This window comes from Capricornis sumatraensis, chromosome 23, assembly GCF_032405125.1.
Source record: "Capricornis sumatraensis isolate serow.1 chromosome 23, serow.2, whole genome shotgun sequence".
In the NCBI taxonomy this organism is placed as follows: Eukaryota; Metazoa; Chordata; class Mammalia; order Artiodactyla; family Bovidae; genus Capricornis; species Capricornis sumatraensis.
In genome coordinates, this window is record NC_091091.1 from 51,448,491 (window position 1) to 51,722,633 (window position 274,143).

At 60.3% G+C, this 274,143-nt stretch overlaps 13 protein-coding genes and 1 long non-coding RNA gene across 18 annotated transcripts; 7 read left to right on the plus strand and 7 right to left on the minus strand.

Annotated features, from left to right (window-relative positions):
• Positions 1 to 763: 763 nt before the first annotated feature.
• On the plus strand, positions 764 to 33,524 carry ADGRA1 (adhesion G protein-coupled receptor A1). The gene is made up of 8 exons (XM_068961380.1): positions 764 to 874; positions 1,470 to 1,546; positions 3,098 to 3,221; positions 5,574 to 5,701; positions 6,710 to 6,833; positions 11,107 to 11,252; positions 30,839 to 30,937; positions 31,731 to 33,524. The coding sequence occupies exons 1-8, from the start codon at positions 764 to 766 to the stop codon at positions 32,938 to 32,940; spliced, it is 2,019 nt and encodes a 672-aa protein (XP_068817481.1). The 3' UTR covers positions 32,941 to 33,524.
• A 12,742-nt stretch (positions 33,525 to 46,266) lies between these two features.
• On the plus strand, positions 46,267 to 101,266 carry KNDC1 (kinase non-catalytic C-lobe domain containing 1). Its single transcript, XM_068961381.1, has 34 exons — positions 46,267 to 46,742; positions 47,417 to 47,624; positions 47,699 to 47,886; positions 47,954 to 48,485; positions 53,072 to 53,270; positions 53,533 to 53,591; positions 63,111 to 63,257; positions 63,553 to 63,670; positions 64,775 to 65,457; positions 68,278 to 68,392; positions 69,016 to 69,087; positions 69,176 to 69,237; positions 79,176 to 79,334; positions 79,802 to 79,879; positions 80,376 to 80,469; positions 81,085 to 81,247; positions 81,316 to 81,980; positions 82,161 to 82,305; positions 83,056 to 83,160; positions 83,540 to 83,652; positions 83,716 to 84,059; positions 87,449 to 87,542; positions 87,626 to 87,723; positions 87,860 to 88,080; positions 91,496 to 91,609; positions 92,115 to 92,262; positions 92,331 to 92,510; positions 92,963 to 93,169; positions 93,438 to 93,520; positions 93,731 to 93,881; positions 98,159 to 98,281; positions 98,351 to 98,410; positions 98,981 to 99,138; positions 101,035 to 101,266. Exons 1-34 carry the CDS (start codon positions 46,267 to 46,269, stop codon positions 101,264 to 101,266), a joined length of 6,594 nt encoding a protein of 2,197 aa, XP_068817482.1.
• Positions 101,267 to 112,636: 11,370 nt separating this feature from the next.
• On the plus strand, positions 112,637 to 113,794 carry UTF1 (undifferentiated embryonic cell transcription factor 1). Its single transcript, XM_068961382.1, has 2 exons — positions 112,637 to 113,201; positions 113,310 to 113,794. Exons 1-2 carry the CDS (start codon positions 112,637 to 112,639, stop codon positions 113,792 to 113,794), a joined length of 1,050 nt encoding a protein of 349 aa, XP_068817483.1.
• Positions 113,795 to 123,427: 9,633 nt separating this feature from the next.
• On the minus strand, positions 123,428 to 142,653 carry LOC138070244 (collagen alpha-1(I) chain-like). The gene is made up of 12 exons (XM_068961383.1): positions 142,634 to 142,653; positions 141,656 to 142,296; positions 141,216 to 141,402; positions 140,446 to 140,583; positions 139,950 to 140,348; positions 139,273 to 139,375; positions 137,414 to 137,513; positions 135,323 to 135,421; positions 135,014 to 135,151; positions 128,736 to 128,933; positions 126,995 to 127,144; positions 123,428 to 124,326 (listed from the first exon to the last, which is right to left on the minus strand). Exons 1-12 carry the CDS (start codon positions 142,651 to 142,653, stop codon positions 123,428 to 123,430), a joined length of 3,072 nt encoding a protein of 1,023 aa, XP_068817484.1.
• Positions 142,636 to 154,245, minus strand: ADAM8 (ADAM metallopeptidase domain 8). The gene is made up of 22 exons (XM_068961493.1): positions 154,200 to 154,245; positions 152,161 to 152,237; positions 151,987 to 152,065; positions 151,823 to 151,899; positions 151,505 to 151,679; positions 151,183 to 151,235; positions 151,033 to 151,101; positions 150,581 to 150,750; positions 150,395 to 150,476; positions 149,906 to 150,054; positions 149,474 to 149,651; positions 149,154 to 149,243; positions 148,881 to 149,070; positions 148,712 to 148,793; positions 148,248 to 148,410; positions 147,749 to 147,826; positions 147,144 to 147,228; positions 146,207 to 146,321; positions 145,565 to 145,742; positions 144,807 to 144,872; positions 143,255 to 143,332; positions 142,636 to 142,885 (listed from the first exon to the last, which is right to left on the minus strand). The coding sequence occupies exons 1-22, from the start codon at positions 154,243 to 154,245 to the stop codon at positions 142,835 to 142,837; spliced, it is 2,331 nt and encodes a 776-aa protein (XP_068817594.1). The 3' UTR covers positions 142,636 to 142,834.
• A 2,255-nt stretch (positions 154,246 to 156,500) lies between these two features.
• TUBGCP2 (tubulin gamma complex component 2) lies at positions 156,501 to 172,476 on the minus strand. 2 transcript variants are annotated; one of them, XM_068961219.1, is made up of 18 exons: positions 172,426 to 172,476; positions 169,710 to 169,892; positions 168,339 to 168,434; positions 167,567 to 167,743; positions 166,585 to 166,744; positions 164,188 to 164,395; positions 163,811 to 164,010; positions 163,360 to 163,549; positions 163,126 to 163,271; positions 161,694 to 161,874; positions 161,117 to 161,297; positions 160,385 to 160,557; positions 160,113 to 160,241; positions 159,787 to 159,907; positions 159,189 to 159,332; positions 158,918 to 159,046; positions 158,113 to 158,276; positions 156,501 to 156,676 (listed from the first exon to the last, which is right to left on the minus strand). In XM_068961219.1, the coding sequence occupies exons 2-18, from the start codon at positions 169,857 to 169,859 to the stop codon at positions 156,541 to 156,543; spliced, it is 2,685 nt and encodes an 894-aa protein (XP_068817320.1). In that variant the 5' UTR covers positions 169,860 to 169,892; positions 172,426 to 172,476; the 3' UTR covers positions 156,501 to 156,540. The 2 variants fall into 2 exon arrangements, with proteins under 2 accessions (XP_068817320.1, XP_068817319.1); XM_068961218.1 differs by having other exon boundaries at positions 168,339 to 168,467.
• A 104-nt stretch (positions 172,477 to 172,580) lies between these two features.
• ZNF511 (zinc finger protein 511) lies at positions 172,581 to 176,844 on the plus strand. 2 transcript variants are annotated; one of them, XR_011144148.1, is made up of 7 exons: positions 172,581 to 172,733; positions 172,985 to 173,058; positions 173,350 to 173,551; positions 173,698 to 173,822; positions 174,882 to 175,016; positions 175,663 to 175,824; positions 176,411 to 176,844. XR_011144148.1 is itself a non-coding variant. In XM_068961575.1 (6 exons), the coding sequence occupies exons 1-6, from the start codon at positions 172,581 to 172,583 to the stop codon at positions 175,739 to 175,741; spliced, it is 768 nt and encodes a 255-aa protein (XP_068817676.1). In that variant the 3' UTR covers positions 175,742 to 176,044. The 2 variants fall into 2 exon arrangements, 1 of the variants encoding a protein (XP_068817676.1); XM_068961575.1 differs by lacking the exon at positions 176,411 to 176,844 and having other exon boundaries at positions 175,663 to 176,044.
• Positions 176,845 to 187,263: 10,419 nt separating this feature from the next.
• Positions 187,264 to 188,430, minus strand: LOC138070245 (homeobox protein MSX-3-like). The gene is given in 3 exon segments (XM_068961384.1): positions 187,264 to 187,628; positions 187,631 to 187,654; positions 188,238 to 188,430. Coding segments are annotated over 3 exon segments (582 nt in total).
• A 13,438-nt stretch (positions 188,431 to 201,868) lies between these two features.
• On the plus strand, positions 201,869 to 208,438 carry LOC138070383 (uncharacterized). Its single transcript, XM_068961589.1, has 3 exons — positions 201,869 to 201,954; positions 205,420 to 205,634; positions 206,854 to 208,438. Exon 3 carries the CDS (start codon positions 206,883 to 206,885, stop codon positions 208,107 to 208,109), a length of 1,227 nt encoding a protein of 408 aa, XP_068817690.1. The 5' UTR covers positions 201,869 to 201,954; positions 205,420 to 205,634; positions 206,854 to 206,882; the 3' UTR covers positions 208,110 to 208,438.
• A 7,431-nt stretch (positions 208,439 to 215,869) lies between these two features.
• Positions 215,870 to 218,378, minus strand: CALY (calcyon neuron specific vesicular protein). Its single transcript, XM_068961861.1, has 4 exons — positions 218,256 to 218,378; positions 217,789 to 217,902; positions 217,010 to 217,123; positions 215,870 to 216,184 (listed from the first exon to the last, which is right to left on the minus strand). Exons 1-4 carry the CDS (start codon positions 218,376 to 218,378, stop codon positions 215,870 to 215,872), a joined length of 666 nt encoding a protein of 221 aa, XP_068817962.1.
• Positions 218,379 to 234,916: 16,538 nt separating this feature from the next.
• On the plus strand, positions 234,917 to 237,843 carry LOC138070373 (uncharacterized). Its single transcript, XR_011144149.1, has 3 exons — positions 234,917 to 234,998; positions 237,127 to 237,193; positions 237,807 to 237,843. It is a non-coding gene; the product is annotated as an uncharacterized lncRNA (long non-coding RNA).
• A 429-nt stretch (positions 237,844 to 238,272) lies between these two features.
• On the plus strand, positions 238,273 to 238,716 carry PRAP1 (proline rich acidic protein 1). Its single transcript, XM_068961385.1, has 2 exons — positions 238,273 to 238,396; positions 238,505 to 238,716. The coding sequence occupies exons 1-2, from the start codon at positions 238,273 to 238,275 to the stop codon at positions 238,714 to 238,716; spliced, it is 336 nt and encodes a 111-aa protein (XP_068817486.1).
• A 5,998-nt stretch (positions 238,717 to 244,714) lies between these two features.
• On the minus strand, positions 244,715 to 248,182 carry FUOM (fucose mutarotase). 3 transcript variants are annotated; one of them, XM_068961673.1, is made up of 6 exons: positions 248,092 to 248,182; positions 247,574 to 247,642; positions 246,419 to 246,489; positions 246,147 to 246,245; positions 245,324 to 245,397; positions 244,715 to 245,077 (listed from the first exon to the last, which is right to left on the minus strand). In XM_068961673.1, exons 1-6 carry the CDS (start codon positions 248,174 to 248,176, stop codon positions 245,011 to 245,013), a joined length of 465 nt encoding a protein of 154 aa, XP_068817774.1. In that variant the 5' UTR covers positions 248,177 to 248,182; the 3' UTR covers positions 244,715 to 245,010. The 3 variants fall into 3 exon arrangements, with proteins under 3 accessions (XP_068817774.1, XP_068817775.1, XP_068817776.1); XM_068961674.1 differs by lacking the exon at positions 245,324 to 245,397; XM_068961675.1 differs by lacking the exon at positions 247,574 to 247,642 and having other exon boundaries at positions 248,092 to 248,176.
• Positions 248,183 to 253,820: 5,638 nt separating this feature from the next.
• On the minus strand, positions 253,821 to 263,803 carry ECHS1 (enoyl-CoA hydratase, short chain 1). Its single transcript, XM_068961418.1, has 8 exons — positions 263,687 to 263,803; positions 262,415 to 262,612; positions 261,883 to 262,010; positions 261,004 to 261,103; positions 259,766 to 259,870; positions 259,202 to 259,321; positions 258,104 to 258,171; positions 253,821 to 255,848 (listed from the first exon to the last, which is right to left on the minus strand). The coding sequence occupies exons 1-8, from the start codon at positions 263,772 to 263,774 to the stop codon at positions 255,783 to 255,785; spliced, it is 873 nt and encodes a 290-aa protein (XP_068817519.1). The 5' UTR covers positions 263,775 to 263,803; the 3' UTR covers positions 253,821 to 255,782.
• Positions 263,804 to 274,143: the final 10,340 nt, after the last annotated feature.

Below are 274,143 nucleotides of genomic sequence, written 5' to 3' on the forward strand. Positions count from 1 at the left end.
GGCTCACTGGTTCCAGTCCTAAGAAGTCACATTCACACTGGGGAGAGTTTCTGAAAGGAGCGGCTGCACCCAAGCCCAAGCCTCCGGGTCTGGCGCGAGCATGTTCCTGCACGTGTCTGGGAGCCCACGGGGCAGCTGTTCGAGGGCCCTGGAGGCTGTGGGGAGGAAAGCCGGCCGCCAGTGGCTCTGGCCCCGCGCCCAGGCTGCCCCCTCCAGCCACCTGCTCGGCCCTGGCCCTGGCAGTCGGCTGCCCCGACTCTGGGCCCTGAGTGAGGCCGCGGCCACGTCTGAACCTTTCGGAGCCCTAAGCATCTTCGGGCAGGCCTGCTGGAGCCCACGCTGCCTTCTGAGCAAGCTTCCTGTGCGCCCTCGGGATGGCGGACACCCCTGGGGGCAGGGGGCCTGCACCTAACAGCCCGGCCTCCTCGGGCCAAGTCGGGTCCCATCGCCAGCCCTCAGGGCCCTGACCCTCGTGCCGAGGCTGACAGCGGCCACCTGCACGGCTGCTGCTGCGACAGCCCCGTCCAGACTCCCCTCGAGCAGCCCCGTGATCCTCACCAAAACCGCAGAGAACGAGGTCTCCCAGGGAACACAGTGACAGGCCTGGAAGGGAGTGAAAACCGTCCTGGCCAGGTGCTCTGTCCTTCCTGCGTGCGGCGTCCGGCGGTCCCGTAGGCATGGCTGTCCGGCCACACCTGTCTCTGGGGACTGGCTGGGCGGCAGGGCTAGCACGTGTGCTTCCCACAGCCCTGTGGCCTTGAGCATGGCCCGGAGGCTGAGCTCACTGACCCTGGGGCCCGAGCACCTCGGGGACCGCTCAGCGGTGGCGCCTGGCCCGGCCCGGCCCAAGGGGAGCTCAGTGGAGCCCCGCTGGGTCTGAGCGGGGTTGACCTTTGCTCAGTCCTCAGGGGCCAGGACAGGGTGAGAGGCCCCCTCAAGGCCAGACCCCACGCGGGGGCCCCAGTCCACACAGGAGCACCCACGTTCCCCCGAGAAGGATGGAAGTCAAACCCCAGAGAGGCCAGCAGGGCGGGGGCCGGGAAGCCGGAGCCGGGGGGCAGCGGGAGGTAGGGGCCCGCAGGGCATCCAGGGGCTCCATCCAGGCTGGGGAGACCCGGCCAGACCTGAGGGGCTCAGGCCCTGGCTCAGCTGACCTGACCTGCCCGCCGCGCCGGCAGCTCCCCGGAGCGCCAGTGGGTCCCTCCCGCCTGCCATGTCCCGTCCCCTTCGGGCCAGTATTTCACCTTCCAACAGCTGAGGCACCTGCCTGCGTCTCTCAGAGCGTGTCGCCCCCTGCTGGTTCCCCTTGGTGGGGACCGTTTCACGGGGACCATTTCTCGCACGTGACCCTTGGTCTGGAAGGAAGCCCGTGGTAGTTCTCAATGTATTTTCTTCAGAGTTCCTCGTTGTGCAGACAGCTCGCACACCCTCAAAAGCTGATGCCGCACACCCCTGAGCATCCCCGTCAGGATGGCGTGTGCCCCGATCGGGCAGACTCCTGCCCTGTGCGTCTGCGCTCCTGGACTCCCTCGGGGAGGAAGGACAGGTTGGCAGACGAGGGGCCCCCGGGAGCCTCTGGGTCGGGATGACCTCGGGCGGAAGAGCCTGTCCTGCCTGCCTCCAGCTGCCCACGGGCCCAGCCTGGATGTCTGAGCGCACAGGATGGACGCCCAGAGACAGTCTGACCCACAGCCCGGAGAGGCCACTTCGCCTCATGTGATCAGACAGGCGGCGCCTGGCCTGACGGCGTCCTCCATCTCCTTGTCTTTCTCCACATCCTGATGTGGTTGCAGAACATAACAGAGAGGACACATCCAAGAAGATCACAACAAGACGCAAAGGAAGGGGAAACGCGAGCCAGACTGCTGCCCCGGGACCGCCGCTCAGAGCCTGCGGGCGCCACGGGGCGGCGAAGCCCAGGTCCTCAGGACAAGACACACCCTGCCGTGGCCTGCACACACCCCTCCGTGGCCTGTACACACCCCACCGTGGCCTTGACACACCCCGACGCTGCCTGTACACCCCCCACCGCAGCCTCGACACACCCCACTGTGGTCTCAACTGGCCGTCCTGTGAGCGAAGACATGAGTGGGATCGTTAGCCCTGGCCCCGGAGCTGGGGCAGGCCCACAGCTCTCAGCAGTTGGTGGGCTGCCTCGTTCGCAAGAAGGCCGGGGTTGCTTCGCCTCCCTTCCTCCCTGGGCTCTCTGGATGCCTCTCGGTCCGGAGGCCCATGTTCCATCCGCGGTCCCCGGTCCCAGCGCACGGCTGGCCCCACAGCCTCCACGGGCCTTATTCAGTGGGTGCCATCTGACCAGGTACTGGACCATCAGAAGGGTTTTGCTGGTGGAATGTTTGCAGAGTGGATTCTTCTGAGGCACTTGTACATGTGCGAACTTTAAAATATGGAATGCATCGCCGTTTGCATTACCTAGTTTGAATTTTAAATGTCACCTCTAAAAATGTAGAAAGCGCTGTTGACAAGTCTGATTTGGAGAAGGAAACGGAAACAGGAGGCCGAGTGGAATCCGATCTCTGTCTCTCCCGAAGCATATACTGTGGGTGCTGCTGCTGGCGGTCAAAGACCCCACACCACCACATGGAGCCTCAAAAGTGGGCCCGCGGATGGAAAGGAGGGGGTGCGAAGGTGGGGTGACCCCGCGCGCTCCAAGGTCGCGTGGCCGTCAGGCCCAGGAAGCGCCTTTGTGTCCAGAACCAAGGCTCCCAGCTAGTTTCCTGCTGCGGAAGAGGCACTCCCAGCTCTTCCTCGGCGCAGCGGAAAGGGGTCTCCCTGCGTGGACAGAACCTGGCAGCTTGCGTGCGCTGGAGGGGAGCTCTCCGCCACAGGTCCAGGCCCTGCACACGCTCCCCCGTCGCAGCCCCGCTGGGCTGGCGTTCCACAGACGCAGTCGTCAGGCGGACACTGCACCTGGAAGCACGGGCTTGCTTTGCTCAACCACCCCCACCCCCGCATCCCTGCCCCCCTAGACAAGAGTCGGAGGTCTGACCTCAGTCTTGAGGGGTAGTGACGGTGCCCAGAGAAGGTGGGGAAGGGACTTGTGAGCCCCCGGGGAGGCTGGCCCCCCTTGGCCCTTCAGCTCCAGGCGAGATGTGAGGGTGTGGGTCCCAACTGGGTCCCTCGGAGAACGGGCCAGGCCGGACCCGCAGTGGCCCTTGCACGTGGATGTAAACCAGAAACACAGGCCCCAGCGTGCCTCCACGGTGAGTCAGGCGGCCTCAGCCAGTGAGGTTGTCCCCGGAGAGCCAAACCGTCGTCTCCCATGAGAGGAGTCTCATGCACAGGCCTGGGGACGCCCCCAGAGCCCCGTCAGACCTGAAGCCAAACCGTCACAGCCGAGGACTCCGGGAAGAAAAGACCCTTTGGTATCAGGACTTGACTGAGAAGACCTGTCTCTCCTCGACATTCGCTGTGAGCTGTGTCTGGCAGGAGGCCAGTGCCCGTGGAGCCTGGCAGGTGCAGAAACACCATGGGACTCCTGGGCACCAGACCCCTTCCCGCCCTTGCCCGGCGGAGACACTCAGAGTTCGGGATGCGCGGGGCCCTGGGGGTGGGCTGCGGTAGCCCAACACCCCGAAAGCGAGACCCCAGCGCTGGCATCTGCCCCGCCGCCCCCTCGTGAGGCATCCGCTCTCCACCGGGAGCCCATCCTGCCCTTGTTGGGAGGCCCCGTCACCGGGGTGCAGACTCTTGGCCGCAGGACGGGCCCAACGGCCTCCATGCCTTCGGAAGGGGCTCCTCGGGATGCGGCCTGAGTCCTGCCGGAGTCTAACCGCAGCCCCTCGGGGCACCACCTTCCCGGTGCTGGAGCAGGGTCCCTGGGACACACAGCCAACTCCCCAGTCGTCCTGAGGCCCGTGTCCCCCACCTGCCTCTCCCCTGAGCCCGTGCACATCAGACAGGGGTCCTCGGGGCCTGTGGATGGTCAGGACTGGGGCCGGTGGACAGCGCGTGTCTGGCCTGGGGTCTGCAAGCAGCACGGCGCCTTCCTGGCCTCCCGCTCACTCTGGGACGGGCGCTGTTCCTGCCTGACTCGTCCACGGGGCCCCTGGGCAGCCAGACGCCCAGGACCCCTTGGCGTCCAGGTCACGCCGTGCCTGTTCCCAGGGGACTGAATTCCATCCACCGTTGCCACGGTGACAGAAACCTTCTCACCCAAGTCTGCATCAGACCAAAGTCAGGGAGCAGAGGCCAGGCTGGGCCCAGAGTGGCATCTCAGCTCGCCCCTGGCCGGCCAGGCCTCGGGTCCTCTGGGCTGAGAAACGTCCATCGGGAGACAAGCAGCCTGAGCCTGACAGCAGTTTTCTTACTTCCCACTGTGGACAGGCCCAGGCCTTCTCAGGGTGCCCCTCCGTCCCCCACCACTGCATCCTGGAGGCTCCATCAGCCGCCTCTGCTGCCCACTCGGCCGGGGCAGGCACCTCAGCATGGACACTCTGCGGTCTGGGGAGCAGGGCAGAGCCCAACCCTGAGCACCAGCCCTGCGGGCACAGCCAGGGCAGCTCAGGCGGTCTCACGGGGCTGCCGGACCGTACTCCACAGGCTCAGCCTGGCCCCCAGGGTGCCCTCCAGAGCCCAGCACACCCCCTGGAGCTGCGTCAGCAGAGCAGCAGGCTCAGAGCATGGAGCACGGGCCCCACCCTTGACCTGGGCAGTGGGCGCCAGAGCGCCCGCTCCACGGGCAGAGGCTCTCCCCGGAGGGCTGTGGCAAAGCCCCAAGAGCAGGAGGCTCAAACCACAGCCCAGGAGGCTGGCGTCCCAGGGCCACTGCTTGCCGTGTAGACAGCGCCTCCTTCTAGCCCAGGAGGCTGGCGTCCCAGGGCCGCTGCTTGCCGTGTAGACAGCGCCTCCTTCTAGCCCAGGAGGCTGGCGTCCCAGGGCCGCTACTTGCCGTGTAGACAGTGCTTCCTCCTCCTAGGCCAGGAGGCTGGCGTCCCAGGGCTGCTCCCTGCCGTGTAGACGCCCCCCCTCCATGCCGCTGTGGCCTCTCCTGCTGATCCTCCTTCTCACAAAGGCCCTGGCCCCTTCGGGTCAGGGCCACCCCAGGACTATGTCTGACCTGAGCCGGGTCCCTGAAGCCCAGCGCCCCTGGACTGTGGGGCCGCTGCCCGCAGCAGGGCTCTCGTGTGATGCGCAGTGGAGGCAGGGTGCCACAAGGGTCTGGGGCGGCTTCACACCCAGCAGGACCACTGAGACTGGGCACAGACTCTCCTGGGAGACCTTCCCAGCAGTGCGCCAGTGGGTGTGCGGCCCACAGAAGGACCTGGGGGCAACCCGACAGGAGCCTCCCAGGGCGGTGCCGTCACACAGGTGCCTCTGACGGCCGGTGCTGTCCCTGGGGAGGCGGCCGTCAGAGCCCACGGGGACACTGGCGGCTGAGCCGAGTGCTGGGCACCTCAGCCCTGAGCGCTCCCCGGGTTAGGGGCCCTGCCCCTGCCCTAGGCGTTCCCAGCATGTCTGCTGGTGCAGGAATGGCCAGGAGCTTGCAGGGCGGACGCTGGTCCTGGGAGAGCCCGGCCACGCCAGTCACGCGGTGCGCTCCGTGTCCTTTCCAGGATCTGAGGACGGTCCTCTCCCTGCCCCCGTCCCCAGGGGAGCTCCTGCACCCCGTGGTGTATGCCTGCACGGCCGTCATGCTGCTGTGTCTGCTGGCCTCCGCCGCCACCTACGTCGTCCACCAAAGGTGAGCCCCCTCTCCGTCCTCATGTAGAAAGTAGTCCCGGGCAGGTGCCTCACAGGCCCGGGTGGCCCTGGCGGCCGCAGGTGGCTGAGTGCTGGGGGACGGACGTCCCAGGCTTCAAGTTCTCATCCCGTCAGGTGACACGCACTCTTCCTCCAAGGGCCCCGACAGCCCGCGCCCCGAGGAGGTCCAAGTAGCTGCACAACCCTCAGAGCAGCCCTGCTCTGGGCTGGCCGGCCACAGGGGAGTCCAGTGGTTTCTTTACGTCCCTCAAAGATGACCTGGGAAAATCGAGGAGGAGTCCTGGCCACCATCAGGGGCCAGACCATGGGCAGAGCCGTGGGCAGAGCCTGGCCCACGGGCATAACTGTGGTCAGGGGAGAAGCCTGGGCACGTCTCGGGCCGGGGCCACAGGTGGAGGCCTGAGTGTGACCGAGGCTGCAGGGAAGCTGTGGCTGCAGCCGCGGCTGCAGGCACAGACTGAGAAGCCTAGTGTGGGCCCTGCCTGGCTGGCCCTGGGCATGGACTCCACCCCAAGCAGCGTCCTCTGCGGCAGTCACGGCTGTGGGGTCGTCAGTCAGCCACAGCCTTCTCCCAAGGTGCAGACTCAATCAGATGCAAAGAACCCCACCCGGGGAATGAGGAAGCCAGACCGGCTTCCCCTCCCCACCCCGCACCTTCCCCGGGGACCTCGGACAAGTTGTGAGGTCCCAGGGCCTCTAGGTCCTCGTTTATATGACGACTGGAGACGTCCAGGCCCAGCATCCCAGGGTGACTTTACACCAAGCACCCGAGGCCACAAACTAGAGTGGACAGCAAGTCTGTCCATCCGCCCCCAGCCTGGTCTCCCTAGCGTGCTGTTCCCAGCCGATCCCCGTCCACCCGAGGCCTCCAGCCCAGTCCCGGTCCCAGCAGGACAGAGCAAGGCCTGTGCAGCAGAGGGCGCCCCGCCCCCGCTCCGCCCCGCCCCCCGCCTCGGGAGACGCTGCTAACCGCGGTCTCGCCCCGCAGCGCCATCCGGATCAGCCGCCTGGGCCGGCACACCCTCCTGAACTTCTGTCTCCACGCGGCCCTGACCTTCTCCGCCTTCGCGGGCGGCATCAACCGCACCAGATTCCCGACCCTGTGCCAGGCGGTGAGTGCTGTCTTCATTTGCTGCCAGGTCTGAAGTGTTCATCGACTTTCCAGCCAAGGGGGAGATTTGTGATGATCGTCCTGAGTGTGAAACGACATGGCGTTTGTCCAGGGGCTTCTCCTGCCGGGCACTCTAGCACCCAGTGCGTCTGTATCACAGTTCCTCCCCTGTGTGAGTCTGACCGATCTGCTCAGCGCCTGATCACGTTATTTAGTTTATTTTCCAATTGGACTAGTTTTCTCCAAGCCCCTGGTGACATGTTAACGAGACAGTCAATTTCCAACAAACTGGCTGATCACAGAAGTAGGGACTCGACCTGCCTCTCCTGCAAATGGGTGGGCAGGAGTTCAGGGGAGGGGCCTGCTCCCTCGGCCCAGGTAAGCGTCCTGGCCCAGAGGTCTCAGCTCCTTACCAGGGAGACCCGGCCCTCACTGCCGGGTCAACCAGGGGCTGGGGGTGCCCACCCCACGAGGCACCCAGTGCTCTCACACTGACTGGAAGGTCTGGCCCTCTTGGGTGATAAGGGGCCTTTGGGAGAAGTCCTGGGGGGGTCTTCTTCCCCCCCCCGTGGCTCCGCCTGGCCTTTCTTAGAAAGAGGGGAAAGGGGTTTCCCTGGTGGTCCAGTGGGTAGGACTCCAAAGCTTCCACTGCAGAGCTTGTGGGTTTGATCCTTGGTTGGGAAATGATCCCACAAACCTCGCAGCGAAGCCAAAAAAGAAAGGGCGCGTATGAGGTACCCCCTGGTCCTGACAGAGCCAGAGAGGCCCCTCCGTCAGCCGCGAGTCAAGGACAAAGGCCCAGGGTCCGTGCAGCTGGACATCGAGGCCCCTCTGCTCTCTCCCCCCAGCCTTTCAACAGCCCACCTACACCTGGCCTCGGCTCAGCCTGGCGGACAGTCCCCTCCAGGGGCACAGTCCCCTCCAGGTGGGCAGACACCTCCAGGTGGACAGTCCCCTCCAGGAGGACAGTCCCCTCTAGATGGACAGTCCCCTCCGGGGGTACAGTCCCCTCCCGGCGGGCAGACACCTCCAGCACTCATCAGGGGCCAGGTGGGGGCTTCCCCATGGACCACAGGGCATCTCACCAAGGACTCATTTAGTGGCTGTCCATCTGCCAGGACCACATGGAGAAAGTGTCCTGGCCAGCACACGAGCTCACAGGCCCCCCTTGTGGCCTTGGTTGTGTGAATTCAACAAGAGCATGGCGACAGCCGTGGAGGCTGCTTCAGCTCAACTCCCTGGCTCCCGTGTGTGCCTGCTGACCTCAGCTCCCGTGTGTGCCTCCTGACCTCAGCTCCCGTGTGTGCCTGCTGACCTCAGCTCCTCTGTCCACACGAACTGACCTGTCCTTCTGCACCAACAGCAGCTGCTGGCAACTCCTGGGTGTCAGAGGGCAAGAGTCTGCTCCCACTGGGCAGGGCTGCCTCGGGGGGAACTGTCTGTGAGCTCCTGCCCCTACACGCTCCCCCTGCAAACAAGGTGCCAGGCCCGTGCGGCAGGATATAAGGGCCCAGTTTCCAGCGTCCCCAGGCTCCTGAGTACAGAAGAGAGGTCAGCTTTCCACAAACGCGTGTGGATGCCAACCATCCCACCAGGAGGCCGACTCTGCACCTGTCCCTGGTGCCTGGCCGAAAACTCACCAGCACACCCCTGCACCGCACGCAGGGCAGACACGCTCCTGGGGGTCTCTCGATGTTGCAGAAACACCCCCGGGGGAGCCCCGGGAAATCGAATTTGCCGTCCGCCTCCGAACACCTGCTGAGACGCGGAGCCGTCTGGAAGCAGCAGAATGGGCTGTTCCCTGTATGTCCACGTTTCCCTGCGGGGGGCCCTGGGACCTGGGGCCGCCACCCCTCAGCACCTCCCGTGTGAGGTGCACCACGACCCCTACAGTCCCAAGAGCCCGGCCGGGGGCCCCCAACCCGGGAACGGTCCCCAAGCCTTCTGCCCAGACGGAGGCTAGGGGGCCAGGCATCCCTGTGGCAGCCACGGCCAGGCTAGGCCAGCACGCTGGACCCCTGAGTGTGTCACGGGCAGGGCCAGACATGCCTGGAGGGCCTCAGAAGTCCTGCTGGTCACCTCGTGGTGACAGCCCCCCCTCAGCTCCGAGTCCACGTTTCCAGAAGGAACTGCAGCTCCACTCGCTCACTTGAAGTCGGCTCTGGTGCGGGGCAGAGAGGGCAAGATTCCAGCAGAGGGCCCGTGGCCCCCAGGCCAGGCTCGCCGGGAGGGACAGTCAGGAGAGAGAACAGGCGCGGGGCTAGGAGGCCGTGACCGTGGGCCCCACACTTGCCGGAGGAGAGGGACCCCGGGGCACAGCTCAAAGCCGGGTCGGCTGGAAGGTGTGACGCTCTGTCCAGTGTCAAGCTGACTGGCCCTGGTGCCCAGACATTCGGTCGAACATCCTTCTAGGGCGTCTGTGAGGGTGCTTCCGTGTGAAATGAACGTTCAAGCGGCGGCCCATGGAGAGCGGACTGTCCTCCCAACGTCAGCCTTGTTGGTCCCCAAGAGCGTGCACCGGATGGACAGACGTCTGAGAAGGGAGAGCCGTGAGTGTCCTGGGCGGGGACCTCCCGCCTCCAGACCCGCTCAGACTGAACCCGCACAGCTGGCCGTCCTGCGGGCTGCAGACTCCGGGCGCCCCGCTGCCCCCGCCACGGGGGACGATTCATCAGCCCCAGGGCGGTTTTGCCCCGGCCGGCAGCCAGCCTGGCCCACCGTGCCCAACCCCAGCTCACCACCACCTGGGCTCAACAGCGGCCCCCACAGCCAGCGGCGCCCCCACCCCGGCGGCGTCTCAGGGAAACGCGCCCCAGGGCCGTGATGGGCGCTCGGGCCCAGAGCTGGGGGCTGGAGAGGAGGGGTGGTCGTTATGGGACCAGAGCCGCGCGCGCCGCGCGGAGGCTGCGACACCACGCGCGCCGGGGGCTCCATGGCCCCGCGGAAGCCCGGCACGGCCGGGGCGGCTCAAGGGCCGTGTGGACGGCGTGACGGCCCTGCGGCGACCTCTGCACGTGTCCACCTGAGGCTGGCGTCTGGGAGGTCCTGCTGTTTCGGCCTCTCCGTCACCCACAGGCTGGCACGTCCCCGGCGCTCGGGGAAGACGGGCGCGGGCGGGGCCGGCCCAGGCCCCACCCCAAGGACGCGGCTCAGGTCCGCCCCCTCCTCTCGGCCAGAGGCGGGGGTCGCGGGCTCCGGCTCCCAGGCCGGGCAGAGAGAAGGCCTGGACGCTCCCGCGCGCGGGCAGCGACTGAAACTCAGTCCAGCGTTCTCACAACAGTCCCACCCGTCCTTACGGGGCTTTCTCATAAGTTGAAGCTGAACTCTGCATGCGATAAATCCTTACAACGGTGCGATGTTACCTTTGTTTAGAGAATCTCTGTATTCCTTAAAACACTGACATCCTTACAATCACAACCATATTTTACCTGTCATCGCAAAACGTCAGGTCATTACTTCAAAGGTGGCCTCATTCTACAGAATTGGATGGCGATGATGGGGTGTGGAATGAACGCCCAATTAGCTAAAGCAGAGCCGCCAAGGGGGCCGGGGCTCTTTCCATAATAACGAGCGACTCCGACAGGCAAGGAGTGAACTTCAGCTTCTGATCACCGAGGCACAGCAACCGGGAGACCCCCGCGCCTCCGCCCCTCCCTTCTTGCGGGATCCGCGGGAGCTGAGCCGCGCTGACCACATGCCCCCCCCTCCCCCGTGCAGGAGGAGTCTCCCCGCTAGGACCAGGCTTTGGGGGCGGGGGTGGGGCAGGGCGGGCAGGAGGAGGGGGCGTGCCCACAGCTCCCTGCGGGAGGCCAAGCTGGCTCAGGGTCCCGGCCACCCACGCATCTTCCCTGAGCTCTGAGTCCCTGTGAAGCCCGGTGTCTGCCCTCGGACCCCAGGGCCCCTGCCAGGCCCACTTCCTGTCGCTGTTGAGCTGTTTCCTGAGGGTGTGGGAGGGGGTAGCAGGAGAGGCTGCGGGGCTCAGACTCGGGGAAAGGGCGCGGGGTGGGGGGTGGGGGGAGATAGGGAGGGGGCTCAGACTCAGGGCAGGGGCGCTGGGGGAGAGGGCGGGGGCCGGGGCTCAGGCTCGGGGCGGGGGCTCTGGGGGAGAGGGCGGGGGCCGGGGCTCAGGCTCGGGGCGGGGGCTCTGGGGGAGAGGGCGGGGGCCGGGGCTCAGGCTCGGGGCGGGGGCGCTGGGGGACAGGGCGGGAGCCGGGGCTCAGGCTCGGCGCGGGGGCGCTGGCAGGCGGGCGGGCTCTCACTGGCTCTTCCCCCAGGTGGGCATCGTGCTGCACTACTCCACGCTGTCTGCTTTGCTGTGGATCGGGGTGACTGCCAGGAACATCTACACGCAGGTGACCAGGAAGGCCCCGCTGTGCCCGGGGGCAGGCCAGCCGCCACACCCCAAGCAGCCCCTGCTCAGGTACCGAGCGCGTCTGACCCCCAGCCCTGGGCTTCCTGGGGGTTCTCAGCAAGCTGGCCATGGGGAAGCCTGGGCCCAGGGGTGATGGAAGGCCCAGGTGCCCGGGGCTGGGGGGGCCAGGGCGGGGGAGCCAGGATGGGGTCGACACCCAGGTGTGGGGTTCCTGCCCTCTGGTGCTGCCGAGTCAGTGCGGGGAGGCCCCCGGCGCCCGCCGTGGGTGGGCAGGTGGACACGGCTCTGCGCTGGGCCAAGGTCCTGGTCTCGGCTTCAGTTTATTCACGGGTCTCGGTGAGCAGGGGGGAACCTGACCTCAAGGTGACCGCGCGGCTGGACGCGGATTTGAATGGGGCCCCTGCTCCAGCTGGTCGTCCCTGTTCCCTCCTCAGACTGGGAGGGTTTGGGGTGGATGTGGTGGGACCAGGCCTGGGGCCAGTGGGACCCCCAGACATCCTCCCAGAACGCGGCCTGGGGCGCCCCGGGAGCGTCCTGTCTGGGCCGCCTCAGGAGCACTTCTCGGGAGACTGCAGCGCAGCTCAGCCCCTTAAGGCAAGGATGGGCCTGCCCCACCCAGGCAGCGGTTCACAGCAATCCATGTTTTGCTGGCCTCTGCCCTCCAATTTCCTGAACCAAGACTGAATCCAAATCAGCCATTGGCAGAAGCCAGGCCCAGATTAGCCTGTGTGGCCAGATCCTGGGTGCCCACTGCCCAGCGCCATCACCTGGCCCGTCTCCAGGCCATCACCTGAGCTCAGAGGGCCTTGGACGCCCTGGTGACCGCCGTGAGGCGCTCAGCCCGCCAGGGGCTGCCCGAGCTCCTGAGTGGGATGGTGCTGGGTGTCTGGGGCCCTGGCCTGGGATCCTGGGCATGGCCGCACCCAAGTGGTCCCGTGAGGGGCAGCGGCTCCTGGGGTCGTGGCCTGTGCAGGGCGGGGGTGGGGGGTACGTGGGGCCCAGCCCCCCCGGAGCAGGCTCCGCACCTGAGGGGCCACTGGCCTGTCCTCATGAGCGCCTGCCCCGCAGAGGCGTCCGGTGAGGCAGATAAAAACGCTGTTGTTTAAGTGAGTATCGTGACTCCCAGCCCCCACCCCCGTTCCCGACACTGTCTGGTTTTCACGTGGAGCAGACACGTTGCCACGTGGCAACCAGGGCTGGTGGCTTCTGCTGCAGCTTGGGCCAGGGAGGCGAGATTTCTTCATCTTATCTCCTGCCAGGGAGGCCCCCGGGTTTAAAAATCACTCTCAAAATATGTTTCCGTTTCCGGAGCTGAAACTGATTGCAGAGCTGCCTGGTGGTTTGAAGAATGGGGTGGAGCAAGCTGTGGTTTTATGCGGTGGCTTCGAATGCGCGTAACCCGGCTGGCCCTGTGGCTCTGTGTCATGGGGGCAGGGGCCCAGGCCAGCTGCACAGTCACACCCGCAGCTCACTCCCCCCAGTGCCTCCTGGGGACCGCTGCCGCCCACCCGCCTGCGTCTGCTGCCCCTGGGACAAGAAGCCTGGTGCTGAAGGCCGCCTACCCAGTGCGGTGGCCCCGAGGGTCCCTCGGTCATTGGCACGCACCCCCACGGGTGTGGCTGTCAGAGGGGGAGGCATCTGCTTCAGACTTACCTGCCCCCCTGCCCAGCCGCTCTCTCTGGCCCAGCCTGGCCTGGGGCTGGCAGCAGGTGCCGTGGGCCTGGACCTTCTCCAGAGGACAGAGGCTGACGACGGGGACCCCAGAGACCAGGAGGAACTGTCAGGGGCTGGAGGCGCTCCCTCCAGGGCCGCTGGGGCTTGAACTCTGCCCTGGAGCCTCCGTCCTGCTCTCCTCCACCCAGAAGCATCCTTGTCAGGGGGCTTTCCCCGCTGGGCCGCCGGGGGCATCGCTTCACTGCATCCTGAACCCCCAGGACGGGAAAGTCAACTGTGCTTTACCAACTGCAGCAAGGATTTAGCTCCTGGGACCTCCTGGGAGGAGCGTGCTGCGGGGCCCCTTGCGGGCAGAGCACGCCAGATCCTGCTGGGCCTTGGGGAAGGCCCCGCGCTGGGCAGAGCCCTGAGTTCTCCCAACTCTGTTCCGAGGCTTTCTGATGAGAACTAAAAACATACACTAACATTATGCTTCCCTGGTGGCTCAGACGGTAAAGCGTCTGCCTGCAGTGTGGGAGACCTGGGTTCGATTCCTAGGTTAGGAAGGTCCCCTGGAGAAGGAAATGGCTACCCACTCCAGTATTCTGGCCTGGAAAATTCCATGGACAGAGGAGCCTGGGGGGCTACAGTCCATGGGATCGCAAAGAGTCAGACACGACTGAGCAACTTCACTGGTTCACACTAACATTAAAATAGTTTTCTGTATTTCTGCACGAACGGCCACTGGACTCTGGGCAGAGACCGCACTGAATCTGGAGAGCACGTTGAGAAGTGTCACCGTTTTCACATTATTCAGTTCAGTTCAGTCGCTCAGTCGCGTCCAGCTCTTTGTGACCCCATGGACTGCAGCACGCCAGGCCTCCCTGTCCATCACCAGCTCCCAGAGTTTACTCAAACTTATGTCCATTGAGTCGGTGATGCCATCCAACCATCTCATCCTCTGTCGTCCCCTTCTCCTCCCGCCTTCAATCTTTCCCAGCATCAAGGGTCTTTTCCAGTGAGTGAGTTCTTCCCATCAGGTGGACAAAGGATAGGAACTTCAGCTTCAGCATCAGTCCTTCCAATGAATATTCAGGATTGATTTCCTTTAGGATGGACTGGTTGGATCTCCTTGCAGTCCAAGGGACTCTCAAGAATCTTCTCCAACACCACAGTTCAAAAGCATCAATTCTTTGGCACTCAGCTTTCTTTATAGTCCAACTCTCACATCCATACATGACCACTGAAAAACACATAGCCTTGACTAGATGGACCTTTGTTGGCAAAGTACTGTTTCTGCTTTTGAATGTGCTGTGTAGGTTGGTCATAGCTTTTCTTCCAAGGAGCAAACATCTTTGAATTTCATGGCTGCAGTCACCATCTGCAGTGATTTTGGAGCCCAGAAAAATAAAGTCTGTCACTGTTTCTATTGTTTCCCCATCTATTTGCCATGAAGTGATGGGACCAGATGCCATGATCTTAGTTTTTTGAATGTTGAGTTTTAAGTCAGATTTTTTCACTCTCCTCTTTCACTTTCATCAAGAGGCTCTTTAGTTCTTCACTTTCTGCCCTTAGGGTGGTATCATCTATGTATCTGAGGTTACTGATATTTTTCCCGGCAATCTTAATTCCAGATTGTGCTTCATCCAACCCAACATTTCACATGATGTACTCTGCATATAAGTTAAATAAGCAGGTGACAATATACAGCCTTGAGATAGTCCTTTCCCTATTTGAAACCAGTCTGTTGTTCCATGTCCGGTTCTTACTGTTGCTTCCTGACCTGCATACAGATTTCTCAGGAGGCAGGTCAGGTGGTCCGGTATTTCCATCTCTTGAAGAATTTTCCACAGTTTGTTGTGATCCACACAGTCAGAGGCTTTGGCGTGGTCAATAAAGCAGAAGTAGAGGTTTTTCTGGAGTTCTTTAGCTTCTTCTGTGATCCAGCGGATTTTAACGTTACGAACAGTCTTCAGTCCATAAGCACAGGGTGTCGCTCATTCACGAAGGGCTTTCATTCCTCCTGGGAATGTTTACAGTTTTCAGCGCGCACATCTTGTGCTTCGTGGTTAAATTATTTTCTTAGTATTTTCATGCTGTTGTAAATGGTATTGTTTCTTTAATCTAGTATTCAGGCTGTTCATTGCTTACATACGTGTGTTAGTGACTCAGTTGTGTCTGACTCTGTGCGACCCCGTGGACTGTAGCCCACCAGATTCCTCTGTCCATGGGGTTCTCCAGGCAAGAAGACTGGAGTGGGCTGCCATGCCCTCCTCCAGGGGACCTTCCTGGCCAGGGATTGAACCTGGGTCTCCTGCACTGCGGACAGATTATTTTACCATCTGAGCCCCCAGGGAAGCCCGCTTGTGTGCAGAAACGCAGCGGACCTTGTTTGCTGGTGTGTGTCCTGGAGGCGGCTCACGTTGCTTGCTAGCCCCAGGGACTCTCAGGGGGCCCTTTGGGACCACACACACATACATGGTTTCCTCTCCACGTCGGGGGTTTCATTGCTTCGTGTTCAGCCTGGACGTCCTCCTTTCTCTTCTTGCCTCGTTGCCCTGGTGAGGACTTGCAGGACTGCGTTAGCCCTTTCTCTTTTTCTCTTAGTCTGGCCAACAGTTGGCCAATTCTGTTATGCTTTTTAAAGGACTAACTTTGATTTCATTGACTTTCTTTCTTTTTTTTTTTTTTCTTTTTTGAAATCGGGGACTTATTGAGCACATACTCTGTCAAGCTCTCTGCCCAAGTGCTGGTATGGGCTTTACAGCTATTTGGCACTTTGTTTAGAACAGAAAATGTGTCTGTCATAAAGTAAGTTTAATAAGATCTCATAGTTTACAAAGTGCTTTCACACATTTCAGAGGGAAGATGACTTTCTGTTTTACAAAATAAGGACACGTGGGCACAAAGAGATCTCAGAGCTGCCCCAGCGCACACGTCAGCAGCCAACTAATGATCGCCTTGTCGCATTCATCTCTGCTTGTAGTCTCTATTACCCTCTTCCTTCTGCTGATTTGAATCCAGTTCGCTCTTCCTCTTTCCCGGTTCTTTACAGTATCAAGTCACATTCCCAATTTGAGATCTGTCTGTTCTGACTGTAGAACCTATGGCGTGACTTTCCCCCTGGGCACTGCTGTTGCTGACCCAGAGGTCTGCGTGCTGTGGGCTCACTTCACTCATCGTGAGGTCTTTCCTTCCACCCGCTTACTGTTTGTGACCGTGCTGTGTCCCCCAGATCATCAGGCTTTCGGCAGGAGGCGGTGGAGGGAGGGGATGTCTGCTCTAGAGCCATGCTGAGACCCTTAGAGACGGGGAAGCTCTGCGTGAGTGGAGGGCCACGTGGCTGAGGGTGGGACCCTGATCCCAGGGGTGGGAAGGAGCCACTTCATCCCTCCCGTGTTTAGAAAGCTCCAAGGGCAAGGCTGGGGCTCAGCGAGGGTCCGGGCTGGGGTAGGCGGCCCTGCGGGCTCTTCTGTGGGCGCGGGACCGAGTCAGCATCTGCTTTCTCTGTGGGGGACGGGCAGCAGGGTAGGTGGGCGTGGCCCCGGGGGCCTCCAGGAAGCATCACAGTTCGGGCCGTGGGCCTCCCAGGGGTCACCAGGCAGAGTCGAGGCCTTCGTGGGTCCCTGACAGCTGTGACCTGAGTCTGAGTTGGGTTCCTGGCCTGTCAGTCCCAGCCCAGGGCTTTCCTTTGGGGCATCACTACCTGGGATGCAGGGGTGCCACCCCTCAGCCTTGCGGGTTGGGCCTTCCCTCTGCTCCTGCGGGAGGGGTTCCCTGCTCTCCCACCTGGGGGACACTGTCAGCAGCCTCCGCAGCTCATCCAAGGGAGGCTTCGCTGCGTCCTCCCGCGGGACCTGGGGGGCTGCCCTGCCCCTGTATCCTCAGACCTGGGCTCACAGCTCCTTTTCATTAAACGTGGAAACCACGATCGAGAGATGACGCCAAGTCAGTAAATACTGTTCAATTGGGCCTGGTGTGCGCAACGTCCATGCTGATCTGAGCTGCTGTTGGCGGAAAGCAGGCTGACTAACTCTGTGTTCTGACGTGAGGCCCAGAGGCTGAGCCATCATCACGGGACCCCCAGAGGCCCCCCACCCCAGTGCTCAGCACAGAGATGATGGCTGTGTGGCTGTAGACCCAAGGCTCAGCTGTCATCACGAGATCCTTAGGGTAACCCCCCCGCCCCATCCCAGTGCTCAGCGAGGAGGTGGTGGCTGGCTCTGCAGGAGGACCTCCAGGGGCTGCAGCGGGAAGGAGACCCTCAGGCTGAGTCTGGGACAGTCTGTGCAGGCTCGCAAGGAGGGGAGGGGCTCCCAGGAGTGCAGATGCCGGGTGAGTGGTCGGCACAGCCCGGGAGGAAATGCAGACGTCTCACGAGGGGGCCGTGTGGGGACACGGACACGCCCAGGGCTTGGCCTGCATGCAGGGGCCTGGCGGGGCAGGGGCGCACTCGAGGGCATCGCGCAGGGGACTTTGGAAACTTGATCTGACAGCAACCGAGCAGCGGGAACCAGCAGCACACGGAGCTGGGACCAGCCTCCTGGCCTTGGGGCCCATCTCCCGCTGTGTCCTCACACAGCGCCAGGCCAGGGGCGAGGAGGCTCTCCGCCGTCTCTGGAAAAGCGCTTCCCGATGGCTCCACCCTACAACCAAGACCCCCTCCTGAGACGGCCATCTCGGCGGGGGGAGAGTTCAACAGGGGAACTCAGGCCCAGGGACTCCACCGAAACCTCAGCATCAAACAGCTCTGGCTGTGACTGCTGGCGTCTGGGCCGATTCAGCTGCGTGCTGAATCGGCCCAGACGCCTCTGCAGCCTGCCCTGCCTTCCTGACAAAGCGGCCCTGAGTAGTTTCCTGTCTCAAGGCCTGAAAAGCCCACTTGGTGGTGCCCACAGCCTGGTTCGTCTGTGGTCCACAGGCAGTTGGCCCCGACTCTGGACCGCCCTGCCTGGGGGAGGGAGGCGTCCCCGGGGCTCCCTCTGCCCGGGGCCCCCTCTCAGGGCAGAGGCTAAAGCCGGCTGGGGGCCTGGGACGTGCTTGTCCCAGCACTGGGCCGGGTGGAGCCACACGGCCCCACGTGTGGCCTTGGGAGCAGAGGGCTCAGGGCTCAGGGCCAAGCAGGACCCTGTGAGGCCGCATCTGGGACCCCGGCCCAGCTCACAGGCCCGGCCCAGGAACACGGGGGCTTTTGCCAGCTAAACGCGAGTGGACGGCCTCGCGTGCGGGGACCTACCCCCGAGAATCAGGACACATCATGCTGCTGGGTTTCCACACCTCCTGGTCTCTGTAGGAGACCACGCCGGTATTCACACCCCAGTGTTCTTGCCTGGGAAGTCCCACGGACAGAGGAGCCTGCGGGCTACGCTCCCAAGAGTCAGTCGGACACAACTGAGCGACTAAATCAGCACCACGTTCTGAACAGGAGCCTGTCCTGGAGCACCGTCACGGCCTGTCCTGGAGCAGCGTCACGGCTGGTCGGGGCTCAGGCAGGCGTCCTCTGCACCTCACGCGGCCCAGGCCTTCGTCCACCAGCTCTTCTCCAGGCGTCAAGTTCCTGAGGGTTTCACCCTCCTCTGCCCACCGCCAGCCAGTGCGAGCTGGACATGAGGGTCTGCATCTCAGAGGCACGTCAGTGGCTGTCAAAGCCGCATACTTGGGTGATGGACATGGATGGCTCTTTCACCCGAGCTGAAATCACTGACCTGATCTCTCGGGTTTCGAAGTCCTGACCGACACTAGGAGCACTAACTGGGCCCAGAGGGGGAGTGCCCTCCGGGTCAGACTCCGGGGCTGAAGGCCTGCGCCCGGGCAGGTCCATAGCTCATCCTCATCCGGCCTCCAGCTGCTGCCGGCTGCCCTGGGCTGCTCCAGGTCTCCAGCCCGCCCCTCCTCCAAGTGAAGCCCCCCTTCCTCGAGGATACGGGGGCCCAGGAGCAGCAACCCCTCCGTTCACGTCAGCGGATCTCATCCACAGAGACCCAGGCTCCACAAGGGCATGGACCAGCCGGCGTCTGCCAGCTGATGGCAGCTCCTCAGGCCATCCTGGGGGCGGGCCTGCCTGGCCTGGACAGTGGACAGCGCGGCCAGCAGGCCCTCGGGCCCTTCCTCACAGCCTGGCGCGGCTTCTCCTCCCGGGTCCTTGCTGTGGGCACCTTCCCCTGCTGGACCCTTCCGGTCGCTGAGCCGTGGCGGGAGGATCTGGCCGCTGCAGTCCTCTGTCCTCTCCTGTGGCCCCTCGGACAGTCAGGGAAGCATGGGCTCCGTGACCTGGAAAGAGGGCCTGCCCAGCTCAGCTGACACAAGACAGGCACCGGGGGCGGTTGCTGGGATTTCAAAGTGAAGTTTCCCAGGGGCCCTAAACTCAGGACGCGAGGTCGGTAAACAGATGCCCCACTTGAACACTGAAGCTGGAGCAGACAGGGCCCGTGGGTCAGAGTCAGAAAACCCCAGCATCCAGAGGTCGCTGGAGCCCCCTCTGTGAGGCCTCCAGGGCGGCTGGGGCTCGTGGAGCTGGCCGACACCCACAGGGACTCCCGGCGGGCACCACGCATGCCCACACAGGGCGCAGGGGCCTCGGCAGGGACAGCACCCTCCACCTGGGCCTTGAGCCCACCGACCAGGGCTCCCTGTCCCGGGAGCACCCTGACTGCACGTGGGCTCCGGTCAGCAGCCAGGGGAGCGTGCAGAGCAGGCCCCAGGCCCTGAAGACAGAACAGAGGGCGGGCAGGGGCCTGGGCGGGTGGGCAGAGCTGCCGGAACCTTCACCCTCCACCCCAGGCTCGGTGGGGGGCTGGTCCTTCCTCTTTTTTAAAAAAACTTTTTTTTTTTGAGAAATAGAACATTTATACCCCCCCCAAAAGCCTAAAACATCAATGCAGGTTTATGAAACAGTCCTGTGCCCTTCAAAGGAAGAAACAGAAGCCTCCTCTGCGGGAAACTCGGCCATGCCCCACCCCCGTCCTGACTCATGACTTCTATCGCCCTTTTTTATAGTTTTACCCAAATTTGTCTGCACTGATTTGGGGCCGTATACACATGGACTCGCTCATTTTATATTTTTATCAGGTTTATTTCACTGCCCAGCGTGCTTCCCAGACCCGTGTCTGAAACTGTGTCACCATCTGGCTGCGTGGTGCGGATAAGTGGCCAGGTGCTGTAGGCATGCTGCTCCTGGTGGGGGGGGGGGGGGGGGTGTGTGTCTGTGACCCCACCATCCCCCCAGGTTTTGCTCATCTTTCCTGGGAGCAGGGGCTCTGGGGTCCCATCTGCACTCCCCACTGAGCACCCAGCCTCCTCCCGTCCCCCTCTGGGCCATCTGTCCATCAGTCCGTCCTTCCGCTGCTGTAGGACTAGGTAGGCAGGTCCCCGAATCACCTGTCACGGGTGTCCTTCCAACTCCCCCAGCCGGAAGTAGGAGCCTGGGCGCCAACACTGCACCCCCTACAAACCCACCCTTCTCGGTGACGTGCCTCGCAGGTTCCGCCCTGTGATTCCACTTACAATTCTGTGCTTTCTGCTGGGACATGACTTTCTGGGTAGTGTGAGCTTGGGGACCAGGTTAGTTTCCTGCTCCTATTGGAACAAGTTGAAACGCCATGAATTTATCATCGGGGCCTCCCAGGTGGCGCTGGTGGTTAAGAACCCCCTTACCAACACAGGAGAAGTAAGAGACCCGGGTCTGCCCCTGGTCAGGAAGATCCCCCAGAGGAGAGCATGGCAACCCACCCCAGCATTCTTGCCTCGAGAATCCCATGGACAGAGGAGCCTGGCGGGCTGCAGTCGGTGGGGTCGCAAAGAGTCAGACACGACCGTCAGTCAGACAGTCAGCAGCACGCAAATGTATCATACGCAGTCCAGGCGCTGGAATCCGAAACCAGCCAGCGGGCAACCCAGGCGCGTGGGCCGGGCCCTCCCGGAGCCCCCAGGGTTGACCCGAGCTTCCACGCTCCCGCGTCTTGCAGCGGCCGCCCCGGCCCTGGGCTCACGCCCTCACTGGAGCGGCCGGGCGGGGTCCACTGGGGCGGGAGCTGAGGCGGAGCAGGGGGGTCCACGGGGGCGGCGGGGGCAGGGCCGGGCCTCGCACCGGCCCGGGCGCCAGGCGGCTGCCGCGAGGACAGCGCCCCGGGCCTCCAGCGCCCTCTGCCGGCCGCCGTCCCGCAGGTGCTGGACGCGGAGCCGAACCACCGGAGAAGGGCGAGGCTCCCCGCAGAGGGGGAGGCGGCGGGCTGCAGGGGCCCGACCAGGGGCGGCGGAGAGGCTGTGAGAGCCCACCTGCCGGACTCAGTCTGGCCCAGGCGGCAGCCCCTCCCAGGGGGCTGGGGGTACTGTCCACCTTGGGGGAAGGCGGGCCAAGCCCGCCCAGCACTCCAGACCCCCGCTGGGTTGGGTCTCCTCCTGGGCGAGCCGGGGGACCCATCTGGACCCATGGGCAGTGCCAGGGAAGGGAGAGGAGGGGTCACTGACCTGCCCAAGGTGAGGCCGGCAGCGGGGTCTCCTGGTGAGCTGTCCCTGGGTGGCTGGGGTCCTCTGAGGGGCTCTGGGCCCTGGGCCCGCTGTGGGTTGCACACTTGAGCAGAGGCCCCTTGCACGCTTGTAACGTCACCTCACCACGTGCTGAAGGAGCCTCTTCACCCAAACCCAGGGCTTCCTCCGTGGACCTGTCGGCATGCTGGGCCCAGTGCGGCATTGGGGGACATGGTGGGGGGGCAGCGGAGGGGGCGGGGGGTCCGGCAGGCGGGCCCCTTTGCTGTGCGCCCAGAGCAGAACTGGCTCCCCTGAGGCCTCCCCACACCCTGAGGCCGCCCGGCTGTTGTCCCTGGAGCTCCGTCTGGCCTGGCGTGGCCCCTGTGGGCGCTGAGCTGGAGCCTTGGGGGCTGTTCCCTGCACCCGAGGGGTCTGCAGAGGCCCCTCCTTTGCGCAGCCCCGCCTGGTGGGGGCAGCTCCAGCGTCTGGCCCCCAGGTGGGACCAGGGTGGTCCCACCTCGGTCGGCCGGGCCCCGCTGGCCTGCAGCAGACCCTGCGAATCCGGCCTGTTCAGGGCCCGTCGCTGCCCTTTTCCTTCCCTCCAGGCTGGTCTCGTGGCCCGTGCTCACACCCAGGGCCCAAGAGGAGGCCCTCGGAGCTCATGGCCGGAGGAGCTTGGGCCAGAGTGGGCCCTGCCCCACCGCGGCGCCTTCACCTGCAGACGGCAGCTGCCCTGCAGCAGCACAGACCGTGTGCAGTCATGCCAGGCGGGCAGCGGTTTGGGGGGCATCACACGATGGTGAGGCGGGCACCGAGCTACAGCGAGAGGGGGTAAGGCTGGACCTGGAGCTGCAGGCGACAGAGCAGTGGGAGGGACCATGCTCAGGAGAGGGACAGCGGGACGTCCAGGTGGGAGCAGGCCCGGAGGGGCTACAGGCAGCGACGGGGGGCCCGGCCCAGGCCGGGGCTGGGGGGCTTATCTCCCGCCACTGCTTGTCACCAGGCTGAAAGTGCCGCCTCCACAGGCCCCTGCCAGGCGGTCTGTCTTCCTGTGAGGAGCCCCAGCCTCGCCCCAGGAAGGGAGGCTCCCAGCAGAGGGGCCGTGCTTAGCAGCTGCCTCACCGGGAGGCCCCTCGCCAGCCTGATGGGGCAGAGCTGAGCAGCCCGCCTGCTGTCAGCCTTCCTTCTGGTCCTGATGCTGGGCGTCAGGGTCCGTCCCTGCAGTCGGGGGTGTGGCATGATGCCTGCTTTTCAGATAGCCCGAGCCCTTAATGTTTCCATAGAAGTTATTTTTTAAATTTATTTATTTTTTGTTTTATCCTATTTTTGGCTCCAGTGGGTCTTCACCGCTGTGCACCCAGCCTTTCCTTAGCTGTGGTGGGCGGGGCTGCTCCTTAGGTGTGGTGCAATGGCCTCTTGTGGGGCGTGGGCTCCAGGTGGGTGCGCTCAGCCGCCGTGCGGAGGCTTCTTTGCTCCGAAGCACACGGGATCATCCCAGATAAGGGACTGAACACGTGTCCCCTGCATTGACAGGCAGACTCTTACCCACTAGACCACCGGGGAAGCCCCCATATAAATTTTCAATTTAGAAAAAAGAGCCTCCAGGGTTTTGACCTGAGTTCAGTTCAGTCGCTCAGTCGTGTCCGACTCCTTGCGACCCCATGAATCGCAGCACGCCAGGCCTCCCTGTCCATCACCATCTCCCAGAGTTCACTCAGACTCACGTCCATCGAGTCCTTGATGCCATCCAGCCATCTCATCCTCAGTCGTCCCCTTCTCCTCCTGCCCCCAATCCCTCCCAGCATCAGAGTCTTTTCCAATGAGTCGACTCTTCGCATGAGGTGGCCAAAGTACTGGAGTTTCAGCTTTAGCATCACTCCATCCAAAGAAATCCCAGGGCTGAGCTCCTTCAGAATGGACTGGTTGGATCTCCTTGAGTCCAAGGGACTCTCAAGAGTCTTCTCCAACACCACAGTTCAAAAGCATCAATTCTTTGGCGCTCAGCCTTCTTCACAGTCCAACTCTCACATCCATACATGACTACAGGAAAAACCATAGCCTTGACTAGATGGACCTTAGTCAGCAAAGTAATGTCTCTGCTTTTGAATATACTCTCTAGGTTGGTCATAACTTTTCTTCCAAGGAGTAAGCGTCTTTTAATTTCATGGCTACAGTCACCATCTGCAGTGATTGTGGAGCCCCCAAAAAATAAAGTCTGACACTGTTTCCACTGTTTCCCCATCTATTTCCCATGAAGTGATGGGACCAGATGCCATGATCTTCGTTTTCTGAATGTTGAGCTTTAAGCCAACTTTTTCACTCTCCTCTTTCACTATCATCAAGAGGGTTTTTAGTTCCTCTTCACTTTCTGCCATAAGGGTGGTGTCATCTGCATATCTGAGGTTATGGATATTTCTTCTGGCAATCTGGATTCCAGCTTGTGTTTCTTCCAGCTCAGCGTTTCTCATGATGTACTCTGCATATAAGTTAAATAAGCAGGGTGACAATATACAGCCTTGACGTACTCCTTTTCCTATTTGGAACCAGTCTGTTGTTCCATGTCCAGTTCTAACTGTTGCTTCCTGACCTGCATACAGATTTCTCAAGAGGCAGGTTAGGTGGTCTGGTATTCCCATCTCTTTCAGAATTTTCCACAGTTTATTGTGATCCACACAGTCAAAGGCTTTGACCTGATGTCACTGCAAACAGCACTTTTGTCTCCCCTGTGACTGCGATAAGCTGGTGCCTGGTCTCTGTGATATGCTGGTGACTGGTCTCTGTAATTAGCTGGTGACTGATCTCTGATAAGCTGGTGACTGATGTCTGTGATAAGCTGGTGACTGGTCTCTGTGATAAGCAGGTGACTGGTCTCTCTGATAAGCTGGTGACTGGTCTCTGCCATAAACTGGTGACCTATCTCTGTGATAAGCTGGAGACTGATCTCTCTGATAAGCTGGTGATTGGTCTCTGCAATAAGCTGGTGACTGGTCTCTGTGATAAGCTGGTGAACAATCTCTGTGACTGATCTTTGCGATAAGCTGGTGACCGATCTCCGTGATAAGCTGGTGACGGGTCTCTGTGATAAGCTGTGACTGGTCTCTGCGATAAGCTGGTGACTGATCTTTATAAGCTGGTGACTGGTCTCTGATAAGCATGTGACTGGTCTCTGATAAGCTGGTGACCGGTCTCTGTGATAAGCTGATGACGGGTCTCTGTGATAAGCTGGTGACTGGTCTGTGCGGTGACTGGTCTCTGATAAGCTGGTGACTGATCTCTGCTAAGCTGGTGACTGATCTCTGTGATAAGCTGGTGACTGGTCTCTGATAAGTTGGTGACTGATGTCTGTGATAAGCTGGTGACTGGTCTCTGTGATAAGCTGGTGACTGGTGTCTGTGATAAGCTGGTGACCGGTCTCTGATAAGCTGGTGACCTGTCTCTGTGATAAGCTGGCGACCGATCTCTGTGATAAGCTGGTGACGGGTCTCTGTGATAAGCTGGTGACTGGTCTCTGATAAGCTGGTGGCTGATCTCTGCGATAAGCTGGTGACTGGTCTCTGCGATAAGCTGGTGACTGATCTTTATAAGCTGGTGACCGGTCTCTCTGATAAGCTGGTGACTGGTCTGTGCAATAAGCTGGTGACTGGTCTCTGATAAGCTGGTGACTGATCTCTGCGATAAGCTGGTGACTGGTCTCTGCGATAAGCTGGTGACTGATCTTTATAAGCTGGTGACCGGTCTCTCTGATAAGCTGGTGACTGATCTTTATAAGCTGGTGACTGGTCTCTGTGCGATAGGCTGGCAGCCATCTAGACTTGCTCCTGATTCCAAGCTGTCGTCTTGGAGCCGCCGCAGCGGTTTTCGGGGAGCCGGTCAGGGCGCCTGCGGACGGAAGGGCATCGACGGCATTCTCACTGGCACCTTTGTTCCTCTGCTGCCTCGTCACGTGCCGGCATCCAGGAGATGCTCAGAGGCCCAGAGGCACGGTCACCTTGCCCCTGCCTGACCCTGGGGGACCTTCACCCCCTCACCGTCTGGGGACAGACTGGCTTCTTGTTGTTCAGTCACTGAGTCGCGTCTGATTCTGCGACCCCGTGGACTGTCGCCCGCCAGGCTCCTCTGTCCATGGGACTCTCCAGGCAAGAATACGGGAGTAGGTAGTTATGCCCTTCTCCAGGGGATCTTCCTGACCCAGGTTCCTTTTCTAAATGCAGCTTGTACATCAGAAAGTTCTCAGTTCATGTACTGTTGAAGCCTAGCTTGAAGGATTTTGAGCGTAATCTTGCTAATATATGGAATGAGTGCAATTGTACAGTAGTTTGAACATCCTTTTGGAGAAGGGAATGGCAACTCACTCCAGTACTCTTGCCTAGAAAATTTCATGGATGGAGGAGCCTCGTAGGCTATAGTCCATGGGGTCGCAAAGAGTCGGACATGACTGAGCGACTTCACTTTCACTTTGAGCATTCTTTGGCATTGCCTTTCTTTGGGATTGGGATGAAAACACCTTTTCCAGTCCTGTGGCCACTGCTGAGTTTTCCAAATTTGCTGGCATATTGAGTGCAGCACTTTAACAGCAGCATCTTTTAGGATTTGAGATAGCTCAGCTGGAATTCCATCACCTCCACTAGCTTTGTTTATAGTGATGCTTCCTAAGGCCCACATGACTTCTCACTCCAAGATGTCTGGCTCTAGATGAGTGATTATACCATCGCGGTTATCTGGGTCATTAAGACCTTTCTTGTACAGTTCTTCTGTGTATTCTTGCCACCTCTTAGTATTTGCTGCTTCTGTTAGGTCCATACCATTACTGTCCTTTATCGAGCCCATCTTTGCATGAAATGTTCCCTTGCTATCTCAAATTTTCTTGAAGAGATCTCTAGTCTTTCCCATTCTGTTGTTTTCCTCTATTTCTTTGCATTGTTCACTTCAGAAGGCTTTCTTGTCTCTCCCTGCTGTTCTCTGGAGCTCTGCGCTCAGTTGGATATATCTTTCCCTTTCTCCCTTGCCTTTCACTTCTCTTCTTTTCTCAGGCATTTATAAGGTCCCCTCAGACAACCACTTTACCTTCTTGAATTTCTTTTTCTTTGGGGTGGTTTTGGTCACTGTCTGCTGTACAGTATTAGAAACCTCTGTCCATAGTTCTTCAGGCACTTTGTCTACACCAGATCTAATCCCTTGAACCTATTTGTCACCTTCACTGTATAAGCATGTATAATCATAAGGGATTTCATTTAGGTCATACCTGAATGGTCTAGTGGTTTTCCCTACTTTCTTCAATTTGAGTCTGAATTTGGCAATAAGGAGTTCATGATCTGAGCCACAGTCAGCTCCCAGTCTTGTTTCTACTGACTGTATAGAGCTTCTCCATCTTTGGCTGCAAAGAATATAGTCTGATTTCGGTGTTGACTATCTGGTGACGCCCATGTGTAGAGTCTTCTCTTGTGTTGTTGGAAGAGGGTGTTTTCTATGACCAGTGCATTTTCTTGGCAAAACTCTATTAGTCTTTGCCCTGCTTCATTCTGCATTCCAAGGCCAAATGTGCCTGTTACTCCAGGTGTTTCTTGACTTCCTACTTTTGCATTCCAACCTACTAGGATGAAAATGACATCTTTTTTTTTGGTGTTAGCTCTAGGTCTTGTAGGTCTTCATAGAACCATTCAACGTCAGCTTCTTCGGCATTAGTGGGTGGGGCATAGACTTGGATTACTGTGATGTTGAATGGTTTGCCTTGGAGATGAACAGAGATCATTCTGGTGTTTTTGAGATTGCGCCAAAGTATTGTATTTCGGACCGTTTTGTTGCCCATGAGGGCTACTCCATTTCCTGTACGGGACTCTTGCCCACAGAGCATGCTAAGTCACTTCAGTGTGTCTGACTCTTTGTGACCCTATGGACTGTGGCCCCTAGGTTCCTCTGGCCATGAGATTCTCCAGGCAAGAATACTGGAGTGGGTTGCCCTTTCCTACTCCAGATCCTCCCCACCCAGGGCTGAAACCCACATCTCGTGCATCCCCTGCACTGACAGGCAGGTCTTTACCACTAGTGCCACCTGGGAATTCCCACAGGAGCGGTCATCTGAGTTAGATTCACCCATTCTCGTCCACTTAGCTCACTGACCCCTAAAAGGTCAACATCACTCGTGCCACCTCCTCCCGCCCGCGTCCAGCTGACCCTGGCCGCACACACAGGCGTCCGTCCTCCCCCACCCTCCTCCCGCCCGCGTCCAGCTGACCCTGACGTTTGACCCTGACCACACACACAGGCGTCCGTCCTCCCCCACGCTCCTCCCGCCCAGGCTGCCGCGTCGCGCTGAGCGGGCTTCCCTGTGCTTTGCAGTAGGCTCTTGTTGGACTTTGGTTTTGTTTTCTTTTTTCATTTATATCTGCCCCTGTTTTCATCATCTCCTTCCTCCTGGTTCCTCTGAGTTCACTTTGCCCTTTTATTTTTCTGCCCTGTTGAGGTGGGATCTCTAGTTGCTGGACTTCAAATCTTCCTTTTTTTCTCATGGGAGCGTTCACAGCTGTGAGTGACCCTCTAAGCCCAGCTTTAGCTGCATCCCAGAAATATTATACTGAGCTTTCTTTCTCACTTTGGTAAAATATTTTCCAGATTTCCTTATAATTTCTTCTTTCATCCATGAATTATTTAGCAGTATAACATCTCATTTTTCAGATATGTGTGGTTTTCCTAGTTACCTTATTGCTATTAATTTTTAATTTAGTCTCATTTTGATCTCAGAGAATATACTCTGTATGATTTAAATGCTTTTAAACTTATCAGCACTTGCTTTATGAAGCATCATATCATCTGCAATGATTAATAGATGGTGTGCACTTGAAAAGAATTCGTGCTGTGCAATTTTTGGATATGATTTTCTAGAAAGAACAAACATTAGGGAAACATGATTAATGTTACTGTTCAGATCTTGTATTTATTAACTTTTTGCCTGCTTGTCCCATCAGTTGCTAAGAGAGGGGAGTTCAAAACACCAGCTGTGATTTTGGAATTATTTCTCCCTTTATTTCTGTCCATTTTTGCTTCGCATATTTTGAATCTTCCCTCTGGCCCCCCACATTTACAGTTTAAATGTCTTCCTACGAACCAACATGGATGTCATTATGAAATGCCGTCCTTTCTGTCTTTTCTTAAAGTTAATTTTGTCCTGTATTAACGCACCCACTCTGGCCTCTTAGAATCAGTTCGTGTGGATAGCTTTATCCATCCGTTAATTTTCAGCCACTGTATATCTTTTTATTTAAAATGTTTTCTCCTATTGTAGACAGCATATAACAGGGTCTTGGTTTTTTGCTGGTATTGATGTATTCTGATGATCGCTGCCTTTGAACTGAAATGCTTAATCCATTAAAATTTAGTGGCATTTTGATTTTGTCTCCATTTCTCTGTTTTCTGTTTTTACTTTTTCTCTTTTTTTTCTTCTGTTCCTCCTTTCCTTTTTTATTTTTTCTTTTGAGTTATTTTTAATATTTCATTTTATCTATTAGTTTTTTGCTTATTACTTTTCATGGCTGCTTTAGGGGTGACCACAACCTTTTCACATCTCTATAGTTTGAAAGTCACACTATTCCACGTAAAAACCATGAGAATTAGAAACTTTTCGACCCTGTGCCCCCCACTCTTTCCGCTACAGACATCAATGTTGCCCCACATATACTGTAAACTCCACAAGTGAAAGTGAAAGTGAAGTTGCTCAGTCATGTCCTGCCAGGCTCCTGTCCATGGGATTTTCCAGGCAAGAATACTGGAGTGGGTTGCCATTTCCTCCTCCAGGGGATCTTCCCCACCCAGGGACTGAACCCAGGTCTCCAGCATTGTAAGCAGACGCTTCACCCTCTGAGCCATCATCAGGAAGTCCTGCAAACTCCACAGGCAGTGTTAAGGTCTTTCTTTCATCAGTAATATATATGTTAGAGAAGCTAGGAGGAAACAGGATGTTTTCTCTTCACCCAAATACTCAGTGCTTCCTGCGGCCTCCGTTCCTCCAAGCCCCTATTTGTGCAGTGCGCCTCCAGCCTGGAAGCTTTCATCTGGCATTTCCTGAAGTGTAGGTCAGCTGACAAGGACCCTTCCGGGCTTCGTCTCTGTCTGGGACGTGTTTTCCTTTGCCCTTTCTTCTGGAGCAGACTTTCTGGGGGCGCAGAGGCCCGGCCATCACCGGGGTAACTGCGTGCAGGTCTCCCGGCTCTCCTCCGTGGACCCGGAGTTGTTCCTGTCCCTGGGGGCCTGGTGCCGTCGAAGTGATGTGGGTGCTTGTGGCATCCTGAGAATGGCATCTCTTGTGGGGGTCATCCCGCTCTGTCCCCTGGGCTTCCCCAAGGCTGCCCTCTGCGCGTGTGTGACAGCCACATACTTATGGCCAAGCACCCACGCTCACACCCCCAGGATCCCACGTGGGGCAGCATCCTTGGGAGGAGCTGTTGGCCAAGGCCCCGCAGGTAGGACCTACCCGGATGAGTCCCTGCACCTCTGGAAGGGTCACACGCCAGAACCTGCCCCAGGCCGCAGAAGACTCGGCTGCCAGGCTCGAGGAACTGCGGCTCCGAGCGCTTCCTCCCGAGGCGTCCGGCCAGCGCACGCACCCGTGGGTCACTGACACTGCCGACAGGTGTGGCCTGGACCCCGGCGGAGGGCGACTCGGCGGGCACCTGCTGAGAGCGTCCAGCGCTGCCCAGCGACACCTACGCCCAAGGGGGGGCACCTGAGCAAGCACCCTCCGCAGCGCCAGGCCGTCCGCCGGGGTGCGCGGCCCCGCCCCATCCGCCGCGGCCCACCGCCGCCCAGGGCCTTCACGTCCTTCTGTTCTTGCTGAACCAGGGCGCCGCCCGCCCGCCCCCAGACACACGCGCTGGGCCCGGCTAGGGTCATCTCTGTGCGGGCAGAGAGGCGAAGGGAGGACACGTGGACGGGGTGTGTGGGAGCAGAGGGGGCACGGGGGACATGGGGGAGGGGCGTGGCGGTGGGGGAGGGGCGTGGGGCATGGAGGGCATGGGGGAGGGGACATGGGGGAGGGGCATGGGGGACATGGGGGAGGGGACATGGGGAGGGGCATGGGGGACATGGGGGAGGGGACATGGGGGAGGGGCATGGGGACATGGGGGAGGGGACATGGGGGAGGGGACATGGGGGAGGGGCGTGGCGGTGGGGGAGGGGCGTGGGGCATGGAGGGCATGGGGGAGGGGACATGGGGGGGACACGCGGGACATGGGGGAGGGGCATGGGGGACATGGGGGAGGGGCATGGGGACATGGGGGAGGGGACATGGGGGACATGAAGGGGCGTGGCGGTGGGGGAGGGGCGTGGGGAGGGGGCGTGGGGGCTGCGGCGCGGGGGAGGCCAGGTCCGGCCGGACAGCGGCAGCGCTCTTCAGTCAGGCCGGGCTGCTGCCGCGTGGACAGCGGAGAGCAGGGCCTCCCCCTGCCTTGCCCGCGGGCGGCGCAGGGAGCGGGGCTGCCCTGGGGTGCGGGGGCCGCGAGGGCAGTGAGCGCCCCTCCCCGCAGGTCCTACCTCGTCGGCGGCGGGGCCCCTCTGGTCATCTGCGGCGTCACGGCCGCCACGGATATCAGGAACTACGGGGCGGAGGCCGAGGATGCGGCGCAGTGAGTACCGGGCGCCCCGCGGGGCCTCAGGACGGGCCGCAGGCCCCCCGGCCCCCCACGCGCCTCCCAGGGGCCCAGAGCCGCCGCCCCCGGCTCGGGCGCCGCCACAACCCCGCCCGCTCTACGGGCTGGTTTGGCCGCACAGGGAGGGCCTGGTGGGGGGTGCGAAGGACGGCCCAGGACGGCTGAGCGGCCCCAGCCGCGTGCGGGGCCCAGACGGCCGACAGAGCCGTCCGCCGCGCGGCCGTCTGCCCCTCCCCGCTCCCGCCCCAGCCCCGCCCCAGCCCCGCCCCAGCCCCGCCCCAGCCCCGCCCTAAGCCTAAGCTTAACCCTAACCCTCCAGCGCTCCCGGCCTGCCCGAGGCCCTTCTGGCCGGCGGGCGGGGTGGGGCCCTTCGCCCCGATGGCCCTGCAGGGTGGGGCCGCCTGTCAGCTCCACCCCGGCGGTGACCTCTGTGGGTCGAAGGCTGTGGGGCTGGTCCCCTGGGCTGCCCCAGCGGTCCCTCCGCCCTCCTCAGCAGAGCCTCCTGGGGGGCCAGAAAGCCGCCCGACCCCTGCCCTCCTCCCACAGCTGCCCTGTGGGGCGAAGCCCCACGTCCTGCTCTCGGGGGCCCAGCGCCTCCTGGGCCCTCCCTGGGGCCCCGCTGTGTCCCGCCTGCGCGCCCCCCCCCCCCCGCCCCCGGCCCAGCCATGGGGGTGTCTCCTCATCACGTGACCGCGGGGAGGCTGTGAGCCCTGCTCCAACCCAGCGGGCTGCCCGGAGCGCCCCCTTGCTGACCCCCTCTCCCCTGCAGCTGCTGGATGGCCTGGGAGCCCAGCCTGGGCGCCTTCTATGGGCCGGTGGCCTTCATCGCCCTCGTCACCTGCGTGTACTTCCTTGGCACCTACGTCCAGCTCCGGCGCCACCCGGAGCGCAGGTACGAGCTCAGGGAGCCGACGGAGGAGCAGCAGCGGCTGGCAGGCCCCGAGGGTGGCCCCGGGCCCCCGGGGGGCGCGCCGCCCGCCCCCGACGGCCGGGCCGCCTCGCTGCTGCAGAATGAGCACTCGTTCCGGGCCCAGCTGCGGGCCGCCGCCCTCACGCTCTTCCTGTTCGCGGCCACGTGGGCCTTCGGGGCGCTGGCCGTGTCGCAGGGCCACTTCCTGGACATGGTCTTCAGCTGCCTGTACGGCGCCTTCTGCGTGACCCTGGGGCTCTTCGTGCTCATCCACCACTGTGCCAAGCGCGATGACGTGTGGCACTGCTGGTGGTCTTGCTGCCCCGCCCGCCGGGACCCCCACCCTGCGAAGCTCAGTGCCCGCCCTGCCCTCGACGCCAACGGGGACGCGCTGGGCCACGTGGCCTGCCTGCAGGACTCGCCGTGTCCTGGCAAGGCGTTGGGCTTCAGCCACCCATCCGCCAGCCACTGCAAGATGACCAACCTGCAGGCCAGCCAAGGCCACGTCAGCTGCCTGTCGCCAGCCACGCCCTGCTGTGCCCAGATGCACTGCGAGCAGCTCACGGAGGAAGCAGCCCACGTGCACGCGGGGGACGCCTTCGAGCATGACACACACCTGCACACGTGTGTCCAGGGCAGAACTAAGCCGCACTACTTCAGCCAGCACCGGGCGGCCGCAGCCGAGCAGGAGTACGCCTACCACATCCCGTCCAGCCTGGACGGCAGCCCGCACAGCTCGCGCTCAGAAAGCCCGCCCAGCTCACTAGAAGGCCCCGTGGGCCCTCATGCGCTGGCCTGCTGTGCCCAGGGCGACCCCTTCCCCCTGGTCAGCCAGCCCGAGGGCGGCGCCCCCAGCCCCGTGCTGTACAGCTGTCCGCCACGGCCCGGCAGGGAGGTGGCCCGCGGCCCGGCGCGCCTGGAGATGCTCCGCCGGACACAGTCGCTGCCCTTCGGTGGCCCCGGCCAGAACGGGCTGCTCAAGGGCGACATGCGGGATGCTGCCCCCTTCGGCTCGGACAGCACAGGCAACATCCGCACGGGCCCCTGGAGGAACGAGACAACGGTGTAGCGGCCGGGACTGCCCCAAAGCAGAGCCCTCTGCCCCTGGGGTGGGTGGGGGTCGCCTCTCGACCCAGCCTTGGCAGACCCCCCACTCACCCTTGCCCGGGAAGGACATGAGCGGGAAGGTGCTCTGGGCTGCGGTTGCCTCCACGGAGCCCGCGCTCAGGAGCACCAGCTGCCCACAGTCACCTGCTTCCAGCCCACAGCGCCGCGTCCCGGGCAGCCAGGTGGAGGACCCGCCCTACGTGCCTGTGTGCACCCGTCTGACCCCTGCTGCCTCAATGGCCCTGGCTGCGGCAGGAGGCACCGCCACCGCCTCCCAGTACCTGACGTGTGCTCTCCGTTAAGGTTTGTTCTTAGAGGCGGGCAGCCTGCCTGTCGGTCTGGAGCGTCAGAGGACTCAGCCCGCTCCTCAGCCCAGGCTGGCTCTCTGTTCACCCCGGGCCGGAGAGCGTCCCAGGCCCCCGGGCAGCTGCCTCACTCCGGGGACCCTCAGCCTCCCCCGGGGCCGGCAGGGCCTCTGAGGGGTCTGTGCCCTGGAAACACCCACCACACACCCTCTGATGTCCACTTGACTTCTGAAGCTGGGCACTGTCGGGACCGGGGCCTGCCCACCATGGTGTTTGGGAACAATAAAGTCCCTGCCACAGAGAGAGAGGGTCTGGCATTTCCATGAACATGTGGGCGCCAAGTCCAACTCAGAGGACACATGTCAATGACCGAAGTCCTTCTGTGACGGCAGCCGCGTGTCCCACAGGAGGGGCTCTGGGTCCCTGCAGAGGCAGAAGCCCGGACAGCCCGAGGGGAGAGCGTGTGCGCAACCTGGACTCCGCCCCCCCGGGCCTGTGCATGTGTGGGTGCACTGCACACGTGTGCACTGCCGCATGCACGCACGCCACACGTGTGCACGGTACTCCATGGGTGCACACATGCGGTGTGCACGTTACATGCCCTTCACACAGCGTACGTCACATACGCCACCCACATGCACATGCTGCTGCACAGCCACGCACACGCGTGTTTTCCAGCCCCCCGAGCGCCAGGCTTTCCTTGCCCTGCGCAGCCTCATCACCAGGCTTGTTAGCATCTGCGTGGGGGCGGGGGGCTCCAGGAGGACCAGCTCTTTCCCCACACCTGCTGGGGGTGCAGGGAGGGGCAGGCGTGCCCAGGGTCCCAGGCAGGTTGCCCAGTATCTCAGCACAGGGGCCTCGACTCCCGGGGTTCTTGTAAACCTAACAGTGACCTTGTAATAGACCCTGGTGTCCAATACCTGCATCCTCACAAGACAACCAGACAAGCTACCGATGACCGCCGCGGGGTGGCTCTCGTCTCCACCCCCAGCCTGGTGCCTGCCCGTGGCCCCCGTGACCAGCGCCCTGGGGCAGCGCCGAGCACTCACTGTGGACGCAGAGCCGTGGACGAAGCTCTGTGCCGCCCTCGTTGGTGCTTTGTGTGGCTGGTTCATAGATCTGCGAGCCTCTCTGTCCCTTGAGGGGCAGGCCCCCCGGTGCCTGGCTCAGGGCAGGCCGGGGAGCCACGAGGCTGCCCCCAGCCCCTCCAGAAGGCATCCCCCGCCCTCCTGCCCTGCCGCCCCCGGCAGAGCAGAGAGCGGCTCATCCCTGAGACCAAAGAGACTGGATGGCAGCCAGTGAACCTCGTGGGTCCCGGGGCTGCGCCAGCCTCCCGAGCCCACTGGGCAGTGTGGTGACACAGTCCATAGTGAAGCTCTCCAGGAATAAAAATCCATGACACAACCACATCCAGGGGCACCCCGCATGGACGATCCCCCCAGAGGATGCGAAGTCAGAGGTCAAAGCTGCAGACTGCTGTCTGAGGTCTAACCCTGGTCGCCACTTCATAGTGCTGTGTGAGGGCATACAGGCGGGGCTGGAGCCAGAGTGCCTCCTGCGTGCGTGTGAGAGCACGCACGAGTGTGCCCGTGTGCTGAGTGCATCTGTGCATTGTTCAAACTGGTGTGTGCACATGTGTGTCTGTGCATGTCACGCGTGTGTACACTCTGAGAACACATGCTTCTGAATGTGCTGTTGAGAGCGGGCTGGGTGTGTGCATGTCTGGGTGTGCAGTGTATGCGTGAGAGCACAGTAGTGAACGTGTGCAGAGATGCATGCGTGAATGTGTGCATACTTGTGAGTGCATGCGTGTGCATGCATGTGAATCGTGTATACATGGAGAGGGCTGTGTTGTACGTGAGTGCAGAAGAGTACACGTGTATGTGGGAGTGTGTGTGCAAGTACACGCCCGTCACAGAGGGCGTGTGCAGCACCCTTGCCCTGGCCTGGCCGCTGTCTAACTGCCCCTCAGGGCAGCTCTGACAGCGTCAGCCGGCGGGGCCTCAGGATGCCTCAGCTGCCCTCTCCCCAGCATCGCAGTCCACCCCCAGCATCAAGGTCTGTCCCGAGTGTCTGCTGTTGGGGATCCAGCTGCCGGGGGCCCGGGAAGCATTAGCCCGCAACTGCAGGGAGTGCTGGTGCTCAGTAAGAGATCCCTGCTGACCCCCCGACTTCTCCAGAAGCCCCTGAGCCACCTCTGAACGTTCCAGCCCCTGGAGCACCTCGGGGTCCGCTGGCGTCGGCACAGCCAGTGGGCTCCGTGTGGCCTGTCTACACAGTCACCACTGGATCCTGGACGAGCACTGGGGGGCCCGCAAAGGCAGGAGAACTCTCACGGCTGGTCAGATGCCGAGACCTCCCCTGGGGAGCACGCGGGAACCTCAGTAGAGGGTGGGGAGGCCTGAGGACCAAAGCAGCGGGCAGAGCTTGAGGGGCCAGAGGGGCCAGTGGGGCCAGGAGCCCAGAGCCCCGAGGGCAAGACCGGGGCAGGGGGGTCCGGGGGGGCCGAGAGGGCGGGGCCAGTGAGGAGCACAGGCCAGAAACAGCCAGCTCCTGGGGGGCTGGGTGAGCAGATGCCCGGGGCAACATTTCAGAGGCCCCCACACTCAGTAATCAAGACGAGTAAGGTTGTGATAAAATGTTTGAAAAAAAAAAAGATGCAAAAATTCATGATGACCAGCATCAAAATCTTAAAGGAGCCAGAATCAGTGTTGCTGGTGGGCCCCGGGGGTCCCAGTGTGCGCGTCGGGAAAGCCTTGCTGACACACTGCTCAGAGGACAGTCCACGCCAGCATCCACCAGGGTCTCCCCAGACAGTGACCGACGCGGCCACAGGGAGAGGGACAGAACCACCAGGAACCGACAGAGACAGAACCACCCGGAGCCAACAGAGAGACGAACCAAACCAGGCACAGCGGACAGAATGTGGTGGACACGCCAGAATCAACCTGCAGAGCAGAGGCAGCCCATGGCTGGGCGAGGGGCCAGAAGTGTGCACTGCACTCCACAGTTTATAAAGGGCAGGGGACGCCCTGGGGGAGGAGGGGGCCCACACCGGTGTGCAGCCCCTTCCAACCCCTCAGCTCGGGGTCCCAGCAAGCCCCGCACGTGCAGGAGACATGGGCTTCACGGAGGACAGTGGCCCTCCCACCCCACCCTCAGGATGGGTCAGGGACTCCCTTTCCCCACTTCGTCCTCCCCCCCCCCCAACTCAGGACCCACCGGAGGAAGCACGCCCCCAGGGTTCACAGGGGACCACTTCCCACCTCCTCCAGGGCCCACCCCGTCTCCACCCACAGACTCCACGCCCCACCTGTCCTCCCCGCTCTGCCAAACCCAACACGTGGGCCAAGAGCCCTTCACGCGTTACCTGTCAAATGCCCGCATCAAGCCCAGGGAGCAGGCTCAGAGAAGTCAAGTGACTTCCAGCATCTCACAGCATCTGCCACCCACGGTCCCAGAGGCCCCGGGGCGTCAGCTCAGACAGCATGCTTGTCTGGCCCCACCAGAGACCCTCCGTCTTCACACGGCAAGCCTGCTGCAGGCTCGGCTCACTGCCTGTGGCCCACGGTCCACGGCTGTTTCCTGCTTGGTCCATGTCCTCGGAGCTTCAAAGTGGGTGGGGGGCTGTGGGACCCCAGTAATCTCCGCGTGGGCTGGGAACCCAGAAGAGCAGGACAGGGGCCTGGGGGCCACGTTCACGGGAGGATGTCACAGGGCGCCTCCTGGACCAGGGAAGTGGCATTGATGGATGGGTGGGAATTTCCAAGTGAATACTTCTTCAAGGCCTCAGACAGAGCTCCTGGGATGAAGCCGACAGGCAGGAAGCAGTCTTCTCGTTTCCTACAAAGGCTCCAGAAACTGAGGCAGTGAGTACAAATGCCCGGAAGGTGCACCTTTGGAATGTTCACTAACGTGGAATTCTCTCCACGAGCTGCAGGGAAACATCCTGCACAGGAAACGTCGGCCTCAGGTTCCAGGGGAGGGCAACCCCCCACCAGAGGTGCATCACGAGAGGAGGGTCACGGCCAGCAGGCCGAGCAGGCCCCACCTGGGGAGGACCCGACCAGGGTTTGAGTGAAAATGATGGAACTGAACCCCCGGGAAAACGGAAAAAGCCAGCGCACGAGCCAGATGGTGGGAAGCACTGACCAGTGGCGGGGACCCCTGAGCTGGCCCGGGAGCCCCGCCCAGGCCCCTGGCCGCGTGGGAGCCTCCACAGCCGCGCCCTGCGGAGACCCGGGGGAGGGGAAGCTGAGAGCAGACAGGGCGGCCCCCAAAGGCAGGAACGTGGGTGGAGTTTGGAGCAAAGGGGAGACAGACCCCAGACGGTTCCTGGGTCCTGCTTCGCACCACGGCCCTGAGGCCGTTGCGTTCAGTACGCGCGCAGAAACAGACAAAAGAGGAGAGATGTTCCTGTGAATCTGAGCCTCGGCTTTTTTTTTTTTTTTTTTGAGAAATGTACCACATTGAAGTAAAAGAAATGGAGCCTCTGCTATTTTTCAAGAAACGTGAGACATCAACACCCATCCAGGAAAGACGGTGGTATTCCAGCGTCTTGCTCACAGGGACCCACGGCATAAAGTCAGTGCTGTGTCTCACGTGGGGAAAAGAGCCAACAAGCTCTGTGTCTTGGCAACGTCTTGTTTAAACTGGGTTTAACTGAGTTTATTCTGTAATTTTGTTTTTAATGATCAAAATTTGCTTATGATGGATCAGTGTTAGTCTAGGGGCGAAGAAAATCTCAGCTGGGCCTGCCCGTGGAGCCTGTGGGATGAAGGGACCCCCTTCCTGTTATTAACACAAAGGGGTTAGGCTTAGGCAAAGAAGCAGAAAGCCTGCAGAGAATCCAGAGCAGTGCGGAGTGGGCGTGGGGGGATGGAGGGGGTAGAGTGGGAAGATGCCCCACCCACGGGTGGCAGGCTGACTCTGCACTTGAAGGGTCCCGGTTCCGGCCAGCGAGAGGCCCCGGGCCACTGGCCACTGGCCAGGAGGAAAGCACTGGAGCCCGACCGTGAGTGCCAGGCCTCTGCTGTCCTCGGCAGGAGCCACTCACAGCCTGAAAGGAGGCACAGCAGGTCCCAGTCATTCAACCCTCAGTCAGGGCAGCAGCCGCCCAGCGTGGGGAGGGCTTTCGGGAAGGCGGGCTGGAGGCCCCCAACACCCGGGCCTGTCCCGTGAACCAGTGGGAAGATCTACCTGGCCACCCAGTGAGAACACCATCTCTGTCTAGCAGGGGCACAATCAGGACCCTCACGAGCCCCCAGCCTGGGGGCACAGATGTCCCTGGGGCTGGGCCCTGCAGCAGGCGGTCACAACAGGGGGAAGCCTGCTTTCTGCAGCAGCGCCAACGGAAACAGACACGCGGCCCGATCAGCAATCAAGAAGGCTGCACGTCAGGGAAGGCCTTGTCACTAGACCTTAAAAGTCCTCCCCAAAAGCTGCAACTGCGTGAGGTGCCAGACCTGCTGTGCTGATCATTCTGCAACATTCAAATATAAAGTAACCACGCTGCACACCCGAAACTCACATGACGTGACAGGTATTTGCCTCAGTTAAGCCATTTAAACCTTGTCTTGCGGAAACTGTGTTTAGAGAAAAGTTATAGCTCTAAATAAACTATAGAAGAGGGAAAGGCTGGACTTCCTGGTGGCTCAGTGGTGAAGAATCCGCCTGCCAGGGCAGGAGACAGGTTTGCTCCCTGGCCTGGGAAGCTAAGCCCGGGCACCACAGCTACTGAGCCTGCGCTCTAGAGCCTGGAGCCTCAACTCCTGACGCCCGAGCTCCGAAACCGGAGAAGCCCCCACAGGGAGAGCCCTTGGCACGACCAGAGAGCACCCCCGCTCTCGGCAACAGAGGAAGCCCAGGCAGCAACAAAGACCTGAGCAGCCAAAATCAACACGATTTTCAAAACAGCATAGGAAAAGGCTGGAAACTGGTGAGTCACACATCCATCTCAAGAATTTCGAAAAAAATAGTAATTAGAACTTTCCCCCAAGTAAATTAAATGAAATAATGAAAATAAAAATGTTGATCAAATATACATTCTTTAATAAACTTAGTGTGATCAGCACTGCCCTGGCAAATCTAATCAAGACAAAATAAAGCAGCAAACGCCAAGAACTGAGGGAGGCATTATGTCAGATCCCAGAGACCCTGAAAGATAAGGGGGGTTGCACGCAGCACGGAGCCAGCGAGCCTGAGACCCGAGAGGAGACAGACAAAGCCCCAGGAAAGCACCGCTCACTAAGACTGGCCCATGAAAACGCAGGAGCAGCTTTAGGACTTGTGCAACCATTAAAGAAAAAGAAACTCAAAGAAATGCAAAAAAGCAAAATGGCTGTCTGAGGAGGCCTTACAAATAGCTGTGAAAAGAAGAAAAGTGAAAAGCAAAGGACAAAAGGAAAGATATACCCATCTGAATGCAGAGTTCCAAAGAATAGTTGCAAAGTAAAGATAAGAAAGCCATCCCCAGTGATCAGTGCAAAGAAATAGAACAAAACAGAATGGGAAAGACTAGAGATCTCTTCAAGAAAATTAAAGATACCAAGGGAACAACTCATGCCAAGATGGGCTCGATAAAGGATAGTAATGGTATGGACCTAATGAAGCAGAAGATATTAAGAAGAGGTGGCAAAAATACACAGAAGAACTGTACAAAAAAGATCTTAAAGACCCAGATAACCACGATGGTGTGATCACTCCCCTAGAGCCAGATATCTTGGAATGTGAAGTCAAGTGGGCCTTAGGAAGCATCACTATGAACAAAGCTAGTGGAGGTGATGGAATTCCAGTTGAGCTATTTCAAATCCTAAAAGATGATGCTGTGAAAGTGCTGCACTCAATATGCCAGCAAACTTGGAAACCTCAACAATGGCCACAGGACTGGAAAAGGTCAGTGTTCAATCCAATCCCCCAAAAATGCAATGCCAAAGAATGCTCAGACTACCACACAATTGGACTTGTCTCACACGTTAGTAAAGTAATGCTCAAAATCCTCCAAGCCAAGCTTCAGCAATATGTGAACCGTGAACTTCCAGATGTTCAAGCTGGTTTTAGAAAAGGCAGAGGAACCAGAGACCAAATTGCCAACATCCGCTGGATCATGGAAAAAGCAAGAGAGTTCCAGAAAAACATCTATTTCTGCTTTATTGACTATGCCAAAGCCTTTGACTGTGTGGATCACAATAAACTGTGGAAAATTCTGAAAGAGATGGGAATACCAGACCACCTGACCTGCCTCTTGAGAAATCTGTCTGCAGGTCAGGAAGCAACAGTTAGAACTGGACATGGAACAACAGACTGGTTCCAAATAGGAAAAGGAGCACGTCAAGGCTGTATATTGTCACCCTGCTCTTTTAACTTCTATGCAGAGTACATCATGAGAAACGCTGGACTGGAAGAAACACAAGCTGGAATCAAGATTGCTGGGAGAAATATCAATCACCTCAGATATGCAGATGACACCACCCTTATGGCAGAAAGTGAAGAAGAACTAAAAAGCCTCTTGATGAAAGTGAAAGAGGAGAGTGAAAAAGTTGGCTTAAAGCTCAACATTCAGAAAACGAAGATCATGGCATCTGGTCCCACCACTTCATGGCAAATAGATGGGGAAACAGTGGAAACAGTGTCTGACTTTATTTTGGCGGGCTCCAAAATCACTGCAGATGGTGACTGCAGCCATGAAATTAAAAGACGCTTACTCCTTGGAAGAAAATTATGACCAACCGAGACAGCATATTCAAAAGCAGAGACACTTTGGCAACAAAGGTCCATCTAGTTGAGGCCATGGTTTTTCCAGTGGTCATGTATGGATGTGAGAGTTGGACTATAAAGAAAGCTGATCACCAAAGAATTGATGCTTTTGAACTGTGGTATTGGAGAAGACTCTTGAGAGTCCCTTGGAATGCAAGGAGATCCAACCAGTCCATCCTAAAGGAGATCAGTCCTGGGTGTTCATTGGAAGGACTGATGTTGAAGCTGAAACTCCAATATTTTGGCCACCTGATGTGGAGAGCTGACTCATCTGAAAAGATCTGGAGGCTGGAAAAGATTGAAGGCAGGAGGAGAAGGGGACAACAGAGGATGAGATAGTTGGATAGCATCACCGACTCAATGGACATGAGTTGGTGATGGACAGGGAGGCCTAGCGTGCTGCCATCCATGGGGTCGCAAAGAGTCAGACATGACTGAGCGACTGAACTGAACTGAACTGAACTGAACCATTAAAGAATTGAATCTATCATTTAAAACTTTCCCATTAAAGAAAAGCCTCAGGTCCAGACAGTTGGATGGCTTCACAGAGAATTCCACTAAACATTTAAGGAAGAGATCGTGTGAATTTTACAAAAACCTTCCAGAAAATAGAAAAAGGAGAAACACATCCCAATTGTTTCATGAGGTGCGCATAACCTTGATGTAAGGGCATCATGGGAAAAACAAATCTATGGCCAGTGAAAATAAATGCAAAAATCCCCACAAAAAATATCAGCCACAGAGATGAAGGTCATCTGCAAGACAGGAGGTGTCAGAGGCGGGTGGGTCTGCTTCCCGAGCACAGGACCAGTCTGACTGAGACATGAGCACTGACAGAATAAAGGGGGTTGAACCGTCACCGTCACAGACGCAGAAAACACACTCGATAAAATTCAGCATCTGCTTGTGATGTTAAAAGATTTGGCGGGGACTTGCCTGGTGGTCTAGTGGTTAGGAATCCGGCTTCTAATGCAGGGGACGTGGGTTCAGTCCCTGGTGAGGGAACTAAGATCCCACCTGCTGCCAACTAAGCCCCCGAGCTACAGCGAGGAGCCCGCCCACTGCAGTGGAGACTCAGCCGAAAAGTGTTTCCTTTAAAAAATAATAATAATAAGTGTGTCTGTTAAGTCGCTTCAGTCATGCCTGACTCTTTGCAACCCCATGGACTATAGCCCGCCAGGCTCCTCTGTCTGTGGGATTCTCCAGGCAAGAGTGCTGGAGTGGGTTGCCATGCCCTCCTCCAGGGACCTCCCAGGCCCAGGAATCGTACCCGCATCTCTTACACCTTCTGAACTGGCAGGAGGGCTCTTTACCACTAGGGCCACCTCGGAAGTCCCTTTCAAACACACAAACAAAAAAAGAGCTTTTGCCAAATTAGCAGTAAAAGCGAACGTCACTGACCTATCAAAATCGACAGCAAGAGTATCCTGGACCGTGATGAAGTGAAGGCCCCCCGCTCACCTTGGGAGCTCAGCGCAGGGGACCATCTCGCCAAGCCTGCTCGAGGCTGTGCTGGGTCCCACGGTCCTCAGGTGGAAGGCGTGGTGAGGATGGGAAACCGAGAAGCTGAGCTGACTCCCAGGGAGTGTGATCGCCACTGGAAGCCCAGGTCGGTTCCGATCAGAACTACTCGGTAGGGTTAGCACTCTGCTGGACACAAGGTCATGGGCAAGAGCCAGTCTGACCCCCATAGGCCAGCGCTAAACAGGAGACAGAATTTCTACAAAGATAACAATTTACAGCAGAACCAGAGTACATCCGATATTCACGATGAATCCAGTAGAAGAAACGCCAGTCCGCCCCTGAAAACTACAGAATGTAAATGAGAGACGAGGAGGGAGCCTGATTCTACAGGGAGGTGCCCACGTCGGGGGCTGGGACATCTGCTGCCCCTCAGGCCTGGGGGCGTGCAGACTGCAGCCAGACCCCACCAGGACGGCTCGGCCGGGAGCCACTCTCACGGGCCAGGACGCTGAGACGCTCAGGAGGAAAAGGAGGGGTGGGGGCGGAGTCAGAGCGTGGGGACTTCCCACAGGTGCTTCTGCCAGGCTGACCGCAGACCGCTGGACGCAGACTCACACATGTGCACACTCAGAGTCTTTCCTGCAGAAGGAAGCTGGGCACGCGCATGGACTCGAACACCAGCGTCATGGCTGACCCGGCCAGAACGCGTGCACGTTGCTTGCACAGTTCAAGCAGCATGTGTCCCAGCTGACACCCCAGACCTAGGACGGCTCAGATGTCCGTCAGCGGTGGTTTCATGTACTTAACACAATTCAGTAACAACGAGATTCCTGTTCCCAGAATAACTCTAAGGGAGAGAATCCAGACCAAAAAAGAAAATGTGCAGTGTGATTCCACTTACACAAATTACCAAAAAAGAAAAAAAAATGAGCAAACTAAATTATGTGTTTAACAACATATGCTTACTGTGAAACTCTGAAAAGAGCGCAGGAAACCCCTCTGCAAGGCGGGACTGTGGACTGCGGCTGCCATCGTAGCTGGTAGCTCGGGGTGGGCGGGGATGAGGGGGTCGCTGCTCCTCCTGATTCACCGCGGGGGGCCCCTCAGCCCCCCGTGCGCTTTCCTGCAGCCCCTTCTCCGGTGCCCCAGGACCTGCCCTCCGCGGGCTGTGGCTCCCTCTTGCACGGGACCTGCTCCCCCACAGCACGCTGGCGCCTTCATCTGTGTCCCAGTAGAAGGCAGGCTCGCTGCCGACACCTGGTGCTGGGCGTGTGTGCGTGCAAGAACCAAGGGGCTCCGAGGTGGGCCCCCAGCACTCCAGCCCAGCTCTGAGCTCTGGGGCCAAGACTTCCTCTGGATGTTCACAGGGGCAGCAAAGACCTGCAGCAAGAGGGCCAGGGGACATCCGTGGTCAGATTTAAAGGGATGGCTGATTTAGCGTCAGAAGCGCACAGCTTTGGGGAGGAAAGAGTGTGTTAGAGACTCAGTTTTCTGACCAGGATTCCCTGCCAGTCTGCCCACCTCTAGCAGGCGTCCTGCCGGCTCCATCCATAAGGGGACCCCAGGCTCCCGCAAGCTCCCTAGCTGTGAGAAGTCGCATCTGGGGTCTTCGAATGCTTCCCATCTGGAATGTTCCAGCCTGGCTCAGCTAGATGGGGAACTTTGTGGACAGAGACCTCATCCTGTCCCCCAGCACTGGCACGTGGCCTCTGGGAAGGCAAGGCACTCGGCTGCAGGCCGTACGCCCTGAGGTGCGCGCCCTCAAGCCTGGCCACGCCGTCTCCTGGGAAGCGTGATGCACGCTATGTGACTGCAACGGCATACGCCATCCGTGAGTGAAAGGAAGTGGCTTGGGTCCCTGCGGGGTCCGCCACACCGGTAATATTAACAGAGTCCACGTGCGGGGAACCAGGGCTGGAAGGAGCCAGGCACAGGTCCCCGTGGACAGAACCTGCAGGTGGGGCTTCCCTGTGGGGGGCCGGGGGGGCGCAGACCTCTGAGGAGGGTGCCGTGGGGCTGGAGTCCTGGGGGAGCTGGAATCAGGACCAGCCCTGCCCCAGGGAAGAGCAGTGGAGGGGGCCTCCTCCTGCTGGCCAGGCCCTCACCCACCCCACGGAGGCCAGAAGCACAGGGAAAGCGACAGGCATGGAGTGACGGCCACCGAGCCACGGCCCAGCTCAGGCCCCCTGAACAGAGCCAGTCGGCCGTCCAGGTCCTCAGTGTGCGTCTCTCTCGGGAGAAGTGTGGTCAGAATTTTGATACCGTAAAAGGAGTCTTACAGTCACTGAAAACAAAAATGTTTTAAAATTTTTTATCTAAGAAGTATTCAACTTAACAAAACTTACGTGCATTTTGTTGCAACGTATTATGGAGAATCTACAGAAATTTTCAAGCATAAAAATATGCCACAGTAGGATGAAATCCTGGCCGAAGTTAGATGCCTGCAAGGAGTCTGAGGAAAAGGCTATGGCGGAGATGCCTGATTATTGAAGAAAAACATGTTTATGTGGTTTTTTACATTTTTTTTCCTAACTGATTGATAGCGGGTATCAAAACCACTTTGGTTTTTAGCTCCTTGGGCACATTTACAAGAATGACTAACAGCTTTATTGCCAAATGTCAATATTTATACCACAACAGAAATTACATTCTTTGCAATGATTTACATTTATTTTTTCAAAGCCATGGATGTCAATTTCAAAATGTACAAGAAGCGTGACAGCTTTTCAAGATTCTTTCTGGGAAAACAGGAGCCAAGGCTTTGAAAACCCACCCTCAGTGCCCCTCCCAACCCCAACCCTGCACTCAGAGGAACCTCACTCGGAAGCCAGGAGAGACAGGCTCTGAAGAACAGGCGGGGTCCACGCATGACGAGGGCCAAGCCTTGCGTGGAGCACAGTCCTCCTGGTCACTGAGCTGGAGGGAGCCAGGGGAGGCCAAAGGCTGGGCATCTGGGGAGGCTGCTCAGTCCAGGGCCTGCTTGGAGGCCAACGGAGGGTCTTGGAGGAGATGAGAGTGCACCAGAGCAAGTCTGGGGGTCAGAGGGACGAGGAGGCAAGACCCTCCGGGCCGTGGCCTCAGCCGTGGAGCTGACGGCTGCAGCTGGAGCCGGGGTCAGCTGGAAGCCTCTGCAGAATTCTGGCGGCACCAAGGGCCCGCAGGAAGTGGGCTAGCTCACCAGGCAAGTCCAGAGACGCCTCGGCCAGGGCAAAGCGGCCCTTCCTGCAGTCTGCTGGTGAGGGCTCGTGCCTGTCTGGGGCTGACATTAACTCCGCGTGGGCCCAGCTCTGCCTGGAGGTCCTTGTCCCACCTGTGCCGTCCCATCGGCTCTGGGGAGGCCGAGAGGCCCAATCTGGAAGCCCTCTCTCTCAAGCGCAACATCACGGTCACTTAAGCACACTGACAAGCACCCACCACGGCAGGGCACAGGGGCCACACCCTTCCTGGGAGCAAAGCCTGCTGTAAGCACGGCAAGTGTGCAAACACACAGTGGGACTCACAGAACACGCCCCACAGGCGTCCAGCCACTGCCCCGAGCAGCAAGGCCTGGCGGCCACAAGTCTCCAGGAGACAAGGGAAGGGCAGCGTGGGCCCTGCCAGGAGCACCCGGCCCAGGGCCCCGGCCCCTCCCCACTGGCCCAGGGCCCCGGTCCCCGCCTGACCACGGAGATGGGTGATGCCCACTGGGCACCTGTAGGCTGCAACAGCCAGAGCTGACTCAGCCAACATCTGCACCCGCGTGCTCGGCATGTTACCCAAATCGGATGCCCCTCTTCCCGAAGCAGACGATGCCATCAGACCCAGAAGCACCCACAGTGAGGCGGCTCCTTCAGTTAGGGGGTGATCTTTGCCCCCAGACCCTGGGCCTGGCAGCTCGGAGACCCAAGAACCAGGTGACAGAGGTGGTACACAGCCCGAGGCCCCCAGAGGGCGCGGAGGCCGGGTGGTGGGCCAGGGTGTCAAGGCCACAGGCTTCAGCAGCGCTTCGACACCAGCCCTGGACAGGGAGGCAGCAGCCCCCAGCCACGCAGCACGGGGACCCTGCAGCCAGGGCGCCCAGCTCTGCAGACACAGGGTCCAGGCCAGGCCGCAGCTGGAGCCCTGGAGCAGGGCCCGTCCTTCTGAGACACCAGGCAGTGCCCACCCACAGCCCAGACACACCGAGTCTGAGAGCCCAGCTCTCAGCGCCCAGACAGCCGGAGCCCTTTCTGCTTCAGGTGCCGGGGGTACACTGCACAAGGTGAGGCTGCCCGGAGCCCCGGCCACCAGCCTGAGGCCTCACTATCCCCGGTCTCTCCTCTGACCTGAGTGCCCCCCTGGGGTCACATCACAGGCCCAGAGGCCCCAAGCCCTGAGCCAGGACGGAATCTGTCCCCCGCATCCTGGGGCTCCGCAGGGCTTACCACAAGTCCACTTCTTCACGCAGCAGTGTTTACAGAGCGACTGCTGTGTGCCCGGCCAGGCTGTGAGGGTGTAGCTGGCAGCCTGGCCGCAGTGCCCACTCTCCTGCGGAAGCTCTGGCCCACCGCTCCCCCTGGGGGGAGGGAACCAGCCATGCCCACACAGGCTGGTGAGACCACCATGCCCCCTCCTGTGGAAAAGGGGGATGCTGTGCAGTCTGAATCTCTGCAGGCGGTGGGCAGTGGTGGGAGCCTGGATCTTCACTACCCAGGAAGAGGAGCACCCTGGATCTTTGCCGGGCTGGGGTCGGGGTGTCCTGCTCTTTGCCCAGCCACAGGTCCCAGCTTGGGGAAAGGCTGGCCCTGGTGCGGAGGAAACTGGCTAACAGAGCCTAAGGGGGCGGTGAAGGGTCAGCCCCAAAGCCACCAGATCGAGGGTCTGGTTTCCTTTCCACAGCCTGCTGGCAAGGTCGGGATGGAGCTCTAAGTGCTCGTCCTGCCTGTCGCCCACCAGACTAACTGAAGAAGCCGCCGGCCAGAGCGCAGCTGCTTACCCGGGTCCCCTCCTGGTCTCCACCCGACCCGCGCTCCGGCTGTCCCCCCTCCCCGGCGCCCCTCTCCCCGGGCTCCCCCCACCCACCCCGGGAGCCTCTGCAGCCGCCAACCCACCCCCCGCGGGGACTGCGGCAGCCCCGCCCTCGGCCGGTGGGGGCGGGAGCGGGGTACGGGCGGAAGGTGGGATGCCCGCTTGCCAGCCTCCTTGCGGTGGGCCACGGCCCCCGCTCCGTGTGCCCAGGTGGGCGCAGACCCCGCAGCAGCCTGCGACGCACCGCTCAGGAACACCCGCCCCGCCCCCGAACGGCGCCCGCCGCGCACAGACCTCCAGCGCCCCCAGCGCAGCCCCCGGAAACGGCCACCATCCCCGAAGGACAAAATCCCCAGAAGGCCCCTAGAGGCTCCAGGCGCCCCCAGCTGCCCGCCAAAGTGAGTGCGGCCCTCCGAGTGCCCTAGCCCGGCGCCCAGGTGTCCCCACCCCCGCCCTGCTCGGGAGACACTGCGGCAGCGCGCGGGCGGGGCGCCGGGGGCGGCGGGGCGGGGGCGCGGGGGACGCGGGGGGCGCGGGCGCGTTGCCATGGCGGCCCGGCGCGCGTAGCCGGTCCGGAGCGCGGAGCCGGCCCGGAGCGCGGAGCCGGCCCCGAGCGCGGAGCCGGCCCCGGAGCGCGGAACCAGCCCGGAGCGCGGAACCAGCCCGGCGCGCGGAGCCGGCCCGGAGCGCACAACCAGCCCCCGAGCAGAGCCGGCCCGGAGCGCAGAACCAGCCCGGCGCGCGGAACCGGCCCGGCGCGCGGAGGCAGCCCCGGAGCAGAGCCGGCGGCCGGGGAGCCGGGGCCGCGGGCGGCGAGGCCAGGCTGGGAGGGGCGCCGGCCGCGCGGACCTCGGGCGGCGAGGACGCGGCGGCTCCGGCGGCGGCGCGCCCAAGGACGCAGACCATGGACCGGGGCGCGGCGGCTTTTTATGAGGAGGACGGCAAGGACCTGGACTTCTACGACTTCGAGCCGCTCCCCACTCTGCCAGAAGACGAGGTGAGCCCCCGCCCCACGGCGGGACTCCCACCGCCCCCACCGAGGGGTTCGCAGAGAGACCCCCAGGCCCCGGTCCCCGCGGGCCAGGTCCCGGCCGCAGGGGACCCTGCAGCTGTTCTCACCGTCCCCTCCCCACAGGACAGCAGCTGTGGGCCGTCGGTGCGGATGTCGGCGTCCTGCAGGGGAGGCCCAGGTTACAGATGTTGGGGGGATGAGCGCGGGTGCTTTGGCCCCAGGCCCAGCCCGGTGATCCCCCTCCCCGCGGTCGTAGTTGGCTCTCTCCGGGCAGAGAGCCCAGTCAGGCCTGTTCCAGGAGCTGGTGGTGTGGGGGCTGGGGTCTCTGTGACTGACGACCGACTCGGGGCCTTCAGTCAGGAGGCCAAGTCCTGAGCCCCCGTCTGGGGTTGCCAGGGCGGGAGGCTCTATCCCGTGGGGCTTCTGGCGGCTAACCGGGCCAAGCACCTCGAGAGCCAGTTTGCCTGCAACCCCGTGGGAGAGGCTGCCCCTGGGTTCGTCAGGTAGCTCTGTAGGTCGGGGTCGGATGGAGACCCCACGGCTCTTGAACAGGCCAGTTCCGGCCACAGCAGAGGTGGTCGCTGGACGGCTCAGCTGCTCCCCGGGCTTTGGGGTCTTTGCAGAGCCCCCGTCCCAGCACACGCCCGTCTGTGGGGTCTACAAGACAGACCCACCTGCCCTCCTGAACTGGAGGGTCACAGAAACCGGCGCTGCAGGCCCTGGGGCCCTTGCCCCCAGCTGGCCCCTGCTCACATCCTTAGCCGAGCTGGTTCTAAGGACCGAGGGGCTCATGCCCTAGAAACAGGCCTTCAGAGTCTGTGGAGGGGGCAGTGCCTGAGGGGGAGGGTGGGGGTGCTGCCTCCCCACCCCATCCCCACCCGCTCTGGCCTGGATTTGGTGACAGAGAGGGCAGCGGACACACGGGAATAAATAGCTCTGTGGATGTCTCCCCGGCTTTATGGCGGAGTGAAGGGCGCTCCCGGCGCACAGCCTGCAGATGCTCTCGGAGGGCAGGTTCCTAAAGCGTCTGCTGGAAGCCTCACGTCCCCCAAACCACCCTCCGAGGCAGACGCAGAACGTGGTTCTCCACACGGCCTCTCTGCACCGACTGCCCCACGCCCCCAGGGCCTCCTCTGTGCCCGAGACACTGAGCTGTGATGGCTGCTCAGTAAACGGGGCAGGCAGAGCAGGGTTTGGACCCAAAGGCTCCACCCAGAGCCTACAGTCTGTCCCTCTGCGGAGCCCTGATGCTCTCTGGTAGCCGTCGCAGTGCCCTGGGGATGGAGTAGCCCCCGCTGAGCCCAGTGCGTGGGGCTGGGGCCCCTGCCGTCCGTGGCCGTGACCTCCAGGTGTTGTGGGAGGCTGCGGTGGTGGTCTGTCCAGCAAGGAAATCCGGACAACCGGCCCCTCTTGCCGCAGCCTCTCCTGATGCGAGGCACTGCCCTGGGTGTGTTCTGAACCCGGAGGCCTGTCCCTGGGGCTCCAGCCAAGGTCCTGCCCCTGCTCCAGATTCTGGTGCTTGCACACAGTGGGTGTGGTCAGTATTAAAGGCTTTAAGTCCCCGCCAGGGACGTGGGCCTGCCCGCGACAGCACTTTGCTGTCAGGTTGATTCCCCAAGGCTGTCCCATGTGAGAGGACGGAGGGCTGGGCTGCGGGAGCCCCCGGGGGACCACGGGCGGGGACGCGAGCAGCTTCCGGCGGGGACCAGCTTCCGGTGGGGACCGTACCCAGCGCAGGAGACGCGGGTGTTCGCAGCTTACACAGCTCACTGTATAACTGAGTCCCGTGAGCCAGAGACTCCAGCCGGAGCCTCTGGACGGTCCCTCCCTCACTGTGACCGCGGACAAAATTCAAATTGCTGGTGAACATGTGAGAAAACGTTCGACTTCATTACACTCAGGGAACACAAGACAGAGGGCCGTGACTACCCTCCCGCCAGCACCAGGTTGGCGCGAACCAGGCCGCCCGCCCTGCGAGGTGGGGGCCGTGGAGCAGACCGACCTCCTTGGAAAACAGGGGTCCGGTAGTGGGGTGTGGGTGTCCCTCCCCCTGTCCCAGCAACTTCACTCGGGGCACCTGCCCTGGGGACACATGGGCAACAGATGGGCATGAGAACTCAAGGCCGGCACCGCCCAGCAGGGTCCTGGCCCCCTGGCCCCTGGCCACCAGCAAGCAGCATCCTCACTCCAGCACCCGCAAAGGCCAGAGCAGAGAGGCAGAGCCGTCCGGGAGGGGCAGACGTCAGCCACCAGGCTGCAGGCGGCCCTGGTGTTCAGGGGCCTTCGGGGGGCAGGGTCTCCCGGTCCCGAGGCTCCCCTGAGGGAGTGTTCTTACTGCCCCCGAAGACCAGCGGGACATCTGTCTCCCCAGCGTCTGTGGGCCGGGAGCTGGGCTGGGCCAGGGAGTCTGCAGGCAGAGGCAGCGTCTGAAACGCGCAGAATGGCCCGTGGAGGGGTCCCGTGGCCCAGGCAGCCTGGCCCACGGCTCGCCCCAGAGGGACAGACGCTCCTGCTGGCCGGCACCTCACTGTGCCCGGCCGGTGGCAGGAGACCCCCGTCTGGGACCCAGCGTGACAGCAGGGGGCTGCCCGGGAAGGCTGCGTCCCCCACTTCCCCTGCTCTCCTCCCAGCCAGGTCAGACACTGAGCCTCTGCCCATACGACTGCCAGGGGCCTGCTCTAACTGCCCTGGGAGGCCCACCCGCAGACGTAGCCCATGGCCCACCGGGCAGCGTCCTGCTGGGCAGTGCTGAGGGGTGGGGCACGGGCCCTGGCTGGGTTCTGGAGAACCTTCTGGACCTGCCCAGAAGGCTGGGTCTATACCCAGGACTTGGAACCAGTGACCACTGGCCTCGGTGTCTGAGTCCAGCCATGTGGGCAGTGGCAGGACGGAAGTGCCCCCGCCTGCCACAGCCCTGGTGGGTCCCAAGCGCCTGGAGACGGAGGGAACACAGCCGTCTGCCGGAGACTCACCAGCGTGTCTGTTCCTAACATGTCACTGCCCCCCACCCCCACCACCCACAAACGTCTGCCTCCGCCATGAAGCCCCTGCCAGCCTCCAAGCCCCATCGCCTTGGGTGTGGACGGGGGCCTGCTTGGCACAAGGCTCAGGGTCCCTGGGGTCCCGAGCTGCCCCTCAGGGAAGAGCCCCAGCTCCGGCCTAGTGGGCGGGAGTTCAGGCGGGGCTGGTGGCCTGAAAGCCCTGCACAGCCAGCATGTGGCCTGCCCCTCGGGCCTTGTCTGGGCCCACTGGCCAAGTCTGCCTGGCACCTGCCTGGCCTCCCTGAGCCCCGGATCCAGGCAAGGAAGGGTCCCTTCTCTTGCCTGGGCCGGAGCAGGGAGGACCGGAGGGGCAGGTCCCAGAGGGAGGTGCCTGTGGGCCCAGGGCCCATCGTCATGTGGCAGGACCTTCCCTGGGTGTGCTGGAACCTGCTTCAGCTGAATCCCGCGTCCCGCTGCAGCAGTGGGGTTTCGCGGGCTCTGAGACCATCCCGCCTGGTGGGGCGGGCTCCGCTGCACGGAAGCACTGACTAGGGGCCTGTGGGCCTCGCCCCGCGGAGCCACACAGAGGCCCCACAGGGGCTCCCCCGTCCACGGGTGCAGGGCTCTGGCTTCCCTGAGGGTCTCCCCCGACCAGTGGAGGCTGCAGGCAGAAGCTTGGTAGGGACAGGAAGCTGGGGCCCTCTCTTCTGTACCACCCTACTCACCCCTACTCTCCCGCCCTGCTCACCCCCTCACCCCCACTCTCCAGCCCTGCTCACCCCGCTCTCCAACCCCGCTCACCCCCCTCACCCCTCTCACCCCTACTCTCCAGCCCCGCTCACCCCCCTCACCCCCCTCACCCCACCTCTCCAACCCCGCTCACCCCCCTCACCCCGCTCACCCCTACTCTCCAGCCCTGCTCACCCCACTCTCCAACCTTGCTCACCCCCTCACCCCACTCTCCAACCCTGCTCACCCCGCTCACCCCTACTCTCCAATCCTGTTCACCCCTCACCCCACCTCTCCAACCCCGCTCACCCCCCTCACCCCCTCACCCCTACTCTCCAGCCCCGCTCACCCCACTCTCCACTCCCACTCTGAGGCTGGGTGTCCAGGCCCTTTCCTGACCACTGCCCGCATGCTCCCCGCTCAGCTCCCGGTCTGGCTGCCTCTGTGTCCCGTCCCTTCTTTAGGTGGGTGGTGTGTGAACACACAGACACCCGGGGCTGACCAGCGCATCAAACATGGCCTGGGAAAGGCGGTGAGGCACAGGGTGTCCGGCGTGTGCGCCTGTGGTGAATGTGCTCGTGCAGGCGTGCCTTGTGTGGGCGCGTGGGCTCCGTGTGTGGACGCGCGGGTTCTGCGTGCCTGTGCCTCTGATAGCTAATGTGTGAGAGTTGTGTGCGTGTATGGGGACAGCAGGTGGCTGTGCGTGCACACACACGACTGTGTTAGTGTGTTGTGTGAACACAAGTGGGTGCAGGACCACAGCTGAGGCAGATCCAGATGTGAGGGCGGCTGCAGGGTCTCGTCCCCAGGCCCCCTGCCCCTCCACAGGCGCCCAGGGCTCAGCCCAGGCTGTCTCGGCAGGAGAACGTGTCCCTGGCCGACATCCTCTCCCTGCGGGACAGCGGCCTGAATGAGCAGGAGGCCTGGGCCGTGTGCCTGGAGTGCAGCCTGGCAATGCGCAGCGTCGCCCACTCGGCCATCTTCCAGACCCTGTGCATCACGCCCGACACGCTGGCCTTCAACACCAGCGGGAACGTGTGCTTCATGGAACAGCTCAGCGGTGAGGCCCGCACAGTGATGTGAGCACAGAGGGGCCTGCGAGGATGCGGCCCCGCCCCGGGCGCCGTGGTCTGGAGCCGAGTTTCCACGGCAACCTGCCTGGGCCTGGGTGAGGGGAGGCCGGGGGTGAGCCCCACTGGTGGGTGGTCCTGGCTGGGCCCCAGGTGCACGTAGCCCCCCATCTGGGAAGAGCCTGGCAGCCTGTCTCACCTGACGTGTGTTGGGGGGTCGCCACGTGAACGGCGTCTTCTCTTCCTCCCCAGATGACCCTGAGGGGGCTTTTGTGCCCCCAGAGTTTGATGTGACGGGGAACACCTTTGAGGTAAGTGGCAGCAAGGAGGCCAGCACCTGGCCCCCTCCGCGAGCGCTGGGGTCCCCCCGAGGGGCTGCGTGGGGCACTCACCCTGCTGCTGGGCTCCGGCGACAGCACACGTCTGGCTGCCGGCTCCTCACCGCGCGCCTGGCATGCTGTCTGAGTGTGAAGTGACTACATTTAAGATGTTAAAAGCACCTAAAATTACCAGTGGTGGCTGGCGGGGGTCACAGCTCCTCTGAAGGACTGACGGGGCCGCTTGTGGGAGGCTTGTGGCCCAGAGAATCCCCCACAAGTGTGAGCCGCGCCCACGCCAAGGACACTCGGGCCAAGGTCACCGAAGCCGCCAGGCCCTGCCCCAGCAAGGGACCCCCTGGGCAGAGACCTAGAGAGGGGAGGGCCCACCTGTGCCAGTTCAGCTTCCTGAAAAGAGCCTCTCGCTGCCTCTCAGCCCCTGGAACTTTCTTTCCTGCACTGGGCATCACATCCTTCGTGGGGCGGGGGTGGGGAGGCGCAGGACTGCTGGGGTCCGTGCTGCTCTGCGCGGCCTCGGAGTGTCCAGCACGAGCTCCCAGCCCAGTCACTGCAGAGCCGGGAGGGCCCAGGGGCACGCTCCCCCCGCTTGGAGAGACCAGCATCTCCACAGGCCTGCCTCCCCAGGGTGGCCCCGGACAATGGTCCTGTGGGTGGGGTGGGGCCTGACAGGCCCATCTCTCTCCAGTTGTTCCGCTTTTCTTCCCGTATTTTCCTCCGTTTTGTCAGGGTTGCAGATATCGTGTTCACTGTGGAATGTGACGTCTCACTTCCTTGAGGCAGCAGTTCTCAAACTCTGGTTCTTGGAACCCTTATACTCCTAGAAATCAAGTATCCAAAGGGCTTTGTGTGAGTCACACCTGCCAGGACTCACTGTGTTACAGATAAAAGAGAAATGCAGCAAAAGTCCACCTGCTAACTCATTTAATAATCACGATCGTAAACCCATTCCCTGCCAACACGTACGACGTGTGTTCATGAAAAGTGACAGTGTTCTCCCCCACAAAAACAGTGAGGGCAGTGGCGTTGTTTTCCGTGTTTGTAAACCTCCCGAAGGCTTGGCGGAGGCCCGGCTCTCACCGCGGCGTCTGCGGTCAGTCTGCCATGCCCGCGCCCAGCCCACGGCCCAGGGAGCCCGCGCAGCCTTCCGCTGTGAAGCTGTGTGGCCTCTGGAACCATGCTTTGAGAAAAGCTGCCTGAAGGCATCCTCTGATGACAAAAAAAGTTTATCAGCCCTTCCTGTTTAGAAACTTTTCTAGATTGATTAATTCAGGCTTCTCACTGCAGCGCCTTCTCTCATCGCTGCTCACAGGCTCCCGGCGCGGGCTCAGTCGCCACAGCTGGCGGGCCCTGGGGAGTGCAGGCTCAGCAGCTGCGGCTTGCAGGCCTGGGGGAGTGCAGTCGCTGTGGCTGGCGGCCCGGGGGAGCGCAGGCTCAGCTCGAGCTCAGTAGTGGCGGTGCACAGGCTTAGTCGCTCTTCGGCACATGGAGTCTCCCCAGCCCAGGGGTCAAACCCATGTCCCCTACGTTGGCAGGTGGATTCTTAGCCATTGTACCACCGAGGGAGCCCTGTCATTTATAAAACAGTCAAATTATTGGTGTTGTTGACTTTAAAAAAATGCTCGATGTGAGAGCTGCAGGTTAAGTTTTATTTGGGGCAAAATGAGACGACAGCCCAGGAGACAGCGTTTGAGACACGTCTGAGAAACTGCTCCAGAGGGCGGGGAGGCCAGCATATGCGCGATTTGGTGAAGGGGAAGTGGCATGGGTGGGCGCTCAATTGTTCAGTGGTGTCCAACTCTGTGACCCCATGGACCGGGGGCCCCCAGGCTCCTCTGTCCGTGGGATTCTCCAGGCAGGCGTACCGGAGCGGGTAGTCATTTCCTCCTCCGAGGGATCTTCCCGACCCAGGGATGGAACCCATGTCTCGTGCGTTTCCCGCATTGGCAGGCGGATCCTTTACCGCTCCGCCACCTGTGTGCAGCCGAGCTCCTGTTCCTTCTTTTTTCATTTCTTAGATGTTGTTATTCATTCATGTGCTCGTCGGCTCTGCGGGCCTTTCACCAGCTGTGGCAGGAGCTGCTGTCTCGTGGCGCTCTGTGGGCTCCTCACTGCTGGGTCTTCTCTCGCTGCGGAGCGTGAGCTCTAGGACGGTGGGCTCAGCAGTTGCAGCCCCCAGGCTCCAGTGCACAGGCCCCATAGTCGTGGCTCACGGGGTTCGTTGCTCCACTGCCTGCGCGCTCTTGAACCAGGGATTGAATTTGTGTCTCCTGCATCAGCGGGCAGGTTCTTCACCGCTGAGCCACCAGGGAAGCCCACGCACGTATACTTGCAAGGTCTGCTAGTCACAGGGAGCAGACGTCACCATGAAGGGTTTCAGTGCTTTTCTGGAAATGAGATGCAGAAACTGGGCTCATACAGTTGGGTCCCGACCGCATCTGTCGGAAGACCTGTCCCACCACCTTCCCTGGAGCAGAGGGCCTCACTCCTGCTCTCCACCCCGAGCTCCTTTCAGGAGTGTTGAGGGTCAGCAGCTGCAGCAGCGCCTGATTTAATCCTTGTAGAGGTGGACTGCAGGGGCCAGTTTGTAGGTGACAGTGTTTTCTCTCACTGTTAGTGGTTTGTTTTTTGCCTTAAGAAACCTTCCCAATCTCAAGGTCCAACAGATACTTGGCATTTTCTACCAAGAGTTTTAAAGGTTTTGCCGTTCACATTTAATCCGCCCGAAGTGCATTTTTTTTATGTAGTGAGGCAAGGATCCAAGTTCATCATTTTCTGTGTAGAAAAGGGTCTTTCCAGCTGTTTATTGGCTCGCCTTGGGCATACTCCAGCGAAGCCACACACACCCCAGTCCAGACAAAAGTGGGTCTACTTCCCAGACCTCTGCTCTAGTCCAGGGGGCTCTGCACCCTGCATTTCTTAGCAATCCCAGCTCCACAAGGATCCCAGTGTCTCACAGGGAAAGGGCTCACTCCCTGTTCCTTTCAGAAGCATCCCGGCTGTTCTGAAGTCTTTCTTCTTCCACAGAAGGCTTGGATTTAGTGTCAAGTTCCATGAAAAGCTCTGTTGGCATTTTGACTAGAATGGCTCTGAATCTGTATCTCAGTCTGGGGAGAACTCGCACCCTTATTATCATATGTGGGCTCCTCCACAAACTCATTATTCCTCTTCACTTGCTCAGCTCTGATTTGCTGTCTCAGCAGCAGTTTAAAGCCTCTCCTGCATCTTACCTGAGTCCCCTTTAGTAGGTCACTCTCAGGCACGGGATGCTTCTGACTCTGTGAACGGATCGTCATCTTTGGAATCGCATTTTCCTGCTTTTCGTGTCAAGTCTACAGAAATGCAGTTCACTTTAACAGCTTCATCTTGTATCAGCCCTTGTGGTAAATTATTTGATTATTTCTGATAACTTTCTACTTAACTGATCAAAGTGTTAGTCGCTCAGTCGTGTCTGACTCTTTGCAACCCAAGGGACTGCAGCACACCAGGCTCCTCTCTCCACGGGACTCTCCAGGCAGGAATACTGGAGTGGGTAGCCATTCCCTTCTCCAGGGGATCTTCCTGAGCCAGGGATTGAGCCTGTGTCTCCTGCATTGTAGGTCGATTCTTCACAGTCTGAGCCACCAGGGAAGCTTCCCAGGTGGCTCAGTGGTAAAAAAACCTGCCTGCAGCTGATCAAGTCACCAGCAGAAGGGGGCAGGCTGTGTTGCTGTCCAAAGCTTTGGTGCCGCGTCCGCCACGCGACGTGTCCCGTGTGGGCTGGAGCAGGGGGGAGCAGGTCAGTGATCCTCCGCCATCCCGAGAGCTCCTCCCACCTTCCCAGCAGGACTTCTGGCCGAGGCCCCTGCTGTCCAGAGGCATCATGTTCTATTGCGCAATGCTTCTGCAGCTTTTGAAATGATTATTAAGATGTCAGTGTCTCCGAATTTATTTCCTAACATTTAGTCAGCCTTTCCCACTTAGAAACACCTAAACAGGCAGCGTCCTGTGTTTTCTTTGCGCCGTTGCATTTGATCGACCGATCCTCCTTTGCATCTCTGCGTATTTCCATGAGTGGCTGGTGGTTTTCCATTCTGTTGATGTTTCTGAATGTGTTGCTATCAGGAGTATCTTTGTCGTGTGCAAAAGCCCCCGCTTCCTTTGCTGTGTAAAGGACAGAATGGAATACTCTGGTCCTTGAAAGTCTGGTCAGACCTACTTAGGAAGCCATCTGTTTCCTTGGAGCAAAGAGTTAATTGCTGCTCCATTTTTAATAATTATAGGACTAACCTGTTTTGAATTTCTTATTGATTCAGCTTTTGGTAAACCACATATTTCTGAAAACTTACCCATTTCTACCTGTGCCTGTAGAGTTGCAGGGGACAGCCTTTCTTAACCGATGCTTTCACTGCAGGTGCCCCCTTCGATTTGTTTGTGCCTTCTCTGGCTAGTCTTGCAGGAAGGAGTACATCCTTCCTATACCCTTTATTTTGTGAGTTTTGTCAACAGAAATAATAACAATCCATAATAGAAATCCAGAGAAATCCAAAGAAATGCAGAGAAATCCAATAGAAATGCAGAGGCTGCTGTTTGAGCCAGACAGAGGACTGCGGCCTGAAAGACACGGTCAGGAAGCACTGCGTTGTGTCACCAGGGTCCAAAATGTGGAGGCTTTAAAGGCAAAACCCACAAAGTTACTTAAGTTGTCTGTCAAGAATTAGGGTTGGAGCTGCAAGAAGGAAGGGTGCTGGTTAAGCAGGATTTGTTGGGGTCTGAAATGCCTGCATAGTCACGGGGAGGCTTGAGACGTAAGGTTGCAGTTGGCAGCTGCTGGCAGATACTGTTTTGAGAATGGCTGGTGGTGGCCCTGAGTCTGATAGCAGCATCCCGAAATCCAAGTTCTCAGGGATGCAGGAACGTCTCTGAGCCCTCAGTCACCTGGATCCTCTGTGGATGCTGAGCCGCAGCAACTCCGTTCTGATTTTAAAGCCATCCTCTTCTCTAATGGCTAAAGCAGTCATACGATGTGTGTTCAACAGGCCATAAAGCAAGCTGCTGTAGATGAATGGATGGCGAAGACGTAGGGATGTCCCTGTGGCCCAGTGGTTAGGGCTCAGCACTTTCCTGCTGCGGCCTGGGTTCATCCCTGGTTTGGGAACTGAGACCCAGCCAGCCTCATGGCGTGGCCAAAAAAGAGGAGAAAGTGACGTGGTGCGTATACACAATAGAATACGACTCAGTCATGAAGAAGGATGGAATAACGTCCTTTGCAGGAACACGAATGGACTCAGAGATGACCATCAGAGTGAAGTCAGTCAGACAGAGAAAGAGAAATACCATATGGTGGCACTTACATGTGGAAGATGAAATATGGCACGAAACAGACTCACAGCCACGCAGCCCAGATTGTGGTTTCCATGGTTACCACAGGGAGGGAAAGATCGCAACTCGGGGTTAGTGGGTGCAAGCCATTACACGTGAGACGGTGAGCAGCAAGGTCCTGCTGCACAGCGCAGGGAACCGCGTTCAGCATCCTGTGATAGACCATGATGAGAAGGATTCCTGAAAGGATGCGTATGAATGAGTCACTTTGCTGTACAGCAGAAGCTGACACATTGTTGGTCAACTGTACTTCAGTCAAATAAGTTGTTTAAAAACACAGGCTTCTCGGGTCAGCCAAGTCACGTCTGGGCCAGAGCGACTGCCCCGCGTGGCGGCTTCTCCGCCGGCTCTGCAGGGAGCCCGCCTGGGCCCTGGGCCGGGTCCTGCCCCGCGTGGCGCCTTCTCTGTCGAGTCTGCGCCTCCACTTCATCCTCTTTGTGCTCGTTTCAAGTTAACGAGTCTTCCTAACTTGAGTTGGACACTCAGCCCATTAGTCTGAGCTTTCCTTCTTTCCTAACATTAGGGTCAACGCCTAAAGCTAAGACTTCCCGTCCAAACATGAGTTTTGCCTCATAGCATTTTCAGTATCATTCACTTCTAAGTGTTACGGCCGGGGATCAAGCCCACGTCCCTTACATCACGAGGCAGATTCTTTAGCCGCTGCACCGTCAGGGAAGCTCCTGATTGCCTTATTTCTTGTTTAGATATTTCATTGTTAATGTATAAAAATGTAGCTGATTTGTGTGTGCTGATTTTGTATCCTGAAATTTTACAGCATTTGTTGATTACTTCTAAAAGCTTTTGATAGAAGCTAAGGTTTTCTGCATGCAAGACCACATCGTGCGCAGAGACAAGATTATCTCCCCTTCTAGCCTGGAGGCCTTTTGTTTCGTTTTCTTGCCTAGTCGCCCTGGCCATCAACAACTTCCATTGTGTTGGAGAGGAATTGTGAGAATGGGCATCCTTGTCTTGTTCTAAACTTAGAGTTCAGCACTTCACCATTGGGGATGATGTTAGCTGTGAGCTTGTCATATGTGACCTTTGTTATGTTGAAGCACATCCCTACCATACCCAAGTTATCGCAAGTTCTTATCATGAAAATGGTGAATTTTTCCAAATGCTTTTTCTGCTTCTATTGAGATGATCATATTATGCCCATATTTCAGAGACCGTGACTTTCTCAAGACTCACATACTTGGGTAAAGGTAGCACTTCTTTATCCAGCTCTCAACCTGCCCTCTAGCTTGCAGAGAAACAGAGTAAGCATGTTGGGGGGCAGCCATGTCCCCCAGGGCCATCGTCTGTCCACAGGGCAGCAGTCATAGCAGTGCCTTAGATCCAGCTTTGTCTAAACTCACGCCTCACCACTAGAGACTTGGTGCTTTCCCCTGAGCCTCAGTCTCCCCTCCTGTAAAATGGGGAGCATAACTGCCAGCCTAGCAGAGTCACTGAGAGAATTCAGTGTGCTGATGGGTAGAAGAAAGCATATTAAAAAGCAGAAATATTTCTTTGCTGACAGAGGTCCATCTAGTCAAAGCTATGGTTTTTTGGAGAAGGCAGTGGCAACCCACTCCAGTACTCTTGCCTGGAAAATCCCATGGATGGAGGAGCCTGGTGGGCTGCAGTCTATGGGGTCGCGTAAAGTTGGACATGACTGAGCGACTTCACTTTCACGCATTGGAGAAGGAAACGGCAACCCACTCCAGTGTTCTTGCCTGGAGAATCCCAGGGACGGCGGAGCCTGGTAGGCTGGCATCTATGGGGTCGCGCAGAGTCAGACACGACTGAAGCGACTTAGCAGCAGCAGTAGCATTGAGATGATCATATTATTTTAACTTTCATTCTATTAATATGGTGAATTACATTTATTGATTTGCTTATGTTGAACCATCTTTGCATCCCAGGGACAAATTCCAGTTGACCATGGCATATGATTTTTTAATGTGCTTTTGAATTTAGTTTGCTAATTTTTGTTAAGGATTTTTACATCTGTATTCATCAGGGATGTTGGTCTGTAGTTCTCTTGTATTGCCTTATCTAACTTTGATGCCAGGGTAATGCTGGCCTCATAAAATGAGTTTGGGAGTGTTCCCTCTCATTTGACTTTTGGAAGAATCTGAGAAGGACTGGCATTAATTCTCCTCTAAATGAATGTTTGGTAAAAAGTCACCAGTGAAGTCGTCTCATGCTGGGCTTCTCTTTGTCGTGAGGTTTTTGATTTCTGGTTTGATCTCCTTATTAGTAACAGTTCAGTTTATTTCTTCAGGATGCAGTCTCAGTACACTCTGTGTTTCTAGGAATGTATCCTTTTTTTCTAGGTTATCCAATTTGGTGTATGCGTAGGGGTCTCTTATGATCCTTTGTTTCTCTGGCATCAGTTGTAAAGTCTCCTCTCTCGTTTCTGCTTTCACTTGAGTCCTCTCTTGTTTCCCTAGTCAGTCTAGCTAAGGGGTCCAGAGGCATGTCTGCCTCTCACCTGAGGAACAGGTGGGCACGACCCCTGCCAGGCCCCTTGGCAAATGTTGCCGGATCCCACAGTTCCCACAGGGGAGCTTCTGTCCACAGATGGATCAGCGTGCTGCTGACGGTGCGACCTAGAGACAGCCGTCCTGCCCGCACCCACGTGCTTTACCTTGTGTGACGGTGGCCCTCCCAGATTCTGCAGCATCAGTGCTGTTCCACCAAAATCCCAACCATTCTGGCTCTTTTAGAAAATGAGAACGGTGGGACTTCACTTATAAACTTGACCAATGTGAGAATAATCTCCCCGGGGGGCGGGGGAGATGGGGGAGCAGCTTGTCCTCCAGGTGTGAAGGTGTGCTCAGAAGCTACCGTGGTTGAAAGAGCACAGTCTGGACGGAAGGAGACCCAGAGTGAGAGGGGGCAGGCCAGAGCGCAGGCCCTGGGGAGCAGGGGCGCGGGACGAGGTCCAGGCCGGCAGACGGCGGGCTCTTCTTTAGCTGCGCATGGTGGCTCTCCACCAGGAGACAAACCCCCATCCCTGCAGTGCCCAGCAAAAAGACATATCCCAGATGGGCGAGAGCTCGATACTTCACAACTACAAAAGTACTGGAAAAGCAGAGAAGTAAGCAGTTTTTATTGTCCTGGGCTAGGGAAGGCCCTCCAAGGGAGCCAATAAAAAAGAATGATCTCACTCATGAGCGAAGCTCCTTAGCAGCTGGCCATGACCCCGAACGGAAGCCCCACTTGTAGGCCTGAGCCTTCGTGAATGTGCGTGGTTGCATGAAGACGTCCACGCGAGGATGGTCACAGCAGCAGATCTCACCAATGAAACAGCAGAATTTTTTAATGTCAGAGACACGTGAACAAAGTGAAACGCTGTGGCAGGACATCCATGTGGCGCAGAGCCCAAGACCAGCCCCTTCACGGGAGGAGGGAAGTGCCCCTCACTGGTGTCCGGCTCTGTGCGGCCCAGTGGACCACAGCCCGCCGGGCGCCTCTGTCCATGGGATTCTCCAGGCAAGGATACTGGCGTGGGTTGCCATGCCCTTCACCAGGGGATCGTCCTGACCCAGGGATCAAACACATGTCTTTTGTGTCTCCTGCATTGGGAGGCAGATTCTTTACCATCTGAGCCACCAGGAATGCACCCCAAACGGCAACAGCTCAGCCGAGAAGTAGCGAAGCCCGCGAGTGGCCTAAGAAGGAGCAGTCAGGGCAGGAGCAGAGATGTCCTGGGGGTGGCGGTGAGACGGGGAGCTGCCCTGCAAAGGTCAGGGGTGCTCCTGGCCCGGAAGAGCAACACTGCGTGCGACCGGTGGCTCTGCGCACATGGCCCCGCACCACCACGCGCCCGCCCCACGGGCCAGCCCCAGGTCCGCCCCGTGGCCCCCGCCCCACGGCTCTACCCACGCCCACCCATGGCCCACACGGCCCCGCCCACGCCCCCATGCCCCGCCCACGGCCCACACGGCCCCGCCCACGCCCCCATGCCCCGCCCATGGCCCACACGGCCCCGCCCACGCCCCCATGCCCCGCCCACGGCCCACACGGCCCCGCCCACGCGCCCATGCCCCGCCCACGGCCCACACGGCCCCGCCCACGCCCCCATGCCCCGCCCATGGCCCACACGGCCCCGCCCCCGGCCCCAGCGGGTCTTCTTTGATGCTGCAGGCTCACATCTACTCTCTGGGGGCCACGCTGAAGGCAGCCCTCGACTACGTGCCAGAGCCTGAGCCCCAGCCCAGGCTGAGCCAGGAGCTGGAGGCGCTGCTGGGCCAGATGCAGGCGGAGGACCCCAGGGACCGGCCCGACCTCCAGGTAAGCTCGCAGGCCTGCCCCGCCTCACCCCAGGAAATACCCTGAACCCTGTGCGCCCCCGGCCCGCACTCGCACACCCAGTAAGCATGCAGCGCCCCCACCACCTGGTCATCCGGGCTCCTGACTTTTTTACTCCACTTCGGCGATTAAGGGTGCACCTTGTAATGGTCATGGGCGGGACAGAATCCGTAAGCTCCCCCAGCCCCGGCCGTGACCCCAGAGCCTGGAAGGCTTAGCGGGCGGGGGTGGGGGCCGCCCCGGGGCGAGGGCGCGGGCTGAGCACCGCCCGCCGCAGAGCATCATCGCCCTGTGCGAGGAGAAGATGCAGCTCACGTCGTCCTGCCGCCTGTGCCGGAGCCTGTCGGCCGCCGGGAGGAGAGTGCTCTCCATCGAGTCCTTTGGGGCGTTCCAAGGTAAGCACACCCGCCAGCGGGCCAGCACACGTGCCCAGGCACTACCGCGCATGCAGCCGTGCACGTGTGAGTGTGTGTGCACGTCAGCACCAGCATCCTCACACAGCGTGGAAGCGCCCACACTTACATGCACGCGCATCCGAACAGATCACATGTGCCCCCCCAGCACACACAGCAACATACATGTGCAAACTTGGACACACCTATTTAGACCACTCAGCAGGTACACACAGCGCACGCCCACAGCTCCCACACGCGCGCACACGCACACCCAGTCAGAGGTGAGCGGCAGGGCATCTGGGAAGTGGGTGCTCACGCCCCCTCACCTCTGTCCTGCTCTGTGGGCCTTGGGGCCATGGACCCAGCGCCATCCTCTGGCGGCCACGCACGCTGTTGCTGAAGCATCTGAGACTTTCACGGCTCTGGGGTGTACTCTCGAGTGGCACTTTGAACTAGTGCCAGCGTCTGCTGTGAGCTGTGCTCGAAGCACGGAGCCCGAGAGGGCCCTGGGGGAGGCAGAGCCTCTGGGTCGGCAGGGCCCCTCTCCCAGCCAAGCAGCAGCTTTTCCCGCCAAGTCGGCGTTCATGGCGCTGCAGGGGCACCGGGCCCGCTGGCGGTCCTAACAGCGGGGAGGCTCACGGGCGGGGGCCTGCAGGCCCCCAGGAGTAGGAGGACACAGAGCGGTTCACACAGACACGTGTTCGGGGAAGGTTGTGTGTCAAGATGAGGCGGGACTGCAGCCAGGTTTAATTTATTCCTTTGGGGAGAATCGTTCGTGTAATTATAAGAGCAAAACGATGTGCTTTTTGGATGAGGTGATTAGACAGGCCTTAGGAAACGTTTCCCCTGCGGGAAACATCCCTGGTGGAGGCGGGGGTGGGGCACCGGAGCCTTGGAGGCTCATAATTAGCCAGGATGGTGCGATTAAGGAGACAGGCCAGGGCGTCTCTGGACCAGTCCGGCGGGGGGGAGGGGTGGGGGGGGGCTGTGTGTGGGCAGGGGTCCTCCAGCAGTGCGTTCACTGGTGGCCGTGAGCAGGGGAGGCAGGGAGAGGCCCACCCAGGCTGCTGCCCTCCGCAGTGACCATGCCCTGCTCTCCGCCAGATGTCAGCGACATCAGCTGGAGGGGGCGACTGGCCCCTAGAGGTGCAGGGCCCAAAAGGCAGCTGGGGGACTGTTCTGCTGACCCCGAGGCCCTGCCTGCCCCGGAGGGCTGGCCCCTGAGCCCCAGCAGAGAAGGCCTGGAGCACCCCGGGACCCCGCCCTCCAAGGCTCTGCTGTCTTCCCCTGTGAAGAACGGAGAGAGCCTGGGTCAGGAGGAGCTGGCCCCCGAGAGGCTGGCCTGCCTCCTCCTGGACGCCCAGCAGCCCGCGGCTGACCAAGACAGAGGCTTCTTGGACAAGAGCCGCCTGAGAAAGGTGCGGCCGCTCCCCCGGCTCCAGCCCGGCGGCCTCGAGTGCGGCGCCCTCCGCCTGTCGCTGACCAGCGTGAAGACCCCGCTGCCCGCATCGCAGTTCTCCTCTCCAGGCCCCAAGAAGGCCTTTCCAGAGGGGAGACATGGCTTTCCCAGCTTCCAGGCACAGCCTGGATCCAGACTGTGGCCGGAGCGAGAGCTCGAGCTCCGGCGCCGAGGGGACAAGAGGGTGGGCAGCGGCAGCCCCGCTCGGGAAAGTCCGCCGCCTGGTTCCGAGGGCCCTCGAGACGCGGGTGGAGACCCAGGGACTTCGGAGCCTGACAAGGGGACTGCGGACGGAGCCGGGGAGCTGGACAGGGCGGCTGCCGAGCAGGTGGGTGACCAGGTCCTGGGTGACCAGGTCCCGCACGCTGTGTGGGGCCTGCGCACGCTCATGGGTGCCCTCCGAGTGCTGGTCATTTACCCCAAGGAAGGAGGGCAGCTTCAGCTTCACTTGGGCTCAGTTTCCAAGCTTTAAGACGGGGAACCAGGCATGCCTTTGCTGGGTTAGTTTTTCTCTCAAAGAGGCGCAGGGAGCAGCCTTTCCAGGAGGAGGCCCGAGGGCTGTCTCCGCTCTGCTTCGCCAGCCCTGGTGCTCAGAGGCATCTTTAAGTTAGAAATTAATTAAGAATGCGGGTTGAGGTTGCTTACCTGTCAAGCTTGGTTGGAAAGGTGATAGTCGCTCAGTCTTGTCTGACTCTGTGCGATCCTATGGACTGCAGCCCACCAGGCTCCTCTGTCCATGGGATTCTCCAGGCTAGAATACTGGAGTGGGTTGCCATGCCCTCCTCCCGGGAATCTTCCTGACCCAGGGATCAAACCCTGGTTTCCTGTGCTGCAGGCGGATTTTCTACCATGGGGCCTGAGCAGCGTTCTCCTCCTACGGAGTTCTGAGCAGCCACCGTGACCAGGGGGTGGGGTCTCCCCAAGGAGGTGGGGTCTTCCGGGTGGCGGGTGGGTGGCGGGTGGGGCGGTGATCTTCCAGACACGTGCGTCCCTTCAGCCGTGTCCGAGTCATTGCGACCCTACCAACGTAGCTCACCAGGCTCCTCTGTCCTGGCGCTATCTCTTTGCAAGCTGGGAAGGACAGAGAACACCTGTAGAGCCAGCGTCCAGGAGGTTTGTGTGTTTTTAGCGTGACCGTGGGTGATCTGAGTGGCCTGCAGCAGCCCTCAGCCCTCTTGTGGGCGGAAGTCTTGGCCCCAGCAAGTCACTCCCCCCAGGTGGGTCCCCGTGAGCATCTCGGGACAAAGCCGCCTGGGGGTCTGTGGCCCAAACACAGGTGTATGTGAGGCAGCACTGTTCCCCAGCCTCATCCCACCCGCCTCTGTGACCCAGGGCTTCTCTGGTGGGCCACATGGTAAGAGTCTGCCTGCAGTGTGGAGACCCGGGTTCAGTCCCCGGGTCAGGAGGATCCCCTGGAGAAGGAAATGGCAACCCACTCCAGTATTCTGGCCTGGAAAATCCCATGGACAGAGGAGCCTGGCAGGCTACAGTCCATGGGGTCCCTGAGTCAGACACGGCTGAGGAACTTCACTGCTGACCCAGAGGTTCAAGGGGAGGGCTGACTGAGTTACATTTTTATTCATATCCTGACAAGCACCTGGGGGTAATTTACGTGAAAAATATGGTTACTTTAAAATGGAAATCCCTCCTGGAGACCCCAGCACGCACTGACACGTGCTCAAGGCCCACACGCTGTCCACCCCACCCACACTGGCCCACCGCCCCGCCCCACCGTGTCCACCCACACAGCCACACTGTGTGTACATAGAGCCAGGCTCCGGGGTGAAAAACCTCAGGCCTGAGCCAGGGTCCCCACTCACCTTCAAATGCCCGACAGCCTCACGACAGCCCACGTCCCAGATGGGTGAACTGAGGCTTGGGACCACCCTGCAGAGGGTGGGTGGTGTCTGGAGGCAGAGCCCATGGCTGATGGGGAGCCCAGCCATGGTCTCAGCCACCAGCTTTCCTGCCCCAAAGACCTCTGGTGACTAGGCCCCCACACAGGCCACAGCTCGTCAGGTGTCAGGGACCCAGATCTCTGGAGAGCAGGTCCTGGTTGCAAAGCTGGCTGCTCCAACCCCACATATAGCAGGAGACTTGGGGAACCCTGTGCCCCTAAATCCAGGCCACTGGCCAGGCACAGCCTGGGTGAGACCGGGGAGGGGAGCCGCAGGACCAGGGCGGCTGCACCCTGGAGTAGAGTGGAGCCCGGGAGCAGTGAAGCCACCACCTCCGAAGCTTCCTGTAAACACGCACGTCTGTGTCCGAGGGTGGCGGCTTGGCCTAGCTCCCCCCGTGGCCCCAAATCAGAGAACTCCCTCCCAGCTAAAGTCAGTCTTCTGATTCTGGGACTTTTATGGGATAGGGGTCACAAGGAAAGGGGGATACGTAACATGAAATCAGTCTTAACCATCTCAAGCATGCAGGTGGGTGGCAGTAGGTACTCACACTGCTGTGCGAACGTCACCACCACCTCCTCTAGAGCTTTCTCGTCTTCCCCAACTGAAACTCGCCCGCTTTGAGCATGGACCCCTCCTCCCCTCCCCCAGCCCTGACACCCTCCCATCTGCTCCCTGCCTCTGGCTGTGGCCCCTCAGTCTGTGATGTGGGAGGAATCAGCGTCTCTCTGTGGCCAGCGTGTTGCTGACCGGGCTTTATCTGCATTGTTGCTGTGTCCGAATTCCCCTCTCGTTAGGGCTCAGCGAAGTCCCTCGAGTGGATGGACCAATCATGCTTGTCCGTCCATCGCCCAAAGGCACCTGGGCTCTTCCACTTCTCTGCTCTTGTGCATCACGCTGTTTTGAACGTGGGTGTACAACTACATCTTCAAGACCTCGCTTTTAAGTGGGGTTGCTGGAGCGGACGGTAATTCCGCACCTGCCTCTCTGAGGGGCCGGAGTGGACGGTAATTCCGCACCTGCCTCTCTGAGGGGCCTCCATGCGGTTTCCACACTGTTGCACGTTTTACGTTTCCGCTGGCCGTGCACAGGGATCTGGACTGTCCACTCGCCCCCAGTACCTGTTGTGTGGATGCCGGACTCCCCCAGCCTGTCGTGCGGGGGGAGGAGCACACACGGTTGGAGGCGGTCCTTGCCCTGTAAACCCCTCCCAGGTGCCTGCACCCTGAATGCGACTCCCCCACCCCCAGGGCGTCTCCCTGCAGGACCTCCTGACCAAGCTGGGCCGGCCCTTCAAGGAGTACGAGCTCTGGGCTCTGTCCCACGCGTGCCTCAGCACCCTGCGGACGCTCGGCCAGCACCCAGGTGACACCCCCCGCGGGTCCTCCCCCAGCCCGCCCACCCCAGCACATCTGGCCCAGGACCTAGGGGCTGAGTGGACTCCCTCGCCCGTGTGCTGTGTGCACAGCCTGGGGTTGGGCAGCCGTGTCCACCCTGTGAGCCGGGGGCAGCCTGGGGTGTCGGCTCTGGTCTCAGGACCGAGGGGGTCAGAGCGCAGCTTAAAATGTGTGGGCCTTAGAGCAGGGACCCTGCAGTGGAGCCGGAGCCGCGTGGGGGGCTCAGCCCACATCCTCTCAGCAGGGGTGACGCTGTCCCCTCTGGCGGGTGGGGGTGGTCTTGGGTGCTGTGATGCTCTGTGGCCCCCGAATCTCCGCCCTGCCAGGCAGAGAGACGTCTCTGGCCCCACCGTGGCTCTGGCACATGACAGACGGGGCAGGCGCTGCGGTGCGGCCGCCCCCAGGCCCCGTGAGCCTCGGCTGCGGGTAGAGAGGGCCGGCCTCGCCCGAGGACCCTCCCGGGCAGCACTCAGCGGGCGGGCCCCGTTCCTCTGCCCCCCTCCTCCCGCAGCACCTGCGCCCCGGCAGCCACCCTGCCCTGCCCCCGGCTCGCCCAGCCCTTGGGGGCCCTGACCCGCGCCTCCTCCGCAGCCTGCCTGTGTCTGGACTCCGTGCTGGTGGCCGAGGACGGGGCCGTGCTTTTCGGGCCGCCTCCTGTCAACGGTGCGTGAGTGGGCTTGCCTGGGGGCTGCGGCAGCACCCACAGCCGCGCTGAAGGAGGCTCAACAGGGTTTGGGGTCTTCTCTCTCAGGTGCTTACAACGCATTCTTCCTGGCTCCCGAGGTCGAAGAGCAGAAGCTGATGACTGAAAAGGTACCAGGGCTCTTCCACCCTCCTCGCCTCTTCCCACCCCTCCCGGGGCGCCCGCAGCCCCTTCCTGTGCCCTCCCGCACCCTCTCCCCTGACCTCCTGCACCCTCTCCCCTGACCTCCCGCACCCCTCCCCTGACCTCCCGCACCCCTCCCCTGACCTCCCGCACCCCTCCCATAGCCTCCTGCACCCTCTCCCCTGACCTCCCGCACCCCTCCCCTGACCTCCCGCACCCCTCCCCTGACCTCACGCACGCCTCCCCTGACCTCCCGCACCCCTCCCCTGACCTGCCGCACCCCTCCCATAGCCTCCTGCACCCTCTCCCCTGACCTCCCGCACCCCTCCCCTGACCTCCCGCACCCCTCCCCTGACCTCCCGCACCCCTCCCCTGACCTCCCGCACCCCTCCCCTGACCTCACGCACCCCTCCCATAGCCTCCTGCACCCTCTCCCCTGACCTCCCGCACCCCTCCCCTGACCTCACGCACCCCTCCCCTGACCTCCCGCACCCCTCCCCTGACCTCACGCACCCCTCCCATAGCCTCCTGCATCCTCTCCCCTGACCTCACGCACCCCTCCCATAGCCTCCCGCACCCCCTCCCCTGACCTCCCGCACCCCTCCCCTGACCTCACGCACCCCTCCCATAGCCTCCTGCACCCTCTCCCCTGACCTCACGCACCCCTCCCATAGCCTCCCGCACCCCCTCCCCTGACCTCCCGCACCCCTCCCCTGACCTCACGCACCCCTCCCCTGACCTGCCGCACCCCTCCCATAGCCTCCTGCACCCTCTCCCCTGACCTCACGCACGCCTCCCCTGACCTCCCGCACCCCCGCCATGGCTTCCCACACACCTCCTCTGACCTTCCACACCCCCTCCCCTGACCTCCCGCACCCCCCTCCCCATGGTGCCCACACCTTGTCCAGAGAGCCTGGTGGGGAAAGGGCAGAGGACGGGCCCGGTGTGAGGACCACTAACCGGCCCCCCAAGCACACGGTTTGTAAAGCGGGAGTGGGTGGCAGGCAGGTGGGGGGGGGGGTGCGGGGAGGCTTGGCCGGGAGCCGTGGTCCCGAGAGCCCAGGGGCGCTTGCCTCACACGCGGAGGATGAAGGGCACCTGCTCAAGCCCAGGGGAGGCCCACACTCTGGAGCTAGAGGGGCAGGACAAGGGGAAGGCAGCCTGCCCCTCCAGGGGCTGGCGGAGAAGGCTGAGCAGCCAGCCTGTGAGCCCCGACCTCCCGGCATCGGCATCGAGAAGTGCCCCTCCCCCAGCAGGGGCGGCGCCCAAGGAGGCCCCAGGAAGAGTTGGGACTTTGCCGGTGTCACTTTCCCTCCAGCAGTCACTAAAAAATGAAATAGTTGTACGCCTAACAAAGCGTGTACAGGACTTGTGTGCTGAAAACTTGAAACGAAGTGACGTCTCAACGCAGCGATCTAAGCTTGCACCTCAAGCACCAAGGGGATGGAGAGCGAAACAGACCCAAAGCGGAAAGAAGGAAGCAGGGAAGCGGAGAGCGGAATCAACGCAGTGCAAACGGAAAAGCGTGAAGGAAACCAGCGCGAAACGGACCGGCTCTCGGAGAGACCAGGGAAACTGAGAAACTCGCTGACGAGCAGAACGTGAAGGGAGGCACAGACTACGGTCAGGAAGGACGGGGCGCGCCCGCAGACCCTGCAGGCACCTAAAGGGAGATGGCACACCACAGATGACCCCTGACGTGCGACGACTCAGACGGAGTGGGCCAGTTCTTCAAAGACATCGGCTACCTCAGCTCACCAAGATGAATAGACCTCGAATAGCCCCGTAACTGTCGAGGTGATTGAACCTGCAAGTATGCACTCTCTGAATCTCCAGGCCCCGACGGTCTTGCCTGGGAGCTCTGCTGAGCATGTAAAGAGGGACTAATGCCAGGGCCACACGGTCTGTTCCAAGCACAGACGTGAACACTTTCCAAACCATTTTATGAAGCTTTTATTACCCTGATGCCCAAACCAAAGATACTGCAACAAATACGCCTATAGGTCAGTGTTCCTCACGAGGATAAAGGCAAAAGCCCTTAACAAACAGATGTAAACAGCATTCACTGATGTGTAAAAACAGTTATACACCAAGTAGGGGTATTCCAGGGATGTGAGCTCAGGGATACATGGTTCAGTACTTGAAAACCACTCAGTGCAGTCCAACATACGAACCAGCTAAAGAAGAACCCCATGATCACATCCAGTCCAATCCAGTTCAGTTCAGTCACTCAGTCGTGTCCGACTCTTTGGACCCCATGAATCGCAGCACGCCAGGCCTCCCTGTCCATCACCAACTCCCAGAGTTCACTCAGACTCACGTCCGTCGAGTCAGTGATGCCATCCAGCCATCTCATCCTCTGTCGTCCCCTTCTCCTCCTGCCCCCAATCCCTCCCAGCATCAGGGTCTTTTCCAATGAGTCAACTCTTCGCATGAGGTGGCCAGAGTACTGGAGTTTCAGCTGTAGCATCATTCCTTCCAAAGAAATCCCAGGGCTGATCTTCAGAATGGACTGGTTGGATCTCCTTGCAGTCCAAGGGACTCTCAAGAGTCTTCTCCAACACCACAGTTCAAAAGCATCAATTCTTCGGTGCTCAGGTTTCCTCACAGTCCAACTCTCACATCCAGACATGACCACAGGAAAAACCATAGCCTTGACTAGGCGGACCTTAGTCGGCAAAGTAATGTCTCTCCTTTTGAATATACTATCTAGGTTGGTCATAACTTTTCTTCCAAGGAGTAAGTGTCTTTTAATTTCATGGCTTCAGTCACCATCTGCAGTGATTCTGAAGCCCAAAAAAATAAAGTCTGACACTGTTTCTACTGTTTCCCCATCTATTTCCCATGAAGTGATGGGACTGGATGCCATGATCTTTGTTTTCTGAATGTTGAGCTTTAAGCCAACTTTTTCACTCTCCTCTTTCACTATCATCAAGAGGCTTTTTAGCTCCTTGTCACTTTCTGCCATAAGGGTGGTGTCATCTGCGTATCTGAGGTGATTGATATTTCTCCCGGCAATCTGGATTCCAGCTTGTGCTTCTTCCAGCCCAGTGTTTCTCATGATGTCCTCTGCATAGAAGTTAAATAAGCAGGGTGACAATATACAGCCTTGACATACTCCTTTTCCTATTTGAAACCAGTCTGTTGTTCCATGTCCAGTTCTAACTGTTGCTTCCTGACCCGCAGACAGATTTCTCAAGAGGCAGGTCAGGTCGTCTGGTATTCCCATCTCTTTCAGAATTTTCCACAGTTTATTGTGATCCACACAGTCAAAGGCTTTGGCATAGTCAATAAAGCAGAAATAGGTGTTTTTCTGGAACTCTCTTGCTTTTTCCATGATCCAGTGGATGTTGGCAATTTGATCTCTGGTTCCTCTGCTTTTTCTAAAACCAGCTTGAACATCAGGAAGTTCACGGTTCATGTACTGCTGAAGCCTGGCTTGGAGAATTTTGAGCATTACTTTACTAGCATGTGATATGAGTGCAATTGTGCGGTAGTTTGAGCATTCTTTGGCATTGCCTTTCTTTGGGATTGGAATGAAAACTGACCTTTTCCAGTCCTGTGGCCACTGCTGAGTTTTCCAAATTTGCTGGCATATTGAGTGCAGCACTTTCACAGCATCATCTTTCAGGATTTGAAACAGCTCCACTGGAATTCCATCACCTCCACTCGCTTTTTCGTAGTGATGCTTTCTAAGGCCCACTTCACTTCTCATTCCAGGATGTCTGGCTCTAGATGAGTGATCACATCATCATGATTATCTGGGTCATGAAGATCTTTTTTGTACAGTTCTTCTGTGTATTCTTGCCACCTCTTCTTAATATTTTCTGCTTCTGTTATGTCCAGACCATTTCTGTCCTTTATCGAGCCCATCTTTGCATGAAATGTTCCCTTGGTATCTCTAATTTTCTTGAAGAGATCTCTACTCTTTCCCATTCTGTTGTTTTCCTCTATTTCTTTGCATTGATTGCTGAAGAAGGCTTTCTTATCTCTTCTTGCTATTCTTTGGAACTCTAATTTGGCAAAATTTAACATCCATTTATTTTTAAAAAAAAAAAAAAGGAATAGAAGAAACTTCCTCAAAGAGCATCGGCCAGAAGAGCCATACAGCTAGCAGCATACTCAGCGGAAAGGCTGCGGCCCAGAGCAAGAGGAGGATGCCCGCTGGCCCCGCCCCACTCAGCGCTGTGCTGGAAGTCCCAGCCACTGCAGTGACGCAAGAAAGCACGAGTCCAGGAAGGAAGGAGTGATGCAGTGTGCAGACGACATGACTGTCCATAGAAAACCCAAAGGCATTCCAAAGAATCCACAGAAAAGAAAAGAAAAGCCTCCCACAACTTAGAAGTAAGTTCTGAAAGGTCACAGCATATAAGATAAACATTCAAAAATCAACTGTACTGTTTCTGTGTACTAGCAGTGAGCATGTGGACACTAAAAAACGTCACACATTCTAATCACTCAGAAAAGTGGAAACTCAGATGCAAACCAAACAGAGAATGTACAGACTGTGCTGAAGGCCACAAAATGCTGATAAAAAAAAGAAAAATTCTGGGATGGAGGGATGGGTGGAGTTGTTAGACTTGGCACTAGAAGCACTACCTTAAATTTCTCCATAGAAGGAAGAATGGGTAAATTGAACTTTTCATCAGAATTTAAAATTGGCAAAATGACATTTACTCCGTGTGTGGAAGGCTGACTCAACCGCTGGAAGTCAGCATAACACATCACGTGAACTAAAGAAGAGAAGGCATCTGTTTGTATCAGGAGATACTAAGCTTATGACAGAATTCAACACTCACTCATAATAGAAATTCCCGGCAAACTAGGAACAGAAGGAAATTTCCTCAACTTGGTAAAGAATATCTACAAAAATAGCCAACAGATAATTAACAGTGAGAAGCTAGATAATTTACCCCTAAGACTGGGGAAAAGGCGAGAATGTCCCTTCTCATCGTTCCTCAATATGGTACATTGATTTTAGCCTTTCTACTGAGCGTGTGGTGGTAACTCATGGTTTTAATTTGCATCCCCCAAATGCCACGTGAAGCAGAGCATCTTTCCACGTGCACGGACGTGTACACCTACACGTGTGCAGATCTGTATCAGCTCAGGTAACGCAGCAACAGGACGAGAAGAGGGAACGTGTGTCGATTGAGAAAGAAGAAAGAAGACTCTCTTTGCTTACAGCTGAGATGACTGAAATCGTGTCAGAATCCCGAAGAATTCACAGGAATCTGGAACAGAGCAGTTATAGGAAGACCACAGGTAAAGGAGGGAAGATACAAGTGTCACTCGCTTTCCTGTTTACCAGCAGCAAACAATTCAGATCTGAAATTTAAAAAACAATACCGTTTATGGTAGCACCAAAAAAGCCACTCGTGTAAATGTAACAAGATGTCTGTGAGACTAGTCGTAAAGACCTTGCCTGCCCATGCAGGAGACGTAGAAGACACGGGTTCAGTCGCTGAGTGGGGAAAACCCCTGGAGGAGGGCCTGGCAGCCCACTCCAGTATTCTTACCTAGAGAATCCCATGGACAGAGGAGCCTGGAGGGCTCAGACCACGGGATCGCAAAGAGTCAGACACGACTGCGGTGACTTAGCATGCACACGTGTGTGTAAGATACATATAAGGAAAACTAACAAAGCTGATACGAAAGAAACCGAAAAGCTAAGAAAGTGGGAAGGTAGTCCCTGTTCATAGATTGAAAGGCTCAATGTTAGTACCATGTCAGTTCTTCCCAACTTGCTCTACAGATTCAATGCAATTCCAGTGAAAATTCCAGCAAGTTATTTTGTGGCTACCGCTGAACCGATTCTAAGTTTTATGTGAAGAGGCAGGAGACTCGGAATAGCAGACACAGAATTGAAGAACAAAGTCAGAGGCCTGGCGCCGCTGTTGCTGCTGCTAAGTCGCTTCAGTTGTGTCCGACTCTGTGCGACCCCATAGACGGCAGCCTGCCAGGCTCCCCCGTCCCTGGGATTCTCCAGGCAAGAACACTGGAGTGGGGTGCCATTTCCTTCTCCACCCAGTTCTAAAACTGATTGTAAGCGACGGTAATCAAGTGTGGCTTTGGCAAAAGGAGAGGCAAATAATAACGGAACAAATAAAAAGAACAAGACTGCCCAGAAACACCCACGCAAACACAGTCAACGGGTCTTCGGCAAAGCAGCGAAGGCCCTCCTGGGAGAAGTGACGGTCTTCTCAACAGGCGGTGCTAGGACAACAGGACATCCACACGTAACGGAATCCTCACGCAGACCTCGCGCTTTTCATAAACCTGACTCGAAATGGGCCATAGCCCTCAGAGCTGGAAAGCTCCTGGGAGATAACGGACGAGAAAATCTAGGCAAAAACGTAGATACAAAGCCAAAAGCATGGTCTGTGGGAGAAACAGTGGATGTTGGGCTCCATTAAAATTAGATGCTTCTGCTCCATAAAAGAGGCAGTTAGGAGAGTGAGGAGTCAGGCCACAGACGGGAACAAAACCCGTATCTGACCAAGGACTTGTATCCCAACTATGCCAAGAACTCTTAAAAGTCTCCAACAGAGTGCCTGAAGAACTATGGATGGTGGTTCGTAAAATTGTACAGAAGGCAGTGATCCAAACCATCCCCAAGAAAAAGAAATGCAAAAAGGCAAAATGGCTGCCTGAGGAGGCCTTACAAATAGCTGAGAAAAGAAGAGAAGCGAAAGACGAAGGAGACAAGGAAAGATACACCCGTTTCAATGCAGAGTTCCAGAGAGTAGCAAGGGAGAGACGAAAGCCTTCCTCAGTGATCAGTGCAAAGAAATAGAGGAAAACGATAGAATGGGAAAGACTAGAGATCTCTTCAAGAAAATTAGAGATACCAAGGGAACATTTCATGCACAGATGGGCTCAATAAAGGACAGAAACGGTATGGCCTAACATGCAGAGGATATTAACAGGTGGCAAGAATACACAGAAGAACTGTACAAAAATGGGTTTAATGACCCAGATAACCATGATAGTGTGATCGCTCACCTAGATTCAGACATCGAGGAGTGCAACAGCAAGTGGGCCTTCAGAAGCGTCACTACGAACAAAGCCGGTGGAGGGGACGGAATTCCAGTGGAGCTGTTTCAAATCCTGAAAGATGATGCTGTGAAAGTGCTGCACTCAATATGCCAGCAAATTTGGAAAACTCAGCAGTGACCACAGGACTGGAAAAGATCAGTTTTCATTCCAGTCCCAAAGAAGGGCAATGCCAAAGAATGCTCAAACTACCGCACAATTGCACTCATCTCACATTTCTAGCAAGGACATGCTCAAAATCTCTAAGCTAGGCTTCGAGAGGATGGGAACCAAGACCGTCCAGATGCACAAGCTGGATTTAGAAAAGGCAGAGGAACCAGAGATCAAATTGCCAACAACCATTGGGTCATAGAAGAAGCAAGATAATTCCAGAAAAACATCTATTCTGCTTCGCTGACTACACTAATGCCTTTGATTATGTGACTGTGGATCACAACAAAAATCCTTAAAAGAGATGGGTATACCAGACCACCTTACCTGCTCCTTGAGAAACCTGTATAGGGGTCAAGAAGCAACAGTTAGAACTTGACATGGAACAACAGACTGGCTCAAAATTGGGAAAGGAGTACATCAAGGCTGTATATTGTCACAATAATTTTGAACAGACACCTCACCAAAGAAGGTATCGTATGGCAAGTAAGCACGTGAAAGATGTCGCACTCTGTCCAGCACTCGGGATGCCAAGTAGAGCAGTGAGTTCCCACCACACACTCAGCAGAGAGGCTAAAGTCAAACACTGACAACAGCAAAGGCCCGCAAGGGCGAGGAGCAGTGGGGACGCCCATCCGTTGCCACGGGGACCCGGACAACCCGGACGTCTTTCTTAGAGGAATGAAGCTTGTGTTCGCATGAAGTCCTGCACACGACTGTTCACGGCTTTGCCGGCCACAGCCGCAGCCTGGAGGTCTTTCGGCTCAGATGTCTTCAGCGGGTGCAGGGCAGCCCACAGAGTGGCGGCGGTGTTGGAGCCGAGAGAGAAGCGTCAGGCCAGAGGGCTGCGTAGCGAGAGGTCCATTCATGTGAAATGACAAAATTAAGAACTGGGGAACAGAGGAATCGTTGCCAGCAACTAAGGCTGGAGGGGACAGGTTGGATCCTGGTGACAGCAGAGCCCCCATCGCGCGGGGTCCACACCAGGGGCCTGGCTGTGGCACTGTGCCCAGCCTTGCAGGGCGTCCCCGCCGGGGCTGGGGGAGGGCACCTGGGCCTCCCTGGGTCATCCCCTGCAGCTGTGTGAATCTAGTTACCTCCAAATTAGAAGAAAGTTGATAAATACTCAAAACTAACAACTTCCTACCGACCTGAACTAAATTAGGGGCTAAAGAGCCTCTGGAGGGTGAGGAGTGGGGAAGCTGCCTTAAAACTCAACCCAAACCCTAGCATCAGGGCGTCCGGCCACATGACAGGTGCGGAAGGGGACCAAGTGTCAGACTCTACAGGCTCCAAAATCACTGCAGACGGTGGCCGCAGCCATGAATTTAAAAGACGCTTGCTCCTTGGAAGAAAAGCTCTGACCAACCTAGACAGCATATTGAAAAGCAGAGATGTTACTTTGCCAACAAAGGTCCGTCTAGTCAAGGCTATGGTTTTTCCAGTGGTCATGTATGGATGTGAGAGTTGGACTATAAAGAAAGCTGAGCACTGAAGAATTGATGCTTTTGAACTGTGGTGTTGGAGAAGACTCTTGAGAGTCCCTTGGACTGCAAGGAGATCCAACCAGTCCATCCTGAAGGAAGTCAACTCTGAATATTCATAGGAAGGACTAATGTTGAAGCTGAAACTCCAGTACTTTGGCCACCTGATGCCAAGAGCTGACTCATTGGAAAAGACCCTGATGCTGGGAAAGATTGAGGGCAGGAGGAGAAGGGGACGACAGAGGATGGGATGGTTGGATGGCATCACTGACTCAATGGACATGAGTTTGAGTGAACTCCGGGAGTTGGTGATGGACAGGGAGGCCTGGAGTGCTGCGATTCATGGGGTCGCAGAGAGTCGGACACGACTGAGCGACTGGACAATGACTTGGTATAGTCGGCTGTGTCTGTGCTTCCGGGCGGGAGCCCCGTAGGAAGGGCCCCCGTGTCCCCAACCCCCGGGCTCCACTGCACCGACGGCTGGGACCCGGCCACGCTGAGTCTTCACACCATGGACATCCACCAGCGCTGAACTCAGGGCTTGATTCCTCGTCTTGTCAGCTGGCTGGACTTAATGACGGCTGTGCTGGACGAATATGACAAGGTTGAACCAGAGTGCGTCGGGTCCGGGACGACCCCGCGGGGTTCGGCCACGGGCACCGGACTCGGCACAGAAGGGCACTGTGTCTCTGGCTTCGCTTTCACTTTTTGAGAGAGACAAAGGTATTGGCCCCACGCAGGTCGGAAGCTCGTGTTGGTCACGTCGGCTGCAGATACAAGAGTCAGATGGAAATCAGGGGGCCCCTCAGGGAGAAGCGGCCGACTGCACGAGCTTGCAGGGAGGAGCATCGGCCCTTCCGTGACACACTCCAGTGTGTGTGCCACGCCCCTCGTGTCAGCACATCCTAGAACAGACCTCTGTGGGCACCGGGAGGACGTGCTTCTGTTCAGGGAGCCTGTTGTCAGCATTTAGCAGCACGGTAGGATTTTGGGGGACTCTGGGCCTCGGGCCCCCGCGGGGCCACCGTCCCTTCGTGGAGAGCAAGCTGGAAGGTGTGGCCAGGGCCCAGGTCTTCCTGCTCATGCTGAGGCTCTGACGCCTGTGGGTACTGGTCAGAGCCCCAGGCCAGAGCCTGGCGTGCAGCTCAGGGTCTGCGGTGGGGCCTCCAGGCTCTGAGGACGGCCCCCGCTCGTGGGCAGTTCTGAGCCCGCGGCCCACCCTTCTCCCCACCCAGGCCTCTGTATATTGTGTGGCCGCGGTCCTGTGGACGGCCGCCAAGTTCAGTGTCCCCCAAGACCGCAAGCTGGCCCTGCCACGCAGGCTCAAGACGCTCCTCCTGCACATGGCCAGACGCAGCGCCCAGGAGCGGCCTTCTGCTGCGGAGGCCATTGAGGTACCTGCACTGTGGGGGGCCAGACAGGCTCTCGTCTCGGGGGGAGGTCAGGGTTGGACGGGGAGCACGTGGGTTCATTTGTGGATGGGCGGCCAGGGGCCCCTGCTGCTCATCTCACGACCTTCCCTCAGCCTGTCCCAGTCTCCAGTGCACCCACCGGCCGGGTGGAAGGGGTAGCCTGGGCCGAGCACAGACCCCACATGCCCAACTTTCCCATACTCCCCCATGGGTCCGCCAGGCTGGGTGAAGCCCCTCGATCCGCGGCGTCCCAGCTGATCACAGCCAGGACAGCCGGGGACTCTGAATCGCAGCCCAGCCCCCAGGCTCTCCCCACGAAGGGGTGCTGTGGGGTCTTCCTGCCCAGAAGCCCCCAGACCTCCGGCTGCCACCCCATACTCTGACCGGCTTCACCCCGAGAGTGCACAGCGCGGCCATGTGTCTGGATGCTGGGCTGTGCTTGCTTTCAGACCTGCAGTGGTTACCTCCTGCAGCGGGGCATGGACAGCCGCAAAATCCTGGCCCACCTGAGGGCGCTGACCTGCCAGGTAAGCTGGGCGCGGCAGACCCCGCAGACCCTCTGTGCTACGCCGGGCCGTCGGGAGAGGCTCCCGCTCTTCCTGCTCAAGGAGGAGGAGACCCTGGGCCAAGGCAGCAGGTCACTCCCCATCCGCTGGCCTGACTGTGCCACTGACGGGGAGCCAGGCCCCCGCCCTGGTCTCTGCTGAACCCCTGGCACGTCCTGGGGGGTCGCAGAGTGACCCTCAGCTTCCGGGCGTGCTGATGGTGGCGACACCGTCCCTTGGATGCGACATGCACTCGCTACCCTCATCCACGTGAGGCCTGGCTGCCCCAGGCCTGACCGGCCCCCACCCCAGGAACCAGCAGAACCCGCTGCTCCCAGAAGCCCATGTGCCCCGGGGCTCCCGCTCCAGAGAGACAGAAGCCAGGCCCGTGGGCGCTGGGGGGGGCTCAGGCTGCAGAGGCCACGCCTCCGGGGCCTCACGTTCATCCTGCGGAGCTGGCCGCGTCCTTCTGTCCCAGGTTTACCAGGAAGAGGAGACCGTTGGTCTACAGCGCGCTTTCTCGGTGGTTGAGGTGGACCCCAGCCTGGCAGCCGCACCCAGGCCTAACTCAGGTGGGCCTTGGGACTGGCCCTCTCTGCCTCCCCTGCCCCGGGCCTGTCATCGTCCCTGCCTCCAGGAGTCCAGCCCCACGTGGACGCTGGATGTGGCCAAGGACCCCAGACGGCGTGTCCAGAGCTGGCCCCCAGCCACGCTGCCTCACACCCCCCGGCTCCTCTGACCCCGCATTCAGGCCTCCCTGTGTCCAGCGGCCAGAGCGGGCGACTTGCCTCTGCCTCTCGGCCCATGTCTCCCAGTGCACCCCGCCAGCACACGGCCCACGGAGCCTCCCATCTGCAGCCGGGCCACTGACCTGTTCCAGCCTTCCAGCCATGCAGCCGAGTACTGCGCCCTCCCTGCCAGCTCAGGGCAGCCCTGGACGCACCTCCCTCAGCCTCTCTCCTTGGATTTTCCCTCGCAGTGGCCCTGGGCTTGCTGGGCCCGTCCAGGCAGTGCCCATGAAGGCCCGCACTCCCTATGGCCGGCCCCCATGAAGGCAGCGTCCACAAAGGCCCTCACCCACTAAGGCCCGCACTCCCGATGGCCCACACTCGCTATGGCCAGCACTCCCGATAGCCGGCCCCCACGAAGGCCCTCGCCCACCCCGGTCACCCCGTGTTTGTCCCCAGACCTCATGCGGATCGCTGACGACAGCAGGCTTGTGGCCAAGCAGGGCCCAGTGCCGGGTCAGCCCTCTGGCCTCCAAGGGGCCGTGCTGCTCCCAGAGGCGCTCACCTCTCCATTCAGTCACTGCAGGCCCATCATCCTTACTGCAGATGCAGCTGTCTCCAGGTGAGTGCCGCTCCTGGGAGCTGGAGGGGTCCCAGGCGCCCCCTGAGCATCATCTGCTCCACTCACAGGGACAGGCCCGCCCTGACCTCAGGGCCAGCGGAGAGCCCAGAAGCCACAGGATGCCAGCTGGACCCACAGGGCGATGGGAAGCAGGCCGTGACAGCCCCTAGCCCAGAGACAGCTATGCAGCTGGCGCCCAGCCCCCAAGGGCCCCTCAGGGAGTCAGCACCAAGAGGCTCAGCCCAGGGGTGCCCCTGGACCCCCGCCAGCCCACCAGAGGGGCCGTCAATGCCAACACCACAATCTCCAGCCCCACCCCCGCCCCTGGAGAGACAGGAGTTCTCTGAGGATCGAGGGGCAGAGGAGCCCATCCCAATTCGAGCATCTTCTGATGGGCTTGGGCCCCCCACAGCGCCCCCCAGCCCTCGCCCCCTAGCTGAGCCGCCTAGAAGCAGGACCACCCAGGAGGCAGGCCAGGAGCCTGAGAGCCCCCCATTAGCTGCACAGGGCCCCTCCCCGGCCACAGGGAATCCAGACAGCCCTGGGGCCACCCCAGGAGGCCAGCCCGAGGTGCCCCAGCCAGCAGACCGCAAGCTCTGTCCATCCAGCGTGGACGCCCCGCCCCTCCCGGAGGGGGCAGCCTGCGCGGCACTGCAGGAGGCCACGCGCCTCATCCAGGAGGAGTTTGCCTTCGACGGCTACCTGGACCGCGGGCTGGAGGCTCTAATCATGGGTACCACGGGTCACGGCCCAGGAGCAGGGGCGGGCACGCAGGGGTGGGGGAGGTCACCCTGGAGCCCAGCGCCACGATGCGGCCCAGCACGGGCGGAGCAGGAGGAGGGCCCCTGACCCACCAGCCCCCGGACCCGCAGAACTGCTCACCGCATCCTGACTCTTCCCTCCGCCAACGCAGGGGAGTACATTTACGCCCTGAAAGACCTCACCTACGCCACGTTCTGCGGGGCCATATCGGAAAAGTTCTGCGACCTCTACTGGGGCGAGAGGCTGCTGCAGAGCCTCTTCAACGTGGTGAACGGACGGACGCCGCCTTCCAGGAAGTAAGACCCCTCCTGGCGCGGACCCCCGGCTCCTCCGCCTGGGCCCCTGCCGGAGTCCAGCTGGGCGCCCTCCCCAGAGCAGCCACCACGGCCCCCCTTCTGGCCGAAGCACTGCCTGTGCAGCCGCTCCTCTGGTGGGAAGGGGGCGCCTCCCCTCCCTGGGCCGGCCCCCTGGGGCGTGGGCGGGTGCCCCTGCAGGGACATGTCCCCCCCCAGCTGCCCAGCTCCCTCCTGGGTCGGAGGGGAGGTGGCAGCTGCAGGAGTCAGGGCCGGTGGGCTTCCCTCCCCAGCGCTCCTGGCCCCCACTCCTCACAGGACAGGCCCGGTGACTGTGGCCCAACCCCTCCTGGGGGGCCACAGAGCGCGATGTGGGCAGGGGACCTGGCAGGCTTGTGCCTGGAAGGGCAGGGCACACTGACTCCCAGGCCAGCCCAAGCCCCGTCTCAGCCTCAGTCCTCCCGGGCCCCCAGCACCCCACACTGAGGACCACGCACACCTGCCTTCCACCCCAGCCGAGCCCTGTTTTCACAGCACTGCGGGAGGGGCCTTGAGGGGAGACAGGTGCCCAGAAGGTCCTCTGTCCAAAGGCTTGTGTCCACCATGTTTGCGGCCAGGCTGTCCCAGAGGTGCGGGCAGGGCCTCCGTCCCGAGGTCCCCACCTTCCACCCAGGGGCACCTCCGGTCAGACTGGGTGGGGGGATCCCAGGGGCTCCTGCAGGGTCCTCCATTCTGATGACAGTGCTTCCGAAGAGACTGGGTCGCAGCTCGAGGGGAGCGGGGCCTGCGCTCCGAGCAGCTGCTCGCCGTCCAGCAGGAGGGCCTCGTGCCTCGGGCCGGGGGAGACCGGCATCTGGGGTGAGACCTTCCTCCAGGGGGTCTGTTCTGTGGGGGGAGGGTGGGGGGAGTGCTCCCCAGGCACTCAGTGGGTGGCAAGGGCGAGGGCTGGGCCAGCAGTGTGGTGACGGGGTGACAGTGGCATCCTTGCTGGACACGAGCCATTTAAGACGTCGAGGTGCTTCCTGCAGCTGGAGCCCCAGGCTCCTGATGACGCCCCAAAGCCCATCAGACGGGTCCCAGCCCTAGGGGCCAGGCAGTTGCGGCTGTGCTCACGCACAGGATGGCCCCCAGACCGCACGCACGCTCGGGCACCGTGCGCCAGTGGAGGTGCCCGAGAACAGCCCACTGCTCGCGGGGACCCCGGGTTCCCAGGTCCCTCTGCCTCGTCTGAGAACAGGCCCAGGTTCCCTGGGATCTCTGTCCTGACTCCGCCCTGCACGGCGGCCCACTGGGAAGGGGACCCCGAGGACCCTCCCAGCCCCTCCTCGGGACCTGACGCTTCTCCCAACGGTCAGGGCTGGACTGTCTCCCGGAACCCACGTCGTCACGTGTGACCCCCTCTCCTCTGTCCAGGGAAGGAGAAGCCGGGTGTGGACTCAGATGAGCTCTCTCGGGGCAACTTCGAAGTGGGGTTCCGGCCTCAGCAGTCCGTCAAAGCCGGGAGGGAGCGGCAGCCGGAGGCCCAGCAGCAGGGCGGGGGCCTGGCGGGGGGTGGCGAGGCCGAGTCCCGGCCCCCCCAGCCCCCTGAGCGTGGCCTGGCGGTGAGCCCCGCCCCACCGGGCGCGCTGAGCTGCAGCCCCGGCTGGTGCAGTGCCTTCTATGAGGCCGACTGCTTCGGCCCCGACGTGCGCAGCTACGTGCAGGAGCTGGCTGGGCAGAAGGCTTCCGGGGACCCTGCGGCCAACGCCCAGAGTCCGGTGAGCCCTGCGTCTGCTGGGGTGGCGGGGCTCGGCCCCGCGCTCGTCCCGGCTTGAGCGGGGGGAGGGTGCTCGGCCCGCGCTTGTCTCCGCTTGGGGAGGGGGGCGGGCTCAGCCCCGCGCCTGTCTCGGCTTGGGGGCGGGGTCAGGGCTCGGCCCCGCGCGCTGCGGGCAGGGAGGACGTGTCCGAGCCAGGGCTCCCAGTTCCCACCTGCTCCCGCGGCCACCATGCTGGGCAGGGTCCCCACTGTGTGTTCTCCAAGGGGGCTTGTGTTCATGTGCGTGCATCCCCCACCTCGGGGGCAGGAAGCAGCTTCTCTCTTTGGGGCTCTTGGCCACCAGGGGCCGGCTGGCAGGAGGTCACCTTGCCCTGGGGACCACAGCTGGGTTTGGGCAGCAGGGTCAGCATGACAGGTGAGAACCACCTGGCCCATGGCGGTCAGCTCAGGTCGGCTCGGCCAGGCCCCAGGGTCGCTTCTCTGGTGGGCAGCACACTCTGCATGCCCCTCCGGGTCAAGCGCAGCCCCGGCTCCTCCCAGGTCAGCAGGGTGACGGCAGGTCCTGGGTGAGAGCGTCCAGGCCTGGCCAGCCCACGTGCAGGGCAGCCCCACAGAGCTCCGAACTCCAGGTCTCTGCCCAGTCACTGCGGGTCTGCCCCTCCACGACCAGGAGCCCTGACCTGGACTGCAGACCCCTCCTGAGTGACCAGGCTCCCACCTGGGCCACAGCCACGCAGGGTGGGCCCTGGGGGGCAGACAGGAGGGAGCGGCCAGCAGCCGGGCACCGCACTCCCGCCCCCCACCCCCTGTAGCCCCGCGCCGCGAGCCTCAGCACCGTCCAGCCACGCCTTCCTGAGGGTCCGCACCTGGCTACGCAGTGCCAGGAGAGGAAGAGCCCGGCAGGCCTCAGTCCTGGAGAGCCAGCAGCCTTCTGTGCTCTCGGCAGCCGCGCACCGTGTGTGTGCTGAGTCGTGCCCGGCTCTGCGACCCCAGGGACTGTGGGCTGCCAGGCCCCTCTGTCCATGGGACTCTCCAGGCAGGAACACTGGAGTGGGCTGCCACGCCCTCCCCCAGGGGTCTTCCCACCCAGGGACTCCCGCCTTGCGCACTGACGGGTTGGCTCTTTGCCGCTGTGCCACCTGGGAAACCCCACACGCACTGTAACTGAATCTAATAGAGAAGAGACCCTGGGGTGGGGGTCCCCAAACCCTGTGGGCTTCCCTGGCACCCCTCAACTCTGAGCCCAGGCACCCACAGCATCCCACCAACACTGCTGTCACGCTGACCTCAGCTGGACCAAAAGACGGGACCCCAGACGAGGGCCACTGGGCGGTGGGGCCAGGAGGACGTGGCCCGGTCAGAGGCAGCTCCACGAGGACCTGCCAGCAGCCCCCACTCAACAGTGCTGGGCAGGGCGGCAGGCTGGCCTGGGAGTCCTCTGATGGCATGGGTGACACACTCCAGTGTCACAGGTCATGACCTCTGACACCACAGGTCATGTCCTCATATATTACGTGTCATGACAGTTTGACACCACAAGTCACAGCCTTGGATGTCACAGGTTACGATTGCTGGTGGCATTATGTCAGTGTGGGCCTCTGAGGACAGGCAGCCTGTTTCCAGCCCACGCTGTGCTCGGGGCTGGGGAGGGTGCTGCCTGTGGCCTCCTGGGCGGGTGCCTGGTGGGGTCGTCGGGGCCCTTGTCCTCAATCCTGGGCTCTCCTGGCATGGCCACTCCTGGAGGGAGACTGGGCCATGGATGAGCCTGGCTGCCCCGTGTCCCACGAGGGTGGTCCTTAAAGGTGTACGGGAGACCAGCTCGGGTCCCAGACGCGCTGGGCTGCTATCTGCAGCTTGCTCGCTCGCAACCCCACGGCCAGGAGGCTCCCACGCCGGGTCCCACAGCGGCTCTGCAGGCGGTGCACTCGGGGGACGGTCCCGAGGGCCACGGTGGCGGGGTAACGCCGGGCGGGAGACCGGTGTCTCTCCCTTGTTCCTGCCCCCGGAAGGCGTATGCCCTGGAACCCGAGTGCAGGCAGGTGGCTCAAGACTTCTGCTCTTGCCCCGGGTGACCCTGACCCCAGCTCCACACTCGGAGACCCACCGTGTCTGTTTCAAACAGGGGCCTTGGAAAAACACAAAAGGCATAAAAATCCCGTGGACACATTTCGCAGCTGCTCCCAGAAGGCGCTCGAGTGTGAGGCCTGGGTGGGCGGGGCCGCCGGAGGGAGCGCGGTCACCTCCCGCCGCTGACCACGCGGGGGCGCCGTCCGCCCGCGGCACCGCGGCCTGCGGGCGCGCGTGTCTCTGCTCAGCTTGCTGTCCTCACAAGGCTTTGCTCCGAGCGCTTAGGTGGGAGGCACCGATCGACGTTCACCTCCGTCTTCTCTGTCCACACTTTCTGGGCTTTCCGACTTGTGAGCCCTGTTGTATTTACTGTCTACCTCAGGTCCACGTAAATCCAGTGGCCAGTGGGCCTAAGCTGTACCTCAGGCCACCCCCGTTTATTGGTCTAATGAGCGCATGCTCCTGTAATTCTGTGAGAACCCTTGGTCGGGTTAGGGCGGGAGGAAGTAACCCTCAGTATTCCATGCAGACCACCACCCGAGCCCGCCTGGGGCGAGCCCGCCGGTGTGCCTGCCAGGCTGTGCCCACGGGGCTGACGCCCGCTCACATCAACCGCCCTGCGAATCTTCGTTCACGCGTTTATCCTCAAGGTCTTGGCCTGGCTGACGCCCCTGCTGCCTTGGGGCTCTGCACAGAAGCCCAGGGCTGGGCTCCAGGGGGCTGTGCGTGGCTCCAGGGCTGGCTTGGTGGGCTTCGGGGTCTGTACTGCTGGCCGTGTCCAAGCTTCGTGCCCAAGCAAGGCGGCTGAGCACATGGGGGGCCCAGCCCACATCACACAGGGGTCCTGAGGAGTGGTACGTGTGGTGGGGGGGGCCTCAGTGGGTGGGTCTGGGGCCACAGAGGGGCCTCATGGAACCACAGGTGCCCGCGGACCCTCACTCCCGGCTGATCCCTGAGACCAAGGAAACCACGAGAGGCGTGGGCCCAGGTCCCCCCAGCCAGGGACGTGGCGCCTGGGGTTCTCTCCGGGAGGCAACCCCTCTGACCAGAGGGCACTGGACGCACCCACCCCGCTCTGCCCACCTTTCCTCCTGGGTGGCTGCGGGGAGGCCGGGCGGCCTGGTGGGGAGGGCTGGTGGTCACCGACCCCGCACGTTTGGCTGCCTTGTTTTGAGCAAGTCCATCGAATCTGGTTCTTTCCACGCTACTGAGACGTCTCCCGGTTCCACTGAGCCGACGCAGACGTCCCGAAGGGCCCCCTTGGCCCTGTGGGCGAGCCTGCTGCGGGCGGGCGCCCGGGGCTCACAGCTCTTTCCTCCCCAGGAGCTGGAGCAGCAGCTCACGATTGAGAAGAGGAACTTCCGAAAGACCCTGAAGTTCTACCAGAAGCTCCTACAGAAGGAGAGGGGGAGCAGAGGTAGCCTCGCTGGGCCCGGGCCGGGCTGCGGGCAGGCGGCCCGAGAGGCTCGGGCGCCTCGCGCTGACCGTGTGCACCCCCAGGCTCCGAGGTGAAGACCATGCTGTCCAAACTGAAGGGGCAGCTGGAGGAGATGCGGGCCAAGGTGCAGTTCCTCGGGCTGGCCAAGAAGTACCTCCAGGCAAGGCCCCCGCCCCCCGTCCAGAGGCTCCTCCCGCCACACCCCTGGAACACGCCCGCCTCTGAGCGGCCGCCCCAGCTCAGGCGCGGAGCGGGCGGGCGGCCGGGCAGGCAGATAGCGCTGACTCGCGCCCCAGGTCGTGTACGCGGAGCAGTGGGGCCTGGAGCCCTGCATGCTGCCCGTGATCGTGAACATCGCGGCCGCCGACTGCGACACGCTGGACTTCAGCCCCCTGGACGAGTCCTCCTCGCTCATCTTCTACGACGTCAGCAAGCACCCGCGCGGCGGCCGGCAGCCCAAGGCGCGCGTCCTGCAGGCGGGCACCCCGCTGGGGCTCATGGCCTACCTGTACTCCAGGTGCAGCCCGGGGGAGACGCTGGGACCCCTGTGCCCCCCAGGCTCCCATAGACCAGGGGGGCACAGGCCCAGGGTCGGGTGGAGGAGGCGGGCGTCTCCCTGCGCCCCTGAGGCGGGGCTGCATGCTACCTGTGTGGAGTTCCCGTCAGAAACCTAAGTTTGTGTCGGCGCCCACTGGCCTCCTTGGCTAGGCTCCTGGCTGAGGGGCCCAGACCCACACGCATGGGTCTGGGGGTCTGGGTCAGGTGTGCAGGCACTTTGAAGGAGACCCCTGGGAACCCGGCCACCATGACTGACAGCCTGGCGGGCTCCTGACTCCACACAGCCGGGCCCCTCCGAGGCACCGTGACTGCGCCCAGCTTCCTAGGTCGGATGCCCAGTAACTAACATGGGGCTCCAGAGCTGAGGGCAGCTTGCACCCAGCCAGCTCTCCACAGCGCTGCTGGGCGTGAGCAGGGTTAGGCTCACGTGCACGCGTGCTAAGTCACTTGAGTCACAACAACCTGACGCCACCCCAGGGACTGTAGCCCACTGGGCTCCTCTGTCCATGGGACTCTCCAGGCAAGAAGACTGGAGTGGGTTGCCATGCCCTCCTCCGGGGATCCTCCTGACCCAGGGATCAAACCCGGGTCTCCTGTGGTTCCTGCACTGCGGCAGGTTCTTTACTCCTGAGCCACCGGGGAGGGCCCTTAGGCTCACAGGACCCCAACTAATAACACGGGCGCAAGGGCTCGCCTGCAGCAGGGAGGGGCCAGGCTGCTCACTCCCGGGGCCCCCAGGCACCCCTGACCCCCCATCCCTTGGTGCACCCCCGAGCCCCACATGGGGCTCAAGCTCTGGGCAGCCTCCTTAAGGGCCCATCCCTCTCAGCCCCAAGCAGGTTGGACACAGACCTCCTCCCACGCAGTGGTGGGAGCGTCACCCCAGGGTGGCTTCTAGGGGCTCAGCACGCTGCTCCGGAGCCCCTCGGGTCTTCTCTGGGCTGGAGGCTGTTGATAGCCAGTGGGGGACAGGGCCCTCCAGGAGCAGCTGTCTCTGCCCCCACAAGTCGCCCTCCCTAAGTGGGCTGCCGGGGGCCTCCTGCTGGGGGGCGCTCCGGGCTGCCCCTCAAACTCAGGCCACCTCATCCGCCTCCCCTGCGGGATGGGGTGTTACTCAGCACCACAACCCTCCAAACTGTTCCAGGAGACATCGTGTGTGTGTCACGGGGTGTGCGTGTTACGCATGAGCACAGCACCTCCAAGAGGGCGTCCCCTCTGCGGGGAGCTGGACCCCAGCTGCCCAGTCCTGCCTGCGTCTGGCTGGGTCCAGCAAGGGACCAGCGGCCCGCGGGGCCTCACTCCTGGACCCCCACCTCCTTTTTGCTCTCCTGGTTCCGGGGGCACCCCGAGGGGACCCTGCCTGAGGCCGAGGACCCACAAGCCCCCCCCTGCTTTTTTCCTGACAGTCATTTGCAGCTGGGGAAGGGCCCCTGCACCTGCTCAACTTTCTGAATTAGCGGTTTCTACAAGGAGACAGGGAGAGCCTGAAAAACGGAGATTAAGAAAGTCTTCAGGGGCCTCCCCGGTGTCCAGTGGTAGAGACCCCAAGCTTCCAATGCAGGGGGCGCAGGCTCGCATGCCGCGTCACGCAGGCAAAAAAATCCTTAAAAAAAATGAAATTTAAGTCTTCAGACTGAAAATGTTGAGGAATTTCTGATGTGATCAGTACCCCACACCCCCGGCTCATTGGTTCTGAGTGGTGGTCCAGCCAGTGCTTCCAGCACAGAACTCTCGTGTCCACATCTAAGCACTCAAACACACCCGCACACTCACACCAACGCCCACACACACACATACACACAGCCACACACCTAACTGCACACCTGCACTCACACCCACACACCCCTGTGCACTCATCTCTGCACACAGCCACACACAGCCCCCCACACACCTGCACTCATGCACAAGTGCACACAGCTGCACTCACATCTGCACCCAGCCGCACTCACACCCATACACACCTGCACGTGCACTCATCTGCATATGCACACCCCTGCACTCACACCCATGCACACACCTGCACGTGCACTCATCTGCACACGCACACCCCTGCACGCTCACACCCATACACACACCCACACACTCATCTGCACACGCACACCCATGCACTCACACCCATACACACACCCACACATGCACTCCTGCACACGCACACCCCTGCACACTCACACCCATACACCTGCACGTCCACTCATCTGCACACGCACACCCCTGCACACACACCCATACACACACCTGCACGTGCACTCATCTGCACACGCACACCCCTGCACACACACCCATACACACACCCACACGTCCACTCATCTGCACACGCACACCCCTGCACACACCCATGCACACACCTGCACATGCACTCATCTGCACATGCATACCCCTGCACACACAGATGCACTCACACCCATACACACCCACACGTCCACTCATCTGCACACGCACACCCCTGCACACTCACACCCATACACATACCCACACATGCACTCATCTGCACACGCACACCAATGCACACACACCCGCACATCCACTCATCTGCACACGCACACCCCTGCACACTCACACCCATACACACACCCACATGTGCACTCATCTGCACACGCACACCCCTGCACACTCACACCCATACACCCGCACGTGCACTCATCTGCACACGCACACCCATGCACACAGACCCATGCACACACCTGCACATGCACTCATCTGCACACGCATACCCCTGCACACACAGATGCACACTCACACCCATAGCACACCCGCACGTCCACTCAGCACACGCACACCTCCGCACACACCCCTGCACACTCACACCCATACACAGCCACACATGCACTCATCTGCACACGCACACCCCTGCACACGCACACCCATGCACACACCCGCACGTGCACTCATCTGCACACGCACACACCTGCACGTGCACTCATCTGCACACGCACACCCCTGCACACACACCCATACACAGCCACACATGCACTCATCTGCACACGCACACCCCTGCACACTCACACCCATACACAGCCACACATGCACTCATCTGCACACGCATACCCCTGCACACACAGATGCACACTCACACCCATACACACCCACGTCCACTCATCTGCACACGCACACCCCTGCACATGCACACCCATACACACACCCGCACGTGCATGCAGCACACGCACACCTCCGCGCACACCCCTGCACACACACACCCATACACAGCCACACATGCACTCATCTGCACACGCACACCCCTGCACACGCACACCCATGCACACACCCGCACGTGCACGCAGCACACGCACACCTCCGCACACACCCCTGCACACGCACAGCCGCACACGCCGCGGGGCCAGGCGCCGGCCGGCCCACGCTGACGCCCGCCCCCGCAGCGGCGCCTTCCTGGAGGGCTACGTGCAGCAGTTCCTGTACACCTTCCGCTACTTCTGCAGCCCCCACGACTTCCTGCGCTTCCTGCTGGACCGCGTCAGCGGCGCCCTGTCCAGGTACCCCAGGGTCCAGGCCCAGGGCAGCGGCGGAGAGGGGCGTGCAGACGGGCCAGGAGCGGCCGCTGGTGCCCCCAGAGGGGGGAGGCCGGGTGGGGGCAAGGAAGGTGGGACCCCCACGGACTGGAGGATGTATGGGGGGTCCCAAGGGCCCCAGCCAGCAGGCAGGGCCAGCACAGGAGGGCGTGGCGGGCGGTGTCGGACGTGTTCTCGGCCTCTCCGAGCTGGCCTGTCCTTGCCCCCAGACGCCCGCACAAGCTCCGGCTGGGCACCCCGGGAGGGGACTCACAGAGGCCCTGCCCACCCCACTGCTCCGGACACCTTCCCAACTTCGGGGCAGGCTGGAGGGGGCGGTGGCTGCAGCAGCCCCTCTCGTGCCCAGGTGGGCGGGCGGCATGGGGCGAGACTTAGGTGCCCTCTAAAGACAGAGCCACGCTCCCCCGCCCCGTCCCATCTGGGGATGGTGCCGGGGGCCCTGCCCGGCTCAGGCCTCCTCTGCCTCCAGGGCCCACCAGGAGCCCACCTCCACTTCCACCAAGGTCTACAGGCGGAGCGTCTGCCTGCTGCAGGCCTGGCTGGAGGACTGCTACGCTGTGGACTTCGTGAGGAATGCCGGGCTCCTGGGGAGGCTCCAGGATTACCTCTCCTCCCAGGTGAGGCGGGGGGCGGGGGGGACGCACCCCCCGGGAGGCGGTAGGTGACCCCACGCGCTTCTGCCCAGATTCTGCCCCTGGACGGCTCCGCGGAGCACCTGCTGGGCCTGCTGGAGGTGGGCAGTGAGCGGCGGGCCGAGGGCCGCCTGCGTGGTACGGACCTGGAGGACCCCGAGGAGGTGGAGGAGGACGCCAGGCCCCTCAACGCCCTGTGTAAGAGGCTCTCGGAGGACGCCGTCTCCCGGAAGGTGCGGCCTTTCCCGGGAAGATGGGCACCAGTCCCACGCATGGTGCGGCGACACCCACAAAGACACACGTGCATGCCTGTATATGCAGCAGACGGGCAGAGGCGCGCATGCACTCCGTCTTGCAGCTCCGGGGCAGCAGCCTGGTGAGGCGGGCACTTCCTGTCACAGCCCCGGACAAGGAGAGGGCTGGCCAGGGGCTCAGACCGCCCCACCGCCCTGACCCTGGGCCAAGGGCAGGGTGGGGTGTGGCCGGGATGGGGCAGGGTCTCGGGGGGCCTCACCTTGATGCGTGCAGGCCAGCACCACGGCTCCGTCCACAGGGGGGCCGCCGAAATCCCGGGGTCAGGGCGGCCGCGGGCGGCAGGCAGGGCTCTGCCCCGCGGCTCTAGCTGAGCCAAGCTGGGGGCCCCTGGCCACCTGGGCCGCCCTGACCCGAAGGACCCACCCTGCAGAGCTTCCCCTGGCGGCTCTCCCGGGGCAACGGGTTGGCGCTGCCCCACCACAAGGGGCGCCAATACAGTATCGCGTCGGCCCTGCCCAAGCCCTGCTTCCTGGAGGACTTCTATGGGCCCTACACCAAGGCCGGCGAGAAAGGGCCCTACTTCCTGACCGAGTACAGCACCCAGCAGCTCTTCAGCCAGCTGACGCTGCTCCAGCAGGTGGGGGCGGCAGGCCCACACGGCCAGTGGGGGGCGCCCTGCCCTGCCCTGCACAGGGCCCTTCCTGCTAGAAATGGGCGGGCGGTCAGCCCCTAGGTGCCCCTCCCCAGCCCCCGCCGACCCAGGCCCCGCCACCCGGCAGGCGATGGCAGGAACAGGGATGCAGTGGCCGCCCACCCCCTGCCGCCGCCGGGTGGACGTGGGGAGCCCCCCAGAGCCCCAGCCCTGAGACGGGGTGCTGCTTGCCCTGTGTCCTCATCCCTGGCAGGAGCTGTTTCAGAAGTGCCACCCCGTCCACTTCCTAAACTCGCGGGCCCTGGGCGTCACGGACAAAAGTGCAGCGGTCCCCAAGTGAGTGTCGCGGAGCTGGGGGCGCTACGGTGGCAAAGGGGGTCGAGGGCTCCACCCAGCCATTTCCGCCGGGTATAAATGCCTTTCCAGACACTGGCTAATGGGCAATGCCTCGGGGTTCCGGGCTGGGCACCACCCCCCTCCTCAGGGTCCCAAGCACTGCCGTGTCCCGGCTGGGACATGCTGGACTCGTTCCTGCATCTCTTGTAGGGCCAGCTCTTCTGAGTCTCTGTCAGCCAAAACCTGCAGCTTATTTCTGCCCAACTACGTCCAGGACAAATACCTGTTACAGCTTTTAAGAAACGCTGACGACGTCAGCACCTGGGTTGCCGCCGAGATCGTGACCAGCCACACCTCCAAGGTCGGTGCCTGAGGCTCCAGCCCCAGCACAGGGTCGGGGGTGCCAGCGGTGAGGGCACCTCCCTGGGTGAGCCCCTCTGCTGGGGGTGCACGGAAGCGTCCCAAGCTGAAACCCCTGGAGCAGGCGAGCACTAGGGGCACTCAAGGCAGGGCCCCTGCGGTTCCCCGGCCTCCACCCCCGACCCCTGACGAAGCCCCAAGGCCCACCAACACACGCAGAGTTCCCCAGTCTTTCCCCTTTCAGGGAGAATCTTCCAACTTCAGAGGTTTATTAGCCGAAAGACTGACCCCTCCTCACTTGTGCCAGGACGTGGGCACCGGGACCCTGCCCTCGCCCCCATCTGCTCCAATCCTTGATGTCTTCCTGAGCGACACCAACCTGCAACTTTCCGCTCACCCCATCAAGGGCATCACACGGGCCTCCAAGTGCTTTGGGGGGACGTGGGGGGGGCACCGGTGCCCCGGGCACAGGCCAGAGCCATCTCCAGCCCCACCCGGGGCGGCGGCCAGGGGACCGCGCCAGTGTCACTGTGAGCAGAGGATGCAGGGAGGGCTGTTCGCGGGGCGGTGTGAGGTCTGCAGGGACAGCACGGGGCAGGGATGAGGGAGAGCACGCCCTGGGCAGACGTGCTGACCGAGCCTGAAACACACGGTCCCCAGGCTGCATATGGCTCGCTATGCCGTCCGAACAGCCGGAGACAGATTTCGACACGTAAACTCTGCTCTCAGAAAACGGTCAGAACTCAGAAGCTGAGCCAGAGGATGTAACAGGAAGACCACACACAGACCTCACCAGGTGGTCAACACCGGAATCAGACTGACTATATTCTCTGCAGCCGAAGATGGAGAAGCTCTATACAGTCAGCAAAAACAAGACCGGGAGCTGACTGTGGCTCAGATCATGAACTCCTTATTGCCAAATTCAGACTCAAATTGAAGAAAGCAGGGAATACCGCTAGACCATTCAGGTATGACCTGAATCAAATCCCTTATGATTTATACAGTGGAAGTGAGAAACAGATTTAAGGGCCTAGATCTGATAGACAGAGTGCCTGATGAACTATGGAATGAGGTTCATGACATTGTACAGGAGACAGGGATCAAGACCATCCCCATGGAAAAGAAATGCAAAAAAGCAAAATGGCTGTCTGGGGAGGCCTTCAAATAGCTGTGAAAAGAGAAGCGAAAAGCAATGGGATAAAGGAAAGATATACCCATCTGAATGCAGAGTTCCAAAGAATAGCAAGGAGGGATAAGAAAGCCTTCCTCAATGATCAGTGCAAAGAAATAGAGGAAAACAATAGAATGGGAAAGACTAGAGACCTCTTCAAGAAAATTAGAGATACCAAGGGACCATTTCATGCAAAGATGGGCTCAATAAAGGAGAGAAATGGTAGGGACCTAACATAAGCAGAAGATATTAAGAAGAGGTGGCAAGAATACACAGAACTATACAAAAACAAAAAAAAAGATCTTCATGACACAGATAATCACGATGGTGAGATCACTCCCCTAGAGCCAGACATCCTGGAATGTGAAGTCAAGCGGGCCTTAGGAAGCATCACTATGAACAAAGCTAGTGGAGGTGATGGAATTCCAGTTGAGCTGTTTCAAATCCTGAAAGATGATGTTGTGAAAGTGCTGCACTCAATATGCCAGCAAATTTGGAGATCTCAGCAGTGGCCACAGGAAAGGAAGAGGTCAGTGTTCATTCCAATGTTGAAGGCAATGCCAAAGAATGCTCAAACTACCGCAGAACTGCCTTCATCACACACTAGCAAAGGAGTGCTCAAAATTCTCCAAGCCAGCCTTCAACAGTACGTGAACCGTGAACTCCCTGATGTTCAAGCTGGATTTAGTAAAGGCAGAGGAACCAGAGATCAAATTGCCAACATCCGCTGGATCATGGAAAAAGCAAGAGAGTTCCAGAAAAACACCTATTTCTGCTTTATTGACTATGCCAAAGCCTTTGACTGTGTGGATCACAATAAACTGTGGAAAATTCTGAAAGAGATGGGAATACCAGACCACCTGACCTGCCTCTTCAGAAACCTATATGCAGGTCAGGAAGCAACAGTTAGAACTTGACATGGAACAACAGACTGGTTCCAAATAGGAAACGGAGTACGTCAAAGCTGTATATTGTCACCCTGCTTATTTAACTTATATGCAGGGTACATCATGAGAAACCCTGGGCTGGAGGAAGCACAAGCTAGAATCCAGATTGCCAGGAGAAATATCAATAACCTCAGATATGCAGATGACACCACCCTTATGGCAGGAAGTGAAGAGGAACTAAAGAGCCTCTTGATGAAAGTGAAAGAGGAGAATGAGAAAGTTGGCTTGAAGCTCAACATTCAGAAAACTAAGATCATGGCATCCAGTCCCATCACTTCATGGGAAATAGATGGGGAAACAGTGGAAACAGTGTCAGACTTTATCTTTTGGGCTCCCAAATCACTGCAGATGGTGACTGCAGCCATGAAATTAAGACATTTACTCCTTGGAAGGAAAGTTATGATCAACCTAGACAACATATTAAAAAGCAGAGGCATTACTTTGTCAACAAAGGTCTGTCTAGTCAAGGCTATGGTTTTTCCAGCAGTCATGTATGGATGTGAGAGTTGGACTCTTAAGAAAGCTGAGCGCTGAAGAATTGATGCTTTTGAACTCTGGTGTTGCAGAAGACTCTTAGATTCAACCAGTCCATCCTACAGGGGATCAGTTCTGGGTGTTCATTGGAAGGACTGATGTTGAAGCTGAAACTCCAGTACTTTGTCCACCTGATGCAAAGAGCTGACTCATTGGAAAAGACACTGATGCTGGGAGGGATTGGGGGCAGGAGGAGAAGGGGACGACAGAGGATGAGATGGCTGGATGGCATCACCCACTGGATGGACGTGAGTTTGTGCAAGCTTCAGGAGTTGGTGATGGACAGGGAGGCCTGGCGTGCTGTGGTCCATGGGGTTGCAAAGAGGACACGACTGAGCGACTGAACTGAGCTGAACAGAAGCCCTCAGAGGTGGCAGCACACCCCGTTCGGATCCCATCCCTGGGGACGCGGGAGCACGGGCACAGAGAAAGGGAAGCAGTGTGGCGCGTCTGACAGTGGGAGCCGCTCGGTCGCGCCCGCCTCTCTGCAACCCCAGGGGCTGCACAGCCCATGGAATCCTCCAGGCCAGAACGCTGGAGTGGGCAGCCTTTCCCTTCTCCGGGGGATCGTCCCAACCCAGGAATTGAGCCCAGGTCTCCTGCATCACAGGCAGATTCTTCACCAGCAGAGCCACCAGGCAAGCCCTGTTTTAGACGAGTGACGGTGGGAACAAAGGGAAACGAGGCCTCCGGCTTCACCAGTGGGCGCAGAAGTCACGGGACACAGCAGCTGCGATGAGGAGGCCACCCCGTGTCCACCAACAGCCAATGGACCGACCGTGCAGCCCACTGCCCGTGCCAGGGCCTGTCACTCAGCCCCACGTGAGGACAGCCGGGGACACAGGCCACGGTGCTGAGCCTGGTGGGGGGGAGAGAGGCTGGCCGCCCGAGGAGACCGCCACAAGACCCCAGTATCTGAGGCCGGCCCCCGTGTGGGGCAGCTCTGCCTGCAGTGGCTGGGGGCTCCTGCTTTGCGTCTATCCAGACCTGCGAAGAAAGAGACATCAACGGGAGAAGCAGGCGTGTAACTGTTCTCACGCCAGGCAGGGCGTGGCCACGTGCTGAGTGACCCCTGGGCCATCCCGGGACCCAGGCACTGGCCAAGCGCAGCAGCAGAGTGTGCAGTGGGGTCGCGGTGTCCCCCCCGAAGGATGGTGCTGGCCGTGGCGACCAGTGGGGTGCGGCTGAAATGAGGGTCAGCTGAATCCTCCAGAATCTTCCAAGTCACCACAGTCGTGTGAAATCCAAGCACTGACTGAGGGGCCTTGCACTGGGCTGTGGGCAGAGACTCCCTCGGGGGTGGGGGGTGGTGCTGGGGGTTCCCAGCCGACCCAGCGCTCTGCCCTGTGGACCAGCGACCCTGTGGAAGCAGGCAGCACAACCCTGTCTCACCAGCCGGGCAGAGGAGACGCTGGGCCCCTGTGGGGCCCCCTCCCCCCCCTCCCCCTCCCAGGCGTGCCCCGCTGCCCCCATCTGTCCTGAGCCGAGGTTTGTCCAGGGGACAGTGAGCACCTGGCCTGCCTCTGTGCCCGTCCCTGTGGGCCGCCTGCTCCACCCACCCCGACGCCGACCCTGCCCTGCACCCCTCAGAGCTCAGGATGCGAGTGTCTCGTTCTCTGGTTTCAGCTGCAAGTGACCCTGCTCTCCAAGTTTCTGCTGATCGCGAAGTCTTGCTACGAGCGGAGGAACTTCGCCACGGCCATGCAGATTCTGGGCGGCCTGGAGCACGCGGCCGTGCGCCAGTGCGCGGTGGGTCCCCCACGCGGCCGGGCAGGGAGGCCCCGCGGGGCCGAGGTTTCACCCACGCTTTTCCTCTAGGCCTGGAGAATTCTGCCCGCGAAGACAGCAGAGGTGATGGAGGAGCTGAAAGCTGTGGAGGTACCGGTGTGCATGAGCTCCCGGGAGCTCGCGTCCCCCAGGGCCGGCGGGTGGCAGGTGGCGGGACGGGCAGAGGCAGGGGCGCTCCAGGAGCCCTGCCTGCCGACTGTGCCTTATGGGTCTGACTCCCACTGGGGGTGCAGGTATCCAAGCCCACCGCCTCCTGACTGCCCCTCGAGAGAGACGGTCGGCGAGGACACAGCCTCTGGCTGACGGGCCGAGGCGCCAGGTCCCAGGCCAGGCCCGGCTCCGCCAGTGGGACGGCTCCCGTGTGCCGTCGGCTGACAGCAGCCGGGGGCCTGCCGCTCTCTCGTTAGGGTGGGGGTTCCTCAGCGCGCTTCTGGAAGCAGCACCTCAGCAGCAGAAGCGCATGTCTTTCTGGGGAGTCAGTGTCCCTCCTGTGCCCACACGCTGCAGAGCCTGGACCCCCAGCCCGGGAGCCAGGGGCATTTTGAATTGGACGGCAAATTGGGGTGTGGTGCCCCATGCACCAAATGGCCCTGGCCAGCCCTGCTGGGCACCAGGGATGCCCCCTTGCCCCTGCTCACCCCATGCCCGTCTGGGTCCCAGGTCTTCCTGAAGAGCGACAGCCTGTGTCTGATGGAAGGACGGCGCCTCAGGGCCCAGCCCACCCTGCCCTCAGCCCACCTGCTGGCCATGCACATACAGCAGCTGGAGACAGGAGGCTTCACCATGACCAACGGGGCCCACAGGTGGAGCAAGCTCAGGTGAGGGGCCCACAGGTGAACAAGCTCAGGTGAGGGGCCACAGGTGAGCAAGCAGGTGAGGGGCCCACAGGTGGAGCAAGCTCAGGTGAGGGGCCCAAAGATGAGCCAGCCAGGTGAGGGGCCCACAGGTGAGCAAGCTCAGGTGAGGGGCCCACAGGTGAGCAAGCAGGTGAGGGGCCCACAGGTGAGCCAGCCAGGTGAGGGGCCCACAGGTGAGCCAGCCAGGTGAGGGGCCCACAGGTGAGCAAGCTCAGGTGAGGGGCCCACAGGTGAGCAAGCAGGTGAGGGGCCCACAGGTGAGCCAGCCAGGTGAGGGGCCCACAGGTGAGCCAGCCAGGTGAGGGGTCTCCCCATCCCTCCTATTCCTCTGAGGCCTGGACCAGAATGCCCCCACCTAGCCCTCACCCTGGCCCAGGCTGCCACACGCTCCCTCCAGGTGACCCCCAGCTGCCTCCTCCTCCACAAGTGCGGGGTAAACATTTCCCATACTGCTGGCATCCGTGGCCCCAAACACCGCCCCAAGGTCGAAGGTCGTTGCAACCTCCCTTCCTGTTGGGAGAGCAGGCACACCCTGAACCCCAACTCTGTGCAGCCGCCCCCCAGCCCCCGGAAGCCGCCTCTTCCCTCTGTCCCGCTTCTGCTCTCCTGCTGGACCCCTGGTCAGGCCCCCGCCCCTTCAGCTGCTGGCACCCCTGGGGACCCGCCAGGAGGCACAGACAGGGCGCTGTTTGCGACCACCCTCACCGCGACCCCACCAGCGACTCAGACGCCCCCAAAGAGGGTCACTGCCCACTTCAGCCTGTGCGGCACCAGTCCCCCCAGCATCCAGGCCCAGGCCAGCCTCTCCCGGGGCTCCCGGCCACATCGCCCCTCCACAGCGCCCCAGGCCCACGCTGCCTCCAGCTCAGGGCCAGCCGGTCTGCAAGGAGCGCCCCTCCCACAGCTCCGTCCTCCCCGCCCTGCCCTGCCCTGCCCGCCCGTTCACACTGCAGTCAGGTGGAGGCTGGTCCAGCCTCCTCGGGGTCAAGGACAGCAGCCTTGCTTTGTGAGCAGGGCCCAGGGGGCACGGAGCCCACCATTTCCACCTGTGCCTGCGAGACCCTTTCAGTCCCTGGAAACAGTAGTTTAGAGATAACACTATTACCCACAAGGCACACTTAACTGCAAGAGGCCCATGGCGATCAACGGGGAAGCGGGCACTGAGGGAGGGCCACAGTCCAGGAAGGGCCTGGCCGGCGTGCTCCTCCTGACGCGGCTCACGGGCGCGTGTGTCCGCACGCCTGTCTCGTTAACAATGGAGGCATTCGCGTGGAACATACCACGTCTTCACCCAAAACCAGGGTGAGCACATGTGTCTGGGGCCCACAGCCTCCCCGGGCAGAACCTCTGCAGCTCAGAGGCTCCCGTTTTCCGGATGACGCCCAGTGGAGTGTCAGCTGCCGCCTGACGCCCAGCTCTGGAAGGCAAAGGCTTGCTCCCCGCGTGGACGGTTCCCTGGGCGCCACGTCATTGAACGGGGCCGGGCCAAAGCGCAGAGCACCAAACCCGCCCGGATGGACTAACCCGCGTGCACTCGTCTGCCGCCTCGGGCTGCCTCACGCTTCCTTATCGTGGGGATTTCAGCACTGACCGGGCCTCACACAGCACATCTCCGGTCAGCGTTTGTGGAACGAAAGGTGGACGGACAGACGGAGGGAGGGAGGGATGGACAGACACAGGGCAGGTGCACAAACGCGCCTGGGCCCTGAAATGAGGTCTGGCCTGTGATTGAGCAGCACACTGGCCGCTCGCGGTCTGAACTCTGACGCGGCCGGGCTGGGACTGGCCAGTGCCCGCCAGCTGCGACACCGCCCCCGAGACGCGCGCAAACTCACGTCCCATTTCTTCCCGACACAGAAACATCGCCAAGGTGGCGAGCCAGGTCCACGCGTTCCAGGAGAACCCCTACACGTTCGCCCCCGACCCCAAGTTGCAGTCTCAGCTCAAGCAGAGAATCGCCCGCTTCAGCGGGGCCGACATCGCTGTGCTGGCGGCGGACAGCGGGGCGGGCCCCCGGCAGGCGGCCAGCGAGAAGCGCTCCCGGAAGATTCAGGACAAGCTGCGGAGGATGAGAGCCACGTTCCAGTAGCGGAGGCGGCAGCCCGGGGTGGACTGGGGCCCCCCGCGGCCCAGGAGGGCCGTCGGACGGGAGTGCAGGCTCAGACACCGACCCGGAGATGGCACCGGGAGGCTGACTGTAAAATTTAAAGATGTGAGATGTAAACCAGACCGGGGTGAGTAGGCTCCCAGGAGCCGACCCCCGGACGCTCATTATGTTTCTTAGATGAACAGCTTCTGCCCAGCCTGCCCCCAGAGCCCCGCACCCCTCGGACTGTAACCCGGGTGCCCCCGAGCAGTGTTTGCGTGAGTCTGCCGGTATCTGCCATGACAGAGGGCCAAGACGGACCCCTGGTCCCCCTGCTAACGACAGATTCCAAGGGTTCTGGAACCTTCCGTGTGAAGCCCTGAGGCTTCCAGGGGCCGCAGCCCAGCCCTGGGCTCACAGTTCCCCCGCCAGACATCCCGCCCTCTGCCCCAAGCGCTGCTGCTCGCCCTGCCCTGGGGGTGGGGGTGCCCGAGCCTCGCAGCCTTCACCCGGCCACCCCCTGCTACCCGCCAGTGGCTCGCAGCTCCCACCAGCCGCTCCCCGTGCCCCATGGCCCCGGTGCCCACCGCTCACCACTGAGAGCACTGCCCCGTGGGGCGGGTTCCCCTGTGCTGAGGCCCCGCGTCCAAGGGCCCAGGACTCAGACGGCAGCTCCAAAGCTAAGACGGCCTCAGCGGCCCCTCTGCGACCCCGCTGGGTGGGGGGCGCCTGGGGGTGGTCCCGGATGCCTTCAGCACCCGTGCATGCGACACACACACCCGTGCCTGCCTCCCGTGGCTGGCTGCCCCTGTGCTTTCGGAGAGGAGAGGCGCCTGCTGCCTCGGGGGCACTGAGCGCTCCTCAGGGCTGTTTCCACCGGCCTGCTGGTGTCGCCTTGCCCAGTGCAGGCAGGACGTGCTCGGCCAGCGGCTTGGGGACCAGGGCTGGGCCTCACACACCCGCGGCAGGGAGGCCAGCGCCCCGGACCGTCCCAGGCACCAGCATCCTTATGTTGCAAATCGCCGCGAGACCCGAGATTCTTCTTTTGAGTTTTAGGATTAGTGATTCTTTGGCGCAACCAGCTAGTAGTATTACAAGGAAAACCATTACCTGATAAAACGCTGCATTTCTAACGTCAGGGTGTTTTCCCACGTATATTCATTCCCGACACCTAGCTCCTGCATATGTGAAATGAGACAGGCGCACTTTGTCCGCCCCGCAGGTCACAGGGGGCTCCCCACAGCCACGACGATGTCTCCAGGGCTGCTCGTGAGGGCGGGCGGCAGTGATCTTGGGTGACAAGCCAGGGGCAAGGCGGCCCCAGGACCTCGCCCCACACCCCGGGGCCTGCAAGCTGCCTCCGGAGGAGACGGCCGGCCTCCCACAGTCGCCGCCCGCGGAGGCCTCCGGGCACCACAGCCCCACCCTGCCCACCACAAACCCTGCCATCCCAGGGCCCGGCCACCCAGACCTCGCCCACAGCCCACAGGTTGGACGGCCAGCTTGTCCTCGCAGGGGGACTGAGGGGTGCCCGGGCCTGTCACCACCAGGAAGGGTCGTGCTGCTGCGGTTCAGGCCTGGCAGGCACCGCAGGGCGGTGGTCTCTCTGCTGTGGGGCCGCCCGAGCCTGGGGGTCTTCTTGGCATCTCTGGGCTCCGCCCTCCAGATGCCAGCAGCATCGCTCCCCCTCCTCACAGCTGCCCCCACACCACAGCCCCTAAAGCACTGACACCCCAAATCTTGGTTTCCAGATAACATTCAGGTCTCCAGAAAGAACAAGGAAACAGCTCAACGGCCGATTCCAGGGCTGGGGCGGGGAAAGCACAGCACACGAGTCAGAAGCCACAGGGAGGAAGGGGACAGACGCAGATCGCGTCGGAGGGACACAGGACAGGAGGGGAGAGCTGCTCCCACAGCCAGAGCCGACCACGTGCGCCCCACCCGTGGCAGCGGCGGGCTGTGGGCCAGGAGGAGGATCCAAGTCAGCCCTTACCGGCGTCAGCAGACAGCTGAATGAGAAACAGGAATACCCAGGGGGAACCCGAACAGGCTCCCGGGAGGGGCAGCTGGTGTTGCCACGGGAGGGGCAGCTGGTGTTGCGGGCACCTGGCAACTGGCCCCCGAGAGGGCGGCCTCACAGTGGGGAGATGCAGGCTTCACCCTAACTGCAGAGGAGGGTCACACTAAGCAGATGGCACGTCACTTCTGGGGTCTCATCCCAGGCCCTCGAGCCCCGGTCTAATCATGAGAAGACACTAGACAAACCCAAATTGAGGGGCAAGCCTCAAAATACCCACCAGTGTCCTCAAAGTGTCAAGTACATGGGGAAAAAGGTCTAGAGAGGACCACGGGGGCAGACTGAGAGCACAGGGTAACCAAACACAGCTGGAGCCCACGAGGGCCGCGAGCAGGGGGCCTGCTGTGAGCACACGAGGGCCTGCTGTGAGCAGAGGGCCTGCTGTGAGCACACGAGGGCCTGCTGTGAGCAGAGGGCCTGCTGTGAGCACACGAGGGCCTGCTGTGAGCAGAGGGCCTGCTGTGAGCACACGAGGGCATGCTGTGAGCAGCGGGCCTGCTGTGAGCACACGAGGGCCTGCTGTGAGCAGAGGGCCTGCTGTGAGCACACGAGGAGCCTGCTGTGAGCACACGAGGGCTGAGGGCTGCGAGCAGAGGGCCTGCTGTGAGCACACGAGGGGCCTGCTGTGAGCACACGAGGGCTGAGGGCTGCGAGCGGAGGGGCTGCTGTGAGCACACGAGGGCCGCGAGCAGGGGGCCTGCTGCGCCGCAGTCTAGTCAGCAGGGCTGTGCAGCCACTGACTTCTCAGCGTTGCCCAAGTTCCAGGGCCAAGAAAGATACCAGGCACTCTTTGCCGTCTGTATAACCCGGGTGGAGATTTAGAATTATCCCACACCAAGGAGTCTAAGAAAGGCAGTGCCAAAGTATGCTCAAACTACCGCACAATTGCACTCATCTCACACATTACTAAAGTAATGCTCAAAATTCTGCAAGCCAGGCTTTAGCAATACGTGAACTGTAAACTTCCAGATGTTCAAGCTGGTTTTAGAAAAGGCAGAGGAACCAGAGATCAAATTGCCAACATCCACTGGATCATCAAAAAAGCAAGAGAGTTCCAGAAAAACATCTATTTCTGCTTTATTGACTATGCCAAAGTCTTTGACTGTGTAGACCGCAATAAACTGTGGAAAATTCTGAAAGAGATAGGAATACCAGACCACCTAACATGCCTCTTGAGAAATCTGTATGCAGGTCAGGCAACAGTTAGAACTGCACATGGAATAACAGACTGTTTCCAAATAGGAAAAGGAGTATGTCAAGGCTGTATATTGTCACCCTGCTTATTTAACTTCTATGCAGAGTACATCATGAGAAACGCTGGGCTGGAAGAAGCACAAGCTGGAATCAAGATTGCTGGGAGAAATATCAATAACCTCAGATATGCAGATGACACCACCCTTATGGCAGAAAGTGAAGAGGAGCTTAAAAGCCTCTTGATGAAAGTGAAAGAGGAGAGTGAAAGAGTTGGCTTAAAGCTCAACATTCAGAAAACTAAGATCATGGCACCTGGTCCCATCACTTCATGGGAAATAGATGGGGAAACAGTGGAAACAGTGTCAGACGTTATTTTTTTGGGCTCCCAAATCACTGCAGATGGTGACTGCAGCCATGAAATGAAAAGATGCTTACTGCTTGGAAGGAAAGTTATGACCAACCTCGATAACATATTGAAAAGCAGAGATATTACTTTGCCCACAAAGGTCCATCTAGTCAAGGCTATGGTTTTTCCAGTGGTCATGTATGGATGTGAGAGTTGGACCATAAAGAAAGCTGAGCACAGAAGAATTGATGCTTTTGAACTGTGGTGCTGGAGAAGACTCTTGAGAGTCCCTTGGACTGCAAGGAGATCCAACCAGTCCATCCTACAGGAGATCAGTCCTGGGTGTTCACTGGAGGGACTGATGCTGAAGCTGAAACTCCAGTACTTTGGCCACCTCATGCGAAGAGTTGACTCACTGGAAAAGACCCTGATGCTGGGAGGGATTGAGGGCAGGAGGAGAAGGGGACAACAGAGGATGAGATGGCTGGATGGCATCACAGACTCGATGGATGTGAGTCTGAGTGAACTCCGGGAGTTGGTGATGGACAGGGAGTCCTGGCGTGCTGCGACCCATGGGGTCGCAAAGACTCGGACATGACTGAGCAACTGAACTGAACTGAACTGAAGGAGTCTAAGAATCAAAATGGACACCAAAGGGAGAATTTAATTCAGATGACCATTATATTTACTGTGAGAAGAATCCCTTAGAAGAAATGGAGTAGGCTTCAGAGTCAATTAAGAGTCCAAAATGCAGTGCTCGGGTGCAGTCTCAAAAACGACAGAATGATCTCGGTTTGTTTCCAAGGCAAACCATGCAGTATCACAGTAATCCAGGTCTGTGCCCCGACCACTAATGCTGAAGCTGGAGTCGAGCAGTTCCATGAAGATCTATAGGACCTCCTAGAACTAACGCCAAACAAACATGGCGTTTCCGCCACAGGGGGTTAGAGCGCAAAAGTAGTGAGTCAAGGGGAGTCTGCAGTGACAGGCACGTCTGGCCTTGGAGCACACAGGGAAGCAGGGCAGCAGAGCTCTGCCGAGAACACATGGGCACAGCGGACACCCTCTTTCAGCAACACGAGAGACGATGCTACGCATGGACGTCTCCAGATGGTCAGCACTGAAACCAGACTGACTGTTCTTTGCAGCTGAAGATGGAGAGGCTCAGCAAAAACAAGATTTGGAGCTGACTGTGGCTCAGATCAGGAGCTGTTTATTGCAAAAATCAGTTTTAAATTGAAGAAAGCAGGGGAAACTACTAGACCATTTAGCTGTGACCTGAATCAAATCCTCATGATTATGCAGTGGAGGTGGCAGATTCGAGGGACTGGATCTGGTGTAGGCCAAGTGCCTGAGGAACTATGGACAGAGGTTCGTAACACTGTACCGAAGGCGGCGACCAAAACCACTCCCAAGAGAAAGAAATGCAAGAAGGAAAGTGGTTGTCCAGGAGGCTTTACGAAGAGAAGTGAAAGGCAAAGAAGAAAAAGGGAAAGATATAGCCAACTGAATGCAGAGTTCCAGAGAATAGCAAGGAGAGATAAGAAAGCCTTCCTCAGCGATCAATGCAAAGAAATAGAGGAAAACAATAGAATGGGAATGACTAGAGATCTCTTCAAGAAAACTGAGGATACCAAGGGAACACTTCATGCAAAGATGGGCTCAAGAAAGGACAGAAACAGCAAGGACCTAACAGAAGCAGAGGATACTAAGAAGAGGTGGCAAGAACACACCAAAAATCTGTACAAGAAAGGTCTTAATGACCCGGAAAACCGTGATGGTGTGATCACTCATCTAGAGCCAGGCATCGTGGGTGTGAAGTCAAGCGGGCCCTAGGAAGTGTCATTGCAAACAAAGCTAGTGGAGGTGGTGGAATTCGAGAAGAGCTGTTTCAAATCCTGAAAGATGATGCTGTCAAAATGCTGCACTCAATATGCCAGCAAATTTGGAAAACTCAGCAATGGCCACAGGACTGGAAAGGGTTGCTTTTCATTCCAATCCCAAAGAGGGCAATGCCAAAGAATGTTCAAACTACTGTACAATTGCAGTCATTTCACAGGCTAGCAAGGCAATGCTCAGAATCCTTCAAGCCAGGCTTCAACAGAACATGAGCCAGGAACTTCCAGATGTACAAGCTGGATTTAGAAGAGGCAGAGAAACCAGAGATCAAAAAGCCAACATCCACCAGATCAAAGAAAAAGCAAGAGAATTTCTGAAAAATATCTACTTCTGCCTCACTGACTACCCAAAAGCCTTTGACTGTGTGGATCACAACAAACTGTGGAAATTTTATTTTTTGGATTGGACTAAGCGGCTTTATTAGAGAAAGTCAAGATTACAAAGGACTGGAGAGCTGGCGCTGGGGCCCTTCTCCTTGCCACAGGCGGGCACAACACTGGCAAAGCGCTGGTTGTACGGCATGTGCCTCTCGATCCGGCCTATCTTCTTCTTTTTCTCCTGTTTGGCCACCTTGGGAATGTGACCTCTGGCTTTCCTAGCATGGGCCTGGCGGGAACCATGGGCTTTACCTCCAAGCATGCAGCCAACTACTTCCAGAGTGCTCAGAGCCTCCACCCTAAACTAGCCCGGGGTATTCTCATCCTCTGGGGGTGTGCCTGCCACGAGCAGAACTTGATTTTCTGGAGGCATGCCCTCCAACGAGGCTACCTGAGCCGTGATCTGGGCAACGGTCTCCTGGTCTGTCACCTGGAGTGTGTAGCTCCTGGGTGCGGAGAGCTGCATGGTGGCAACTAGATCACAGACACCACTGCCGTTACTGCCAAGATGGAGTCAAGAGAGAGCTGGGAAATTCTTAAAGAGGTGGGAATCCTAGACTACGCTGCCTCCCGAGAAACCTGTGTGCAGGTCAAGAAGCAACAGTTAGAACCCGACATAGGACAACGGACTGGTTCCAGATTGGGAAAGAAGCACATCAAGGCTGCATACTTACGTCACCCTGCTCGCTGAACTTTTGTGCAGAACACATCATGGGAAATGCCAAGCTGGATGGATCACAAGCTGGAATCAAGACTGCTGGGAGCAATGTTGACTTTGGACATGCAGATGATGTGATCTTAGTTTTTTTTAATGTTGAGATTTAAACCAGCTTTTTCACTCTCCTCTTTCACAGCATCTGGTCCCATCGCCTCATGGTTAATAGATGGGGGAAAAGTGGAAACAGTTCCAGCTTTTAATTTCTTGGGCTCCAAAATCACTGCAGATGGTGACTGCAGCCATGAAATTTAAAAATGCTTGTTCCTTGGGAGAAAAGCTTTGACAAACCTAGACAGCATATTAAAAAGCAGAGACATCACATTGCCAACAAAGGTTTGCCTAGTCAAAGCTATCGATTTCCCAGTAGTCAGGTAAGGATGTGAGAGTTGGACCCTAAAGAAGGCTGAGCATCTAACAACTGATGCTTTCAAACCGTGGTACTGGAAAAGTCTTGAGAATCCCGTGGATGGCAAAGAGATCAAACCAGTCAATCTGAAAAGAAATCAATCCTGAATATTCATTGGAAGGACTAATGCTGAAGGTGAAGCTGCAATACTTTGGCCACCTGATGTGAAGAGCCAATTCACTGGAAAAGACCCTGATGCTGGGAAAGACTGAGGGCAGGAGAAGGGGAGGACAGAGGATGAGATGTTGGAGGCATCATGGACTCAATGGACAGGAATTTGAGCAAGCTCCGGAAGATAGTGAAGAACAGAGAGGCCTGGTGTATTGCAGTGCATAGAGTCTCAAAGAGTGGCACATGACTTAGCAACTGAACAACAGCAGGAGTTTCATAAAGCTACTGTAGTTAGTATAAATACAATTGACTTTTGCTCAATTTTGTATTCAATGACCTTGCAAAGCTCATTGCTTCTGACTGTGGCTGAAGATTTTGCACTTTCCACGTGTACCACCATATTATGTGCAAGGAGCACTGGATCACTTCTTCCTTGGCTATCTCCATACTTCCCACACCTTTTTGTTGGTTTATTCTCTGGCTAGGATTTCTACAAGGCTGAACCACTTCGGTATTCTTGCCTTGAGAACCCCATGAACAGTATGAAAAGGCAAAATGATAGGACACTGAAAGAGGAACTCCCCGTCGGTAGGTGCCCAACATGCTACTGGAGATCAGTGGAGAAATAACTCCAGAAAGAATGAAGGGATGGAGCCAAAGCAAAAACAACACCCAGCTGTGGACGTGACTGGAACCTGGAATGTCAGGTCCGTGAATCAAGGCAAACTGGAAGTGGTCAAACAAGAGATGGCAAGAGTGAACGTCGACATTCTAGGAATCAGCGAACTAAAATGGACTGGAATGGGTGAATTTAACTCAGATGACGATTATAGCTACTACTGCGGGCAGGATCCCTCAGAAGAAATGGAGTAGCCATCATGGTCAACAAAAGAGTCCGAAATGCAGTACTTGGATGCGATCTCAAAAACGACAGAATGATCTCTGTTCGTTTCCAAGGCAAACCATTCAATATCACCGTAATCCAAGTCCATGCCCCAATAAGTAACCCTGAAGAAGCTGAAGTTGAACGGTTCTATGAAGACCTACAAGACCTTTTAGAACTAACAGCCAAAAAAGATGTCCTTTTCATTATAGGGGACTGGAATGCAAAAGTAGGAAGTCAAGAAACACCTGGAGTAACAGGCAAATTTGGCCTTGGAATATGGAATGAAGCAGGGCAAAGACTAATAGAGTTCTGCCAAGAAAATGCTCTGGTCATAGGAAACACCCTCTTCCAACAACACAAGAGAAGACTCTACACATGGACATCACGAGATGGTCAACACCGAAATCAGATTGATTATATTCTTTGCAGCCAAAGATGGAGAAGCTCTATACAGTCAACAAAAACAAGACCGGGAGCTGACCGTGGCTCAGATCATGAACCCCTTATTGCCAAATTCAGACTCAAATTGAAGAAAGTAGGGAAAACCACTAGACCATTCAGGTATGACCTCAATCAAACCCCTTATGATTATACAGTGGAAGTGAGAAATAGATTTAAGGGCTAGATCTGATAGATAGAGTGCCTGATGAACTATGAAATGAGGTTCATGACACTGTACAGGAGACAGGGATCAAGACCATCCGCATGGAAAAGAAATGCAAAAAAGCAAAACAGCTGTCTGGGAAGACCTTACAAATAGCTGTGAAAAGAAGAGACGCGAAAAGCAAAGGAGAAAAGGAAAGATATACGCATCTGAATGCAGAGTTCCAAAGAATAGCAAGAAAAGATAAGAAAGCCTTCAGCGATCAATGCAAATAGAGGAAAAGAACAGAATGGGAAAGAGTAGAGATCTCTTCAAGAAAATTAGAGATACCAAGGGACCATTTCATGCAAACATGGGCTCGATAAAGGACAGAAATGGCCTGGACCTAACAGAAGCAGAAGATATTAAGAAGAGGTGGCAAGGATACACAGAAGAACTGTACAAAAAGGATCTTCACGACCAGGATAATCACGATGGTGTGATTATCTCACCTAGAGCCAGATATCCTGGAATGTGAAGTCAAGTGGGCCTTAGAAAGCATCACTACAAACAAAGCTAGTGGAGGTGATGGAATTCCAGTGGAGCTATTTCAAATCCTGAAAGATGATGCTGTGAAAGTGCTGCACTCAATATGCCAGCAAATTTGGAAAACTCAGCAGTGGCCACAGGACTGGAAAAGGTCAGTTTTCATTCCAATTCCAAAGAAAGGCAATGCCAAAGAATGCTCAAACTACCACACAATTGCACTCATCTCACACGCTAGTAAAGTGATGCTCAAAATTCTCCAAGCCAGGCTTCAACAAAATGTGAACCATGAACTTCCTGATGTTCAAGCTGGTTTTAGAAAAGGCAGAGGAACCAGAGATCAAATTGCCAACATCCGCTGGATCATGGAGAAAGCAAGAGAGTTTCAGAAAAACATCTATTTCTGCTTTATTGACTATGCCAAAGCCTTTGACTGTGTGGATCACAATAAACTGTGGAAAATTCTGAGAGAGATAGGAATACCAGACCACCTGACCTGCCTCTTGAGAAATCTGTCTGCAGGTCCGGAAGCAACAGTTAGAACTGAACATGGAACAACAGACTGGTTCCAAATAGGAAAAGGAGTACATCAAGGCTGTATATTGTCACCCTGCTTATTTAACTTATATGCAGAGTACATCATGAGAAAAGCTGGACTGGAAGAAGCACAAGCTGGAATCAAGATTGCCAGAAGAAATATCAATAACCTCAGATATGCAGATGACACCACCCTTATGGCAGAAAGTGAAGAGGAACTAAAAAGCCTCTTGATGAAAGTGAAAGAGGAGAGTGAAAAAGTTGGCTTAAAGCTCAACATTCAGAAAATGAAGATCATGGCATCCAGTCCCATCACTTCATGGGAAATAGATGGGGAAACAGTGGAAACAGTGTCAGACTTTATTTTTTAGGGCTCCCAAATCACTGCAGATGGTGACTGCAGCCATGAAATTAAAAGACGCTTACTCCTTGGAAGAAAAGTTATGACCAACCTAGATAGCATATTCAGAAGCAGAGACATTACTTTGCTGACTAAGGTCCGTCTAGTCAACGCTATGGTTTTTCCAGTGGTCATGTATGGATGTGAGTTGGACTGTGAAGAAAGCTGAGCGCCGAAGAATTGATGCTTTTGAACTGTGGTGTTGGAGAAGACTCTTGAGAGTCCCTTGGACTGCAAGGAGATCCAACCAGTCCATTCTGAAGGAGCTCAGCCCTGGGATTTCTTTGGAAGGAATGATGCTAAAGCTGAAGCTCCAGTACTTTGGCCACCTCATGCGATGAGTTGACTCATTGGAAAAGACCCTGATGCTGGGAGGGATTGGGGGCAGGAGGAGAAGGGGACGACAGAGGATGAGATGGCTGGATGGCATCACCGACTCGATGGACGTGAGTCTGAGTGAACTCCGGGAGTTGGTGATGGACAGGGAGGCCTGGCGTGCTGCGATTCATGGGGTCGCAAAGAGTCGGACAGGACTGGGCGACTGAACTGAGCTGAGCAGAAACTGTAACTTTGGGCACCTTTCTCTTACCCTTAGTATCTCAGGGGGTAAGGCTTAACACTCTAGTAAACACAATGTTGGCGGTGGCCGTTCTTTATCAGAATAAGACAGGCCCCTTACGTGCGGTGTATGTACATTCCGACACTAAGTCTGACCACGGGCCTAGCTCTCCACCAGGTCCCGCAGAGAGCGGTGAGCACTACCACCTCTGCAAACTAAAGCCGCACAGGGGTCGGGGGGTCTGGGTGGCTGGTAGAGCCAGAACACGATTACATTTAGGAATATCTGGGGTGCACCAAAGGGAAAAAGAGCCTTGGGAACCAGAACGTTCCATGGCTTCCTCTGCGCAGCGGTGAAAGGGCACCGCACATGCGTAACCCCGGCCGGAACCTTGCGCGCCCGACACGCGTTGCCATGCTCGTTTGGACTTGATCCAGCGGTTTAGGAAGCACAGACAAGGGGGGTGGGCGGGCGCTTGCGCGGTAGGCGGGCGGGGGCAGAGCCTTCCTCCAGGAGCTCTAGACCCACGACCCCGAAGCCTGGCCCGGAGAGCAGGCGTTGCCGCGGTCGGGTTGAACTTGGCGCGCGGGGCGGGGCGGGGCGGGGCAGGGGGAGGGCCGCGTAGACCCGGCGGGGCTTCCGCGCCGGCGGCGAGCAGGGCGGGCGCGCAGGGTCTTCCGAGCGCGACCTGACGGCTTCTCCCGGGCCTCGGCCTCGACCCCGCCGGCCCCGGGATGCTACTGCGGCCGCGGCGGCCGCCCCCGCCCGAGCCGCCATCGCCCGCCAGCCCGGACCCCGAGCCGCGGCTGGCGGGGGGCGCCCCGGCGACCCCGCCCCGGAGACCCGCCTCACCCGGCGCGCTGGCGGCTCCCGCGCCCCCCGCACCCCCCGGCTCGCCCGCGTCCCCCGGCTCGCCCGTGTCCCCGGGCTCGGCTCAGCGCACGCCCTGGAGTGCGCACGAGACGGAGCTGCTGCTCGGCACGCTGCTGCAGCCCGCCGTGTGGCGCGCGCTCCTGCTGGACCGCCGCCAGGCGCTGCCCACCTACCGCCGCGTGTCGGCCGCGCTGGCCCGCCAGCAGGTGCGGCGCACCCCGGCGCAGTGCCGCCGCCGCTACAAGTTCCTCAAGGACAAGGTCCGCGACGCGCACGGCCAGCCGCCCGGGCCCTTCGACGCGCAGATCCGCCAGCTTATGGGCCTCCTCGGCGACAACGGGCGCAGGCGCGGCCGCCGCCGCTCCCCTGGGCCCGGACGACCCCCGCGCGGCCGCCGGCCTGCCTCCGCCGCGCCCGCCGAGCCGGGTAGGTGGGCTGGGGTGGGGGAGGGCGCGCCCCACACGGAGGAGTGGGGGGAGCGGGCTGCGGGGAGGGGGGCGCGCGCCCCCGGCAACCGGCGGCTCCGCGTTCCAGGCGCCCCGCCGCTGCCCGCGTCCCGAGAGCTCGACTCGGATCCCGCGTGGACGCTCAGGTTCAGCCCGTCCCCGCCCAAGTCTGCGGACGCGCCACACGCCCCCGGCTCCCCGACGGCCCCCTGCACCTTCACGCCCGCGCGTGGCCGCCCCGAAGAGCCCGAGTCCTTCCGCGCCCCCGGCTCCCCGCCACCGCCGTCCCCGGGCCCCGCCCGGGAAGACCCCGACTCGCCGCCCGGCCGCCCGGAGGACCAGGCGCCCCAGCAGCCCGCGCCGCCGTCGCTGAACGCCGCCCTCCTGCAGACCCTGGGGCACCTCGGCGACATCGTGTCCATCCTGGGCCCGCTGCGTGACCAGCTGCTGACGCTGAACCAGCACGTGGAGCAGCTGCGCGGCTCCTTCGACCAGACCGTGTCCCTGGCCGTGGGCTTCATCCTGGGCAGCGCCGCGGCCGAGCGAGGTGTCCTAGCCGACCTGCGCCCGTGAGGCCTGTCCCTCCGCGGTCCCCGCGCCGGAGGGCCGCCCCTTCAGCCCTGACCCTACCTGCTGCCCTCCCCTCCCCTCCCCTCCCCCAACCAAACCTAGGTATGTTCAATAAAAAGACTGCTTTTTCTGACTCAATCCTGTGTGCAGGTTGCGCTCTGGGCAGGAACGTAGGGCTGGAGATAACTGGGAGGTTAAAATGGCCTCGGGACCCCTGGGAGGGACCCAGTTGGGATTCTGCCCGGCCCCACCAGGCCTAGGAGGCCCATCTCCCGTCGGAAGAGGGCTTGTGGGCACGTGGAACCCGAGCTCGGGGCCCGCATCGCATACCAGCCTTGTCCAGGTCTCGAGACCCTGCTTGCCCCGACTTCCCACCAGCGCAGACCGGCCGCGGTGGGCGAGCCCCTGCGAGCTGGGAGGAGGCCGGGCGCCACGGGGAGGGCCCGGGGAACCGGCGGGGGCCGGGTTCAGCCGGAACCGGTGGGGGAGGTGTAAGCGGTATCCGGCCGCCCCCCGCGGGCCGTCCAGGGAAGAGCCCGCGGCCTTGGGCCGAGCATCGTCCAGGAAGGAGGTTCTCCGGATAACGCGCTCCCGGGGAGGGGTCCCCTCCTGTTCACGGAGGTGCGTGGGCTGGGTGGGCCCGGGGCAGGAAGCGCGGCCCTGAGCTTTTCCACCTAGGCGGAGGCCAGGGTTCGTGCAGCTTGAAAAGGATTTTATCGAAATCGCCCCAGGAGCATTTTCCGAATCTTGACTGAGGGCCCCACCCTGCGCTGGGGCTCAGACCCGGCGGGGACTGGGCGTGGCCGGACGTGCTCCCAGCCGGGTGGGAGGAGGAAGCAGCCGGAGGCGCGGGCCCGCATAACAATACGCCTCCGGGCTGAATGCCCGGCCGCTTTTCAGCAGCTAGGGGATCTTTCAGAGAGTTAAGTGGTTGCTCTGGTCGGCGAGGTAAGCGGGAAGCCTGTCTCCAAACGCCCTGCAGTTCTCGCCCTCCGGAGGTTCCAGGCGGCCGAGCACTCAGCCCCTCCCCCAGCCCTTTCCTGGAAATGTCTTCTAAGAGGCCCCAGTTGGGCCCCCAGCCGCAGGGACCCGCCAGAACAAGGGCGCACCCACCGTTCGGCAGGACTAGGGGCTGTGTATGAAAGATCCCGAATCCTCGAGGACACGCTGGCCTCTGCTGTGAGAGACGGTGCCTGCCCCGTTCTGCCCACCCGAGGGCAGAAACCTGCAGGGGGAGCCTTCGCGTTTGTAAACACCCGCACACCCTACACGCTCCCAAAGGTAAGAGCCAAGGGTGGGGGGTGTGAGACAGCCTTGGGCCGCTTCCCAGCAAGTCCCCGAAGCCCCCGGGGGCAGGGGGCGATGTCACCGGGACCCTGCTCCGGGAAAGGGCTGTTTGGGGGCTTGAGATCCGTGGAAGCCTCTGAGTCTTTGGGGACCAAGGTATTGGGGTGCACGAAGGAGAACCTGTCTGCCTTCCTGCCCATGCTGCCTGGCGGGCTGGGGGCCATGTCCAGGCCCTCCTGCTCAGGGCCTGATGACCCTGTACACCCCTTCCCCAGCCTCTCAAAGGTCTTCCAGTCTGCGGAGGGGCGAGCCTGTCTCACTCCAGCGCCTCGGCTAGGGGCTTTATTTGTGACTTAAGCCATTCCTGACGTGGAAACGCTCAGATCCCGTCTCCCCACTCCCCGGAGACCCGCCTCTGCAGTGTTCTTGCTGAGGCGGTGGGGGGGGCTGCGCCTGGGGCTGTGGGGGGAGGTGGGTCTCATGCCAGCCATCCGGGTTTGACTCAGCACGTGTGCAGCGCACCTCCCTTTGCGTCCTGCCCTGAGCACACCTTTTCCTGTGCCTGTGTGGGCATCGGCCCAGCCGGCCTCCAGCGCCATCCTCGGGTCATCAGGGGCCCCTCAGCCAGCAGGCTCACCCCTTCTCCTTCACTCTGGTGAAATACACTGAGCACCAAGTCTCCCGTCTTGCCTGTTTCAAGTGTGCAGGGATGTTCACGTTGTGCAGCGGTCACCCTCATCGGCCCAGAACTTGCTCTTCCCAAACAGAATCACTGGACACTCACTCTGCAGCCCCCCTCCCGCCCCCAGCGGGATGCTCATGTGTGTCGTGTCTGACTCTTTGCCACCCCATGAACTGCAGCCTGCCAGGCTCCTCTGTCCGTGGAATTCTCCAGGTGAGGATACTGGAGTGGCTTGCCGTGCCCTCTTCCCAATCCAGGGATCTAACCCAGGTCTCCCGCGTTGCAGGCAGATTCTTTACCACCTGAGCCACTGGGCACCTCAAAACTAGGATCAGACAGTATTTGTCTTTTTGTATCTGGTTTATTTCACCCAGAATAATGTCCTCCAAGCTGTGAATAACACACACAGCACACTGCGGGTTTTCTTTCTTTTTAAAGATGGGATGATAGCCCACTGCGTGGATGGACCACGTTTTGCTTGTCCATTGACTTGGTGGACATTTGGGCTGCTTCCACTTTTCAGCTACTGTGAACAATGCTGCTGTGAACACGGAGGTGTGAATATCTTTCAAGACCCTGTGTTCAGTTCCTTTGGGTGTGTAAGTGGAATTAATGGGTCATGTGGTAATTCCATTTTTAATTTTTTGAGGAACCTCCATACTGTCTTCCAGCCGCTGCCCCATTTTATAGTCCCACCAACACTGAACGAGGGTTCCAATTTCCCCACATCCTCAACCACACTTGTGTTACTGTTTTTTTTTAACCTCAGCCATCCTAGGGAGTGTGAGGTTCGTACCTTTAACCACTGGTGTTGCAGTGACCGGTCAGCAGTGTGGCCGGTGCCCTGCCGGTGCCCTCCCGCCCTGGCACTCCGGGACCCGTCCAGCGGCCGCTTGTCCGCACGCGTGAGCTCACCGGCACGCGTGAGCTCACCGGCACGCCTGCTGTGGCGCTGAGCACAGCGGCCTGTGGCCTCGCTGGCCTGGACAATCAACAGCCATGACCTCGGGCCTTGCCCCGCCCCACCCCGGCGGCTGCAGGGCTCTGGGGCTGGCGTTGCCCTTCCCCTTCACCGCACAGCCGGCTGGTGCGCCTGTTGTGTGTGAGGAGGACTGCCCTGGGCCCTCAGCCTCGTCCGCCCCGGAACGCAGGGCTGCACCCGGCTCGCCCCTGAGCCCGGTTTGCCCCTGAGCCCGGTTTCTTTCCGTGTGGGCCACCAGGAGCTGGAAGCCAGCTCCCACCTCATTCAGCACTCTCGGCCTGCCACACCAGTTCCCGTCCCTCCGGGCCTGGGGCCAGAGAGAGCGGTTATCACAGCACATTCACCCATCAAGGGTCAGTGCTGTTGAGCCCTAGAAGACCAGTATTCCAGTAACACGGGACAACCTCATACCGGATGCATTTTCCCCAAAGAGGCATTTGGCCCTCTCAGTGCAGGGCCCCCCGCGCCCCGGGATAGGCTCCAGTCTACCTGGTTAGCTCTGCCTGCGCGCCCTTGGTGTCCAGACGGTCCCTGAATTTAGCTGAAGCGAGCTTCCTGTACACCTCGTGTTTCAGGAGTGTTCAGAAGTGCCCGGCCTGATTCTCACTGCTCATCTTCCAGACCCCGTCCCTTCTGCACCTGCTCCTCTGACCACACCGTCCGTACCGGGCTCTGCCGGGGCACAGCTGGACGTGTGAACAGTCTCCTCCGTGGGGACTCGAGGGGCACTTGGACTCGGGCGGGCTGTGAGCCTGCACCTTTTCAGGCCATGGGGATGGGGCCCGTGGGCAGCCGCGTCCGTGCTCGGGCCAGCACGGCTGCCGCCAGCGTTTCCTCGGCGCCCTCACCAGGGCCTCCCGGTCTGTGCGGCTCGCCGCTCTCTTCACAACCCCCGCCGCGTCTGCAGTCTCTTCCCCACGTTGTGGGGGCGCAGAGCGGGAGGGGGTGTCCCAAGAGGCACAATAGCGCTGCCTTCCTCCCTCCCCCGTTCTGCGCTAGACCAGTTTGTCTGCCAGAAACCACAGGGCTGAGTGTTACGGAGCGAACGCGTCCCCCTGATTCCATGTTGAGACCCCAAGCCCAGGGTGGTGCCGTCAGGAGGGCCCCTGGGAGGCGACAGGCTGTGAGGGTGAGGCCTCATAGTTGGGCTTAGCGCCCCTGACTCGGCTCCCCGCTCAGGAGGCCCTGGCAAGGAAGCAGCCGGCATCCGCCCCGCAGCCCCCGGCCTGGCGTCCCCGCAGCAAGACAGATGGGACCCTGAGCGGGTGCCGGCAGCATCTCCAGCAGGTGCCGAGGTGCCGGCCTCTCCCAGAGCTTGGTCGCTGAGGATCGGGAGCGGCTACTCGGGCCTGTGGCTCACACCGCTCACCTGGCCCAGCCCCAGGACCTGCTGAGTCCCTGGCGTGGACCCTGAGGGTGGCCAGTCCAGCTCCGCTTCCCGAATCTCACAGCGGGTGCAGCCCCACCCGTCCTCGGCGCGGTCAGCGGGAGTGTCCGAGGCCCATCGCCTTTGGCCGTTTGTCTGCGTGAGCGCCTCTGTGCGTCTTGGGTGGTTTCTCTGCTCCTCGGGGGTCTCACCTGTTTGCCTCACCTTCGGGACACCTGCGGGCACTCCCTCTTCCTCTGTATTCTGAGTTTGGGGCGCTGACCTAATCCTGCGAGGACCCTGCTGGCCTGCCGAAGGCCCCTTCGTGAAGACCTCAGGGGTCACTGTCCCTTCATGTTCGTGAGGAGGTGCTCGTCTGACTTCACTTTGCTCATTGTTTCTAAGGACAGCACCAAGCAAAAGCCCTCTGGGGTGACAGGAACGTTCTAGAATGTCCAGCCCGGCCGCCACCAGCCTCACGTGGCCTGTGCGACTGGGACACCGAATTATCCAACTTCATGTGCTCAGAGCTCCACGTTCAGCCTCACTCTGTTTCGGTGCCGTTGATTCCAGCTTCCTAGCTTCAGAACCTGTTTCACCAAAGGCCAGGGCCTGGAGTCAGACCTTCATCAAGGTTCCCTCCAGGGTCACCCGGGGTCCCTTTCGGAGTCCCTCAGACTGACGGGGGACCCGCCCCTTCATCACCCGCGTTCTGTCTTGGGGGGACCGCTGCAAGGCCGCAGAGCCTGGCTGTGGGTGACGCCTTCTAATCTGTCTGTCCATCTGAGGGCCTCACCATGCGCCCCCGCCTGGCCCAGCCCTTCCACCCAGAGGTCTTCACGAGGCTGGAGGGTGGCGGGGCCCCCACCTGCCAAGGAGACGCCATCTGAGCTGCTGACTGGAGCAGGGACGGTGAGAGGAGGGGGGAGGCGGGCGTCCGCCCCCCCAGCCTGTCCCCTTGGCTTGCCCTGCTGCCGCCTCTGTGGGTGGGACGGAGGGGCCGGCCCGGGACTGGGGCCCCTGGCGCAGCAGCAGGAAGCTCTCTGACATGACCCCCTAGGAAGGAAGGGGCCTGGGGGAGGCGCCCCCCCAGCTGACAGGGAGGCCCAGACAGACGTGAGCCAGTCCCCAGCACACCTGCAGCCCGGGAACTGACGGCGCCCCCAGACCACCGCCCTGCTTGGGTGGGACGTGGCCGCTGCGCCCCGAGGCACGACCTCTGTTCTCCCCACTAGAGGCACAGATCTGCCCTCTTGGCTCCCACGAGGGGGGCGAGGGGCGTGGTGGCCAAAGCCCTGACTGAGCCCCTCGGGGCACAGGAGAGCCAGGACCGGAGCCCGCGCCGGAGCCACACGGGACCTCCCGGCCTCGGGGGGCGTGGGCAGGGGCGGGGGCCTCACTCGCCGGCACTAGTCACGGCCTGTTGGTGATGGTGAGGGCCCAGCAGGTCCAAGAATTCAGACAGCTGGGCTGCTGTGGGGAGTTGACTGGTCGAGGGAGGGCTGTCACAGCCTCAGGGCCCTGGAGTGTAGACGGCTGCAGATCGCGGGCGACCAGCCCCCGCTCGCCCCACCGGCCCCTGCCGCTGCAGTGGGAGGTCGGCTGCCACCGGGGCTTGGGGGCCAGTGGCCCAGAGCCACTGTCACACCCGCACCCGGTCACCTGGACCCCGAGGAGGCGTAAGGAAGCCGAGGCCCCACAGGGCGACAGCTGTCTCGGAGCAGCCCGGGGTAAACGGAGGGGAGGGGAGACCCCAGGGGACAAGAGCCAGGTGAGGAGAATCTACACACACGCGCTGGAGGGAGGGGCCGTCTGACCCGAGAGGAGAGGTCGGGGTAGGGGCCGGGAAGGGTGTCCGTAAGAGATGGGTCCCCTAAGAGAAGGGGTCACCCAGCAGACCTGGGGTGGGGTTGCGGCGGGGTTGCGGCGGATGGTGCCCCTGTGGGGCCAAAGGCCAGTGGACTGGCCCTGAAAGATCAGAAGTGAAGAGATGCTGAAGCGGTTTTGAAAGGCGTGGTGCATGTTAATGCCCGACATTACTCAATGCAGTGATTCCCCACTCCAGCACTTTTGCCTGGAAAATCCCATGGGCAGAGGAGCCTGGTGGGCTGCAGTCCATGGGGTCGCTAAGAGCCAGACACGACTGAGCGACTTCACGTTCACTCTTCACTTTCATGCATTGGAGAAGGAAATGGCAACCCACTCCAGTGTTCTTGCCTGGAGAATCCCAGGGACAGGGGAGGCTGGTGGGCTGCCGTCGGTGGGGTCGCAGAGTCGGACACGACTGAAGCGCAGCAGTAATTCCCAACAAACGTTCCCCTTCATCTAAGCCAGTGATCCCCACCCTTTTTGGACGCAGAACCAGTGCCGGGGAAGACAGATTTTGCACAGAGGAGGCTGATTCGGGCAGTACCGTGAGGGATGGGGAGCGGCAGGTGAGCTTTGCCCGCGTCCAGCTGCCGCCCATCTCCTGCTGTACCACCCAGTTCTAACGGGCGGCACCGGTACTGGCCCACGGGCTGGGGATTGAGGCTCTATGACCTAGCGGGTGCCTGTCCCGCAGGTTCTGTGCGCCTGGAGCAGTCAGGAGCTGCGGCTCACTCCCTCGACCAGGCTGGGGAGGCACCGCGGCCGGCCCAGCACCCACAGCTCGGCTGCTGTCATGGTGGCGGGACACCCACGTCCACAGCTGCGCTCAGGAGCCTGTCCACGAGCATTCTGGGGGCACCCCGGGCACATGCGACTCACAGGACATCCTGCAGTCATCTCAGGAGACACCCCACCTGACATGGCTAAGGATTTAAATTCCAACCCTCACCCCACCAGGTCAAGGACCACGCTGGCCGGCCCCTGCTCCCTGCTAAGCCCAAGAGTGCTCGAGGGTGGGATTGGGGTGTTAATCTTGAAGCGAGGCAGCCAGGCGGGCTGACGTGGGCAGGGGGGGCGGCCTTGGTTCCCAGCCCAGGCCAGCACCCTCAGAAGCCCAGGCCGCAGACTCACCCTGTCCGTTCCAAAGCCTCCAGGGCTGGGGGCTGGATCCAGCCGCCAGCGGGGGCCTTGTCTGCCTGAGGGTGCGGCTCCCTGGATGGGTCCCTGCAGCAGTGCCCTGCGGGTCAACTAGGGCGCACCACGTATCCGTCTCCCGGTGGCGTCGAGGGGGAATACTCAGGCCGGCCAGGGTTGGGGGAGACAGAGAGCTGGCTGACTGGCAGCCTCCCCACGGAGCACCGGCCCCCAGATCTCGCCACCCACTTCCCTGAGGCCAGCTTCGCACCGGGGACGCGGCCACATCCAGGGAGGGGTGAAGCGCTGCAGGCACCGGGACGAGGACCGAGGGCTTGTAGAGCAGCCCCTGCACCCGCCTGGCTATCCGGAGGACTGGGAGGCGGGGGCAGGGGACGCGGGGCAGCGGCCCAGCAGGGCAGCTCAGGAGACGCTGTCCTTCCTCCCGGCCCTTGCCAGGAGCCGGGCACAGACGTGTCCTTGCCCTGTGCCAGCAGACCCCTTCCTTCCTGCCACTCAAATCTGGGGGCAGCTCCTGTGACCAGACGGAGCCCCTGCAGGGCGTGTGGGCGGGCCCAAGGGGCCCTCGCGACCAGCCCCCGCCGACCCTGCCTAGCTCCTCGTGACCGGCTTCCTGCCGAGCAGGACAGCCTGCAGCGCAGACACTGGCTGAGCCACCTGTCCCGGGAGCGACTGCGGACGCTGGGCTCCCGCCAGCAGGCAGACTCCCGTGCAGGTTCAACAGCGGGTGCTGGGGGAGGGGCCGTCCTCACCCTCCAGCAGCCCCGGCCGGCGGGGCGGGGGCAGCAGAGACCACGCAGCAAGTCCTCAGTTGCCTGCCCCTGCCTTCTTGGCCGTAGCCCTTTCCCTCGATCAGACCTCACAGAGCTGGAGGAGGTGCAAATGGCCTCCTTTGTGCCTCTGAATTGAAAGCAACTAGGTGCCTGGAGAATCCCATGGATGGAGGAGCCTGGTGGGCTGCAGTCCAAGGGATCGCTAAGAGTCAGACACCACTGAGCAACTTCCCTTTCACTTTTCACTTTCACACATTGGGGAAGGAAATGGCAACCCACTCCAGTGTTCTTGCCTGGAGAATCCTGGGGACGAGGGAGCCTGGTGGGCTGCCGTCTATGGAGTCGCACAGAGTCGGACACGACTGAAGCGACTCAGCAGCAGCAACAGCAGCAGGTGCTGTTTATCTGGGGAGGGGGACTTGGGTCATCCAGGTAAACCCACCTCCTGAGCTTGTATGTGCAGCCCAGCCCTGCAGAACCCTGTGTTCGGCTGGTCCCACCCAGCTAGCTGGGCCCAGTTCCCGGCCCTACCATCTGTCCGGAGCCGGGTTGTGAGTGGGGCTGCCTCCCGCCTCCATCCTTTGCGGCAGCTTCGGCCCGGTGGACTGGCTTCCCCGGAGCAGCTGTGCGGGGCGAGCAGGCACAGCCAGGCCCGCTGAGGTCTCCAGGTGTAGAGCAGGGGAGCCCCCCGAGACCGTGGGCACGGGGCCGCTGAAGTCCCCAGGAGTGTGTGCCCCGGGGCTGCCCACACCTGGTGCGTGTGCAGGGGGCCCTCCTTCCCCAGGCTGGGTTGGGAGTCGGGGCGGGTCTGGGAGGAGAGCCATCCATCTTTGGCAGGTGGGGCGTTCCTCCCCTCCCATAGGAGTCTTCCCTGCTCAGGCCCTTGGGACTCCTCCCTCCCGCCAGGAGCTGCCCCCATCCTCCATATGAGCCGCGATCAGACGCTTGGCGCCCACGGCGTCCAGGCCCAAGTCCTCGGAGCCCACTTCTGCAAGAGAGCCAAAAGCTAGCCCGTCTCGCGCCTCACGAAGCCCGCTCAGTTTGGCGAGGTCACCGGGGCCACTCCGCAGCGCCGGGCGCCTTCTTTCGGCCTCCAGACGGCTAGCTCGCTGGCCACCTGGCGACCGGCAGGTTCGCCCAGGGGCGGCCGCGGCGCGGTGCCGTCTGGATTCTGTCCCCGTGAACATCCCATGGCTCCCGAAGCCCGAGGAGCCTCTGTCCGCAGCGGAGGAGACTCAGACTTTCGTTCCATTTCTGTGGCTTCACCGCTGCGCTTCCATGTCAGGTCCTGCGTGGCCGAAAGAGGAGCTGGTGTTGACTGTATATTTCCATTTTAAAAAGTTTAAATGAAGAACGTGGAGATGTGTTCACCTCACGGGGGAGCTCGGTGCTGCCCCGTCCCCTCCCTACAGCTCAGAACCGACCCTCCGGACACACAGCGGCGGCCACGGAGCCGGGGCGCCCGAGGACCGGGCGGGGGGCAGGCTTGGCCTGGGTGGGCTCCGGGGTGGAGCCCCGTGGGTCAGAGCTCGTCTACCGGTGACAGAAACTGCTTCCGGAAGGGGCTCCTGCGTGCTGGGGGCAGTGGGAGAGCGGCCGCGTCCACTCTGTCCTCCCCCCGGCGTCCGCGCTCCGGAGGCCGGTCGAGGGCGCGGGGCAGCGCCGCCTCGACCCAGTGGGAGGGAGGCGGGCGGGCGGGCGGCTTTCCCGAGGCCCTGGCCTCTCCAGCGCTCCCTCCTGGGCGGCGCTTCGGCCGCGCGGACGTGGTGCCCCCGTCCTCCCGCGGGGCCGGACCGGGAAACAGCGCCCAGGGATGCGGCGCCCCCGAGCGCTCCTCCGCCCGGGCCCGCGGGAGGGGGTGGGGCTTACCCCGGTGGGCGGGGGCATCCTCTGCGGCTCCACCCTCTTTTCCCCGCAAACCGGAACCTCGTCCCGATTCGCCGTGTGACACAGCAGCGCCCCCTGCAGGGCTCTCGGCCGAGCGCGCGACCCGCGCCGCCGCCGCCGCTCCCCCGGGCCGCTGCCTGAGCCCCCTGCTCTGGCTCAGCCTCCGGGCTCCTTCCGAGCGGAACCAGCCCCCAGCTTCGGCGCGGGCCTCGTGCGGCGGGCAGCCCCCAGCGTGTTGCCTCCCAGATGCCAGGACCGGGGTGCCCACCGAGCTGGCCTTGTCCTGGGGCGCCCGGGGCCTCTGGGCCCCACCCGAGACGGGGGCGGCTTGTAAGGGAGAGTGTGCGCCCGGAAGCCCGCAGCTGAGGCCGGCCAGACACCCGGGGTGTGCGGGGCTACGCCTGGTGTCCACCTTCCGAGACCGCGGTGCCTGGAGGGCTTGCACCCTCGACCTCCCTTGCTGCTGGGACTGGGCCCTCTTGGCCTCAGGACTGTGGACAGTTGACAGTTGAGGAGGTTTTAGCTGCTGCCTCCCTGAAAACAGCCACAGGATTGTGTAGGAGGGGACGGTCAGCGAGCCACCAAAGGCCAAGGAGGACGGGGCTGGGCTGGGCCCTCACAGTCAGGGACAGCGTATCTGACAGAAGGTGCTGGAAGCTGGCCTTCCAGTCTGAGTAAAGGTGGCTTCTTGCGCTGGGTGCTCCGCGCTTTGTGCACGAATGTGAGAACCAACAGGGTTAGGAGGAAGTGAAGGTGTTTGTCACCCTGCGTTTGAATCCACCTTAACGGTGACCTCAGAGCTGGACACCGGAAAGGCCTAGAGGTGCCTGCCCTGCTGCGGTGGGGGCGGAGCCTCCGGGGGCTGTGTCCTCCGACCCTGGTCCCCCATCATGGGGAAAAGCTTGGGAGCCAGGATCCATACCTGCCCGCGACCCACCCCCCACCCCCCGCCCCGGTTTCCCTTGCCTGCAGGACAGGAGACAGGTAGCGGGCAGCCCAAAGGAAGGCCCCCAGCGTGGCCGTTGTGCAGGACTGACGGGCACCAAGTGCAGGTGGTCACCCTGCCCACCCCCTGCCAGCCCGTTCCCAGCCTCCTTCCCATTCTCATCCCAGGCCGTGCCTCCAGCTGTGGCTCAGGGACGGGCATGCCCGGCCAGGCCACCCCCACGTCAAGGAGAAAGAATGGGCCTGCAGAGCAGAGGCAGCCCCACCAAGCCCTCTTGCAGTGATGGACAGGCCGTGACAGATCCTCCGTCCTCCAGTTTCAGCGACAGCCGGTGGCAGAGGACCTGCCGTCCCCAACCATCGTTTTCCAGGGGTCAGGACCTCTGGGCTCCTGGCCTCTGCAGCTGGAGGGCTGCGTGTCACCGCCTCCGCAGGCCAGTGAGACCCACATTCCCAGCCCTGGCGGTGACTGCAAGTGGCCAGGCGGCAGGTGGAGGGAAACCTCCCCAGGGAAGCCACCCTGAGGTTTGTGGGGGAGGGCCATTCCCCCACCCCACCTTTCACAGGACAAAGCCCCCCACGACTGACAGCCTGTCTGGCATCACCTGGCTTCCCCGAAGGCCTCCCAGCCCCAGGCCCGGCCCTGGCTGCCTCTCCGTGCCCTTCTGCTGGACTCAGCTGATACAGGACACGCTGGCCTGTCCTGCTCCACCTCCTGGTGGACACTCCCAGGCCTGTGTTTGTGCCCAGGGAGCTGCCCACGAGGGATGCCTCCCCTGCAGCTGGGACAAGTCCAGAACCCAGGGGGAGGGCATGTCTGGCAGGCCGTGGTGGGTCTGAGGGATTTCCCTCCCTGTGCTCAGGAGCCATTCCCTGGAGCAGCTGACAGCCTGGATCCAGCCCTGCCGGCGGCCCACCTCTCTCCCCATCGCAGGAAACAGGCGTCTGGCTCAGTGCCGCTGTCCCTCATGCACTGAGGGTGTCACACCTGCTTTCCTCAACACTCAAGGGTGCCAGGGGAGCTGAGCCCCAGTGCTCTGGTGAGGATGGACAGAAGGAAGCACACGCGGGGGGTGGGCGTCTGCCTGAGCCTGGGTGCCTCCAGGAGCTGCGGCCTGTCCCCTTCTCCTACCCCCCGCAGGACCATCCTACAGCTGAGCCTGGGACGATGGCTGATAAAGCTGTGCTTGGTGGGTCAATCAGCCAGTAAGCCCGACAGTCACTGCTTACACCCCCCATTCATTGGACCCCCTTGGCCCCTTTTCCAGGCGCCCTCGCCAGGCAGCTCCCACCACCCGGCAGGTGCCCCGGGCAGTGCTGGGGTGGACTGTCTCCACTGCAGCCTTGGGAGTCCTGGCCCACCCGCCCCATCACTTGAGAGGGCCCTGTCCCCATGACCCTGGTTGTTAGAAAGGTCCTCAGAAAGGTCCCCACCCACCGCCCTCCCAGCTGGCATGTCTAGGAGTCTTCTCACTCCCTCGCGTTTTTCTCTTTTTTTAATAAGTTCCCCCAAGACCACTCTTACTGATGTGTCCCCCACCCCCCGCCACCAGCTTGGATGAGGAAAAACCACACGATGAGGGGCTTTGTTTTAAACGCACCGTATCAACACTCTTCACACTGAACTTTACGCGGAGTCATCTTTATTTGAATGGCAGTCATCACAGCGTGACGAGGGTGGAGAAGCAGCCCCATGGCCACCCCCGCTGACACCCCCCACCTCTGGGCGCGTCACGCGCCCCGTAGCTCCAGGCGGGCCCTCCCTCTCCCGTTTCCGCACCTTCTGTCCCCAAGGCCGCGTCCCCACCAGGGACGGTGCCTGGACCACACCCACGGGAGTGAAGACCACCCCATCCCGTCCCACGACCCGTGACGCCCGCCGCCCCCGCCTCAACCCAAAGCAGAGGTCAGGAGCCCCGACCCGGCGTGCGGAGCGTGGAGGTCTCGAGGCGGGTGCCCGGCGGGGAGCAGGCTCTGGTGCAGGGGAACCTCGGGGCCCCATTTTCCCATGCCCTACACCTCTTTAGGCCAGACCCTCAAAGAAGTATATGCATAGGAAAAAGGAACAGCGAGTGGTGTGGCTGCAGGTCCGGGGTCCGTGCCGGCTCGGGTCGGTCTGAACGAGCTGCGGTCGTGGCTGCAGGCGTCCGGGTGCGAGCAAGCTGTGCGGCCGGCGGGCTGCGGGGGAGACCGGGAGGCCCACGGGCCTTACCTGGTCGCAGTCAGGCTCTGTCTGGGGTCCCGGCGGCAGGCGAGCAGGGCAGCGTGGCGGAGAGCTGCATGAGGGCTGCGGCTCTGCGGCTCTGGCCGCCCGGCGCCTTTTTATGCCAGGCGGAGACCTTGGCGGGGCGGCCGTCACGTGCGGTCACGGGCCGCGTTGTGCCAAGGACCCCGGCCGCCCCCGCACCTGGGAGATTGGGGCACAAAGACCTGCTCTGAGCAGAGCGCCCAGCCCTAGCGGGCGGGCCCCTGCAGACCTGGGACGGGGCCAGGCCTGGCCCGCAGCCTCCTCCGGGCCTTATCTCCCTGTGCGCGGCCTGCGTCACGGCCCGGAACATGCACGCGGGGGCAGCCTTCAGGAACGGCATCTCCCCTCCTGCCCGGGCACTGAGCCCCGGACCCACCCCCGGGAGCCCAGAGGACCCGCAGGCCACCCCGTGCTCAGCTCTTCCCCAGGGCCCCGGGGGTCTGAAGAAGGGCAGGGCCCCTGCAGTCTTGGGGGGACACGCGGGGACAAATGAGGGAGTCCCAGGACGGCTGACCGAAGACCCCCTGCCACCCACTCACAACGCACACCCTGCCTCCAGGCCCAGGGCCCAGGAGGGCTCAGCTCCTGCCTGTGGATGGGGCTGCCAGTCAGTACCCTCTGGCGGGGGCACAGCTGGTCTCTGTGGACGGATGCCTACTGCCCTGTTCACAGACATTTCCCCCCGTGGGGGATGACAGGGGTGATCTGAGTCTGAAACAGACTGGCCATTGGGTGTCCCCACCCACCCCCCGTCCTGAGTCCCAGGGTCCTGCTCTGCAGCCCTCACGCCCTCTGCCCCGTCGGCCCTGGGGTGGCCTGCGACCCCTGGACCCAGGATGGCCCCCACCCTGCCCCGCCCCGCCCCGCCCCGCCCCGCCCTGCCTTTGCTCTGAGGTGTCTCTGGTGTGTGTGTGCGCCTGTGTGTCCGTGTGTGTGCCTCTGTGCCTGTGTCTGTGTGTGCCTGGTGTGCATGTGTTTGTGTGCCTGGTGTGCGTGTTTGTGTGCCTGGTGTGTGTGTGTGTGAGCCTGGTGTATGTGCGTGTGAGCCTGGTGTGTGTGTGTGTGTGCCTGGCATGTGTCTCTGTGTCTGTGTGTGCCTGTGTCTGTGTGTGCCTCGTGTCTGTGTGCCTGGTGTGTGTGTGAGCCTGGTGTGTGCATGTGTGTGTGTGAGCCTGGTGTGTGTGTGTGTGTGAGCCTGGTGTGTGCATGTGTGTGTGTGAGCCTGGTGTGTGTGTGTGTGAGCCTGGTGTGTGCATGTGTGTGTGTGAGCCTGGTGTGTGCATGTGTGTGTGTGAGCCTGGTGTGTGTGTGTGTGTGAGCCTGGTGTGTGCATGTGTGTGTGTGAGCCTGGTGTGTGTGTGTGTGTGAGCCTGGTGTGTGCATGTGTGTGTGTGTGAGCCTGGTGTGTGTGACTGTCTGTGTGCCTGGCGTGTGTGCCTGTGTCTGTGTGTGCCTCGTGTCTGTGTGTGTGTCTGTGTGCCTGGTGTGTGTGTGAGCCTGGTGTGTGTGACTGTCTGTGTGCCTGGCATGTGTGTCTATGTCTGTGTGTACCTCGTGCCTGTGTGTGTCTGTGTGCCTGGTGTGTGTGTGTGCCTGGTGTGTGTGTGTGTGTGTGTGTGTGCCTGGTATGTGTATGTGTGCCTGGCGTGTATGTCTGTGTCTGTGTGCCTGGTGTGTGTCTCTGTGTCTGTATGTGCCTGGCGTGTGTGTGTTGTTTGTGTGTCCGTGTGCAGCAGCCCCTCACGCTCACCCAACCGGTGGGCCTGGGGGCTGAGGGCCAGGCTCCTGGATGCAAAGGCAAGCCGAGGGTACAGGCGGCCGTACGAGGGAGGCCAGGTGAGCCAGCACCCACCGTGAACGTGGCAGGGCTTCCGCCACCCTGGCCCAGACCTCGCTGACACCCCCACCAGGGCCCGGACCCCTCGGGGCCGGAGGTGTAGCTGAGAATCTGCAGACGCCGGGCTGGATAGAGGGGGCCAGAGCCCCTGCCAGGAGCCTGTCCACAGCTCCACTCGGGCCTCTGGGAGCCTTGCAGCCTGGTGAGGGATTGCCGGGGCCTGCAGACGCCAGTGGACGGTCAGCTGCTCAGGGGTCTCTTGGGCCGTTGGGAAGGGCCAATCTCTGGGCTAGAGGGGGCCACAGAGGGGGTGTCAGACCCCTGCCTCTGCTGGGGAGGGGGGACCTTTGGTGGAAGAGGAAACCCCCCTCCCAGGGAGCTCAGAGGCTCGAGGGGGCCACCTGCTGAGTGCCAGGCTGAGGGGTGGAGCCCCAACTCAGGCGGCAGCCCTGGGGCCATCTCCGTGGGTCCCCCATTCTCCAGAGCCACTCGGGGTCCCCCCACCCCTGGGGCCTCCTGCCCTGAGCCCCCAGCGCCTCCCCTTCACAGCTGCCTCCTTCGGCTTTTGGGGGACAGTCCTGACCCTGGCCCTGGCGCCTCAGGCGGGCAGCAGCAGGCCTGCAGGAGGGAGGCGGCAGGAGGGCAGGAGGGAGTCCAGGGTGCGAGGCCCGCCCCCCAGAGCCCTCCGAGGCCCTCCTGGTCATCCTGCTGACCTGACTGTAACATCAGTGCCTGCTGATTATAAGCCACCTGGGGAACCAGAGAGGCTCGGAGAGGAGATGGGCGGGGGCAGCGGCTCCGGGCCTCAGGTGTGTGGACCCTGCTGGCCCAGACGCCGGAGTGGCTGGCCCCCTACCAGCTAGAGCCTGGGGAGCCTGGTGGGTGGCCGGTGGGGAGCAGGGGGCCAGGCCCACCGTCTGTTTTCCCCCAAGGCCCCTGGGAGGCAGGTGCTGACCCGGCAGAGTCTGTGTGTGGAAGCCTCCCTCGGGCTGCCAGGCAGAGCTAGTCCGAGGGAGAAGGAGGCTGCAGGCTGGGCCCCCCACAAGGAGCTTAGTCCCAGCCAGCCCACCTGGCTGTGGCCCCCAGAGACCCCAGCCCCTGGAGTCTCAGCCCCTGGAAGCCTTGCTCTGTGGACTCTGGGGATGAAGGGATGGACGCAGAGCTGGCTTCCACCCGGAGTGGCCGCAGGCAGAAAGGCCAGCCACAGGATGCGAGGGCGGCTCCCTGCCTGACGGGCGCACCCGAGCACCACTCTGCTGCCAGGTGCTGTGCAGCCCCTCGGGGCCTGGAGTGGACCCCAAGCTCAGGGCGGGGACCCCGGCCCCTCCCCTCACTCTGGCCGCGCAGCCTGCTCCCAGCATCCCTGCACCGTCAGACTTTAACAGGAGCTGAGTGGAGCGGGCACCGCCGCTTCCAGCCCCCTCCCCAGGCAGTGAGGATGATCCCCAGAGGCAGGCACAATGGCTGGCTTCCAGGGAGGCCGGCCAGGGACCGGGCTAAGCTCAGGCGGGGTCCTGCCCCGCAGTCTTGCGGCCTCCAGCATGCACCCAGGCCGGGACACTCCATGCTCCCCGACTCGGTGGCGTCCACACAGGCCCACGCAGGGTCCTGGGCCCTGTTGCTGCTGGCGGGGCCCCCACAAGTGGCCCCCGGAATGTAGAACGTGCTGGGCTGGGCTCGCCCTCTGCCCACAGGACAGAAAGTATCTCTGGTGGCCCTGAAGGACGTGCTTGGCACACAGCGGGCCCGCGATAAGGGGCGTCCTTCACGGCCGCTCACTCCCTCCCTGCCTGCACTCCCGGCGGCGGGGGGCTGTCCCCACAGCTGTGTGCTCAGCTCGGGCAGCTCCCAGCCCCGGAGGCGGCTGCGTCAACCCCTGGCGGGTTCCCAGACAGTGAGGCCGCGCGCTCTCCCAGCTGGTCCTGCACCCCAGCACGCGGTTCCCCAGCTTAGTAGCTGCAGGCACTCGCCACCCCGAGGCCGGGTTAGGGGCCTGCCCTTGAGTGGTTCAGCTTCCCGCCATGAGGGAGACACTGAATTTGGCGAAGCCCTCAGGAGCAGCAGGCCGAAGGGTGTCTGCCCGCGAGGTCTGTCCACCCGGGAGGAGCTGCCCCCGACAGAGCAGACAGCAGCGTCCTCAGACTGGAGACCCCCCGAGGGCCCTTGAAGAGCAGGGGAGGGAGGCCTGCGGCCCGAGGCCCACGGGGTGGAGCACTCGGGAGCCAGGGGCACGCGGCTGCAGCGAACCCTGTGCGGTTGCTCTGAACCCGCCTTCGCCTGGCCGTCCGAGGTTTGTTGCCAAAACGGGTGTCCCCACACCTGTCAGAGGACAGGGGCCTGGAGGGCTGACGGGAAACTGTCTTGGCTGAGCCCCCGGAGGCTCCCGGGGCCTCCTGGGCTGGGGTGTCCGGCCGCGAGCCTGACCCAGGCTGTAGGCAGCGTGAGCTTGGTGAGCGGCCCCTGTGGCCTGGGGTGCCCATGGGCGGCACCTGTGCACACTGGGTCCCCGGGCAGGACCTGCATGTGGGCCAGGTGGGGAGACAAGGGGTTAAGGCTGGGCCCGGAGCCCCCCTGCCTCTGCGGCGGGGTTTCAAGGCTGAGTCTGTGTGACTCCCTTGCTGGGAGATAATCCTCTCCCTCCCGGGCAGATTGGGATGCTAGCCGGGCCATGGGAACTTGCCTCCGCTCAAGGCCACAGCACGGGCGGCCTCCCGGGGCACCTTGGCCTTCCCGATCCCCAGCCGGAGGGAGAATATGGCCCCTTTTGTCCGCAGGGCTGACCCGGCTGCCCCCACCCCGGGCACAGGGAGCCCCTCTGAGCACCTGGACCACTGGGCCTGCACACAGGTGTGCACACACCACACGCCCGTGCACACAGGGCTGGCCCAGCAATCACTACCGTCCGTAACCCAGAAGCCGGGGTCTCTTTTCTCACCGAGGGGCTGGGCCCCCAGGTTTGGGGAAGGATCTGTCTCCTTCAGGCCTCCCCCCTCAGCAGCTACAGCCTCCACGGCCCCGTTCCTCCACGGCCCCGTTCTTCCACGGCCCCTGGGCCTCCCCTGGGTCCTCGGCCTCTACAGCCCCTGGGCCTCCCCTGGGCCCAAGGCCTCTACAGCCATGAGCCTCCCTGGGTCCTCGGCCTCTACGGCCCCTGGGCATCTCCTGGGTCCTTGGCCACTATGGTCCTTTGAGCCTCCCCCGCCCCGCCCCCTCGCCCCCGGCCTCTACGGCCCCTGGGCCTCCCTGGGTCCTCGGCCTCTACGGCCATGAGCCTCCCTGGGTCCTCGGCCTCTACAGCCCCTGGGCCTCCCCCGGGTCTTCGCCAGACTGATCGCCACAGGCAGATGCCCCTCCTGAAGTTCAGTGTCCCTGATCCGAAGCCCCTTGGGGTCCCCACAAACACCAAAAGCCCCTTTGTAGAGGCTTGGGGGTCAGTTAGGTGCTGGGGACGCTGGGGGTGGGCACAGAGCCCGAGATGGGTCCCGCCTGCCTCCACCAGCAGTCGCCACCGCCGTGCAGAGGAAGCAGGCCAAGAGCGGCCGGTGAGCCAAGCTTGCCAAGGATGAGGGCCTGTGAAGCCCCAGCCAACCTCCTCCTGGCCCCAGGCATTTCCCAGGGAACCCTCCCCATCTCCTGGTGGACAGAGAAGCCCCCGGCCTGGCTGGTCGGGTGGGGGCATGGGGTGGGGGCGCTATCCCCCTGGGAGCTCTCAGTGGAGCGCCCCTTGACTCCTTGCCCCGGACCCAGGTGGGGGCTGGGAGGACCTTGGATCTGGGAAAGGGGCTGTGCTGGGAACGCAGCAGGAGTCCTGAGACCCTGCTGCAAGCAGCCTCGGGTCACAGGGAAGAAGGCCCGCTAGAGCCCTAAACACCCAGCCCGGTGGGTCAGAGCCAGGGCCCACAGGTGGTGGGAACAAAGGGGAGGCCTGGGGCCTGAACGTGAGCATGTCTGCACATGTGTGAGGACCTGTGACCCTGCAGTGGTGAAGGGGGTCCGAGGGGCCAGCAACAAATGCTTGGTCTCTCTTGGGACCCAGCCTGGTGGGTGGGCTTTCCTCTGGGCACCCAGGGAAGGCTCAGCACCCACCAGCCAGCTGCCCGGTGTGGCTGCATGCAGGGAGCGGTGGGAAGCACAGTGCCCCCGGGCTGGGGGTCTGGGGGCCGTCAGTCCAGGTGACTGCCGCTGCAGGGGCGTCCAGACATGCCACCTCCCACCCCCAGCCCTGTGTCGCCCCTGCCCACCTCCTCGGCCTCTGTGTCTGCCCTCTGTCTGGACAGCCACTCAGCTGACTTGAGGGTGGAGTCGGGGGCATTTCACCCCGTGTGGCCTGTTACACTGTGGGAACTGAGACCCCGCAGAACATGCGGTGGGGCAGAGGGGGCTGCGCCTGGGGTCCTCTCACCTCCCCTGGGGTGAGGCCAGGGATGCTCGGGCCCTCCAAGTCCCCACAGCACCCCGATGGACACACCGTGGCTCTGCTCTCGCTGAAAGGCAAGAGGTGGATCGTGCCTTCAGCTGCCACGTTGGCTGGTTCTCTGAAGGAGGGTCTCTCTTTGAACAAGGAGGGACGGGACAGATGTCCAGTGTGTGACCCAGAAGCAGGACTCTCAGGTGAGCTTGCCAAAAGCATTATTCTCACATTTTCCTGATTGTAGCACACATTGCTCTGATGGGAACTGTCAGCAACACGGAAGTAACCGTTCTCCTGCCCAAGAGCCATCGCTGTGAACCGATGGGCTTCTGCCAGCCTGTTCTCCAGGCAGCTTCCCACCACTTTCGGCAAGTCAGCATGTCCCTTCCAGGGCAGCCCCGCCCGGAGGCAGTGGTGGGCCCCCGGAGCGCTGGAGCTGCCCCCTGGGGCACCGAGGGCCCGACCCGCCTTGGGACAGCAGCCAATTGCTGTTCTTTCCTGCCTTTTCTCTGGGTTTTCATTTCTAATCTCTGTCAACTGCTGCTGCTGCTAAGTCGCTTCAGTCGTGTCCAACTCTGTGCGACCCCATAGATGGCAGCCCACCAGGCTCCCCCGTCCCTAGGATTCTCCAGGCAAGAATACTAGAGTGGGGTGCTGTTTCTTTCTCCAATGCATGAAAGAGAAAAGTGAAAGTTAAGTTGCCCAGTCGTGTCCGACTCTTAGCGACCCCATGGACTGCAGCCCACCAGGCTCCTCTGTCCGTGGGATTTTCCAGGCAAGAGCACTGGAGTGGGTGCCATTGAATCTGTGCTAATTTACTACCTGAATTTAATCAAAGCTTTGAGCTAAACAGGACTTCCCTGGTGGCTCAGACAGTAAAGAATCTGCCTGCAGTGCAGGAGACTCAGGTTTGATCCCTGGATCTGGAAGATCCCTGAAGAAAGGAACGGCAGCCCACTCCAGTATCCTCACGTGGAGAACTCCATGGGCAGAGAAGCCTGGCGGGCTACAGTCCATGAGGTTGCGAAGAGTAGGACTCAGCGACTAACACTTCCACTTTTTGAGTTAAACAAACTTTATGTTCTGGGTGAACCTCTAGGCCAGTTTTTTAATACACTTTTTATTTGGAGAATAATTACAATATTGCCATGGTTTCATGGAAGCTGTCACTAGTTCACTTCTCACACATTTTGTGCAGCTAGGGTGTTTTTCCCCGGAAAGGTGTTTCTCACGTGTCAGAGAGCACTCAACACATCCGCAGCACCAGGCCAGCTGCTGCACCTTCTGGAGCAGACACGCGGCCTGGCCCGCTCTCAGCCTTGAAGCCCGGGAGCGGGAAGCCCGGGGTTCACCCCACCCCACCCTCCAGGATGGCGCTGTGGTCCTGTGGTCAAGCACCCGCGCCCCTGCCTTCTGGAGCTCTCGCCGTGCGGCATCAGCAACGCCCATGAGGTCGGGCCGCCCCAGAGGCGCCGCAGCCCGGGTCTTCGCAGCCTCAGCCTCGCACAGCCTCCACCCCCGACGCCCCGTGCGCCGCCCGTGCTGGGCCTCTGCCCCGCGTCTGAGCTGCAGCCCCTCGCTTTCTTCACGCCTTTGCTCAGAAGTCAGCCCTGCTGGGCGCCCAAGGCCCCTCCTCCCACACGTCCGCCTGTTCTCATCCCCGCTCCCAGCTCTGTTTCAGGGGCGTGGCCCGTCCCTCGCCCCCGGCCCCACTTCCCGCTGGACTGCGGCGTGCCACGTGGGGAGGGTGGGGTTTCTGGGCAGGTCGCGGCCCCAGCACCGACCACCCCGTCCGGAGGACCTTCCTGCGTAGCAGCCCCGTGGGCGCCCCCCGCCCCCGAGCCGCGTCCACAGCAGCACGTCCAGCTCGTCGTGGCCAGCATCTCCCCCACGTCGGTGGCGCTCACTCGAAACCCATCTGGGAAGGAAAGGCCGGATCAGTTGCTTCAGAAATCACGGAAACAGACGTGCCAAGCTGGGGAGGGTGTCATGTGGGCAGCGGGGGGAGGCCAGGAGCTCCCACAGGCCTGGAGGCCACGGGTGCTTCTGTCTACACTGGGGGCGCCGTGGCGCAGTGCACACCGCTCACCTGCGTTCAGGTGGGTGAAGGCCTGGAGGGCTTCTGGCTGACACAGAACCCTGCACTCCTCCGCGGGCAGGAAGGCCACCAGGGGCCCCTCATCACAGCCTCTCGTCGTTTTTAAGGAGGGTCAGGAGGGCGTGATTCCTGCCCTGGCCACACGGGGCCGTCCTTGGACCAGCCTGGAGGGCTCCGGGGTAGTGAGGGCGTGTCCTCCCCAGCACCTCTACCGCGGCCATTCCGCGGAGGACACTGGGGAGGCCCGGGGGCAAGCTGCCTCTGCCCACCCTGGGCAGGCGGGGTCCCTGTGGGCCTGAAGGGTGCCACGCGCATCTCTGCACCTCCAAGGGTCTCCCCTTAAAAATGTTTTTAAAATCGTGAAATCACACGTGCAAAAAGATCTGCCAGATGACACGCCAGGCCCCCTGGTGTCCACCCGCGCCTGTGGAGGCGGACACCTAACAGGCCTTAGTGTCTGCGTCCTGGTTGCAGGGCGTGGGCAGCCTGACTTTAACATCACTAACCCCCAGGGGCTGTCTCCGCACCCACGGTTCGAAGGGAAAGCTGGGGTGAACTCACAGTGACCCAGGCCTCTAACAGCAGACAGCTGCCCCTGGCTAGCAGCAGCAAGCGGATGGCACGGGCAGCTCGGGTCAGCGGGTGGCCACGGAGCAGCCTCACCTCATGTTCTTCCAGGGACAGCCCGCCTCTGCGTCTCCCCAGGGCCCAGGCCTGGCCAGCTCTGCCCATAACCCACCACCCAGCACACAGCCACCTGGCCACCGGCCAGGCTGAATCAGTGTGCCCTGTGCCCGACCCCCAGCCTGGCTGCTCCTCTGTGTTCCTGCCCCTGCAGGTGGCACAGAGCCTTCAGCTGGTAGGGTGGGGGGCACGGTCCTCCAGAGGCCCCCCCGCCTTGTGCCCTGGTGAGCCCACTCCTGCCCCCAGCCCCGAGACACTGCGCGCTGGGCTGCGGAGCCCATCTCCCTCTGCGGCTTCTGACGCTAGAGCGGCAGGAGCTGTTTGCAGCCCGGACCTGCCCCTAGACACATCCTGGGGCTCCTCTCCAGGGGCGAGGGTGTGCCCAGGAGAAATCTGAGATGGCCCCTCCTGGGCGACCCCCCCGCAACCAGCCTCCACGGGCCATCCGTGGAGGGGGAAGCAGACTCTCCGCCTCAAACCCCGGGTCCTTCCAAGCCTGGGGGCCGGACCCATGCAGTGGGGTCAGGGCTGCACGTCTGACTCAGGGAGGACGTGGGCTGACTCAGAGCAGCTCCGAAACCAACGGAGGTTTCTGCTCTGACGCTGCTTCCTGAAACCCGGCAGGGGCCCGGGGCGTGTGAGTGTATTCAGGGAGGAGGGTCAGTGTGTCAGTTATTGGGGGCAGGGGCTGGGGTGGGTGAGTACCCAGGATGCTGGAGCAGGAAGGCACAAGTGCCAGGACACAGGACAGACAGGACACAGCCCCCTGCCCCCCAACCTCGCCATCTCAGGACTCCCTGGCCCCCACCCTGACGCCCCCACCCAGGGCCAGGGCCCCACATACACTGGGGGGAGCCTGTCTTGCAGGTCCTGGCTCCGCTCTGACCCCGAAAACTTCCAGAGCAAGGAGGGGTGACTGGCTGTGTCGGGTGACCACCGTGAGGTCCCCACAGGCGCCCTTCAGGGAGCACAACCTCCTGCAAGGTGTTTCCCCAGGGCTCCCGGGACGGCAGGCTGGCTGACTCGCGACGCTGCCCCCACCCCACTGCCCCCAGCACACAACTGCCCACAGACGCTCCACGATCACAGTGATGCCGGGACAGCTCAGGGGCTCCAGGGAACCAGACCCATCTTCATGTCCAAACTGGTCTTCTTGGGGGGAGGAGGCGGGGGCGGGGGGGCGGGGGGACAGCAGGGGAACCTTGGGCCACGTCGGCTGGGCAGCTGGGATGGGCCAGGCCTCTGCTTGTGGACAAGCTGGCTCGGGCCATCCATGGTTCTCCACTCCATGGACAGTGTGTGGCCACACCCAGAAACACCCAGCCTAGGGGAGTTCCAAGTGGGCTCGAGGTTGGAGTCTGGTGGACAGGGGAAGGGGCCCTTCTGGCCCCGGGGTACCCCTGCCAGAGGGCTGGTCCCCCTGTTGCGTGAGCGCTCCGATCCGCTGGTCCTTCAGTTTCACCAGGTGCTCCAGCCTGGCCCCCTTCATCTGCAGAGCCTGCAGGAACACACACCCGAGGGACGCCTGTCCACACTCCCGTGGTGGGCAGCTTCAGCCCCAGGCTGAGTGTCCAGCCAGCCCCCCTGCAAGGCCACACCATCAGCGATCAGACCAAAGGCCCTCAAGCAGGCCACTCTGGGCAGAAACGTGGGCCCCTGAAGTGAGCCTGAGACCCCAGGTGATAGAGGGCAGGCCAGGAGAGGGAGGGGCTGCCCAAGAGGGAGGAGCTGCCCGAGACCCAAGGAGCCTCCTGGCCGGTTCCCTTTGCAGCCCTGCCCAGCGGCTCAGCCGGGCCGGGCAGGTCCTTGGAGCAAGCCTGCCGAGGGGACAGCCTCACATGCAGGGGTCACTTCTGAAGGGAAACGGCTGAGAACACGTCCCCGTGCAGAGGGTTGAGGACCGCCCGCCTGGGGCTCCTGCTCAGCTGTCCTCACGCACAGCTGCTGCCCCCCAGCCTCTCCCAATCAAGGCCAGGGCGTAAACTCCCCTCCTGGAAGGAGAGCGCCTGCCATGCCCCAGCAGTAAGAGTGAACAGATCTGAAAGTTCGTCTGACCCTGAACACGTGTCCAGAGGACAGAGGGCTCCCGCTGGCTGAGGCAGGGGGCCGGCGTCTCAGCAGACCGACCCTCCGAGGGCCCTGAGCGCCAGCACACCATGGCTAGCCGCACTGCCCCTCGGCGGTGAGCGTGAAGGGCAGGGGCGTCCCGAAGCTGGGCGCTGCCTTGTTCCAGCTGATGCTGGAGGCTGGGACCCCGGCACCCCTCCCCAACCCTGTCAGCCCCAGGATGCTGCCCCTCGGCGCCCCCTGCCCCCGCCCGCATCTGTTTTATCTGATGTCAGTGACAGTCATGGGACCGGAACTCAACTGTGTCACCACCAAACAGCAGGTGAGCTGTCTTGCCCTCTGGGTTTCAAAAATCAAATGCAGTTGGCCCTTGATCAATCTGGTGGTGTAGGGGGGGCACCAACCCCTCCCCCAAGTCAAAACCGGCCGACGGTCTGTCGCGGCTGCAGTGCAGACCACAGCGTCGTGCCCATCTAGTGAACACCATGCGGTTCAAACCGCGCTGTTCTGCGGCCCACGGGGGCCGTGCCTCCGTGTCAGCACAGGGCCCAGAGCCGGGCAGGCGTGAGGGCAGCAAAGGGCCTTGCTGAGACAGGGCTTCCTCCCTGCCGTCCAGCAGATGCAAACCACAGGATGACGCCACCTTCCTGCTTCCTCAAAAAAACTGCATCGATCGCGGAGCCAGCAGGAACCCCTTTGTCATCACCATTTCTACAGCTCCTCCAAACCCAAGGCTGTGCGGCCTGCACGCCCCACCCCCACTGTCTCGGGTCCAAACATGCAGCCTGGACGCCCAACGGAGCACGTGGGGGTTGCTGAATGGCAGTGACGGGACCCGAGCATCTCCTGAACCCGGGAGTGCTGGAGACCCTCAGCGAGAGGGGGAACAGGCACACCCCCCCAGAACCAGGCTTGCGTCTTAGGGAGCTGCCTTCTGCTCCCTGCCTGGGCCCCAGGGCCCTCGAGCCTGCCGTCCAGTATGTCCGGGTGGCAAGGCCTGTGAGTCTGCAGCCCCTGACTCGTGGTCCCTGGCGTGATGACAGGCGAGGCTGGGTGGTCAGTCTCCCCTCTGCTTCTGGCTATCTCTGGGATATGCTCGCGGGCCCCCCGCCGGCCAGGGCCCTGCCTAGCTGCTCCCCGCCTCGCCGCATGCTGGTCCAAGCTACTTGGAGGGGCGCCTAGGCCTGTACCTTGACGGTCTCCTGGAGGACTGCCAGCGCCCGCTCTTTCTCCTCCAGCAGCCGCTGCAGCAGCCCAGGGTCCAGGCGGCGCCAGGGCTCCCTGGCTGGGCAACTGAAAGGCAGGCACGGGCCTTTAGCGGGCAGGCAGGCCTTTAGCGGGTGGGCGGGCGGCCAGTGGGGGTGGTGCAGAGGGTTCGATCCGGAGCCCACCCTCTGCATGTACAGTGGCCCATCTTCTCTGGAGCCCTCTGACTCCAACGGGTCTCTGCCCCAGAGCGCGCCGAGGGACTCAGCAGGCCTGCGAGACCACCGGACATGTCAGCTCCAGCCTCCAGCTCAGGTAGGGGCCGTGCTTTGTGGCCGTGTCGGGCCTGAGCTGGTCCACAGGTGCAGCCTGCCACACCTCTGAACAGCTTCCTCATTCGGAGGAGCGACCGCTGGACCTGGACGACGGCCACTTCACATGGCCTTGCGGGGGGTGACGGAAGCAGGGCTCCCTCTGAGCGAGGCGCTCCCCTCCCGCTGGGTGCCGCCCCAGTGCGGGGCAGGGTGGTCTGCCAGGCGCAGGGCCCCACATGGAGCAGGGGTGAGGGGGTGGTCTGGACACCCCCAGCCTGTGCAGGGGAGGCGAGCCCCACCCACCAGCGTCACCACAGGAGCATCCTGCTTCCTGCAAGGGGCTCCACCGTTGTGCTGTGAGACCCCGGGAGGGGCTGACTCCATCCTCGTCCGCAGGCCTGCCGGTGTCCCCATCACAGATGGGCAGGGGGACGGGCTCCCCGGAGGAGAGGGCACGGCCTGGACCCGAGCGCTTCTGAAAAGGGATGCAGGCCGGTCGGGCACGGGGACACGGGGCCTCGCCCCCACTACTACTCTCATCATCAGGCAACGAGCCCGTGTCCCAGCAGAGCAGAGGCCACGGCCACGCGGCGGTGCCCACGTGTGCAGCCATGCCGGGCGGGCCCTCGCTGGCCTCCACCTTGCCCCTCAGTGCACACAGGATGGGCTCGATGGCCCCAGGGGTGCTGACGACCTCCTTTCGATCTCTTCCTCCGAGACTGAGACCCAGCTCGTGGAAGACGTTCCTGCAGAGGCAGTAGGTGCAGCCTGAGACCGGGGGCCCAGCGGGCACGCCCACCTCGTGCGGAGCGGCTGGACTGGGGTGCCTTCCGGCCCCCGCACCCACAGAGGCCTGGGGCCATCTCGTTCCCAGTTGCCACCCCGGGCTCCCGGGGCACAGCGCGCTGCGCCTTCAGGCCGGCCAAGCCCCAGGCTCCCCGCCCGTCTAGGCAGCACTCATCCTCCTGAGGCTCCTCGGCTCTGAGCAGGTGTCCCGCACGCTCACCTCCAGGGTGCTCAGAGCCTGACTTCCCACAGGCTGCCGCAGCTGCTGCCCTCTGCAGGCTTTGGGGGTGGGGGCAGCTGCCACTACACCTCCGTCTCCCCCAGTCTCTCCCCCCTCCGAGTAAGTCCCACCAGAACCTGCCAGGCCTCAAGCCGGCTAAGGCACTGTCCCCTCGGGCAGGGTCCTCCAAGGGCCCTTGGCGGCTCCGCACGGCCTCCCCACTGCAGCCTCGCGTAAGCCCCAGGTCGCCCCCTCACCGCTCGCTGTCACTTCCTGTGGTCCTGCCTCTGTCCTCACGTGACTTGTCACAACTGACACCGGCCCCATCTCCTCACTTATCTGTCTTCCCTCTCGACTAGCTGGGCCCTTTTACTGCTGTGTCTGCTGGGCCTGAGCAGTCGGGCACCCAGAATTTTTGGCGGGTGAGTGCCTGAGAGGCGAGGTCAGCAGGCAGGATAACGCCCTGCAGAGCATGTCTCAAGCTGACTGTTGCTGGCCTCTTGGTGGGGAGCCCCCAGGAGCCTCAAGTGGAACTGGACAGAGTGTCAGGGAAGCCCGCGGCAGGGACGCAGCCTGAGAACCTGTCCCCAAGGTGGGGGCCGCCCACGCAGGGCAGCCTCGGGGAGCGAGGAGTGGGCCCCCGCAGTCAAGGCGGGGCGGAAAGCCCCGCTCGGAGCCCTGCCTGTTGAGAACGTTCCAGTTGCTGCGCTTCTGGCCGCTGTTGCAGGTGGGGACGTAGTTGTGCAGGCCCACCAGCCGCGGGCGAAAGAGCTTCACGACCTCCGCCAGCATGACTGGGGCGGGGCGGGCAGGGGTGTGGGGTGAGCCGAGGGGCCCGGATGTTTGCAGCATTCGTCCCCCAGGGCCTCCACACGGAGGAGGATAGAGGGGGGTCCCGGGGAGCCCCCGCAGGGTGTGGGCGCCCCGGCGGGAGGACCGTGAGGGCCAGCGGGCTCCGGGGAGCTGCTAGGGGACCCCCCGGGCAGGCGGGGGTGGGGCGTGAGGAACTCCTGCCCCCCACCCTTGCCGCCCCACTCCTCCCAGGGCCATCGAGGCAGCGGCCCTCCCGCCCCTCCCCGGGGGCCTGGACGCCCCGGCTTCGCAGGGAGCCCAGGGCGCGGGGGCCTTCGCCGGGCCGTCCCGCCGACCAGGCCCCGGGGCTCCCGCTGGCCGAGGAGGACGAGCGCTGGGCTCTCGGCCCGGACCCCCGGGCAGGGCCCCCGGCCCCCGGGCCCTCCCCGCCGTCGCTGAAGTCCCGGGCCAGGTGGCGCTTGCGGCGGCCGAGCGGCAGCGCGTCCAGCCAGGCGTGGAGGGCGCGGAGGGCGCCGGGCGGCGGCGGCGGGGGGCCGGGCGGCAGCGGCGGGGCGCCGGGGGGCGCGGCCTGGCGGCCCCCAGCATGCGGGCGCCCGGCGCGGCGCGGGCAGCGGCCGGCCGTTGCCGGGAGACGGCGCCGGAAGCGCCTGTGGGACCGGAATTCCGGGCGGGGCGGAAGGGCGGGGCGGAAGGGCGGGGCGCGCAGGTGAGGGCGCGGCCCCGCTGCGTGCCCGCCGGAGGCTCGGGCTGGGCAGGGAAAGCCAGGCCCGGCGCGGTGAGGCTGGGGGTCCCCGCGACGGTGCAGGGCCGGGCGGCCCGGCGCGCTGCCGTGCAGGGGGCGCAGCGTGGGACACGACTGAGCAACACTCACACTTCTGTCTCAACAAGCGTTGAAGTCACGTCTTATAAATTAAATTCCACGCTGTTTCGCATGCAGCACTTTACACTGATCTAGTAAAAACTTGCCGTCATTTAAAACTTGATCAATAATCGTAAAATATAAACATTTTATTAAATTTTTGAGCCCTGCTGAACGTGCGCCGTTTTCAGGGACCCAGATAAGACACCAGTGGCCGTCTGAAGACACACGTGGTTGAGGAGGGGCTGGCCTCCCCCAGCCTCCTTCCCCAGGTCAGGACAGCAGCTGACGGCCCAGCTGGGAGTCCTGGGCGCAGCCAGGGAGTCCCGGGTCCAGAGGCCCTAGGCTGTGACCTTGAGACACGGAAGACCATCTTGGCCCTTAGGAGCCAGCGCTTCCTTTAGGACAGCTCGAAGTCCTCAGGCCCCTGAGGGGGTGGAGGGCCTGGGGCCAGGCGGCTGCATCTGCTGCTGCTGCTGGTGAGGTCACAGACCGCAGGCAACATCCAGACAGGTGCACGGATCCCCCTCAGGGTGCTTGGAGCTTGGGCCCCATCACCTCCTCTGGACAGGGGGTTTCAGAGCAACCTTCGGGTCAACAGCTTCCTTGGGGAAGGAAAAAAACATAGTAAAGGCCATCTGCTACCAAGAGCACAACTGAATTAACTTCCTTTCACTTTTCTCAAAATTTGGATCCTCATTTCATCCAAAACCGTGACTGCTCAGAGAGGCGACAGCCCTGGGTATTAACAGCTGATGCTTTATCAAGAAGCCTGTTCTCCATCCAGAAGCAGCAGACTTCCGTGCTTACACGCACTACGCTAACGTGCAGAAAAAGACGTTAGCAGCCGGAAGAAGCAGTAAGCATTGAAAAGCCCTTTGACAGAGTACAGAGCAGAGGTTATGGCCTCTAGTGGGGAAGCGAGCAAGCTCTGCCCCACCCGGTGGGCCCTGATCTGGCAGTGAGGGCCTCACCTGAGTGGGTCCAGGCTGGGCCCCTCTCGCTCCAGGCTTGACGGGTGGCAATGGGGGAGCGCAGGTCGGCTTGATGACCTGGGAGGACGGAGACACAGCTGATGGCTGGCAGTGCCCGGGCGCTGTCTGCCCAGCACTTCTAGGAAGTTCCCTGGGTGCTGTGCTCGGCCCCAGACTGGCCTGCAGGCTTCTCTGGGCTGAGCTCTCTCTACAGAAAGTTGCCCTCAACACGGTCCCCGCCCTGCCTGGTACTGCCCTTGAATGAAACCCAAGCGTGGCAGGGCCCCCATTCCTGGGCCTGTCGGGTCACCTCACCATCCTGCCCCCTCCCTCAACTCCCTGCCTCACCCCACCCCAACACTACCCAGGAGAAGCTCTTAAATTGCCAGAATGTGGGTCTTTGGAAGGTCTAAAACCAAGGATTCGCCACTAAAACGTGTGTTTGTTTGCATTTCACCTTTCCAGGGGCAACCTAGGCTGGGGTGGGGAAGGAAGGTCTCTAGCAGGAGCCCTGCTCGGCCCAGGCCAGGGTGGGGTGCGGCCCAGCACCCAGAGGGCCCTGCTGAGTGGGGCTGGGGGCTGAGGGACTGGGGCGGCCTGCACTTTCTTCTCTAGCGCAGTTCCCTGGCTGCCTCTGCTTCCTGGGCCGGAAATCTGTTTGCCCAACCCCCGTCCCTGTTTGGCCTGTCAAAACCCCTCCTAAAACTTTAAAGACTTTCTTGTAACTTTATTGTAACTCTAAAATTAACTCAACATAAAAAGTTGAAAAGAGAAATAGGGAATCTTCATTGACTAAACACTGCAGTAACGGTTGTCCTGGGCGAGACCCACCATCAGAGGCCCCGTGGCTTAGCTTGAGGGGGAACTGGGCTGGCGTCTCTCCAAACACCTCCAAGCTTTAACCACAAAGGGAAGAGGGCTCTAACAGTGATTCGAGTCCCCACAGACACCACTGCAACCGGTGACGTCTCCACACCGCCAGGGACGGACAGGCTGACACGGGCCCACAAGGCGCCTGGTGGGCAAGGCCCCGGCCCAGGGCGGGGAGAGAGAGCCTGGTCTTCCAGGCCTCACTGGCTGTCAGAGCGGGGGAGCCCCCGCCTGCGGGGAGGTCAGAGTGTGTCCAGGGGTGTGTAGGAACCTCACTAGTGCTCCCAGCAATGGAGGCAACCCACCAGAGCCGGACCTCACGGTGGGTAGAAGGGCCTCCCACACGCGCCCCAAGGCAGGGGGCCTGCTGGGGCGCCAGTGACTCACGTTTGGGAGAGACTTTTCCCAAACCGCGGAAGCCTTGAAAGAAGGGAGGTGGAGCCCACGGCGCCCCTGGGCTCCTCCCCATGGCCTCTCACCTGCTTTGGCTTCAGCACCGGAAGGGGCTTGGCGGGAGGAGCAGGTCTCAGCTGCTGGGAGTGGGGAGGACTAGTCAGAACCCCCAGGACCCCTGGGTGCTCTTCCTGTCCTCGCTGGGCTGCCAGACTGGGCGCCTGGCCCACCGAGGGCAGCCACAGACCCTCCTCCCCCTGGGGCCCGCAGTGTGCCCCTCCCGGCCCACCTGGCCCGGGGCCTGCTGGGGGTACACAGGAAGCGGGGACGGGGGTCTGGCCATGGCGGCTGGAGGCTGAAGGGAGCCTGGAGGCTGAAGGGAACGGGCGTGAGCCTGGGTCTCCCAGGGCAAGCGCACCCAGAGAGGCCTGGCTCAGAGCTGCCCCCCACCCGCTGAGGACCCAAGGTTCTGGCCCCTCCCCCAGCCCTGGGGTCACAGGGAGGTGCTGGCAGCCTCTGCGCCTCCTCCCGGGGCGCCTCCCGACCCTGCCCCCGGTGCCTCCCGACCCTCCCGGGGTGCCTACCGACCCTCCCGGGGCGCCTCCCGACCCTCCCCCGGGGCGCCTCCCGACCCTCCCCCCGGTGCCTCCCGACCCTCCCCCCGGGGCGCCTCCCGACCCTCCCGGGGCGCCTCCCGACCCTCCCCCGGGGAGCCTCCCGACCCTGCCCCCGGTGCCTCCCGACCCTCCCGGGGCGCCTCCCGACCCTCCCCCCGGGGCGCCTCCCGACCCTCCCCCCGGGGCGCCTCCCGACCCTCCTGGGGCGCCTCCCGACCCTCCCGGGGCGCCTCCCGACCACCCTGGGACGGCCGCCGCGGAGGCTCTGAGCCTCAGGCTCGGTTCCGCTCCCCCGGCTCAGGCGGCTCTTCAGACCCCTTGTCCTAGAGCCTGGTTTTGCCTCCAAACGGGGGTCACGGGGGCCACTCTGAGCCTCGTGAACCTGAGATTTGGGGGTGGCCTGGAGTCTGTTGGGATGGCTGGCGCTTACAGCAGGGGGTGGTCGCTTAGGGGTCACCGAGGAAGCTGTGGGCTTGGGGGGCTGGGAGGGCGGGGCCGGCTCTGGGGAGGCCCCGGGGGGAGCCTGAGCCCCGCCTTTCGCAGGCTTGCTGAGCCCTTCGTGGAACAGCGGGTTGGAGAGCCCCATGGCCGTCTTGGGTGCCACATTCCTAGGAGAAATAAGATGGGTCAGGGTGTCCTGGCCTCAGGATTCAGCCCAGGGAATTGAGGATCCTGTGCATGGGGCCCCGGCCTGGCCCCAGACCGCTCAGCTGCAGCCGCCCCGCGGGGTGCAGGCCACAGCCCCACAGGGAGAGCTCTGGGGTCGGGCCAGGCCCAGGGCAGGGGGCTTGGAGACCACTAGCAGGCGTGTCCTGCTGCAGCCAGCACGGGCCAAGGTCCCCACACAGCGGGCTCAGAGTGAAGTGTCACCCCCGGGAAGGGGGCCGGTGCGGCCTTCTCTGAGCTTCCTCGTCACCAACCTGACCCCACAGCCCAACCTGCTCCCACGGCAGAAGGCAGGGGCCCAGGGCGGGGCCCCCACCACAGGGTCCCCTCTCTCCCCAGTAGCACGAGCAGGCGACTGGCCCTGCACACGCTGACGTCCTATGAGCCCAGAGCACAGCTCCCCCACCTCCTTCGGACCGGGCTCCGGGCCTTGCGGTAGATGAGCACGCCCGCCAGGATCAGCACCAGCACCACCAGGGCGCCCACACCCACCAGCACACGTGTTCGGAGGCTCCCAGGAGCTGTGGGGGCACAGAAGGCCAGGCATTACCAGGGCCGGAACTGGCTTGAGGCAGCAGGGACCAGGAGGGCCCGCCGGCAACTCAGCACTGGCCAGGCCAGCCTGGAGCTGAGGAGGGGCGAGAAGGGGACCACCTCCTTGGGGAAGCCAACAGTCAGAATCCTGGCCACACCCCCCCAAAGCCCAGGCCCTGAAGCTCTGAGATCTGGTGCCTGACACTGGCGCTCCGGGGTCCTGGGGGACCAGTCGGGGGCTTGGTGCCAAGCGGCCTGGTTGGGGGGCTTGGCGGGTAGCCTCGGTCGGGGGCTTGGTGGCGGGTGGCCCTCGGTCGGGGGCTTGGTGGGCGTCCCTCGGGTGGGGGCTTGGTGGTGGGCGGCCTGGTTGGGGGGGCTTGGCGGGTGGCCTCGGTCGGGGGCTTAGTGGGTGGCCCTTGGTCCAGGGCTTGGTGGCGGGTGGCCCTCGGCCCTAGTGATGCAGGCGTGGCCAGGCCAGGCCCTGGGGGCCGCAGTGCTGTGCACGTCCTTGTGTTCAGTGGGGGATAGTGTGGGGCTGGGAGGCCAGTGTCCTGGGCCCAGAGTGGGTTAAGGACCCAGCAAGGAGCGGCCCGTGCCGCCTGCAGCCCTCCTTCTGGGACAGGCCTCCCTTCTCGGGGAGGGCCGCCCTGGACCCGGGCGGTCAGGCTGCAAGGCCACACCTTCCACAGGCCCGTCACAGTTCAGGGGCACGCGGCCTCCTCTCAGCCCTGCCCAGGTGGTCTGAGGAAAGGCAGGACCTGACCCCGTCAGGCTTGAGCGCGTGAGCAGACACGGCCCGCCCAGCCTACCTGCGTGCGGGTCGGACAGCGGCTCTGCACAGTGGGGCGGGGCCCAGCCCGGGAAGCAGCGGCACCGGTCCTTGTGGTCGCACTCCTGGGGGGCAGCCGGGCGTCAGGGCCTCGGGACTCCATGCGCTGAGCTGCCCGGGGCCCCGACAGAGGACAGGCGGGGTGTCTAGGACCGCCACCACCAGGGTTTCCTCCCAGGTGCCGACAGCTGCGGCCCTCCAAGACACTGCGGGGCTTTCTGAGCAAAGCCGGCATCGCCGCGGGGGGCAGGGGGGCGTGGCGGTGGGCTTTCCTCCCCAGGAGGAGATGCAGGAAGGCACAGCCCTGGGGCCTGGGCCTTCCCAGGGTCAGACCTCAGAACCGGACGCTTCACACCTGACTGTTCTACCCATGTGTCTACCGGCTCTGACACCGGGGAGATCCCTGACAGTCCCCACCTTGGGAGGGCCCGGCAGCTCCTGACGCCCCCAGGGCGCCAGCCTTGGCCCTCTGTCTGTCTCGGGGCCGGGGTGGGGGGGGGGTGGCGGCAAGCGTGGCCAGCACATCTCTCAAGCCCAGAGGGCTGCTGGCGGGGTGCTGGCGGGCTGTGCCCTGGGCCCACGTACCCCGTGGCTGTTGCACCGGGCGGAGCAGTTCCTGGATCTGTACACGTGGAGGCCCTGGCAGAAGCCGTCCCAGCAAACCTGGAGGACAGCGGGGGGCCTCCTGAGGTGGCCGGCTGAGACCCCTGCTTGCAGCACCCGTCTCCACCGCCAGCCAGAGCTGCCCCCTACCTTGCATCTGGGCTCTGGGGGGACAGGCCACAGCCCCCACCCTCTCGAAGGCCCCACCTGCAGGTCATCTGCTGGCCAACCTCAGCCGTGGGAAAGGACTGCGCCCAGCCAGCTGTCTGCGGCCACCAGGGCCAGAGGACCCCCCTGCCCACCCCCAGGGCTCGCAGACCGTCTTCAAACCCGTTCACTACAGGGGCTTCTCCCACAGCCCCGTGCGCCTTCTGACTTTCTACCCGGGGCAGAGCGCTCCAGCAGCTGCCACAGCCCTGCTCTGGGCCCTGCAAGCTTGCCCCGAGCCCAGCAGCCTGACCGGGAGGCGTGTCTGGCCCACCTGCTCCTCGCCACACTTGGTGCCCTTGGGCACCGGCTCATACGCAGTGCTGCCATCCTGGACAACAGCCCGGCAAGTGCCTGAGAGGGTGGTGAGGATGCAGTGTCGGCCTTCCGGGGGGTCCTGCCCCCCCTCGCAGAAGAGAGTGCCACACTTGTTGACCCTGGGGACAGAGGGACGAGCATGGGGCTGCTCTGTGGGGCTTCCTGCTCCAGGCTCAGCGCGCCAGGAGCTCCGAGGCCCCAGGCGGCCACAGGCCTCCACACCTCAGCCCCAGGGCCCAGCCCTCCTACAACGGCTCGGGCCGAGGGTCCCACAGGGCAGGGTGGCCCCCCCAGCCCCGCCATCCGAGAGGCCCCGACTCAGCCCCAGACTCCTTTGTGCAGAGGACCTTCTTGTAGCCCCAGGGAGGGAGACATCCCGGGCCCCGGCCCCAGGGGAGTTGGGCCACAAGGGACGCTCACCTGCCGGACTGCAAGGGGACCCCAGCCCCGCAGCCTTCGGAGATGCTGTAGCGGAAGCAAGTCTCCACTGCCACCCGCGAGCCTGCAGGCAGGAGTGGGTCAGTCCTCTGGCTCGGGACCCACTGCCACCCTCACCTCCTTGACGGTCCCGCAGCTGTGCCCCCCTCACCTGGCCCCCACAAGTCCTGGCAGCGCTGGGCCGGTGTCGGGCAGGCCCCGTTGTAGCAGTAGCCCCCTGGGCAGGGTGTGCCGTTCTCCCGGAAGGCATCCTCAGGGCACGCAGGCCACCGGCCATCACAGTGCTCACCAAGGTCACACTGGTCCTTCGCGGGGCGGCACAGCTCTCCAGCCGGCTTCACCTGGTTCCAGGTGGCCAAGATCACCATGGGAACAGGAGTCCCCCATCACGCACGCCTGCCCTGAGCCCGGGCCCCAGGCTCACCCTGCACTCGTGGCAGCAGGCGCCGTGGGCACACTCGGCCCCCTCGGCCAGCAGGCAGGTGCTGGCGTTGCAGCAGCGGTTCTGACAGTCCTGGGGGGGGGGGGGCGGCGACAGTGAAGGTCCAAGTGGGCTGCACACCGGGACCCCTGCCCCTGCCGTGGGAAGACTGGCCATTCCCACCCAGCAGCCCTGCTGGTCGTTTCAGGAGGTGTGGCCAGGTGTGCAGGGCACCCAGGGGTCAGGAACAGATGCCCAGCCTGCAGATGGGAACTTGGCCCATGAGCCCAGACAGCGGAGGGTGGCGGTGCTCAGCTCTATACCTCAGGGCGGCCACAGTCACACTGCTCCCCACGCTCCAGGAACCCGTTTCCGCACACAGGGCCGCCCACCAGCCGGTCAAGGTCTGGGGTGTCCACCAGGCAGGCTGTGCGGCGCTTCTCCAGGAACGTCTCCAGGTCGGCCCGGCTACAGTGACTGAACTTCCTGGGGTACTGGGAGCTGGGGGGGGGGCCTTCCAGTTATCAGGAGGGCTTCCTGGGGTACTGGGAGCTGGGGGGCGTCCTTGTTATCAGGAGGGCTCCCTGGGGTACTGGGAACTGGGGGAGGGGGGCTTCCTGTTATCAGGAGGGCTCCCTGGGGTACTGGGAGCTGGGGGGCGTCCCTGTTATCAGGAGGGTGGGTGGAGCCAGCTCTGCGCGCTGACAGCACCCCCAGCCCGGGGCCCTGGGCCAGGCTGGACCGCCGAGCCTCACCCGATGCTGGCCGCCATCACACAGCCGCCACCCTCCCGCGGCACCGGGCAGTAGCAGCCGGCGACGTTCTCGTCGTGGTCCATGCCCAGGTTGTGGCCCATCTCATGGGCCATGGTGCTCGCCACACCGATGGGATTCAGGCTGTGGTCCTGCAGGGGGGCCGTGCTGGCTGGGGCTGCTCCCAGGTCTGATGCCCCACCTCACTGGCTGCCCCTCCCCCACTGTCCGCCCCAGGGAGGCTGAGAGGCTTGGCGGTACTCCCGCCAACATCGCTTCTTCAAATAGTAGATATACGGTAATATTATTACAAATAACAGTAACAGCATCAGTGCCGTTCAGCCTGCCAGGGCGCAGCACGGGGCGGAGCCGCGGACCTGAGTGCCCCGCCCCCCCACGTGCTCGGCGTCAAGCCCCAGGTCTCGCGACCGCCCCCCGCCCCACGCAGCCGGCTACAGCCTCTGTCCAGCGAACCCGCGCAGACCCCCGCACCTGGTTTACAGCCCCTGAGTTCTGGGAGCACATGGTGGACACCTTGGCCAGTCCCACGGTGGTCCCGGTGAAATCGACTCCGCTGGAAGCAGAGCAGTGTCCGCCGGAGAGCAGCGCCCCGAAGCCCGTGCCCCAGGCCCCCGCTCCCCAGGGGCGGTGTGGCCCCTCGCCCCCCAGCTCGCTCACGTGATGAGCTGCACGTTGTCGTGCGCCTGTCGGCCCACCAGCTCGCGAGTCCGCCAGGCCAGGAAGTTGTCCAGTGTGGCGTCGGGCTGGGAGCTGACCTGAATCTTGTCCCCACCATTCCACATCTCCAGGCCCACGAGCACCACGCGGAAATTGAGCTCCTGATAGAGCTGCCAGGGGACAGGGAACCGCGAAGGTCAGGCTTGGCGGTTTGGCTGGCGGAGGGCCTGAGGCCCCGCGGTGTCCACTGTGATGCGAGGGGTCTCGAGGGCTGGGGCTGGGGCAGGGTCCCGGCTCCCCCTCCCCCGGCGGGTGGCTCTACCTGCAGCCTGGCCGCCACCAGCACCGCCCCAACCCTCCAGTCCAGCAGGGTTTCTGTCGGGCTGGCCGCGAGCTGCCCAGGGGTCCCAGCGGCCACTGCTGGAAGCCCCCAGAGCGGAAGTAGCGCCCACCTTGTCCACGTGGTTGACCACCTCCAGCACCCGCTGACGCATGGCCTCTCTGCTCCCAAACCGCTGGAACTGGAGGACGGCAGACCCTCAGCAGCAGCCTGGGGCCCCGCCCCGCCCATCCCCCCTGCGCCCCGCCCCCGCCCCAGGTACCTCCGTGCTGTCCGTGACCACGAACAGCTCCACATAGCGGGTCTCTCTGGGTTCTGACCACTTTTGAGAAGCGGTAACAAGAATCCAGTCAGCCACTAGCCACAGCCCTCCTGTCCTCAGCCTGTCGCCACACGCTGACCCCCTCCCAGGCCCTGGAGCTGGCACCCGGCCCTCGCCAGCACTGGGGGAGCCGTCGGGGGTCGGGGGCTCTGCCGCTTCGGGGCAGAGCCAGACGCAGGCCCACCCCCCCATCGCTGAGCAGCCAGCAGTCTGGGGGGGCGCGCGGGCCCAAGCAGAGCGGCAAGAAGCGTCGGGCCTTCACTCACCCGCGGTCTGAGGGCTGCAGACACCCGCGGCCCCAGGACGCTCTCCAGGCTGCTGTCATCGACGCCACAGGTGCCAGCCTCCTGCTGAAGGTGCTGCGCCAGGTACAGGGCGTGCGGCCCTTCTTCCCTGGCCCCCGCCAGGGGCTCGATCAGGCGGACGTCGGGGCCCGCCTGGAAGAAGCCCCTGGGGCAGAGACGATCGAGGCTCTGAGTCTGTGGCCCCAGGGACCCCACTGCCACCCCGGCAGACCCCTTCCTCCTGGGCCCCAGTCACTCCTCTGGAGGGCGAGGGGCGCCTGGCCTGCAGCACCCACCTGAGGCCGGCACAGGTGCTGAGGCTGGCGGCCGAGTGCGGGTGCCCCTCCACGCGGCCCTGGTAGAAGCAGTGCTCCTGCGGGAGGAGGGTGTGAGGACCCCACTCCCGTGCCCGGCTCCCCGCCCCCGCTGCTGGCCTGGGGCAGGAGCATGGGGGCCCTACCTGCCTCTGCAGCCTCTCTGTCACCTGGGAGCCATTGGCGGCCGTGTAGGTCTCTTCGTAGCCGGAACCCACCAGGTCCCTGGAAAAGAGCCACCGTGGTGCCCTGGCCGCCCCTGGTGCAGAGGAGAGGCTGGAGAAAGAGGGGTGTGGGGCAGGGGAAAGACGGGCGCTCACCTGTTCTTCCGAAGGTGCAGGGTGAAGGTGTGCCCTCGGGCCCCCAGGACGTAGCTGACACTCTCTGGGTACAGGCCCTGGGCAGGGGGCAGGGAGGGGTCCAGGGTGAGGCCCTGCCCGGCCACGCCCACCTCAAACCTGGAGGGGCAGCGGGGGCTTGGGCTGTACCCAGGGCATGGGGCAGGCGGGCAGCTCCACCCAGACCTGGGCCTCAGGCCTCGGGGAGAGGACAACGCCCCTCCCAGGCCACGTGGGGGAGGAGGACCCCAGCCCCGACAGGACAAGGGGGCCAGGCCGCCCTCTCTGCTCCAGGGGACCGGCTCCTGTGAGGCCCTGCCCCCTCCAGCCCCCCCCCAGGCTGCGGCTGACCCCCCAGGACCGTGTGCTCAGAGCCAGCAGAGGGGGCTAGGGGCCCAGGGCGGTGGGCGGTGGGCGGCTCCTCCTGGGACAGAGAGGTCAAGTCAGGGCTGTCTCCACCCTCATGTGCAAATGTGCAGGCGCGTACCCGTCAGGAATGCCCCCAGGCAGCCCCAGGGAATCCCAGCCCGGCCCCAACACCCGGGAGAGGCCTCAGCGGAGAGGTGTCAGCGACGCAGCCCACGGAACCACCCCACGTCTCAGAGTGAAACGGGGGTGGGGCCCTGGCTGGCAAGCTCCAGAAAGGAAGACGGGGCTGCGCCAGCCGGGCCACCTGAGGCAGCCCTGCCTCCAGGGTGAGCAGGACGGAAGAAGCTGAGGCCTGGGGGCAGGGGGCAGGCTGCTCGGGCGGAGGTGAGCTCCCAGGAGTCTGCCCAAAGGCCTGGAAGCCCCCGGCCCTCAGCCCCCTTGCTACGATCTCGGGCACACAGGGAGCTATCACCCTGCTCAGTGGGAAACGGGCTCTGAGGTGGGTGGGGGGGACCCCCGGGCCAGCATCCTGCTGAGACTTACCAGGCGGGAGGGCAGAGCCCGCCGAGCACGGGGTACACCCAGGCGCCGGGGCGTCACCACCTCGTACTGCTCCACGTGGGGCAGGGCGGCCCCGGGGGCGACCCCTGCAGGAGAGGGGGGTCAGCAGTACACAGCACACCCTCCCGCCCCGGGAGTCCCTTCCCTGCCTGCCATGCGCGGCCCCTTCTCTGGGGGAATCACCACAGACCCTGAGGTCTGGCTCCCCAGCCGGAGTGGGGACCCTGCCTTAAAGAGACCACAGGACCCCCACCCGGGCGGTGCCCAGAGACGCTGTCCAGCGCCAGCCCATCTAGGAGCTCACCAGCTGCCACCCAGAGCCCAGGGTGGCCTGGATACCGCCCCCCTCAGGGGCCAGGACGCACACAGGCCCTGGGGGGTGGGGGGAAGCGGGTCTGCCCACCCCGTTCATCTCCATGATCACAGGGCTGCATCTGAAGGCAGAGCGAGAGCCCTCTTCCGCCGGGCTCAGCCAGCCTGAAGCTAGAAGCTGCCCTGTACCCGGCCGGACAGCCCAGACCCAGAGCTGACCACCGGCCTCACCCCTGAGGTTCTTCTTGCCAGTGTTAGTGGCCGTCCCCCGTTAGACCGTTTGGCAAAGCTCCAGGACAGAGGCCGAGGGGAGGGCGCCTGCCTGGGAAGTGCCCTTGCCCCAGAACCCACGGAGGCTCTTGGGAGCCAGGGTGGGGGTAAAGGCCAGCAGCACAGCCAGCCCCCCCAGAGAGAGGCAGGTCCCCATGTGGCCGGGCAACTCCGTGGGGTGTCCCCACCCCCCCAGCTCCAGGCCGAGGCGCCTAGTCCTCCCTTCTTCGCCAGGCTGGGGGCCCCAGCGATGGCGGGCAATAGCCCCCAGGCCCTGGGTTGGAGCGGGGGCGGCCAGCCCTTCACTCCGCACTTCCCCGCAAGGCCCTCCTCCAGCGCAGGGAACGCCCAGCTGACCGTTTACCCACACAGTTCCCTCTTGCAGGTTCCCTGCGTCCACCGCCCGGGCTTCCCCGCTGACTGGCCGACTCCCCGAGACGAGCCCAGAGTCCCGCGCGGGGAGCCGCGGGCCGGGCGGCGGCGCAGGCAGCGCGGGACCCGCTCCTCACCCTGCAGCCCCAGCGCGGCGAACAGCAGGAGCCCGAGGCCGCGCATGGCGGGGGTCCGGTGGGCGTGGGGTGCGCGTCGGCCTTCGGGGGCCCGAGCGCTGGGATCCGGGGTCCGGGAAGGGCGGCGAGAGCAGGCACCGCCACGGCTGCGCCCTCGGAGGATCGTCTTGCGCTCGAGTCAGGCTCCTTCCCGCGCGCCCCACCCGCGGCGACCAGCCCCCGGGCCGCGGCCAATCGGCGCCTCGGGTGCCGGGAGGGGCGGGGCCCCCACCGCCTCCCAGGTCTCCCGTTAGTCCCCTGAGGCTCGCGGTCAGCGACCGTAGCCGGTGCTCAGCACAGGGAAGTCTCCTAAATGTGAGCAGAATTGGCAGGGAGTCGGGCTGACACGGGCCACCCTGCAACACTGCGTCTCCAGGTGGGTGAGGGACAGGCCGGAGCTGCCGGGGGCTTGCTGGGATGGCGGAGTTAACGGACTGGGAAGGGCTGTGTGTGTGTGTGTGTGGGGTCTCTTGAGGGGGGCATCCCTCCAGCTTCCTGGGAACAGAAAGCCCCAGCGGCCCCTGGGCAGCCCTGCCCCCAGGCCCTGAGCCCTTGCTGGGGAGTCTGGCGCAGGGCGCGCCGGGGGGCAGCTTCTTCACTCGGGGCAGACACCCTGCACTGTGGAGAGGGCCAGGTGAGGCTGCCTGCCCGGTGGGTGGCCCAGGAGCGGGCCAGTGCGCCAGTGCCCTGCACGGCGGCTGGACAGCCTGCCCGCGGGCGGCTCCCCTGGTTTCTGCCAGTCCTGCCCTCCGGTCCTGCAGGGTGGGGCCTCCCCCTTTGGCCTGGTATCCAGGGACCCAGGCTTCCTGCAGCCGAGCTGCCCACTGGCACCCACGTCTCCTTCTGGACAGGCTCCCTGACGTGGTCAGACGTTGGGGCATGTCAAGGCCTCAGGTGAGATGGTGTGGTGCTCACAAGTGGTTCCAGACCAGAGGTCAAGGTTCACCAGGCCATCATTCCCCCCAAAGTGAATGGCAGGAAAAGAAACCCAAGGCGGGACGGGCTTGCACACACTTTGGGGTGTCCCGGGCGCAGCTGACAGCGGGGGGCAGAGGTGGCTTCTATCCCTGAGCTCACGTCACGACGACGCACGTGAGACGCCCACGTCATCTGGCAATTTTACTTCTCTTCCTTGGTATTTATTGCGTGTTACCCGATAGCAGAAGTTCAAAGGCAGCCTGACCCTATTTGGGCAAAAACACCAGCTGCTGGGACTACACGGCCCCACAGCGAGCTGCCCAGAGCACAGCAGGAAGCTCAGCGCCAGGGCAGCCGCCGCCAGCCAGAAAGCCCCCCCGCCACCCCTCGACATGGGCCAGAGCCCCTCCCACCACAGAGCACCCGGCCACCAAGCCCACCACCGCCCCCAGCACCACTGGCCCCAGCGGTGTCTCAGGAGAGCCCAGTACTGAGCCCAGGACAGGGATGAGGGCCTCGGGGCCAGGTGGGAGGCCAACAGGCGCCCTCAGGCAGACGCTGTGGGCAGAAGCCCCATGGGACTGGCAGATAAGCCTCCCTGCTCCAGGGCAGGCCTGCACACAGCTCACAAGAGGAAGCTCGAGTCCACCCTGTTTGGAGGGTGCCCTCTGCTGGGCACAGCCGGGCTCAGCGCCGCCCCCCACCCCAGTCCCTGGGGGAACCCGGGCATCCATCCCCTGCCAGGGGCTGCCTGGGATAGGTGGTCAGAACTGGATTTTGAAAATGAGACACACGGAATTCTGCAAGAAGGGCAGCTTTGGCAGGAGGCTGGGGGGTGGGGGGGCGGGCAGGGCAGCAGGAAGATGCTCACCACCGGACACACCCGGGACAGCGGGCTGGGTGGGGCTTCCCCTCAGGCGGCAGCCCCAGGCAGCTCTTGCACCCTCTCAGCTGTGGGCTGACGACGCACCCGCACCCAGGCGGCTCCAGCTGAGGACCAGAGGCTGTGCTGCCCCCTGCTGCCCGGAGCCAACCCCAGCCTGAAGGACCAGAGTGGACACCACACTGGATCTTGCCCGTGCCCAGCACCTTGCTGACCATCCTAAAGTTGTTCTAAGGCCACGTGTTTTCACTTTGCTTTATCTGAAGCCAAAAAATTCATCCAAGTGACTCTGCTCCATCTGGGAGAGGATGGCAGAGACGACTGCCCTGCCCCGTGCCTGCCCAGACCAGCAGACGCGCTCTGGTCCAAGTGTGAGCCCAAGAACGAGAGGAGACGAGTGCAGGTGCGTCAACTTTATGTTTGGATAGGACACAGGGCACACACGCTCCGGAGACGCTGCAGGGCGCCACACCGAGGCTCGGCCGGGGCAGCTGGGCAGCGTCACTGTGCAGGCACGGCCACCCTGGGCGCGGGAGCAGGGGGCCCCCGCGGGCCGGGCACGGCGGGGGCCGCCTTCTGGCTCCTTTCTGCAGACAAGCGCTCCAGCTGCTCTGTGTAGAAGCCGTTGAAGTCCAGCCTGTGGGGGAAGCGGGTGGGGTCCTCAAGCCACCTCAGTCACCCTGGCGACCCCTCACCACCCATGGCGAGGTCCAGGGCACTCGAGTCACCAGCACACGTGCACACACAGCCCAGGCGCCACCTGCTCCAGCGCCAGTGAGAGCAGAGCTTAAAGACAAGGAAACCCCCAGGTCAAAGGGCAGACAAGCGCCTCCAGCCCTGGGACTGCAGCTCTCGGAGCCCTGGGCCCTGGACGTCAGGGCCCTCGGGCAGAACAGAGCAGTCCCAGTGTCCAGCTGAGCCGGAGGCCGCCCAACAGGAGCTTCCGGGAGCAAGGGCTGCCCCCCCTCCACAACCTCACTCCCTGAGCATAAACTGCGGGCCCAGAGCCGCAGACCCCACTGCCTGAGCCTCGGGCCCCGTGCTCTGCCCTCCACAGTCCCCCCCCCCCACCGCTTGGCCCTTGGGCCCCCCCAGATCCCACACTCCTGCCCCCATCACGCCTGCTGCTCGTCGCTCTGGGGTCGCAGGCAGCGCACCCTGTGGGAGCACAGTCCCGGCCCTGGCGGCGAGGCCACCTCGCGTGCCCGCCACGGCAGGCGGGGCGTGGGGAGAGCAGCACCCCCTCACTGCCCGTCTGGAGACAGGGTCTTCCCTTGTCCGGTCCTGGCTCAGGGTGCAGTGGCCGGTGCCGCTGACCCCGGCCTGGCCCTCGGAACACAGACCGATTGGGCCGGGGGAGGTGCTGATATGGCAGCCTCACGCGTGCACACACGCGAGCACGCATGCAAGCACTCACATACGCACACCCTGATGGATGTGCGCACACTCACAGACGCATGCACACGTGTGAACACCCAGACGGCCTTCTTTCAGCAGGTGGCGCGGACCAGCACCAGCACGCGGAGGCCAAGGACGCGGCCTCAGTCACGGCGGCTCACGGGGCGGGGGGGCGCCAGGCAGTGCGGGGCGGGGCGGGGTCTGGGGGCGCAGGGCACTAAAGGGGCTCAGCAGGGCGGAGGGGTGCGGGGCTCGGCGGGGCAGTGGGGCACCAGGCAGTGCGGGGCTCGGCAGGGCGGGAGGGCGCCGGGCAGTGCGGGGCGGGGCGGGGTCTGGGGGCGCGGGGCACTAAAGGGGCTCGGCGGGGCGGAGGGGGCATGAGGCTCAGAGGGGCAGTGGGGCACCAGGCAGTGCGGGGCTCGGCAGGGCAGGAGGGCACCGGGCAGTGCGGGGCGGGGCGGGAGGGCACCGGGCACTAAAGGGGCTCAGCGGGGCGGAGGGGTGCGGGGCTCGGCGGGGCAGTGGGGCGCCAGGCGGTGCAGGGCTCGGCGGGGCGGGAGGGCGCCGGGCAGTGCGGGGCTTGGTGGGGTGCGGGGCAGTGAGGGGGGGCGCCGGGCGGTGTGGGGTTCAGCGAGGCAAGGGGCAGTGCAGGGGCTCGGCGGGGCGGGGGCCCACCTGGAGATGACGCTGGCCATGCCGTGCTCGCAGTCGCTGGTGCTGTAGACGCTCAGCCGGGCCAGGAGGTCGAGCAGGTGAGCTGAGAAATTCTTATCGAATTTATTGATGGTGGCCTCGAAGCTGGAGGCCAGCTGTGGCGCGTCCACATGCTCAGCCAGGCACTGCAAGACACGGCGCCCCCAACAGCTCAAAACCCGCTCCTCTTTTTAAACAAAAGAACGCGTCTTAGAAAGTCATTAATAAAAGGTAAAAAGTTAGGGCATCATATGAATTCCTGAGACGGGAGGACCTAGGCCCATCCAGGCAGGTGGCCCTGCGTCCCTAGCCCACGGAGCCAGGAGCCAGGACGTGGACCGCGGGGCTTCCTCAGGGAGCTCGGATTTTCAAGCTGCCCCTAGGCAAGTGGGCAACCTGGAAGTGCCCGCCTGGGTCACCTTACACCGCCCGCCCTACAGGATACACACCTGCACCTGATCAGGTGCGCAACTCTGCCAACTAGACAGACTCTGTTCAGGGGCCACAGGGCCCAATCTCCGTGCTCACTGGGCCCCTGTGGGTGTCCCCACGACCTGGCCTAACCACACACCCTTGGATGACACAGCCCTGCCCTGGGAAGCTGGGAAGGGAGATTCTCCACGGCTTGTGTTTGGAACGTAATTTAAAAATAGTCTTTTTATGAACCAAAGGCAGGCAGGAACGGAAGGACGTAGCAAGCAGGCTTCTAAGCACCGTGACCCAAACACTGTGTCAAATCCGAGGTGAGGAAGGAGGCCGCCGGGGACGTCTGCGCGGCACCACCCACCTTGCGGGCAAGCTCCTTGCGGGCGCGTTCCTCAGCCCGCTCGGCCTCCGTGGGAGGCCCCTGCATCGTGCCGTGCTCCAGTGTCAGGCGGCCCAGCTCGCTGTCCAGTTTCATGCTCTGCGTGAATCTCTTGGGGGTCGGGAGGAATGCTCGTCAGCCACAACCAACCTCCGCGAGGAAACGTAGCCCCTGCGCGGCCAGGACGGGCTGCAGACTCGGGTCGTGGCTCCCGCCCCGCGCCCGCCCCACACCCGCCAAGTCCCGGCGGCACCTGCATGCAGTTGGTGAACATGACGCACACGGACATGAGCTTGGAGAAGACGCGCAGGAGCTCGGGGTTGGTCAGCATGCAGTCCTTCAGGCAGCTGTCCAGGAAGCTGGTGTGGTGCCCCAGCACGTCGTCGATGTTGGAGGCCTGCGTGGGAGGCACCGTCGGGGGCACCCGAGGGGACGGCACCACGTCCCCACGGGGCTGCTACCTATGCTGCTCCGCTCCTCTTTTAAACAACCCTGGGGCCTCTTAGGGAAAGCCTTCAAAATGTTGCTAAAAGATCACATTTAATGTGCCCCACAAGGTCTAAGATTTTGGTTTTTAAAGACAAAATACACTGCTCGCTGTACTTTCGGTCCTGGAGTTTGGTGACGTGCCCTTGGCTGAAGGGCCCCAGGGCCCTGGACGGGGTGCCGGCCCAGCGCCGAGGCTCTGAGGGAAGGACGCGCTCCTCCAGCAGCCTGAGCCCAGGAGTCCTGGGCGCCCTGCCTCCCCTCCTGGGAGCTGTGGGGCCCGGTCCTGCCTCCCTGGCCCCTGAGCCCGCTCTGCAGAACCCCCCCCGCCACCCCCGGTGCAGGGCTGGCTGGGCTGGACTCACGGCCCGCAGGTTCTTCTCCAGGACGTGCCAGGTCGGCTCCATCACCTCGAACATCATGTAGTACTGAATGTTCTGCACAAAGTTGAGCATCCGCTGCCGCAGGGTGAAGGCGCCCGCAAACCTGCGCGGGGTGGAGGCGTCACACGGGCGCCCCGAGGGCCCGGGCCTCCTGCTGCTCCACACCCGGAGGGGCCGGGGCTCCATCCCGCGTGCACGCAGCACAAAGGCGGGGCGGCGGAGGCTGCAGGTGCGTGCCGCAGGGCTGTGCTGGGTGTGCGCAGGGCCCGCCCGCCCCGGGCACCGCCCGCCCCAGGCACCGCGCGCACCACTTGGCAGAGTGCAGGGAGCGCTGCTTGGCGGCCTTGCTGCTGATCCACACGCTGCAGAGCTGCCGCTCCACGTGCTTGCAGTAGAACACGTGTCTGAAGAGCATCTGGTAGCGCGTCAGGGCCTTCCTGTCAGCACAGGACAGGCGGCTCCAACCGGCGCCGGGAGCTGCTGCTGCCCCGGACGCCCCGCCAGAGGCTCGTGGGGCAGAGCGCGGCCCAGCAGCCAGTAACCCCCAGGGCACGAGCAGGCATGAGAGCCCGACGCACACCTGTTAATGATCAGAGACAGGGGCCACTTGACCACATAGTCGAAGGAGAAGGCCTCCAGGCCGCTGAGCGTGAGCTCGGTGGGGTCGGCGTGGACCATGGCTTTTTCCTGCTTGGTCTCGATGGCCAGGACCCGCAGCAGCTGGGTGATGAGGTCGTGAGGCATCAGGTCGATCTTGGGGAAATGGACGAACAGCATCACACGCTGCCACACCCACCCCAGCATCATGCCTGGAAAGTGAGCCCAGACCAAGGAAGCGGCCCAGACACACGCTAAGTCTGGCAGATGGCCAAACGCACCGGACACCCACTGACAAGCTGAACCCGAGCTGCGGGAAAGGCAGAGCCACACACGCCTGCGTCAGAAAGAGCGCCTCAAGTGGGCAGCCTCACTCTACAACTCAAGAAACCAAACCAATAACCAACTAAACCCACAATCAGTAGAAAGAGAAAGAGAATAAAGATTAGAGCAGAAATCAATAAAAACACAACAGAGAAAGCAGATGGAACCAAGTTAGCTGTCTGAAAGATTAGCAAAATTGACAAGTTTTTAGCTATACTTAACTAAAAAAACACACACAAATTACTAAGGACAGAGGCCCGTGTCCCTGCCCAGCGCAGCCGCAGAGGCCCACGGGGAGGCTGGGCGCCCACAGCCCAAGACGCGTCCCAACAGAGCCTGGGCACTCCTGGGAGCGCCCCCCCGCAGGGAGCCGCGCTCACCGAGGGCCCACCTTAAGGTCGTCTTTGAAGGGGTCGGTGTTGGCGGTGCTCATACGCAGGGCCAGCTCCAGCAGCGCCTCCAGGCGGGTGGGCGTGATGTCGTCCACCGGCTTCTTCAGCTCTTCCTCTGTGAGGTCCATGAAGTGCACGAAGAAGTCGCCCTGGCCCATGAGGAAGTAGCGCTTGATGGACCTGCGGGCAGGCAGAGCCCAGACTCGCCCGGCGCTCCCCAGTGGGTGCCAGGCCACGAGGGGCTAGGTGGGGCAGGGAAGACATGGAAGTGCAGCGCCCGTCAGTGCCCCCACCGAGAAGCACACTTACACGGGCGTCAGAGGCCAGCTCAGAATGAGCTCAAAGGAATGGGGCACAGGCCTACTGCACCAGGCTGTGCAGGAGATGCCGCCAGATGGGCACGGAGGGGGCTGCAGACGGGCCCCTGGAGGACAGGGAGCTGCTGAGCTCACGCACCTCAGACGGGCCTCAAGCCCCTTCTCCCCAGGAGGAAGCCTCGCACCTCGGATGGGCCGCGAGCCCCTTCTCCCCTCAGGTGGGCCGCGAGCCCCTTCTCCCCAGGAGGAGGCCGCGCACCTCAGGTGGGCTACGAGCTCCTTCTCCTCCATGAGGAAGCCCAGCAGCACCTTGCTGGCATAACCAAAGGCCTTTTCGATCTGCTCCACGTACGCCCGCTCCTTCAGCGTGTAGATGACCTCTTTGGCCGCTGGACAAGTGACGTCATGGCCACATTCTCTGACCACGTTCAGGTATTTTCCTGGAAAGGGATGGAGAAAAGCACATCGCAACTTTTGCTGCACAAGTGACCAACCGCAGGCCTGGACCCGAGAGGCCGCAGTCCTATCGCTGGCCCGAGGCCAGGAACAGAACCACCTGGGAGAAAACGGTCCCAGAAACCACGCCCCCTGCCCCGCCCAGAGCAGAGCAGCACAATACAGCCATCATCCACGGAGCGTGCGACTTCCTGCGACTCCTCACCGCGGACTTTCCTCATCGAGGCCACGAGAATCACCTCAGAGAGCCAGACGCTGCACCACTTCCCAGCCTGCCCCCAGCCCAGCTCTCAGAACCAACGTCAGGGCCCTGGCTGGAGCCTCTCTCCAGGTGACGTGTAACACATGTGTCTCTACACAGGTTCCTGACCCACAAGGTGATGCCTAGAAGCACCGCTGGCCCAGCAGGGCCTGTGCCCTTCTCTGCTTTTCCTTTGCTGGCCTGTGATGCTGGGAGAAACACGGCACGTGCGTCTGGCCTTGCTCCTGGTTCATCACTGAGCACCTAGAACCCTCTCACCCCACCTGAGTTCACACCCTCGAGGGGACTCCTGGCCATCCCTGCAGACCTTCAGGAGGCAGGCCGGCGGCCAGAGGGACCAACCACATGGCAGGACAGTGAGACCCTCGGCCCTTCCCCTGATACCTGGGGAGGAGAGGGGCTGGTGGTCAAGTTAGGGACCAACAACCCACGAGAGGACCGGTCGTGCCCTGTCCTGGAACCAACATGATCCCGCTACGGGACAGGCTTGGAGAGCTTCTGGGCTGATGAGCACGTCCACCTGCCAGGAGGGAGGGGCCTGGCGGGCCCCAGCTCCTCGGGGACAGACACACTCCCGAGTTGGGACCCTCCAGACCTGCCCTGCAGACCTCCTCGGGCTGTTTGTCTGTATCCATTACAACATCCTTTATAGCAGGCCAGCGTATCTGCTAAGCGAAGTTTCCCCAAGTCTGGGGGTCGTCGCAGCAAATATCAAACCTGGGGAGGACCCCGGGACCCTGACTGGGGGCCACACTGACAGACATGCAGTGGCCTGGGGACCCGATGCCCATGGCGGGCGTCTGCCGGGGCAGGCCTCGAGGGAGGCCTGATCCCTGGGCCACACTGCCCCGGCGGTTAAGTGTCAGAGCCGAGTTCAGTGGGGTGGTCCCCTAGCTGGTGTCCACGGGGGCGCTGGGCGCTGGCTGCCGTGTGGAGACCAGGCGCGCGGGGGCGCGCGGGGGCGCACGCTCACCCGTGCTCAGCACCTTGCCCGCCATCTTCTGCAGGAAGGACGGGATGTGTCTCTGCACCACGGTGTAGCGCTGCTCCCAGTACTTGTCGTTGTAATCCTCCTGGATCTTCTCCTTGCGCAGCTCGCGTTCCTCCACCATGAACTCGCTGCAAGGCAGGGCGCGCGGTCCCAGGCGTGCAGGGGGCGGGGGGCCGCAGGGCCGCCACCTCCCCGCCGCGCGGCCCCCCGCCCCACCTGTACGGGTCGTCGATGATGCCCCTGTAGATCCACTTCTCCAGGATCTCGAAGTAGGGCACGCTGGCGGCCGTGGTGAGGTACAGACACAGCTCCTGCGCCTGGCTGTCGCCCGTGCAGCTGAAGCTCCGGTCGTGCAGGAGGCTCAGGGTCGCTCCCCCGACACACTCGCCTTTATCCACCGAGGTGGCTGCCGGGGAGAGGGCGGCGTTCAGTGCCGAGAGGGCCCCTGGCCACGCTGAGCGAGAGCCCTCAGCTGATCTCCCACCTTCTCAGGGCAGAGGTCCTCTTTCTGGGATAAATTCAAACTATGAAGCTGGGGTTTCTGGGAACTCCCAGAGTCTTTCTCTCGCAAATTCATAAAACGTAAAGCTACACAGCCTCGGACCACTTGAAAAAATCGAAGACAAGCACCTTGACCCAGAGGGTCCCTCCCACCAGGCCCTCACACCTAGGGAGGCCAGGATGTCCACAGTGCGCATGGCTGGCTGAATGTAGAACCAGAGCTTCTGCAGAGACAGCAGGCCCTGCCTCTGCAGCTGCTCCAGCTGTGTGACCAGGATCAGGTACTCCTTCAGCAGCGTTCTCATGGCGGCGGCCAGCGCGTGGTTCACCTGTCCGTACTCGAAGGAGGACTTCTCCTCGATGAACCTGAGAGGAAGGTGGCCCTGAGCACGAGCAGCAGGGGCTGCATCTCGGGAAGGATGGCCCGAGGTGGGCGCCACCTCCCGCGCTCCTCCGGGTCTGCGGGCCTCGCATGGAGGCTGGCCTCTCTGCAGGAGGGCTCCGTGCGCGCGCTCCAGTCACTGCGGCAAGCCGGGTGCCTACCTGGTCACTGTGGAGTAGCTGGCGGCCACGGGCAGGATCCTGCTCACCAGCTCTCGGATGGACAGGTCCAGATTGGGGTCCACGAGGAAGGTTCGGCTCTGCCTCCCGGTGAGGGGCTGGGCCGTGATGTACCTGCCGTCCACACCCACCAGCACGTACAGCAGGTCCTCCACGACAGCCGCCTCCTGGGAGGCCAGAGGCAGCGTGCCTGTGGGTGCAGACACCAGCGGGCCTCGCCTCCAGAGCCCCACTCCACTGGCCTCTCTCCCCCACCCCCTCCCGCCATGTAACTTCCTCCAGCACTGCGGATGTGAAAACCAAGGTGGCCGCCTGGCTTAACTGATCCCATCAGGGAAGCAAAGGTTGAGACTCCACAACCTCCACCAGCAGAGGCGCTGACCACCTGACAGGCAGGGACCACACGGCGAGTCTGGAGCTGACAATCAGAGCCTTAAAGCAAGAGAAACCCTCCACACACAATAACCGCTTCATCTTCAAAGGGACGTGTACGTCTTGGCCTCACAACACTCACAACCTGGTGAGGCTGGGTCGCTCAGAAGAAGGCCGGGACCAGGCTGTGCTGTGGGAGGGTCAAAGACGGGCGCCACGGTCACCACGTGGCCAGGAGGAGACACCAGGGAAGCTGGAGCCTGTCGCGGATGTGGGAATCAGGAGAGGGACGTCAGACAGCACACTGGGCCACACGGGGCACAGCAGGTCCCTCCTCACAGATGGGGCCCCCCAGAAAGGGAAACCTTCAGAGTCGGGAGCTCTGCCTGAGGCCCCAAGGCTGGGGTGGGGGCTGGGGAGGGGCGAGGGACAGAGCCACGTGCTGCTCAGACTCCAAGAAACTGGCTGTGTCTGCAGGACCTGAGCCCGAGGCTCGGGGACCCAGCGGGAACCACACACACGGTTAGAAGCGACAAGACGCCTGTGCCCGCGCCCTCGGGAACAGGCCAGGAATTGTGGAGACGCGAGTCTACGCTGCCCAGCCATGGGCTGGATGGCCCAGGCAAGCAGATGGAGCTGGAGGCTGGCGTGAGGAGGGACGGCCTGGTCATGGGCAGGGGGCATGCCTCTGCTGTAGGAAGGGACTCAGGCGGCAAAATGACTGTGGGGGGCACCACGTAGCTGGCTAGGGATGCCCAGCAGGGCTGCTGCATGCCACGCAAGGAGGCAGGGCCCCCCAGGAGAGGCTACGTCAGGGGGACAGCAGGGAGGACCGAGGATGACTGTGATGGTCACAGGCATCTTGGCACGGATGGCACTGGGGCCTGTGGTGCCAGGCCAGGGCGTGACGGAGGCCAGAAAGGTGACACAGGGCCCGTGGGACAGACGCCAATCTCGCCACCAGAGCCCACGCAGTGTGGCTGTTGGAGGGAAACGGGCAGGCCACCTGTCCTGGCCAAGTCCTCCCTGAAATAGCATCACACGAGGTGGCCTCAGGGGCCACCCTCAGGCACAGCTCACCCTTACCAGCGGGCAGCACAGCAATCCCGCTACAAAGAAAACCTGCCACATCGAACCCCATGAGCCCAGCCGCCCTAAGAACCAGCGCCCGGCTGCCTCCGCTTCGCGGAGCTGCACCTCCCCTCAACCCGGCAAAGCCTCCCAAGAAGCCTCCAAGCAGTGCCTCACGCGGGCCTGGAACCTCCTGCGTCTTCTAACTGATCCAAACGTGCAAATCAACACTCACAGAGTGCACGACCTCGGGGAACAGCTTCCCTCAGGGGTTTTCCTACGGAACCTCTTTGGATCATGTTGAACGTGCAGCTGCCCCAGGAGGCAGGGCCCCAGGCTCGTCATCAGAGCCCCCCCCACCCCCACCCCCTACTTCCCCGCCCTTGGGTGTGGCCCCGGGGACCAGGCTCCATGAGCCCCGCCACACGAGACCGCTGCAGGGCAGGCTCCTCTAGCGCCTGTAAATATGGCCGTGCCTCCGCCCCCGTCTCCCCTGTACACTGTGAGCAGAAGGGCAAGACACAGCTCTCTGCCCCCAGGGGGTCGAGACATGGGGGAGGGGCACAGACACCCGCACGCCCCAGCGCCCCTTGGTGCTTGTGGCCGAGGCCATCGTCCTGATGGCAGAACCTGCAGGGGCGCGACTCACTGTCGAGGACGACGACCCTGGTGATCCCGCTGCCCCCAAGTCCGCCCAAGCCCTAAGACACGCACGCTCCCGAGAGCCGGGCACAAACCAGCCCAGACGTGGGCACATCGCCACCCACCGGTGGGGGGCAGGGTGCGGAGGCCAGCGGGTACCGAGTGTTGCCACATGGCCGAGGGCAGCAGAGGGCCCGGGGGCGGCACGCCGCCACCCACCCACCCACCACCTCCAAGGAGATCAGCTTCCCTGTCCCAGTGAGGCCCCACTGTCCAAAGCTGTGTGTCACCTACCGATGGGCACAGCCGTGTCTGCGCCCGTGCCTGAGCCGGTCAGGAAGTCCCCAAGCAGCGTGGGCCTCTCGTACACCCACGCCGGGAAGACTGGGAGGCGCTGCCCTGAGTTTTTTTTGTTCTGCTTGTCTCGAAGCAACTTTCTCGTGAGTTCCAGAGACTGGGGGGGAGGTTTTTAAACACAGAAAGAAAACACACACCTTTAGTACAAACAAAGTTAACACACTTACTGTATGAAAAGACACATCCCTAAACGTGTGTGAGAAACAAACACATGTGGAAGCGAACCGCACGTCGAAGCCCATCACGGTGATGGGGCGGGGCCAAGGCAGCAGGGCCAAGGTGGAGCAGGAGCCCCTCAGGCACACAGGCCCCCAGGGCCCTCAGCGCACCCTCACAGCTTCCCCTGGCCCTCGGTGCAGACCCGAGCTGCCAGCTGCACATAGTGCCCACTGAGAGCTGGGCCAGAGAAGGGGTGCCCGCACCTGAGCCCCCTGGGCTGAAGCAGGGAGACATGGCCCCGCTGGCACAGGCAGGGAGCAGTGGTCCCCAAGGGCGCCCCGCATCCAGAAGCACTGGGGGGGAGGGTACTGGGGCGGGCAGAGCTGTGAGGAGCCACAAGGTGCTGGACACAGAACGTGCCCAACCGGCACGGGCCTGCGGCTCAGACCTCAGGGTGTGGTTCTGAGGGGCTCGAAGGCCCAGAGACAAGATGGGGGGAGACCCCCGGAGAGCCGACTGGGGCCAGGGCAGGGTCAGAGGAGCAGTAAGAAAGGGAGACAGAGCACCACCGCACACCAGCTGCCCACGCCCCCGAGGGAGGCAGAGCCAGGCCCGTGCTGGCCAAGCCCGCAGTGCAGGGCAGCAGACGCCCCCGCCCCCAGGGCAGGCCAGAACCTCTCTCCTGGGGCCCAGGACCCCATCCCAGGGCCAGTGCCCCTGGGCCAGTCTCCACAGGCCAACACCGTGGCCACCTGCTCACCTGCTGCCACGTGGGGCCTGTGGCCACGCTCCCCAGCTGCTTCCTCAGCTCCTCCAGCTCCTGCATGGAGATCTTGGAGGCTGCGGCAGGGGCGCCGAAGCTGGAGGTGCTGCTGGCCGCAGCGCTGGCCGCAAGCTCTGCTCTCTCCTTGGCGTTCTGCTGCAGGTACTGCAGGGTCTGGAAGCATGGGGCCCTGGCGTCACGCTGGCCACACAGAGCCACCCCGCCGCCCTCCCGCAGCTCGGCCTGCGGGTCCTCCAGCTGCAGCCTGGTTGCCTTGGGCTGAACGCCACGAGCTGCCACGTCCCCAGGTCACCGGACAGGACCCCACACCCATTTCCCATGGCTCGGCCTGTCCTCCGCAGGTGTGTGAGACCGCATCCCTTCAAGGGTCCCGGCATGGGGCTACCAGGTGTCCCTGAACAGACCCTGGGCCTCGTGACTCGAGAGGAAGCACTGACCGGCCCCGCACACCCTGGGGCCACAGCTCGCACTCTTCACGTGCACATCTCAGTGTCACAAGCAACACACGCTCAATTCAAGAGATGCAAACAGACTAGACGACGGAGGACACAGCCCCTCAGCCCCAGAGGTCACTGGTAGCGCTCCTTGTGCCTGTCACCATCAGGGCCCACGTCCGCTCGGGTGCATGTGAGTTATCTCAGTGCCGCGGGCCTGAGGCTGAGGGTCAACAAGGGGCCAGCACCAGGGAACAGGAGAGAACATGGGCCAGGCAGGACACCGCCCACCCGGCCCCAAGCCCGGCACACACCTCCCTGTCCTCCGTGAGCTTCGACAGCAGGTACACCAGGGGGTCCAGGTTCCTCGTGTTCTTAGATTTCAGTTCATCGTATTTCTTCAGAAAGTCCTCAGGAGTACGAGAAAATTCTGCTATTTTAACCTCAAAAGCACATTCAGAGTGATTTAGAGACTGTAACCAGGAACTTTACAAGGCTGTGCAATAACTTCCCCCCATAAAAAAACCAGGATGAAATCAAGGAGATGAGATAGTCATCCATCTCTGAAACAAAACCAAGGAGCAACCTGTCAGACTTGCCCTCATCTCCCCTGTGGCTCCCTCGCTTCATCCTCCTAAGTGACTCCCAGCCTCGCGTTTCTGTTAGTAGATGATGCATTCAGACTTTACACTTCCCTCTGGAACTCATCGCTACACACAGGTTCAGGAGGTATGTGTTCTCACTGATCAATATGCCCCCCTTTAAAATAAAGCAGATGCAACCGTGTGTTCTCAAACTCTGTTCTACTCAGTTAAGTTTTCTGAGTTATCCTTGTATCGTCGTTAGGCTGGCAGAGTAAACGCGCTCTCACAATGCTCTGCTTTAAATGTTCATACTTCCTCACTCGGCTGCTCAGTCTTGGCTGAGGCAGGCGGAGTCTCTGGTTGCGGCGTGTGGGACCTAGTTCCCTGACCAGGGACTGATCTCCGTGCACCGGGAGTGCAGGGTCGTAGCCACTGGGCCACCAGGAGAGCTCCCATCCTGGTTTAAAACAGACTTCAAAAATGTCTTTTACAGATAACCTATGATTTTAAATTGCACAGTTTTTCAATTTTTAAAAGTCCACTTTAAAATGATTTCACTGTGGCTAAAGCTGGGAGCTTGCTTTTCCACCCAGAAGAAAATCTGTGCCATGATGTGAACAGATCCCAGGACCATCTGGGCCTCCAGACGGAGGTCAGGCTGCCAGCTCAGCGCTCTCCAGGCCTCCACTCACTCGTCGGTGCACCCGGCGGGGAGAGGGGCCACGAGAAGCCGCCGGAGCAGAGCTGGGCAGAGACGCGGTCCACAGAGAGCATCGGACATCAGACGGGCACCACTGCGGCCACCCAGTGAGGAGAGTGAATCTGTGCCCCACACAGCAGTGGGGGCGGGACCATCTCACCCAGCCCAGCCCTGGAGGACAGGGTCACCTCAGCCAGCCCAGCACCAAGGGACGGGACCACCTCAGCCCACACAGCCCTGGAGGATGGGACCACTTCATCCCACACAGCACCTCACCCCACACAGCCCTGGGGGTCGGGACCATCTCACCCACACAGCCCTGGGGGTCGGGACCACCTCGCCCAGCGCAGCCCTGGGGGTCGGGACCGCCTCGCCCAGCGCAGCCCTGGCGCGGCTCTCACCTTGGCACTGTGTGCAGACACCGTGGTTGTGACATACGGGGTCCTGTTCTTCTGCAGCAGGTCGATGTAGACCTCGGCACCATCCCCTCCGTGCACCCGCAGTAGGCTGAGCAGCTCATTGACATCGTGGTGAATCCGAAATTCACTCATGATTTTGGCTCTGAGACATCACAACATGTTCCCCTAAATGTAAGAGACAAGCCATTTATAAAAACAAATCCTTACGTATAAAGAAAGTTTAAAGCAATCAAATTTGGCCAATGTCCGGTCTTGAGAAGCCAAACTGTCACATGAGCCAGCCTGCAGGCCCACAGCGTCCCCGGGCAGACCCCACTACAGCCTGCACTGACCAGCCTGGTGGGCCCACAGTGTCCCCGGGCAGACCCCACCACAGCCGGCACTGACCAGCCTGTGGGGCCCCTTCCTGGGGAGGCCCTTCCACGCCCCTGCTGGTGGGGGCTGTCTCAGTGGGCAGCTCTGGGGGAATCGGAGCCCTGACTCAGAGCCTCGGCAATTGCGGCCAGTGTCCGGGCTGCTCCCCTGCTGGGGGCTGGCACACACACAGAGAGCGGATGCAGGCTAAAGGCCTGGGCCTCCTTCCTCTGGGTGACTCCAGCCTCACACGGCCCTGGACCAGCGCGGAGCTGCTCCCTCAGCTGGCAGCCAGCACTTTCTGGCCCCAGCTGTACAGACACAGCAGTCCCTGCCCTTCAGGGGTCCTGATCACACAGGGAGCTCTGCACAGGCCTAAGCCACTTCCCGTCCTGGCTCCCGCCACAAGGCCCCAGCTGCCACTCTGGTAACCAAGATGCTGCCTCTGCTCGCCCAGGCCAGGTGTTCACATCCACCACGCACTGTAGCTGGGTGGGCTTCCCCTTCAGTCCCACCTGCCCTGTCAACCAGATGTCCGAACGTCTCCTCACTGGATATTTAACCTTCCAGGCCAAAACGGTAAATGAGATCCCACCAAGCAGACAGTAGTGGCCTGCACGGGGACTTCTGTTCTCCCACTGATGATCGGTCCAGTCAGCCATTATTATTAACACTAAGACAGCGGCGGACAACTAGATTCAAAAAACAAACATGAGCAGGCTTTACGTGCTTCGCATAAACGTCTGGACATACCTACGCAGGATTCGTAATTTGGGATCCTGTACCACAGGAGGCCCTGGGAAATTACAGGCAAGATTATTTCTGATTTTTATGAGGAGGTCTTTCAACAGATCCTCAAACCCTCCGTGATCCTAAGATTAGAACCACGGTGCCGACAGCTCCAGTGAAGACAAGTTATGAGTGAACCATCAGCTGGGGGAGCCTCAGCACACATGCCCACAGCGTGAATGTTGACTTGTAACCACACAGAGAAAGACTCTAAGCCCAAGTGACGGAAAACAAGCTCCCAGCACACGAACATCAGTCGTCAAACAGAGACATCCAACACTGGCCAGAGGCAGAGTATCTCCAGACGAGAAAGCCAAGAGCAAGGGTGAGCTGGCACGTAAGTCACCAGCACATGTACTTTTCACATCAGGAGGCGCTCACAGGACTACGGTCATGGGCCTGAGGCATGGCAGGGCAGGGGCTGAGGCTGAACCCTGACTTGGGGCTTCCAGGCTGTAGGACCCCGGACAAAAAGCTTGCCCTCTGTAGGCTTCTTCCGAAGGAGAGTGAGTACCAGACCCTACTCAGGAAGCTGTCATGGAGACACAATGCAGCACCTAAAAGTCTGCACTGTCGCTATCGAAGGAGCAGGAGTGAACACCGCTGCTGCTGCACATGGCCGATCACTGGAAACGGCTGTTACCTGAGGAAAAGAAAACCGGCCGGGAAGAAGGGCCAGCACCCTAAACCACGGCAACCTCGCAACCAGTCCCAGAGGGCAGTGAGGCGGCGCTGGAGATGACAAGCAAACCAGAAGACACACAGAGCTCTCACAGGGCCTCTGCGATTCCAAGGGCTTTACCCGCATTCTAAGAGGCTCCCAAGGCCTGGGGGTGTCCCGCAATAGCTGGCCCGAGGACCGCTTTGGACACGTGGATGCCAAGGACACTGCATCTGCCTGTGGAAGAGACACAAGCGGGTGGACAGGGCTGCTGTGAAAAAAGCTCACGGAAGCAAACGTTTATGTAAAAACTACCTTCGTGAACCCCCACACCTGCAGGAGAAAAGAGCGGACGTCCCACATCACAAGCACTGACGCTCCCAGGAGCCTGGGTTTGGGAACAGTTCCCGCGAGCTCTGCGGCTCTCACCGGCGGGCAGCACCGCCCTGAGAGGGCTTCCCGGCTGCGGCCTCGCTGGAAGGGCGCTCCTGATCCTCCCTGGGCAAGAGGCCGGGGGGCCAAACTCCGACCGAGCCCCCTCCACAGCGCGGCAGCGCCCCGCTCGACACCGCTCCGAGGAGCGTCCAGCGCATCTGGCTGGCGCTCCCGAGTGCTTCTCCCTGCTGGCCGCCGCCAGCGCACCCACAGACCCCGGCGACAGAGACTGGGCTGCCGGGCGCAGCAGAGCGACACAGCGAACCGTGGGTCTCCCGGAGACCGCTCGGGCTCCGTCCCAGAGACAAGGCCGGCGCGGAGGCCGCGGCAGCCCTTCAGGCGGGAGGCGCGGCGGGGAGCAAGCGCGACGCCGACGAGGGCCGGAAGGAGGCTGCGGGGCTCGAGGCCGGGAAAGGGGCCCGAGCCACCCGCGGGAGGGCCGCCCCGAGGCCGACTCACCACGGCCGCGCGCCGAAGCCCGAACCCGAGCGCGCCAAGCCCGCGGCCCCGCCCGCGGCGGCGGCGGAAGTGCCGCGTGACGTCACGTCCGGCCCCGCCCCGGCCGGCTCGCGGACGGTGGCCGGCAGGCCGTGCGGCCGCCGGCGCGCAGGGCGATGCAGTTGCCGCCCGCGCTGCACGCCCGCCTGGCGGGGGCCCCTGGGGCGGCCGCGCCGCTGCCCGTGCAGCGGGACTCCCTGGCCGGGAACGCGCCCTTCCGCTTCGCGGCGCGCCAGGTCCGCTTCCCGCGAGAGCACGAGTTCTTCGAGGTGCGTGAGCCGAGGAAAGCGAAGGCGGTTGCGGGTGGGGGCGGAGCGGACCCAGGTGGGCGGGGCCAACGCTCGGGGCGGGGCCCGGGTCCTGGGCGGGCGGGGCCCGGGTCCTGGGCGGGCGGGGCCCGGGTCCTGGGCGGGCGGGGCCCGGGTCCTGGGCGGGCGGGGCCCGGGTCCTGGGCGGGCGGGGCCCGGGTCCTGGGTCGCGGGCGGGCGGGGGTGCGAGCCCGCAGAGCTGTCTTCCGCAGGACGGGGACGTGCAGAGGCACCTCTACCTCCAGGATGTGATTACGCAGGTGGCTGCGGAGCCGGAGAGGCCCAGGTGAGCGCTGTGGCCCAGCTCAGGGCCCTTCTTGCCCACTCCTCACCCCTCCCTCTGCTCGCCCCGCCCTGGTGTCTGCTCGGGACCACCGACGAAGCCAGCATGGCTGGCCTCTCCACCAGCTTGCTTGTCCGTGAAGATGTATTTGTAATGAAGGCAGGGCTTGGGATTGCAAGAGAAAATCCGAAGCTTTATCAGTTTTATCCGAAGCCACTTAAGGGGAGTGGTGACAGGGAGCCTGGCGTCCTGGCCTCCGAGGAATTGCATCCCCACCAGGCGTCTTTCTGCCAGGGTGCCTGAGTTCACTTGTCAGGTGGCCGGCTGCTGCCAGGCGTTTGACGCCCTGGAGGACTATGAGCACCACTACCACACTCTGCACGGAAACGTCTGCTCCTACTGCAAGCGGGCCTTCCCCTCCGGTCACCTGCTGGACACCCACATCCAGGAGTGGCACGACTCACTGTTCCAGATCCTGGCCGAGCGGCAGGACATGGTGAGTGACGCTCGCCCACTGAGGCCAAGGGCAGTCATCACGGGGCCTGTCCCCGAGCCGTGTGCCTCATGGTGCTGGAGCCTGGGGTCCAGACTGGGCGAGGCAGTGGTCCCAGGGTCAGGGCGGTGACACGGTTTCTGCTGTAGTACCAGTGCCTGGTGGAGGGCTGCACGGAGAAGTTCAGGACCAGCAGAGACCGGAAGCAGCACCTGGTGGCTCACCACCTCTACCCTGCAGACTTCCGCTTCGATAAACCGAGGAAGGGCAGCCGGTGCGTGTTGCTCAAGGAAGCCGCCCGCTGAGCTCAGCAGGCCTGGGAGCGTGCGGGCGCTCTCGTGCAGCACCCATCACCCAGTGTCCCATTCGGTTGTGCATTAACCCTGTGAGGCAGGGGTTACTAACCGAGAGGGTTGAGCAGGTGGAGGCGGTGTTGTACGTGGCCAGTGTCTGCAAGGAGGACAAGAAGGTGGGGAGCTGCCTTCCTGGGTCTGTGTAGCCGGTGACCAGGGTGCCGGCACGGGGTCTGCTGGGGGTCCCTCTGCGCTCACGCTTCGCCTCTGCCCCCTCCCCCTCATCACCTCTCCTCCATCCTCACGTGGACCTTGGGGGGTTTGTCCCAGGCCGTGAGCCATTTCCTGCACATGGAGCCCTTTGGCTTTTTATCTGTCCCGTCAGTATTTTACAAGCTTGACCACAGAGCTGTGTGATATTGCTCAGCATGCACTGTGGGAAGTGCCTCGGGAACTGCCCTGCAGTTCGTGTTTTCTTTGCCTTTTCATTAACTGATCTCCTCAGGGGAAGCTTTGTAACCATCTAAAGATTGCATTGATTGAAATCATTTTGGACTAAATTGTTGTCCCCGGTGAATGGTCAGGAGAACCCGCTTCAATACGGGAGGTTTTTCTAAGACCTTGAATATGACATAGCTCCTTCCTTCCCAAGAAATCATTTTAAGGAGAAAAAAGTCATGCAGTGCGGGGTTGAGACGGTGGTGTTAAGGAGGAGAAGCTCAGTATCGTATGACTGGCTTTAGTGAATTTCTCACCTAATTGTTGTGGAAAGACGCTTGGTAACATTGATAGTCATTTACCACATGATACCATGAAGGTAGTGGTTTAAAAGACAAAGTGTGACTGTTACCCTTAAATTTATAAAACGTGGTGTATGTCATATTAACAGTCACCTCTGTTTGTCCTGGAATTCCAGTAGCCTGGAATTACTCTGACAAAACAGCCATAAACAGCCAAAACAGCTTTGTGAGTTCAGCCCTGGGGGAAGGTGGGGCTGCAGGAGCTGACCCCAGGAGAGTGCTCAGCCTCTGTCTCCCCAGCCCAGCCTCGCAGGTGTCGACAGAAGCCACCGGGGAGGACCGGGCACCCTCTGAAGGAGACGCCATGGAAGTCTGCTCCGAACACGCAGAGGCCCACCCAGAACCTCCAAGAGAGAGGCGGGTCTACGGCCACAGGTCAGTCCCTGGCCCCTTTCTGAACCAGGTTCTGAACTTGTGCTTCTGGAGAATTCTGGGTTTGATGCTGAGCGTCCCCACTGAGAGGAGCCGTGCTGGGTTGGAGTGTTGGCTTCTGGGGAAGATGAAAAGCCTGACCGCCCGCTGCCCTCGGGTGACCTGGAGTGCTGGGAGCACAGCCTCCTCTGACCGTGGTCTAGGTGGGGATGGAAAGACGCAGGAGGCGACTGCCCAGGTTGCAACCTGCCACCTGTCCTGCTAGTGCTAATGGTGTTTTTGTTGGATTAATTTGATTTCAAGTCTAATTTGGGGGTCAGGGTTGGAGAAATGGAGAAAACGACCAACAGGCTCACCCTGTCTGAGGGAGGATCTGGAGGCCCTCTGCGGCCTGCTCGCGGGTGTGGTCACTCTGGCCTGAGCGTGAGCCGGGCTGGTGGGGGAGCAGGGCGGCGGGCACGGGGCAGAGCGCGGCCACGGTGGCCTCGCTGGACGCAGGGAGTGCCCACCTGAAGAGCCCGTGGCCGCCCTGCGGTCCGCTCGGGAGGAGGGAGCATCGGAATGCGTCAGGCCCCAGGAGACTGCTGCTGCGTTGAGCCGTCTGTGGGCAAAACCACAGCGGTTTTGTGCGGACGATTTTCCGTTTCAGGGTACCGTCGACCATCTGTTTTGGGCAGGGTGCCTCTCGAGGGTTTAAAAGCACCAAGAAGAGAAGCAAGCGCCCGTGATGGCGGAGCCCGGCCGACCGCCCTGCTCGTCCCTGGCCGTGAACAGCAGCTGACTGGGGCCGCGGGGCATGCGCGGGTCCTGGGTAGGGACCCCTTGTGGGTGACCGGGGTTTGGGGAGCAGCCGCCACCCCGCACGACGCCCTCTGGAGACACGTGGCGTCAAGAGTGTTCCTTGAGTGCTGTAGATGGCTGAGACGCGTGGAGTAAAGGGCCTTCGTTTACATGGAGTGATGGCCATCCTTCTGTGCTGGGTGACAGGATTCCGTCCTCGGTGGCCACTTCTCAGAGGGGGCGATGGGGTGACAGGTCCCTGGGGGCTCTTCCTAGTTTTGGGGAGGTGCCCGCGGCCCTGGCGCCCGTGGTTGGGGCTGCGAGGCCTGCGGAGCCAGAGGGGCGGGGGGCGGCGGCAGGGCCCAGGCGGGGGCCCGGCCCGGTTTGGCGATGCAGGCCCGCCACGCTGGGCTTGGGAGCGGGGCCGTCCCCCTGCGGGGCCCGCTGGGCGCCTGGGTCTGGGCTCTGGCCGGGTCAGCGGGCGCTGGTCTCGGGCCCCTCTGAGCCCCGGCAGAGCTGCGGTCGTCTCCTCCGCGCTGTTCCCAGCAGCGCCGAGGTCGCTCACCACCCTGCCTGCCCCGCGGGGCGGTTCTGCACCTGGGCCGCTCTCTCTTCAGGTGGCCCCTCTGGCCCGTTCTCGGCTCCTGCTCCTTCTGGGACCCCAGAGACAGTCAGACGCCCGCACTCTGCCCTCCAGCAGCCCTGCCCGGTTTCCTGTCCCTCGCCTGTCTTTGCTGCATTCCGGGTAATTGCTGGAGACCCGTCTTTCAGTTCCCTGATTTTCCTGTCAGCTGTATCAGGTGTGCTTTTGAACTCATTCACTGGGTTCAATTTCCAAAGTTATGATTTTCAGTTCTTTTAAGTGCTACGTTGTTTTTCTAATTTGCTGGACTTTCATAGCTTTTATCAATCTTACCTTTTCTTTCTTAACGTATTAACCCTGTTGTACTCTCTCTGACTGGTGACACCAATACTTGGAGTCTGTGGGTCTGATTCCGCTGTCCTCTTTGCTGTTGCCTCACGCATGCTGCCTTCTTTCCTGGGGAATTTTGTGATGTTTGGCTGTGAGTTTTTATTTCTTGGAGTTTACCACTGGCGTTTCTCTGACACGTCTAAGTTCTAGCTGAAGAAATGAATAATTGTTTCTGCCATATGACTGCAGGTCTGTGATCTAGGACCACCTCACAATAAAGTATTAGAAAAACAGATTGTTAAAAATTGTTAGGTATGAATTTCCACCCCAATTCACTCTTCCACCCCTGCCCTTTCTGTGTTGCCTTTACACAACCCTAGCCAAAGGAGAACAGCTGAGGGATAGAAACTGACTCCTCGTTTCACTCATAGAAAGAGAAAGAGAAATAGAAATACACAGAGACCCATTCTTCTGCACCCAGTTGACAAAACCCAAAGGTCAGATGGCACGCCCTTCTGTGTGTGAGGTGGGGGCACCGTCATCTCACATGGGGCCAGTGGGGGTGCTGCGCGCTGCAACCCCCTCGGAAGGAGGATTTACCAACACCCAACAAGTCGCTTCTGCACATGCCTTTGACCTAGCAATCCCACTTTTAGGACTGCATTCTGAACCCACATTGCAATACTTCAAAAGATTTACGCAAAAGGCGGTTTATTCAGTGAAATTCTTAACAACTAAATACTGAGAACAACTCAAATGTCCCAATTACCAAATGACCTGAGTAGTTTTGAGAACTGAAATTTTTTGGCTTGGGAAAAAGATTTAGGAGCATTGAAGTTAAAAACCCATAGTCCTAAAAAAAAAAAAAGCAAACCCATAGTCCTGAACTTGAATTAAAAGTATTGTCATAATGTATATACCATATTTACTAAACCTACAACTTTACTGAAAGCCCAGATTAGTCTTTTGAGATCAAGGAAGCTATTGAGGAATACCAAGCTTGGGCTCAGGAGGCAGCCCAGAAAGGTGCTGCTGGTTGAGGGCAAGACAGCTGGTGTGGGCAGAACAAGAACTACAGCCGGAAGAAATACATGGAATATACTGGAATATACTTACATCCGTGAGCTCATAACGTCTTTTTAAAGACAAAACATGCTTCCACTGCAGAGACCCTGCTCCAGGGGCTGCAGCTGAGGACTCAAGGCTTCCTCCCCTGGCTCCCTCTCCAAGGAGCCGGCCCGGTGCCTGCCTAAGTGGGGCTGAGGCCGCCTGAGCACAGGGCGCCCTTCTGCCCAGCCCCCTCTTGGTGGGCAGGCCCCACCCTGGCACCACTAGGGTGCTGGGCCGCTGGTCACTTCCCCAGCTGTGGGGCAGTGGTTCTTGCCAGGAGAGATGGCGGAGAAGACCCCAGGCCGGCTCCCCGCTGCCCAGCTCCTGGAGCAGGGGTGTCACGGAAACGTCTGCCATTGTCTCCCCGCCGGCTCCAGAGTCACAGCTCGGAGACTGGGGCGCAGAGGGGTGAGCAAGTCAGCGCAATAGATTGCTCCTAATCTCTTCCCAGAGGACTGACTGTTTGCAACAGACTGTGGGGAAGTTCAAGCCCAAGTTCTCAAGTTTCATGAGGCGGTGGTGGACACTCAGGAGGAGAGTCGAGATAAGGCTAAGCTGGAGGCTGGTTCACAGGAGGGAACCAGGAAATAAGACCGGGGCGCCCTCGTGGGGTGGGAACATGAAATGCCAATGCAGAAAAGATTGTGTCGGATGCCGCATATTAATGCATACATATGGAATCCAGAAAAATGGTACAGATGAACCTATTTCCAGGGCAGAAATAGAGACATAGAGAGCAGGCTTACGGGAATGGGGGGAAGGAGAGGGCATGACGAGTTGAGAAAGCAGCATTGACTTACACGCACTGTGCTGTACAGCAGCTTACACGTGGAACAGCTAGCGGGAAGCTGCCGTACAGCACAGAGAGCTCAGTCTGCTCTGTGAAGACCGAGAGGGGTGGGGCAGGGAGGCGCAAGAGGGAGGGGCTGTGCGTGTGCTTACACCTGACTCACTGTTGTCGCACAGCAGAAACTAACAGCATTATGAAGCGATTATACTCCAGTTTAAAAAGAAAGACTGTCAGACAGGCCGGAACTGGATTGGTTAAGTTGTAGAGGAATTTATGCCCAGGGGGTTGTCGAAATCAGTAGAGCAATCAGCTGGCAATTCAGTTCAGTTCAGTCGCTCAGTTGTGTCCAACTCTTCACGACCCCATGGATTGCAGCACGCCATTCTTCCCTGTTCATCACCAGCTCCCGGAGCTTGCTCAAACTCATGTGCATAGTGTTGGTGATACAATCCAACGACCTCATGCTGTTGTCCCCTTTCATCCTGCCTTCTATCTTTCCCAGCATCAGGGCCTTTTTCTATGACTTAGCTCTTCACATCAGGTGGCCAAAGTACTGGAGTTTCAGCTTCAGCATCAGTCCTTCCAATGAATATTCAGGACTGATTTCATTTACCATTGACTGGTTTGATCTTGCAGGCCAAGGGACTCAAGTCTTCTCCAACACCACAGTTCAAAAGCATCAATTCTTCGGCACTCAGCCTTCTTTATGGTCCAACTCACATCCATACATGACGACTGAAAAACCATAGCTTTGACTAGATGGACCTTTGTCGGCAAAGTGATGTCTCTGCTTTTTAATATGCTGTCTAGGTTTTCATAGCTTTTCTTCCAAGGAGCAAGTATCTTTTAATTTCATGGCTGCAGTCACCATCTGCAGTGATTTTGGAGCCCAGAAAATAAAGTCTCTCACTGTTTCCATTGTTTCCCCATCTATTTGCCATGAAGTGATGGGACCAGATGCCCTGATCTTCGTTTTCTGAATGTTGAGTGTTAAGCCAGCTTTTTCACTCTCCTCTTTCACGTTCATCAAGAGGCTCTTTAGTTCCTCTTCACTTTCTGCCATAAGGGTGGTGTCATCTGCATGTCTGAGGTTATTGATATTTCTCCCGGTGACCTTGCTTCCAGCTTGTGCTTCATCCAGCCCGGCATTTTGCATAATGTACTCTGCATATAAGTTAAATAAGCAAGGTGACAATATACATCCTTGATGTATCTTCTCCCAGTTAGGAACCAGTCTGTTGTTCCATGTCTGGTTCTAACTGTGGCTTCTTGACCTGCATACAGATTTCTCAGGATGCAGGTCAGGTGGTCTGGTATTCCCATCTCTTGAAGAATTTTTCACAGTTTGTTGTGATCCGCACAGTCAAAAGCTTTGGCATAGTCAGTAAAGCAGAAGTAGATGTTTTCTCAACAACAGAATGGGAAAGACTAGAGATCTCTTCAAGAAAACTAGAGATACCAAGGGAACATTTCATGCAAAGATGGGCTCGATAAAGGACAGAAATGGTCTGGACCTAACTGAAGCAGATATTAAGAAGAGGTGGCAAGAATACACAGAACTATACAAAAAATATCTTCATGACACAGATAATCACGACGGTGTGATCACTCACCTAGAGCCAGACATCCTGGAGTGTGAGGTCAAGTGGACCTTAGGAAGCCTCACTGCAAACAAAGCTGGTGGAGGTGATGGAATTCATAGCTGAGCTATTTCAAACCCTAAAAGACGATGCTGTGAAAGTGCTGCACTCAATATGCCAACAAATTTGGAAAACTCAGCAGCAGCCACAGGACTGGAGAAAGTCCGTGTTCATTCCAATCCCAAAGAAAGGCAACGCCAAAGAATGCTCAAACTACCGCACAATTGCACCCATCTCACACGCTAGTAAAGTAATGCTTAAAGTTCTCCAAGCCAGGCTTCAGCAATATGTGAACCATGAACTTCCAGATGTTCAAGCTGGTTTTAGAAAAGGCAGACGAACCAGAGATCAAATCGCCAACATCCGCTGGATCATGGAAAAAGCAAGAGGGTTCCAGAAAAACGTCTATTTCAGCAGTTAGTGGAGTTTACCAGTGGGGTGTGGCCCCAGGGCTGTGTCTCCCTCAGCGCAGCACTCGCCACTGGGGGGTTGGGGGCGGCAGGGTCTGTGTGCAGCAGGCAGTCTTCACTGAAATAATCCAACCAGTCACCAGAGAAACAAACAATAAGGCCCAGGTGAATCACCTCAGATATGCAGATGACACCACCCTTATGGCAGAAAGTGAAGAGGAACTAAAAAGCCTCTTGATGAAAGTGAAAGAGGAGAGTGAAAAAGCTGGCTTAAAGCTCAACATTCAGGAAACTAAGATCAGGGCATCTGGTCCCATCACTTCATGGGAAATAGATGGAGAAACAGTGGAAACACTGTCAGACTTTATTTTCTTGGGCTCCAAAATCACTGCAGATGGTGATTGCAGCCATGAAATTAAAAGATGCTTACTCAGTGGAAGGAAAGTTATGACCAACCTAGATAGTATATAAAAAAGCAGAGATATTACAACTAAGGTCCGTCTAGTCAAGGCTATGGTTTTTCCTGTGGTCATGTATGGATGTGAGAGTTGGACTGTGAAGAAAGCTGAGTGCCGAAGAATTGATACTTTTGAACTGTGGTGTTGGAGAAGACTCTTGAGAGTCCCTTGGACTGCGATGAGATCCAACCAGTCCATCCTAAAGGGGACCAGTCCTGGTTGTTCATTGGAAGGACTAATGCTGTGGCTGAAACTCCAATACTTTGGCTACCTCATGGGGAGAGCTGACTCATTGGAAAAGACCTTGATGCTGGGAGGGATTGGGGGGCGGGAGGAGAAGGGGACGACAGAGGATGAGATGGCTGGATGGCATCACCAACTCGATGCACATGAGTTTGGGTGAACTCCAGGAGTTGGTAATGGACAGGGAGGCCTGGTGTGCTGTGATTCATGGGCTCGCAAAGAGTTGGACACGACTGAGCAACTGAACTGAACTGATACCACTCTAATGACAGAAAGTGAAGAGAAACTAAAGAGCATTTGATGAGGGTAAAATAGGAGAGTGAAAAGGCTGGCTTAAAATTCAACGTTCAAAGAACTAAGATCATGGCATCCAGTCCCATCACTTCATGGTAAATACACGGGGAAACAGTGGAAACAGTGACAGATTTTATTTTCCTGGGCTCCAAAATCACTGTTGACAGGCACTACAGCCATGAAATTAAAAGATGCCTTATCTTTGGAGGAAAAGCTATGAAAAACCTAGACAGCATATTAAAAAGCAGAGACATCACTTTACTGACGAAGATCTGTATAATCAAAGCTATAGTTTCCCAGGAGTCATGGATACATGTGAGAGTTGGACGATAAATGAGGCTGAGTGCCAAAGAACTGATCCGCTCTAACTGCAGTGCTGGAGAAGACTCTTGAGAGGCCCTTGGACAGCAAGGAGTTCAAGCTAGTCAATCCGAAAGGAAATCAACCCTGAATATTCACTGGAAGGACTGATACTGAAGCTGAAACTACAACACTTTGGCCACCTGATGGGAAGAGCCAACTCATTAGAAAAGACCCTGATGCTGGGAAAGATTAAGGGTAAGAGGAAAAGGAAACGCAGAGGACGAGATGGTTGGATGGCATCAGCAACTTAATGGACATGAGTTTGAGGAATCTCCGGGAGATAGTGAAGGACAGGGAAGCTTGTGCGCTGCAGTTCATGGGGTCGCAAAGATTTGGACGCAACTTAGTGACTGAGGAACAAATACCATGAAAGCCACAGAACACTTCAGATAAATAAGAGCTAAAAAATTAGAAACACATCTCATGCATGATTAACTTAACATTGCTAAAATGGCAATACTCCCTGAAATATTCCCTAATTTATAGATTCAATGCACTCTCTATCAGAAACCGAGTGGACGTCTTTGCAGAAATTGACAATCTGATTCCACAATTCATATGGGATTGCAGGGACCCCAGAATAGGTCATTCTTGTTCTTGAAAGAAGAGCATGATAGGAAGGTTTCAAAACTTACTACAAAAAAAAAAAAACACACACAACAACAACTTACTGCAAAGCAACAGTAATCCAGACACTGGTACTGGCAGAGGATAAATAGACAGATCGATGGAATAGAACTGAAAGTCCAGAAATAAACCCACACACCTATGGTCAAGCGATATTTGAGGGCATGCAAAGACAATGGAGACAAGGGTAGTCTTTTCAACAAACGGTGCTGGGATAGTTGGATAACCACATGCAAAAGCATCAAGGTGGATACTTACCTTACAGAATATTAACAAATGGATCAAATGTGTAAATGCAAGCAATATAACTATAAAACACCTAGGTAAAAACCAGAGTGAATCTTCATGATTGTGGGTTTGGCAAAAGATTCTTAAGTGTGACACCACAAGCAGAAGCGAGGCCTTCCCTGGCGACCCAGTGGCTAAAGACTCCTTGCCCCCGGTACAGGGCGCCCTGGGCCAGTCCTGCAGCTCAGAGTTTGCAGCCACGGCTAGAAATCCCACAGGCTGCGACTGGAAACCCTGCAACTAAAACCCAGCCCAGCCAAATCAATTTTTTTTTTAAGTGCAAGCAACAAAATTAAAAATAGCTACAATGGATTTAATCAAGTTAAAATATTTTGTACTTCAAAGGACACTGTCAAGAAAGGGGAAAGACAAGCCACATAATGGAAGAAAATATTTGCAAATTCTGTATCTGCTGAAGATTTAATATCCTGAGTACATAACGCATGCTTACAAATGCTCAACACAAAAGAAAACCCAACTGAAAACTAGGCAAAGGACTTAGGCTGATGTTTTTCTAAAGAAAATACATAAATGGCAAATGAGCACATGAGAAGATGGCGTCACTGTAAACACAGATTAAAGCCTGAGGCTTCACATTCACTCGGCTGGCTGCAATCAATATCTCAGATAGAAACAAGTGTTGGACATGATAGGGAGAAACTGGACTTTCCGCTGTAATTTACCATGTTAACAAATTCAAGGGGGAAGCAACTGATCACTCAAATATATGCCGAAAAAGCACTTAACAGAGTGCAACCTGCACTGATATTAACGCACCCTATTAACTAGTTGGAAACATAGGGCACCTGAAAAGCCGCTGCACACGTCATGCTTACGGCGAAATGTTAAAAGCATTTGCTCTAAAAAGCAAGAGTAAGACAACGATGCTCCTTCTGGAAACTTCTGTCCACACTCACACTGCAGGCTCTAGCTAGCCCGTAAGGCAGGAGAAAAGTGAGCAATGTGTACCGCTGCGTTTCGTTTCAGCTCTGTTTAACGGAAATTAATCCTGCCTCCTTCAGGTCCTGGGCGCTGCCCCCGGGCCTCTGGGTGCAACATTCACCACCCCACGTTGTGGGCACAGGGGCTCACTGAGGGTAGGCGTGAGTACACAGTTCCTCATTCTACAAATTTTCAAAGTCAACCTGGAAAAACAGTGACATCATTCCTTGAATGTTTAAAGGAATAATGCAACTGTTTGGTGTGGTTTTTAAAAACACATGCTTCATACACGCTGAGACATTTCCTGTCCACATTTTACTGCCTCTGAAATTTTGCATCTTATCATCGCGGGCCATGCTGGTTAATTTGTTGTGTGGTTATTTTTCCTAATGGTCTAACTGATGAAAATTCAGCACAACATATAGAATATCAGAAACAGCAAAACTGTGTGTATTTAGTTAATGAGAAAACACTTGTTTAAAAGTCAGATGAAAGTTCCAGAGCTCTGGGCCATCTGGGGAGCATTACACCCTGTCACGCCAGGGGCACACGTGCGGAGCGGACACTCAGAACCACTTCTGAGGGCATGCGCAGCGCTGGCCAGGAGGCCAGCAGAGAACCTGCCTTTGCCCACTGCTGGCTGCATCCAGAAGTGTGTGGCCTCGGGTGATGCAGAAATGGCCTCATTCTTTACAAGGTGATTATTTTGGCCTTCCAGCCTATCGGGATGAAGTATCACCTCGGTAGTACTTCCCTGTAATGAAATGTTTCACATTCACAAAAGCAAATGTAAAATCGCCTGCATGTCCTGGCAAGGACAGTAGAGCCCACAGCCCCCCAGCCCAGCTCAGGAAGTGCCCAGTATCAGAGGAGTCCCTCGAGGAGGCCTCTGCCCTCCCGGCAACTGCTGTCTGTGATCATTCGAGACACACAGTCAGATGGCGCAGTCCCTCCCCCAGAAGTCCTGAAGCAAGATTGAGCCAGCCCCACCCTCTGAGGGCTCCACAGGCACAGTGCCTGCGGCCTGGGTCCATGCCTGGAGTGGGCTGGGGGCGTCCCCCCAGACACAGAGTAGGCCAGGCTCGTGCAGGGGCCAGCAGGGGCCCTGGAGCTGACTGGGTGCCAGGAGGGGCCTGGGGCCCAGCCTGACCCCACCCAGGCAGCAGAGGTGACACTGACGTGGGAGCCTGCCACTCGGGCTTGGCGAGCGGGTCACGATCTGGGGTCCTCCACGGTCCCACCTTCTGCGCTCCACACTTCCAGGGTCACCCAGAGTCCACGCCTTCGCACAACTCTGCCACCCTCTGTCTCTGGGTCAGGGGGCCTCTGTACCTCCAGAGGCGCAGTCTGCCCTGAACTGCTGTCCTGCCCCTCTGTCCAGGGGCGCCCCACGGGAGGGCGCCGGTAGGCAGTGAGGGGGCAGGGCGCTGGAGCTCGGGGCCTTCCACGCAAGGTCATGACGAGTGAATCCTCCCACACTGGCTCCAATGGGCTCCTGGCCGCTCGAGGGCTTGGAGACACAGTGGCCGAGGAGATGGTCACAGTCCCTGGGCCCTGAGACCTGGCCCAGAGCATTCAGGGGCCCAAGGAGAAGTCCATGGGCAAACTGCCCTCTCCCGTCCTAGGCAGGACCCTATTCTAGAACCAAGGAACAGTCTTGGTAAGTCTGCTTCAGCCTTGCCCAGCAAGAGCACCCAGCTGGTGGGCTCTGGGCCCCACACAGCCTCAGTCACCCTCCATTAGTCTGGGTGCCAAGCCCTGAGTCAGACAAAAGACGCCGACCACCTCTGTGGGGACCTGAGCTGTGAGGCTCCCTAGGGGGGTTTTGGTGAGAACCGGATATGGAGATGGAGCAAACCAGCGAGGCCGGGTGCTCTGTGGGGTGCTCTGTGGTGCGGAGAAAAGGATGAAGTGTGACCAGCTTTAGAGAGCAGCAGGTGCGCTCCTGGGCGGGGGAGGGGGGCCTGAGCAGACAGAACGCGCTCCGTGACCGCCCTCAGGCCCCCTGGCCCCTCCGCCAAGCTCACTTGGTGCAGGAACCCTGCCTGCCTTCTCCACCACATTTCCAGACCACCCCCTGAAAGTCGTGACTGGAGTGGGTTGAGTTTAAACAGCACGGGTTCAGGACTCGCTGGTCCACATCAGAGGAGAGACGGGAGCCAACTCACCTCCTCCTCCCACCACCAGGCCGTCACCTCCAGCAGCAGGGCTTCAAGAACTCGGTTAGCTTCTCTCTCAAGTCCTGACTTTGCATTTCCCAGGAAAGCGAGGGAGAATGACTGCTAAGCACAGGAGTTCATGCCTCGCCATCCTTGCTTCCACTGCCTGGCCAATAGAACTCCACCTCCTTCCTCTTCTCCAGGCGGCAGGACCCCAACTCTGCAGTCCCCAGGGGGGTAAGGGCCGGGAAGTCCTTCCCCTGTGGGCCCCGAGCCGGCCCCATGCCGCCGCAGCCCAGGCGGTGTGCAGCCCGCGTCCCCTCTCCAGCTCCGAGGGTCAGCTCGTCTTCTCACCCGGCGCCTGAGCTCCCGATTCCTAAACTAACTCAGCACGTTGTCCAGAGGCCAGTGGGAGGCTAAGGATCAGGTCTCCGGCCGCCAGCCGTGCCGTGCGGTCGTTGGGAGGTTCTTGCCCGCAGGCCCCGCCGGTCCTGCTGAGGGTGCGCCTGACCCCGCCCACGCCGGGCCCCTCCGGCTCCGTCCTCGCGGGGGCCAAGCGGCCCCGCCAGGCCCGCGCTCCGCCAAGGCCGAGGCTCCGAGGCCGGCGGCCGAAGCGTGGGCGCCCCGCGCATCACACACGTTCCCGTAGACAGCACCTAGCCTCTGGTGGAGTAGAGAAAATAAATGAGCGTGGGGAAAATGCCCTAAAATACGCGCGGACGTTTCCAAGCGGCCACGACGCTGAGAAAGTTCGTTAGTGAAAGCAACAAGTCAGTTTCTCTTTAGCAACCCGACGCCAAACTACCATTGTCTCGTCTTTGCTCGGAATCGGCTTCCGGCGGCCGAAGCCAGAAAGAACCTACTAGGTTCCCAGGCCCCGCGGCTGCTGGAGACGGGGCCTCAAAATGCTTTATTGGCTGCCTTGTACACAAGGAGAAGCCCTATTTCGGTCCATTGCGACACTATAAAACTACGTTCACTGCTTTTCAGGAAAATCTGTACAAACATGACTTTTTAAAAAGCTTTAAAATATCCGTAAGATACCGAGAGATAGGGCTGTACATCTATTCCAACACTATTAACAACAAACCACAAAACCCTTAAAAAGAGGACCCCAGACGCCCGCTGCGCACCCGCGGGGTCCCCGCTCCTTCCGGGGGACCGAGGTCCACCAGCCGCGCGCCGCCCCGCCCTTCCTGCCCGGCGGACCCGCCGCCCCAGGGTCTCGCGGCTCTAGGGCAGGTAATACAGGCCGTAGGCGGCCGCGGGCGCGGCGAGGAGTCCGGGCACCTGCGGCGGGGCGGCGGCGGAGCCGTGAAGGGGGGCGCCCAGCGGGAAGGGCGGGGAGGCCCGGGGCAGCAGCGGCCTGGCCGTCAGCTTCAGCTTCTCCAGCTCGGCCTCCAGCAGTCGTTTGGCCTTGGCCCGGCGGTTCTGAAACCAGATCTTGACCTGCGTCTCGGAGAGACTCAGGCTGCTGGAGAACGCGGCGCGCTCGGCGACGGACAGGTGCTGCTGCTGACCGAACCTGCGCTCCAGCGCCAGCAGCTGCGCGGCGGCGAAGGGCGTCCGCGGCGTGCGGTCGCTCTTCCGTTTCCGAGCGCGCAGGGTGGAGGGCTGGGGGCGCCTGGGGCGAACGAGCACAAAGCGGGCGCGCGGACGCACGCCGGGATCGCCGCCACGGCCGATCCTGGATGTGAGCCCCGGCTCTATGACCGCGGGCCTCAGGTGAGACGGGACCCCCGAAGCTTGCGGGGTAATAGAAGCAAGGTTCGGGGTGCGCGGAGGGGGACAAAGCGGACTGGGGCTCTGCTTCCCAGGGAGGAGGGGAACCCTGCCCGCTTGGCAAAGCGAGAAACTTGGGCACGAAGCCGCAGCAAGGCCTGAGCGGTGAGCGAGGAGGGGAAGCAGAGTTGCGCCTTGGCGGGGACTGTAGCGTGCGCGGCCAGAGAGGCTCCGAGGCGAGAGGGCCCCGGCCCCGGGGAGAGCAGGGCAGGCCTGTCTGGAGGGGGCAGGTGGGTCAGGGCTCGCGCGCCGGAGGGCTTGGGCAGGCGGTCGTGGGCTGGTTTCTTTCTTCGCACTCAGGCCGGCGCGTTAGTAGATGGCTATTTCCGAAGTTACGAACGACAGCGCCTTTCGCGCCCTGGTCCTCCGAGCCTGGGCCAAGCGGGCTCCTCTCGCAGCCCGGGACCGCGCGACAGGGCACTTACGTGGGGCGCTCGAGGGGGCGGCCGGCGGAAACCAGGCCTGGGATTCCGCGGCGCCCCGCGGCCTCTCCTCCTGGGGTTGCACGGGCTCCGAGCCCAGCCAGCGCTCGGCTTCCAGCAACGACTCTACGCCGAAAGGCAGCGGGCCGAGTCTCTCACGGTCCCCGTCCCACGTCCTGAGCCCAGCGGGGTTCATGCCGAGCAAAGCCGGGCCAGGCGCTGACGGGCGGGCGCTGGGCTAGTGGAGCCCGGCGGGCGCAGCGTGGAGGAAGCGCGCCGCGAGAGTGCCGGCGACTCGGCGGCGCCCCCTCCCTCGGTGCCCTTTTTATAAAAAGCGGCGCCCCTTTCGTACCCAGCTGTCCAATCGCCACAGTGACTGCCGCGTGCGTACAGACGCCCATTGGTTTCGCTGATCCGGGAGGAGGGGACGGGCAACGAGGGGCGGGGCCGCCGGCCGACCCCGGACTGGGACCCGTGCACCCCAGCCCCGGCCTGCCTGGCGCACCCCGTCGGTTTCCTAGAGCCCGTTGTGGCCGGGTTGGGATACGGCTGGGGCACCGGGGAGCATGAGGCGCTGGCCCCAGCCTCCTCGCGTGGAGGAGCCCGCAGTGGGCGCGACGGGCTTGAGCCTTGGTCCGGGCGCCTCCCGCAGTGTCCTCGCCCGCCGGCGGCTCGTCCCGCTGCGCCACAGCCCGGAGCCGGAGCCATCGGCGCGGTGCCTGCCGTGGTCCAGGCGCTGTCTCCAAACCCTGGGGGTCACCTTTGACCGACCTTGCACCCGGACTGGAGACTCTGCTTCCGTCGCCTGGAAGTCGGGCCACGGCGCCCTGAGCCTGGGTGGCTCTCCAGGCGCCTGTAGCTGGCGGGCGCTCTCCCTGGCATCCAACAGCTTGGCCCCTGGAGCGGCCGGCGGGGCGCAGCGAAGGCCCCAAGGCAGGGCCCGGGGCCACGGGGGAAGTCGAGGCGCCCACGTCTCACGCGCCTCCGACACGGGGCCTGGGACACAAGCAGGGCGCCTTGGGCCGCCGGTCGCGAGGTCGGCCACTGGGTGTCAGCCTCTCCCGCTCCGCACTTGCTGGGCCGAATCCTCGGGAAACCCGGGCCCTGGGACCTGGGAAAAGCCCTGCGACTCCAGTTCCGACAGACCCCGGCCGGACCGCCGAGCTGCTTCCGAGACGCCGCGACCAGGTGGAGAGGGATCCCGGACCGGGTTCGAAGAAGGAGAGAAGGTCCGACATAGACTAGCACGTATTGGGACTCTTTCTCCGAAACTGAACGGATCTTTGGTTTGGAAACCTCCCTGAGTTCTGCAGACGAGGCACCCCTCTGCAGTCTCTCCGCCAAGGGAAGAAACCCCGCACGCATTCTAGAGTAGATCACGAGATCGGTTTGAAAAAGCAAAGTTGTTTAATGGAAACTAGTTCTGGATGATGCTTCGTCCATTGAAGCTAGAGAAATTCGCTCAGGAAGTTTCTCACCATGCAAATTTAGAAGCGAGACTGAAAGGGGCCCTCAGAGCCCTCCGGCCAGGCCTGTGTCTGAGGCTAGACCAGCTCTTTCTGCATTCTGAGATAAATTGCCCTTTACTAATGTAATAAAGATGTTCTGAGTTGATTGAAGATAATTGCATCATTAAAGCACTTTCTTTGAAGTTCTCTCTCCTGACAGTTTATCCTCAGCAGGCCACTCACTGGAGCCTTTGAAAAAGAATTTTAATGGGGATAACAGCCAGCTGCCTCGGCCTGCCCCATGTCCACTCAGGATGGCCCAGAGGTGGCGTCTGGGTAGATGACGCGGGGCCTGGGCTGTGCCTGGCTGGTCTGGGGTGGGATGGGGCTGTGAGGCCAGGTACCGGTGCCAACCTTTGGGAGGTCTCCCTGGGGGCATCTGGACTGGTGTGTCTCCCTCCCAGCAGGGCGAGCCAGTGCTGACCAGGCTCCTCGCCCAGCCCAGCTCCAGAGGTGGGTGGAGGATGGAGGAGAGCCCCTGGGTGTGGATGTCAAAGCCCAGACCGCAGCACCAAGCACGAACAGGCTCCGGCACGGCGGCCTCTCCAGCTCCACTGGGCCTTGGGACGGGAGATGGCCGGGGTGGTGGGCGTGAGAAGGACGGGATCCCATTTCTGTCAACGTGCGGGCTTTGGGAGCGGAAGCCTGGACACAGCTGCAGGAGCCTGGGCACCGTCTCTGGCCACCAGAAGAGGTGAAGATGCCTGCAGGCACCTGGCTTCCCAGTGGCTCAGGAGCAGGCCAGCCAGGCCTGTTGTGTGGACAGGGGTCCAGGCGCAGCCCCAGCAGTGGCCCCTCTTGAGGCTGGTAGGTGCTGAAGCCAGTGCCAACTCCCCACCCCATCTCAGGTGAGCCCCTGAAATGATACCAAACCTCAAAGACCAGCCCGCTCAGTCCGCACTGGAGCAGACACTGACCCCAGTTTGAGTGGCATTGTTCCCGCAGTTTGCTCTGAGCCCTGAGGGGCCAGGAGGTCAGCAAAGGTTGGACACCTGTTCTTCCTGTGTCCTGGTGCCTCCTTTTGGTGCTAACTTCAAGGGGATGAGCACATCCTGATCTTCCAGAAACGAGGGATGAGACCCGGCACGGGGGTGGGCACATCCTGATCTTCCAGAAACGAGGGATGAGTCCCGGCACGGGGAAGGGCACATCCTGATCTTCCAGAAACGAGGGATGAGTCCCGGCACAGGGATTGGATGCCGAGAGGCCTCCTGTCGGCGCAGTCAGTGTGGGGAGGTGAGTTCTGAGAACGGATTTTGTTTTGTAGGACTCATCCAATAGGGTTTGGAACTGTGCGGGACTCAAACAGGAATAGAAAAGCTCCCCCCGTCTTGAAACCTGGTGGAGGGGAGGGTCTGCTGAAGTGAGAGAAAGCCAAGTCACGCTCACGGTGGCGGTGCTGAGGGAGGGAAGCTGGCACCATGTGACGGAGGACACTGACGGTCCCCTTTGGGACGTGGATAGAGGCAGCCAGCGTGGTCTCCATGGTGGTTTACAGGCGGGGCACCTTTGCTGGCCTATGGCCTGGAGACAGCTGACTCCTGGTCTTGCTCCAGGGCAGCCCCGCCCCTCCTCGGGGCCCTTCTAAAGGCCGCGCCTTCCAGACGGTGCAGTCTGCAGGGAGCACCGTGCAGCCCCACCACCTCATGCCTTACCCTCCGTCATCTCTCTCAGCCGAGGCCCCCGACAGCCTCCCTTTCATCCCGAAAGGCTAGGACCATTCTCCTTCTCAAAGGTATCTGTGTTGGAGCCTTTGACTTTTTCCTTCTTGACTTATTAGAAAATTTCTCCAAATACAAGTGGTGGTTTCCATGACTCTGGCCAGAAGATGGCACGAGCTCCAGCAGCTGGTGGGTGTGATGAGGGAGAGGCCGCTGGACAGGAGGCCCATCTCTCCAGGTGGATGCTCGGGCGTCTCTCAGGAGAGGACCTGCTCCAGGTCAGATGAGGCCCACGAGATGGGGAAGGCTCAGGCGAGGGTGTGGGCTGAGGAGAGAAGGCCTCGGGACTCATCCTGAGACCCCCGTCACTTCAAGGTGTCTCCCCACGTCTTTCCTTTTCTCCTGTCCCCATCTAACTTCTCTGCCAATTCACCTTCATGCTTACTCCTTACATGCAGAGCTTTGAAACTCGGGCACACCTCCTGATGAGAGAAACCAGAGGAGGAGCCCATTTTTATCGAGTGACCCCTTGTCCAGAGCAACAGGTGCAGGTAATTTTGCCTGGTACAGAACGACCTCTCCCCGCCCCGATGTCTGCTGCCTGCTGCCTAATCCCCGGGGGGCAGTATGGCACGGTATGTGGCAAAGCTGGGACTGAGACTGTTCATCAGCTGCTTTGGGATGGCTAGAGCACCCTGGATCATCCAGGTAGACCCAATCTAATTGTGAGGGTCCTCAAGAGGCCAGAGGGGGCAGCGTGGGACGGACTGAGCCTGTCACAGCTGGCTTTGGCTGTGGCCTCTAGAGGACCCAGAGCCTCCAGCAGGACCCACCCAGGCTGCTCACACCTGATTTAGCCCAGGGAGACCCACTTGGACTTGTGGCCCCAGGTCTGCGCAGGGGTGTATCTGCACTGTCTGCAGTCGGGAGACAGTGCAGTAGGGCGCTGGCGTCCCCTACGTGGCCCTTCTCATCCTCCTCGCTTTCGTGGGAGAGGAAACAGGCTCTGAGGGAGGCGATTTGGCAGGGGTCCAGTGAGATGGGCCCAGCCCGGAGCCACTCTCAAGTCCGTGCTCCTTCCTCTCCACGCTGCCTGGGGTGGGGGCCTGGCACTGTCTCCATGGGTCAGAGGCACCCGAGAGCCGGGCTCCGTGGCACCTGGGGCCTTGCTGAGGCAGCAGCTCTCGCAGAGTCCAGCCGCAGGCATCCTGAGCCGCCTCCCTTGCTCTGCCTGTCCGGCCCCATCGCCAAGTCCCCAGGTGGGAAGCACTCAAGTGCCCTCTGCTGGCAGGGCCGGGAATCAGGCTGTCTGTGCCTGGTGGAGGTGGGGCTCTGTCTCCTGGGCCAGCTGGCTGTGGGCGTCTAACTGCAGAGACCGGGTGAGCTGGAGGTCTCGGCGGACACAGGAGAGCAGTGGGCCAGGGCAGTCCTTGCCTGCAGCAATGGGGGCCCTAGGGTCGGGCTCGCGGGGCAGCCCAGGTGTGAGCCCGCGCACAGGATGGGTGGGAGAGTCCACCAAGCTCTGCAGAGAGGATGCAAGGCAATGGCAGCCCACTCCAGTGCTCGTGCCTGGAGACTCCCAGGGACAGGGGAGCCTGGTGGGCTGCCGTCTATGGGGTCGCAGAGTCGGACACGACTGATGCAACTTAGCAGCAGCAGCAGCAGCAGCAAATATATATATATATTATTTCTGAGAGTGAACAGTTTTGGAGATGCTTGAGAAAAGGCAGGGCATGGCAGGAAAACACCACCATTCAGGAGAAGACGGGGATGAGTGTAGGATGGTTCTGGAAATAAGGGCCAAGCTGCCACTCCAGGCTTGATGCCCCTTGGCCCCAAGGCCCTGGGGGGACAGTGACTAGACCCAGGGCCTCTGGCCGGTGCTCCAGGGGCATCTGGACAGGGCAGGACCGTGACCCAGGGGTGAACTAAGAAGGCCGCAAGAGGCCCCTGACACCAGCCCTTTGGGCAGCAGAGGCTTGTCAGTGCCCCCATCTCTAGCCACCAGCTGTCAGATTCATATTCTTTATCGTCTCCTGCTTTCTATTTCAGGACTTCCCTGGTGGCTGAGATGGTGAAGCGTCTCGCTTACCATGCCGGAGACCCGGGTTCGATCCCTGGGTCAGGAAGATCCTCTGGAAAAGGCAGTGGCAACCCACTCCAGTACTCTTGCCTGGAGAACCCCATGGACGGAGGAGCCTGGTGGGCTACAGCCCGTGGGGTCGTGAAGGCTTTTCTATTTCATTGATCTTTTCGTTCCCTTCACTTAGTTTATGTTTAGTTTGCTCTACTTTGTCAAGTTTCTTAGTGTGGAAACTGTCATGGCTTTTTAAACCTTTCTTCTTTTCTGATACAGCCGCCAGCGCTACGAGTTTCCCTGGAAGTACTGCTTTCATTCTTAGTTCAAAATACTAATTCTCTTTTGATTTCCTCTTTGACCCAAGGTCACTCAGAAGTGTGTTACTGAGTTTCCAAGTATTTGAGCTTTTTTCAGGGATGTTTCTGTGTCTGTTTTCATTTCACACCCATTTGGTAGACCACACTTTGACATTTGTCCTTGGCCTTGACTGGGGAGGAGGGAAGGGGAAGCTGGGGTGGAGAGAGATGCTGGGAGCAGAGGCCAGAGCCACAGAGCTCAGAGAAGGGGCCCTCGGACCCGTGAGGCCTGAGGGGCCACGGGACTCAAGGACAAGGACCCCAGGACTCTGAGCGGGTGACTCCACCTCTCCTGGGAGTTAGCGGCCCACCCAGAGCCTCGGGGGAGAGCCCTCTGGCAGGACCCTGTGGCTGAGGAGGGACTGGGGGAAGTCATGCCCCCAGAACGGAGGAGACCCCGTGTGGCCTGAGTGCAGGGGAGAGCGGCAGCTGGGAGCAGTGGGCGGTTCCGGGGCCGGGCATGGCGGGGTCACACGCTCACCGCCCGGAAGTGCCTGCGGCCTGGCTCATCTCCGTGCTGCTTGCCAGCCTTCTGTGAGGACTCTGGGAATCCACAGGAGCGTCCCCGTGGCACCTGGGCCGAGGGATGGCGATACCTGGAACCTGGGGTCCAGCCAGGAGCCCCAAGGCAGCCCCTGGCTCCGGGGAGAGGAGGGAGGCAGGAGGGAGCCCCCGGCACAGGGCCTCACCGCTCTTCTCAGTGCTCCAGGAAGGACTGGCTTGGGCCCCCCGCCCCGCACCGCACTGGCCTCGGAGGCAGGTGGTCCTTGTCTGGAGAGGGGACAGAGCCCTGGTGGCAGGGGGGAGCCACCCTGGCCCACCTTGCGCAGTCTTTTGCCCCATCCCACGGGCTGCCGCACTGTGGAGAGGGCCTCTCGCCAGCCGTGGGCACTGCGGACCGAAGTGCTGGTGAGGGGCACGGGCTTGTAGCATGGGTGGGCAAGGCCGCCGCCCCAGACCCCATCCTGGGAGATGGAGGGGTCCTCCTGGGTCTGGCTACTCCCCAGGGAAGTTGGAGAGAGTCCTATTCAGCTGGGCCATGTACTTTCCTCCCGAAGGCCTTCTCCCCGCCCAGCCCAACTGCCCAGCACACGGCCCCCTCTGAATGCCCAGCCAGGCCCTTCAATCCTTGCTTGGCCCCTCCAGCCAGGTGGGGTCCTCCCCAGGGCCGGAGGAGTGTTCAACAGGCCTGATCACCAGGTGGGGCACTTTGGGGACAATAGGCGGCCTGGCTCTAGTCTGCAGGTGAGAGGGAGCTGTGGAACCCTCTAGCTCTGCTCTGCGCAGGGGACACGCTCCGTGCCAGGCAACAACTGGTTAATCACCTGCAAAATACAATCGCGCCCCCTGGCTGTGAAAATCGCTTCAGGGACTGAGGAGTCAACTTAGTTGCTGGGAGAACCCAGAATTGATTTCCTTTGTCTGGGGTGGCCCAGTGTCCAGCCACCCTGCAGCACAGAGAGGGGTCCCCCCAGCACAGTCATGGGGATGAACCGTGTTCTAGAACACGCAAGGGGAGTTCTCCTTTTCCCCTGGTAATGAGCAATATCAGACTGTCCTCACAGACAGCAAGAAGCCTGGGGGTGATGCCTGGGAGCCCCTGCTCCAAGCGCCCATCTACCCACTTGCCCACGGAGCCCTTTGCACTTGGGGAAGTGGAAGGTTCTAGATGCTAAGGCCTGCAGGCATGACTTGGAGACGGTCCCCACGTCTCAGACCCGAGCTCCGCCCCCTGCATGACGCAGCGCTGTACCACCTGTGTGACGCTGCCCTCCTGGGCTCAGAGCTCACCCGCCGCAGAGGACCAGGGGCGTGTGCCCAGTGCCAGTTACAGGCAGGTCTTGAGGGGAAGGAGGGGTGAGGGAGGGTGAGGGGGACGGGGACTCGCGTGCCTGGCTCCAGTCTTGGCTCTGCTGAAGGGCTGTGCCCCCTGACCTGGCACCCTAACATCTCTGGGCCCCAGATCCCTGCTTGGTCTCCCCCAGATAAGCCAGAGCAAACACAGAAAGAATTCCCTTGTTCATGGTCATCAGAGCCTCTGCCCACTGCCCTTGCACCCCCTCCAGTCGGCCAGGCACAGAGGCCCTGGGGGAGAGCAGGTCACCAGCCACGCAGGGCAGTGGGTGGCCTTAGGGGGAAACAGGGGCTACTGGGTCCCGCTGCTCAGGGGAGGGAAGGGGGTCCGTCTTGTCCCAGGCCCTCAGGGCTGACGGTGCCCGCGCAGCTGTCCGGGGCCTCGAGAGGGGAGGGCACCTCTGACTGGTCTCAGGGTCAGCTCTGTAGACAGGGACCCTCTTTCCAGCAAAGTGGGGTTCTGCCAAAGTGCCGTCAGCCTTCCCCAACCCCCGTGCAGCAGGACCACTCCCAACAGGGCAGGCAGGCCTGTGAGTCTCTGCGGGAGGCTTCTGGAGTTTGTAATCCTGCCTAATCCTGCTTCAGATCCCCATGGGCAGGAGGAAAGCCACACGCAGCGGACTCAAGCCAGCCAGCAGATCCTGGTCCCGGGGACAGGCCAGGGGTGGCCCTCTGCGGCCCCGAGCCCCCTGCTCAGGGCCCTGGAGGTCCAGGCCCAGGACCTGTGCTCAGGTATGAAGCGGAAAGATGAAGATGCCTGCCTTGCCTGCCTCTCTGGGGCCTCTCCTGAACTTGTGCAAGGTCACACACAGGCTGCGTCAGCCAGCCCGGCCTGGGTCCAGGACCAAAGTAAGCCAGAGCTGGGGCCCCGCCCAGAACCTCGGACGGGAGCTGCAGGGGACTTTCAAGGGCGCTCTGGGACTTCTCCTCACATTGAACAGACCCTGCCTCAGGAAGCATTACATGTCTTGGGACGTTCTCTCTGAGCTGATGGCCTTGCTCCTGAACGTGACCAAGCTGGAGGCCAAGGTGCAGTGAAGGCCAAAAGGACCGTCCCCGGGCAGTACGTCCTCCCCGCCCGGGCCCCATCCCCGGACAGTGCGTCCTCCCCGGCCCGGGCCCCGTCGAGAGGAAGGAGGGTCTTGGCCACCCTGTGCACCCCCCACAGCGGCCGCTGGGCAGTGCCTGGGGCTCTCCAGGGACACGAAGTGAATGAGGAGCAGCAAGGGGCCCAGGGGTCACACGGGGCATTCCCAACGCATCCTCCGACAGCCGTGACGGCGCCTGACACGGGAGAGGGACGCTTAGGCGGCCTGGTCAAGGAAACCCAGTGTGAAATCTGAGCAGAGACTCCAAGGCCAGGAGCGCTGTGGGGACAGAGGCGGGAGGGGGCAAGAGGACCTTGGTCATCACATCCTGGACTGAGGCTGTATTTTGTTCTAAACACGTCAGGGCAGAGATGGGCAGGAAGCATCAGAGGCTCAGACCAGAGGAGGTATGACAGCTCTCTCTCCCTGCCTCACAGGCTCCTCCAGCACGGTGGGTGGGCAGCAACCAGGAGCTCTGCAGAGACCACTGGGCCAATGAGGGCCTGACCGGAGCGAGTCAAAGCAGGCGGGCAATGTGAATTGTGTTTGAGGATGCCGTGTTTGGAAAAAACATAGGATAGAGGATAACTAATAACTGAGCATCTAATTTAATCCTGGTCTGAAAGCCTGTTTATTTAGACCAAGCAACTGAGCGAACGCTTTAGCAGTGGGTCTGACCACCAGGTCCTAGAGCAGGGCGCCTGTCAAGCCAGGGCTTGAGTCAGGAGGGAACGAGGGTCGGGCACCCCCAGACTGCCCGAGCAGAGTCCAGGTGGGTCGGGGTGACGGGCTCATCGTGTGGGAAGCTCACGGGCATGGAGGGAGCTCCTCCCCTGGAATGGCACAGGCTCCGGGCAGCCACCCTGGTCCCCGACCCTGACCCATACCTGCGGCCTCATGCAGCTGGAGCCCGGCCATCGCAGGGCCTCTGTGAGGTGGGCCAGCAGAGGACTGGGCCTCGACCGGAACTAGAGGGTTCTTTACTTCCCTGGTGGCCAAGCCTGGGCTGGGGTCCCACTGTGTGTGCCCCTCAGCCCGGCACTGAGTCACTGGACCCTCTCTGGGGCACATGTGAAATCCTGGAGGAGCTCGTCCCTCCTGGAGCCGGTGGCGAGGAGCCTGGCATGCCAGGGTTCCCTGCAGGACTGGAGGTCCCTGTGCTTTGAGGGGTGGGGAGGCATGTGACGGGTCAGGGGCAGCAGCAGGACCCTCAACTGAGGCCCGAAAGGGTCTGAGGCAAAGCTGAGGGATGTCCCAGCTTGAGAGCTCCTAGGGTGCAGGCACTCCCTGCCATGTGAGCCTCGGTCACTCAAGATGAGCCTGTCGCCCCTGCCAGGTCCGGGCTGGGCAGCCGGTGGCCACAGACGTCCCAGAGAAGGACAATGCTTCCCAGGCGGTCGCGGTGAGGCGGGCCGGGTCCCAGCAGAGCGAGTCCCAGTCCTCTTCCCGAGGCAGCCACGCACGCTACAACCCCAGGAGGGGCTCCGGGGACCCTGAGGGTCCCCACCCGCCCACACGCGGCAGAGCGGGGCTCAGGCAGGCCGCTGAGGCTCCGCCCCAGACCCCTGGGCAGCGGGCCACTGCTCCTCCCAGGGGCTCCCCGGTGTCCCCAGTGAGGGCACTCTGCTGAGGAGCATCTTCAAAGCCCTGCCTCTCCCTGCGGGGCTCGCTGCCCACCCTTCCAGCCCCCCTCGTCCACCAGGTGTGGGGTTGGAGGGAGGCCGGGCTGAGCTGCCGCAGGCGGAGGTCCACACAAGTCCTGCCTCTCGGGCCGGGAGCGTGAGGCGCAGGGGCGGGAAGCCGGGGGCCCTCCGCACCCGGACCTCGATGGCGAGGGCTCCGCCCTGTGGTCCTCGGTTCCCGCAGCGGCTGAAGAAGCCAGGCTCCCCCGGCTCGGAGGTGCTCTGGCCACAAGGGCCCCCTGCTGGACTCTCCGATCCGGCCCGTCTGGCTTCGGGAGCGCAGGGCCGGCTGGCGGCAGGCTTCCCAGGGGAGGGCCAGAGCCACGCCCCCGGCCCCCGCAGGAGCCCCCCGAGGTCGGGCTGGGACGCGGCGCCTCTGTCGTGCACACGGGGGCGTCCTGGTCACCGGGGAGGCGCGCGCTCCTCCAGTCCGCGGGCGGGGCGCACGCCTGCCGTCCCCGGCGGCCTCCCAGGCCGAGAGCCCTGCCTAGGCTCCGTGCCCCTAGGTGCCCGGGAGGCGTCTGGAGCGTCCGCAGTGGAGCCCCCGGGCCGGCAACGGCCCTCAGACGCCACGGCCGGGCGGGGCCCCGTGGGGAGGCCGGGCAGGTCCCGGGGTGGGCGCCGGAGCGGGTCCAATGGCCGCTCCTTTCCCGCGCCCTGCGCCCTCCCCGGCCCGGCTTCCCGCGGCCTCGATCCCCGCGCAGCCTTTCAGGCCTCTTCCCCTGGCTCTCCCAGGGCACCACTGTCTCTCCTCAACCCGCCTCTCCTCTCCCCACACACCCCATCTCTACCCTCTTCACATCCGCCTCTCCCCTCCTCACACCCGCCTCTCCCCTCCGCACACCCGCCTCTCCCCTCCTCACACACCCCGCCTCTCCCCTCCGCACACCCGCCTCTCCCCTCCGCACACACCCCACCTCTCCTCTCCTCACACACCCGCCTCTCCCCTCCTCACACCCGCCTCTCCCCTCCTCACACCCGCCTCTCCCCTCCGCACACACCCCGCCTCTCCTCTCCTCACACCCGCCTCTCCCCTCCTCACACCCGCCTCTCCCCTCCTCTCACACCCCGCCTCTCGCCTCCTCACACCCGCCTCTCCCCTCCACACACACCCCGCCTCTTCTCTCCTCACACCTGCCTCTCCCCACACACCCCGCCTCTCCTCTCCTCACACCCGCCTCTCCCCTCCTCACACACCCCGCCTCTCCTCTCCTCACACCTGCCTCTCCCCACACACCCCACCTCTCCTCTCCTCACACCCGCCTCTCCCCTCCTCTCACACCCCGCCTCTCCCCTCCTCACACCCGCCTCTCCCCTCCTCTCACACCCCGCCTCTCCCCTCCTCACACACCCCGCCTCTCCTCTCCTCACACCTGCCTCTCCCCACACACCCCGCCTCTCCTCTCCTCACACCCGCCTCTCCCCTCCTCACACCCACCTCTCCCCTCCTCTCACACCCCGCCTCTCCCCTCCTCACACCCGCCTCTCCCCTCCTCTCACACCCCGCCTCTCCCCTCCTCACACACCCCGCCTCTCCTCTCCTCTCCCCTCCTCACACACCCGCCTCTCATCTCCTCTCACACCCCGCCTCTCCCGTCCTCACACCTGCCTCTCCCCTCCTCACACCCGCCTCTCCCCTCCTCTCACACCCCGCCTCTCCCCTCCTCACACACCCCGCCTCTCCCCTCCTCTCCCCTCCTCACACCCGCCTCTCATCTCCTCACACCCCGCCTCTCCCCTCCTCATACCTGCCTCTCCCCTCCTCACACACCGCCTCTCCCCTCCTCACACACCCGCCTCTCCCCTCCTCACACCTGCCTCTCCCCTAACACCCCGCCTCTCCTCTCCTCACACCCGCCTCTCCCCTCCTCTCACACCCCGCCTCTCCCCTCCTCACACCCGCCTCTCCCCTCCTCACACACCCGCCTCTCATCTCCTCTCACACCCGCCTCTCCCCTCCTCACACCCGCCTCTCCCCTCCTCACACACCCGCCTCTCATCTCCTCACACCCCGCCTCTCCCCTCCTCACACCTGCCTCTCCCCTCCTCACACACCGCCTCTCCCCTCCTCACACACCCGCCTCTCCCCTCCTCACACCTGCCTCTCCCCTCCTCACACACCGCCTCTCCCCTCCTCACACACCCCGCCTCTCCTCTCCTCACACCTGCCTCTCCCCACACACCCCGCCTCTCCCCTCCTCACACCCGCCTCTCCCCTCCTCACACACCCCGCCTCTCCTCTCCTCACACCTGCCTCTCCCCACACACCCCGCCTCTCCCCTCCTCACACCCGCCTCTCCCCTCCTCACACACCCCGCCTCTCCTCTCCTCACACCTGCCTCTCCCCACACACCCCGCCTCTCCTCTCCTCACACCCGCCTCTCCCCTCCTCACACACCTGCCTCTCCCCTCCTCACACACCCGCCTCTCCCCTCCTCACACCTGCCTCTCCCCTCACACACCCGCCTCTCCCCTCCTCACACACCCGCCTCTCCCCTCCTCACACACCCGCCTCTCCCCTCCTCACACCTGCCTCTCCCCTCACACACCCGCCTCTCCCCTCCTCACACACCCGCCTCTCCTCTCCTCACACCTGCCTCTCCCCTCCTCACACACCCCGCCTCTCCTCTCCTCACACCTGCCTCTCCCCACACACCCCGCCTCTCCTCTCCTCACACCCGCCTCTCCCCTCCTCACACACCTGCCTCTCCCCTCCTCACACACCCGCCTCTCCCCTCCTCACACCTGCCTCTCCCCTCACACACCCGCCTCTCCCCTCCTCACACACCCGCCTCTCCCCTCCTCACACACCCGCCTCTCCCCTCCTCACACCTGCCTCTCCCCTCACACACCCGCCTCTCCCCTCCTCACACACCCGCCTCTCCTCTCCTCACACCTGCCTCTCCCCTCCTCACACACCCCGCCTCTCCTCTCCTCACACCTGCCTCTCCTCACACACCCGCTTCTCCCCTCCTCACACACCCCGCCTCTCCCCTCCCCGCCGCCTCCTGCCGGGTCTCCCGCCTCCGCCTCCTCCCCGGCCTCCCGCCTCCGTCTTCACCCGGGGTAGTTGCCCCTTTGAAGCCCCCGCCGGCTTCGGGGCGTCCTCAGCGCTCCTACCGCGCGCGGAGCTGCCCTCAGGCCCCTTGGTTTCAGCTCCTCTTCATCCTTTCCTTTTCAACTTGATTAAAACCAGCGCAGAAACCGACGGCAGGGGGCGGGGTCATGGGCGGGGGGGCGGAGCCTACGCTCTGGTGAAGCCCCGCCCTGCCCCGCCCTTTCCTGTCCCGGTCCCCTTTGTGCAGGAGGCGGGGGCGAGGTCACGGCCGAGGGGGCGGAGCCTACGCTCAGCGCCGAGGGGAAGCCCCGCCCCGCCCCGCCCGGTCCCGGGCCCCTTGCGCGGGCCCGCGGAGACACCGCCGGGCTCTTTCAGCGAGGCCGTGCGTGGCCAGCCGTCCTGAGCCCACAAAACGACCAGGTGTGTCTCCCAGGTACTGTTTGATTGTTTTTAGTGTTTGTAGAAAGAATGAGACGGAGAAGGAGAGAAAATTCGGACAGGTTTAGGGGACAGGCCACAAAAGCCCCACCCCGGTCGTCCTGGACCGAGGGCCTCAGAGGCGGTGCTGGGCCCTCCTGGAGGGGGTGGTGTGAAGGACCCCGTGGCACTTGTCCCTGGGAGCTCGAGCTGATGGCGCGGGCGGGGGTGGTGGTGGAGTAGTGCCCTTGGGGGTCAGCTCCGGTTCCCTCAGCCCCCAGCTCTGCCCACAGCGGTGAGGGCCTGGCCAGCAGACGTGGGGGTGGTAGTCTGAGGAGGGCACCTTCCGTTTGCACGCGTCTTCCTGGGGCGTCTGTTCTCTATCTGGAACAATCAGCTCTTCATGCAAGGGCGCAGAGCTCGGGTGTAAACTGGCTTCATTTGCTCATTCACTCATTCATTAAAGAAATAGATGTGGCCATTTTTCCAGCTGTACCCAGGCCCTGGAATGTAGCCCTAGGGAGCCAGGGAAGAACTTTGGAGAGAAACTCCTTGGGCCCTGTCCCAGCTCAGGCCTAAGCCTGGCTCCCCAACTCCCGTCCCCTGGGCCTTGAAGATTCCTCCCCCTCTCCTCGGGTGGCCTCCCCTCCAGGGACACCACACACCCTCGCACATACACACATACACGGACACCCCCACACCCACCTGTGGCTCCCAGAGCCCAGAGACCTGCACTGGGGGGGCTGGACCCACTACGCTAGCCCCGCTCTCAGCCGGGCTGCCGGGCCCAGGGTCCCCGGGGACACCCTCAGACTGGGGCCCTCTGGACTCCTGCTGGCCTCCACCTTGTGATGAGGCCCAGACACCAGGTCTGGAAGGGCTCCTGCGAAATCTGGGACCGTGAGTGCAGAGACCTCACCTGGCCGGGGCCTCTGTGGCTGAACCTCAGTCTGACCAGGGGAAGGCGCGGGGCAGCCGTGGACATGCCCCGAGCTGACCAGCAGCTTCACCTCCCCTGGTCTCAGCTGGGACTGTGGCTCTCAGGCTCCCGGCTCCCCACCCGTGTGCTGCACCCCTGGGAAGCAGGCCCACACCCAGGACCGGGCTCTCCCTGGCCCCGAGGCCCCACAGTCCCTCGCGGGCTCTGCTGTGGGTGCAGCCCTGCCCCGTGCCCCCCGCCCTGCAAGGCCTCAGTCTATCTCTTCTAAAATCACACTCAGGCTCCTCCTTGCCCCGTGGGTTCCTTCCCCCTCATCTGCCTGAGGTGCCTCAGCACACAGACTGGCAGGAAGGCAGGAAGCTGCTGCCAGAAGGACCCCCCACTGGCTGCCCAGGAAGAAGTTCCAGAAGGGGTGAGGGAGTTGGGCCAGCATCCTGTTGTTGCCTTGAAAACAGAGAGGAACTGAGTGGCTGGCTGGCTGCCGAGGCGTGAGCTCTCAAGATCAAGCAAGGGGGAGGCAGGGTTCCATGTGTGTGGACACATGTCTCCCCCACCACCCCAGCCTGCTGTGCAGAGTTGGGGGCCTGCCCTCCCTCTGGGCTCTGGGCAGTGGGCCCGGCCGGCTTGAGGCTCTCTGTGTCCCCAGCCAGGCACAGCTGAGCACAGAGCCGGCCACCAGCACCATTTCCAACCCTGGTCAGAGGCCCTTCCGCCTGCCCTCGCCTGAGGCTGCCGTCCGAGCTAGACCCTTCCTGGGGTTGTGGGCAGGCCCTGGCTAGGGAAGTGGGGACTGCAGGCCACACTTGAGGCCTTCCCTGGGCCTGGAGCTGCACCTGGGGGTGGGCATAGTCCAGGTGTGGACACGGTTGACCCAGGGCAGAGGAGCCCGTCATGTGGGAAGCTGACCTGAGCTTGGTTCTCCCACCCTCTCATCCCTCCCAAATACGTCTGCTGCTTGGCAGGCTGGACACACGGGTGCCCACTGTGTCCACCTCCTGACCTTGCCGAGCAGGGCCAGTGAGCTGGGACACAGCACCTGCAGGGGAGGGTTGAGACTCCAGGGGGGCCTTACTCAGAGGCTCCCCTGAGATCTGGAAGCCAAGAGGGAGAGGGTGAGCAGAGGCGATGGAGGCGGGTGTGGCTGGAGCCCCGGGGCTGACCCAGGGGCCTGCAAGGAGAGGGGCCCCGGGAGCTCAGTGGAGACCACTGGGGACCCCGCTGGCCAGCAGGGCCCACTCCCCCTGGCAGCATCCGCGCGTGTCCAGACGCCGATCAGAGGTTCAGACAGCAGCTGGCTGAGGTCTTCCAGTCCAGCCTTGATGGGAAGGGAGGAGGGAGCAGCCCTGCCCGTCCCCGAGAGCGCTGGGAGCGCGAGGCTGGGACCGCAAAGTGTTGACTCCCTCCCCGCTCCTCCAGGTCAAGGGTGCTGAGAGCAGAGCAGGACCCCAGCCCAGCTGGGCGGGAGTCCTCTGGGCTGTGCTCCCAGGAGAGCACCGAGCCCCCCAGGGCGCCCCCCGAGGGGCTCCGGCCTGGAGCATCCGTCCTGCACAGTCAGCATCTGTGGTCAGCGCCGCGGTCTAGCGGAAGTGCTGCTGGGGCTCCGAAGAGAGCCCGGAGGTCACAGCTCCGTTCCCTTGTGTGCAGTGCTCTGGTCCCCCTGGGCTTTCTCGAACTCTCTCCTGCCGATGTGACATCTCAGGTTTTTAAGTGGAAAGGTGGCTCAGACGGGAAAGAGCTCGCCTGCGATGCGGGAGACCTGGGTCCGATCTGTGGGTTGGGAAGACCCCCTGGAGAAGGGCATGGCAACCCACTCCAGTATTCTTGCCTGGAGAATGCCATGGGCAGAGGAACCTGATGGGCTATCGTCCTCGGGGTCGCAAAGAGCAGACAAGACTGGAGTGACTTAGTGCCTCTTTGATTTAGCTTGTGTTTCTTCCTCGGGTATGAGGCTGACTAGCGGTGTATTTCAAGTGATCAGGCGTGTCCAATGGCCCAGATCAGAGAGGAGCATTTGGGGGCCGGCTTCCCCAGGTGAGAGGGAGACGTCCAGGCCCCGAGGGACACAGGTGGCCCTCCCTGGTCACTGGGCGGCACTGGTGAAGGGAGTGAGGGTTTCAAGAAGCCACAGCAGAGTGTGGCCGCCCGGCCCCGCCCCCGGGGAGGTTCCTGGAGGAGAGCAGCTGTTTGGGGAGGGTCACTGGCAGCTGGGAACTTCCCTGGGAGCTGGCAGCCAGCCCCAGTTATCAAGTTTGCTCCCCCGCTAACCCCAGCCTGGCCTGCCCTCCTGAGAAGGGTCACCCCGGCCCTTCCCTTCGCTACTTCCAGCGGGAGGGCTCAGCCCAGCCTCCAGAGAGCTCCTGGCCCCGCCAGGGCCTCTCACTCGCCTGGCTCCACCAACAATTGGATTCCATGGGAGCCCTGGCCGTCCTGCCTCCGCGACCAGCCTGTGCCTCTGCCCAGCAGCAGCTGCACTGGCCACTTCCCCTGAAACCTCCTCCTTCCTCAGTTTGCTTCCTCCTTCACTTTCCTGCTGTTCATCAGATTTAGCAGAGATGTCTCAGAAAGCCTCGGCTGCAGAAGTCCTTCCCTCTGGGGCAGACCTGCCCCGGCTGCTCCCAGGCCCCCTCTGAGGACGGGCGTGGGGAGCGGGCAGCGTGGGCAGCACATTGGAGGCCCTTGGTGCCCAGGAAGCACAGCGGCAGCCTCTGCCTCCCAGACGCCTGGAGCTGCGGGGGAGCACCCTCCCCCCCTTGGAGGTGAGAGGAGGTGGCGGGGAGGGATGGGGGGCGTCCCGAGTGCCTGGCTTCCCCAGGGTGTCCCTCTGAGCCTCAGCGCCCCCTCCCCTGGTTCTCAGCTGCCCGGCCCACTCGGGATGCAGGGGCCCTGTGGCAGGGGCAGAGGGGGCTAGACCACAGGGTCTTCCCGAGCTGACCTGGCCCTCGTGACCCCACCCTGCTCCCCCAAGGGGGGAGGGTCCAAGCCGGAGGACCCAGAGGCCGTGAGGTCACAGCCTGCCTTGGGCCTGCGGGGTTGAGGGCTGCTTGTTGGGACCTGCACGGGGCTGAGGGCGCGCGAGGACGCCTGCAGGACGTGCTTTTGGGGACAAGCAGGCAGACCCGTGAGGGCGGCCCAGGCTCAGCTCTGGCTCCTGGACGGGCGCGGCGGGGCCTCAGTGGGAGGAGGCGTGCAGAGCAGAGGCAGGCCAGGGCCCTGAACACGTGACCCCTCCCGGGGCACCACTGGCGGCGACCACACAGCCCCAGCGCCCTCCCACAGCCCCGGAGGCCGGAGGCTGCAGGCCTCGGCTTCCAGCATGTTTCCCTGAGGCCCACTCCTGGTTGCTGGACACCGGGTCTCCGTGCAGGGGTGGGTGGGGACAGCAGGAACTCCACGGGGTCTCCTTCAGAAGGACACTGACCCCCGCCTGGGGCTCCACCGGTGGCCTTGTCACATCCCCAGAGCCCCACCTCCTGAGACCATCACCACGGGGTTAGGATCTCAGCACAGGAAGTCTGGGAGGGCACAGACATCCAGGCCCCCATGCCGCTGGACACCTGAGCCACAGGGGACTGAAGGTGTGGCCTCCGCGAGCCCTTCTGGAGCCAGATGTCCTGTGCATGTCCCCAGAGGCCCTGAGTGGGCGCCGCAGAGGGCAGACCCCCAGGGTGTGCCGGAGCAGGGTCCCGGTCACTGGGGTTCGGTGGAGACCCGAAGGCGGGCCCCAGAGTGGGAGGGGCTCAGGGCCCCCCGGGAGGCTGTGTCCTCGGGCTGGGTGAGGGGCGCCTGTGACTTCCTCTGGTGGGTCCCGAGTGGGGAGGGGGAAGGCGGGCCGTCACTGACCACACCTGGCAGGTTTGGGCGGTTGGTGTCTTCCCGGGCTGACCGCTGCCGGCTGCGTCTGCGGCTGCACCTCTGCAGAGGGTCGGCCGTTGTCCGTCTCCACCTCCTGCAGCCTAAGGGCGCTTCTCTTCTCAGGGACCAGAGGCAGACCCGGGACAGCACGCATGGGTTCCTGCGCCGGGGAGGAAGGCGGGGCCCCGGGCATCCCCCCGCTGAGGCCCGGCGACCAGTTCCACCTGTTTGTGAGCTACAGCAGCGTGGACGCCGTGTGGACCCACGGGCTCACCGGCCGCCTGGAGGCCGAGCTCCCGGGGCTGAGGGTGTGCCTGCACGAGCGGGACTTCACGCCCGGCAGGAACGTGCTGGAGAACATGGCGGGCTGCATCCAGCAGAGCCAGAAGGTGCTGCTGGTGCTGAGTGAGGACTTTGTGCAGAGCCGCTGGTGCCTCCTGGAGGCCGACCTGTCGCTCGTGGGCTCCTGCCTGGAGAGGAAGCCGGTCCTGCCCGTCCTGCTGCGGCCCTGCCGGGTCCCGCTGCATCTCAGCCATCTGACCTACCTGGAGGCCACGGACGGCCGCTTCTTCCAGAAGCTGGTGCAGCTCCTGTGCACCCCCAACCAGCGCCTGGCGCGCCCCCCGGCCCTGCGCTCGGCCCCCGCCCTCTACAGCGGGAAGGCCCTGCTGACCCTGGACTGCATCAACAGGGACAGCCTGCCCTCGTGGGAGGTGGGCAGCTTCAGCACGCTGGCCGTGCCGGACGCCCTGAAGGAAGTGCTGGAGGACCCCGAGCTGTACAAGCGAGCCATGGGCCTCGTGAACGGCGTGCGCTCGCCGCGCTGCTTCCTGCGTCACCTGGGCTGCAGGGTCATCCTCGCCGTAGCCCTCCTGCTCCTTGCTGTGGTTTCGCTGTTCTTACCCTTGATCTTGGGGCTGCATGAGCTCCAGCCAGCTCAGCGGCTCCTCGTGATCAGCGCCAATGTATTTTTCTGCCCCTTTTTCATGATCTTAAGCGTCAACACCCTGTGCTGGCTCCGAAGGTCTTCCAGGAGGACCCTGCGGGAGCTGGCGTGCCGCGTCGGGGAGGCCAACCTGCTGCTGGCGCCGCACTCTGTGCTCGTGGGCTGCGAGACCAAGAACAAGCTGTACTTCGTGTACGTGGTGCTGGGCGACTGCAAGCGGGCCTTCCTGGGCGCCCCCGAGGGCGAGGCCGCGTTCCAGGAGGCCATCCTGCGGTTCTCGTCCAGCTACGCCTGCTGCCTGGCCCATGCGCACTTCCCCCACTGGGAGGAGGCCGCGGGGGCCCCGGGCCACCTGGAGGTGGGCCTCTGCTTCTGCCAGTTTGTGTCCCTGCAGCTGAGGAGACTCGGGGCGGTCGGGGTGAACCCCGTGTGACGGTCTGAGGGCAGAGGCAGGGCCCCTTGCTGGACACCCGGCCACCCCTGGGGGTCCCTGAGGACCGGGCTGCCCTGAGCATTGAAGGCAGATTGAAGGGAGGAGGAGAAGGGGAAGACAGGATGAGATGGTTGGATGGCATCACTGTCTCAACGGAGATGAGCTGGAGTAAACTCCGGGTGTTGGTGATGGACAGGGAAGCCTCGAGAGCTGCCATCCACGGGGACACAAAGAGTCGGATCCGACTGAGTGACTGAACTGACTGAGGAGGGCCTGCAAGCAGCCTGTGGGGTTCCTCCTCTCTGTCAAAGCAGGCGGGCAATGCGGACTGTGCGTGTTTGAGGATGTTGTGTTTGGAAACAAAAGATAGAATGTAACAAGCTAGCATCTAATTTAATCCTGGTCTGAAAGCCTGTTTATTTAGACCAAGCAGCTGAGCGAACGCTCTAGCAGTGGGTCTGACCACCAGGTCCTAGCGCAGGGCGCCTGTCAAGCCAGGGCTTGAGTCAGGAGGGAACGAGGGTCGGGCACCCCCAGACTGCCCGAGCAGAGTCCAGGTGGGTCGGGGTGACGGGCTCATCATGTGGGAAGCTCACGGGCATGGAGGGAGCTCCTCCCCTGGAATGGCACAGGCTCCGGGCAGCCACCCTGGTCCCCGACCCTGACCCATACCTGCGGCCTCATGCAGCTGGAGCCCGGCCATCGCAGGGCCTCTGTGAGGTGGGCCAGCAGAGGACTGGGCCTCGACCGGAACTAGAGGGTTCTTTACTTCCCTGGTGGCCAAGCCTGGGCTGGGGTCCCACTGTGTGTGCCCCTCAGCCCGGCACTGAGTCACTGGACCCTCTCTGGGGCACATGTGAAATCCTGGAGGAGCTCGTCCCTCCTGGAGCCGGTGGCGAGGAGCCTGGCATGCCAGGGTTCCCTGCAGGACTGGAGGTCCCTGTGCTTTGAGGGGTGGGGAGGCATGTGACGGGTCAGGGGCAGCAGCAGGACCCTCAACCGAGGCCCGAAAGGGTCTGAGGCAAAGCTGAGGGATGTCCCAGCTTGAGAGCTCCTAGGGTGCAGGCACTCCCTGCCATGTGAGCCTCGGAGAACGACTCCTTGGGCCCTGTCCCAGCTCAGGCCTAAGCCTGGCTCCCCAGCTCCCGTCCCCTGGGCCTTGCAGCTTCCTCCCCTTCTCCTCGGGGGCCTCCCCTCCAGCCACACCACACACCCTCGCACATACACACATACACGGACTCCCCCACACCCACCTGTGGCTCCCAGAGCCCAGAGACCTGCACTGGGGGGGCTGGACCCACCGCGCTGGCCCCGCTCTCAGCCGGGCTGCCGGGCCCAGGGTCCCCGGGCACACCCTCCGACTGGGGCCCTCTGGACCCCTCTGGCCTCCACCTTGTGATGAGGCCCAGACACCAGGTCTGGAGGGGCTCCTGCGAAATCTGGGGCCATGAGTGCAGAGACCTCACCTGGCCGGGGCCTCTGTGGGTGAACCTCAGTCTGACTAGGGGAAGGCGCGGAGCAGCCGTGGACACACCCCGAGCTGACCAGCAGCTTCGCCTCCCCCGGTCTCAGCTGGGACTGTGGCTCTCAGACTCCCGGCTCCCCACCCGTGTGCTGCACCCCTGGGAAGCAGGCCCACACCCAGGACCAGGCGCTCCCTGGCCCCGAGGCCCCACAGTCCCTCCCGGGCTCTGCTGTGGGCGCAGCCCTGCCCCGTGCCCCCCGCCCTGCAAGGCCTCAGTCTGTCTTTCTAAAATCACACTCAGGCTCCTCCTTGCCCCATGGGTTCCTTCCCCCTCATCTGCCTGAGGTGCCTCAGCACACAGACTGGCAGGAAGGCAGGAAGCTGCTGCCAGAAGGACCCCCCACTGGCTGCCCAGGAAGAAGTTCCAGAAGGGGTGAGGGAGTTGGGCCAGCATCCTGTTGTTGCCTTGAAAACAGAGAGGAACTGAGTGGCTGGCTGGCTGCCGAGGCGTGAGCTCTCAAGATCAAGCAAGGGGGAGGCAGGGTTCCATGTGTGTGGCCACATGTCTCCCCCACCACCCCAGCCTGCTGTGCGGAGTTGGGGGCCTGCCCCCCCTCTGGGCTCTGGGCAGTGGGCCCGGCCTGCTTGAGGCTGTCTGTGCCCCCGGCCAGCCACAGCTGAGCACAGAGCCGGCCACCAGCACCATTTCCAACGCCGGTCAGAGGCCCTTCCGCCTGCCCTCGCCTGAGGCTGCCGTCCGAGCTAGACCCTTCCTGGGGTTGTGGGCAGGCCCTGGCCATGGGAGTGGGGACTGCAGGCCGCACTTGAGGCCTTCCCTGGGCCTGGAGCTGCACCTGGGGGTGGGGATAGTCCAGGTGTGGACACAGTTGACCCAGGGTAGAGGAGCCCATCGTGTGGGAAGCTGACCTGAGCTTGGTTCTCCCACCCTCTTGTCCATCCCAAATACGTCTGCTGCTTGGCAGGTTGGACACACGGGTGCCCACTGTGTCCACCTCCTGACCTTGCCGAGCAGGGCCAGTGAGCTGGGACACAGCACCTGTGATGGGGGCTGCGGGGGAGGGTTGAGACTCCAGGGGGGCCTTACTCAGAGGCTCCCCTGAGATCTGGAAGCGAGGAGGGAGAGGGTGAGCAGAGGCGATGGAGGCGGGTGTGGCTGGAGCCCCGGGGCTGACCCAGGGGCCTGCAGGGTGAGGGAGCCGGTGTGGCACAGGGAGGGTCCCCCGGAGGAGACTGGCCAGGGTACGAGGGCCCAAAAGTGGAGGCTCTGGGCCAGGGCCAGTGTGAGCAAAGGCACCGGGCAGAGGGGCCCTGACCTCGGGGGCCCCGCGACAGGCTCTGCTGCAGCCTCTCCCTGGCCCGTAGGACCTGGAGCCCCTGCTCGGGCTGATGGGGGAGCAGCGTGGCCAGGACGTGGCGATGGATGCTACCCAGAGGGGGCACGTCCTGTAAGCTCCGAGCTCTCTGAATGGCCTTGGTCTCAGAACATTCCAGGGGGACATGGGCCCCCCCACCCCTGAGGGTCCCAACACCTGGCCTCTCAGATGCTCAAGGCAAGGTCGCCTTTGGGCCTCACGTGGAGAAGGAAGCTCAAGGAGCAGCGGAGGCTCCTGCTGCCTTCCAGGGACGGCTCCGCCCCCCGACTCTACTGGTCCTCTGTCCCTGGCAAAGTCTCAGCACGAGTCCACCGCACCAACTCCAGGCCGGAGCTGACTTCCAGGCTACAAGGTGGCACCACAGTCCACCCTGGCTGCGCCTGACCCGCCCGAGGGTCCACTCAGTGCCCAGGCTGTCGGTGCCAGCGAGCGTGAGCCCCGGGCGTAGAGCCGGGCACACGGTTGCCCTTTCATGCCAGACTCCTGGTGGCAGCACTGGGAGCCGGGGCCAGGGCTGGGGGCAGGGCCCGAGGCCCCGCTGTGGGCACACATGCACACGTATGTGCGTGCACCCACAGGTGTGCACGCCCGTGGCCCTGTGTCTCCTGATGGCAGCGGCATTCCTGCCCTGTAGTGCCAAGCCATGGCAGACAGGCAGAAAGCAGGGCAGTCTGTCACCTCAAAAGGCTGAGATCTTTCATCCTGAATTAGCACATTTGTGCAACAAGAAAGGGAAAACATTTAAATGAGCCATTCCACGGAATGGTCTCTCACAGGGCGTGTGGGAAATCACAGCCACTTTTGGACCGTGTGTGGGGGCAGGTAGGCCCTGCCGTAGCCAGCCCTGGGGGCTCTATGGGGCTCATGGGGCTTGGCCCCCACCCTTTCCTGTGCAGACCCCGCCGTCGGGGAAGGACAGCATCAAGGGTGGGGGTGCTAGGCCTGGAGGAGTGGTCCCTCGAGAGGGCCCCCGGTTTCCAAGGTGTTGAGGGCCCCCAGGATGGTCGACCTCCAACACAGCCCCCCACTCCAGGGGCCGCGTGACGCCGGCCTGCTGCTCCAGGGTACCAGGACCCCCACCCACCTTTCTGCAGCCTGGATCCAGGCCTGCCCGGGGTCACACTGCCTGCTCTGGCCTCTCAGCCTCACCACCAGCACCAGTGGCTAGAGGCTGGGGGGCACCCGGGAGTGGGGTCTTCAGGGTGGAAGCAGAAGGAAAGGACCCCCAGTGCCCAGGACAGCACCCCGACCCCCACTCTGGGCAGGTGAGGGACCTTTGTGGGCAGATGCCCTGGGAAGCGCTTCCGCTGGGCCTGGGGCTAGCTCTCAGTGAGGTGACAGGCAGGGGGGCACCGAGGCTTTGCTCAGTGCTGGGAGCCCCTCACAAGGCTGCTGGTCACCAGTCCGGCATGCCACTGCTGGGGTGCCCCCCGCAGACTCTGCAGAGGCCCCCACCTTGGCCCCGAGGTTTCCCATGAGACAAAAGAGGAAGGCAGTCACATCCTGTGACCCCCTTATCCCAGCTCAGGCCTGGACTCAGCAGGCGTGACCTGGGACTCAGTGATCAGCTCCCCAGGCCCCATAGGACCCTCCAGGGCCTTTTAGGACCCCTGATGTTCCCTAAGGTTTTCTAGGCCCCTCCACTGACCCTCCACCTGGCTGAACTCTGCCCTGTGGGTCAGGTGAGCCTTACCAGGGATGGTTGGGATGAACCAGAGCTGTCCTTGCCATAATCTTCACCCAAGGAGACAGGGAGGTGGGGTTCAGCCTGAGGACAGCAGAGGGCTGTCCTGCACCTGCTCTGGGTGTCCTGGGCACTGTGTTGAGGCCATGAACTGGGGTCCTCTCCCCAGAGGCCCATCCCAGGGGGGAGACTTGGCTGGGGCCTGGAGGCATCAGGCGAAGCTGGGGCAGAGGGCAGATTCCAGCTCTTTCTAGACGATCCCTACGGGTCTTAGGGTCCAGCCGTAGCTGAGAGACGTCTTGGCCAAAAAGACAGCTGGGCTGGCTGGCGCTGCGGGGGTCCACACAGGTGACTGGGCTGCTGTGAGGACAAGCCACAGTGGGGGTGGGGGGTCCCCTGCAGGATGCCCTTGGCTGAGGCGGTGTGCAAAAGGCACCCTGGAGCTGGGAGCTGGCAGGGTGACCCTAGGGGCTTGGGAAGCCTGGCTCCAGAGAGAGTGGCCCATGTGCCCGGGCGGACCCTGCTCCAGCACCCCAACTTGGGGGGCTTGCCCGGGTCCTAGTTTTACAGACAAGAAGACTGAGTTTCAGGGTGCTGGCCCCAGAGACTGCGAAGCTCCACACCACCATGGCAAGGCTGTAGTCAACTCCTGCTGGCCCAGGTCCCTGCCACATGGTGCTGGCTGTGGGGCGACTGGCAGGAAATCCGAGGGGGGGTATCCCACCTGCGGATGTGGCCACCGGCCGGCAGGTTTGGGAGGCCCGTTCCGAAGGGAGTCCCTGTCCAACACCCGAGGCCGCTGACCCTCTGCCAACCCCTACCCTCTGCCCCAGCTGGGGAAGGAGGATGTGTGTGTGTGTGTGGGCGTGTGTGTGTGTGTGTGTGGAGGGAGCTGCATTGTTGACGCCTGGAGGGGAGGTGGGAGTGCGTGTGTGCACACTGTTGGCATGTGAACGTGTGCCTGTGTACATGCGACTATGTACCCTTGGGCTCTGCATCCAAGGAGTCAACCAATTCCCCATCAGAAAAAAAAAAAAAAAAATCCAGAACGTTCCAAAGAGCAAAACTTGAATTTGTCAAGCTGGCAACTATCTACAAAGTATTCACATGGTATTGGGTATTATAAGGAATCTAGAGATGATTTAAAGTAAGCGAGAGGATGTGTGTAGCTTACATGCCAATATTACACCATTTTCTGTAAAGGACTTGAGCATCCCTGAATTTTGGTGCCCACAGACTTCACTATCTGTGGGGGGGTCCTGGAACCAATCCCTGAAGTACCAAGGGACGACTGTGTGTGTGCATGTGAGTGCGTGCACATGTGTGCAGACGGGACCCTGGAAGGGTCACTACCACATCATAGCGCAGGGGGCCGGGGGAGGCGGGGAGGAGGGGAGAGTCCTACTGCAGAGTCTGCCGCTGGACCTTCTGCAGGGGGCCTGGCAGGCCACCCGGAGCCGCGTCCCGGCCCACGCCGACGCTGGCCGGAACCCACAGCCCTCTTGGTTTGAGTCCATCCTGGAAGCGTGTCCTGGAGCCAGCACGGTGCTGCCTGCCCCCTCGGGTGAGCCTGGTGGGCTGAGGGAGCCCGCAGGATGTGCAGGGAGGGTGGGGCCCTATCGTGTGTCTCTCTCAGCTTAGGTGCACCCGAGGGGGTGAGGGGAGCATCAGTTCATGAGGTTTGCTGCTGAAAACCCAGGAAGGCCTTACGAGGATGAACAGCACCGGTGAACTGTTTTAATTTGAAATGGTTTAAATTTCATCTCAACACCCTTGGGTTTTATTTCTAGGAGGTGAGGGAATTTCAGTTTAAGATCTGACTCTGACCTTGTGGTGTTAGGCGGTGGTCCTGAGAAGCAGGCTGTTAAAACGTTCCGAAGATTCCTGGGATTTGAAATCGTTAGGAAATCTAATTAATGAAGTTTGTCTCTTTGGGGAGATGTCTTAAAAAGTTCAGAGGGATTAAATATACTAAATGGATAAGACCAGAAGGCAGGCTGAACGCCAAAGAATTGATGTTCTTGAACTGTGGTGCTGGAGAAGACTCTTGAGTCCCTTGGACTGCAAGGAGATCCAACCAGTCTATCCTACAGGAGATCAGTCCTGAACATTCACTGGAAGGACCGATGTTGAAGCTGAAACTCCAAACTTTGGCTTCCTGATTCGAACGAAGAGCCGACTCATTGGAAAAGACCCTGATGCTGGGAAAGATCGAAGGCACGAGAAGGGGAGGACAGAAGATGAGACGGTTGGATGGCATCACCGACTCAATGGACATGAATTTGAGCCAGCTCTAGGAGACGGTGATGGACAGGGAAGCCTGCCGGGCTGCAGTTCTTGGGGTCATAGTCGGACACAACTTAGCGACTGAACAGTGACAATGACATACTAAGGAATAAGTGAGGGCATATACGAAGGTTACTAGATTAATAACTGTTTTTAAGTTGAGCTTTAAAGCTTTTTTTCTAAAGAAAACCCGGGGTAAAGGGGACACGAGGCAGGAGGGCGCCCAAACGGGGTGCGGGGCACGAAGCGGGAGCGCGCCCGAATCGGGGGCGGGGGGCGGCAGGAAAAAGGCCGAGGACGGAGGATGCTCAGGGGAAACCAGGTGGAATCTTTACTCAGAGAAAAGCGACAGAGCTAGCGGCTCACGCGGGGCAGGAGGGGCGGCAACAAGGAGGGGCCCGGGAGCAGGGGCGCGACCACAGCGACCACAGTGACCACAGCGGGGGCGGCTTCGGGCGAGGGCGGCCACAGGCGCTGCGGAGACAGAGCGAGGAGCGATGAGGGCGCGCGGGGCAGGGCGGCGCAAGGGCAGCCCAGCGCCCACCTGCGGGCGGGGACCGCCAGGCGGAGCTCCGCCCTCCCGCCTCCGGGTCACCTGACGCTGCGCCCCGCCCCGCCCACAGCGCCGCCCCCAGCACCGCCCCGCCCCGCCCCCAGCCCCGCCCCGCCCCGCCCTGCCCCAGCACCGCCCCAGCCCCGCCCCGCCCCGCCCCCAGCACCGCCCCCAGCACCGCCCCGCCCCGCCCCCAGCACCGCCTCAGCCCCGCCCCCGCCCGCGCCCCCGCCCCGCCCCCGGCCCCAGCCCGGCAGGCGGGTCTCCAGGGCGGAGAGCACTCCCGGGTAAGCCTCTAGCAGACTGGACTTCGTACCCCGGGGCCCCGGTCCCTATCCCGGGGCACACCTACGCGGAGCGGCTGCGACTCAGAGGCCCTCACTGGGGGGCTGGGGGCGGCGTGCTCCCCGCCACCTTCTGCGCCGCCTCCTTCTCTCCCTGCAGCGAGGCGTCCCCGGGGGGCTTCCCGGAGGGCTCGGTGACCGCCGCCGCGGCCGCCGCGCGGGCTTGCGCCCTGGACGACTTCCTGGGCCCCTCCTTGAAGGCGTGGTAGCTCGCGGACAGCCAGGGGGTCTCCGTGCCGTGCTTGCGGCCCACCGGGTAGGCGCCGATGGCCGCCAGGAGGCTGCGGTGGTGCTCGGGGTCCAGCTCGGTGTAGTACATCTCCAGGGTCAGCGGGGTGCAGATCTTGTGCTGCGGGAAGGACGCGTCAGGGGCGCGAGCGGGGCGCCGTGGCGGGCGGGGCCGGTGGGAAGCGCCGCGCCCCTCGGCTCGGGAGGCCAGGTCGGCCGGGGTGCGGGCAGCATGTTCCAGGGCCACCCGCGGTTGGGCGGTCACCTTCTGCTTTTAAGCAGTTCGATAATACTGGAGGCAGGGCCCCTAAATGCATTTATTTCTGCCCTGACTTCAAGTCACCAAGGGGCGGCGTCCGATTCAGAACTGAAGGCGCCACCAAGAGCCAGCCCCACACAGAAGGCGGGTGGCTGACCGGCCCGCATCCCGCGGGTCCCCAGGGTGTCCCAGCGACTGCGGGGCGTTCGCAGCCTGGTGAACCCCTGGGCGTATAGTGAGGACTGGTGGCCACTGTGGGGTGCGTTTTCATCGTGGAAACCACGGGGAAAGGAGAAGGATTTAATTACTGAAAACTTCAGAGTCTCAGAAAAAATACACTGAAAAAAATCATTTGCTTATGAGGAAAGCTGAGAGAGGAGGAGGAGGAAGGGGAGCCCCTTGCCAAGCGCAGGGAAACTCACCACCGCCACCTCCTTCCTTAGGCTTCACTGTTTAGACTACAGGGCGAGAAAACTTCTTGCTAAAACACCTTTTCTTTGAATTTTTCTAAAGGTAAAACTTGACTGTTCCTGGGAGGTGATGTTCCCACAGAGCTAGGAACACCCACTGCCCTCTTGTTGGCAGTGGTGGGGAGGCCAGTCCTTCCCCTGGACTCCCCACGGAACCCTCCCTGGCACGGGGCTCCACGGCCCTTCCCAGGCCCAGTGCCCAGCATGCCGGACTTACCCGAAGCAGGAAGCCATCCGGGCAGCTGAACTGGTCGTACCAGATGGCCTTGTACATGATCAGGAGGCAGCCCATGAGCGCCATGGTGAAGGCGATCATCCGGCCCGTGGGCATCTGGGGTGGACAGGTTGGAGGCAGAGGGGAGGGTGAGGCTGGGCTGGGGGCGGGGGGGCGGGCAGTGGCCTCTCAGAGAGGAGGCCGAGGAGGGGCAGACCTGTCACTGCAACATGAGAGGCTCCAGAGATCACTCATCAGGCTGAGCGAACTCCAGGAGAGGGCGGAGGACAGAGGAGCCAGGCGGGCTCCAGTCCTCGGGGGCGCAGAGTCAGACACAACTCGGTGACCGAACAACAGATTATAAAAGCTGTCAGTAATAAAGAGCTAGAAACGGAAGGGGAAACACATTTGCCAGATACACAGCAGGAAAAGTGACTCTGCATCATATGCGGGAACCCGGGAGTCACGGAGGAAGAGACACAGGTGACCCAGGAGGGAGGGTCCGGGGCGGGAGCAGGTGGCACGTCTCAGGGCAGGAGCTCCGCTGACGGCGGTGGCTCCCCCCGGCTTTACGGCAGCGGCCTCCCAGGCAGGAACCTGGTGCTGCCCAGAACTGACCGCACCTCTGATGGGGTGGCTCGCCGTCCAGCTCCTGAGAGCAGGACGCTAACCAAGGAGCCCCGCCCACCCACCCAGCCCCGAGTCTGGGTGCCCACAGCTGGCAGTGCCTGTCCTTCCCCCCCCCCCCAGCCCTGACCCCCAGGGACAGGCCGGGCGCTTACCCTGCTGCGCATGTCCTCCGGGCCCCCGCTCAGCTTCTGGCCCTCCAGGTCAGAGAACTTTGTCGACAGGTCCCCAGAGGACAGCTGGTACTCCGTCTGCGTCTTGATGACCACCTGTGGGAAGGGATGATGCAGGGGGCCCTGAACTAGGGGGGCTGAGAGGGAGGGGCCAGAGGTCAGCGGCCTGCAGTGTGGGTGCCAGTGGCGGGGCTCTGGTGGCTACCAGCTGAGGCCAAAGAGATGCTGGAAGTCTGCTGGGGCTGAGGCAGGCCAGGACCTGGCCAGACCATGGAAAGAGGCCCTCCGAGGAAAGGGTGGTTCTGGGTGCTGGGGGAGCTGACCGGGTCACATGGCGGGCTCAGCCTGGCCCTTCCTCTTCTGGGTGCACTGTCTTGGAGGAGGCCATACCTAAAGCTGCCTGGCCCACCGTCCTCTGTTTCAAGGGCAGGCTGGGAAGGACCCCTCACCTGGTCAGCGAACGAGGGCTGGAGCTGGCTGACGTCCAGGGGGCTGATCAGAGGGACGCTGTCCATGGTACCCCCGTCCCCAGAGCCTGTCTTCCCAGAGAAGCTGCAGTTCAGCTTCACCATGGTGGACGGCACTCCTCGTCCTGTCCAGAGGCAGACACAGAGTCACTGGCCACCCAACAGAGGCCCAGATCACCTGGACATTGAGCGGGACCAGGTTAGCCCTGAGGCTCCTCACACCAGAGCTGGGACAGGTCATGGGCGACCAGGCCAACCTCCTCAGGACGAACCGGGTGAGTCCAGCCACAAGATCGTAGTCCCTTCCTGCCCGCCCGACTCCTCTGAGCCCCACAGCCATGCAGGTGATAACGCCGCTGACTGGTGACTGCCCAGACACGCACACCACAGTCTTCCACTGGCCCACGGCTCCAGGAACATTCTAAGAGTGGCAAGCAACAGAAAGCAATCCCAGACAGAAGCCCGGTGAGTCGGGTGGCCAGACGTAGCAAATAGAAGTACAGGACACCAGGTCAGATCCGAATTTCAGAGGAGCAGCGGATGCTTTTGCCTTTCGTAACATATCCATGTAATATGTAATACAGGACACACTTATACTAAAAAGTTATTCATAGTCTATCTGAAATTCAGATGTAACGGGGCGTCCTATATTTTATCTGGCGACCCTGCTGGAGATGGGAAGTAGCGAAGAGCTCCAGAAAGAGGCTGCTGGTGAATAAACCCAAGCTCTGGCCACATGGAGCGTGGGAGTCACAGGGCACATGGGGGTGGGCCATCTGGGGGGCTGGGACCCCAGAAGGAGCAGGAGTGGCAGGCGGAGAGGATGGGAGGGCAGAGCTCCCCTGCGGAGGGCCAGACAGCTCCGCCTCTGGGCTGACTGCTGAGGAAAGGAACACAAGAAATGACTGCTGACCGAGAAAGAGAAACACAAAGCATGCTGGGTCCATCAGAGAAGAGAGAAACGGCCCCATGTCCATCAGAAATTAGATCTGCTGCTAAAATCTTCTGACAACTCCAGGCCCAAGGAGCATCACCCCTGAATTCTTCCAATCACTTAGCAGGAAACAATGCAAATTTCATATGAAACTCATCCAGAGGAAACAAGGGCACCTACCCCAGCTTGTGAGGCCAACAGCCTTGATCTCAGCGTTTGGCAAGGACGCGAGAGAGAGGAGGCTGAAGGCTGTGCCACCCACCAAAACCAGTGACAAGGTCCCAGATAAAAGGCAAGCACAGGGGATCGAGCAAGACAGACAAAGCCTGGGTATAGTTTGGAATTTAGCATCTGAAAAGCAATCAATAGTTTTACCACATGAACAGAATAAAAAAGAAAATTCATCTGGTCAATTTCAATAGTAGCTGAAAATGTATTTGATAAGATTCAACATTTGTTTACTATTTTAAACATTATTGGAATCCCCTGTGGTCCAGTGGTTAGTGCTTTGTGCTCTCACTGCCGAGGACCTGGGTTCAATCCCTGGTCGGGGAACTAAGATCCCACAAGCAGTGTGGGAAACGTCTGTTAGCACACTAAGAAAACTTCCTTAATCTGATCAAGATTATCCACAAAAACCCTACAGCACCCCGTACTGAATGTGGTCAGAGAAAGCTCTGCTTCTAAAATTGGGCTGGGGACTTCTCTGGACCACTGGTTGGGTCCAGTGGTTAAGAGGCCATGCTTCCATGCAGGAGTTCGATTCCTGGTCAGGAAACTAAGCAGCCAAAAAAACAAAACAAAATAAACAAAAATTGGGAGGGAGATACAAGGCCCTTTATTATCAGTTGTATAAATCATGCTGTAGAGGTCTTATCCAAACAGCAGGGTAGGAACGAGAAATGAGAGGTACAAGGCCCGGAGGAGATTAGGTAGTACTCTCATTTAGTCACAGAAAGCATCTTGTGTGTGTAGAAAATCCAAAAGAATCTGCAGAAAGCTATATGGATTAAAAGTGAGTTAAGCAGAGTTGAGTTTAAGACATTCAGAAATCAATTCTGTTTTTATGTACCAGTGACAAAAAAATTAGAATATTACTTGTTGAAAGATTCCATTAAAACAGTATTGGAAATAATGAGATGTTCATGAGTAGGTCTAAGAAGGCATTAGAAGGACCTCCCTGTGGAAAAACAGGAAACCTTCATCAAAACATTATTGACTAGGACCTAATAACTCCTAAATTCCTTGAACGGGAAGGACACAGTCATGGATTTTGGAAGGCTCCATGTTTACAAATGTCATTTCCCCTCAAAGTGTATAGAGTCAAGAAATCGGAATCAAAAGTCCAAGATGAATGTATTTTTGTGTGTAAATTCAACAGGCTTTGTGATTTTATATGGAAGGTAGAGGGACAAAGACACTCACGACAGCTTGGGAAAGTCCGAGGGGGTCGGGTCTGCCAGGCGGCCAGCTCATCACACAGCCGTGTGGTGTCGCTGCATAGAAGGCCCGCAGACACACCCCACACACGGGTCAGGAGGCGTCCCTGCAAAGCGAGGGCACAGCCACCTTTCAATAAACAGCGTCCACATGGCAAACGGTGGACCCAGGCCCCACCTCACAACCACAGAAAAATCTACTCCAGGTGGAAAAGCCGAGGTGGACAAGCATCGTGGAGACAGCTCAAAACACTTGCCTCGCCTTAGGGAGGGGAAGCCCTTCAGTGTCATGGATAAGCACTAGCCACAAAAGGAAACATCGAGAATAGAGCTACATTAAAATTAAGAGCAGAGGACAAGATGGCTGGATGGCATCACCCACTCGATGGCCATGAGTCTGAGTGAACTCCGGGAGTTGGTGATGGACAGGGAGGCCTGGTGTGCCGCTGTCCATGGGGTCGCAGAGTCGGGCACGACTGAGCGCCTGGACTGAACTGATACCTGAACCAGGTGAATGGCAAGGGGCTTCCCTGGTGACTCAGTGGTAAAGAACCCATTTGCAAGGATGCAGGAGACGTGGATTTGATCCCTGGGTGGGAAGATTCCCCCAGAGGAAGGCGTGGCAACTCACTCCAGTATTCTGGCCTGGAGAACCCCACGGACAGAGGAGCCTGGTAGGCTACGTCCATAGGGTCTCAAAGAGTTGGACGCAACTGAAGTGACTGGGCATGCACGCATGCAAACAGCAAGGGCCCACTGTGGCCCAGGGAGCTCGACTCAAGGCCTGTAACGACCTATAATGGGAGAGAATCCAGACAAGAACAGTCAGATACGTGTACAACCGAACCACTGCGCTGTGCGCCTGAAACTGACACCACTGTCAATTAGCTATACTGAGCTTCTGCCCGAAAGAACACCGCCTTCACGGGGCAGAGACGGAAACTGGGACTAGGAGCAGATATCTCCAGCTCCTCAGACGGGCAAAGGCTCGTTTGTCCAAGTCCTTACTCTGGGCACGTGTGGACGTGAGCTTATTTTGGAAATAGGGTCTCTGCAGATGTAATCAAGTCCGGATGAGCTCATACTGGACTAGGGTGGACCCTGATCCAGTGACTGGCGTCTTTATAAGCAGGGGGAAATCTGGCCACAGACACGCAGGCAGGAGGCCACGTGAAGATGGAGGCAGCTATTGGAGGGAGGCGGCCACAAGCCAAGAGACCCCCGGGGCTCCTGGGGGCTGGATGAGACGAGGAGGGGTGGGGGGCGCCTCCCGTGGAGCCTGGGAGGGAGCGCCGCCCTGCCAACACCTTGACGTCCGCCTCCAGAGCTGTGAGTGAGTGCAGGCTGTGGTGATTTGTCACCGCAGCCCAAGGAAGCCAGTAAGCCTCAGACGTCTAAAATGCAGAGAGCGTCTCAACGTGGTCAAGAAACACAGGTAACCCAAGAGAAAAACGGACAGAGGAGGATTTCAGAGGGCCCTGAGCGCCGAAGTGGGGCTCTGCCTGGGCTGTTGGCTCTGCGCCGGCCTCCCTCCTGCGTGCACACCCAGCAGGACACCCCAACCACGGGACGGCCCGAAAATAGAGCGCTGTTCCTGCGGTGGAGTGAAGGGAAGGAGCCGTGCAGCCTACAGGAACAGCCCTGAATCACAAAAGAGCACTAAGCCAAGCACAAGGGAGGTTGGAGAATAAGCAAGCCACCGCCTCGCTCAGGACCCGTCGGCGCTCAGGCGCTCGGGGGCGCGGCCAGCTCCTGGGTCAGCAGAGCCCCAGGGGCCGCTCAGGGGACTGCGGGCGTTTCTTGTCTCCACCGGGATGCTGGATGCCTGGGGCTCACTTATGATCATTAGGCTGCACCCTTGTTTCACGTCCTCTTCTGAGTTCGTTATATTTCAGAACAGAAAAAGTTAAAAACAAAATCAGGGGACAGCGGGCCGGCCACAGAAGTGCCCACACTGTGCCCTCGTCTAGGACTGGGCCCCCACCCTCCCGTAAAGGATGGACTGACTGGCTGTGCCCTCCTCACGAGGACCCTGTGGGGGTAAAGGGTACAACCAAGGGCTGCTGTCCACCCTGAACTCTGAATGTGGCTCCCCGTCCCCACTGTGGAGGATTTCAGAGGGCCGTGAGCGCCGAAGTGGGGCTCTGCGCCACAAAGCCTGCCCGGCCTCCGAACGCCCACACTCGTGTCCTGCGAGACCCTTCTCAGGTAACGGCACCACCAGCGCCGTGGCTCCTGGGCACAGGCGTCGGCTCTCACTCCGCCGTCCAGGCCTTGCTGTGGGCTCCCGTGCTGGTGGACCGGCGGGAACGAAGAGGTGGAGCCCCTGCTGGCGGCAGAGACAGAGAGACCTGCAGGGTGGTGAGTGGGAGGTGCTGGACAGGGAGGCTCAGGCGGCCACTGTCCGGCCTGGGCTGGGAGAGGGGTCGCCCTGCTGTGGACTCCCCAGGCGCCCAAAGAGGAGGGTTTTCTTAGGGTCTTGAAACGGGGCCCTTCCCTGAGCGCCTCGCCCGGGCGGTACAGACCAGCAAAGCGCCCCCACTGCCACCCACCCCAGGCGGGGGGTGAGTGCTCTTCCTGATGTGTGTCGAGGTCTGGCCGGGGCTGGCCTGCGGATGACGTGCGGGCACCTGGGCACCTGCCGCAGGGCGGCGGGCCATCTGTCCGTCATTCTCCACCAGGACAGCGCTTACGTGACGTCCACGCTCCAGGAGGCAGAGAGGGCCAAGGAGCACCCAGTGCTAAGGGATGAGAAGCCCTGAGAGGGGCGGGGGGACAACCCGGGTGGCGGGGGAGGGAGGTGCGAGGTGAGGTCAGGGCGCCCAGGGCTTGAGGGGAGCGTGGCGGGGGCGGGAAGGGCAGCATCCAGGGGGGCCGGACTGCGGGCCTGCCCGCAGCAGACGCCCGGCCACTCCCACACCCAGCCCGCGGTTGAGGAGCGCTGTGCAGAGGTGCACCCCGACGCCTGCAGACCGCCGGTCGCAGGTTGGTGGCCTCGCCCTCTGGGCAGGGGATGGCCGAGGTCTCCCCCTCGCCCACCGGAGGTCCCTCCCCCGGGGAGACCCGCCCCTGGGTTCCCTTTCAGCCCCAACTCCTTTGATCGGCGTGACGTCATGTTACATCATCTGGGGTTTCCACGGCAATAGAGACAGGCAGGCCACGGCACGTCTTCTCGAAGAAAGGAAGCTTTGGGGACCCATGTACCCTCTGCGCCTGCTCCCAGGCAGAATGCTGGGGTAGGGCTGGGCGGCACGGGGGAAGCCCGGGTCCCCATCATTCCTTTCCCAGGCGGAATCACGTGGACCCTCTGGGCTGGCTGGCTGGGCGCGTTCACGCGACAGACAGAGCTCGCGGGAGCGGGAGGGCTCTTCCCTCCGCGCCCACCCGCCCCTCCCTCCACCTTGCGGCGTCACTGTGCTTTCTGCAGCGGATCAGCTGCTCCCCGCTCTCTGCAGTGCGCGTCTCCTCTGTGAGACGCGGGGAGCGGGCACAGGATGAGCAGAGAGGCCGGGATCGCGCTCCGACGGGTGGGAGGGCACAGACCCTGAGCTGCCAGCCCCCAGGCAGCTCGGCTGCAGGCCGCGTCACAGACTCGCTCACACGCGCCACCCCGGGATGCTGCGTCACCCGGAGGCGCGCGCCGGTGCGCACCGCGCGGGCACGAGCGTCCTGTGCGCACGGGGCGCGCGTGTGCCGGCGGGGCGCGGGGGCTGCGCGCTCTGCTGGAACCCCGCGGAGCCCCCCCACCCGCCCGCCGCGGCCCCGGCCCAGGTGCTCTCCCGCCCGCTGGCCTGCAGGCCAGTGGTGAGCCCGGCTGCCCATTCAAGGGCTGGGGTCTGCGGGCGCCAGTCCAGCCCGAGGCCCGGGCGGGGCGGGGCAGGGAGCGGAGCCTTCCCAAGTAGCCGACACCTGTGGCCCCCGAACCTGTGGCAGGTGGTTCAGAGAACTGCCCCTCGGCTTCTCGGCCACTGCCCGCCTCCCCGCAGCCCGCCTCACCACCGCAACCCCGTGCCGCTGCTGGCGGCTCTCCTCTGTGCCCTGGTGGGTCCGAAGCCCCTCCTGCGCCCCCCGCCCCAGACCAAGCTGAACCGGCCCTGGAACCGGCGCCCCCTCCGCACTTTCGGACGCCGGCTCCCACTGGCTCTCTCAGACCCGCAGAGGTGGAGCTGGCTGGCGGGGAGGGGGCTGCAGTCACCAAGCGGTGGGGAGAGCTGATGTCCCAGCGGTCCAAGATGCCCCCCTCTACTGAGGAATCCGGCAGCACGTCGGGTCTGTGCCGGACACCCACGGCCCTTCCGAATGTCCAGGCAGGGACCTGCTTCCCCCCCGGGGGGCTCCCGGATCCCCCCGGGGGGCTCCCGGATCCTCCCGGAGGCCTGACAACATCCTGCCCTGGGGTCAGCCGGGCCCCTAAGTGGAGGACCCCTGCTTGGCCAGCTGCCAGCGGGTCCGCCGCAGTGCCCCCCACCCCCACCCCGCACATACACCTCGCACACTTGCATTTCATACATCTGCGCACACGCACCTCGCACATCCATGCACACACACAGTATACCTGCGACCCCTGCACATACATCACACTCCCCGCACACACACACCACGCATACCTGCGCCACGCATTTGCACACCCCTGCACACACTTGGCTCCACACCCCCACACCCAGACCCTGCTCCACAAGAAACGGAAAAGGCTCACAGGCGTCTCCAAGGGGCAGCTGCGCAGGATGCGGCGGCAGGACAAGGATGCGAAGGAAGGATGCGGTTCCAGACGCTTCTTCGCTGGGGCGGGGCGGGGGAGGGGCCGGGCCCCAGACCGAGGCTGCGGTTGCCCAGGAGACGCAGGCTGGGGGAGGGGGCGCCGCGGTCTGCAGCCGCCGGAACCGGCCCGCGCGTGCCCGTCAGAGCCTGCAGCGCGTCCCCAACCTGTCAGACACACACCCACATCCAGCCATGCACACACCTCACATGAATGCATATGCGTCACACACACATCACACACACGCCGTTCACACACATTGCACACACATATACCTCACATACTCGCACTCCAGGCAGGGTGGGAGGTGGGGTGAGGGGTGCATACTGAGACCCTGGCCAGCCTCCCCCAGCCCAGGACGTCAGGCACTCAGGCACCACCTGGTGGCGGGCGCAGACTCGCCCTCTTGCTCCCTTTGGGCAGCTTGGTTCAGACACAGCTAGTGTGGGCCCCGCCTGCCCAGAGGGTCTCCTCCTCAGGTTTCAGTGTCTGAAGCCCCTGGGTGCCGGGAGCCAGCGTGAGGAACTCCGCCCATGGCAAAGGGCGTGAGGAAGGGGGTCTGGCATACGCACAGGCGTGATCAAGCCTAAGGAAACCCCCTGTTCCTGAGCATCTACCCCAAATCCAGAGTCTGTTTCATGCTCTCACCTACACCTCTGACTTTACGGGGGGCTCTCCCCTATAACCATTTCTCTTGGAGAAGGAGTTAACTTGCAGCCCCAGTTAATAAAAGTTCCTGGGCGTGACAAGAGTGTTTCAACTTGCAAACTCCTCTGAAGGTTCTCTAGCCTGCCTGAGCGGGTTTGTCCAGCCACATGTGATTGTTTACAGCCTCCCAACCATGAGAGGCACGAGATGCTTTAAAACTTTCTAAATACAGACTCTTTTGAGAAGTTACAAAATTATTAGTATAGTATAGTGGGTTGATTAGGAATTATATTGGTGAAGGGTTTTTTCATTTGTCTTGCTAATTCCCTGCCCTGGGTGTGACAAGGGTGTCTCAGGTCAAACCTCTCTGCTGACAGACTAGCTTGTGTGACAACCTCTCAACCATAAACAGCACAGAGAGTTTGGAGTACTTTGAAAGTGGCTCAGAGGTTAAAGTGTCTGCCTTCGATGCGGGAGACCAGGGTTCGATCCCTGGGTCGGGAAGATCCCCTTGAGAAGGAAGTGGCAACCCACTCCAGTATTCTTGCCTGGAGAATCCCATGGACAGAGAAGCCTTGTAGGTTACAGTCCACGGGGTCGCGGTGACTTCACCTTCACCTTTCTCATTGTTGAGTCCATGAGTGCCGCCAGGCCTCCATATCCTTAGGCACCTGGGAATATATTAATCAATGTATTTGGAATATAGAAAAGGAAATAGAGTAGTTTTTGAGGTTAGCAATACTAGACTTTTTGAGTTAATGAATTTTCTCTTTTGTTATAGATCACTGTACTTTGTTATAAATCACTGTGTCCTTGCTAGGTAAAAATGTAACTATCACTATCTTAAGACTAAATAGATCTTAAAGGGAACATTGGTGAAAGGTTTTCATTTGTTGGGCTGATGTTTGCTGCTAAATATCCATATTCCCTGCCCTTATAATGAATACAACTAGCATATAGGAAAAATAAGTATTAACCTTTAAGATTAATCATGTTAAACCTTAGGCTAACTAAGTTCCTTTCTTGACAGTAACCCGCTGCACCCTCACAGTATTAACCGTTAAGATTAATCATGTTAAGCCTTAGGCTAAGTACGTTCCTTTCTTGGTTGTAGCCCGCTGCACCCTCACCCTACAGGAATGCAACTTTATCTGCTACCTTCAGAGGGTGGCACCTGGTTTAAGAAAAACACCCTTGGAAAAAATAAGTTTTTTGGTTATCAGAAAGAAAGGATCATAAAATGTCAGCAGGCCTCATGGCCAGAAGATGATGTAAAACCCATAAGACCTTTGCATAATTTTATATGAAGCCCCTGATTGTGACAAGGGTCAGGTCTGCAGACCCCTGCGTGACTCTGTATCCATCCTTATGTATAACAAAAGGTATATAAACAAACCTAAAAAATAAAGAAATGGGATCAGTTTCTGGAAAGGCTGATTCCCCCGTGTTGTTTTCTTCCCTTCTGGCTGAATTCCCATCTGGTATGTGGGGTACTCACCAAGCCTGCTAATTCTGCCTGGGCTTCTAAGATCGGACCGGGGAGGCCTCAGTGCCTCCTCTCCTTCGGGAGAACGGAAAGACGCCTGTGGCCTACGTAGGTGGTGATTGGTATTCCACGTAAACCAAGTTATTCAGCCTCCTTTTCTCCACTAATTTTCCTACTGCACTATCCGTTTCTAATCTCTCTCTATATCTGTAATTAAATAAGTTTTTTCCTAGGACGCCTACTCCGTCTCCCCTTCGAATTACCCTGGATCCACCGGGGCTGGACCCCGGCACCTGGGCTGCTTTGCAAGGACAAGCCTGTGGCCCTTGGTGGCCGTTGTGGCCCAGAGTCTGCACAGGGCCAGCCGTAGAGGGGACACACTGTCTGGCTGGCTGAGTGAGCTGGCGAGCAAGGGCTCTGGTCCCGGGGCCCCCAGCCAGGGCCCAGACCATCCTCGCGCCAGGGTCAGGGTCCCACATTCAGGCTCACAGCTGCTGAGCAACAATGGATGTCTCTGCTGTGTCAGCCATTCTGCTGTGGACAAGCACCCCAGGGTGTGCGCCCTGCTTTATCTGACCAGTCTTTCTGGACTCGGGGACACACAGTAGTACCCAGGTGTGTCCGCTGTTGACAGTGTGGCTGTGGAGGCTCTTGGTGTTGGTGTGCACTTTCATTTCTCTCGGGCGGGTATCACGGAGTGGAACTGCTGGGTTGGGTGGCAGTTCCCATGAAGCTTTTTGAGGAAAAGGTAACCTTCTTCCCAAAGCGGCTGCACACTGCGCGTCTCTGCCAGGGACACGGGGTGAGGGTGGGGTCTCGGCTCCCGGCTCCCTCCAGGCCTGTCGCTGCCTCTCCTTTTTATCACCGCAGCCCGTGTTCAGTTGCTGGAAGTGTTTGACTGTTAGCTGCTCGGTTGTATCCGACTGTGTGATCCTGTGGACTGCAGTCATCACTGAGCCGCGTAGACTGAGGCCCTTATACAGCAGGACTTGTCTCCTGGTGCCTCTGGAGGCTGCATGTCAGACACCAAGGGCTGGTGGGGCCGGCTTCCCCCAGGCCTTTCTCCTCGCCTTGCCGGCTTCTCGCTTGTCGACAGGTGCCCTTTCCTCCGTCTGCGAAGTGTGTTCTACACTCAGGATGGGTTAGGGCCCACCCATATGACTCCACTTCACCTTGATTACCTCTTTCCACATACAGCCCCATTCTGAGGTCCTGGGGGTTAGGGCTGCTGCAAGTGAGCTGTGAGAGGACACAGTTCTGCTCGTATCACTGGCCTCATACCCACGAGGAGGGGGAGTGGTGTCTCACTGGGGCTCAGTCTGCACCCTTAATAGCTCACGACGCTAACAACAACAAGAATTAATCAACAGTGGCTCTAAAGAAAAAATAGAGAATTTTATTCAAGCTGGCCTGAGGCTTATAACTCAGAAGACTCTGAGGGCTTGTTAAAGTTGAAGGGACAGCTATATTAATACAGTTTCAAAACAAGGGATTGTTCATCGAAATGACACTGACATTTTATGCAAAGTCCACCGAAGATACGCATTCCAGGTCTATCAACACAGGTATGAATCGAGAGACTTCCCTGGTGGTCCAGTGGGTAAGAATCCGCCTGCCAACGCACGGGACACAGGTTCAGTCCCTGGTGCGGGAAGATGCCTCATGCTTCAGAGCAGCGAAGCTCGTTCTCCACAACTACTGAGCCGGTGTGCTGCAACTGCTGAAGCCCCCAGGCCGGGGGCCTGCGCCCCACAACGAGAGGGGCCGCCGCAGCAGGAAGCCCGAGCGCCGCAGTGCGGAGTGGACCCCCCTCTCTGCAACCAGAGGAAGCCCGCGGGCAGCACCAGACCCAGCACAGGAAAAGTACATAAATACGTGTAAAAAACCACGTATGAATCGAGCTGCACGTCGGCTTGGCCCCTACAGGACTAGGAAGGGAGGGAGAAGGGACAGAGTTTGGTCTCCGTGGTGAGGCAGATGCTCTCGCTCTCGAGGGGTCTGGTGGACGCGCGAGGCGGGCGGACGTGAGCAGGCCCAGGGCCGGGGGCGTTCCGCGTGCCCTGTCTCGTCCTGTCTCCAAACACCACTTCTGCTTTCTCAGTAGCTACGCATCTCTCCGTGGCTTTCTTTGCCACCTGTATACGTTTGGTGAAATGTTGGCTTAAATGTTCTGGACTTTTTCCAGTTGTTTGTCTCCTTGTTACTGAGTTGTAAAACTCTTCATATATTCTGGCCTCAGAAGATTTACAAACAGTCTCTCCCAGTCTGTGACTTACCTTTTCACTTTCTTGAGTCTCTTCTGAAGTGAAGTTTGTAATTTTGCTGAGGCCCCAGAAATCAGTTTTCTCTGTTATCTGTCATGCTTTTGGTGTTGTGCTTAAGAACTGTTTCCTTAATCCAAGTCTATGAATATTTTCTCATTTTTTTCTTCCAGTGGTTTTGTAATTTTAAATTTTACATTTAAGCCTATGATGCATTTTGAGGTAACTTTTGTGTACAGTGTAAGTTATAGGTCTAATTTTTTTTTTTTTGCATATGAATATGCAGTTGTCTCAGGCTTCCCTGATGGTCCAGGGGTAAAGAATCTGCCTGTGATGCAGGAGACACAGGTTCTATCCCTGGGTCAGGAAGATCCCCTGGAGGAGGAAACGGCAACCCACTCCAGTATTCTTGCCTGGGAAATCCCATGGACGGAGGAGCCTGGTGGCTACAGTCCACGGGGTTGAAAAGAGTCAGACGTGACTTAGTAACTAAACAACAACAACATTTTTCAAATATCTTGTTCACCACAGGCTATAAGTAAGAGCTGTGGAGCGTGCACTGTACAGGCTGGCGGCATGCCAAGCTGGTTGGTTACTCTTGGTAGTTAGTGCTACGTGGCCTGGTTGGTTTGGGTGGAGCACAGACACTGAGGTGGTGAGGAATGTACTGACTCCTGTTAGGCTGGTAGTGATGTCAGCTACTGGAAAGATGACATCACTGCAGCCCAGCAAGGGCTCCTGTCCCTCAAGGTAGAAAGCAAGTTCTGACAACAAGTATTTCCCATCTGAATGCAGAGTTCCAAAGAATAGCAAGGAGCGATAAAGCCTTCTTAAGTGAACAATGCAAAGAAATAGAGGAAAACAATAGCAGGGAAACACTAGAGATCTCTTCAAGAAAATTAGGGACACCAAGGGAAGATTTCATGCCAAGATGGGCACAATAAGGGGCATGGGCCTAACAGAAGCAGAAGAAATTAAGAAGAGGTGGCAAGAATACACAGAAGAACTATACAAAAAAGGTCTGAATGACCCAGATAACCACAATGGTGTGATCACTCACCTAGAGCCAGACATCCTGGGCGTGAAGTCAAGTGGGCTTTAGGAGGAATTATTAGGAACAAAGCTAGCGGAGGTGATGGAATTCCAGCTGAGCTGTTTCAAATCCTAAAAAAATGATGCTGTTCAAGTGCTGCACTCAATATGCCAGCAAATTTGGAAGCTTCAGCAGTGGCCACAGATAGAGTCGTCTCTTCTGTTGTTGGAAGAGAGTGTTTGCTGTGGCCAGTGTGTTCTCATGGCGAAGCTCTGTTAGCCTTTGCTCTGCTCCATTTTGTACCCCAAGACCAAACTTGCCTGTTACTCCAGGTATCTCCTGACTTCCTACCTTTGCATTCCGATCTCCTGTGATGAAAAGGACATCGTTTTCTGGTGTTAGTTCTAGAAGCTCTTGTAGGTCATCAATAGAACCGTTCAACTTCAGCTCCTTTGGCATTCGTGGTTGGGGCATGGACTTGGATTACTGTGATAGCGAATGGTTTGCCTTGGAAACGAATAAAGATCCTTCTGTCATTTTTTAAAGAAAAACTCAGCAATGGCCACAGGACTGGAAAAGGTCAGTTTTCATTCCAATCCCAAAGAAAGGCAATACCGAAGAATGCTCAAACTACCACACAATTGCACTCATCTCACATGCTACCAAAGTAATGCTCAAAATTCTCCAAGCTAGGTTTCAACAGTACATGAACTGAGAATTTCCATATTTACAATGGATTTAGAAAAAGCAGAGGAACCAGAGATCAAATTGCCAACATCCATTGTATCATAGATAAAGCAAGAGAGTTCTAGAAAGACATCGACTTCTGCTTTATTGACTATGTCAAAGCCTTTGACTGTGTGGATCACAACCAACTGTGGAAAATTCTTCAAGGAGTGGGAATAACAGACCACCTTACCAGTCTCCTAGGAAATCTGTATGCAGGTCAAGAAGCAACAGTTAGAACTGGACATGGAACAACAGACTGGTTCCAAATTGGAAAAGGAGTATGTCAAGGCTGTATTGTCACCTGCTTATTTAACTTCTATGCAGAGTACATCATGTGAAATGCTGGGCTGGATGAAGCACAAGCTGGAATCAAGACTGCTGAGAGAAATAAGCTCAGATGTGCAGATGCACCAGCCTTATGGCAGAAAACGAGGAGGAACTAAAGAGCCTCTTGATGAAGGTGAAAGAGGAGAGTGAAAAAGCTGGCTTAAACTCAACATTCAAAAAACCAAGATCATGACATCCTATCCCATCTCTTCATGGCAAATAGTTGGGGAAAACGTGGAAACTGTGACAAAGTTCATTACCTTGGGCTCCAAAATCACTGCAGATGGTGAGTGCAGCCAGGCAATTACAAGATGCCTGATGCTTGGAAGAAAAGCTATGACAAAACTAGATAGAGTATTAAAAAGCAGAGACATCATTTTGCTGATGAAGGTCCATTAGTCAAAGCTATGGTTTTTGCAGTGGTCGTGCACAGATATTAGAGTTGGCCCATAAAGAAGGGTGAGTGCCAAAGAAGTGATGTTTTTGAACTGTGGTGTTGGAAAAGACTCTTGAGAATTCTTTGGACTGCAAGGGGATGAAACCCATCAATCCTAAAGGAGATCAGTCCTGAATATTCATTGGAAGGACTGATGCTAAAGCTGAAGTTCCAATACTTTGGCCACCTGATTCGAAGAGCCAACTCTTCAGAAGAGACCCTGATGCTGGGGAAGATTGAAGGCAGGAGGAGAAGGGGACGACAGAGGATGAGATGGTTGGATGGCATCATCAACTCAATGGACGTGAGTGTGAGGAAACTCCAAGAGATAGTGAAGGACAGGAAGCCTGGCGTGCTGAGGTCCAGGGGTGTCGCAAAGAGTCAGACACCACTGAGTGACTGAACAACAGGGAAGGGTGGGGACACAGTCCTCAGATCCACTCAGACCAACTCAGGTAAGCCTTCAACATACTTGGTCTTTGAGTTAGGAGATTTATTACAAAAGAGCACAAAGAAAGAGGCTGGGATCAGTCACCCTTTGTGACATTTTGGAACCTGGTTCCAGGAGTCCTGATGTCTCTGGTTCACACTCTCAGGCCAGGTGGACCCTGGCTCCAGGATCTGTGAGCTCACCGTGCCTGGAGAAACAAGCTGTTCAGTTCAGTTCAGTCGCTCAGTCGTGTCCAACTCTTTGCGACCCCATGAATCACAGCACGCCAGGCCTCCCTGTCCATCACCAACTCCTGGAGTTCACTCAGACTCACGTCCATCGAGTCCATGACGCCATCCAGCCATCTCATCCTCGGTCGTCCCCTTCTCCTCCTGCCCCCAATCCCTCCCAGCATCAGGGTCTTTTCCAGTGAGTCAACTCTTCACATGAGGTGGCCAAAGTACTGGACTTTCAGCTTTAGCATCATTCCTTCCAAAGAAATCCCAGGGCTGATCTCCTTCAGAATGGACTGGTTGGATCTCCTTGCAGTCCAAGGGACTCTCAAGAGCCTTCTCCAACACCACAGTTCAAAAGCATCAATTCTTCGGCGCTCAGCCTTCTTCACAGTCCAACTCTCACATCCAAAGCTGAATGGGTGGCTAATCTCCGACAGCAATTTAAGTCCATTAACGCTGTTATCAACTGTAGCAGTCAGTCACCTGATTCTGATTAACTGGCGTTCAGGGAGCACAGGTTGAGGTCAGAGGGAACAAGAAAGGGATAAAGTTCGGGGTGGAGAGATTAATCATGAGCTCAGGGAACTCAGCTTTAGGGGGACTCAGTGTCACTGCTAGGAACAACTCTCTAATTAAGTTGATTGTTGCGGGCAGGGCTAGCTTTGTAAGTGCTGCTAATAGTCGACTATCTTTTTGCCTTTTTATACAGTTCATGGGATTCTCACAGCAAGAATACTAGAGTGGTTTGCCATTCCCCCCTCGGGGAGCAGAGGATGAAGTGGTTGGATGGCATCACTGATTCAATGGACACAAGCTTGGGCAAACTCTGGGAGATGGTGAGGGGCCGGGAGGCCTGGCGTGCTGCAGCCCATGGGGTTGCAAAGAGTCAGACACGACTTGGTGAGTGCACAGTAACAGCAGTCACTATGTTGCCTTTAGTGGAGGAATGTTTATGCCCTGGGCTAAAATCCTGGCTCAGCTGTGAGTAGTTCAGGTCTTCCCTGGTGGTTCAGACAGTAAAGAACTGCCTGCCGTGCAGGAGACCCAGGTCAGAAAGATCCCCTGGAGGAGGAAATGGCAACCCACTCCAGTATTCTTGCCTGGGAAATCCCATGGACAGAGGAGCCTGGTGGGCTGCAGTCTGCGGGGTAGCAGAGTCGGACCCGACGGAGCATGCACAGAGTCCTTTCATGTGAGGCGAGGCAATGAGCAGCTCCAAGGGCCAAAGCCCGTCTGCACCATCACAGCGTCCGGGTGAGGACAGCTAAGGTGCGGTGTGGCCCGCAGAGGAGCAGCGATGAGCAGGCAGAGCTGTTATGACTACTCCCTGTGCGGAGAATGAAAGGCCTGGGTCTGCTCTGCGTCTTGAAGGCTTGAGAGCTGCAGCTGCAGGAACCGTAGACCCTGCGCGGGGACGTCTACACGCACAGTCAGCAGTGTGACCCGCAGAGGAGTGCTTTCACTGGAAAAGCTCTCGTGTGATAACTGTGTGACAATATGGGATAGAGTCAGATATTGCTGACATTTCAGGAGTCCTGCAGCTGTGGCTGAGAGCCCAGTGGGCAGGGCGGGCTGGGATGCCCTCTGGCTTCCAGCCATAGTTGGCCCAGCTTGGGGTCAGATCCCCCACCGCCCCCCGCCCCAGTGACAAGGCCTGCAGCATCAGAACACAGGCGGGTGGGGTGCAGGCGGTGCGGGTCCCAGCGTGTGGAGAGATGGGGTGGCAGGGCTGAGCCAGGTCTCAGGAGCGGGCTGAGAGCCGCTCCTAGGGAGGGTCATGGGTGTGACCGACGGGTGGAGGGGGACCCAGTCACCTTGTCAGCACAGCCAGGATCCCTGGCCCCTGACCTGTGTCCAGACACACCCACATGCGGGCCATAAAGCCTGGAGCGGCAAGAGCGCGAGGAGCGGGACCAGGCCTCTGGACACCCGGGCTGCTGGCTGCCTGGGTCGGAAACCGTAGGCCCCCAGAGCACCCTCTGCACCAGGAAGGCGGCCTGACATGAGAAGGTAATGCCCAGCATCCTTAAACCTGGGTCCCCTCCACACCCCGTCTACCCGCGGCTTTCCTGGGCGGTCCCTTGGGTCCAGAGCCCCAGCACAGGGACCAGGCTCGGGGCACCCGTGTCCAGAGCTCGGCTCGGTTCTGGACGGGGGTCCAGGCTCTGTCTGGCTGGCACCCCAGGCTCTGGCTCCTCCTGGGTGTGCTGGGCTTGGGGACAGAGCTCTCCCTCCTGAGTCACCAGAATGGTCGCTGTGCCCAGGGCTCCATCTCCAAAGGCCATCCCTGTGGCTCGGGAGCGAGAGCCCCTGTCCCTTGGGGCCCCTTGGCCCTGAGAAGCACCTGAGAGCCCCTGGAGGCAGGGGGGAGACACCAGTGTCAGAAGAGGCAGGTCTATGGCTGACACAATGGAAACGGGGTTAAGAGGATGAGGTAGGGCTGGAGGCTTGCGGGGTCCTGGGGGGGCGGCAGCTGGGACCCAAGGGCTCATCACCCTGGGAGCTGGGGTTGAGCCCGGGAAGTTCTGAGGCTCCTGCTGGGCGCCCCCCTCCTGTGGGCCCCTCCTCAAGTCAGCTCCCCTGGCCGTCCTGTCCTGGGGGCTCTTCCAGGAATCCCAGCTTGGACACGAGGTGGGCCCATCAGTGACTTGGGGACCTCCTGGTGTTCAGAGCCTCTGCCTAGGGCTCGGCGCCCAGGTCAGGCCAGCTCCCTGCAGACCAGGGCAGGTGCCTGCCCTTTGCCCCCGTGATGTGCCTGGAAACCCCCACCTCGACGTGTTGAGTCACCGGAGGGGCGAAGGTCTCTGTGGGGCTGGAAGAGAAGCTGGGCATCAGGCAGGAAGCCTTGGGTCCCTCCCCAACCACGGCCCCAGGCCTTTTCCGGGAGCGGAACGCTCCCTACACACAGACAGCTGAGCTGTGCTCGGCGGGTGAGATGGTCTGTTTATTGAAGTGAAACCCCACTGGAGTTTCCAGTCTGGGAAACTGGGCAGCATCCAGTCAGCAGACACAAGGAGCTTGAGCAGCACAGAAGTGGAGGCCGTGCCGGGCAGCAACCCGAGCCCGGAACACGCAGCAGCTGTGGGTGGCCGGTGCGGCGGGCTGCTCTCCACCAGGCCTGGAAGGCAGGGGCTGCAGGCCGCCGCCCCCGTGGTGCTGGGCGATCCTGGACTGTCTGGTTCGGATTCTGTCCCGGGAGGGCCCAGACTGCAGTGAGGTCTCAGTTCAGGGCCAGACACGGCTGAAGTGGACACATGCAGCGGCAGCAACTCCACAGGGGCCTAGTGTCCCGAGGTTTAATAACGGCCACAGGGGCCTACTGTCCTGTGGTTTAATAATGTCCACAGGGGCCTAGTGTCCCGAGGTTTAATAACGGCCACAGGGGCCTAGTGTCCTGTGGTTTAATAACGTCCACAGGGGCCTAGTGTCCTGAGGTTTAATAACGTCCACAGGGGCCTAGTGTCCTGTGGTTTAATAACGGCCACAGGGGCCTAGTGTCCTGTGGTTTAATAACGTCCACAGGGGCCTAGTGTCCTGAGGTTTAATAACGTGAGATACCAGGGCATGCACACAGCACACACCTGCACACGTGTGCACCCTAACATGCCTCACGCCCCTGCCGTCAGCCCAGCCCCCTCGAGTGCTCAGGCCAACTCATGTCCCCTGCACCGCCCGTGCCCAGCCTCGGCCATGCTCCCCAGAAGCCCTGCTCGGGCTTGGTCTTTGAGCTCCTCAAGGTCAGGCTGCAGGTGTCCACGCAGAGCACCCCATCTTTCCCGCCCATGTCTCCGGGGCGGAGGGAAGTGCTGTCTGCCTCTGAGGAGCCACAGGGTATAGCCTTGGGGTGCCGTGGGCCCCGGGAGAGGAGCCCTGAGCTCGCACCTCACCCGTCCCTTGGCCCCAGGCCCTGAGTACGCGGTTCCAGAGCTGCAGGCAAGGCCCGTGGGAAACCAGGGCCTGCAGGGTAGGGATCAGGCGTGAGCCTGGCCTGCGTGTCTTGGTCTGTGACGCTAGCTGTGAACCTGAGCAGAACCCGCCCTGGCTTCCCTGGTTGGACTACTGCCGACCAGGCCAGGAGTCCTGCCTGGAGGCCACAGGGCAGGAGCAGCCCGCCCCTCACCTTCCCCTCTGCCCCCAGGCTCCTGCTGCTCGCCAGCCTGATGGCTGTGTTGCTGCTGGAGGCAGGCTCAGCCCGGACCCTCCAGGTACGTGTGGGCTCCTCACCCAGCCGCCCCCGGGGCTGGAGAAAGGCACCAGCGGATGCGACCGCAGGGCCTGTGGGCACTGGGGGCCTCAGCAGGGTCTGCTGGACAAGTCTCGATGACCCCAGGTGAGCCAGGTGGAGGAGGGGGCCTGGTGAGGCGCCCCTGTGCTGTGAAGCCCAGGACCCCTCCATGTGTGGGGTTGTCCAGGGGGCCACGACTGCTGGGACCATGTCCTTCTGCAGCCCCGGGTCCAGGCCACTCCGCCCTACAGCCTGGGAGTGCCCAGGTCAAGGGGGAGACGCAGGAGGGCAGGCACAGCTGTCCCGCAGCTGCTGGGCCCAGTCACTGCAGCGGGTCGCCGTTTCACCGGCTCCCCTGTTCCCATCAGCCCTGCAGGAAGGACAGGCAGAGGGAACTAGCCCCCGTGCTCAGGCCGCAGCCCCTGTGCTGTCCCCAAGTGTCCCCAGAAACCGCAGGGCCTCCAGCCAGAGACCCGGGGCAGGATGGAGCCGGCAGTGCCTCGGGGGCCTCTGTGCGGCCCCTCCCAGCCGCCCCCCACCCCTGCAGCCTCGGAGCGCTGCGCTGCGCCTCACCTGCGGCCTCACTCTCCCAGGTCCATGTCCAGACCAAAGGCAAAGTCGGCGCTGAGCAGGACACACAGGAGTGAGTGCCCCTGGCAGTCCCTCCCGTCCCCCGGGCGCCTTGGTGGAAGGGGGGTCGTGTCCAGCTTTGGGGAGAGGAGGTACGGGAGCCCCTGAGAGCTGACCAACGGCGCAGAGCGCAGGCCTGGGGGGCTGAGCGGTCCCCTCACCGCCCCACCCAGGGGATCCGGCCCCTCAGCCCCCAGCTCCCTAGCACCCTCTAGGCTGGCGCCCGCTGGGCGGCCAAGGCGGCAGATGATGGCCGTGCGGGCCGGGCGGCCAGGCAGGAGGCCACAGCCCTGTCTGCAAGTCCCGGGCTCCGCTGACCTGCCCTGGCCAAGCCCCCGAGCCTCCTCCAGGGTCCACCCACAGGAGGGGCGCGGCGGGGACCCTGGCCTGGGGCTCTGGGCCAGGGACGGGCCTCCTGCTGTGCACGGGATGGGAACCTGCGCTCTGGCTCACAGGGTCTGGGACGCCCGTGCGGTCGAGTCTCCGAAGGACGACCAGCTCATCTGGCTGCTCATGGCACCCAAGCTCATGGCCCCCAGTGAGGAGCAGAAAGGTGGGGGCAGGCACTGCCCGCTGGGCCGGGGGCCATGGGGTCGGCTTGGATGGAAGGATGGCGCCTCGGGAGGGAGATGGAGGCCACAGCCGCTCTGTCTGTCCCCAGGTGCCAAAGCCCTGGCAGAGACCGAGGACGCCCTGGGCCGTGTCCTGGGCCCGAGGGAGGGTCCTGAGCCCGACCGGGACAGCCTGTTCCACGCTGGGCCCGAGGAGGCCCTGGAGGAGGCGAGGCCCTGGGCCCGGGCGCTGCCCTCTCTCCAGGTGCTTCACGGGCCTGAGGAGGACCGAGACCACATCTACCACCCCAGGGAGCCCTGACCACCCCCCGGCCGGAGAGAATAGAGCCTGCAGAGGGGCTGCGTGTCTCAAGACCACCCTAGGGGGCCCTGACCCCGCCCCGGCCGGAGAGAAATAAAGCCTGCAGAGGGGGCTGCGTGTCTCAAGAACAGTGGCCGCGGCGTGCCCGCTGTCTGGGAGAAGGGGGCTGCAGGCTGGCCCCACACACACAGGGTCCCCGCGGTGCAAGCTGAGCCTGGGCCCTGCCCAGCGCCCTCTTGCCTGGCACTAGCTGCTCCCCTGGCCTCCCTGGGCGCTGGGATGGGCGGGGATGGAGCGGCATCGGAAAGCGGGAGGACTGGGAGGAGGGGACCCGGCACTGCTAGCTCAGGGGACCAGGCACGGGCGAGTGGGGCAGACGGGCCCAGGCTCCGCGTCGGCGGCTCAGCAGGCCCGCTGTTGGCCGTGGGCGCAGGTCACTGGAGCGCACTTGGCATCCACACGCAGGTGCAGAGGGCTCTCGCTGTGGCAGTCACGTTCCGGGGTGTAGAGGGGCACACTTGGTACCTGAACCCTCCCCACACCTGGACGGAGCCTGCTCAGGGCTAAGACACACCGAGGTGCCCAGCAGGGGCCTCATGCGCCCTAGAGCCAGCATGTCTCTCCCCCAGTTCCGAGCTCCTCAAGGACCCAAATGGTAGCCTCGCCCCCAGATGCACTGCTCAGCAGCGTACAAGCCTCCCAGCCCCAGACGGGAGCTGTCGTACCACAGCACCAATGAAACCACGGCCTGGCAGTGATCTGCTCAAAGTGAGAAAGGGAAAGTCGTTCAGTCACGGCCGACCCTGCGACCCATGGGCTGACTGTACACTCCATGGGATTCTCCAGGCCAGAATACTGGGGTGGGTAGCCTTTCCCTTCTCCAGGGGATCTTCCCGACCCAGGGATCAAACCCAGGTCTCCTGTATTACAGGTGGATTCTTTACCAGCTGAGCTATCGGGGAAGACCTGCTCAAGGTCCGGTCCTAACTGGGGCGGAGCGGTGCTGGTCCCCACCAGGTGCCTCACCACCCTCCAGCTGAGTACAGGGGCAGTGCCGACTCGGCGCCCTGCTCCTGCCCCAGAATCGCCCAGGCCTCAGGCGGCCCTGAACCTCACACGGCCCCTCCAGATCACGCTGTCAGTAAGGGGACAGCCATCTCCAGGGAGAATACAGGCAATTGGGCACCACTGTCCCGAGGAGGGCAGACCCGGGTCCACACTGAGCACGGCCTTGGGCAGCCCAGGGGGTGTTTGTGGCCAAAGCTGCCTCCAGCCCTGCTGGAGCCTGGTCACCTTGGGCCCTTCCTGCACCGAAGGCCCGGGCGGAGAGGCAGCGGGCGCCAGGGGCCTCAGGGTGAGCAGGGGACACTGGCGGAGGCCGCGGGCTACTCAGCCCCCTGACTGAGATCCTGGGGAGGTCTGTCACCTGAAGCGGCCATGCCCCTTCTCCTTCATGGCAGTCGGGGTGGAGGGCGTCAGAGGAGCCCCACCTGGCTGGCTTCCCCTGCAACCCCCTAAACTCCCAGGGGCATTCGTGCTGCTCAACCGCCTGAGGGTGCCAAGCCCTTTGACTCTGAGCATGGCCACCTCCCTCTGCCCCCAGTCACGAGGCAACGCTTCTGCAGTGACTGTCAGTGGGGGAGGCACCCGGACACGGAGGGGCCAACTGAGGGCAGCCCTCCTGGGAGCCACAGCCTTCTGCCGCGATGCAGTGGCCCTGGGCACAGCACCCCCATCTAGGGACGCAGGCTCTTAGCCAGGCGGTGCCCTCCGACCCGCACCTCCACACACCTGAGCTGCCCCGAGTGGGGTGGCTGTGACCCGCGGTGTCACGGGGCGTCGCTCCCCCGGAGGCTGTGCTCTTCCCCGAGTCTGAGCATTTGGTTGAACCCAAGAGTGGAAGCGACAAACAGATCCAAGGGACTAGGTCTGATAGAGAGAGCGCCCGAAGAGCCGTGGACAGAGGCTCGCGACACTGTGCAGGAGGTGGCGACCAAAACCATCCCCAAGAGAAAGAAACGCAAAAAGGCAAAATGGCTGTCTGAGGAGGCCTCACAAAGAGCTGAGAAAAGAGGAGAAGCGAGAGGAAAAGGAGAAAAGGAAAGATACACCCGTTGGAATGCAGAGTTCCAAAGTACAGCGAGGAGAGATAAGAAAGCCTTCCTCAGCGATCAGTGCAAATAGAGGAAACCAACAGAATGGGAAAGACTAGAGATCTCTTCAAGAAAATCAGAGATACCAAGGGAACATTTCATGCAAAGATGGGCTCAATAAAGGACAGAAATGGTAGGGACCTAACAGAAGCAGAAGATATTAAGAAGAGGTGGCAAGAATACACAGAAGAACTATACAAAAAGGATCTTCATGACCCGGATAATCATGCTGGTGTGATCACTCACCTAGAGCCAGACATCCTGGAATGGGAAGTCAAGTGGGCCTTAGAAAGCATCACTACGAACAAAGCTAGTGGAGGTGATGGAATTCCAGTTGAGCTGTTTCAAATCCTGAAAGATGATGTTGTGAAAGTGCTGCACTCAATATGCCAGCACTTTGGAAAACTCAGCAGTGGCCACAGGACTGGAAAAGGTCAGTGTTCATTCCAATCCCAAAGAAAGGCAATGCCAAGGAATGCTCAAACTACTGCACAATTGCACTCATCTCACATGCTACCAAAGTAATGCTCAAAATGAGCTTCCAACGTACAAGCTGTATTCTGAAAAAGGCAGAGGAACCAGAGATCAAATTGCCAACATCTGTTGGAGCATAGAAAAAGCAAGAGAGTTCCAGGAAAACATCTACTTCTGCTTCATTGACTATGCTAAAGCCTTTGACTGTGGATCACAACTGTGGAAAATTCTTTAAGAGATGTGAATACTAGACTACCTGACCTGCCTCCTGAGAAACCTGTATACAGGTCAGGAAGCAACAGTTAGAACTGGACATGGAACAACAGACTGGCTCAAAATTGGGAAAGGAGTACATCAATGCTGTATATTGTTACCTTGCTTATTTAACTTATATGCAGAGTACATCATGCGAAATGCCAGGCTGGATGAAGCACATTCTGGGGGAAATATCAATGACGTCAGACATGCAGATGACACCACCCTTATGGCAGAAAGTGAAGAGGAGCTAAAGAGCCTCTTGGTGAAGGTGAAAGAGGAGAGTGAAAATGTTGGCTTAAAGCTCAACATTCAAAAAACTAAGATCATGACATCCGGTCCCATCACTTCATGGCAGATACACGGGTAAACAATGGAAACAGTGAGAGACTTTATTTCCTCGGGGTCCCAAATCACTGCAAGTGGTAACTGCAACCATGAAATTAAAAGACACTTGCTCCTTGGCAGAAAAGATATGACCAACCTAGACAGCCTATTAAAAAGCAGAGACATAACTTTGCCAACAGAAGTCTGTCTACTCAGAGCTCTGGTTTTTCCCGTAGTCCTGTATGGATGTGAGAGTTGGAACATAAAGAAGGCTGAGCCTTGAAGAATTGATGCTTTTGAACTGTGGTGTTGGAGAAGACTCTTGTAAGTCCCTTTAACTGCAAGTAGATGAAACCAGTCAATCCTAAAGGAAGTGAGTCCTGAATATTCATTGAAAGGACTGATGGTGAAGCTGAAGCTCCCGTACTTTGGCCACCTGATGCAAAGAACTGACTCATTAGAAAAAACCCTGATGCTGGGAAAGATGGATGGCAGGAGAAGGGGACAACTCGGGAACCACCGAGTCGAGGATGAGATGGTTGGATGGCATCACCGACTCAATGGATGTGAGTTGGAGCAAGCTCCAGATCGTGTAGGACAGGGAAGCCTGGCATCCATGGGGTTGCAAAGAGTGGGACACGACTGAACGAGACCCTTCTGGTGGGCATGGGGGATCCTCAGCAAGAGCCTGTACTAACTGAAAAATGCTGTGATACGGCGATCTGTCATCAGAAACATGTTTGGTCTTCATCCCTAATCCTGGCACAGACGTCCTAAAACCCTTGGGACTTGCTGTGATGAGTGTGACCCTTCACTGTGCGAAAGAGGTGACTCTGGGAAGGTCCCTAAGGATGGGGCCAGTTACCCACCAGGAATCGAGGGTTGGAACTTCCAGCCCCACACCCAGTCCTGAGGGAGGGGAGGGGGCTGGGGGTTGGATCAATCGCCAGTGGCCAGTGCACGTCATGAAGCCTCCAGAGAAAATCAGAGGGCTGGGTCTAGAGAGCTCTAGGGCTGCCTAGCCTGCCGGGAGGTGGGGAGAGTGGCAGCCAGGAGGGCAGGGATGTGCCGCCCCCCAGGACCCACTCACCTGGTGGTCCCCGGGCCCTGTCCTTTTAGGGTGAACGGTGATCCAGGGAGTGGCTTTTTCCCTCAGTTCTGTGAGCTGCTTGAGGAAAGCAGTCAAGCCCGAGGAGGGGCGGGAGGAGCCCCGAGTCTACAGCCAGTCAGCTAGAGGCACTAGGAGTGGCAGCTGGAGAAGGGAGTCGTCGGGGCGGTCCTGAGCCTGAGCCTGCGGGACCCGACGCAGCCTGGGCAGGCGGTGCCGGGGCCCAGCTGGACAGCAGGTCAGCCGCTGGGGCCCCAGGAGAAGTGGGGACCAGGATCGTTAAAGGCCCTGGTCCAGAACGGGCAAGAGCCTGACCACTCGCGTCAGCAAAGACAGCAGACAGGAGGCCACACACCCCCGAGAGGACGCTCAGGGGGAACAGGACCCGGGGCCGGAAGGTGCATTCTCTGGGGAGGTCAACCTGCTCAGTGGCCTGAAACAGCCTGGGGGCTTCTTACAAAGTCACACACACACGTGCCCTACAGCCAAGCCTTCAACAGAGGTGCTTACCCCACTCATGTTCACAGCAAGCTTATCTGTAACAGCTAAGAGCTGGAAGCAACCCAGAGCCCCCCAAGAGGGGCTGGGGAGTGGCGGAACTCCGCTCAGCAGCAAAGAGGAATCATGGAGTCACACGGCAGGCACCCCACACAAGCATGCTGGCCACAAGCGGCCTTCCGCTTGAACGAAATTCTGCAAAGTGCACACCATCCTGGGGGGTAGGGATGGAGGTGCTGATTCAACACCCAAAGAAGTTTACGTGAAAACGTTAAATGTGATCAGCCACTGCATGAGAATCAACCTCAATAAAGCTGTTTCAAGAGAGGCCCTTCTGTGGCTGGAAGTGGCTGGCTGTGGGGTCAGAGGTCTGAGATTAAGCCCCAGCAGTGGCGGGCCAGAACACAGTCCCTTCCCCAGGCTGAGTCCCAGATCTGCCCAGTGTGCCTGTCTGTTCTCCAGATCTACCAGCCCCGGGTCCAGACCACGGGAGCCTCCCCCGAGCCCTGGGGATCCCCGGTCACCCCAGCTCCCTCATCTAGTCCTATAGGGTCTGGAGGAGGAAGGAGGGAACCCTCAGGGAGGGACCCTGTGCTGTGGTCAGAGGGACCCCTGCTCACCGTAGTTTGAGACTCAATTTGAGAAGATACCAGGAGGCCGTCGCAGCCTCACAGGCCCCCTTCCCCTCTGCCACCACCCCGGCCATCCCCAGACGCACTCAGGTTTGTGTGTGCCCAGTCAGTAGGTGCTTAACCACTGGAGCGGGAACATGGCACTGTCCCCCCACCAGCTGACGGTCTGGTCGGTCCCGAGAGCTTCCGGGCCAGCCCCTGACACCTTCCCTCCTACCTTTTGGGCTGAAGGAACGGCCCCAGCCCCCTCTTCAAGGACCACCTTAGTGCTTGCAGCTGAGCAGGGCTAGCGCAAGCCCACGCCCACTCAGGGCTGCCCGGGAGGCTGGCGCACCCCCTCCAGGCCCCCTGCCCTGCGCTGCATCACCAAGGACCCCCACCCAGACCCCCTGTGTGCTCTCCCCACTCACGGGTCTCTCTCTACCTGTGTGCACTCTTGTTCCACATCCAGGGACCTGCCAAGCAGGTGACCCAAACCTGCTGGGAGGAAGGCCTTACCTCCCCGCTGAGGATTCGCCGGGAGTGGGTGGGGGTCTGCTCTCTGGGGAGCCAACAGCCTCCCTTGCACTCAGCACCAAACAGGCCTCTGTGAGTCAGGAAACCGCTACTGTTTAAAGCTTTGGACCCAGCGCTGGGCACACCACCACACCTTTGCATCATTTCCATAAACGGGATGACCCCGGCCCTGGTCAGCAGAGGCCCACGCAGGGTCCCGGCGGGGCGAGCTTTGGGTGCTGCTGGGGAGGGCCAGGCTGGCTCATCTGGCCACCGGACGGACGTGTCTGCTGGTGGCCTCGGCAGGCTCAGGGGGTGCAGATTCCTCTCTGGGTGGGTGGTCTTCAACAGCTTAGCACAGGTCTTCAGGAGCCAGCACCCCCTTCTTGAGGATGAGATTCCCGTAGAGGGCTGTCTCCCTGCACAAGGAGCAGGCTGAGCGGCAGGCGGGGATGGAGAGGCCCCAGCTGCCCGGACCACCGCTCTGGCACCCGCCCGGGCACGCCCAGCAAACCCCTTGCCTCTCTCATTCCCTGTGGGGTGTTTAGTCCAGGGGCAGGGGCTGCACGGAGGGGGGCGAGATCCCTGGAGTGGGGAGGGGTAGGGACCCTGCCTGGCAGACGTAGCGCAACCCAGTGGGCCCAGTGGATCCAGCCAGAACTCACCCTGTTGCCACAACAGCAAAAGCCTTTTTTGCCCGCTCATAAAACGCAAACCTCTCCACAATCCCCAGGGAGAACTGGAAGGCAGAGCGGGAGGGCTGGAGCTCAGGCCCGGGGGCAATGGGAAACTGCGGGCAGGGGCCCCAAGGACACTGGCCTTCTGACCTGTGTGGACTGGGCAGGCAGGGACACAGGGGGCCGTGGTGGCCACCTGCTTGGCGCCCCTGAATCACCTGAGCTGCAAAATCCCATGGGCAGAGGAGCCTGGCAGGCTGCTGTCTATGGGGTCGCTAAGAGTCGGACACGACTGAGCAACTTCGCTTTCACTTTTCACTTTCCTGCATTGGAGAAGGAAATGGCAACCCACTCCAGTGTTCTTGCCTGGAGAATCCCAGGGACGGTGGAGCCTGGTGGGCTGCCATCTATGGGGTCGCGCAGAGTCGGACACGACTCAAGTGACTTAGCAGCAGCAGCAGCCCCCAGGGTGGTGGGTGGTGGGGCTACTGTCCAGACCAGGAGCCCTGGGTCCTTTCAGAAAAGTCCCACCCAAGACCTGCCTGGCCCTTTGCAGGACAAGGGGCGACAGGCAGCATCGGGCCAGGCCTCTGGCCACAAGTGGGAGCCAGGAGTACCCTGCTGTTCTCAGGATGGGGTGTGTGAGGACCCCCAGGCAGAGTTAGATGAGGGTCCCGGGAGGGAGGGGGTTGGCCGGGGCAGGAGCTCGCATAACCGTGGGGCAGAGTTCCGGGGCTGTCTTTCACTTCTCCTGGGCCTCCAAGGCACAGAGGGTCGCTGGGCCCTTTCCCAGTGGGGATCTTAGGCTCACCTCATAGCCAGCCCTGGAAAGGACGGACTGGTAGCTCGTCCACACTGGGGCCAGCAGGCCGCTCTTCCTGTCGCTGGGCACCGGCTCCATGACCACAGCCTAGAGACGGAGAGGCTCGGCTCTGTGCCCACCTCCCCCCGCCAACCCTGGGCGCCCTCAGGGCTCCTCTGGTTGGCTCAGCGCCTCGGGAACATGCGTCCTTCCCACCCCCATCAGGGCAAGTGGTCCCTGCGCTCTGGCAGAGGGTAAGCCGAGGCCCGGAGCAGGCTTACCGGGCTCTGCACATAGGTGTCCAGGGGTAGCAGCTGCAGCACGGCCTCTAGGAGCTGGGGGATGCCCAGGCCTGGGGGCAGAGGACGGCCTCAGACACGGGCGCGAGCGGCCCGCCTGGGGACACTGATGAGGTCACACCGAGTCTCCCCACCGGAGCCGTGGCCCCTGTCTCTGTCTGCCCCTGCCCACCCCACCTTCACTCTTCCACACTGGCCGTTGGTGGTGACCCCAAATACGTGTCCACCATGAGGGGCAGCCAGGCCACTTTCTTGATCCCAGGAGGCCCTGGAAATGACCCCCTGAGATGATAGCGGGGTCTGGAAAGAGGCCTCTCTTGGCTGCCGTCAGATCTGCCCCGCTTGGCTCCAAGGCCCTCTGCTCTCCTGAAAGTTGGTTTCTGATTGTTAAACTAGCGTGTGTTCACGTACAAAACTGGGAAATACAGAAGCCCGTGACAAGAAAGGACTGTCCCACCCTCAGAACATCACTGGGGGTGGGAAGCACCAGGCACATCCAAGCCCAGCCCACCTCCATTACCGTCAGGACTGCTAACCCCTCTGTTTCGTGTCCCCTCCAGGACCCGGTCCCGACCCCCAGTCTCACCTCCCACTGTCCCCTTGCGCGACCTGCCCTGCTCCCCCCCGCCCACCCCCACGAGAAGGTGAGAAGGCCGTTAGAGGCGTGTGAGTGTGCGGACACCTGGAACATTTGGGGCCAGGGCGCCAGTGCTGGGTGGAGAAGGAAATGGCAACCCACTCCAGTGTTCTTGCCTGGAGAATCCCAGGGACAGGGGAGCCTGGTGGGCTGCCGTCTATGGGGTCGCACAGAGTCGGACACGAATGAAGAGACTTAGCAGCAGCAGCAGTGCTGGGATTCCACAGCAGAGCACAAGCTGAGCTCCTGTACTGGGCTGGGCACCACCGCTCGGTCAGGCCTGTTTCCCCATTTGTAAGAGGCCACCAAGTGCTGCGTGAGACGGGGCAGGAGGCCCAGGCTCCCGTCTGGGGGCGGGGGCTGCGGGGAGAATCTGCTGAGACCTCCTGGGGCCCTGGGGCAGTTCCTGCGGGCTTGCTGGGGGCGGGGCAGAGCCGCAGCACCCGGCGGCCCAGAGCCCAGCGCCCCCTCCCACCCTCCCTGCGGCAGGCGGGGCTCACCGTCGGCGCGGATCTCCTCCGGGCCGCCTCTACAGATGGAGCTGCTGGGGAAGTTCACGTCTGCAAGAACTGGAGGGCCAGCACGGCCGGACATCAGCGCTGGGTCGGCTCCGTTCCTCGCGCCGCGTGGCGGGGCACAGACCCGGAGCCGCAGGGCCGACGCCTGAGGACTCGCCCCGCCCCGCCCGGGTCTGCGATCGCGAGGGACCGGAGCCTGCGCGCCCGAGGACTTGCGGGGTAGCCGAAGGCTGGGCGGGCCCCGGGCGCGCGGCCGCGGTCCCAGGAAGAGAGACCGACCCACACGTCCCAGACCAGCCCGGGCGCCGGCGGTGCGGGCCCGAGGGCCGTGAGCGGACGGGGCTGGAGCGCGGGCTGCGGCGGGGCGTGCGCGGGGGCGCTCGGCCCGGACGCCGGGCTGGAGAGGGAACCGGACCTGCCCGCCCCCGCCCAGGCCCGGCGCCCTGCCCGCCTGCGGCTCGCGGGGCCGGCTCTCCCGGAGGCCCGGACCCCGCGCTCACCGATCTCATCTCCGTGCCCCATCCGCGCCAGGGCGAAGAGCAGCTCCGGGGACAGGAGCGCGGGGACGCCCTTGAGCACCACCATGGCCGCGGGCCGCGGGCTGGCGGCCGGGGGGCGGGGCTGCGCGAGGGGCGGGACCTGGGGTGGGCGGGGTCTGGACGGAGGGTTCCCCAGCCAAGCGCTGCGGACCAGGGGTCGTTCGGGGAGCGGTGGACACCAGCCCGTCCCAGTGTTGCCGGAACCAGTTCTAGAGAAACTAAGAACCACACTCGGAGAGCTGGAGAACTCAGATTTATCATGTCAGGGGGCCCGGAGGAGTTAACACTCCAAGCTCTAAGCCCCGAGCAAAGGGGTTACAGAGTTTTTGGAGACAGGCTATAGTGGGCTTTCTGGTGGCTCAGACGGTAAAGCGTCTGTCTACAATGCGGGAGACCTGGGTCCGATCCCGGGGCTGGGAAGATCCCCTGGAGAAGGAAATGGCAATCCACTCGAGTGCTGCTGCTGCTGCTAAGTCGCTTCAGTCGTGTCCAACTCTGTGCGATCCCATAGATGGCAGCCCACCAGGCTCCCCCGTCCCTGAGATTCTCCAGGCAATCCACTCCAGTACTATTGCCTGGAAAATCCCATGGACAGAGGAGCCTGGTAGGCTACAGTCCATGGGGTCTCAAAGACCGAGCGACTTCACTTTCCTACAGTGGGCTTCCCTCATGGCTCAGTTGGTAAAGAACCCACCTGCAATGCCGGAGACCTCGTTTGGTTCCTGAGTCGGAAAGATTCCCTGGAGAAGGGATAGGCTACCCACTCCAGTATTCTTGGGCTTGCTTCCCTTGTGGCTCAGCTGGTGAAGAATCCCCCTGCAATGTGGGAGACCTGGGTTCGATCCCTGGGTTGGGAAGATCCCCTGGAGGATCTTCCAGGGAAAAGCTACCCACTCCAGTGTTCTGGCCTGGAGAATTCCATGGATTGTGTAGTTGCAGAGAGTCAGACACGACTGAGCGACTTGCACTCTTTTTTTGTCACTCGATAGTGGGCAACACTAGCTGTTCTACGCGGGTTAAACTAAGGGAGCATCAGTCAAGACGGGGAGGGAGAAGCCTGGCCTTTATGCTGGCAGGCAAGCTTCAGCAGGCTTGCAGGGGCTGGGCGATTGCACAGAGCAGGACAAGGGTCAGGGAGGCGAGCTCCAGTTCCCAGCGCTGTGAGTCCCCGCTCCCTGAGACTGCATGGTCCAGCCCTTGCGAGGAGCAAGCTGAGTCACAGAGGCAGAATGAGCAGGAGGCTATGTGAGATTCTACCTTTTCCTCTTCCCCAGCAGCCGCCGGTTTGGGGGGCTTCGGGACCCCACTGGGTCCAGGACCCGGAACCCCACGTTTGTGGTCGGAGCCCCCCAGTGCCTTCCTTGCTCCAGGCCTCTGTTCTGCCCCCAGGCCTTGCAGACTTGCTCCCCACCCCTTCCAGCCCACAGGGTCTGTGACGCCCTGGGGTGCGGAGGAGGGGGTGGCGGCACAGGGCTGACTTCTTCGGCCAACCCCTTCACACCGGAAAGACCCTGAGGACAGGTGGAGGCGACCTCCTCCCAAGTGCAGAGAGCACCCCTCCCGTCCCCCAGGTCAGCCTGCTGAGACCCCTCAGGGGCCTGGCTTGGGGCAGCACCCCTGCTCTGGACAATAGCTCTCTGACTCCACTCTTTGGCCCGGAATCCTGGATGCCAGCTCTGGGGTCACCCCTTTAGGTTTAGTCCTTCAGAGCTGGGAGCACCTACCACTCTGCTTCCGTGTACGGTGTTTCCACCTCCTGTGCACCGTGCTCAGAGGCTGGGAGAAGACACCCATCACCCCAACGGGGAGGCTGCAGCCTCAGCCTCCAGGGCTGAGTCAGGACTATGGTCCTGAGGACTGATCTTGGCTGCTGTGTGTGGACAAAGAATGTCCCTGCCATGTTCCCAGGTGGCCCTATTGCCAATGCAGGAGACGCAAGAGACACGGGTTCGATCCCTGGGTCAGGAAGACCCCCTGGAGGAGCGCATGGCAACCCACTCCAGTGTTCTTGTCTGGAGAATCCCATGGACAGAGGAGGCCGGTGAGGTCCAGTCCATAGGGTCGCAAACAGACAAGACTGAAACGACTCAGCACGCATGCACACCATGTCATTGAAAGGATACCGAGGCCACCGAGCCTTCAGCCACTGCAGCTGCACCCGAGTTGCACCCTGAGGGGGTTTACTACGAAGAAGAAAAAATGATCCTGGCCCTAGATAGCTGAAGTGAAGTGAGTGAAGTCGCTCAGTCGTGTCCGACTATTTGCGACCCCATACACTGTAGCCTACAAGGCTTCTCTGTCCATGGAACTTTCCAGGCAGGAGTACTGGAGTGGGTTGCCATTTCCTTCTCCAGGGCATCTTCCCAGACTGAGGATCGAACCCGGGTCTCCTGCATTGCAGGCAGACGCTTTAGTGTCTCAGCCACCAGGGAAGCCCCTAGACGGCTTAGGTGCATCTTAAAGGCATGATTCCGAGGAGCCCAAACGCTGGCATCTGCCCATACAGAGGCACTGAATGCATCGAGACGTCTGCTTTTCTTTATTAGCAATGACCTGCGGCTGCTAACTATAACCGGTTTTTTGTTTTGTTTGAAAAAACTCCCTATATACACTGGCTCCTCTTGTTACCTGAAAACTGGGTTCGCCTCTCAGTGAGGTCAAAAAGACCCAACCAAGCTGGCAAAGATGATGAAAAGAAGAATTTATCACTCACAGCAAGTAAGGAAAGCACGAGGGATTTTTCCCACTAGCAAAACTGGGGAAGTTTTAAGCTAAGGGCACCACAGAGGGGCTTGAGCAGAGAATTCAACATAAAACTGGAGCAAAGGTCAGGTCAACAGAGCCCAAGTCTTTGTTGTCTTAAGTCAGGAGGGTCGGCATCACCAGCCCACCCTCCACCTGGGCGGGAGCCTTAGTTCCTGCAGAACTCGGTGCATTGTCCCCTTTATCCCTTGAGAAGGAGTCTCTGCATTTTCTCCGTCCCTGTGTCCCCTTGTGCCTTTAGGGTCACTGATGGCTGACCTGTTTAAGGGCCAGCACCGTGACCAGGCCTAGATCACAAGACGGCTTAGACCAAAATGGGCTGTCTTACATCAAGAATGCCTCTTATGCTGTGAAAGTGCTGCACTCAATATGCCAACAAATTTGGAAAACTCAGCAGTGGCCATAGGACTGGAAAAGGTCAGTTTTCATTCCCATCTCAAAGGCAATGCCAAAGAATGTTCAAACCGCCGCACAATTGCACTCATTTTACATGCTAGCAAGGTCATGCTCAAAATCCTCCAAGGTAGGCTTCAATATTATGTGAATCAAGAACTTCCAGATGTACAAGCTGGATTTAGAAAAGGCAGAGGAACCAGAGACCTGATTGTCAACATCCGTTGGATCTTAGAAAAAGCAAGGGAGTTCCAGAAAAACATCTACTTCTGCTTTATTGACTATGCCAAAGCCTTTGACTGTGTGGATCACAACAAACTGTGGAAAATTCTTTAAGAGATGAAAATACCATACCACCTTACCTGCCTCCTGAGAAATCTGTATGAAGGTCAAGAAGCAACAGTTAGAACTGGACATGGAACAACAGACTGGTTCTAAATTGGGAAAGGAGTACGTCCAGGCTGTATATTGTCACTTAGCTTATTTAACTTCTATGCAGAGTACATCATGAGAAACGCTGGAGTGGAAGAAGCACAAGCTGGAATCAAGACTGCCGGGAGAAATATCAATAACTTCAGATATGCAGATGACACCACTCTTACAACAGAAAGAGAAGCTAAAGAGCCTCTTGGTGAAGGTGAAAGAGGAGAGTAAAAAAGCTGGCTTAAAGCTCAACATTCAGAAAACTAAGATCATGGCATCTGGTCCCATCACTTCATGGCAAATAGATGGGGAAACAATGGAAATAGTTAGAGACTTTATATTCTTGGGCTCCAAAATCACTGTAGACTTGACTGCAGCCATGAAATTAAAAGATGCTTGCTCCTTGGAAGAAAAACTATGACAAACCTAGACAGCATATTCAAAAGCAGAGATGTTACTTTACTGACAAAGGTCTGTATAGTCAAAGCTATGGTTTTTCCAGTAGTCGTGTATGGATGTGAGAGCTGGACCATAAAGAAAGCTGAGCGCCAAAGAATTGATGCTTTTGAAGTGTGGTGTTGGAGAACACTCTTGAGAGTTCCTTGGACTGCAGGGAGATCAGATCAGTCAACCCTAAAGGAGATCAGTCCTGAATATTCGTTGGAAGGGCTGATGCTGAAGCTCCAATCCTTTGGCCACCTGGTGTGAAGAACTGACTGACTGGAAAAGACCCTATGCTGGGAAAGACTGAGGCAGGAGGAGAAGGGGACGACAGAGGATGAGATGGTTGGATGGCATCACCGACTCTATGGACAAGAGTTTGAGAAAACTCGGTTCGGTGGTGGACAGGGAAGCATGGCGTGCTGCAGGCCGTGGGGTCACAAAGAGTCGGACACGACTGAGCGACTGAACTGAACATGGCATCAGTCGAGAAAGCCATCCCTGCTTCTTTCTCTGGGGACCCCCTGCCCCACCTACTTACACTCCCTCAGCTCTGTGGAGCAGGCCCCTCGCAGCACCTGAGAGGCTGTGTCCAGGGCTGAAGTCTCAGCAAGGCCACTGCATAAGGCACGATCCTCAGCTTCGGGTTGTGCATTCTCTTTAGTGGACGCGTGTAACTGTCCTCCCCAAGTGGCAGCACCACCACCGTGCCATGCGTGATGTGCCTCCCGAGAAGCGGGTCTGTCTCCTTTCTTGAGCCAGGTGGGTTTCTGCGACTGCCTCCAACAGAATATGCCCTACAAGCTGCTGCCTGGCTTCTGGGGGCATGTCGTAAAAGGCAGTGTGGTGTCTCCCTGCAGAACACTTGCTTTGGTGTTAAAATCGAATAAACTTGGCAATAATTTGTTAGGCAGCAGTAGCTGACTAATGCAGATGGCTCCTGTGCCAAGACGTCAACAAAAATCCTGCTACGCCAGCCTCGGCCTTCCACCCTGTGTCTGGCCCATCCCTACCCCCCTGCCCCCCCAATCCATGCACTCAGGATAGAGGGCAGACCCCAGTTCAGATGCCCATGCCTGCACCAGCTGGGTCATACCCCCGTTTTAGAACCCAGCACCTAACCTCACTGCCAGCCTGCAGACCAGCTTTTGCTCAGGCCAGCCAGCTCTCAGCCTTCCATGCTCGGGCCCCTCCTTACAGGGCTGGCTGCCTTGCTCACCTGAGGACTTACTGCTGTTGGCCCTGCAGGAAAGCCCAACTCAGAGCCTGGACAGGCCAGGCTCTCTTCCCTTGGGCCCCGCCCCTCCCACCTCATCCCTCAGTGGACCTCAGCCCTGCCTGTGGTGACGTGCCCAGAGGCCTGGCAGGTTCCGGGGAAGTAACCTGGAGACAACAGACACCCCACACCCACTGCCCATCCCTGAGGAGCCTTGGTGGCCAAAGCTGCCCACACACCAGCCACCCACAGTGGCCGACTGCACCAGCGTGAGCAGTGCCTACTCCAAAGCCCGAGTGGAGACTCGTAGTTAACGTTCCCTGAAGCTTATTTTTTTAGCAGAGATATAGGCAGGAAAAACCAAGTTTATGGATACATGAGAAGTTCTCAGCTTCAAAAACCAATCACAACCCAAAACCAATACGGGGCAGGAGGTCAATTAACTCGAGGGAGTGGAGGGCTCTCTGGGCCTGTGGTCCCTGCCATCTGCCTAGGGTTTGCCTGCTGCCCTCTCACATACAGCAAAGCACATGGTCACACGTGGACAGTCCCGTCTCTGCCAAGCCCGGGGCCAGCACACAGCCCAAAGAGAAGGTTCTGTTCCCTGGGCCTGAGGGTAGGACCCATCCCTGCCACATTCTGGAACCCACATGCCCTGTGGGTGCAGACCTTTGAGACACACATGGACACTCACGTGTGGGCCTCACGTCCAGCCCTTAGCTTCCAGCTAAGCCACTAGGACAAGGGTGCCTACGGGCCTCGGAAGGGCTGCTTCCACCTGGCCCCCAGCACTCGGGACTCCATTAGTCACAGTCAAATTTATTTTGTTTGGCTGTGCTGGGTCTTAGTGGTGGCTTGCAGGATCTTCCGTGCAGCTTTTTTTTTCAGTCGCAGCATGTGGGATCTAGCTGTCCGATCAGGAGCTGGACTCAGACCCCTGCACTGGGAGCTCAGTCTTGGTAACTGGGCCACCAGCGTAGTCCCTCCAGGAAGCAATCATGAGGCCAGGCGCGACGCGTGTGGAAAGCTAAACTACGCATTTACTTCCTCCACGTGAAGCTCCCCCTGCAGACGCCTCTGCTGGTGCATTCCAGATGGCGGGTGACTCGCAGCTTCAGCACGTGGGTCCCCACGTCTGTCACGGTGAGGACCGCCCAGCCGGGCCTGGCCTTCCAGCCCCAGCGGAGCCTGATCTCACCATCCCTTTGCGCCTGCTTCCTCGCTCTCCGTGCGAGGGCGACCCCATCATCCAGCACCTTCAACGACTTGCCCTGGCGTTCTGGCCCCACGTGAGCCGCTCTGCGACCCTCTGCCGAGGGGGACGAGGCTGCACCCCGGCCTGCCTGCTGCGTGTACTGTGAGGGACTGGAGAGGAGGCAGCGGTTCTGATACATGACAAGACCCTCACAGACGCGCCTGAGCCGAAGTGCAAGGGTTCACGCAGAGAACGTGTGCCGCACTGTCGTCACGACGGCGCTGACACGGGAACCTGGGCATGGTCTCAACACACTACGCCACCTGAGCAAGCAGATCACAATGGACACACGTCATGAAAGACGTCAGGGCCACTGAAGAGAACGCGAGCAGGAGTCATGTTCAGCCATGGAAAGAAATGGACTGTTACTGTTACAACCTGGGTGGACTCTGGAAATATTATATTCAATTTGCAACGGAAAGAAAGTGCAGTAAAGGTCCCCAGGACCCGGGGGGGCAGGCGGGGGGCCAGGCAGGGAGTCAGTGTCGCGGCGTAGTTTCTGTTTGGGGTGATGAAGCCGCACGGAGGCAGATGAGAACGCTGAGCGCCCCGCTGCCAGGCGTACATTTAAAAACGGATAAACAGCAAGCTTTCTGTTATCTATTTTAGAACGAAAAAGAATCACAGTCATGAAAGAACAGGGTGCGTTTGTTCGAAAGAAGCAGAAATGTTCATTTTCATACAAAGAAAACCGAGTTTCACACGTGAGCGCGTGGGCACAGAAAATCCTAAGAGCCAGGCAGTCCCCCTCGGACGAGGATGGGGCCTTCGCGGACCCTGCTCTGTTTGAATGCTGTTGCTTAGAATGACAGACGCAAGTGTTTAAAAAGTGATGGAACACTGAAGAACAGAAACGACCAACAAGAGGCCTAATGTGGCCTGAGGTCTGTCAGTCAAGAGCATGTCTCTCTAGAGACCCAGCAACAAGGCCTTCACTCTGAGTGGCCATGTCCACCGCTGCAAACGACACAGTGGCCGAGCCGGGGTCCCGTGACCACTGGGTGAAGGCCACCTGCCCCCCGCAGGCTGTGAGCCCATACCACCCCGCAGAGCTGGAGGGAAGCCACGTGTCACCGACACTGCGCACAAGACAGAAGCACTGATCAGCTCCTGAAGCTGCTCGTCCTCTCGGATGGGGGCCGAGGCAGAGGCCGCCGGCTGTCACTGGTCTTTGAAGTGGGCCTTTCTCTTCTCCACGAACGCGGCCATCCCTTCCTTCCGGTCTTCCTGTGCGGAGGAGGAGCAGGGGTGGACGGTGACTATTCCCGAGGCTAGGCCTCTCCCTGCCTGCCGGCTCCTCCCGCCCTCAGCCGTCCTCACCCACAGGCTCTGTGGGGGGGGGTCACCTCAAGGGTGAATGACCCAAGTCCCTGACCAGCGAGGGCGGGCCCGGGAATGGGTATTTTCACAGTAAACACCCCTGCCCTGCCGTGGTGACCGTCCTTCGGGGGCCACTAACCTTCGAGTGGAATACACCCTCATCTAGAGAGCCTCAGGTCCATGCGCTTGGTCACTCAAATCATGACCTGGGTCCAGTCGTGGCCTGTGCCACGTGGTGTCCCAAGGGTTAGGGAACAGGACACAAGGAAAGGCTTTGCCTCAGCCCTCCTTCCTCACACACGCACACACACACACACTCGCAACACAGGAATCCTCATACACATGCATGCACGCACACAGAAGCGTACACAGGCAATACATACATGCACACACACACCACACGCATGCACTCACACCACTACTCACACACACGCATGCACTCACACCACACGTGTGCACTCACAGTACATGCATGCACTCACACAAGTGCACACATGTGCATACAATGCACAGTACATACATGTACTCACACCACACACACATGCACGCACACCACACACATGGACACACACCACACATGCACGCACACCACACAAATCCTCATACTACATGCACACACTCACACGTGCACACACATGAATGTACTCAGGCCACAACATGCACTCACATACAAATGCATACACATGGACTCACACGACACACATGCACCCCCACACACGTGCACACAATGCACTCATAGTACGTGCACGCACGCACACCACACGCACGCACTCACACCACACGCACGCACTCACACCACACGCATGCACTCAGTACACGCACACACTCACATGTGCACACACACAAATCTGTGCCTCAAGAACCAAAGTCACTTTAATCTCTTTCATGAAACACCTATTTATGACTTCCTGATAGTAAGAGATGAATTTTAGTGACTATTAAAAGAATGACTTCCTTCAAGTTACTAGCAGATACCCTAGAAAATAATGTGCCAAGGTTTCAAATTATAGTGTTAAAATGTATTCGATCCCCATTCCAAGTAACTGGAACGACCTAGGAAGACCATGGGTAAATAGATTGCCTTTTAAACACAGGAACTGCTATTTAAGTGTGCAACTCCTAAGATCTTTTGTTGTCAGGAAGCATTTAACAGGAGGCTTGCTATGCGCTGTTTCGGATCTGTCAGGAATTCTCTGTCCCTCAGGAATTAAGAGGAGAGGCAAGCCTCTCCTGGGGGCTGAGGAATCCAGGCATTTCCTTCGTTAGTTTTTCTATATGGTGATAAGCACCCTCTTCTTCCTTGTGAACCATTCAGTAAAAGTGATTGTTTACAACCCTCTCTCTCTTGAATATCGATCACCTATGTTTTGTAAGTCTGGAATTTTAATCTTTATCTTTGCTGAGAATACCTTGTAAGACAGTATATATGCCCACAGCATGTTGATTAAAACACCTTTGCCCCATCAGAGCTCTGGTCCCCATGTCTTTCTCTCTCTCTCTCTCTCAGGCTATTTCTTTGGAGCGCAGAAGCCCTCTGAGCTCACTTTCCTGCCCGGGCTTCTAAGACCCTCTCGAAAAGGCGCTCTGCACCTTCACCCCATCGAGAGGGCGCCTGAGGCCTCCGTGAACAGAGCGAGCCCCGTGCAGGGGCTTTACTGGCTTTCCGTGTGAACCAAGGAATATCAGCCTTTCTCTCCCTTACTTTCTTATCGTCGACTGTGGACCACCAGGTTCCGGTCCATTAAAGGACCTCAACATTTTGTAATAAGAAATAAGTGTAAACATTTTTGTACTTTGAACTTCTACATGCTGCGCTGTGTTATTTGCTCAGTTGTGTTCAGCTCTGTGTGACCCCATGGACTGTGGCCTGCCAGGCTCCTCTGTCCTTGGGATTCTCCAGGCAAGAATACTGGAGTGGGCTGCCATTCCCCTCTCCAGGGGATATTACTGACTCAGGGACTGAACCCAGGTCTCCCGCACTGCAGGTGGATTCTTTATGGTCTGAGCCACCAGGGAAGCCCCATTTATTTGCAAACATCACTGCCCAGCTACAGGGAGGCTATGAGCTCTGACCAGAGAGAAATGGTGATAAAATCTACAAGCAAATTCCCGAACTTTCACGGCTGGACCATGTGATTTCCCGCATGAACGAGGCTACTCACGGTGGCAAAAGTTGAGTAGAAGAGCTTCTTCTCCAATTTAACGCCCTCTGCTAATGTCATTTCAAAAGCTGAAAAAGGAAACCCTGCAGTGAGGAGCTGAGACACAGACTTGGGAGTGCAGCACTTTCTCCAGAGGCAGGAACCAGCCTGGGGACCGACGTGCACTCTGATGTCATGGGATTAAAGTGTAGCCTCCCTCTCCAGGGTGTCGCCTCGGCTGCAGCCCAGTGAACAGCTGCTCCCGGGCTCCCCTGTGTCCTGTGTGGGGACCAGTGTGGAAGGTGGGATGGAAAACTGTCCAGTCACGAGGGGGCTGAGGAAGCCCAAGAATGCGGACTCTAGAAGCACGACAAATAAGTAAGGACGACACCGAAAACGGAGGTGTGGGCAGAACGGAGCGAGGCCCAGGTTAAGTCTGCAGCAGAGGCGAGGGGGCGCGAGGCTCACGGAATATTCTGCGGCAGCACCTGCAGCCAGGTCCCGTGACCGGCGCCAGGCGGTGACAGCTGCCCCGGGCTTCACCACACGCTCCACGCACTTAAGGGTGAGCCCAGGGAGCAGAGACAGGGTTGGGGCAGCGTGGCCCTCCAGGGACACTCACTGCCCTCACAGGCGGAACAAGCAAAGGGACAGCCTCACTCCAATGCTGAGATGAAATCACCGAGTTAACACGCAAGCGATTCTCAAGAGGGGTGGTCAGAGCTGCTCTGCTGGTCAAGAGTGGCTGCTGAGCCCAGACCCTCAGCCAGGAGGGCAGAGCTGCCCCTGGCTCACCCCTGGACGGTCAGGCGCAGCTGCAGCAGAGAGGAACTTCCTCCTCCCAGGTTCTGCAGGGGACCCTCCCAGGCTGCCTTGCTCGCCAGCACTGGCCCCCAGGCTGCCCCAGTTCTCAGGTCCTGCTTCCAAGGGGGGCTCAGACCAGTTCAACAGAATTTGTGAGCAAGCAGCTAGAGACTAGAGTGCAACAAAGAGCCAAAATCGAAATACTGAGAACCCTAACAATTTCTGTGCAGATCAATTGAGACGCACAGTTCAGACCCCAACTGTCAAGTCTCGCGACTGCCCCGTGCGGCCTCCCCTCCCTCCCCTCCCCCCTACCTGCGTTCACCGACTCTTTGGCCATCGCTGTTACAATCTTAGAGTTGCTGGCAATTTTTTCTGCACATTGGATGGCTTCTTCAACCACTGTCTCAACAGGAAAAACTTTGCTTACAAGACCTACAACACAAAAAGGTAAACAGCATGTGGAAACAGCCGGTTCTAGTTCTGCCACAGCGCAGGCCTCCACCAGACACAGGCAAGGGTCCTCAGCGAGCCCTGGTGGGGCTGCCACCCTTGGCTGTCAAGGTTACGGGGCTCTTACAGCCAAAGGTCACTGAGGGGCCCGGAGCGGGCCTGCCTGCAGGGTCTGGGAGACCCCCCACCGTTCACGTAGCTTCTGAGAAGTGCGACGGTCTCACTGTTAGTCTTTAATCCACGTGGACATCTGAGCCACTCTGCTGTGCGTGGTGGTTATTTCAAACAGACACAGGCAGTGAGTATCCTGGACTCGCAGGACGCCAGAAAGCTCTGTGCTGATCGCTGTGGGAGTCCCTGGGTGAGGCCCTCCCCCTCCACTCAGCTCCCAAGGGGGCAACCCCATGGGGCGGCCCCAGCCTATACCTGCTTGCTTGGCATCCTGGGCTGAGATCCGGTCACCAGTGAGGACCATCTCCATGGCCAGTGACTTTCCGACGGCACGGGTCAGTCTCTGGGTGCCCCCTGCACCTGCAGGGGCAGAGGGCTGCTGGGCATGCCATGCTGTGGCCAAGAAGCCACAGACAAGCTGCTGGCAAGTGTCTAGGGCCTGAAGACCTACAGCACTCAGCTGGGGGTGGGCAGAACTGGGGGAGACCCAGACATCACAGGGGAGCCTCCTTCCCACACTCAGGCCTCTGCCTCGTGCCCTGGGCCCCTTGTATCAGCGCCTCTCGTGCAGGAGTCAGACCCTGGATGGATGCCTGGAGCTCACAGACCCTGACCTGACCCGCCCTGGGGGGCAGCCTCCGATCACAACTGGCTCTGCTCCTAGAGTGGGACGGGGCAAGGCTCCTGCTTCGCGGGCCTGGGGATGCGCTCCTCTCCCAGGCTCTTCGGGCGTCTAGCCCTACGTGGACTTCGCCTCCACGGACCCTGCCCCCGCCCACTCAACGGCCTCTGACTGGAAAGATTGGTCTGCCCGTTCACCTGCCCACAGTGAACCCCAGGGCTGCCAGGGCGAGGCGAGTGGCCACCTGAGGGAGGCACCCACGGTCCAGCAGTCTCGAGCGCTACCTCAGCACGGTGGGGACCTTGGGCATTGGGACAGGGAGAGCCTGGCGGTCCCCTCAGCTGACCCCACCCTGCCCACTGCCTGGCCCGCTGGCCTGGGAGAGACGCTGGGCTCCCGGCTCTACATCCGAGGTAGAGACTTTGTGGGGACACAGCCTGTAGCTCTCATCAGGTGGGCCGAGGGGCAGAGGCATCACTGTTGGCCTGCTGCTCCCGTCGCCCTCCCGCGGGGGATGTGCTTCCCTGCTCTGAACCTGCTGAGGCCACGGGTCTCGCTCTGGCCACTGGAACAGGAGCCCTCGGTGCTGGCCTGTGGTCTCCGTGTTTCCTTCTCCGAGCTGCTGACCTACAAGGACCCACCCCGGACGCTCAGCAGCAAGAGTCACTGCGGCCGGAAGCCAGCGTGCGGCCAGTCCAGCGGGGCTGGCAGGGCCCCAGGCCCCCAGGCCCCGCCCGCCCCACGGGGAAGGTAGCGCAGCCAGGCTCACAGGACGGTCCCACTGTTTCTGTCTGACGCAGAGACAGCCCAGATGCCTGGCAGAGGGCAGATTTGGGCTGATGACCTGAAGAGCTGACTCGAGAGCCTTTACCTGGGATGGTTCCTATTAGAATCTCCGGCTGCCCAAACTGGGCTTTCTCCCCAGCATAAATGATGTCACACATCATAGCAAGTTCACAGCCGCCCCCGAGCTGCAAAACAAGAGGGCCCAGTTACGGTCACTCTGTTTGCTCATTAGATTTTCCATAAAAAGGAACGCGGTCTGGGGTACAGCAGACGTCCACACAGAGATGGCAAGTCAGGTAACCGCCTCCATAAGCTACATGCACAGTCGATGCTGCGAGGCTTTCTGGCAAAGGCCAGACAGCAAATGCCTTTGGCCTTGCGCGTCCTACAGTGTCTGCTGTGGCCACTCCACTTGGCTGAGGGAGCTGAAAGGCAGCCAAGAGAGGGGAGAACTGAGGCTGCTGCATTCCAATACATTCTGCCCGCCGACCCGCTCACCCCGAGGGAGCTTCACTAAGGAGCTGTGAGTTGAAAGGTCCTTCTCGCTTCCGTACAGGCCACAACCAGCCCCAGGGCCTCTGCGTCATCCAGGTGCCTGCAGGAGACCCCGACACCAAATGGGGCACCCAGCGCTTTCCAGGGCAGCAGAAGGAGCTGATTTATAAGGCAGTGCAGGCTGCAAAGTCATCAAACTGCACAGAAAGCCCACACATGTGCCCTTAACCTTGCAGAGGGGAGGCAGCTCCTGGGGAGCCTTAGGGACCATGCTGAAGACAGGGGAATCCAAAGGCCAGGAGCTGAACCCCCTCCCACAGAGCAGATGCTAAACGCTTTACAGGTCTTGCCTCTCTCGTTATCACCGAGAATGAGACACAGCCTCCTCCGAATAAAAACCGGTGCTACTGTACAAACACAGTTCCTTCGGGCGCTCTGAGTGCAAGGAGGTGGTGGGGGGGACACTCACGGCATAGCCATTGACAGCAGCTATGATCGGCTTCTTGACACGTGTGAGTTGGTCCCAGTGGCTCAAAAACCTGCCAGAGTAACAGTCCTGGAACGTGTGGCTCTGCATTTCCTTGATGTCGGCTCCAGCTGGGTGGTGGGAAATGACGTTCCAGTTACCAGAGGCAACTGCTGAGTGTCCAGGGGTAAGCACTGGGCTCTGGGGGAGGCCACATGGACGCACAGCTGGGCCGGGGGCATGGTGACGGCGGCGACGCAGAGGGACGCGGCCAGGAAACAGCAGGAGGGGCTCAGGGGAAGCGGGCTCACTCACATCCCTCTCGCCCGAGACCCGCCTGCCTCTGAGCAGGCTGACTGTGCTGGCAGGGCACACTCAACATTAATCAGAGAGCCTCCTCCAAGCAGCTCAGGGTTTGGTCTACCTTATGTAAATAAATCCTCAAGTTGCAGAACCTGCCTGATGCCTTCATGGAGGTATAAGGCTGCCTGCCACGCCACAGGTGGGATCACATACCTCATGCTGAGCAGCTCACCTGCAAATGCCTTCTCCCCGCCTGTGAGGACAACGGCCCCCACGGCTGGGTCTTCCTCGAAGGCCTGCAGTGCCTGGTTGAGCTCCGCGATCAGGCCATTGCAGAGCGCATTGAGGGCCTTGGGGCGGTTCAGCTGGATCAACCCCACGTTGCTGTTCTTTCCTTTCTTTGCTGTGATGATGTACTCAAAGGCTGCACCTGGGAAGAAATGGGAAACTGGGATTTCCACTAACAGAGGCATCAAACTGGGGGATGCATTCCGCCACGGCACAGGGCGATCCCGATGCCCGAGGGCCCCGCCCAGTCCCTGGTGCTGCAGCTCACGCTGCATGGGGGCTTCTGCAGGGCCCTCTGCTTTCACAAAAGTTGGAACGTTTCCCTAAGTTAAGACAGCCCCAGCAATGACCAGCAGCCTTCCTTCTGAATGCTTTGGTTGGCACTGCCCTGAACCTGTGCTGCAGATGCCTGGCATCCTGTAGAAACAAGAGATGAGGAAACTCTCTCTTTAAACAGATGCCAACTGGGTGACGTGCACACAGGCAAAGGGCCACTGCCAGACAGCAGGGGCAGCCTGCTCAGGCCTGGGAGCCAGAATGACCTGGCGGGGGAAGCTTAACCAAGGCAGCTGCCTCCTTGAACGGGGTACCTACCCGGTGGGCTTGCTGGGGAGTAACTGAAATCACCCATGTGTGGGCAGCATCCCCCACACCCCACATACAAGCCCAAAAAGAGACGGCTGGGGACAGGCCAGGGTGCAGAAGCAGGTGGTCAGAAGGGACTCGGGGAGCATCAACACCAGGTAACAGCTAGGGTAAGCGGACACACAGGTGAAGGAAGAGGCTGCAGAGATTCGCTCCCAGAGATGTGGCCAGGAGTTCCTGGGAAATTCGGGGTGGTGGAGGGGCGGTGGGGGTGGTGGGGCAGGCAGACTCTGAAGGGACGAGCAGTGGACCCGGGGAGGCTGGGCAGGAGGCACCACAGGACAGCACGCGCGACCCCGTCCGACGGCAGACGCGCGGACCGCGCGTCCTCCGAAGTCTGAGGGCTTTCACACTAAATGCTGAAGTGGCCAGAGGTCTTGGCACTCAGCCCCGAGTCCCCGGGGTCGAGACGCTAGTGACCCCAGGGCTCCGCGCGCTCAGGAAGGAGGTGCTGGGCGGGGGAGTCAGGCCGGACGCTCCCCGGCAGGGGCGCGGTGCGGCCCAGGGGCCCCGGCCCAGGAAGAGGCCCGGGGACCCCAACCACAGCCCGCCCCCGCGGCCCCGCACTCACTCGAGGCGAAGGAGCGCTGCACCGGGCAGAAGAGCCAGGGCCGCAGCGGGGCGCGGACGCAGGGCAGCAGCGCACGTAAGGCGGCCATGGCGCTCGCGTGACGACTGCGCCCTCCGCCCGCTCGCGCGGAGGGCCCGCCCCGCGGAGCCGCCCCCCGGAGCCGCCCCCCGGCAGCGCCAGTCAGCGCCCGCCCCGCCCACCGGCCCCGGTCGCGAGACCACGCCGGTGTCGCGAGACCACGCCAGGCGGCGGAAGTGGGCGGGGCGACGGGCCGGCGGCTTAGGGAGGAGGGGGCGGAAGAAGGGTCCAGGAGGAGGGGCGGAGGCGGCGCAGGGCTGGGAGAAGGCTTCGGAGTTCAGGTCCTGGCCTTTCTCCCGCCTGTGCCGCCCCAACCTGTAGGAACTGTTGACTAAAAAGATGCACGATGTGAGAGTGTCAAGTTCAGTTTATTTGCGGCAAAATGAAGACTGCAGCTGGGGAGACTACCTCAGAGAGCTCTGAGGGATTGTTCTGGAGAGGCAGCGGGCGAAGGCCAATATATGAGATTTTGGTGAACGGGGAGGTCGCTGCGATCAAGTGCTTACTTTACAAAAGGTTTTCTGTTAGTCATGAAGAGCTGATGTCAGGGTGAAGGGATTTAGTGCTTTTCTAGATATGAAGAGATGGAAGGACTGGGGTCATGAAATCAGTGTCTGAAAATATCTGTCTAGAGACCTGTTAGACCAGTTTCCCTGGAGCACAGAGTACCTCACTCTCCACCCTGAATGAAGGCCGGCAGCTGCAGTAGCACAGGGTTGGATCTCCGCAGACCCAGATGGAAAATGCCCTTGGCAAGTGCCCACTGGCAGCTGACAGAAGTAGCCCGGAAGATCTGAGAGCAGTTACTCCGGAGCTAGCTGAGCCGTGCGGGTGGAAACTTGCGTGGCCTGCTCTCCTCTGCCCCCCAAGGCCGGGGCCTGATGACGCACAGCTGGTTGGGACACCGGAGTGCCAAGAGGGACCGCCAGGGGCTCGTGCGAGTGCACCGGTCCACCCGTGCAGGGTGCTGGCCCGCAGGGCTCTTAGCGGAGCTGTCCGCTGGCCTACACTACCTCGGTCTTCTCTGTGCCCTTGACCTTTGTCCCTTCCTGCTGCGTCTCAGGCTGCGGGACAGGCAGGGTGTGCCCACTCCTGAGTGACAGGACCTCGAGCCACAGCTGGGTCCTGGACTCTGAGCTGGAGGCAGTGGCTTTCTAGCCAAACCTGCCTGTGGACTTCCTGGAGCTGGGCGGACCTACTTGTGACCTGAAGTCAGATCTCAGGGCAATGTTCAGGTGTAACCAGAGAAAGCCAAACTCCCGACAGTGGGTGTTTGCAGGACATCAGGCAAAGGAGTTAGGGACAATCTCCGATCCACTCAGACCAACTCTGATAACCCTCTGACCAACTTGGTCTTTGAGTTAGGGGATTAAAAAATTAAGATTTTTTAAAAAAAGAAAGGTTGAGATTCATTTTGTGACATTTCTGAACCTAGTTTTAGGAGTCAGGATGTCTCTGGTTTACGTTCTCAGGCCAGATGGTCCATGGTTTAGGGGTCTGTGAGCTCATCTTGCCCTGGAGAAATAACCTGAGTTTGTCCATGAATGATGTCGACAGCAGCAACTTTAGTACATTAACCCCTTTATCGACAGCATCCATCTTAGTCATCTGACTTACCTGGTTAGTGTTCAGGTAGCACAGTACTGAGGTCAGAGGGCACAAGAAAGGGAAGTTTGGGGTGGAGAGATAAATCATGAACTCAGTAAGAGCATTTGGTTTTAGGGGGACTTGACTGAAATGTCACGGAGAATTCAGAGTTCTTACTGTTTTGCAGTGTGGAGGAGTTGAGGGGCAGATGTGCTTAGACAAGGGAAAGATAATTTATTAACAACATGCTTCCTTTTAGAGGCGTCATGTAACTGAGTTTTCCCCTGCTGAGCACTGTGGCAAACATCCATGAGTACTCTCTGCTTCCCTTCCTCCCACTGCATGGGCCGGAGGTGCTCACGAAGCGTGTGCAGCATTCGTCGCAGCAGCTGCACTATGGCTGAGGGAAGACTTGCAACATCGTGAACAGTCCGGGTCACTCTGAAGTTCGTGTATTTATAGGTCTAGATAGAACACAAGTGAAGCAGAAGACTGACTCTTTACACTGGTAACTAGATGCCTATTGAATACTAGATGAGAATAGCTTTATTTTTATAAAATAAGATGTAACTGCTGGTGCTGGTGGTGCTTGTGCCTGGAGAATCCCGCGGACGGGGGAGCCTGGTGGGCTGCAGTCCACGGCGTCGCACAGAGTCGGACATGATTGAGCAACTTCACTTTCACTTTTCACTTTCATGCATTGGAGAAGGAAACGGCAACCCACTCCAGTGTTCTTGCCTGGAGAATCCCAGGGACGGGGGAGCCTGGCGGGGTGCCGTCTATGGGGTCGCACAGAGTCGGACACGACTGACGTGACTCAGCAGCGGCAGCAGCAGGGGTAAAGAATCTGCCTGGCAGTGCTGGAGACATAAGAAATGTGAGTTTGATCCCTGGATTAGGAAGCTCCCCTGGAGGAGGGTATGGCAACCTACTTCAGTATTCTTGCCTGGAGAATTCCACGGACAGAGGAGCCTGGCAGGCTACCTTCCATAGGGTCACAAAGCGTTGGACACAACTGAAGAAACTTAGCATGAACACAGGCAAATTTTAACAATGAAATAATGTCTTTACTTTGATTTATAAATTTCAAATGTTCGGACACCTATTATTAGCCTCCATTTGTATTCTTGCCCAAATTGTGCAAAGTTGAGGGTGAAGATAAAAAGATAGCCTACAAGGGACTACCTGGTTTCCCAGTGGTTAGGGCTCAGAGCTCTCATTGCTGGGGGCTTCGGCTTCATTCCTGGTCCATGACCAGGAGAACTATGACCCCACAAGTTGCATGGGGAAGCCAAAAATAAAAGAAAAAAAATCACCTGCAAATGAAAAGCAAAATGGATGTTTTCAAGTGAATAATACAATCCAAATTAGAATTTAATGCTCAGCAAAACTTTATTTCCAGGCTAATGGAGAAAGTAAGAGATCTCCCGAAAAACATCTATTTCGGCTTTATTGACTAGGCCAAAGCCGTTGACTGTGTGGATCACAATAAACTGGAAAATTCTGAAAGAGATGGGAATACCAGACCACCTCACCTGCCTCTTGAGAAACCTATATGCAGGTCAGGAAGCAACAGTTAGAACTGGACATGGAACAACAAACTGTTTCCAAATAGGAAACAGAGTACGTCAAGGCTGTATATTGTCACCCTGCTTATTTAACTTACATGCAGAGTGCATCATTAGAAACGCCGGGCTGGAGGAAGCACAAGCTGGAATCAAGATTGCCGGGAGAAATAACAATAACCTCAGATATGCAGATGACACCACCCTTATGGCAGAAAGTGAAGAAGAACTAAAAAGCCTCTTGATGAAAGTGAAAGAGGAGAGTGAAAAGTTGGCTTAAAGCTCAACATTCAGAAAATGAAGATCATGGCATCCAGTCCCATCACTTCATGGGAAACAGATGGGGAAACAGTGGAAACAGTGTCAGACTTTATTTTTGGGAGCTCCAAAATCACTGCAGATGGTGATTGCAGCCATGAAATTAAAAGATGCTTACTCCTTGGAAGAAACGTTATAACCAACCTAGATAGCATATTCAAAAGCAGAGACATTACTTTGCCGACTAAGGTCCGTCTAGTCAAGGCTATGGTTTTTCCTGTGGTCATGTATGGATGTGAGAGTTGGAGTGTGAAGAAAGCTGAGCACTGAAGAATTGATGCTTTTGAACTGTGGTGTTGGAGAAGGCTCTTGAGAGTCCCTTGGACTGCAAGGAGATCCAACCAGTCCATTCTGAAGGAGAGCAACCCTGGGATTTCTTTGGAAGGAATGATGCTAAAGCTGAAACTCCAGTACTTTGGCCACCTCATGCGAAGAGTTGACTCATTGGAAAAGACTCTGACCCTGGGAGGGATTGGGGGCAGGAGGAGAAGGGGACGACCGAGGATGAGATGGCTGGATGGCATCACTGACTTGATGGACGTGAGTCTGAGTGAACTCCGGGAGTTGGTGATGGACAGGGAGGCCTGGTGTGCTGCGATTCATGGGGTTGCGAAGAGTCGGACATGACTGAGCGACTGAACTGAACTGAACTGAAGGACAGAATAAGGACATTTTCCTACAAAGAGATGACAAGAGCTTTTACCACAGTAGGCTCTGTCTTAGTGTGGGCTACGGTGCTGTGACAGGCATCCAAACAGGAATGGCTCCAACATGAAAGAATTTTTTTCTAACACTCCCGGGCTAGTATTGAAGTAGGTGGCTGCTATCCTTCATGAAATAATCTATGGACAAAAGCACAAATGACAAAAGAAAAAAATATATATAGACTTCACCCAAATTAAAAACTTTTATGTTTCAGAGGGAAACCTAAAGAGAGTGAAAAGCCATCTCACAGAATGAGAGAAAAAGCCTCACCAGTCATGTGTCTGAGAAAGGTCTTGTGTCCAGAAGATATAAAGAATACTTTCTACTTGCTAACCCAAAAAACAGTCATTTTACCATTTTTGTCTATTTTAGAGACTCATGACTCAATGGACATGAGTTTGAGTAAACTTCGGGAGTTGGTGATGGACAGGGAGGCCTGGAGGGCTGCAGTCCATGGGGCTGCAGAGTCAGACACGACTGAGTGACTGAACTGAACTGAACTTACCATTTTTCTCTATTTTACAGAGAAAAACAGGAAGTTGGGAGGAGTTCTGAAGAAAAGTCAGTCGGAGGCAAATGAGAGTTCAGGGTGATGACAGGTTCTCATTGGCCTAGTAGCTGGAGCCCTCACTTTCCTGTAAGAGATGCAGTGAACATCTTTCCTGTTGGAACCTGTCTTGGAGGATTTTTTCCTGTTGGTGATCCTTCTCTCTGGGTCTGTAATTGACAATGCTTCCTGTAATTGACAGTCACGTGTGTGAGAGCTCCCTCTTCTGGCCTTCCAACTCCATTTTAAATGGTTTCCCTTTATTAATGTTCGACATTCTAGGAATCAGTGAACTAAAATGGACTGGAATGGGTGAATTTAACTCAGATGACGATTATAGCTACTACTGCGGGCAGGATCCCTCAGAAGAAATGGAGTAGCCATCATGGTCAACAGAAGAGTCCGAAATGCAGGACTTGGATGCAATCTCAAAAACAACAGAATGATCTCTGTTCGTTTCCAAGGCAAACCATTCAATATCACAGTAATCCAAGTCTATGGCCCGACCAGTAATGCTGAAGAAGCTGAAGTTGAACGGTTCTATGAAGACCTACAAGACCTTGTAGAACTAACACCCAAAAAAGATGTCCTTTTCATTATAGGAGACTGGAATGCAAAAGTAGGAAGTCAAGAAACACCTGGAGTAACAGGCAAGTTTGGCCTTGGAATGTGGAATGAAGCAGGGCAAAGGCTAATAGAGTTCTGCCAAGAAAAAGCACTGGTCATAGCAAACACCCTCTTCCAACAACACCAGAGAAGACTCCACACATGGACATCACCAGATGGTCAACACCGAAATCAGACTGATTATATTCTCTGCAGCAAAAGATGGGAGAAGCTCTACACAGTCAACAAAAACAAGACCAGGAGCTGACTGTGGCTCAGATCATGAACCCCTTATTACCAAATTCAGACTGAAATTGAAGAAAGTAGGGAAAACTGCTAGACCATTCAGGTATGACCTCAATCAAATCCCTTATGATTATACAGTGGAAGTGAGAAATAGATTTAAGCGCCTAGATCTGATAGATAGACTGCCTGATGAACTATGGAATGAGGTTTGTGACATTGTACAGGAGACAGGGATCAAGACCATCCCCATGGAAAAGAAATGCAAAAAAGCAAAATGGCTGTCTGGGGAAGGCTTACAAATAGCTCTGAAAAGAAGAGAAGTGAAAAGCAAAGGAGAAAAGGAAAGATATAAGCATCTGAATGCAGAGTTCCAAAGAATAGCAAGAAGAGATAAGAAAGCCTTCTTCAGCGATCAACGCAAAGAAATAGAGGAAAACAACAGAATGGGAAAGACTAGCGATCTCTTCAAGAAAATTAGAGATACCAAGGGAACATTTCATGCAAAGATGGGCTCGATAAAGGACAGAAATGGTCTGGACCTAACAGAAGCAGAAGATATTAAGAAGAGGTGGCAAGAATACACAGAAGAACTGTCCAAAAAGGATCTTCACGACCTGGATAATCACGATGGTGTGATCACTCGCCTAGAGCCAGACATCCTGGAATGTGAAGTCAAGTGGGCCTTAGAAAGCATCACTACGAACAAAGCTAGTGGAGGTAATGGAATTCCAGTAGAGCTATTTCAAATCCTGAAAGATGATGCTGTGAAAGTGCTGCACTCAATATGTCAGCAAATTTGAAGAATTCAGTAGTGGCCACAGGACTGGAAAAGGTCAGTGTTCATTCCAATCCCAAAGAAAGGCAATGCCAAGGAATGCTCAAACTATTGCACAATTGCACTCATCTCACACTCTAGTAAAGTAATGCCCAAAATTCTCCAAGCCAGGCTTCAGCAATACGTGAACCGTGAACTTCCTGATATTCAAGCTGGTTTTAGAAAAGGCAGAGGAACCAGAGATCAAATTGCCAACATGTGCTGGATCATGGAAAAAGCAAGAGAGTTCCAGAAAAACATCTATTTCTGCTTTATTGACTATGCCAAAGTCTTTGACTGTGTAGACCACAATAAACTGTGGAAAATTCTGAAAGAGATGGGAATACCAGACCACCTGACCTGCCTCTTGAGAAATCTGTATGCAGGCCAGGAAGGAACAGTTAGAACTGGACATGGAACAACAGGCTGGTTCCAAATAGGAAAAGGAGTACGTCAAGGCTGTATATGTCACCCTGCTTATTTAACTTATATGCAGAGTACATCATGAGAAACGCTGGACTGAAAGAAACACAAGCTGGAATCAAGATTGCCGGGAGAAATATCAATCACCTCAGATATGCAGATGACACCACCCTTATGGCAGAAAGTGAAGAGGAGCTAAAAAGCCTCTTGATGAAAGTGAAAGAGGAGAGTGAAAAAGTTGGCTTAAAGCTCAACATTCAGAAAACGAAGATCATGGCATCCGGTCCTATCACTCCATGAGAAATAGATGGAGAAACAGTGGAAACACTGTCAGACTTTATTTTCTTGGGCTCCAAAATCACTGCAGATGGTGATTGCAGCCATGAAATTAAAAGACGCTTACTCCTTGGAAGAAAAGTTACGACCAACCTAGATAGTATATTCAAAAGCAGAGACATTACTTTGCCGACTAAGGTCCGTCTAGTTAGTTCAGTTCAGTTCAGTTCAGTCGCTCTGTCGTGTCCGACTGTTTGCAACCCCATGAACTGCAGCACACCAGGCCTCCCTGTCCATCACCAACTCCTGGAGTTCACTCAGACTCATGTCCATCGAGTCAGTGATGCCATCCAGCCATCTCATCCTCGGTCGTCCCCTTCTCCTTCTGCCCCCAATCCCTCCCATGGTCAGAGTCTTTTCCAATGAGTCAACTCTTCGCATGAGGTGGCCAAAGTACTGGAGTTTCAGCTTTAGCATCATTCCTTCCAAAGAAATCCCAGGACTGATCTCCTTTAGGATGGACTGGTTGGATCTCCTTGCAGTCCAAGGGACTCTAAAGAGCTTTCTCCAAAACCACAGTTCAAAAGCATCAATTCTTTGGCACTCAGCCTTCTTCACAGTCCAATTCTCACATCCATACATGACCACTGGAAAAACCATAGCCTTGACTAGACGGACCTTAGTCAGCAAAGTAATGTCTCTGCTTTTGAATATACTATCTAGGTTGGCATAACTTTTCTTCCAAAGAATAATCGTCTTTTAATTTCATGGCTGCAGTGACCATCTGCAGTGATTCTGGAGCCCCAAAAATAAAGTCTGACACTGTTTCCACTGTTTCCCCATCTATTTCCCATGAACTGATAGGACCGGATGCCATGATCTTCGTTTTCTGAATGTTGAGCTTTAAGCCAACTTTTTTGCTCTCCTCTTTCACTTTCATCAAGAGGCTTTTTAGCTCCTCTTCACTTTCTGCCATAAGGGTGGCGTCATCTGCATATCTGAAGTTATTGATATTTCTCCCAGCAATCCTGATTCCAGCTTGTGTTTCTTCCAGTCCAGCATTTCTCACGATGTACTCTGCATATAAGTTAAATAAGCAGGGTGACAATATACAGCCTTGATGTACTCCTTTTCCTATTTGGAACTGTCTAGTCAAGGCTATGGTTTTTCCTGTGGTCATGTATGGATGTGAGAGTTGGACAGTGAAGAAGGCTAAGCACCGAAGAATTGATGCTTTTGAACTTTGGTTTGGAGAAGACTCTTGAGAGTCCCTCAGACTGCAAGGAGATCCAACCAGTCCATTCTGAAGGAGATGAACCCCGGGATTTCTTTGGAGGGAATGATGCTAAAGCTGAAACTCCAGTACTTTGGCCACCTCATGCGAAGAGTTGACTCATTGGAAAAGACTCTGACCCTGGGAGGGATTGGGGGCAGGAGGAGAAGGGGACGACCGAGGATGAGATGGCTGGATGGCATCACTGACTTGATGGACGTGAGTCTGAGTGAACTCCGGGAGTTGGTGATGGACAGGGAGGCCTGGCATGCTGCGATTCATGGGGTCACAAAGAGTTGGACACGACTGAGCGACTGAACTGAACTGAACTTATTAATGTTCACAAACTCAGTGATACAAAGACAGTAAACAAAGAACAAAGGATTGAACAGACATTTCTACAACAAAAATATACAGATGGCTGATGAGCACACAAAAAATGTTCAACACTGTTAGTCACTGAAAGCCATTATGTTGTGTCCTACTCTTCGCGACCTCGTGAACGCCAGGCTTCCCTGTCTTTCCCTGTCTCCTGGAGTTTAGTTAAACTCATGTCCACTGCGTTCGTGCTGCTGTCTGGCCGTCTCATCCCCGCTGCCCTCTCCCCTTCGGCCTGCAGGCTTTCTCAGCGTCAGTGTCTTTTCCAGGGCTGTGGCTTTCTGCATCAGGCGGCCAAAGTATTAGAGCTTCAGCTTCACCATCAGTTCTTCCAATAGATATTTTCAGGGTTGATTTCCTTCAGGATCAACTGGTTTCATCTCCTCACTGTCCAAGGGACTCTCAAGAGCCTTCTCCAGCACCACAGTTCAAAAGCATCAGTTCTTTTACGTTCAGCCTGTTTTTACAGTCCAACTCTCACATCCGTACATGACTACTGAAAAACCATAGGTTCAACTATACACACCTTTGTCAGCAAAGTGCTATCTCTGTTCTTTGAATACACTGTTTAGGTTTGTCACAACTTTCCTTCCAAGCACCTTTTTCCTCCCAAGCACCTTTTAATTTCATGGCTGCAGTCACTGTCCACAGTGACTCTGGAGCCCAAGAAAGTGAAGCTTGTCACTGCTCCCACTTTTCCCCCTTCTATTTGCCATGAAGTGAGGCGACTGGATGCCATGATCTTAAATTTTTGAATGTTGAGTTTTATGTCAGCTTTTTCAGTCTCCTCTTTCACTTTCATCAAGAAGCTCTTTGGTTCCTCTTTGCTTTCTGCCGTAAGTGTGGTGTCATCTGCATATCTGATGTTATTTCTCCTGACAATCCTGATTCTAGCCTGTGATTCATCCAGCCTGGCATTTTACATGATTTATTCTGCATATAAGTTAAACAATCAGAGTGACAATATACAGCCTTGTCTTACTCCTTTCCCAATTTTGAACCAGTCCGTTGTTCCATGTCCGGTTCTAACTATTTCTTCTTGACCTGCATACATGTTTCTCAAGAAACAGGTAAGGTGGTCTGGTACTCCATCTCTTGAAGAATTTTTCCACAGTTTGTTGTGATCCACACAGTCAAAGGCTTTGGCATAGCTAATGAAGCAGAAGTAGATGTTTTTCTGGAATTCCCTTGCTTACCGTATGATCCAGCCAGTGTTGGCAATTCGATCTCTGGTTCCTCAGCCTCTTCAAAACCCAGCTGGTACATCTGGAAGTTCTCAGTTCATATACTGCTGAAGCTTAACTTGAAGAATTTTGAGCATTACTTTACTAGCGTGTGAGATGAATGCAATTGTGTGGTAGTTTGAGCATTCTTTGGCATTGCCTTTCTTTAGGATTGGAATGAAAACTGACCTTTTCCAGTCCTGTGGCCACTACTGAATTTTTCAAATTTGCTGACATATTGAGTGCAGCACTTGAACAGCATCATCTTTTAGGAATTTAAATAGCTCAATTCCATCACCTCCACTAGCTTTGTTCACAGTCATGCTTCCTAAGGCCCACTTGACTTCACACTCTAGTCTGTCTGGCCCTAGGTGAGTAACCACACCATCATAGTTACTGGGAAATTAAGACTTAAAAA

Bases quoted from the DNA above. Each gene is read 5' to 3' on its own strand.
- ADGRA1 (XM_068961380.1), top strand. From the start codon at position 764: ATGGCCCGGAGGCTGAGCTCACTGACCCTGGGGCCCGAGCACCTCGGG. The intron at 3,222-5,573 runs GTGAGTCAGGCG...TGTCCTTTCCAG, and splicing joins GGCCCCAGCGTGCCTCCACG to GATCTGAGGACGGTCCTCTC. The intron at 6,834-11,106 runs GTGAGTGCTGTC...CTCTTCCCCCAG, and splicing joins TCCCGACCCTGTGCCAGGCG to GTGGGCATCGTGCTGCACTA.
- KNDC1 (XM_068961381.1), top strand. From the start codon at position 46,267: ATGCCCCTCTTCCCGAAGCAGACGATGCCATCAGACCCAGAAGCACCC. The intron at 93,882-98,158 runs GTCGGTGCCTGA...CTCTGGTTTCAG, and splicing joins TGACCAGCCACACCTCCAAG to CTGCAAGTGACCCTGCTCTC. The intron at 99,139-101,034 runs GTGAGGGGCCCA...TTCCCGACACAG, and splicing joins CACAGGTGGAGCAAGCTCAG to AAACATCGCCAAGGTGGCGA.
- UTF1 (XM_068961382.1), top strand. From the start codon at position 112,637: ATGCTACTGCGGCCGCGGCGGCCGCCCCCGCCCGAGCCGCCATCGCCC. The intron at 113,202-113,309 runs GTAGGTGGGCTG...TCCGCGTTCCAG, and splicing joins CGCCGCGCCCGCCGAGCCGG to GCGCCCCGCCGCTGCCCGCG.
- LOC138070244 (XM_068961383.1), bottom strand. From the start codon at position 142,653: ATGGTCTTCCGTGTCTCAAG. The intron at 137,514-139,272 runs GTACAGGCCTAG...GTGTTCCTGCAG, and splicing joins TCCTCCAGGAGACCGTCAAG to GCTCTGCAGATGAAGGGGGC. The intron at 135,152-135,322 runs GTGAGCGGTGTG...TTTCCTTCCCAG, and splicing joins CTTCACCCACCTGAACGCAG to ATGGGTTTCGAGTGAGCGCC.
- ADAM8 (XM_068961493.1), bottom strand. From the start codon at position 154,245: ATGCGCGGCCTCGGGCTCCTGCTGTTCGCCGCGCTGGGGCTGCAGG. The intron at 152,066-152,160 runs GTGAGCGCCCGT...GCTCTTTTCCAG, and splicing joins CTGCACCTTCGGAAGAACAG to GGACCTGGTGGGTTCCGGCT. The intron at 146,322-147,143 runs GTAGGCTGGGCG...GTGCCCCCACAG, and splicing joins GCTGTCCGACCCGCACGCAG to CTCCTGGGAGCCTCCGAACA.
- TUBGCP2 (XM_068961218.1), bottom strand. From the start codon at position 169,859: ATGAGTGAATTTCGGATTCACCACGATGTCAATGAGCTGCTCAGCCTA. The intron at 164,011-164,187 runs GTAGGCACCCGG...CCTTCCTCTCAG, and splicing joins AGCTACTCCACAGTGACCAG to GTTCATCGAGGAGAAGTCCT. The intron at 163,272-163,359 runs GTGGGGCGGGGG...CCTGCCTTGCAG, and splicing joins ATCATCGACGACCCGTACAG to CGAGTTCATGGTGGAGGAAC.
- ZNF511 (XM_068961575.1), top strand. From the start codon at position 172,581: ATGCAGTTGCCGCCCGCGCTGCACGCCCGCCTGGCGGGGGCCCCTGGG. The intron at 173,059-173,349 runs GTGAGCGCTGTG...TCTTTCTGCCAG, and splicing joins GCGGAGCCGGAGAGGCCCAG to GGTGCCTGAGTTCACTTGTC. The intron at 173,552-173,697 runs GTGAGTGACGCT...TTTCTGCTGTAG, and splicing joins TGGCCGAGCGGCAGGACATG to TACCAGTGCCTGGTGGAGGG.
- LOC138070383 (XM_068961589.1), top strand. From the start codon at position 206,883: ATGGGTTCCTGCGCCGGGGAGGAAGGCGGGGCCCCGGGCATCCCCCCG.
- CALY (XM_068961861.1), bottom strand. From the start codon at position 218,378: ATGGTGAAGCTGAACTGCAGCTTCTCTGGGAAGACAGGCTCTGGGGAC. The intron at 217,124-217,788 runs GTAAGCGCCCGG...TGTCCACCCCAG, and splicing joins CGGAGGACATGCGCAGCAGG to ATGCCCACGGGCCGGATGAT. The intron at 216,185-217,009 runs GTAAGTCCGGCA...TCCTTCCCGCAG, and splicing joins CGGATGGCTTCCTGCTTCGG to CACAAGATCTGCACCCCGCT.
- PRAP1 (XM_068961385.1), top strand. From the start codon at position 238,273: ATGGGAACCTGCGCTCTGGCTCACAGGGTCTGGGACGCCCGTGCGGTC. The intron at 238,397-238,504 runs GTGGGGGCAGGC...GTCTGTCCCCAG, and splicing joins CCCCAGTGAGGAGCAGAAAG to GTGCCAAAGCCCTGGCAGAG.
- FUOM (XM_068961673.1), bottom strand. From the start codon at position 248,176: ATGGTGGTGCTCAAGGGCGTCCCCGCGCTCCTGTCCCCGGAGCTGCTC. The intron at 246,246-246,418 runs GTAAGCCTGCTC...CTCCGTCTCTAG, and splicing joins ACACCTATGTGCAGAGCCCG to GCTGTGGTCATGGAGCCGGT. The intron at 245,398-246,146 runs GTGAGCCTAAGA...TCTGCCTTCCAG, and splicing joins TTTCCAGGGCTGGCTATGAG to TTCTCCCTGGGGATTGTGGA.
- ECHS1 (XM_068961418.1), bottom strand. From the start codon at position 263,774: ATGGCCGCCTTACGTGCGCTGCTGCCCTGCGTCCGCGCCCCGCTGCGG. The intron at 261,104-261,882 runs GTGAGTGTCCCC...CTTGTTTTGCAG, and splicing joins CTGCTGTCAATGGCTATGCC to CTCGGGGGCGGCTGTGAACT. The intron at 259,871-261,003 runs GTAAAGGCTCTC...CTGCCCCTGCAG, and splicing joins TCTAATAGGAACCATCCCAG to GTGCAGGGGGCACCCAGAGA.